Here is a 241529-nt window from a genome sequence, read left to right on the forward strand (position 1 = left end):
AAACTGGATTAAAAGACGTCCTTGTACTGTGATCAAGATGCTCTAACAGCATCACCTGCAATAATAATATAATCATCTTAAAAATTCCTTCTGATACTAAAAAAAAAAACCTGGGTGGGAAACTTTGTTGAACAGCAAGAATGAATATTTTATAAAATTTTATATGACACAGAAAGCTGCAGATGCTACATGCCTTATCTTTTATGACTACTGTGGTACCCATGTTTTTTCTTACTCTTATTCTCAACAAAATTTGCTTAAATTTCACTGGTTTCTCTTGCTAACTGTAAGTGAAGCACAGAGTTCACAGAAGTGGAAGGACAAAGTTCAGAGGAACGATTGAGGAGTTCTCCCCTCCTTGTTGCAGGTACCCCAAGCCACTGAGAAAGCTGCAACTACCCCCAGCAGGAAAGGGATTAAAGTAAAATATTAGGGCCATCTGCATTTGCACGCCAGTGTCAGGAAGCTGGGAAATGGCTGTTGTTGCCTCTCCATATAATTAGGTCACAGCAAAGTTTGACTGGCTGCCCAAATAAGACTCTTCAACAGATGGACATGATACATGACTTAGTAAATGGAAATTAATCCATTTACAGTGAAGTAATGTCTCTAAAATAACTGTCCCTGCTCTATCGTCTTACAGTAACAGGCTCACAAAATCACAACAGGTTAATAATACAACCTCAATTTCACTATTCTCTTTTAGTGATGAAGACTGAGAAGAGAGAAAGGGAGGGACACCAGGAAGGAACTCCTGCGTCACTGAGATCCTTCTCCCACAGCATTTCACCTCATTCAAAAATGCATCCAGCTCCATCTTAAAACTCATTTGATCAGAAGGCTGTTTCAAAACCTCAGTGATACAATGCTTAAGAACCTTATTCTAATATCCTGCATAATCTTACAAACTGCTTAAAACTACTTGGCTTTTGGCTGCTGTTGCTCTTCAGTTTAAGTAATTCTCTTCCTCTCAGTCCCCCAGACGCTTATTGCCTGGAGGTATTTACAGACAGAAATCAAAGCCCTTCTTTGCTAGAATTAACAAGCTAAACTCCTATGGTTTCCTCTTGCATCTTTCCATTACTTAATTTATTATCGCAGCCTCTATTTTCACCTGTGTTAGTTTCAGTAACTTGTGCACGGGTAGCCAAAAATGCTCACAGTATTCCATATCAGACCATGGGGTCTGGTTAATATTTTTAGACTGCTTTCTCTACTTTCACTGAATGCAGGACTCTGAATTTCTGAAGTGTGCTGGTTTAAATGTCACCAGAAAAATCTCAACAACATGTCACAATAACCGTGAAGTTTTATCTGGCCACATAATTAACTTCGCTGAGTAACCTGAGCCCTCAGAAGAACACTAGGGCGTTACCATTAACGCAGAGTCATCAGCCCAAGCCAGAGCCCTGGAACAGAACATTATGAATGTAACATCAGCCCTAAAATGGTGCCAAACTTCTGCAACCTTTGCAAATTCCACAGCCATCTCACCCAAGCCCCATAGGATTCCCAAAGACAAAAACATATAAACCTATCTGCTGTCAGTGACGGCCATTCCCATTTCCTTCATGACTGTATATTCCAGTTAGTCCCCACTGTCTACAATTTGGTAGCTGATCACCGACGCCAAATTCAACTTCTCCTCACACATCCTGTGTCTGCAGCCCAACCCATTACCATCAACACCCCGTTGCCTAAACAAACCAATACATCATCTCCACCAATACTGAGGGATTCGTTTATGCTTTCAGTGCCTCTCAGTCTTTAGTTACGTCCTCCAAGATCTCCTTGAACTTTACTGCTCCAGGTTCAAGCTTGCCTGTAACACTGGTGCTAAGCTTCTTGTTAACATATGATATTTAAAGTTTACCTTAATTGGCCTAATTTGTCACTGGATCTAATAATGCAGCTTCTGTCAAAACAGAAGGCAACTACCAATGCTGTATAGCCTCTAGTCACCATGTATTTCAGTAAATTTGAGGTGAAACAAAAAGGGCTCATCCTGTATCTACACACCTACAAAACAGGATAGTCAGATAATACTGCCAGTCTGTCCTTCATGTTTTCCTCATCAAAAATACTGGAAAGAAGTACCACAATAATCTCAATAAAGCCTTAAGACAATATTCAGGATTTGTACATACTCTGAAACTCTTTTAGAATGGGAAACTACTTACCTTCTTGCATAACTCCTGGGAATTTAAAAGCACTGTAAGGTTTAAAATTTATTACAGAGAGGAAAAAAGGCTTGGATCTTTTGTGGTTTTTCACCAAGAGGTAATAGGCTGGAGTACATCACAATATCATCTATTATTTTAGGCATATATTTTACTGATGTAAATAACTAATTTAGGGAATTTTCCTATTGGATGCCTTCCTAGGATCATTTAGTAATTACTTACAGCAAGGTCCTATATGAAATATTTATCATCACCTTTATAAAGTACTGCAGATAACTGAGTTTTCCTGTTTGTCCTTCACTCTGTAAATTAGGCACAACATTTACACACTCTTTTTCAAGGTACTTTTAGGAAAAAGTGTTCAAGCTTCATCAGAGGTTGAATAACATGCAAATTTGTTCTGTCTACCTTACAGAGAGCAAACTGAATGAAGCTCAGGTTTGTACCATGTTAATATCTACAAGTTTGAATTTATGCTAGTTCTTTACCAAGTTGCATAACTATTTACTTCGCTGCCAGCTATACTGAAAACACCAGCAGTCTCAACTCCTTAATAAAGTGTTTGAGATAGATAGTTTCATGATTAGAAAGCCTTACGTTAAGTAAAAAGGACAGCACACCAGAAACTCTATTGCAGAGCAATGTCTATATTCTGTGTTGCTCGTACCCAAGTAACGCTACATCAGCCCATCTGTCCATTTTCCTACTGGTCTACTGTGGCTGATAGAGACAACTCAAGCCACTGTGTTAGTGTTTTGGAATAGTCTTGCACTTGCAATTTGTGATCTGCACCTCTGATGACATAAGCCTGATAAAATACCCTATTTAATACTCTGATTTTTTTCAGAAATATATCCTTTTAACCTACCCTATTCTCATAACTCTAGTATTTGGATATAAAAAACAGTTTAATGCGTTAAAAGTAAGCATCAAATGGATTTGGAATTTAAATGCCTATCCCTGAAACACTTCACTTATAAAACAATTTTTACTCAAGCTTAATGGAGCTAAAAAAACTCTTTATAGAAACAGGTAGTAGCACATACACCCAATTGAAAAGGTCACAAACTTATGCCTAAGAAGCTAGGAGCAGTACCTTATTTCTATTTATAGTTTAGATCTTGCTGGTTTAAACTAATCTCAAAATTTCACATGAGAACAGGTTTGTTTATTTTTAAATACACTATCTTCACAGGAGCTCTTTCTTTATCTGCAAATACAAGTTGCATATTGCTGGGAATTCTGAAATTAATTTCCTAGAATTTAACAGACTGTCTGTAGTCCACCTGCTTTAGCTTCTCTGTCCTTACACCTTTTCTAATAATTCTTCCTATTAGTAGATGTCAACTTTAAGGATTCCAAAGATAATTTTGAAAGCATGGAGTTCATATCACATGTACATAAAATTACTTTAATCTGAAAGTTAAGCTAAACATTTAGAAGGAATTGCTCTTCTCCTGAAAAGACTGGCGAATTTGGAGCATATCCTTAATTGAAACATGTGCTATATTCTTAGATACTTGATATGCCTATTCTTAGCATACTTTAAGAAGAATCAAGGAAAAAAAGATTAATTAAAAGATTAATTAAAACATCAAGAGATCTGAATTTTCATTGAGCTTGGCATGAAAGGCTAAGCAAGCTGGTTCCCTTTTCAACTCATTTTACTTTCAGTGGATTCAGGGCAACCAAGAACCAATGTTCAGGTCCCCAAGAAATGACCACTGTAGCATTTTTCTTTGGGCTATTCTTCCTCATGTATCCCCACATTCACCTCAAAGTTAGTTTTCACTGTTATTTCACATCATTATATAGTCAGTAAGCTCACATAGCAGTTATTTTTGGCATGCTGTTAGATTGAGCTTTCCTGAAAAATATGTCTGTCCATCCTGTTCATTTCTCATGTTCTGGACTTCATAGCAGCAATAATTGGTTTGAATCATTTACTGAAGTATAGGCAGAGCAGTGACTGTAATGTCAACAGTCAATATTTCAGCACATGCACCTACAGATCATGCTCAAGGTTTTCACTTCTCAGTAGAAAAGGAAAGAATTAACAATGCTATTTTATTAATGACATGATTTCTGGAGGGCCATGCTTTTAAGCAGCATAGTTACTGTATATTATTTTGGTCATGCAAATTCTTTGCAATCTGATTAAGTCTTTATAGATTTGTTTCTCAGGCACAGCATCCATTAACAAAGGATAAATGATGTTTTCTTATAAGAGTATTCTTATGTCAACACATATTCTTTATCCCTAGAATTTTGTTATTTTCTAAAAACTAACTTTGAGCAAAGGATGTTGACAATTCACTGAGCCTAAGACAGTTCTATTCCAGAAAGATTAAGAGTGGTGCATTATTTATAATTTTAATATTTAAACCAACTGCTTTGCTTACAAAAACATATGGACTCATTCTGAAAAGTATAAAAGAAAGCTGCCTGTAAGAAGTCCAATCCTCCAGACACATCTCCGATGATATACCAAAATTAGACTGTTAGATGCACAGGATGAGGACTTTTTCTTGTTTGTTCTGAAAAGCACCTAACAGATTCTGAATATTATGAAAATATTACTATGAAACAATAGTAGTTAAAAAAACCTGATGTACTCGGGAACACTCTCTGACATAGCCACATACAAAAAGACGACACTGGTTGCCAACTTAAGTGTGCCCAGCAGAGGACAGTCTGCGAGGCAATATGCTAGCAGAGGTATAAAAGCCAAGGACGAGATTTTCTTTGGAAGAACAGAAGCTTATAAGGATGACCTGCTACTTCCCTTAAACACCTTCTTGTGGCATCCCAGTTACAAATGCACCTCCTTCCTCACTTCAGAATCTAACATCCAAAACCTGTTCTAATTTTTTTTGGGGGAAAAAAGGAGATTCCTTCCCACAGTCTACACCAGAAAGGGAATCCTCACAGTCCAGCCAAGGCAACTAAGTAATTTTTCAAACTAAGCTTTATTGCAGGCAGGTATTATCTATAAACCTGCCACCCCATTCAGAGACTGATGCAAACTCCTGAATTCTCTGCCCCCTGGAGAGATTTTCTTCTACTCACCATCCTTATTACAACTCCAGAGTCCCTCAAAAAGTTGAGTTAAAGAGCCATCAGCAAAGAGAATACTGTTAATAGAAACAGAGAAGTCTATGTTTGGTGACACTAAGCTACTGATTCATTCTCAGATGTTAGTTACCAAAACCGTAGCAATCTGTTGCCAGAATTCAGTATCCTGTCCCTTCCTTTCAGTGATGCCAATGGAGGTGCAAAAACCTGTCAGATGCACCAACACTTCAATGCTGTGCCTTAGGGAAGAAAGGTGTCTTTTCCTCTTGCTAACGGGAGATTAACAATGTCCCAGAGCACAGAAATTTATAGTCCTTATTCTTCTACTGCCTAGATACACACCATGTTCGTGTATTGTACAAGGGTGTGAGTTTGTTGGGATGGAAGGATGCTTCTGTTTTCTCTTTTGGGAATCATCACAGGGATTTGCTCTCTGGCTGTTTCTAAGGCGACACTTTGAGATGGTGTCGTGGCTTCAGCCCAGCCAGTAACAAAGCACCACGCAGCCGCTCTCTCACTCCCTGCCCCCCCACCCCAGCCACGGTGGGATGAGGAGAAAATATAAAGGCAGGCTCGTGGGTCGAGATAAGGACTGGAAGGGATCACTCACCACTTATGGTCACTGGCAAAAGACAGGCGCAACTTGGGGAAGAAACAAAACCAATTTAATTTACTACAAGTCAAAACAAAACAAGGATATTAGGAAGTAAAACCAAACCTTGGAACACCTTCCTCCACCCCTCCCTCCTTCCTGGCTCAACCCCACTCCTGGTTCTCTCTCCCTCCTCGCAGGGGAACAGGGGATGGGGGTTGGGGTCAGTTCATCACAGTTGTCTCTGCCGCTCCTTCCTCCTCAGGGGGAGGACTGCTCACTCGTCCCCTGCTCCAGCGTGGGGTCCCTCCCACAGGAGACAGTCCTTCACGAACTTCTCCAGCGTGAGTCCTTTTCCGCTGGCTGCAGTTCCTCACAAACTTCCCTGGCGTGCATCCTTTCTGCGGGCTTCTGCTCTTCCTGAACTTCTCTGGCGTGGGTCCTTTCTGCGGGCCGATCTTCAGTCACACGCTGCTCCAGCGCGGGCTCTCCCATGGAGTCACAGCCATCTTGGGGGGCCTCCGCTCCCCTCCACGGGCCGGGGGGGGACGACAGCCTGCCATCTCACCACGGGCTGTGGGGGCATCCACCTCCTCAGGCGCACCTCCTTCCTCACGGACCTCGGTATCTGCAGAGGGGTTCCTCTCGCATTCCAATCCCCCTCCTCACTGCAGGTTCCCCTTCTCAAATCTGTTCTCCCAGAGGCGCTACCACTGTCACTGGTGGGCTCGGGACCCACAGAGGCGGGTCCGCCTGGGAGCCGGGGAAGCTTCCAGCAGCTTCTCACAGGAGCCACCCCTCCGTCCCCTCCCCGCTACCAAAAAAACTGCACCACACAAACCCGTAACAGATGGGTTTAGTCTAAGCACTGGGTAGGATCAGTAATACCAATAATAGCAATCAATAAAATGGGTTTCTGACACTGTAGTTTCCTAAACATTAAACCAGAATATAATGTACCCATCTATGCAGTAAAAAATACTATTACATGTTTACAGGCAATGAATGACATCAGCGCAAATTTCATCTCTGTAAAGTACACCAAAAAAGCAGGGTCCTGGGAATTCAGACTCCAAACACAAAGGCGACCCCCAACCACAACTAAGGGACAGACATCTCAACAGTCAAAAATCTGCAAACTTCATCCCCAGAATCTATACCACAGAGGGAATACCTGCTCCAAAGTTCATAATCTTAAACTCAGGGTTAGAAGCTATTAATTAATTACCAGATTCATCTATTCAGTTAAAGACTACTGGAGTCTTTAAGACCCCTACCAATAGCAACTCTTCTAAGCCTGTTCAACTCATCAATGAATAAGGCTCCTGGGGTGTTGGTTTCCCAAACTCTAGTGTAACCCTATGCCTAAATTAACCAAAAAGCCTTCACAAAGTATTATTTGCATACTAAGCCAGCATATAAAGCACTAGTCCTTCTGATGCTAAATCATCTTCTTTATGTCTTCAGATTATATGAGGGCCACAGATTTCTGGCCTTTGGGTTTCCAACTCTTAACCCTAAGTATTGGATTCATATATGCAAAACATATATGCCCAAAACATGAGACATTATCTCCTAGTAACATTAAACCACTGCTTAAGCATACAGGATCTGTGGAATACAGTATGGTGCTAAAATCACCAAAAAAAGGAAACAATTCCTAATCCAAATATAGTTTTACCCCTCTATGTTTTTAACAGATAAAACAGGCCTTGAAATTTTTCATACTCCTACCCTAGCCCACCATAACTCAGTTATGGGACTCAACTTTATGGGACTCATTCAAACTTTGAAAGAAAACATAAGAAGCTAAGCACTTGCTGGTACCAGACAACTTCTGGAGAACCTTGCAATAGTACATGCTCTTCAAGATTTGGGTTACGAAAGTTTTCTGAAACCTTTTTCTCAGCTCCCACCACCCACAGATTCCAGAAGGACACCAGATTTTTACTTCTCAGATTTCTCCTAACTCTAACCCTATCTCTTAAGTCCCCAGATAACATATATATTGATGTGTTGAATTGTTAAATCCTTGAAACCTAAACCCAATCTTCTTTATAGCCAGAGATTAATCCCTTTATAAAAGTAAAATACATGGCTGTGGTTCATATCTGCCCACACTTATTGGTTCTTAAAGCTGTAGATGCCTAAATACTAACTCCAGCCCACATCCTTATGCTGACCTCAATTATAAGAATGAGGCCAATCATTACAGTAAGTGGCATGGAAAGCAAATAAAACACAGAAATATCTGAAAATGTAGGTTGAAACTGAAACATATAAATTGAACATTAATGAAATACACTGAAATGCTATTACTAAACATATACTGATGTCATGGTTTAACCCCAGCCAGCAACTAAGCACCACGCAGCTGCTCACTCACTTCCCCCCCACCCAGTGGCATGGGGGAGACAATCAGGAAAAAAGAAAAAAGTAAAACTCATGGGTTGAGATAAGAACAGTTTAATAGGACAGAAAGAAAGAAAATCATAATGATAATAATAAAATGACAATAACAATAATAAAAGAATTGGAATATACAAAACAAGTGATGCACAATGCAATTGCTCACTACCTGCTCACCGATGCCCAGTTAGTTCCTGAGCAGCAATCTGCGCCATCCAGCCAACTCCCCCCAGTTTATATACCACGCATGACATCGCATGGTATGGAATATCCCTTTGGCCAGTTTGGGTCAGCTGTCCTGGCTGTGTCCCCTCCCAACTTCTTGTGCCCCTCCAGCCTTCTTGCTGGCTGGGCATGAGAAACTGGAAAATCCTTGACTTTAGTCTAAACACTATTTAGCAACAACTGACAACATCCGTGTGTTATCAACATTCTTCTTATCCTAAATCCAAAACATAGCACTATACCAGCTACTTACTAGAAAGAAAATTAACTCTATCCTGGCTGAAACCAGGACAACTGAATGTAGCCATAAATGAGACTCTCAATAGCATGAACCCCCAAAACTGAATTTTACTTTTGAGATCAGTTCCTACAATAACACAGAAGATAAGATCTTAATCAAACCTCAGCCCTCCTTTTAACCTCTTAGTACCTGAGCTTCAAAGCCCTAACCTTGAGCCCAAATATACGCTTAGTAATATCAATATATTGATCAATCCCTACAGTACATGAGACCAACCGAGCCCTGCCAGACACCTTCCTAGAACTGAAAGCCACAAATTTGTGTAACTAGAGTCTTATAATCTAACTTTAATTCAAACCATAAACTTAATTTAAGGTCTAGAAGGGGGATGAATCAAATAAACAGAAAACTCCCAATCCCTACTACTGCCTGCCCTCTTTTAATTCATGGCTTTTAAAATCCACAGAGTTCTGTAAGACTCATTTTTCCCAAGCTTGACCTTGGCACCAACCTCAAGCATAGTCACACCTGAGGAAGTATATGGGGACTAATTCAGATCCCCAGCCCTAACAGTAGCTTTTAATTATGGTTGTCCACGCTGTGAAAGAGGATTGTTTAGGGAAGGTAAAGAACTTAACTCCCTACCAGAAGGGAGCTACCATTCATGCTCCCAGCTACCTGTGCCCTTGAGAAACAGGTAATTAAGTGGACTTCCAGTTTTAGATTTCTAAAATCTAATACATATTTCAGTTCTAACCTCGGACTTAATTTTAGGCAAACAGAGACCAATGCCTAGAAATTTCCTGATATAGCAGAAAGATATTTGGATGATAAACAACTAAAGCTGGTTATTTTCTTCATTTTGCCTTGTTATTCCTTCAGCAGATCAGGTCAAGAAACCTGCCTTTGCTGCAGATTATTCCTTTTTCAGAATTAGATTAGCACTGCACAACCTGTGATGTACCATAGCCTTGCTGAATAATTTACATTTTTGCAATCGTTTTATTTGTTGGAAGACTCTTCCTGTTATATTTAAACTGCAAACAGGCTGCTGTGTTCTCAGTGCCCTGTTTTGAGCTGCTGCAATCATACTCTGTGTGTGCAGCTCTTGCAGGAGGACTGAGAAGAAAACTGATTTCTCAGAGGCAGAGTTCATTCTGAAAGCAGTTAAAAGAGAACACAACTATTTCAAAGGTCATTGAAACTGAAGGGAAAACAAGTATTTTTCCTTTTTTTGTATATCTTTACCTTTGACAAAGAAAAAGGGATTTATCATGCTGAGACAATCCACCCTGCTAAATACCCAGTCAACTCTTGTTCACTGTAGGTGTCTTTTGCACAACAGAATCCTAATGACGTGCTGAAACGGACTCCACAATCAGTGAGATTGTAAAGTAGGTATGTTTATTCAGCGCTGGGCAGCACGGGGGTAGTCCCACCAAAGTCGTGTGCGCCCGACTCGGCAGTTAGTTTCAAGTTTATACAGTCAAGTGTTACATATTCACAATACGCCTATACATATGCATGACCTGTCCCCGCTTCATATTAAAATTAGCTCCGAGAGGTCATTTCCATAGTCTCCTCTCAACTGCGCTTGCGCAGTGCCTCTTTATGGTGGTCGTCTGGTGGTCGCAGAGATGAAGACAGATGACTCCTCTTCGTCACCGCTAGTAACCTTTCTTCTTGCGCAGGCTCAGTGATTTCTTGGTATTCACCCAAGCCGCAAGACCAGTCTTAGCTGGCTCTTGGGGCCTGCTCCTGCTTCTTATCAGGAACTGTCTTTACCTTATTGGCTGGTTCTTAGGACCAGCTCTTCTTATCAAGGACTGTCTCTATGTCAGCTAATTTCAACAATGTAAGCACTAAACATCATCTTTCATCCCCCTTTATTATGTCTACTGAGATTCTTTTGACTCCCCTTGTCTCACTAATAGGCAGAAGCAAAGTACTGAACATTTCAGATGAATATTTCAGATTCTTGTAAAACTATGAATGATCAAAACCAGGTGTTTACAATCAGAAGAAAAAAGGCATCTTCCACAAGCCTCTAGCAGCTTTAACTAAAGCTTTTGCTACCAGCGTTAATATACAGCATTCAATACAGCCAAGAGAGGTTTTTGTACATGAACTTACTATTTGACCTTCAAGACCTTCTTGTTGAATACACATCAGAAGTGTTACTGTTCATTTCTCACTCTGAAGGCAAGCAACAGCAGAAAAGTTAAAAAAAAAGAAAAAAGAATCTTCTCAGAGAAGTATAAATTAACAACTATTTGTCGCTCCTATGTACAATTATGCTGAACCAGCAAGTCTTTCCCTCTTGAATATACACATTTAAACAGAATATTTTTGTCTGAATACATAAGAGGTGAAAGCTTGAGAACGTGTTAAAAGGATTATTTATAGTAGCCTGAGTGTGATGTCTAAGAAAGATGATTCTCCTTGTTACAAGAAAATTACTTCATACCAAGTCTGAAAAAACCTGTCTCACTGCTATTTTACCAAAGCAAGGGTGTTATTCTTCAGCCACATAAAAAGTGATGACTGTTTCTGGGAGTCTTTATTAACAGTCCTGTAGGTGGTAATGAAATAACCATGGTCTGAAAGAATTTTCTGTATCTTTCATTCACAAATTAACCAGGAGCCAGTGCTAGTTCAGCTACTACTGTTTAATTGAGAATTCCTTGTTTAACTGATAAACATAGTTTCTTATGTTATAAAAAAAATGTATAACTTCTTGCTCTCCTAGATTTACCTCTTTCTCCTACCTGAAGCACTCTTTCTCATGTTAATTTTCCTTATTCTTATCATGTGCCATCCTTCATATTAATCAAATCTTGCATGAGATTTTTTTTTTCCTGTAATTGAATCTCTTGTTTTCTTCCAGCTATTATTCATTTGAATTAGAGCATACACTATACAAATGTGAAAGAGCAATATGGAATATAATTCATTTTGTGAGACATTTTTATGAGGCAGTAGTCACTTTTTAATCAGGCTATCTGTATCCAAATCAATAACCATTTCACTAGACCCAAGTTAGGAGGGGAATAATTCCTATACTGGGAAAGAAAGAAAAGTTGAATATTTCTGATTTAGTAAGGTCCTGTCCTGCCAGACATTTGCTGAAAGATTTTTCCCTGTAACTGTCACTAAAAGTCTACCCTGTTGTATGAGTCAGAGCACGCATTCCACACAAAATGAGATTCCAGCCTAGTTCAAATAAATCCGTAGTCTAGCTTTAGGATAAAAACTTTAAAAATTATTTTAGAGGAAATTGTTAGGACACGCTAAGATGGTCTTAGGGCCAAGGATCCAGAGGAAGTCAAGTTATGTACATCTATAGATGTAAACTGCCAGCAGATCTGCTCCTCCTCCTGCTCTTCAAGATATTCAGTAGTGTCTGCAGCTGTACTGAGTTCAAAGGCTCTTCTGGAATAAAAAGATTTCTCCTACTGATTTCGGTAGTACCATAAAAATAACAAACATGCAGATTCTGTCCTTCATCTTCCACCTATCAATCTGTTACCTCTGTGAGGACAAATATAATTTCTAAGTCATATTTTCCTCTTTTCTACTTTTAAACAATTCTCTCAAATGTTTAGGAATTGGAAATGCAGTAAGTCTATATTTACACCAACTGTATGATGCATGGGACCATCTCACCCTTATTACAGCAGCTTGCTACAGCAGAATCCATTGCAATACTACTGCTACTCATACTATTCATAAATCACAGAAAAGCAATTAATTAAAAGACAATTCCTTTGTCTTAAAAGTCAGTGTATTTAAGTGCTCTTCAAAATTAACATTTTTTTTCTATAATCAAATAAAATATGCCAATAAAATGTAGCCAGTTCTGTCATGGAAGAAAGTGACTGATTGTAGAAGTCAATACAGGGAAGCGTCCTTTGATCAGTTATCAGATGTCCCAGAAGAATTAATTGTAATCCCACACCCTTCCCACATTACGGCTTCTACCTCTTCTACATCATTCTCCTTCCTTGCCCCTCCAAGACTGTAAGCCTGAAAGTGTGTCTGTCCTTCCTGCAAGAGCAAGTTTTTTGTGATTCTTCATAATTTTTCTTAGTAACTCATTTAATGAGACATCCAGCACTCTCATTTAACTTTCAATTAAATTCCTTCTATGATTCCTTCTAGGTTAAAGATGAAAAAGAGGAACACTAATCAGTGAATATTTAACAGACAAACACTACTCTAAATACATGCTCTTTTGTTTTCTTTTCACTTTATTCACTCTTGCTCAGCTCAGTTTCTCTAACTTCTGCAGGGACTTGCCAGCTGCTCTTATAGTCAACTGAGTTCTCACAGGGATTCGGATCACTCCAAATGTAACTTAGTTTTTATATCAAAATTACATGATATTTTGAGGATACTGATGGGTTAACAATGGAGATCAATGATGGGACTGAAAAAGCAATAAGGCATCTGTCAGACCAGACCCAGATTAACACAACAACCATTTTTGGGGATTTCACTGGCTCACATTTTCCATGTGATCCCCAGTGGATATGAACACATCCCAAAACCACTATCATAAATGTGACTGACTGATGAGCTTCTGAAAAAGCCAAGGCCTGAAAAGGCATAAGAATACAGCTGAGTCATGGGCATCAACATAAGTAATCCATTAATCCAAAATAAAAGATTAACAATAATAATATTGTAACTGTGATGATCTCACTATATAAGCAAAGCAGGGTTTGTAGGGTAAGGCTTTTTTTTTTTTTTTTTTTTTTTTTTCAGAAAATGCAATCAACTAATGAAGTTGGGAAATACAGATAAGGTTTTGGATACACATGACAAGATTTACTGAAGGGTTTACATTGCCTGAAACCCTTGCCAAATTAAATGACTGGTCAGTTGATACCTAACTGAAGCAATGAAATATCAGATAAAAAAATAGTGTTATCTCTTTCCAATTGGAGTGGCTAACCACAATATTAGGTCCCATATGTTGCTCCAAGACAAAGAAAAATGGTGGTGAAGCCATGTATCTTTACTCATCAGGAATGTAAAGAGTCCCGTTTCCCTAAATGCAACAGAAATAAAAATAAGAAAATGGAACATTTTGTGCTTCCGTTTTTTTTTTATAGCTCCAAGTCCATTTTGGATGGAGCGCAACCCAAAAATGGTTGACATGTATCCCCACCTCACCCTCCCCTACCCATGCAGCTCCCTGCTTACTGTTTCGCTGTTACTCTTATGGCCCTTTTCACTGGCACACAAACCTTTGCATAACAGTAGCAAGTAAACTCTGTCCATCATGAGTGTCCTGACTATGTCCGTATTTGAGCATATTTCTCACCGCCTTCCAGAAACCATAACAATAATTTAAAGCAGGATTTCAAACTGCATCCCTAAAAATCAAGGGAAGACCAGCAGAAGCTGGTCAGGATACAAACCCCACCTCGCTGTTGTCTGATCACATGCTGTGAAGTGCCTGCATAGATACCATTTCAATGCAACTGTGACACTACAATTTAAAGGTGTCTTAAGTGTTTTTCACGTACTGTTAATCCACTTACAGAATTATCTTCTCATCACTCAAACTTTGCAACCCCATGTCACCTCTGATGATCCAAAAACTTAATTCATAAGAGAAATGAAACAATACAACCCTACCAAAATGAACATATCCATAACACAACAAATGTAGCAGCCAATCATGAATACCTGTATTTTCAAGTTATGTATGTGCCTGATTGTTTTCATATGACTTAATTGAGTACTGGCATGTTAACAGAAGCATAATAATAATTTTGATCTTCTGTTACTTTTTATTTACTACTTTATGTGTATTTTTTCACCTCAGGTAGCTAGCCAGTATTAACAGGGACTCACAGCTGTAGTGGCTGTGAAATGATGGAAGTCAACAAATTCCTCCATATCATGGATATCAAAGTAAGGATATACTCAATAATGTAGTCTTGCATCAAATTATTTAAGTTATGAGGATTTTAGTACTTTTCTACAAACCTATCTCATCATGTTGATCCTATTTAGCTACCCTAACAACTACTTCTTCCCTAGGCTTTAAATGTCCATAGACAGGTACCTTTCTTCTCCAACCACAGTTTCTTTATCAAGCTTATAGTCAGCTCCACTAAAGACAGCACTGAAGTTCTTGTTATAAGACACGTAATATGTATTTCCTTCTGTGTATTACCTTGAATAAACTCTATAAAATCTCAGAGCCTCAGGTTCCCTTTTCCACAAAGTAGAGTAATATTTACTTCGTAAGCAGGTTGGCAGTGGGCAGAGAACCTTGAATAGCAAATCAACACTATGTAAGTGCTCCCAATTAACACTTGTCTAAATAACTCTAGAAACTTTTACAAAGATTATATGTGTTCCTAGAGCAATGAAAAAGCACTCTTTTATTGACTGGAATCAGTTAATTGAAGCGTGGCTGCGATATGCATGCAATTAGAAGCATACACAGTGCAGAAAGATTGAATGAAACTGCCTCTATTGTGATAATACAGAAATTTGAAAGAAATTCTGGCATAAAAATACTAAAGCTGCACAATCATTGGACCAAGTGAAGAAAACGTTCAAGCACATGTCTAAACCCACTCCTTTTCAGAGGTATCTACGTTATTTTCCTTAAGAGACTCAAGCTCATTTTAAGTGCTTTCCTCAATTGGGATCAATGCGTATTACACCATATTTATTATTTTGGGATACCAGAATTACTTTGAGATTTAAGTAATAATGTAAGACAGAAGTATTAAAGTTCCCTGGCCTTTAGGATAGTTTCTGAATAAAAAATCCCTCCCAAACCCTGAGAGTCAGGACCATTAAAAGTTTCAATGGAAACTTCCTTTAGCTCTGGGAGAGAGTTAAAAATAACCATTTCCAGTATCCTGAATCTGGAACCAATGAACACAAAGACCATTGAAACAATTTAGGCATGTCTCATTCATTTTTGATGCTTTACATATATTATATTTAATAAATTTGAGATTTAAGTAAAGTCTTTGATCTCTAGCCAATACCTTGGCAAAATTTCCATTCAGTTCAGGGAAAAGTACTATACATCAGTGCAGAACAGGCAAACTGCTTATGACTGTATGAATTAGATCTCAAAACTTTTTGGAGAAGATACACAATCAGTAGCAGATAATACTGCATAATTTTAGGCTACTGTCACCTAAGCTACATTTGACAGGAAAGAAAATATACTCAACATTTGTCTATAATGATTTTTTTATTGCTATGCAATAATATCTAATGCCTTCCAGATGCATTCAGGACAATTTGTTCATTTCACTCAGTAATCAAAATGTGTTTTGACTAGTAAGTCCCTATTTATTTTTTTCTGTAATAATTTTTCTTAATGGGAGTATTTTCCAGATGTTGCGTTAGTCTAGTCATCTGGGAGCTCTTCCAGCTCATGTGGAAAGTTTGCTGTCATAAGCTGTCATTGGCAGTTTTGTTTAACAAGCTGTCTAATTAGTTAACCCCAATGTAGCTACAAAGCAATATATAAGGCATCTGAAACATTGCTGAGAGCAGACATATTCTTTGTTAGGTAAGTGTCACACCTATCTCTACTCAGAGCATTTTGATCAAAGTGCTGCTCTTCAAAAGGAAAATGATGAACTGGAACAGAGAAACCAGACAAGTTTTCCTTTTGAAAGAAGATTTACTTTTATCCTACATTTCCATTTGACATACTTAAACACTAATATTTCAATGATAGATTATGGTTTATAAAATTATGTTGCTTAATAACTAATGTTTTGACAGTATTTTTTCTTACTTTACATTTATATTTTTCAGTATTGTAACCTTAGAAACTGCTGTACTGAAGTGCATCCATGTTAAAAGGAGAAGACTGTGAATGTAGTTTTCATGTAATAGAATTCTGAAAAAAATTACTTCTGTTATTTGTTAATCATGAATTTTCCTAGTCTTACTACAAAATTTAACAGCTAATTGACTAATAACTAAGAGAGAATTTACGGAGTAATTCTAAATTAGCAATTTGTCCTTGAATAATTTTAATACTAATTTTATGTTGTTATTAAACTAGTATTATGTATAAAGATATGCACTGCAAATTTTTAAAAAATATGAACTGATTAATTGAATTGCATGTAGTGATGTGAGATTATTTCTTTTTAGGGATGATGTCGTACCTGAAAGTAATGATCATATGGAACATACTTTGCGTATCCATGGTGATCCTTTCACTGTCCTTGATTCAAGAAGTGTCTTCTGAAGGTACTGTAACATATAATGTTGAAGGGAGGGTGTCTAGGATATCTGACAAATACTAAGGATGCTTCAAATGCATCTTCATAAAAATACTAAGTTCTAGAACTTTATATTTATTCAGACAGGCATTATGATTCAGTTTTATCATCACTGAATATTTTCATAAATATATTTTGGTACAGCATGGTCCTCTTTTTTGGAGGAACAACACATAAATATGAATATAATACAAAATGTGTATGAACCTACTTTTTTTTCTGTAGACATATTCTACAGATCTTGTTGCCCTCAGACTGACATATTTAGCCCAAGTGATTTGTAGTATGATTCAAGGAAGAATCTAAAATTACAATATCCACATAATTTGGTTAAAAATATTTAAATACAACAGGCTCAGGGAAAGGAATGTCTATACTGTGCTAAGTGCTTTACCATTAAATGCACTGTTATTAGCACCACCAAGGCCAATTTTGGCAATTATTTGTCTAAAACTACAGCTTTTTATTTACTCTCAAAGCTCTGTAATTGATTTCTAACTAAAGTAGCACTGTTATGAAGAAACAGAAGAACTTGCAGCCTGGGAAGTCCTGTGCTGTCACAGTTGCCAGGTAGCTATCAACTTGTTCTAGTGATAAAATTGTGTATTACTTGCTGGTAGAAAATAATATATTACTACTTGATAGGAGAAGACATAACATTTGTATATCTGAGCAGCTCATCAGGGCACAGCAGATGTCAGATTCGACCTACAGGGCAGAGCAGTCTGACTCTGCACCCTCTATAGTTGATGAGAGCCTTCCCACTATTTTTCAGCAACTATTTGCCAACAGCAACTAGAACCATTTAGGCATTTTCCTTAGAAGTAACTTCAAAACTTACAAGTCATAAACTTAAATAAATGAACCAAAAGGTGTTACTTTTTGGACTTAATTTCCTCCCATAAGGGAAGAAAGGTGCAATATATTGGGCACATACCCATAAAGGAAGCTGTCTAGCTTCTCTTTTCAGCTACTGTATTAAGAGCCCATTAACTCAAGTCCATTCACTTCTCCATTTATCCCCTAGTCCCACTTCATTATTTGTTAAGCAGTGGTAAGAAACATTATATCTTACTGCTGAAAATCACAATAGATATAATTATTTGTTATCCCATGGTCTTCCTTCGTACACGCACACATGGAGTGTGCGCTGTTAGAAATTGTCTTTGGTGTTGTGTTGTGTTACATGTTATTTCTTGTTATTTTCTTGTTGTTCCTCAATGTTTCAGCTGATTATCTAAACTCTGTTTTAGCTTGCTGATTGTTCAGCTTCTTTGTTTGTATTTAGGGGCACTTCACTTGTGGTCCTGCATGTTTCATTTCCAGAAGAAGCTGTTAGCGTGTTACGTTAGTAGTGATTTCACATAGGAAGGGGAGTTATTGCAGGGCGAATATCTGATCTGGCAGTAGAAGGTAAAAAACCACTGCCGAGCTTGAATGCTTGCAGTTTGAAAGCAGACCTCCTGATATCTTGCTTAACAGCTGTAACCTGCACCATTTATTATTATTTAGCATTTTCCAACACTACAGCACTCTAGCAGTAAAGCCCCTGTGGGATAAGCTTTTATGCTAGTCTGCTAATAAGTAATCTCCTAATCAACAGAAAGTACTTTATAGAAGATTGCAGGACTAGATCCCAACTGTTCCTAACCTCAGAGTTGATACCAAATTCCTCTCTGACCTCAGGGAAAAAAAAAAAATGTAGAGGGCAGGCAGATTTTGAAAACTGCCAATAAAAATGGCTCCAGGGACCTGTATTTATTATGACAGTGCTCACCAGTTTGCAAGCTAAACTGATTTTATTTGATTACTACAAAGAACATTACCAAAAGTAAAAATCAGTCAAACCTAACAGGTCTGTCAGGTACAGTTGTGCAGACGCATATCTATAACCATACGTAGGGTGAGTTAAGGTGGAGAATAAGTCTGCAAAACAATATAGTACCTGGCTGATACACTGCCTAAGTTAAATCTGCATGGGCTAGTTCAGATGCCAGAACTGCTGTGGTCATACTACTGAACCACTCCTCAGGGATTCATTAATCTTCAGGAGAAACAGGCTAAGTTAGCCTCAGCAGAACACCCCCTCTAACCTGAGTGTGTGCTGCTGCTGGTCCTCAGGCTGGCTCAGAGCAGACCTCTGATCCGCATGCCTTCAGGAGGGGTTGCACTGGGCCCACAGTCTCTGCAATACTGAGTGAAGAAATGGCATTCTGTAGAAAAAAAGATAAATCTTATTACTTCGCCATTCAGCATTTCCTTATGTACCATTTTGGTTTGGCAACGTTTACACCAGTGTTGTGTGATTTTAGATTTATCAAGCTGTACAGGGAGATGTGGGGAAGGGTATTCTAGAGAGCATGACTGCCACTGTGATTTTAACTGTCAACACTACATGGAGTGCTGCCCTGACTTCAGGAAATTCTGCACAGTGGGTAAGTTCCCAAAGACAGCCAGTTCCTATCTGCAAGACTTCCCCTCCCCTTTGCTCCAACTCCCTACCACACCAGTGTCTCTCCTCTGAATGCTTAAATGTCTCTTTTAGTTCACTGTGTCCTTGCTCTCCTCTCATACGTGTATTGTTCTCCCCCTCAAAAACTCAAGTGATAACTTCTCGCAACCCATTCAAAGAAAATTGTGCATCCACAGGTTATTACCGAGAAGAGGATTTTGCTTTTCAGAAGAGCAGAGCTAGGCAAGAGGGGGGGAAATGGTTTACCTGCTGCTTATTTTCTTCACCTTAGTGCGTTTGTACTATATGTTTCTCTCTTATACAAAAAATTGGTAAAAGCAAATTCAGGGTTTACCAGGAAGAAATTTTGGGACATTCCAACTCAAATTTAAGAAGTGTGGAGGCTGTAGGGTCTAATCCAAAGTCAGAGGGTGTCCTTCCATGCATAGAAATTGACTCTGGATCAGAACCACATCGAGTTTGATGGAGAAGATGGTTGGATAAGTATTATTTTATATGCTTTATTTATGTGCAAAATTGTATAGTATAAATAAACACAGGTATTTCAAACTATTTTACTGAGAGTTGAAAAATATTTTCTCATGAATCACCAATGTCAAAAATATGAGTGATTTAGATAACTGCAGTTTGTTACACTACACTGTAGTTCTAGTAAGATTACAGGTGTTAAGATAAGACTTCTTAGATCCAGCAACACCAGCCGAGTGTTATTCAAAATGCAGACACAGCACTCCCTAAAATGCCAATTCTGCTGCTTTGACATGCACACTGGAAACAACTGCACTTCAGTCTTCCCCATCCTGATTTTGATTTGTGAGGGGACATCATAGCTGAAAGTACATACTGAGGTATTTTAATTATGTAGGCTATTTATTTATTGTGGACCAAATTCTAAAGTTATTCTGGCATCTACATAACATTTAATAGAATGTTTAAGGCTAGAGGAAGTCTTCCCTGTTCTACCCTAAATCACTGAATTCAGGCAAGAACAGTAGGTGCCATACTTAAAGCATGCAGGCAGTCTGACTAAGGACTGTTGCCCAGTTAGTGTGTGATCAATGCTGCCTAAATTAGAGAAATGCCAGACATTGTTTATGAATAAAAACTGCCCTAACATCATAAAACAAAAACAATTCTCACCTGTGTATGTGGGATGAATCCACTGGCATCAACAGACTCACTCCACATCCACACTGGTCAAAAGATGTTCAGAATCTGCCTATACAGTTATCTTAATTTTGTTAGACAGTGATTTAACTGTAAAATATGATTTTATGCCCTGTGTGCAACAAAGACAATGACTTCAATAGAGACTTATGTACAGAAAAGATACGGGACAAGAATAACAGGTCATACGGCAAATTCTGGAAATACCAAGTGATAGCTAATTGTTGGCTCAATTCTGAGAGATACTAAGCATCCTCAAAAAATATCCACTTCAGGTGTAACATAATCACTTCAATTTAACAGTTAACTAAGTACCTCTTAAAGGTACTACTGAATGTTAATAAATATTACATTGTAATGTGATGTAAATGTTTGGGTTCAAATTTTGTCCTTGAAAAATACAGCATGCATATTTTGCTGAAGTCTGTAACAGCTGTGCACACACTTTCCAAACAATTCGGTAATTTTTTTATATGAAACAGAAGTACTGTAGTGACTGAAGTTGTCAGAAATTAACCAGTAATGCAACATTAAAAGCATGTGGTTATTAATCATATCAAAACATGGTAGATACTCTTTTAGTACTAAAAATTTAAGAACTGTATTAAATAGACTGGGATAACATTTCAAAAATAGTCACTCTGTGTAACTTCGTTAACTCATTCACACAATTAAGTTGCGGTATTTGCCCAGAGACACCAGGTACACTTGGTCATGACATATTTAGGGAAATTACTTTTCAGAAATGCTCTGGTAGACACATCACTCTTGATACAAAGTAGTACCCTAATGAATACCTTTTTGAAAAACCCAACCCAGAATTTAAATACTATTCTTGAGATAACTGCTATTTGATTAGGGAAATGGAAACCTTCTATGATGGGACCTAGCTAAAGTGAATGCTGAGGTCACATTTTATTCCACTATAAATTCTAAATGGTCTCAATATACTGCAATGGCAAAGTGCAGTTCTGGTTGTATGGCCTGATCTAAACCCCACAATTACACAAACAAGTTCTGGATCAGACCAGAATAACCACCCGATTTTATGAAGCCGTTCTTTACATCAGCTTAAGCAAATGACTTCACTGTAGAAAGGTCCCAATGTTAAATGTAAGCTAGCCAAAAATACTCTCTTTTTCTGCCTTATGCAGCACTCTCCTGCAAAGGACGTTGCTTTGAAGCCTTTGAAAGAGGAAGAGAGTGTGACTGTGACGCAGACTGTGAAAGATATGGCAAATGTTGCCCAGACTACACAGAACACTGTAAAGAGGGTAAGAAATTTCTTTATCACTATTTTTTTCGTAGATATATTTAAACAGAGATGCTTTGCATTATTGTAAAACATTAACTGTGCAGGCTTCTTAGGACACAAGAAGTTAGCTACTGAACAAAAAAAACCAAAACAAAACCAACAAAATCTGATTTCAAATATAAATTGGCCATTTTCTCAAGCATGAACGCTTTATGGACACATACTAGTAGATAAACTGGAAGCCATCACAAAGATACAAATTCTGAGGGTAAAGTTTTATTTTGCATTAGCCTCTTTTGGCACTAGCTGTACTCTAATTTACTATCAGAATTGTCACCCAGAATAATACATGTAAGGCCACATTTTGCACATGCATTTCCACTCATACTACTTAAGTTACATCAATAATAGAATTTAAGGACAGAAGCTGGGGGGAATGAATGACATTTTGCAGTAAAAAGCCTAGTTCATCTTACAAAAAAAAGTAGTAATGAAGGAAGGTCCAACTCCCTTAAATTCCCCACCCATCCAAAAGTGGAGAATACCTACTCCATGCACTGAGATAGCACTACTTGCTTTGGGTTACTGCAGTTACTGGCAGCATAGATTGAGAGATGTCCTAGGTCCTCCCCACCTCGAATCCAAAATGGGAAGACCAGCCCAACACAGAAACCCATCCTCTGGGGCAAGAGGGAGGAATTGCAGGATCTGCCTGGTTAGAAGTGGTTACACATTCACACTGCGGCAAAAGGAATTTTAAGAAGATGCACATCTAACCTTTAGGCTGCAAATTTAGTTCAGGGAAGAATTACAGTGACCTACAGTCACTTTTGTTTATTCTGTCTTTCACTACAGAACCTGATGGGGTTTTGCTAGTTGAGCACAAAGGCACAGACCTGGAGGTGCAGTTTCACCTTCATGTAGCTTTAATGACACTAGCAGTGGAATTCTAGTCTACAAAACACTAACAGAATATCTTTAATTTCATCATGTCCTTAAACTTTCTGGTACTTATGGACCCAAATTCATTTCTGTGAATGTGGCAAATATGGCTTGGCACTGGGTTGCTGCATTCACAGACCAGACAACTTCCAAGGCAGCCAACTTCCAAAGCGTGCACTTTAAAAAACAAGATGAGTTGCAGATTATCATTTAGTTCACTTTACCAAACCACTCCCAGTGCCCAAATGCTGGTATAGCCGCTTGGATTTGTCACTCAGTTGCACAGTATTTTATATTGAACTAGACTCTGTATTCAGCATTTTTGACTGGATGTCTAGAGGAGGATAAACATCTTGGAAGTGTCTTGAGGTGAATTTGCTGCCTTTGAGGTTGCTTAACGCCTCCCCCTTTCTGCAGAGTTTGACATGCATGAATGCTCACAAAAGACAGTTAGCCGTTTCACTTGTTCTTCAGTTCAAATATAATGAAAATTTAACCAACTGCTCCTCATCTTAAGAGTTTCTTCCAGTATTTTAATTACTTAGCTTTGCTATTAATTTTTGTAAAAAAAAAAACCTACCAAAAAATCCCCCAAACCCAGACTACCACTGTACTCAGTATTTTGGTATTTTTGCTATGTGTGAGAACTGACAAACCTGTTAAACCTCTTGGAATAATTTTGCTGTTTCTGCATCTTCTGAACACTTTGCTCTGTATAGTGAAGCTAAGTTTACAATGTGTATCTAGAGAGTATTTTTATCTTTCCTATCCTCCAGAAGCCCTATATCCCCTGAATACACACACACACACACACACACACACACACACACACACACACACAGAGTTAAGGACTGATCAAACATTTTTGCCTCCACAACTGACTCTGAAAGCCGATTCAGCTCCCAAAGTGATTTTATTCAACAATTACAATTTCTCTCTCTTTCTCAATAAAAGCTTGAGGGTATAGTCCAATACCCAACGTTACTTGCTTTGAGTACTAGCTTGCTATGAAGGTAAATCCTTTGATACCATGGTCATTACCTTATGAGAAAAAAATACCGCTCCTTTTGTAAAAAGCTTATTACACATACCTATGGCAGTTACCAGCTCATTTAGTTGAATAAAAAAAAAAATTCTGCATGTTCACTGAGCTCCATCATGCTTTTTTCACCACTAACAAGATCCTTCTACAAGGCTAAGCTAGTGGGAAGAGATGGTCTCACTTCCAATTGTACCATTTGACCCAACAATTAATTTAAAAATATTTTCTGGCTCTTACTGGATGCAAGTGAAATCCCATGCAATCTTCAGAGTTGGAAATTCTGCACACAAACCTCCAGTTTCTCCTAAAACCTAAAACTCAGCCTACTAGACGTTAGCTTAATACTTAGACCTTGCGTTGTTTCTTTGGTCCACGCCTGCTTTGTAGGTCCTGTCTCTTTCAAGGAAACTATTGCTTTTAAGATGTCTCTCCAAAATGATCACTTGTGTAGAATTATCATGCCTGAAGAACTACAATATAACTAAATCTTCACGACACTGTCAAAGTAAATGCTTGGCTAATATGATAGCACCCAGAGATCCACTATAGTGAGTCAGTCCCAAGTCATGTGTAGTCAAAAAAAAAAAGCTAACAAAAAAAATTAAGACAGATTTTCAGAATGCAGAACTCCACTCAGAATTCATCTTTTCCCCACCTCAAAATTGCCTTTAGCAAAGAATGCCTCACCTCAAACTTCTTGGAAATACATTTCTCCCATCTGTGATGAAACACTTAGGGATCCAAAGGGTATTTTTGCCCTTTTCCCCTGAATAAGGCTATAAAGAATCCTATAGGTAGGAAGAAACTTAGATTTATATGGAAGATGGTCACTGAAATTTTGTAATCACTTTTTTCTTATACAGTTGACACCAAGCACCTATAAAGAAAAATGCTCCCATTAACAGATTATTTTCTTTCTTTCAGCACACACAGAAAAGGCATCACCAAAAACTCCTCCAGCAAACAAATCAGCATCTAAAAGGTCATCCAAAAATGAGGAAGAGAAGTCAGAGGAAGTAACGCAGCCCCATGAAGTTATGGAAGGTAGGAAAGTATATGAATGAAACAGGATGGGTGTTACCTGAAGGAACATTAAAGATCATTTTCCTGCTCTGGAAATAGAAAGCCAATGTGAGACATTACCAGACAGTTACCAAGCTTGGAACCACTCAGTTTATAAACTAATTACCTCACCTAGACCTCAGGATACTAGAGTTCACTTAGCACAGATGTTAAAGTGTGGTGATGTCTCCTGCATCCCTATTGGATTTTCACACACATCTTCCAAAAATACGTTACACACCATTGTCAGTTTTGGACAAACTCCACTGCTGAAACAGGAAGGGTGTTGTATTTTGGGACAGTGATGAATTGGCAGGACCAAGACAGGAAAATCTCCTAGCAGGTTTCTCTAGCTTTAATCAAGCCCGGCCTCATGCAGCTTCAGAAAACACATAATTTATTTTTTCTGAATGGAAAATATGTTGCTTTCCTGTGTTCTTTGATATTCTGTTCCAGCATTTTAAGTGATAAGTCAGGAGATCAGTTTGAACTTGAAACCTGAAGTAACAAGAATGAAATAAGACTAGAAATCAATTTTGGCCAACATTTTAACACCTACTTTTTTTTTTTTTTTTAAATTTTAGATTTGGAGTACTTGCCTTTCTGCTGTGGCAATTTCCTATTAGAAAAAAATCGATATAGTGGGTTAAATGAAATAAAATTAAGGAAATACAAATAACTAGTAACAGGATCCCACTTGGCTTATGGTATTTCAGACACATTGGGTGGGAGGAAAACCTGTTCTGTAACACTCAGCTCATACCGCACTGTTTCTACAATATATTTACACAGGGATTATTTCTCACACTGCAGTATTGTAAGTTCTTCCATTCTGCTGGGAGACACACAGCATCAGTGCTGCTAACAGTCATCAGGCCATGACCATCAGCAGTAGCTCAGATCTTTTTATATTTTTAGATTTGTTCAAAAGCTGAACATGGCCCCAAACCACATAATGCTGCACTTGTTTTTTTCAGGTTTTCAAGAAACAAATGCTTATTCAGTTGTAACAGTAGACAGCAACACAGCAGGAATCCTAGAAAACAAAACAAAACCTATGTGAAAACAGAAGTAAAGGCAAAACTTCAGAGAGCTAACACTTAGTGAGAGATTAAACTGCAGAAGCATTTACTGTTACTTTTTACTGAATATAGCTATATTAACAATTTGACTCAAGTCAATGTAACTATACATACAAGTAAAGAGCGTCTTAAAACTGTAAATAACAAAGAGGAAAACCATCCGAGATATAAAGATACAGTAGGAGATGCAGTCAGGTCTGTATTCAGAAAGTTTCTTTTCTTCCCATTTCCCTACCTCTCTCCTTAAAGCCCAGGTCACCACTGCAGGCCATTTTACAGTTAATGTCAGAGTAATAAATCAAAAGAACAGACTGAGAAGGGAAGTGTCTTATTAGAAGGACTATATTTTATAGCGTGGTTCCCCTTCCATGAAAAAGGATGGAAACACCAGGTGGCCTCACCTACAAACTAAAACCCACAATGCTGCACTCAGAGTTGCGACAGCTGAGCCAAAAGGATTACTTAAAACTTAGCTAAGCTGCTGCAAAGTCCTATGCAGACAAAAGGAATTCACATTTAACCCAATCCAAGTTAGTTTTGCTCTTCTAAATTATTAGAACAGTTACCTAAGTCCATAAACAGGCATTTTACTTAGGTTTCCACATACCCTTTTTTTTCACCAGTATAAATAAATGTTTCAACCACTTTAAAGCTAATTAAGTGCAATTTTACACAGAAAGCTTTTAGAGCAAAGACCATAAAAACAACTATTGCTATTCAAAAGATAAGCAGCTCTTTCTAATTGGTATGATAAATTAATACGCAATTGGTGCATGCACTGCAGTTCCAATGTCTTAATTTATATATATTTGTTTTCTCATAGATAATGGCAGTGGACTGGAAAATAAAGCGACCAGTCCTGCACCAACTACAAAACACCCCGATACAACCACAACAATCAAAGCAACTACGTCAGGTCCAAAACCCACTTTACCACCTACTACAAGTACTACCATAAAAGCAACAACTACCAAAGAGACCACAATGGGTCAGAAAGATACCCCTGCGACAACAGCAGCACCAACGACCAACGCAGACTCTCCCACCACCCAGAAGCCTGAAGACACAACCCCTGAAGCCACAGAGGCACCACTGACAGAAGCAGACTATCCCACCACTGCTAAGGTTGAAGATATGACTGCTGAGGCCACAGAGAAACCAATGACCGAAGCAGAATCTCCCACCACCACCCCCAAAGCAGAAGGCACAACCCCTGAAGCCACAGAGGCACCAACGACCAAGGCAGACTCTCCCACCACCCCCAAACCTGAAGACACAACCCCAGAGGCACCAACGACCAAGGCAGACTCTCCCACCACCCCCAAACCTGAAGAAACAACCCCTGAAGCCACAGAGGCACCAACGACCAAGGCAGACTCTCCCACCACCCCCAAACCTGAAGACACAACCCCAGAGGCACTAACAAACGAGGCAGACTCCCCCACTGCCCCTAAACCTGAAAACACAACCCCAGAGGCACCAATGACCAAGGCAGACTCTCCCACCACCCCAAAACCTGAAGAAACAACCCCTGAAGCCACAGAGGCACCAACGACCAAGGCAGACTCTCCCACCACCCCCAAACCTGAAGAAACAACCCCTGAAGGAACAGAGGCACCAATGACCAAGGCAGACACCACCACCCCCAAACCTGAAGAAACAACCCCAGAGGCCACAGAGGCACCAACGACCAAGGCAGACTCTCCCACCACCCCAAAACCTGAAGACACAACCCCTGAAGCCACAGAGACACCAATGACCAAGGCAGACACCACCACCCCCAAACCTGAAGAAACAACCCCAGAGGCCACAGAGGCACCAACAACCAAGGCAGACTCTCCCACCACCCCCAAACCTGAAGAAACAACCCCTGAAGCCACAGAGGCACCAACGACCAAGGCAGACTCTCCTACCACCCCCAAACCTGAAGACGCAACCCCTGAAGCCACAGAGGCACCAACGACCAAGGCAGACTCTCCCACCACCCCCAAACCTGAAGAAACAACCCCTGAAGCCACAGAGGCACCAACGACCAAGGCAGACTCTCCCACCACCCCCAAACCTGAAGAAACAACCCCTGAAGCCACAGAGGCACCAACGACCAAGGCAGACTCTCCCACCACCCCCAAACCTGAAGAAACAACCCCTGAAGCCACAGAGGCACCAACGACCAAGGCAGACTCTCCCACCACCCCAAAACCTGAAGAAACAACCCCTGAAGCCACAGAGGCACCAACGACCAAGGCAGACTCTCCCACCACCCCCAAACCTGAAGAAACAACCCCTGAAGCCACAGAGGCACCAACGACCAAGGCAGACTCCCCCACCACTCCAAAAGCTGAAGACACAACCCCAGAGGCACCAACGACCAAGGCAAACTCCCCCTCCACCCCCAAACCTGAAGACACAACCCCAGAGGCACCAACGACCAAGGCAGACTCTCCCACCACCCCCAAACTTGAAGACGCAACCCCAGAGGCACCAACAACCAAGGCAGACTCTTCCACCACCCCAAAACCTGAAGACACAACCCCTGAAGCCACAGAGGCACCAACGACCAAGGCAGACTCTCCCACCACCCCCAAACCTGAAGACACAACCCCTGAAGCCACAGAGGCACCAACGACCAAGCCTGTGACACCCACCACCCCAAAAGCTGAGGAGACAACCCTGGACGCCAGAGAGGCACCAACGACCAAGGCAGACTCTCCCACCACCCCCAAACCTGAAGACGCAACCCCAGAGGCACCAACGACCACGGCAGACTCTCCCACCATCCCCAAACCTGAAGACACAACCCCAGTGGCACCAACAACCAAGGCTGACTCCCCCACAACCCCAAAAGCAGAAGACACAACCCCAGAGGCCACAGAGGCACCAACAACCAACGCTGACTCTCCTACCACCCCTAAACCTGAAGACACAACCCCGGAGGCTCCAACCACCAAGGTAGACTCTCCTACTACCCCTAAACTGGAGGAGGCAAAGGCAGACTCTCCCAACACCCCTGAGGTTAAGGGGACTACCCCTGCAGCTACTGAGGCTGACACCACTGCCATACAGAAAACAACACCTCTTGAAATGACAACTACTGTCCCTGGATTAGTAACAACTGCTAAAAAAGACATAACCACTCAAAGCCGTGAGGTGGTCACAACTAGGAAGGAAACACCCATACCTGAAGCAGACACGACAGTTTCAGAAACAACCTCAGAGAAGAAAATTACAACTCCTGCACCCAAAGTAGCAACCAGCACAACTGTAAAAGACACGACTACAGCAGTAGAAAGGATAGTGGTGACTGCAGCTAGGAATACTGAGATTGTAAGAATACCGGACAAAAAAGATAAAACAACAGCTAAAACTGTTTCTACTCCTATAACCAAAGAGACAACAACTAAAATAGAAACAACCACTGTGAACAAAGACATAACTACACCTAAGAAAGACAAAACTACTGTGCTTAAAGACATTTTAACAACAAAAAGTAGGAAATACACAACTACTGTAACTACGGTTATAACAGCTAAACCAGATGACTCTCCTAAAGTTAAGGATGATATTCCCAATAGAACTCCTACAGCCAAGGAAGCTGTCACTACAGCAGCTGAATCAGAAGCAACTACTGCAGACAAAAAGACTACAACAACGGCTGCAGAAAAAGAAGCAAGCCCAGCTAAACAAGACAAGACTCCCATACCAAAAGAGACTTTAACAGCTAAAAAAGAAGAAAACCCTGTGGCAACAGCAACTGTAACAACAGCAGCCACAGCAGCTACAACTCCATTGCCCAAGCCCACTGTGTTGGCAACAACTGCCAAAACAGATTCAACTCCTAAACCCAGGGAGATTGTAACAACAAATAAAAGAGACACAACTATGGAAACTAAGCAGACAGTAACAGCAGCAGCTAAAGAGAGCACAAGTAGTATTTGTGTTGTAGAGACAACAACAGCTAGTAAAGACGTAACAACCATCAAAAAAACTAGCATCACACCTGAAAAAGAAATGGGAGATGACACTGAAAAGGCCCCTACTATTGACAAAGGAAAGGAAACTACAGTAACCAAACAGACCACTACAAGAGATAAAAAAGACACCATAGAAGAAATGTTTATTGTTTCTAAAGGGACATCCAAGCCAACTATACATTTCCAGGAGGTTACTGACACAAGAGACGAGCCTCATCCAGCCAACCCTGAAACTCTGCCAATAAAAGAGGAGCCCGACACAAACAACAAGCCTTTAATACAAACTGCGGACTTGCCAATTTTAACTGGAGAAACACAAGGTAATTGCATTCCAGTAGGTACTAAAGCACCAATAACTCCACCAGAGAGCACAACAAAACATGTGAGTAAAGCACATGCAAGACCTTTCTACCTGATGCCACAAGAACACGGCACTCCTGTCCCGATGGTCAACCATAACCACGGTGCTACAGCTGCCAGTATCCTGAATACTGGTACCTCGGTTTTCAATTGCGTTGTTAATGAAATTCTCCATGTACTTTAGAGCATGATCTTGTTTCAGTAATTGCTTTCAGTAATTAGTCCTGCTGAAAAATGTTTGCTTTAGAGGTACTACCTACTTAGGTACTGTAGAAGATGCAAACAGAAAAAAGTCAAGGAAAAAGAAGATAAATTTCTAAGTCCCATGAAAACATTGCTAGGGACGAAAACATTGCTGAATATCCACCGTTACTCATGGTACCTAACCTAGCATTTTGTAGTCACATACAAAATATGTCACATAAGATAGACAAGAAGTCTTTTCCTTGTATTCTCTTTCCTCTGTGCTTTTTGCCACAATGTTTTTCATGTCCTCACTATTTATTTTAATCAGATATAGCCCGCAGGTTCTTGGGCATTTTTTTTTTTTCAATCATATACTGACAGATATTTTGGAGAGAAAAAAGAAAAATGTTTTTTAGATGGGAAATACTTGGAGTTTTGTCCAAAACAGGTTCATCCTTCCTTTATATTTAACTGAAAATAAATGTAAATCCTTTTTTTAAGAAATGAGGAGAGGGAAGCAAACCCACTAGCGTAGCTTGGAGAAACATCAAGTAAACATCCCAGAGTATGAAGAAATTAAATGAGGGATGTAGCATACAATGCATTTATAGGTCTTTTTCTGAATTACAAGTACTTAGGTAAGTGATAAGAAAGATATACCTAGTCATGTAAATGGCTGGTCTTGCACTCCTGGGATCAAAACACGAGAGTCAAACTCTCCAAGAATGTATCTCAAATGAGTAATTAAACCCTTTGCACGAGAAGTGCCAGGCAGAGGCCCGAATGGCAGAGAGCCCCCGCCATCACCTGGCACAAGCGATCACATTTAACAGCCATAGTGCTACTGGCGGTGAGCTGGGGAGATAACGCCATTTTTTGTGGAATGTTAAACAAACCCGAGCCACTGTGTTTTGCAGAGAAAGACCTGTGCAGCGGGAAGCCGGCAGATGGCATGGTGGCCCTGCCGAACGGCACCCTGGCAGTATTCCGAGGTAGGTAGGCCGGCCCCGGCCCTCCTCTTCCCCTGCCGCCCTCACCTGCTCCGGCCCGGCCCCGGCCCTCCTCCTCCCCTGCCGCCCTCACCTGCTCCGGCCCGGCCCCGGCCCCTCTCCTCCCCTGCCGCCCTCACCTGCTCCGGCCCGGCCCTAACCCCCCAGAGACCCTTCAGCGCTCCAAGGCCCTCACGAAGCGACGCCTGAGCCCGTGGCCTTCCCCCCGCCCTGCGCCGCGCACCCGAGGTCAGGAGGGAGGGAGGTCGGGAGCGAGGGAGATCAGGAGCGAGGGAGGGCACGGAGGGACGATCCTCGCTTCCAGCGCCTTCCTGCCTGCGTCCTTCTGTCTGTCCATCCGTCGGTCCACACGCGTTTCATCGTGTCTCCTCCCGCCGCGCAGGTCACTACTACTGGCTGCTGAACGGCAGGAGCCGGCCGACCACCAGCCCCCGCCGAATCAGCGACGGCTGGGGCATCCCGTCCCCCATCGACGCCGTGTTCTCCAGGTGCAACTGCGATGGCAAGACCTTCTTCATCAAGGTGGGGAGCGAGCGCGGCGGGAGGCAGCCGAGAGGGTGCGAGGGGCAGCTCAGCTGGAGGGAGGGCGCAGGTTTTGAAAGGCAGCCCCGCTGAAGAGGAGCCTTGCGGTGCTCTGGGGCTGCGTTGCGCATTTTATAGAGAAAATGGCGTTTTCCAACAGCGCGGTGGGTTTGAAACTCTGTGGGTGAAGTTCAGTGTCTCTTCTCCAGCTTCCCCCTCTCGTCTGCCCTGAGATGGTGCTTATCAGGGAAAACCTCAGTTCAGTGGGTTTTTCCCCTGTAATTGGCTAGGAGACAAAGCTTTGGCAGACTAACTGATACTACGTATGAGCCACACTTAAAAAAAAAATACAGCTCTTTAAAATACGGGTATTTCATGGTGTCTTTCCCTTGCCCAAACATGGCCTAAGTTTGTTCCTAATACATTTCCCTTCCTGAAAGAAGATTATTAAATGCACACACCTCATTACAGATGTTATATGGTTATTTCCCAATTAATCATTCAGTCCTGGAATTCAAGCTTTTTCTATCTGTGAGAACTTACCGCTTTGTTCAGTAACCGCTCTTAACAGTTCATTTCTAAGATATTCTATCCCTACTCAAAGGCAGTGTTAAAATACTGCAGAAGGTGTTTTATGAAGTTGTAATATTTTTTTCCTGTTTTAATGGATATAGGAGTGGTTCCAGTCAGTTTTACAATGTAGTTATCAAAATGCTAGTGTTATGATTATTTTTCATGTCTGTGTTGAAGCTCAATTACCAAGAATTAATTTTCTCTAAATGTCCTTTTTTCCTTAAATCATTAGGGTCCCCAATACTGGCGTTTCACTAATGGTGTTATGGATAAAGGCTATCCCAAACCTCTTGCAAACGGATTTGCAGGCCTACGTGGGAAAATAGTAGCAACCCTCCCCGTGGCAAGATACAACAACAGACCAGAATCTGTTTATTTTATCAAAAAAGGTGCATCTCATATTTCAGAAGTTCACAGATGATCAAAATGTTCTTGAATTGCCTTAGGAATAAAACACTGTTTCTCTTGAGTGAAAGATGTATTTCTTTCAAAAACAGAAATGTAAGTGATGTCAGAGTGTGCTAGGTGGTCAAAAAATAGTCAGAAGCCTTAAAAATTTGTGTTCGTACTTGCAGATCTTTTCAGTGCATTTTAAAACGGACAGGACTGTAAGGGACAGAATCCAGCATTGTAGCAGACAAACATTAAAATAAGTTTTATGTGGTGGTAAAACTGTTTTGGTCTCAAGTTAATTAGAGAAGGGAAGGCTTTAATCTTACTAGTTCATAACTATGTATGGCAATCTCCCTCCCTATTTCATATTCTAAATTAATGTAATTTCCTTATATGAACGATGTACTGCCAACATAAGAATTGCTATCTGAATTTAAAAAGCAGAGGTTAACAAAACACAAATCCTTTTCTGGACTCTAGCCCTCCTCTCATGCAGCCTAAAATGATGGTCTTACCATCTCCTTGATAAATCGGAATGATGGCAACAAAAACAGTTCCCCTGGAATTGTACTTGGAACAGTAACCGTAAGGAGCCTGCAGGAGGTATCATTACATCTAGAAACACATGTTGGGTTTAGAGAGCAAGGCTTTATCTCAAAATGTAGGAACAGATACAAAAAACTGAAGGCTGCCACAGTTGTAGATGTATTAAAATGATGCTATTGTTCTCCTGCATGTAAGATGGATATCAATGACATTTTCATATCTGATCTAGCTGGTGGTTTGGTGGTTGGTTTTTTTAACAAAATGAAACAAATGTCTATTTTAGATGGCAATATGCAACAGTATGTGTACAAACAAGAACCAGCCAAGAAGTGTCACAGAAGAACCCAGGTTACCATAAGATACCCAGCTTATGTCCCAAGACTTGTAATAAGGAGACGCTTTCAACGTGCAGTAAGAATGCCAACCGTTATTCAGACTGTCAGAGTCAACCCGTATCCATCTGGTAACTTATGTTTATTAAGTTTCTTTTATACAACCATTTTACTCTTAGTAGTTTCTGAAACACAACATTCTGTTCCATTTTTTTAAAATATAGTACTTTTAAAGTTTTTTAATCCAACAGATCTCGCTTGCTGTAGATTATACAAGCAAATGATAGCTTACAGCAGACACACTCTGACACCTCCTAAGTGAAGTTTTCTTTTGCTTGCAGGAGTTTTGCATAAGGAAATCAAAATGACTGCCTACTGGAGAGGGCTCCCGAAAGTTATTCATTCAACTATATCACTACCCAACTACAATAAGCCAGATGGCTACGATTATTATGCCTTCTCTTACAGTAAGTTAAAGCTAATACAAGTTACTATGTATCTCAAAAGACTAGGGGATGGGGAAGAAAGAAGCCCATGTATCTCTCAGCTTTCCAAAGCATGGAGGTTACCACTTGTGGTTCTGCAAGACTGATTTTAAGAACTACTAAAAAGTCCTGAGAATTAAATCGTTGCCTGTCATCAAGAGATCTTTCTATTAAAAAAAAAAAATAATAAAAAATCAATAGTTACAGGACAACTAGCAGCAACCAGGTACAATGATTCAAACTAGCCAGTTGCAGAAAGCATTGCCGTAAGAGTTCAGGCTTATAAAGTGACAAAAAACCTGACACTTAAATGCAGAATTGTATTAATGATAGATTGAAATCCTTTGACCATTATACATCGATAGTTTTTTCACCGGCTTCCATGGAACTATGTTTCTGACAAAACAAAAACGGGAGGGACATGAACCATTTTGTTTTACAGGAAAAAATTATTTATGATTCCAGATTAGGTAGATCCTTTCACTCTAGCCAGGATCATGTAAAAGCATTCCTCAGAATTTTCTGGATGATTCAGAAAAAAAAAGCTCTAAGAACTAGCCGTATACACATACGGGATATTAAAGTAAGCCTCTACCAGTATCATCTAATTCCTAACCTTAACATAGGCCAATTCACACTCATGGACCACAGAGCGCCCACTGTAGACAGCACAGGATTGTTTTGTTTCTAGTTCATTTGATTTCCAAATTATTAAGATTATTTCTTGTGTTCTAGCAGTATAAGGTTATTCTTCCCTACTGCCTGTTCTTGGGACAGATTTAATTACTAGCAGTGCTGTAAAACTTAGCTAAACCAAAGAAGGACTTGTAAAAAAGTTGAGGGCAGAAATTCATTGTTAGTGCCTCTCAACTCCATATATGTATGTGGAATGAAAAATCTGTTACTCTTGCCTAAATGAAATTAAAGGAAGGTTTTAACTTCAGGATTCTTTCCATGTACTAAATGTAGTTCCTGGAATTTATTTCTGACATACCTTCTTTTCAGATCGGTACTACAGTTTGGATGTTGGCAGAAGAATAGCAAGACCTGTTACCGCTCTCACAGGAAAGACTGTATCCAAAGACTGGTACAACTGTCCTAGCAAGTGATGCATAGTAGAGGATTTTAAAAAAAGATGCCATTTGAATGTTGACATTTTGTCTAATTTTATTAATAAAGACATTGAAATGTGTGCACACAAATCTAAGTATAAAATGCTGCTTTAAGCTCTGGCTTCATTACACTAAAGCAACCACAGGCAAACTGGCACTTTTGTATACACAGCTGTAATTACTTTACAGATCATTTAACTAATATTTCCTCTGTTCAGGCCTCCTCTGCCTCCCATTGCATGAGTTACACCTGCATTGGGAAAGAAAACAAATGCATTAATGTAAATCCTCTTCACCCTTTTAATCAACCATTGGTACATGTGATGCTTCATTCTTCTGTAAGGAATTGCTACTGCAGTGGAGCACTTCCTTTCTAGTAAAATTCAGGGCTCCCCCTCCCTCCCCTACATTACACTTCTGTCATTTAAAAGGGTACTGTTGACTTGTGATCCTATCTCAGGCCCTGTGCTGAAAGAACAAGTATAGCATTCTTACACCATATTTGAAATCAGTTGGTCCGTCCCTTTTGTTATTAAAGAAATTGTGATCAGCTAGGAAGAAAAATCTATCCCAGGTCCACCTCCTCACTTTTTTTTTTTTTTTTTCTTTAAAATACCAGATACCTCTATTTCAATGCTAGTATCAAGTCTTCTACAATGTTAATATAATGCCAAACTGAATACAATTCATGTAAGGATTTTTCTTAATACAGAAGTTGCAAACGATAATTTATTGTCATGGTTCAACTCTATATTGCATTACAGAAGTCTGTAATACTTCCATAAACTTTTTTTGTTGGTTTTTTTTTTAAATCAGTGTAAGACTTAGTGATATAACTGGAACTCTTAATGTACCAAACGGGAAACTGATATGTAATGTTAAAGATTTCTAAACTTATATCCTAACATTTAAAAAAAAATCTTTTAAAACCTTGCGAAGTTTAAGATCTACTGCCATTTACTTTCTCTCCACTGATAAGAACCAAGTGCCACATAAGAAGAAAGTTTGCCTATTTAAAAAACGCTCAGACTAACATACTAAAACAAAACTACAGAGCTCTTAGGGTAACATATTGAAAGCTAGGGCAGGGATGCTGTATTAGTCAGTGTCTTACAAGCAAACACAAGTGTATAAAGTAGTACTTCATATATGGTCCCCACAGGAAGAAAGTACTAAAAACTTGTTTGAAAAAGTCTGAATTTGAGCAACCATGAACACTTACCCCTCTGTCTGTTGAACTGACGACCACGAACACCAGTTCTTAATGTTGGTGGCTGAAGTCTGACACGTCGAAACGGCTTAGGCTGATTACTGCTTGTGTCTGTGAAGAAGTGGAAATGCAGGAAAGAATGTCTGTGTATAGCACAGTTTCTCACTGTTAATGTTTACATGATTTGATATGCATTATGCTCTTGAATTTAAAATTATGGAGGTGCATCCTTACTTCATCGACATCTTCTTGGATATAAATAAAAGCCTCAAAACAAGTAAGTTTGGGACTTCTTTCATTACCTATGCTAGGTGATAAACTGGTAACTCAAGAGTAATTTACTTACTCTTCTTTAACGATTTAATTGAATGAAAATGTATTTTTAAATCTGACATCAAACATAACAGTGGACAGAATCACCAAAGTATCAATAACTTCTGCTCCTTGAAGCATTATTCTTACTACAGCCTACTCCAGTTACTGTGGTTCAAGTAAAAATTGTTTGCCATTAAGACTATAGGCATCAAAATGTGATCTTGCTCTAAGAGTTCTATCTTATTTTGTGTATCTTGGCTATCAGCACTGCATGACGCTGGTCCAAAAAGTTCCCACACTTAATGAAATGGTATGAAATAACTTTCCAGCAATTAACCTCACCTGCAGATGAACTAGAAGGAGGATCTTGACTAGTCGAAGGAAGATCTGACTCATCAGATGCTTGAACAGATTCTTCTTCTTGCTGGCTATCAATTTCTAGGCCTGCTTCTGAAGTAATTCTAGAAGAGGAGGAGGGGAAGGAAAAACATTTAAGTGTCTTCAGATAGTTTCAAAAAGGTCAGGAAAAAAATCATCTTGGAGCAGAAAGATTCCTATGCAAATGCCTTTCCCCAGAAATTCTCACCTGTTTTATTGTTTTGTCATGTCCCCCCTGCCCCAATAATGAAAGATTTATATGGCTTTTAGAAAAACAACAATGTAATTTCCTTGATATGCAGCCCAACTCCAGATGCATATTCAACATACTAATTGTCTTTCAGAGAAGGTCATAGAAGCTATTTAGTAACAATAACTAAAAAACTTAACATGATGGTTGGTGGTGTTTATGTTTAGACAGGGGAAGAATGAAGCGGAGGGACCGCACTGACCAGTTATGCCTAAAGATTGCTCATTGGTGCAATACCTAAGTTATTTGGGCTCGGTCTTCAAGAGACAAAAACCAAAAAGCATTATAGGGGTGGAAAAAAAAATTAAACATTCAATTTAGTTTAAATGCAGCTCACTTTTGGTATACATTTTATTTACCTTGACTAGTATGTAAAAACTGTTAGAAGATGATAACTGAAACTCAAAAACTGTCAAAATACCTGTTCTCTACTTATCAACACACTGACTTGCTCTCCTATCAAGCTAAAAGCCTGTTCCGAACTACAGATTGTTCTGTGAACCACTTACTTCCTCTATGGATATACTTCTCTTTCACTAAAGATTAGATGGTTTTGTAAGAAACAAATATGAGACCTTAACATTAGAATACCCATCCTATGTTCTATCTACTCATAGGCAGACTATTGCAGTCCAAGTTGGTGCTGCATCAAGAAAATTGTGTGGCATATTTAACTTGCAGCATTAACATTTCATTTTCTTATGGCCAAACCTCCTACCTCCTGCAATCAGTAGATAAAAGTTTAGGTAAATTGTGAACTACACATCTTTTATTATGCAACCAATAAAAACCAAGAGTAAAATATAGCATTAAATGATAACCTATTCTCTTTTAGATTTGTAAGGTATTTGGATCATAATACAAAATGTAGCAATTATTATAAATACTAAAAATTGCACCTGCAAAGTGGAAGACAAAATAATTTGTCTATCAAATTCTTAAGAACTGCTTATTTTTTGTACTTGCACTGCCTTAACTGAATGACGTCATTATCCATGCTTGCTTTGTAATGAGGAGTGGTTTTCTTTATTAACAAACAGGAATGCTTTAGCCTTTATTCTACAAAGCCCAGTCCTTCAAACTGAGGTCTTTACCATCAGTATTTGACTACTACAGAGTCCTCTGCATTCTGAAAAAATACAGAAATCTTTTTTTTATTTTGTGACTTTTATATTAGCTATGTTAAATCAGAAGAAGAAAACCTTTGGGTTTAGATGAAAAGGTCAGACTGTACTACTTCACAAAATTACTAAATCCTGTTTGAGATGTCCTTTCTAGTAGAACAGGTTAAACTGAAAATGAGTCACAGGCACACTTAGATGAAAACAAATCATTAAAACTAATATGACATCAAGTCTTAGTGAACCAAACAAGTCATAGTTTACCCTTCAGATTCTGCCTCTGCAAAAACTTCATCCCCATCATCACCCGCTCCAGCCTCTGTAGTGGTGGACAGATTGCCAGTAGATGTTGTAACCATTGGAACAGACTGAGAAGCATGCTCTGAAGCGTCCGCTGATGCGCTTTCAGTAAAAACTGTTACTGTACAGGAAAGGTAGTTTCATAAACATCAAGTTAGTTTGAATCTCCTACAGAAAATCTATGGAAATCTTAGGCATGTCAGGGAAAGGTCTCCTGAATACTCCTGATGTAGCAATAAGCACTATAACGGCAAAAATCTAACTTCTTCTGGAACGTCAAGGTTTCCAACCTTTACTTCAGCCTGAAAATTTCTTGCCACTTACCTGGTGCTGCTACTTGTAATGGTGTTGTGGGAACGCTACGACCACCTGATTCTTCCTCATGAGCAAGGAATAGTGGGGTTTCATACATTCCTAAACCTGCAACACAAAGTTTTATTGACAATTAGAATAGCCAGCTAAAAAACAGATTAACTGTCTTCTCTGTACACTTGATGAAATCCAGTCATTTGTACTTAAACATGGAGATTTTTGTTATTTTAAGCTGATCTGACTTACTGCCAAAGCTAATTATAATTTATTGAAAGGTAAAACCTTGATAAAAATATTTCTATTTGTTCTACTTTCATCCTTTTCTTATGCCATTGTTTTGCTGTGAGCTTTCTTCAAAGAACAGCATACTGTTCCATGCTGATGCAGGGATGCAGGGGAAAGGGACTGATCCAGGACAACAGCAAAAACAATATAGACAAACTGCCTGGCGAGCTCTTAGCAGGTAAGGATATATCCCTAGGATTTCTTTGCATTTGCTATTTTCCCCTATTACATTACTTACGTAAAACTACAATCAACAGTAAAATTAAAGTTAAAAGCCATTCCTTCAATATTTCATTTTTCCTTAAATGAAATTTCTTGTGCCCAGCAGGCAATTTGTCCTACATAAAACTTCATCGTCTCTGGTTCACAAGCCTGTTGCTCCTACCTACAGAAGCATTGTACTTTTTAAACCATATTGCAAATAGAAGTGAAGCAGCTTGAAGGAAACACCTTTTTACTTTGTTAGTCTCTCTCTGCTGACAATTAAGAGTCACAGGTTTCCACACTGCAACAAGTACCTGAAGTAGAATTGCGTTTTACTGACTGCATTAATTTGTTTTCCACTCTAGCAACCACGGAAAAGAAAGTACAGAAATGGTTTACCTCCTTGTGATGCAAGCTGACCAAGATCAGAGTGACTTGAGCTAGTTTGTGGCATATCTTCAGGGGGTCCAAATCTGAATCTAGGAACTCCAGCTACCTGGGGGGAACTATCAAAATAAAGACTTCAGGAATTCTGCAATTATTCCAATGATTGGGGAGGGAACAAAAAGAAAGACAAGGGGGGGAAAAAAAAAAAAAAAAAAAAAAAAAAAAAAAAAAGCAAAGCAAAAAAAACCCCAGACAGCTTTCTGACCAAAACAAGAGAACAAATTATGCATGAGACAAAATGAATTAATATTGACCATAAAAATCAGCTAAACTACTGCTAATTAAATAGCAATTAGTTTCTCAAAAATATTTGGACTGCATCTGAAATTAGTATAAACAGTCCTGAAGAGAATATTCTTTACTTATTCATCCTACGAATTCTCACAATTTTAAGTGGATTTCTGAACATGTCCAGAACTGTCCCAAATCCAGAAATGGAGATAACTTTTCCTACTTTATTGGTAATATTAGGGGGCAGGGGGGGTGATGACACGGGACAGAGCAGGGAAGGAAATGAAAAAGAACAACTTTTTTTTTTTTTTTTTTTTTTTTTTTTTTACTTAATCTCTTAAGTCAGTCACAACACTGTCCTGGCTTCAGCTGGTATAGAGCTGTCTTCCTAGTAGCTGGTACAGTGCTGTTTTTGAGTTAGGTATGAGAAGAATGTTGATAACACTGATGTTTTCAGTTGTTGCTAAGTAATGTTTAGTCTAAATTCAAGGATTTTTCAGCTTCTGATGCCCAGCCAGCAAGAAGGCTGGAGGGACACAAGTAGTTGGGAGGGGACAGAGCCAGGGCAGCTGACCCAAAGTGGCCAAAGGGATATTCCATACCATGTGATGTCATGCCCAGTATATAAACTGGGGGGACTGGGGGTGGGGGGATAGCCGCTCAGGGACTAACTGGGTATCGATTGGCGGGTGGTGAGCAATTGCACTGTGCATCATTTGTATATTCCAATCCTTTTATTATTACTGTTGCCATTTTATTAGTGTTATCATTATTGTTATTAGTTTCTTCTTTTCTGTTCTATTAAACCGTTCTTTTCTCAACCCACGGGTTTTGCTTCTTTTTCCCGATTTTCTCCCCCATCCCACTGGGTGGGGGGGAAGCGAGTGAGCGGCTGCGTGGTGCTTAGTTGCTGGCTGGGGTTAAACCACGACAAATACATTGGAGATGATCTGTCTCCTACTTTCCTAATTTGCTGATAAGTTTCATGATACACAGTTCAAATAATGATTACTTATCTGTAGATGCAGTCATCTATCACACTACTTAACATATTTTAGCATGTTACTCCAATTACAAGTTCATTTCATTTGAATTTATTTTCATTCCACTGAAAAACAGAAAGAAATAAATGCCTTTTTTTTTTCCCTTTACATCTACTTACTGAATGGCTTCTGCAAACCCATCTGTACGATGTGGAACTACAAGAGTTGGTGTGCTTGGAACTGTTCTGTCCTCATCATCAAAGAAGTGTTGCTGCTGGAAAAATAGAGACCAATATGAGACCCTATAATGTATTACCAGTTTCTACCAAGCCAAGTTAAAGGTTGGTTTGCTTTACCACATTGTCCAGCAAAACAAAGATAGATTTAGCTCTAACAAAATTCTTGTCTAATTTCAGACATCTAAATCTGAGCTAGTTATATAGATCACCCTTGCAGGCAATAAAGAAACCCAAACCAAACGAAAAACCATACACTTGCAGGGCACCCATCTTTCAAAGGATTTTTAAACATCTACTCCATGGGATCATCGTACCATCAAAGTGCCACATCTCCCCATTGACTACAAAGGAATCTTAGGGTGACTTAGGTAGGAATCATCTGTCTCAATCTGGATTGCTGTAATGTACCTACCATAAGGGATTTTTCACATATCAAATCATCTGTTCCCCACAGATGTGTGTCCTTTGTTCCTGTATTGCCTATAAAACCAGAAACCTCAGCAACCTCTCCTCTCATCCTTCACAAGGCATTCTCTTCATCTCCCTGCCTTCCTCCTGTATCTTTCAAACCTTTCTCTCCAAAATACTCCTAAGCTCCCTCCCGTGTGCTCAGCTACTGTCCAAGCAAAAATCAGTAGGTACTGAGGCCAGTTCCAAGTAGAAATCAAATGACAGGTACATGCAAGCCAAGCAGAATCAAAAACTGAGCTGATGCCTTTGATCTCAGAGAAGATACTTTTTTAGTCAGTGAGTCTTTCTCCCCTCCCTTACTGAACTCACATTCGTTCTGTCAAATACAGTTAAAGTTGGATAAAGAGTTCAAAATTAGCTGAAGGAGACAGACAGAAAGCATAAATGAATTAGCCTTGTTCCCTTAGGATGAGGCTGAAAACATTTATGTTTTTTTCCATTAATATATCCACTTTAAGGACTGATTCTAAAAGCAAGTAATTAAAACTGACTTGGACAAAACCAACTCAATCTCTTTTGAAGCGCTTTAGCTTCCTGGGAGTTTTCTAGTATTTGCCTTCCATTAATACAGAAATTAACAGGACTAAGGCATTATCTGCAAGGCTAGAGAAACCATCCCATGTCTGAAGTCAGTAGCTAGACTTCTTTAAAAAACAAAATAAAACTCAAGATTTATGAATGTTCCTTCAATGCAGGTTTTTAGTAGTAGACTTTCATATACTTACCATCCCACCTATACCAGGAGTTAGCTGAAGTCCACGCCCCACCGACTGTCTTCGAGTCATCTGGATTCTCTTTATAGTAAAGAAAAAATGAAGTAGTGTGAATGCTTTCCTGGAATTCTAATAACATACAATTGTTCAATCAGAGCCAAGGATAGTGGCTAAATGACTAAGTGTAACAATTACATGTCAGTGTAAAACAGTGCTCAGTACAGGCATCATACCTTCTTAAAGAACAGACCATGGCAGCAGCTACTCCACATCTCATATCTGCTGCCTGGTCCAACCACGAAAAAGAATCACGTAGCTTTAAATTCTGGTTAAGTGACATAACTATTTTACTCAACTTTCTACTGAGGACAGAAAACTTGAACACAGAAATATCGTGGCCACAAGCCTTAGAACAAGTTAATGGTAAAGGATAATTTCAGTCAGGATATTTTCACAAAATTCAGGTTGTGATGTTTTCATTTAAAAACTCTATAGGTCTACGTCAAAGCATAACCATGGGCCAGGCACTAACTGTGAAAGGTTTAACTTAGAAAATGAATGGCAACAATCCTTTCCCAATCTGCATTGGGGCAGAGACTAATAAAACCCCCTACCGATCTGTCTGAGTTATAACCTGTTCAAGAACAGCTTTTGTAGTGGAAATATTAGCAGTCACTGACTGAAACAACACTGGTATAGTAACTTCAAGATACAAATCCATCATGACTGCCTTACTGCTTTTAATGTTCCCTGTCCAGCCATAATCTGCAGGATGAGACATGGTAGCTGAGCAGACTGACTTAACATTTTTAGGATGCTAAATACATGTAATCTATTTTTACAATAGGCAGAGTACTTAGGTTTTATTTAGAAGAAATCATACAGTAATTTTTTAAAAGTCTTCTGAACCACTAGTTTATACCTGTACTGGGGGACCCAGTTCTTGAGGAGGAGCGTGAATAGTTAGTCGTGGGGGCAGTGGATGTGGTGGTCTGCGTGGTGACTGTGGGGGCCGAGGGGCCTGTCTCTCTGAGGCAGATGATGGCTGCTGTTCTCTTGAACTTTCATGAGGAAAAGTGGTCTCTGCAGCACTTGTACTCCCTTCTCCTAAAACATACAGAAGTATAGGAGTAAACCCATGCTCTCCAAACTGAGTTGAAAACATGAAGGCAAGTCTTCAAATTCTGTTATCACATTAACACAGCCATTTTTACTCTTGCAAGAGTGGGGACAGCTCAGTACTGTTACTTAAAATCGCTTAAAAGAGGACTTGTGCCAGCTACATCACCACCAGCACGAAAACAAACTATTGATTATTCAAGTGCTGATTTAGAGAGAGATTAATCTACTGAGCCATCAACAGCAGTTTCCATAGCAACCAGAGCTTGCAGGGTTTTCAAAGGAATGTAGAATATATTCAGAAGAGAAAATTTCAAAAGAATCTACATTTCAGGTTAAAATGGTCTTTAGCATTTCACCTTATATTCTTACTTTTAAGTGCATATTTTAACACATGCAGAACAGCTTCTACATTTTCCCCCCTTACAGACACAGACTTTGAAGAAACATGGAATAACCATACCACTGTTTTGAGAATCTGCTGCCCTCTGGTTGCTTTCACCTCCTCCCATGCTTTCCTCAGTTTCTGTTCCAGGATCTGTACCGTCAGCACCCTAAAAAAAACCCGCATAAACATAGTATGACTTAGCACTAAACAACTTACAGGCTGTAAGGAAAATATAAAAGCAGTAAAAAAGTATTCAGAAAGTAAACAGTCAAATCTATGAAAATCTTAAAATATTTCTGTAAATATCTACAAAATCATGTAAATGTGTACAACTGTATGAAATTTCAGAAGTTTTGCTTATCTGTACATACAGAAACATGAATAATGTAGCCATCATCACTTAATAATAATAGACAATGAAATACCAAGCTTTTGAAGAAACTGCCTTACTAGCTTTGCAACTACAGTATTTGTCACTGGCTCCTGTACTTTGCATTTTCATTCAGCCCTCTTAAACATTCAAAGTTGATTTTTCTTGTGAAAACACAGAAATTACTATCACGTACTAGCAACCTCAATTTTCTGAATTCATACTAAGAGTTTCTCTTTCAAGTACTCAAATCTGTGCAGATACATACAACACTAATTTATTCCAAGAAATTTAACAGGCTATTAAAAAAATGTACATATCTTACCTCAGCATCATCTGCTTCATATCCATCATTACCATCAGCACTACCAGTTCCTTCATTACTGTCATCACCTTCATCTCCCATCCCTGTGTCTTCATCGTCATCTTCGTCTTCCTCTTCCTCATCCTCATAGTCCTATGATAAGACCATAACAAAACCTTAGGGAAGTGCGGAAAGGGCAGTGGAACAATTTCACATGTTGAAGTGGTAGACTTCGCTTTGTGGTACATAGACCACGTCTGTCTGTGGATCTCTTTCTGAAAATGTTCAGCATTTATTACCCACAGAGGAACTGTATGTACTTTTCACCTGCTGTGGTAGGTTGACCTTGGCTGGCTGCCAGACACCCACCCAGCCACTCCCTCACTCTCTCCAACAGGACAAGGGTAGAAAATAAGATGGAAAAGCTTGAGAACCAAGATAAAAGCAGCCACATCACTTACCAATTACCATTATGGGCAAAACAGACTCAACTCAGGGAAAATTAATTTAATTTGTTGACAGTTAAAAATAGAGTTGGATGGTAAGAAACAGACAAAAACTAGAACACCTTCTCCCCACCCCCTTCTTCTTCCCAGGCTCAACTTCATTCCCTCATTCCCAACTCCTCTTCCCTCTCCCCCAACCCAAGCAGAGCAGAGGGGACAAGGAATGGGAGGCTGTGGTCAGTCCATAACAGTTTCTTTCTGCTACTCCTTCCTGCTCACACTTCCCCCCTGGCTCCAGCATGGGTCCTCTCCACAGACCGCAGTCCTTCAAGAACTACTCCAGCAGTGGGTCATTCCCACTGAAAGGCTGCCATCCTTCAGGATAAACCTGCTCCTGCATTGGCTCCTCTCCATGGGCCACAGTTCCTGGGAGTAAAGCCTACTCCTCCATGGGCTGCAGTTTCCTTCAGGGAATATCCACTGGCAGCACCATCATCCTCTCCACAGGCTGCAGTGGAATACCTGTTCCATTTTGGTCTCTTCCATGGGCTATAAGGAATATCTGCTCTGATGCCTGGAGCACCTCCTCCCCCTTATTCTTCTCCAACCTGGGTGTTAGCAGGATTGTTTCTTACATTTCCCCCACTCCCCCTCCTCACACTAACACTGCCATGCAGCATTTTGCCCTTTCTTATATATGTTTTCACCAGCTGATGGGCTCAGCTGTGTCATGCAGTGGGGCCACTGCAGAGCCAGCTGGAACAGGCTGTGTCTGGCATAGGGCAGCCCCCAGTCTCTCCTCACAGATACCACCTTCTTATGTTGAAAAACCTGTGTGTTAATATTCAGAGACAGTCTAGAGGCACTGTGGAAAAAAAACCCCAAAAACCCCCCACGCAAGCTCAGTTAGCAAGTATCTTTAAAACACTAGAAAGTCCAGACTGCAAAAACACAGACCATTTATACAGTAAAAAAAAATAAAAATTAAATTAGTTCTGCACAGTGAGCTTTACATCTGATCAAAGATAAAATCATAAATTAAGTAGTTAATAAATAGAGTAATTCCAAGATATACGTACTTCCTGCTCGCCTTCATTTTCTTCATCATCATCATCTTCATCATCACTATCAATTACAATGACATCATCTCTCTTGGATTGACCATCCTGAGATGAAGTAGTATTTTGTTGATCTGACTGAAGAGGTCCAAGATCTATTGGGACAGACTGAGAAGTTTCTTCACTATCCTCCATGGGAGTGTACTCTCCCTGTGTAACACCCTGTAAATATAAAGGCAAATTACCAGAGGAAAAAAAATTAAATGTGGCATACACAATTTTTGAGTGTACATCAGGAAGGTGTCCATTGTACTTCTAAGAGCTCCTAGCTCTCAATCTCAATCAAATGGAGGCCTGCACTACAACACAAGTGTTTTATCCTTCACTACCAAATCTGATTTGGGATGGGTGCCATCACTAGGGATACTGTATTCATATATGATGTATTTGAATGCACGTCCGTGAAAATCTGCTGTCTGAATGTTTAGCCATCTACTTTGGATAACCAAACAGCTGTTGCCAACACCTGCACAATAAGTAAATACAGATATATGGAGCATTGTTGACAGCTGAGGCAGCGCTCTGCCCTTCACGTCCAGCCAGAACAATTGCCTGGTTACTGAGAGGGGCACTCTCTGAGCACTCCACCAACACTGCAGTTACAGCCAGTGCACAAGACTAGTGATGGGACAAGAAGAGAAACAAACTCCGATGCTTACAAGAGAAACACTAGTTATCACTGTTTCTTAATAACTAACCAAGACAGGAAAGGACAAAAGACAATGCTACAGTTGATTGTCACCCATCAACTACAGACAACTAAAAGTCTCCCCGGGATCAATCAAGGAACAACCATCTCTCTTCTAAGCACGAACTCTGAGCTGCTGTTTTAGAGTTCTTTTGGTCTGGAGGAACAGTAATGCAATTCACCTGATAGCCAGACACAGAGGTAGCAAATAGCTCTCTTTCCATTCAGCATGTATGTATATTCAAAACATTTGAACCAAACCTGACAAGTATGACTAGAAGCGTTCAGAAAAAAAACCACATCAGAGTCCCCCACAACTTCTTTAAAAAAAAAAAAAAAAAGAAATCAGGACTCTACCACATACATTTTGTAGCATTCAAGACTTTCGGTTTAGGTACGATAACTAGGTTCTGTTATTTTCTGAAAAACATGTCAGTTTAATGTTGCAAATGGTTGTCTGGCAGCGGGATTCAAATAATCACATTGAGTACTAGAACTGTTAATTAAAGAAGGTTTAAAGATACCTGTGGAATAGAAAGCACACAGCTGGGTTTTAATGGCAAGATGTTCGTCATACCTTTTAAACATGTGAAGGATATGAGGGGAAAAATGACTGACTAAAGACTCAGTACCCACCACTGCTTAAACAAAATAGATTCCACACCTCAACATGAGGTTTTGCCAAGTTAAAGAATTACCAAAACACTTTTGCTCATTTCTGAGGTGAAAGGAGATTCATGGTTTTCACTTACATTTGGCTTTCCTAACACAGCTACAACAGGCACTTTACAGAACTAGAAAAAAACAACTTTTTTTTGCTGTTTATCACATCATGATCCATCTAACACTAAGCTTGCTCAAGAATTTGTCAAATCTTTCTGCAAAAGAAAAAGCCAGAAACCAAAGACAGTACTCCAAAGGAGTAAGTGAAGAACTGAAAACTCAAATTCTGTTTTAAGGCTATGACTCATTTAACCTTTACATTTCAGTTTCACTATATAAAACTGGGGTTAAGGATACTAGATTTCTAGATCAACCCATCAAATTAAAATTCCAAATTGCAAAGCTTCATTAACATTCTGGATTTTACTTATATAGATATGTGTAGAGTGCAACAAGAATTGAGTGTCTATTGTTGAACACAGCAAGTCTAAACTTTAAATGGTTATAAGCGGTTTCCACTGAAAATCTGCAAGATCTGATTTGAGATTTCATTTCTAAAAATCTTGAGTTTGAAATAAAAAAAAGATAGCTATTTCTGCTGAAATGAAGATATTTTTCTTTTCAAATACGCTTACTTCTCCAATTGAGTCTTGTGAGTCTTGATTGTATGTTTGAGCTTCTACTTCACCATCAGTGCTCTCTTCTGCCGTCACTTCCTCCTGAAAGAACATGTATTTTTCTCATTTAAAACACATCATTAGCCCTAAAGTTTGGTTCTTTAAGGTGTTTGAGATTTTTTTTAAACTTTTTTTAAAAAAATTATCTTTTCCCCACAAAGTTCATGGGCAACATTTTGTTCCCCTTTTACTATTATTCCTTAGCTCTGCTTTTATCTAGCACCCCAGATTTCTCTGCCCTGGAGAAATACAATTTCCCCATTCCAGTCCACTGGACCTCAGCATCTCTAAATCTTTTCAGGACCAAAAAAGAACCCTCAAGGTTTCCCATTCCACCTCCAGCCTTTCAGCTCATCAAGTGACAATGTTCTTACACAATCTTGCCCTCTTCTGTTGTGCAACATTTCTCTCGTACAGAGTGAATAAAACATCTTGACTTCCTTAACATTTTTTGTGGGTTGCCTGCTGTGAGGTTCTGTTTCAAGTTCATTCCTTTTTTGCAGGACATCCCAATTCCCTCACACCAGTATTTCACATGCACCTCCTGTAAGCTTTTTCCATGGAACTAATTTTTGCTTCCTTGGCATCTCCTCAAGTACACTATATTTTATTCCAGAATAACTGTAGATAATGACCTTCCAGACAACATTGAAAAATGTTTTAATTTCTTCCTCCTCAATGCTAGGATATGGCCCTCTCTCTTCCATCCTACAGTTTACTAAGATTTGCATCATTCACTGCAACTGGTATAACCTCTGCCTTTTACGATACCCAAACATAATTGCTGCCTCCGCAATAGATGAAAAAGTGATGTTAAGAATTAACTGACTTGCTCTGAAGTAATATGCTCCCTTTCCATTAAAGTCTTCCAAAGGGACAGATTAAGTAGTAGCCTTTTGTGTTCTGACAAACCTCAGGTCCAACTCTCTGTACGCTTCTCAGTTTCTTTGGAAGAGGTACATCCACTGTTTCCTCTGAAATTTGGTCGGAGTTTTCCACAGCATTATCCTCCTCCTCTTCTCGTGGACGTTTAGACAGTGAAGAACTTGGGGTAGCTGAAACTTAAAAGAGCCTCTCTGTTATTTTCAGAACAAAAAAAGTACAAAACAGAAAATCAAAAGGTTTGGTATTTTACTGTGGAAGATTGGCCTCTGTTTCTGCATTGAACGATAACAAGTAGAATCATATAGAATCACTTTGTGCTGTTTCCTAGAACATGAAAACATCAGCCCCTTTGGTTACAAGTCTTATGTTCTTGGACCTATATTCATGACCTGATTGAACCCAAATGTAAGCTTCAGGGTACAATTAAAATATTTTTTCTCACATCTTTCATTCTGACAAGTTCATCTACAAGTCTAACAGAAGGAAAGATGAGCTAGGAAACAAAAAAAAGCAGTTTACAAAAGTGTATTTTGGGGGAATAAACATTTTACACCAAAATGTGTACTATGCAGGGCAAACAGATGTGCAGTGTATCACATTGAGTAGCTTTAGTGTTCATCTCTATATTTTATATTACAACTTAAGTAGCTTACTCATGACTCCTAAAATTAACTTTGCTCCAACAGTACCATGGAAATAGAGGCAGTAAGGTTTAACGTATTAAACCCCAATGCTGCTCTGAATAGATAAACACACGAGTTTTTATCTTCTACTTTAAGAAATGCAGTGACAACAGCATTTCAGGGGTACCATTTCTGTAGGTTCAAGAAAGAAGCCTAACCTCAGAAGTTTGTGAAATGTGCAATAAACTAAGGGGGGAAGGGGTTAGGGAAAAGAGCAAATTCTTTTGCCTGGTTTGATAAGGGTTCAAATGGAGCTACTTAAAAGGAACTATTCAAAAAGGTAGGCCTATAAAATGAAACCAACCTGTGCCAAACACTGCTGTAGAAGTGGAAGGCCTCTCTATTTGAGAGCTCTGAACAACTTCTACAATGGTAGGGGATGGCTCCTGATTAGCAGGCTCAATCTGAGGATGACTTTGCTGAGTGGGCTGCACAAAAGCAGTCGCTTGAGTCTGCTGCTGAACAGTCAAGATGGGCTGAGAGAGAGATGTCTGAACATTAGGACTGGTGGACCGCACAGACCCACTAGTGCTTCCAAAGACTGGAACATGCTCAACAGGTCCTTCAGATTGCATAGCTGAAAGGCAAACAGTAGCACATTCAACTGTCTTCATATTATCTAGTACAGTTCACATTCATCATTTCAGAATGCCCTATATAAGCAATTCAATGTTTTGCAGATTGAGTTAACATTGCTTATACCCATCTTCAGTTGATGAATCGTGAACTTCGTTGCAACAGAAGTGGTCATGAAAGTGCAATATTGAAAGAGATGCAGGGACAATAAAACTATTTGAGGTACTGCCAAACTAATAATTACTGAGATTTCAAGGCAAAGGTAGCATTTATTACGTAGATCCTTATACTATACTAAAATGCTCACCTTCCTGAGTCTCCACCTGTGTTGTAGGCATAACTGTTGCTGTTGGAGTAGTGGTAGGATTAGTGACTGTAGCAGGAGTAACCATTGGACGGATACTGGCTCTTGGAGTAGACTTATTCCCAGCTATTGCAGCAGCAGTCACTTTACTTGGAGTTGACACAACAGGAGTTGGTTTAATATTTGCTGTTGGTGGATCTGAAGTGCTAGCACTGAAAAACACGATATTGGTTTCATCATGGTAGTGCAGAAAGCAGATTTTAGAAATACCAAATGTAAATATATTATCATAGCCAGAAATACTGATTTTTAAAGGTTAAAATTTAAAAGCCTGACAAGGGCGTAATGAATTGTCTTCCAAAATTTGTTTATAGTTCACAAAGAAAAAAAGACAGACCCACTATGCCATCAGTAGCATTTTATCCAGCTCAGAGGTCTGACAGGTTTCTTCAAAGGTAAACAACTAGAAATTTGTAAGCAGATCAAAAGGAGCAGTACATAGCTCATGCCATTAGCTGTGCTGGATCTTTATTATAGTGAGTAATAAATCTTACATTAAAACTAACTGATTCACTCAATCCAGAGCAACATCATCTCTTGGTTGAGACAATGATCAGCCAAATTTTAAGAGGCATTTTTGAAAGCCTTGCTTTCAAAAGGATGCTGTCATAAAAACTGAAAGGGAGTTTGTTACCTAAACTTAGTAATACAGTAATATTTCCCATTTTAGAGCTTAGTCATTTGACTATTTTGTCTTTTGTTAGAATTACCATCTATTTAGTCTGTCTCTCATGTTTGAGATTCTTGCACAAGGAAGATCCCCCACAAAACCAAAAAGGTTAAAGGTAATAATCAAAACTGTACAACTTCGATAATCTTGAGGTCTGAAAACATTTTAAAAATCTTTTATGTTTTCCAGACACCATGTTCCTGGTGGTTAATATGACAATTTAACAGCTTAAAAGCTTTATTGACTAAATGTAGCTGAGAAAACAGGAGGAACATATTATGTCAACCAATATCTTCAAAGTTGCTTAAGAAAAACTGTGAAAAGCCAGTGGTTTACTAAAAAGAAGAGCAACTAGATGAAGACAAACCCAAAACCCACCAACCATAGAAACTCTGCAAAAACCCCAAACCCTTCAACTCACATTCCTCTTTCACCTGAAGCTGGAGTAGACTTGAGTGAGATTTGCCTCTGCTGTTCTGGGACCTATTAAGAAAGAAACAAGTATCATGCCATGTAAACATGAAACAGAGCGAGTAATTTGGTAAAATACTTCAGCAGACAGATCTGTTCTCTACTAACAATCATTTCTCTAACAGATTTGCTAGCATACCTGGTCAAGCTCCATGATTATTGCAAATTCTTTAAAACAAATCATACCAGTCATACCAAGTATGTAAAACAACGCAGTAATTTCTCAGGTATTTTCTGAAGCTATTGAGACAATAGCAGCTAGAACCCATTATACTGAATGCATGGATAAAAATACAAAAATAGAGAGCAGAGTGCAAACAGCTCATGGGCTAATTCACAGTGAATGATATAACTGTACGCTTGTTAGCACTGGGAATTCTGACTATGGCATGAAATAAGGTTTAAATTAAGTTCTGAATCCTTACTAAAGCCAACTTGTATATTTCCAAAACCAGGGGACTTTGAATAGCGCACAGTTTGTTGGGCTGATTTTTTTTTTTTTTTTTTTAAGTGTAGGAGTCCTATGACAAGAATTTCCATCTGCTGTTTAGGATGTTTAGAGAAAGCACCTTCACATACAGCAGTCCTGAGCATTAACTACTGATTACACAAAAACAAACCACGTTGGACAGTGGCGCTCATACTGACAGCTGTAGTTCTCGTTCAGTCATGAGACATGCAAGCTGTTTATTTCCTCTCACACAAATAGCTAAAAGAATTTTGTACCTTGTTTGTAGACTCTGGTGGCTCATCTCGCTGTTCATGGTGTCGCTCTTGTTGCTCTCTAAGCTCTCTTTCCAGACGGCAGATTCGACCTTCATACTGTGATTTGAGTGCACTCATCCGCACCTCCAATTCAGTCTTCTGCTCTTCTAATGAGCTGCTCTTTTGCTTCCACTCTTCATTTTCTTTTGTTAGCTGTTCTTTTGTACCTAATTGAATAGGAAAGAATTCAGTGTTGCCACTGTAAAGCTGCTTACTAAGGCTCTGCATGCTGAATACCTGGCTGTTTTAATAGGTTACTGAAGTATTTTGAAATCTTAAAACCATTAAGCTATCAAAGGAGCTCTTAGAAGTAATTTTAACTTTCACATGCTGTTTTTTCTATTTAATTGCAATTAAATAAAAATAAATGTAAAATTATATAATAACTATATATAAGTAATGAAATGAAGTAGTCACAAAAGAACAAGATGTTTTCAGCAAGTTCTTACACCATCATTCCTTATAACATCAATTAAAAATAGAGGATGCAGCATGTTTTACACCTGTACACTTAGGGAAGGCAAGAGGGAAGGGGAGAATTACCCTAGTTGTTAGTATGGTCAATCTGCTTTATCAACAGAAGGATAAAAAATGGGGGTTATCATGTTGGCTGGCCAAAACTAAGCAAAACTTTTTTTAGCTCCAGTCTACAGCTAGTTATATATTATCAACTCCTGAAGTAATCAAAATTTAAGTTTTAGAACAATTCCTGTAACATCTAATCTAGAAAAAACTTTTAAGTAAAATATAAAGACCTATTTTCCAAACCATCCTTTCTAAATGCTCTTCCATAGGAATAATCAGAAACCCAAACAGAAGAAAACACCTTAAGGACAGTAAAAAAATACTATAATACCAGATAACTGTGCAATTTTCTGCTTGGCCGCAAGCAAGGTCTTCCTAGTTTTCTCTTCCTTCTCGGTGATCTGTTGCCTGAGCTGTTCTTCCTGTGTAGTCTTCTCTTGCAGATCTTGATGAAAACGACCAAGGTCTGATTGTAGCTGTGTTATCTGCTCCTGAAGACTTCTAACTTCAGTTTCCTTTTCTGCTATAGTCTAGAGAGAAAGAGAGAGTGCAACTATTGGCCACAACCCCCAGCTACTTTGGCAAATATATAGTCCAACAAGATCCAGGGACCTAGTATTAGCTGACCACTGTATTAAGGTTAAAAGGCTTCTAACCAACAAGAGGGGAGTGCGAGCCCTCTCTGAATGCAAAAGTTGAAAGAACAGCATTCTTTCCCACTTATCGATTCCAAGAAACAACATGAGACATGCTAGACACAGGATTTAATCCAGGTTTGAAGTCCCTCTTTCCCAACAAGGTAGAGGCACAAATAGGTCACTTCAGATATTTCTGTGCATACATGCACGTGCACACACACACACACACACAGAGCAAAACACCCCCACATTCGTCACAGTTATGCATTTAAGATTGCAGCAGAGTACAGTACTCTGAAATTGTTCACTGTTCTTAACTTGTTCACTCTGTTCTTACCTTTTGTAAACTTTCAACCTGAGCCTCCAAAGCCTTTGTCTTCACTTCAGCTTGATTGAGAGTGTCTTTCAGCTCTTGTACTTCCTGGACAGAAACTTGATCTTCTTGTTGTTCTACAAAAGACTGAGTTGATGCTTCCGCAACCATCTGAAACACGTTAAGTGGTATCAGGCTAAAGGGTACTATCTGATTAGAACGTCATTATTTCCACAAGTTGCTTTTGCATGCAAACTGATCGTTTAAAAAGTTCTGGGCGAAACCTAGGAATTCTAATGAATGCTAAAGTTCTGTTAAGAATACTGCAAAATTTTAAGAGATATGCAGCTCATGTTTTGTGGTAGTTTGAGGTAACTGCAGAATAAAGTACGTGATTTTCTGCTTTTCTCTTCACAGGTAAGTACTCATACAGTACTATACTAAGGGAACGTGAAGACTGTTAGCTAGATTATACGTGGCTCTAGATGCAAACATACTTTTTTAAATACACTTTTTCTTCATTTGCCAAGAAATTCTGTCTACCTTATCATGCTGTGCTTTCAGCTCCTCGTACTGAGTCTTGTACCTGCGCCCAATTTTCTTGACCTGTGTTATAGTTTTCACTTTTTCTTGTATGTCAGCCACTTTAGCATTTAGCTCTTTCTGCAAAGTATCCTTTTCTGTTCTTATTTTAGTTACTTCATCCTTCAGGCTCTGAACGAGATTCTGGCTTGTAGTCAAGGATGCATTAGTTCTAAATAACAAGAGATTAGAGGAAGATGCAAATGAGATGTTTGAAATAATCAATACATTTCAATATTGCTCATTTATGCAATATCACAAGCTTTATCTTTAGTGAATTGTTTTCTAGGATTTTGCAATACAAGTGAGTATTTATAGAATACAAATTATTCTTCAATACATTAGTTCAGAATAAGTTCAGCTAAAAGACAGCTTCCAAAACAGTTCTCGCTTCATTTTACCTGCATATTATCAAGCTACAGTAGGAATACCAAAGGTTTCATAGTTACATGGAGACAGTTAAGAAATTACACTTCCAGATACAGCTTTATTTAAAATACTTTGCTTTGCAAAACACTTTTTACTAATTAACTTATACCACACCTGGCTATTTCTGCTTTAAGCCTGCCTGTTTCTTCACTCATCTGTTGTATACGCTTGGTGTTTGCCTCCTTCTCTGAAAGCAGCTTCCTATACTCTTCGAGATCCGTGTCCTTCTGTTGACTCAATAAATGCTGAAAGGTTGAGAATTGCATTTTCATAAGATGATTATACATTAATATCCAGAAAATCTCTTTGAATTAGAGCTACTGCTTTTGCATTTTGATTTGGAATGCCTATGAATTAGAATAGCCTATTCTGAAGCTGCATAAACAATGCTTTATAATTCAAATACATTTCTTAGTTTGTTGGTGTTTTAAAGAAAATTTAGTTTTTTAGTTTGGTTGTTTGGGGTTTTTTTTCCCCCAAATCTTCTTTGAAAACATGCATTCCCCACCTGAGTCCGGGCTTTCCAGCGCTTAACATCTTCTTCCAACAGCTTTTTCTCCGCCTGCAACATTCCACTTTTCTCACTCAGTTCAGCATTAGACTCTTGGAGAGGTAGAATGTCCGCCTCAAGCTTGCGTACCTGAAAAAACACAAATGGGGATTAAACTCTCTGGATCTTATGACACTGAAGGAAATGGAATATGGTAGGCCTTGAACAATGACAGTAAGAGTGACAGAGAGAGCAAAATCAACACCCTCAGGAAGTCATGACATAGCTTCTCTCCTGACTCTCTGCTTTTCAGTGGCCACCTAGGGGCAGGGAGAAGGATGAGGAGCAAGAGCAGGGGATGATCCTACAGAGAGAAAAAATACCCCTATGACTTCACAATCTTAGATTTTCACTCTTTGTACTTTGGTACAGGAAACAGATTATTCATTACGTGTTAGAAGCCAAGCAACACTGCACCAGATTCCATTAAAATAACTGGTGTGTAGGAATGGGAAGAGGGAGTATCTCCCTTTTAAACTCTTAATAAACCTGTGGTCTGCTTTGCATGTATTCCTGTGCCATTTTTCATTTATCTGCTGATAATATTGTTGTTACTGGTATATCTCTAGCCAAGGATAAATGCTGATTTTCAGTTTCATTTAAACAAAACTGAACTTTAAACCTTCCAATGTTCTAGGTAGACCAATGTCTTCTAAAATTCTAAATGGAAAGTTTCCTCATTTGTGTATGACGTAAAGAAATAATCACCATCTAAATCACATATTTATTGTAATTAGCAATGGTATGTCCAGACACTAACTCATCAGCTTGAATATCGAAAAATTTACATGAACCTCAGGACTAACCTTTGCTTGAATTTGTTGTAGCTCTTGTTCTAGCCTCTCCTTCTCTTCTCTCAGCATCTTGTTGGTTTCTATCAGTACATTCATGGTCTCAGTTTTTTTCATTAATTCTTCATGCTGTGCAATGGTTTTTGCTGTTACCTTTTGAAAAGATTTAACTCAGTCATTTGTTTTGCTTGCACATGCACATATACTTACTTGGATCTGGCATAACACCATCTTGGAAAGCTACCATGGCATTGATTATCTCATATGTACATTTAAAACAAGTAAATATCACTTAAGAAATGGGAGATTGGGAAAAAATTGAAAGAAATTATCTTTATTTTCCCTATTTATGTGATTTTGGAATTGCCACACTGCTTCATAGGACTCAAAACAAGATCCTCCATTTGGCTATACAGCAACCCCAGTTTAAAAGCTCCTGATTCTTCCAAAACTTCATTTTTGGGCACAGGCAGCAAAGACAAAGAGTAGAACGTAGAGTAAAGCCCTCTCTACTTACTGAAATCATAAACAATAATATCCAACCATACCTGCACCTTCTCTCTCTCAGCATTGAGACTGTCCTGAAGTTCCTGGAGTTCCCTTTCCAGGTACTCCACTCTCTGACGGTAACGCAAACTCTCCACCTGGGCCACCTCAAATCTAGTCTCTGCAATCTCCTTTTCTCGACGTATAAATCTGCAGTAAGAAAATGAACACCACATCATGTCAATGAAAGTGCAAGACAAAGCGTTTTAAGTTGAAGCATCTTATATCTGAAGGTCTACTGAGTATAGAAATTGGTTCAGAAAGATCAAAAAGAAAATCCTAGAGAAAAATTCTTGAAAATCTACATCAAACCCCTAAAAACCACAATGAGAAAAAAATCACCTCTATGAATCTTTCTTGCCAATTACATTTGCTAAAATCTGATTTAGCTTCCTGTCATAATTGACTCTCAGTTTTTTCCTAGGAGTAGAACCTCCTCTATTAGTTACCGATGTAGTACACCACCTCCTACCTTGCAAAAAAGCACTTAAATTTTATACATTATCCTTCAAATACAAAGTAATACAGAACTATTTAATTTGGCAACTAATTTATAGCCACTGAGAGAAGGAGTCCAGAGCTAAATTTACCTAAGGATTTCTAAGATTTGTTCCTGAGATTTGCCTTCCTCATTGAGAGAAACATTCACAGCAGTTGGCATGGCTTCCTTCATAGAAGTCACCATCTTATCACTCAGACTTTCCAGCTGTTCATGTAATAATTGATTTTGTTTTTCCAAATCTTCACAGCGGGAGGCAAGTTTTGAAGCTTCATCCTACAAGAAAATTGTTTAATGGCTGTGAATTCTGTGGCTGAATTTCTGTTAACTGAAAAAACCCACTGAAACCATAAAAACAATAATACCTGGATCATTCTCTCTCTCTCTTCCCAGGACGCTTTGCACTCTAACAATTCAGACTCAGCTTTCCGAGCGGCTTCCTCTAGCTGCTGCCTTACTGCTGCATTCTTGGTAACTTGGTCTTTAATAGCCTGTAATGCTTCAACATCGGCAGCATGAAGCATTAATTCCCGTTCATATTTATTTTGAGCTTCAGAAGCCATCTTTGCCTGCAGAAGAATATAAAAAATAGATTCTGTTACCTTTAATGTTACATTTGACATGTACAAAGAGATTCTCAAATTCTAGACAAAATCAGTGACTGCTAATCAAAAAGAAAACCATTGGCCAAAACCTCTTCATTCTCAAATACAATAAAGATTGATAAGCTTAGAATGGTTCCCTTAAAGAAATTATTGGTTTTAGGAAAAATTAGAATTTGAAATAATTTTCTTTGAGTGGCTAGCAGGAGGACACACTCTATAGTTACTCAACAATCAAACCTCTTGCTGTAGATTCTGCACTGATAACAGGCAGGTATTAGTCCAAGAACATCCAGTGGTTACTTCTACATGTGAATGAGCAAAGATACTTACTGCATGAGGTTAAAAAGCTAAGGACAGACTATGGTCACAGTATTAGCTGAAAAAAATGGAAATGCCTGTCTACTAAGTTTTGGGCTGGATTAAACAACAGCCAAAAATTTTTATGCATCCTTTACACTGATCAGTGTTGCTGGAATTCTCACCTGCAGAAAAGTAGATTTCCTTCAAAAAACAGTTGGTAACAATACAGTCTTATCAGGTGCTACTAATCATCATACTGCCCCATAGTCTTAAAAGATGACAATTATGTTTTGGTTAGAAGGATATTTTCTCCATTGTCTTGTTGTGAGACTTCTTGTCGTGAGGAGTTTTTTGCTCCTCCCTCAGGAGATTGAGGTAGCAATTCATTAAAAACAGTTAATTGCATTCCCCAATAAAATTTTTTACATAATGAAACAGACCTCAGAAACAGTAACCCATTGTATCTTCTGTTGTTTTCTTAAATGTGAAACAAGCACAAACTGTGCTTGCAGCACAACGTTATATTCAAAGTCAGTTTAGTTGATATTACCACAATGTTTGATCAGGTAGAAAAGTGAAGCATTAAATAAGCAGCTGTTTACAAAATGGAGAAAGTGCTCTTACAGCACTTTTCTTGCCTCCACAAGTCTCTGATGAGCAGCACTACCTTTAAAAAATGTTTTGAGTTCAACTGAAAAACAATGAAAAACTAACATTAAGTTTACTACCTCTGGCTAAAATAGGCAAATACTACAAACATACTTGTTCCTGGCAGTCGCGTCTGGCTTGTTGTTCATTATTTAGAGCTGCGCTGGCTCTCTGAAGAGCTTCCTGAACTTCTGACTGCACGGTTGACAGAGTCTTCTTTAGTTCCGATAGCTACAGTGATGGGGTAGGGGGAACAACAAAAAAACAAAACAAGAACAAAACAAAGACTAAATGGCAAAGTATTTTACAGAGTATTGAATGCAGCAAGGCTTTGAATGTAGTCAGTTGTGAATAATGTAGAACTGAAGGGTGGTTATTTTATTTTAATTTTTTTAAATACTAATTTTAATCTAAAGAGAAATACTTTCAAGATTTTGACTTATTAATATACAGAGCTCTTTCCTGGTAAAAATCTATTACTGTTCTTTCAGAGTTGGACCTGCAGTAATTCTAGTTGCAGTCACCTTGTTTCTTTCAACCCCAGTAAGAGCCCAAATATAAACTAGACAAACAAGGTCATAGACCACTCTGGTTTTAAGAGACATGCATGCTACAAATTTGGTTTTGGCTCATGTTCCAAAAAGGGTTTTCTGAAACCTTTCTCAAAGGCTTTTAGTCATGTTTTTCTGCAAACTCTGCTCGAAGTTCAGGAAGATAGTGACAGCTTTAAATACACAATCACCCTACAAAAGTTATAAGGTTAATGTACTACTCATGTTTGGAAACCTCTCACAAATTTAGTTAGCCTTTTGTACATTCTAGAAGATTTAGTTTTGCACACTACTATACTGTGAAAACAAACTGAAGTTTAGAGAATTATGTAAAAGTACATTCTTCTGGACTCTCTACAAGGGAGTTTAAGGGAGGGGGCATTCAGCACACACCTGTTGTTCCATATTCTCCACAGCTTTACGCTTCTCCTCTTGCAGTTCTTGCTTTTCTTTCTCTGACTCCATCAGCTTCTTTTCTAGTTGTGCTTGATACTCTGAAGACTCCTTCAGACGCGCTTCAACTGTTGCACGAACTTCCTCTGTCACCTACATTAAAATCCACCATAAGAGATCGGTTTTTTTCCCTTTAAATAGGGTATTCTGATATGAAACCAGTATTTTATTACCAATTCAAAGCCAGAATAGGTATTCCTAGCACCTCATGTAGAATAACAACACTGAAAATGTGGAGAATCACAAACAGCTTTGAATTTTATTTTTTTTCCTTCAAAGCTGCAACACCTCATGAAGTACACACAAGAAACGTTTTATGGGACTGCACTCAAATGTGCAGTAGCCAGCATATCTTTTTATCACACACTAGAATCTGCAATATTGCTAAAGCATATCAAGCCACGATGAAGTTTTTACAGTAACACAACACAGACAGGCAGAGAACTTGGATACTAGACAAACAGCACTCCATCATGCACTGATGCTGTAACTTCCGTAGAAGATGAGAATTCTGTTTCCCCAATTTATCTTATTTTGATATGCTGAACAGCTTGGAAGAACAGGCTTCATTCGCTATTAACATGGTGGAGTGTATGACAGATCAGAAGGTCATTCTTAAGCTTTTCCCATGAATACCACATATAGAGCGTTCTTTTGCATCACTGAAGACCTTGCTGATGCAGAAGGTGTAAATTTAACTGCTTTTGATTGACAGCTAATTAATATTTTTAATCATTGCTCACAGGGTTATAAGAAAGAGTTTTTAAAAGTCAATTCCCCTCTTTCGAAGGAAGACATTAGCAGAATACAGCTTTGAATCAAATTTACAATTCAACATTTTAAAACTATTCTGCAAAAAGGTTTAATATTTCCATGATTAAAAGTCTTTTTAATAAAATTGTCTAAAATATGGTCGTACTACATTATCTTCTAATGCCTCCTAAACTAACTTTAGTTTTTTTGTAATTCTTCCCATAATCCTACAGACTGTACTGTAGTACAAGAAAAAAAAGTCTTTCATTTTGTTTTTGGTTTTGCTCTAATAAACAATGGCAACTACTTACTTGTTTTTCCTTATTAAGGGATTCCTCTAGACTAAGAACCATGGCCCTGTACTGTTCCACATTACTAGAACTAGTCTTGAGTCTTTCTCTCAGGTCATTAACTTGTTCATCAGCTTGTCTTAGTCGACTTACAAGATCATCCACATCTTCACTTGTAGTAGGCTGACCTATAATATTAGAACACATTCATTAACTGATGAAATTTAATTCAGTTTTTCAAACCACTGTTCTGTTGAAAACTGAAGTCTTTATAGGATAATAACATGGAAAAAACAATCACTCTCACAAAGCTTCCCTAAACAAAATTGTTAGCCCTAACCAAAATAGTGGCTTACAATAAACATTGTCGATTCAGACAAAAAAGACCCTGGCTATTTAAAAACAAGTTACCTAACAGGCTTAAGTTCTTTCAAATAAAAATAAAAGGGATCCTTTAATAAGTTTTCCTTTATTTTTCCCCTTTGTCAAAGACTGCTTGGACATTAATTTTACTTTAACAAATCACCCTGGTTATAATTGGTTGAATATGTGATTGTAATAATGAAGAGGTTTATTATTTAGTGTACTGTCCTCCTAAATCTAAGCTACTATGAATTATGAATTTTACCATTCTGCAGACAGCAATGTTTAACAAAGAGAAATTCAACATAGAAAACCATCTTACCTTTCCCTGGAGCCCTCTGTGATGACTGAGATGCTAGCTGAGCCTCTGTACTGTTAAGCTGCTGTTTCAACATAGCAGTTTCTTTCTGGGCATTCTTTAAAAGTTCCTTTGTGTTAATGTGACGGTTTGTCTCAGTCTCGAGTTGCCTCTTAAGATCCAGGATATGAACCTGAAAACACAAGGTTCTTAAACTTGTAATTATTCACAAATGGCACAAAGACCAAATATGTTTATAAATTTCACATATGAAAAACAATGCACTGTAAGCTGTCAGAAGCCACATAACTATTGCTTTATTTTCACTAAAAGAAGTTTAGCATATATATAATTATACTTACCTCTTGATTTTTGGTAAGGGAATGTCTTTGTTCCACCTCACTTTCTAGTTTCTTCTTCAGCTGAGATATCTCACGCTCTAGCTTTTCTATCTGATTATTGAGTCTTTGTTTTGTTTCCGTCTCAGACCTCTCCAGTATTCCCTGATAAAAGAGCACAATGCACTATGCTTACAATACACTTTAATAAATTTCTTCTGAATTACTGCAGCACTTCATACAAAGTTGTCACACTTCTCCCATCACAAGATAATTACTGCAGGGAGCAAGCGATAATAGGTAGATATAGAAAATTAGGAAAAGAAGCACTTACATTGTATGACTTAGTTTTGAAGGATTTTTTAATAATATTGATACAATAAGTATTATTAGAAGAAAATCTATTACTCATGCAGTCTAATTCCAGGGATTAATAAAACCCAAAAGATCTACTACAGAAACAGAATTCAGTCACATAATAAAGTGTGCAACCTTAAATATATATATAAAAATAAATATATACTCTAAGAGTCAATATACCTTATAATAGAAGACAGAAAAGTATAAAACTAAATATACCTTAAAACAATAGAAAAATAAACTACCAAGGCAGGCACTGGTATATTTTGCCATCATAAAAATTCACATACAGATTTTTTCCTTTTACTTTGTTCCATGTGTTATGTTCCCATTTTATTGTGAAAACCCTTCTCATCAACTCAAAATTATCAGGACTTTGCCCAGGTAAATACTAGAGTATCATAATTTAGGATACGAATAACAAACGTGCTTAAACAAGTTGCTCAAGTATTTTAAGTTCAGTGTCAATCTGTAGCAACAACAAAAAAGAAAATCCATTTTTAAGACCCTATGCCATGACTGGTTTATTCCATTTCATGGGTATTTACTGAAAACTCTGAAAGACAGACCAAACTTGGACATAAGAATAATACCACATACCTGAATAGTTCGCAAATTAGTAAGCAGCAAGTTCTGTCCTCTTTGTTCAACTAATAAAGACTCACGTTGCTGAGTCAAACGCACATCTGACATCTTCAAGATATCTTTCTCTTTTTTTAAGTTTTCTGCTCTCACCTTTAAGACAGCAAATAATAACAAGAACTTTGTTATGAATCCCAAATCTGTCCATTAATTTTAATATTACTTTTTATGATTAGTTAATACTGTTTTTAAAAAAGAGCTTTTAAGATTATAGATTGTAAATTAAAATTCATGCAAATTAAGCCAAGAACACTAAGAACACAACTGTTTGACTAATCAAATTCTGTTTTCTCTGTAAACTGAAACACCTTCAGAATGCTGTTGCATCTTCACTCTGTACTCGAGATATTTTGTGGAATGTTACAAATGGACGCACCAGATATACATGCACACAAGCTTTTACAGATTTAATAGCTGATGCACTCAAAAAGTCACACATTCAAGTTCTGACAGCTTTCAAGATAATCGTAAGAAAAACTCTCATGCTAACGTGGAATATCTAGCAGTATAATACACTGTATTACTAACCTCTGCCACTGCCAGTTTTTCATTAGCTCCCCTCAGGTCTTGAGTCATAGTGTTAATTATCTGCTCTTGCTTCTGAGTTGTTGCTGTGAGTTTCTGGGTTCTTTCATGCAGAGATGTTATTTCTCTACGATAACTTTCAACGTTATCCTGCAGCATTTCATAACTTCCCATGGAACAACAAAGCAAAGTTTACATTTGCCACATTAAATTGTTTAATTGCAAGAGGTATATGAACACAGCTGTATGTTTCATGTTCTTGTGCATCACTGTCCTAGTTTCAGCTGGGATAGAGTTAACTGTCTTCCTAGTAGCTGGTATGGTGCTATGTTTTGAGTTCAGTATGTGAAGAATGTTGATAACACTGATGTTTTCAGTTGTTGCTAAGTAGTGTTTAGACTAATGTCAAGGATTTTTCAGCTTCTCATGCCCAGCCAGAGAGAAAGCTGGAGGGGCACAAGAAGTTGGCACAGGACACAGCCAGGGCACCTGACCCAAACTGGCCAACGGGGTATTCCATACCATGTGACATCACATCTAGTATAGGAACTGGGAAGTGGGGGCGGGGAATTGCCGCTCAGGGGACTAGCTGGGTGTCGGTCGGTGGGTGGTAAGCAATTGCACTGCGCATCATTTGTACATTCCAATCCTTTCATTATTGCTGTTGTCATTTTATTAGTGTTATCATTATCATTATTCATTTCTTCTTTTCTGTTCTATTAAACCGTTCTTTTCTCAACCCGCGGGTTTTGCTTCTTTTTCCCCGATTTTCTCCCACATCCCATTGTGGGGGAGGGGGGGGGAGTGAGTGAGCGGCTGCGTGGTGCTTAGTTGCTGGCTGGGGTTAAACCACGACAATCACTTTTCACGTATGTGGCTCACTCAAATAGAAGGTATATTGTTGATCCCTCCTTCACTGTTTCCTTTGTGCTCTTTAACAGAATAGACAATATTAATGTTTAACTGGCAACTCTTCCTGAGCAAATGATATCAAGCAATCAACATGATTCTGTTGACAGAGAACACATAAGGCAATGAAATTAAATAACTGATTTACCGTTTGGAGGCAAACTCCAGCTGTGTGGATATCTTTGCATTTTGTGATCTCAAGTCTGTGACCTGCTCCTGAAGCTTTTCATTTTGTTCATTCAGCAACTTGTCATTCTCTGCCTTCTCTCTTTTATAGTTCTCAAAAACTTCCTGCAACTACATCAAAGAATAGACATTAAAGTGCTTACAAGAGTAAAAACAGTGATAGCTTTCTACAGTGTTTATTGAAAAATATACCTGCTTAAGAGCAGCCTTAGCCTCCACAGTCTCCACTGACTCAGTCACTGACAATGGAGCAGGAGTTGATATGGCTTGAGGTAAATTTGGGCGCTTTGGAGTAGATGTAAGAGAAATCTCCTCTGGTAATATACCTGAAGCTAAAAAAAAGATAAAGGGAATTTTAAAGGCAACAATTGAATGAATGCTTGCCAAAGCAGAAGATCATACAGTCACACTGAAATATGGCTAGAAAAATACTGTATTGCTAGGAAGTCTTGGGCTCTCCTGAGCAACTCATTCTTTATACCTACAGTATGCTACCAGAACACATGTAGTCACCACTACATGTCAGTCATTATGTAGCTATTTATTATACTGTAAAAATAATATCATGTGTCTAAATCCAAATTCACGGGTTTTCCAGTGAGTAAGGGTAAAAGTTGAATACTAGATTAACAGAAGTTACTAGTACCATTACAGCACCATTACTGAAAATTCATAACAAATGACAATTTTATTTTTTTTTCCAATGGTGCAGAAACGTGAAGCTTACCTTGCAAGGGAATGATAGCTCCTGTGGTCTGTGCCAACAATATGCGGAACATATCACGCTGACGAACTATGGACTCAACAAGCTGCAACTGATGATGACGTGATTCACGCAGTTTTTCCAGCTCATTAAGAGCTTCCTCAAGCTGACTCTGAAGCTCAGAAATTCTGAAACCAACAACAGTTGTTTTCAGTGACACACACAGCGAGGCATACCAAGATGACACAACCCTTACATTTTGTCACAGTCCTTCAGCGTGCATTTATTGCATCTTTGAAAGTTAAGCACCACTGAGGTTTTTGAGCAAAATTATAGGAAGACTGGTCTTTGGGCTTGCCATTTTGTAGATGACAAAGGAAGAAGGCCTCTTCCATGAAAAGCAGAATAGAGACAATTCTATTCACATGAATAACTTCAAACAACAGTCAGTAGCATAAGCAGAGAATCAGGCTGCTGATTATTTATTTTAATACAGAAATACGTTATTTGTGGGCTTTACAGCTAGTAAATTAGACATGCACATATGCAATTTTTTGTTCAGCTAATGGGAATGAAAACTTTTCTTTTTCAAAAAACAGCTCTGTTGTGTGAAATCACATTCACGAAAAGACCGACAATTATTTTTACTTTGGATTTTGATGAGAGGACCTATTACAAGATATATAGCTATGAAGCCATTTTAATCTAAACCTGAAGACAGTGTTGCTTAATAACAATTTGCCTTTATGAATTACATAGCTGCTCACGAGCATATGTGCACTTACATATGCAGATGCACACAATTAATAACAATCAGAAGCAAAAAACTGAAAAGTGTTTTAATAAATCCCTGTTACTATTTAGTACAAACAGTTTTCTAGAAGGAACAGATAGCTTACTTTGATGATGTTGTTTCTTGCTCCTCTTTTTCTCTAGCTTCTCCCAGCTCCCGAAGAGCCACCAAGAGACGCTGATTCTGCTGCTGAAGTTCTTCAATGTTTCTGTAAGAGACTAGATGTTGAGATATCACTTCAGAAGAGCTACTGATGTCAGCAGAGCTCACTTCTTCATCACGAATCACATGATTGCCTCTAGCTTCTTCAAGTTCCATTAAAAGCACACGAATCTGAAAGAGAACATTCTAGTATAAGACTTGCACACAAACTCAAAAGTTCACACTGAAAAACAATACATTAGAAATAAAGTACTTGGAAATTAAGTATTTTTTTCCTACAATATACAAACTGTTACAATCAATAAATCCTTGTAAGATAATTACGTTATAGAAAAAACAGTCTGACAAAAGGAAACCACATCAAGGTCAGAAGTAGATAGTCTGTGTTCAGTTCTGCGAACAGTTCACAGGACATTCCAATCAAAGAAGTTATATAGCTATCTATCTATATCTGAATTTTCCATGTCAGATGTTTAACAATATTATCGCAAAGCAGCAGCACTTCTATGCAGCTAAACTTACTCTAACTTTGTAAACAGAAATGTAAATACCACGTTTCCTTAAGGATAAGCTTTTAACATCACTAAGGCTTTTATGACAACCAAAGTCTACATGACTGTGGCTGAACACAACTTCAAAGTAAACTTCAGAAATACAGCACCATATTAATAAATAAATTGCAAATAGTACATTTAACCATAGCAACATTTGTTCTACCTGCTGTGAAAGATCTTTTACTTGTATTTCCAGTCTCTGGTTTTCTCTTTCAAGCAGAGAGGCATGCTTATTGGCTTTATCGGCATCCTCCTGCAATCGTTGGATTTCCTGTGAGGATACAACCATTAAGAAACATGTAGCAATTCAACTCCGACACATTCCTTTCCAAAGAGATAATGTCATGTAGAGACATGCCTTGCGAATCAAACTGCACTTTACTACTTTGAAGTAACATTCCAAAGGATAAACTCCAAATGTTTAGGAATCAAAAGCCACACTCTTTCATGCTGTATTAGTGTATGTATTAAAGTTAATGGGAAGTGAGCACCGAAGTCTGATTTTATTTCTTTGGACAAATACTAATCTTTGTTTATAAAGAATTCTACTCTCTCAGAAAATCAGAGATTATAAGTCACCACATTTAAGCCTTCACTGTAAAAAACTCTGAAAAATGTTGGTTCTGTAAAATTCTTTGCACAGCCCACTAAATTGCAAGCTAGAAAGTTCAACAGATATTTTCCCACAATAAAAGTTGACTAAAAGATCCATTTTATACGTTTACTGACAGCCATTAGGATTAAGGAATTAAAAAGACATTTTTTCCAGAAATTTACATGCACTTTTATTTTATACTGACCTTCATAGCTTGTTCAAGCTTTGCAGACAGACTAGCAACAGCTTTTTGGGAACGCTCAAATTCTTCACGCTGACGTTTTAAGATGGGTGCTTTGGCTTCTACTTCCTGCACTATTTCATCCAAATATTTATTGATTCTCTTATTCTCCAGCTTTTCCAAAAGCAACTGATCCTGAGTTTCTACGTATGCATTGTACAGCTGCAACAAAAGATTTTTTGGTTTTGTTTTTCTGTTTGTTTTTGATACACCTGGACAGACCTCTTAAAAAAGAGCCACTGGTAAGTATACAATTCGTACCTTAAAGCAGTATAATTTCATACAACTCTAAACTTGTTAATTCAGAGAAACAAGTTGGACTTTCAAAACAATGTGTTTTTAGGACTCATACCATGGCAAAGCAGTTACCCCTATTAATTTAAAAATGGCAAACTTTTATAGTTCAACTGTGTGCAATAGAAGAATTCTATGTAAAAGGGACAAATCTTACGCAAGTTTAAGACAATAGAAATATCAAAACTAGTATCACAAAAGAAAGCAGCAAGCACAGAAGAAAGTAATTTAATGGCTGGACAAAATGACCAATAACAAACAAAATCAAAATACAAATTGCATAAACAGAAGTGTGAAAAAAACCATGGAATATGTACGACCTAACATCATAAGGCGATTCTCCCCCTCTACTCCGCTCTCATGAGACCCCACCTGGAGTACTGTGTTCAGCTCTGGGGCCCCCAGCATAAGACAGATATGGACCTGCTTGAGTGGGTCCAGAGGAGGGCCATGAAGATGATCAGGGGGCTGGAGCACCTCCCCTATGAGGACAGGCTGGGACAGTTGAGGTTGTTTAGCCTGGAGAAGAGAAGGCTCCAGGGAGACCTTATAGCAGCCTTCCAGTAGTTAAAGGGGGCCTACAGGAAAGCTGGGGAGGGACTCTTTAACAGGGAGTGTAGTGATAGGACAGGGGGTAATGGATTTAAACTGAAAGAGGGTAGATTTAGGTTAGGCATTGGGAAAAAAATTTTTACTGTGAAGGTGGCAAGAACTGGAACAGGTTGCCCAGAGTGGTTGTGGATGTCCCATCCCTGGAAGTGGTCAAGGCCAGGTTGGATGGGGCTTTGAGCAACCTGGTCTAGTGGAAGGTGTCCCTGCCCACAGCAGGTGGGTTGATCTTTAAGGTCCTTTCCAATCCAAACCATTCTATGATTATGTTAAATTTTTCTGCAAGTATAAGCCAAATGTGCAGCTGTACAGATTAAAAAATTATGTAAATAAGGAAAAAAAAAGCTCTTGCCAAAAATGCATACAGAAAATAAGTTTATGTGCACAAAAACCCCCGTATTTCAGAAAAAGAACTTAAAGACCCTACAAATGTTTTGATCTACTAAAGAAAAACTGTAAGGTACGTTGAAAAAAATCCTAATAATTTAGCCAGTAAAGTCTGCCTCAAACGCATGAAAAGATTTCATCAACTTCAGTCAGGCATTACACCAAATTCAAAAGAGTCAATTAAGCCTGCACCCTTATACGATTAGCGTCTCTCTGTTGGCATTTCAAGGGCCTCGAAACTAGAGTTTCTTCTCGCTTACCTCAGTTAATTTCATTCCAGGCTTGACTACTTTAGCTACTGCTGCAGCAGTGGGAGACATAGCTGCCAGTTCCTCCTCAGACAATATGGCTCCTGAAGATATAATCCCACCAATTACCATTAAAAAGCTGCAATAATTCCCATCATAAATATTCCTTATTAATACAAAGAATGTCTTCATTCACCTTTGTGCTTTATAACTACTGTATTTTAAATTACTATTTTAAGCCCTTAAAGTTACTGGTTTAAGAGCTTTCTGTCATCTATAATATACAGACACATGTGCAAGTGACTGGTATTACATACAATATTTCATGTCATACATTATCAGTGTCTCTTACTAGTTTAATCTGAAATGCTGAAAAGCTTTTGCTATTAGACTTTTAAAATTTAGATCATTTCTGAATGTAAGCAACTGAAATAGCGGGAGCAAAGCTTAACATCAGATTTCTCAGCAAACTGCCGGGGGTTTAGAGTGGCAGAGCACTGGTTTACTTTCATGAATTAATATAGGGATACAGCAAACACACTTCACGCCTCTCCATTCCTTTGTGCTCTGCTCTCTCTTTCCTTTAGAAATTACTTATATATAGCAAACAAACTATTCTTTTTCAACATAAAAAGATAGAACTATAATAGTGAATACTGAGCAAGATTTAACGTTAGATAGAAATTTAAGGACAGAGCTTTTCTGTTGTTTTTTTCTTTTGTTGTTGTCTTTTTTTTTTAAGAGGAAAATAAGAATAGTTTATCATCCCTACTCCCCTCTCTAGATAATAATTAAAAGCATGACAATTCAGCCTTAAGGAAATGTTTCCTCTCCCTTTTCTTTAAAAAGATAAGTCAGATTAACAAACGAACTTAAAAAAACATTTTGATAGAAATGCATTTTCTGGTGGGGAAAAAAAATTATATATTTTCATATACATATATATATATACACACACATACACACACATATACATGAAAAAGCTTCTAAAATTCATGATTAGAAATGACCAAAGATGAGTTAAGATGAATGCACTTACTTCCTACAGAAATTCAGCATAGTATTTTCGTGCAAGATGATAGAAAGCCTGAGGCTTTCTGTATTTTAGTTCCCAGTGTTATCCCTACCTTTGCGCTTTGTCGCGGACAGCAAGTCATTAGCATTCTCCAGCTCCTTTTCCAGTTTACTGATCTTCTCTCTCAGTTCTTTTTCCATTACAGCTTTTGACTCTTCCACCTCGGCCAAATGCTCCTGGGTTGCTTTATTAGCTAAAATTAAATCAGACAAGCAGCTTGCTGTGTTGTGGTGGTTTGTTTGGGTTTTTTTTCCTTCTAAAAAGATCAGAATTTGCATATGTACCTTAAATTTAACTTTGTATGATCTGCAGAAGTTCATGCTGATAAGAAAACTCAGTAGCATGACAGAAGCATGAACTGCTGCCTATCACCTTTGCTTAGGAGAGGGCTAAACTGTCCTTTTATCAGTGAAAAGGAATCTAAAACAAGAAACTAAAATTAAGACATACCTTGCAAAATTAAATCCTCTCATCAAAATCCAAAGTTAAATTCCAGGTATATTTGAAAATAGTTCCTCCCCCAAGTAAATTCAAATAGTCACATAAAATTTTTGTTACAAAGTAACTGATATTTCCACCATCCCAAAAGCCTGATGAAGTTCCTTTCATAAACGCTCAATACCTATTTTTCAATGGATCAAGACAGTTACAAAGGAGCACAACTGTTCTGTTCCATTTGCCGTTTCTTACTCACAGCTTACCTTCACCTGCTTCCTTCAGGAGCTTGTGCAGCTCTTCTACAGCTCCTGTCAGTTCATTGCTCTTTGCCTCTGAGTCATCAGCAGCACTCTAAATAAAAGCATTTTATTTACCTTTTAGTACATAGCAACTATATTTTTATAAGAAAGCTCAAACTGACCAAAAATTATGAACACGTAGTTTTTTGAGTAAAGTTCTAAAAGATTCACCTAGACTGGACAATTCTCTTTCCACTTGGATTAAGTCTCACTTTGATGCAAACTGCCCATCTGAGAGTAAGAAGTGTCAGACATTGATTTGATATGACGAATCCAAATAAAATGTACGCCCTTTAGCCGCTTTATAGCTGGTGCTGGCTTTGTTCCTTCTCTTCACTAAAGAAAATTCTGAGAAATTTTGAGTACTCAATTTTAATAATTCTGAAAAATTTGGTATTTTTAGGGAATCTTATATAAACTTGCTTTGCTTCCCGTTAGTGATCTCACAAGTGCAAGACCGTACAATACTTTAGCAATTCTGCAAGTCCATTAGAGATAACTGCAATAAAGTTGATTCAACTTCTGCTAATCAGTGAAGTCTCAGAAATGCTCCCATGGGAAGGTACTCAATCTCGATGCTGTTAATATCAGGTCAGACAAATACATCAGAAGTTACAAGTACAGAGCAAACCCTATGTTAAACGCAAGACAAACCTTTAAGCTCCTCCAAATCAGCGATTCTATAATAAAAGCATGAATGAGTAGGAGTAAAAAAACCAACCAACCAAACCAAAACCAAATTAAAAGGTAAATGATAATGCATTATGCTCCAGAAAAGTTAGCTATTGACTTGCTGTTCAATGAAGGGACATCAGTTTACATCTAATCAGACAAGTATTAATGTAGACTTCAGAATTAAACAGGGTAGAATGTTTATGTGAGTATCTATGCAAGAAAACTCAGGAAACAGAGCTCATTAACCTATGACTCTAATATGTGTAAACTAAAGAGCAATCAGTTGTCCTCTTTAGCTGACTTTGTCTTAGTCAATACGCTACAGGATATTTTTCAGTCTTTGAGCCGACAAAACAAACAAATATTACTTCTTTGGATGGTGCTTATTTGACACAATACATGACATTCAGCTGTGTCTTAATCAGATCGCTAACACTTGCAGTGTTATTTGAAATGAACTTCTACTAACCAAACTCAGAAAAATCTCTTGCATAGTCATATTTTACATACAAACCTTTACCTCCCAACACATCACTTTCACCCAACATGAAGCCTCAAAACAGTTAGCATAAAATTACTATTTTAACCCCAGTTTTGCTTAATTTACAAAATGATCCAAGCAACGTAAGATTTCAAATGCTGCCTAAAACAGCAGCAAAGAAAACAATGTTTTGGATGTTTCAGTGTGTTTTGCAATGGAAAGTAGAGTCTTCCCACATCCACATTTTGTGGGAAAAAAACCCCTGAAACTGGCCTGCATTACATTTAATGCTAAGATTCATCCCCAAGTAATACTAGTATACGCTTATTACAGAATCAATAAACTCACCTTATATAAATTGGATAATTTTATGTGGGCATTCAGTTCATTGTGGAATCTTTCCTCCATACTACCTTGCTGTTCTTTTGCCTAGTAAATTAAAGAGGAGACAGGGTGAGGGAGCATTCCACTATTTCTGTTTCACACATTTTGTTTTTTAATTTGTAGAAGCAACTGTAATGCTGTTTCATGTATACTTCAAGTCATCTTACCTCCTTCAGTTTATTCAAAAGGTCTTCCACATGCTTCTGAAGATTTTCATTTGACTGTTTTAAGCTGTTTACCTGTTCCTCCATTCTGGAAACCTGTTCAAAGAATAAATGAGAACACTATGTATAGATTTGTCTTTCTAGTCCAGTTTATTTTGGAAAACACCCATCTCATTGTTTTTTACTTTAAAAAAAACCCCAAAAGTTCCAGAAAGAGCATAAATGGTTACATTTTCTAACAGTCTTTGCTCCCACGCATTCAGCTAAATGAAAAAGTGAGAGTCTCCAAATTGCTCCAATTATGCATAACGAAACAAACCCACAAGCCTCAGTGGAGCTAAGTGCCACAGAAAACCTGACCAATTGTCAGTTTTTAAAGAAACTGCTCAGGTACTCAAAAAGAGAAGCTCCTTGAAGCTCTGTATTTTCAAAATACAGCCACTGATTCTGCCATGTATTTTGTTGCAGGAAAATAAAAATATTATCACTCCAATCCACAAAGAATGTTAAGTCAGATCCTTCTGCCCCTTCTCCTTATTAAGATCTGTATTCCCATACATTTTAATAGCATTATACTGTTATATAGCTTTGTTATCAGCTACTCCAAAACATCTAGCTTATAATTAAAATCTTCGACTTTTCTAATCCAGATAATGGTAACTGTACGTATTCCTTAAAAATCACAAGTTAAAAGAAAAAACACCTCCTTATTAATTGCAAAACATTTATTTTTTTTTTATTTGAATACAGTTATTAAAGTACTCAGTTTTGTTAACCTCAGTTAATCAGGAGGCTATAATTTACAAGAAATGGCAAAAGCACTCAGCAATTACACTACCTCCTCCTTCTTGTTCTCCAGATTACATTTAAGCTCCAAGATTTCATTGCCTTTCTCCCTGGCAGTATGTAGAAGTTCATCTGTTTTGGCTTTCAACTCAGCATTCAGCCACGTGTTTTGATTCTGTAGTAGCTCTTTTTCTTGCTCCAACCTTTTCTCACGGTACTAAAAAGAAAATTGCATAGTGTAATTTTACCGGTTCCACAGAAAATAAAGAAGCTAATCAAAGTAGTACGATCAGAGTAGGAGTAGCAAAAATGTACTGTAATTTGATGAATAGCACCAAATGACAGGCAGTGTTCCTTATTACATTGGTAATACTGACTTACCAGTCTCACACTACAAGAACTTCTTGAAACTTGAGTTAGTTTCCTCAAAGTTTATGTTAGCTGGGAACATTAACTAGATTAATATCTAGTTAAAGGAAATAAACTAAAATATCAGAGTTTTCCTTCTCTTTTCTCCTTTCCTCCTCTCTTTCAGCTTTTTATGGAGTTTATTCTGCCTACAGAGAAATGGTGCTGGTTCACAAACAGCTATTCTTCTCCCTTCTACCTGCCTTCACAGACCTGGAGTCATTCTTCCTAGTGTGCACGAGCAGCCACCATTGCCACCAGCGAGGCTTGGACATGCTTGCCCAACTTCACGCCCCCTTGCCTTCTATAAATATATATCTTATTTCCAGTCACAGCCACCAATTTTACAATAAAATAACTTGTTATAAATAACAGGAGTACACTTGACCTACTTTCAAAGACAATAATGACAAAATGATGATTACATCACATATTAACAACTACTTACTAGAACATTAACATGTACTATGCATATAAAGTACTACATACCTTCATGGAAACATCTGATGTTTGAAGTTCATCCAACTTTAACTGAAGTTTCACCTTTTCTGTGCTTGCTTCTGTAAGCTTTTCATTTAAGCGTTTAACATCCTCTGGAGGAGGGAAATCAGTGTTAAAAAAAGCTAACTGGATAACACCTTTAATTACTCAGCTTAACTAAATTGTAAAGAATGCGAATAAGCAAGATATAATGTATGTGATTGTATACTGTACAGTACGATATTGTATAACATGTTTTTATATTTACAAAACCAAGCATCAAATTGCTCTGTTTTTCTGCAATTAGCATGTAATTTCCTGCCTTGTTTCCTTTTCTCTAAATACTGTTTCCTGCTAATCCATTACTTGGTGCTGCCTATACAAACTGGATACTCCATACCAGTTCAATTGTTCAAGCATGTCTTTAGCAAAATCACATGAAATATTTTGTTAATATCTTCTTGGCTATACCGTTTAAATGTTCAATTTCCTGAGATTGTCTTTCACTTGTTCGAACCAAATCTCTCTTTTCAGCTTCCAGTTCTTCTTTTTCTCTACTTAAATGACTCTGAAAAAAAAAAAAAACCAGCAAAAGAGCAATAAAGAAATGTGATCAACTTTCTGTAACAGTTTATAGTCACTATACCACCTTGGTACACTTACCACCACAGAGAAGCATGCTAAACCACAGTAAGTTACACTAGCCAACTGAAAACTGGGATAAGAGGCTTTTATAGTGGGCAGCTGAATCAGTCTAAACTACATAGTATGAAAGCATGGCTGCTTCCATTTTTTCTATCATGTTGGGGTATGGAATTCAAACAAAGGCAGGTTAATGTACCTCTTTGTTCTAGTGCCTAATAGCCAACATATTTCAATCAATGTTTTGTTTTTCCCCATAAATCACTCTGATACTAATGTCCAGCTGGCCCTTTGTGCTTAAATGTGAAATGCCACTATCACATAAGATTAGACAGCAAAGATGAGAGAAGTATCACACAGCTTTCAAGACCAGCATACTGAATAGGTAGTTTTCATGCCTTTGCTTTTCAATTGGCATAGACAGGTCCAGACTGCCACAAGACTCCCTCTGGTTCTAGCTGTATTTGAATGAAGATTAGAATGAAAATCATTGAACTTTGAGTAGATGAAATGAACTGAAGGCCTAACAGAAATCCAAAAGAAGCAACAGGATCTGTTCAAAACTGCATCTAATTTTAATATTCTTTGAAAGACAGCTTTGATAGTTAAGACTTCACTGAAACAGTTTTATTTGGTTAAATATAAGAGCTAAAAGAACAACCAAAGTATGAACACACGCAAAAAATCAATAAAAAAATCAAATAAAAATCAATATTCTTGGATCATTTATAGGCTATAGTACTGCTTCTGCCTTCTAAGGTGTCAGTACAAACCACTTCAGTTAGGCCCAGGTAAGCCCCTCTGGGGAAACAATCAGATCTGTCTTCTCATTGTAGAGAAATCACTCTAATAATAATGTTTTTGCTTCCTGCTCCAAAATTAGTGGTCTGCTGGATCAGTCAGTGGAAGTGACTCATTCTGCAACCCCATGACTTTTGAGCATAATGCTAGGTAAACTGTGCCAGAGTGTGGGAAAGGATGGGGGAAAAAACACAACTCTTTATACCTTTGTCCAATTTCTGAGGTTCGGCTTAAAGTCACCTCACAACAGGTTTCAGCTAGAATGAAACAATCTATCCAGACTGAAATAAAAGCACCTGCTCTGACATACATTCACCTGTAATTCAGTTTACTAAACCACCAGCATTTACTTAAAAAATCCACACAATTTTCCTGTACGCACAGCAATATGGACATGTAAATACGTACACCAGTACATATTTGTACTGATATTGATACAGCCCAGTTTGGAAATTGATTGCATTCTTTTCTGCAAAGAGACAGGTGAACCAAAGCCTTTCAACTTATCGTCAGGTTCTTCCAGTACCTGAATGGCTGCATTGCGATCCAGAGCAGCTTCAAGTTCTTTATTTTTCTCATTCAGTGACCTCAACTGTTCATCTGTTGGATAAAAATAAATAATAGTGAGGGACCTCCACTGTAACGTAATGACAGAATTCACTCTCCAAATGCAGTTAAGCCAGAATTTCCCTTAACAACATAAGAAAAAAAAGAACTCAAGACTTTGCTGTGGATGGACTAGGTAGTATCGTGGCAAACTAATGCAATGCTTAGAGTAGAGGCATTTATTGTGAAGATCAGTACATAACCCACTGTACTACTATTACTACAAAAATCAGAAAGCAAGGTTGTTTCTTTTTTCCATTAGAACAAAAATTCCATTAAAAAAAAGCCGACTTGAACACAAAAGCAAAACATCTCTCTACTTGCAGAAACAACAAATGTAGTTGATGGATGGATTTTGAACTCCTATTTAAAACTTAAAGCGTTTCAGCATACCATTAGACTAAGGAATGAATATCCTGTCCAATCTTCAGAATGTGGAGTTATACTTACTAAGTTTTTTAAGCTCCTCACGGAGAGTTTGACATTCTTGCGTCTCATTTACAAGTCTCTCCTGACTTTGAGCCAGACGCTTTTCTACTTCAAAGTACTGTTGTTCTGCAAAATAACAATGTTATCTCAATTTCACTTAATAAACATCTCTTTTTCTTTCCCACCTTTATCAAGGATCCTTATTAATGGACATCTTTAATGAAAAACAGTATTTATAAAGAAAATATCTAAAAATAAATAAGACTACAGTAGAATTTGGAGAAAAAAGTATTTTTGAAGCCAAAAAGATGCACTTCCACATTAAGTTAACATTGTTTAAAATACTTTTGTTAGCATGGAAAGTGGTATGTTTCCAGCAATGATCCAGAAATTAACAGCCTAACTAATTCTAATAGTTCTATAACATTATTAATGTAGCTAGAGAACATTGTATCAGCAAATTATGCAGTGTGGTCTAATCAACTTAAAACTTCTTTTACCTGTAGCGTATTTCTATACACATACAATAAAATCCACATAACCCTAGGTATCACGGATTTGATTTAGAAAATTTTTAATGAACACTTCTTAAAATGAACTCTTGTGCTCTATGCTGCATATCCCATAGCACTGAAAAAAATAATTAGATCTGAATTTTGGTTATCTGAAGCAGTAACTGTGTCATAAAGCTTAACTGTAAAACACTTAGTAAAAGCAGAACTATTCTCACTCTCAGGCACAGTGGGCTTCTAAGGAAGCACTGAGAAATTTTTATTTATCTTATGCTTCCTATCATATCTTACAATTTCAAATAATGCTGCCCCCCCCCAGCCACATATGAGAAGAATGGACCTGAAAGAGACTAACCTGCTAAAATCTGTGGGCTACCTTAATTTACACTACACTTTATTAATTCACTTTAGCAAGATTTTTATCATAAAAGAGACAGAAAGGTTGAAGGAAAGGTGGAAGTAAAGTTTACATCAGAAGTATGTCACCTACCCGATAAATTAACTCATATTCACAAGCCTGCCCAGCGCTTACACTCATCTACACTCCTCTCTCATCTCTACTCCAGTTCTCTACTGGTATTATTTTTCTGTGATGTAGTAATCTCCAAATCAATATAAAAACGTTGATTCTATCAGGAACATTTCATATGGACAAGTTATGGTCTTCAACATGGAATTTAACAGAAAAAGTATAAATCTAAGGCTATCTGAGAGTTGGGTAAACAAATCATTATTTCTCTTCCACAACTAGGATCAAAGCAGTCTGAAGCATACCAATGCTTGTTAAAAATGTGATTAAAGGCTGTTCTTTAAGCCCATTTCGAATGTAGTTTTAACCCTGAACAGTCCTTTGCAAAAGAAAAAAAAAAAAAAATCAGACTCCTCTTGCCAAGCGAAAGTGAGAGAAAAAACCCTATCAGGTCTCAACTGAAGGGACCCCTCCCAGCCAGCGGGCATGCCCCCCACTTTAGGGCCCCTTCCCAGCCAGAGGACGCACACCCCTACCTCACAGGCCCCAGATCACCCCCCGAAAGCGTTTCGAAGACAACAACGACCCGTCAGGCCCAAGCCTACCTCCCTCCCTCCTCTCATCAGAAGGGACCGAGACATCCCGCGGCGGAGGAGGGGGCACCCGGCCCGACCCCAGCCCACCCGTTCGCACCCGAGCCGCCAGCCCGCTGCCTCTGCCCGAGCACCGCGACGAGCGGATACTGCGCAGCCCTTGGGCAGCGCGGCACCCTCCGCACGCAGCAGCCCAGGGCCTGCCCCGTTCCCTCTGCCCCCTCACCTCCGTTCCCGTCCTCCCAGCTTCCCCCTCCCCAGACTCACCGCTGTCCACCTTGAAGCGCTCATGCCTGGCTCGGAGCCCGTCGATCTCGCTCTGCTGATCGGCCAGGAAGCGCTCTAGCTTCCCCTGCACCGGCTTGGGCAGCTTGGAGAGCTCGGCGCGCTCCAGGACCTGCTGCAGCACAGCCGCCATCTTGGAAGCAACCACTGCGCTTTCCGGCCTAACCGCCAGCGGCCGCGACGGGCGCAAGGGTGCAGGCGCCGCATTGCCGCATGCGCGTGCAGGTAGGCCGCCCCCCCCACCCCGGAATCATGGGAAGTGTAGTTTTCCAGGCAAGGAGCGGCGCACCACTAAGCACTTCCGTTTCCGGTAAGGCCATTCTTTCCGCCATGTTGAGTGAGGCTAGAGTTGCGGGTTGATACATGAAGGCCGCTAAAATCAAGACAGGAGTCCCGAAGGCTTCGTCTCGAAGCTCGCCACGAGGCCGCTCGCCCTTCTAAGGCGTCCTGCGCACCCGGGAGATGCAGGAGGAAGCGTTACAGCTTCCGCCACTCAAAGTATGGCGGCGTTGGCGCTGAGCTCTCCCTCTGCGCGCCCTTTTCCCGCGCTCGGGTCTGGGTTGTTGTGCGTCATCACCCTATGCCGGGGTGCGAGCGGCGCCTGCCGGTGACGCGAGTCACCTCCGTGCTCGGCTGAGACGGCGACAGTGGTGGTGGCGGCCGAGCTTCGGGACCCGGCGGCGGCCGCGGCCGTCAGGCGAGTGCGGGGAGTGCTTGGGGGTGGCCCGAGGCGGTGGGGGAGCTGCGCGGGAGCGACCGCCGAGCTGTAGGCCGGGCTCCAGTGTGGGTTCAGAGGTGCTTTTGGCCCGGCTGGGTGGGCTGAGGTGAGGTGGGTGACAGCCTTTCTCCAAGCCCTGGTCCGGAGCTTCAGCTCTGCCGTCCCTGTGGAGCTTTCTCCAGCAGACACCTTTGCGGAGACTCAGAATGCCCTTTGCTTTCTCATATTTAGTTTTTGTGAAAGTCCTCGGTGTGTAAAGCAGTTTTCAGAATAGGTCTGCGTGGAAGGGAGGGGTGTCGGTGGCAGTCCCCATGCCCTGGCTTCACATGGCTACTGATGGGAGCTGCAAGGATGGCCTTTTGGATAGTCCCCAGATGCTGTACTTTTAATGCCTTAGGAATCAGAATGAAAATTGTGCGTGGCATGTTTAAGTACAAGTGTGGAATTTAGCAAGTCCCTCAAAGAGAAATGTGAATGCAAAAATGCGCACTTTATGTTCTGGCCTCTGATGAAACATGATGCAGCAAGAAATTGTTGCTTGAAGACATGTTTTTCCTAGCATTCGCTTGCATTACTTGCCATGTCATTTCAGTGGCAGGTATTTAAAATAGCTTTCTTTCAAATAAGGGTCACATACTTACTCTAGTATAGAGAACTATGTTTTTCATTTAAAAAATCAAACCTGCAGATCGTAAAGCTACTTAACTAACCTTTGTTGACAGATAAAGTATTAATCCATTCAGCATCTTTGTGCGAGACTCTTATTTTCATGTAACCAGTGTAGTATATATACTTCCTCTGACTTTATATGTTATTTGTTTTGTAGGTTGAAACTACAATACTTAGTCTAAAACCTGCAGTAATGGGTAGAACTTACTTTGTTGAGGAAGCTATTGGGCAGTATCTTTCAGACCTCAGCACAAAATTAAAGCCTTATGTCACTGGCCTGTTAATAGGGCAGGTAAGTGTGTAATATCTGAAGTCTGTTCTATTTGTTCATGTTAACAGGGGAAAACCCCCTTGGCCTTAATCATCTAGGATAAGCCTGTTAACATCACATTGAGCTTGTATGATGCAGGAGGGTGGTAATATGACCAGAAGCGACTTCTCCAGAGGGTTTGCAGTGTCAACCAACTACTCAAGTCTTTTAAAATCCTTTTGTGAAAGATACAACATGTAGAAAAGAGATTAAAATCATAAAAATAAAACTTATCGCTAAACAAGGCATTAAGGCAAAGGCAAAAAAACCCATGAAGGAATTATTTTTGCAACAGATTACTACAGAGTTTAACAATACCTAGTATAAAGCAGCCCTTGCAGTTACTATATTATGCAGTATAGTCTTAGACTTGATATCAGTCTCATGGTATATTTGCTTATATTGATGTTTTTGACAGTGTTCCCCACAAAGAGACTACATAATTCAGGCTGTTCGAACGCCTCCAAAGGAAGAGCAGAAGGAAGACAGCATCAGTCCTTCAAAACTGGCATCCATCGATGAAGAATGGATAACTACGCATGCCAGTCAGGTAGCACGGTGTGAATTAATGAAGGGCTTGGGAGGAATAGAAAGGAAATAAGATTGACAAAAACTATCTCATCACTTGTCAAGACTTTTTCTCAAAGTAAAAGAACCTTCCTAACCATGCTAGGCACAGATATTTTAAACCAAAATATCTGTATTTTTTTCAACGTTCATGATGAAACAGAGACTTGATAGGACTGAAGCAAGAAAGTTTTCAAGATGTGTTTAGACATTTCAGAGGAACATATAAGTGAAAAACACTCTTGCTTAATTCATTTCTTCTCTTGATGCGTACTTGCGTCATTAGAAAATTTTGATATATCAAGTTACATGCTTGCTAGATCTCTGATTCCTATTAATGTTCTTTTTTTTTTTTTTTTTTTTTTTAAGGTTTCTAGAATGCTCCCTGGAGGCTTATTAGTTCTAGGTGTATTTATTATTGCAACTCCAGAACTGTCAAAAGATTGTCAAAATGCTTTGCGCAAGGTAAGTAGACTTCCTGGTGGAAAGACAGGAATATCTTTAGGTGTGTAGCTGAGTAATTTTCTATCATTGACTTGAATATTTATGGTTGTTTTGTTGTTTTATTTCTAAAAGCACAAATGTTCTGGTTTGAGGTATGGTTTTGAGACTGAAACATCAGAAATTGCTGTCCTATGGGACTATAGCACACCTTGTATTTGCTAACTTTCTGTTTCTTGTGATGTTTGTTACTGTAATAGCAAATCTTACTGTATTTACTGGAAGTGGACATTCAGGCTTAAGGAAAACATATTCAAGGTTAATATTAAACTAAATCCTTGTGGTACAATTGCTAGTAATGGTAGCATGTTAGCTTTTTTTGTCTGAATGAATTAGAGATGTTTACAGTAGTGAAAAATCTATAGTTCTGATTCCTTTAAAATGGGTATCTTGTATAGAACTAGTAGTATTTGACTTAGGTGTGGGGGGTTATATTTAAAAACTACTTAGAATGTGCTACTGTCTGACAGATGTAAAATGCATTTTTTTTTTTTTCAGTATTGGGGCATCTAGTGCCACATTGAGTTTCTGTTCTGTAGATGTAGGTTCATTTTATCATTTTCATAAAGTAAGCATGATGAATGATTTAAACATGAGTAGGTTCTAAAGCCTAAGGTCCAAGATTCAGTTTTGGCAGTGCAACACAATCACATCTCAGTTGTGATTACTGAAACTAGTAGCCAACAAAAAAAGGTGAGCTGTGTCCAGGTGATCAGTGATTGCTGAATTAAAATTTGTTTGGGTTTTTTTTTTTTAATTAGTAGCTATTTTGCACAGCTGTCTTTCCTGATCCTCAACTGATAGATATAAAGCTGTAATATTTTTGTGAGGAAAAAAGCATACAAGTTGAATATGTGAATGTGTGTTGCTTGATTTGGTTTACAAGGAAGCTGAATTAAGATTTCACAAGCAACTTTCGCTTTGGAGTGGTTGCCTATGAGTCTTTGTTGAATATTCTTTTAACATGACATTTTGTGACATGGAAGCTGTATTTCCTGTTTATACATAATTATGATATCTCTTGGACTTAGAACTTCAGTACAAGACTATTTTCCAGAAATTATAATGCGTTATTTTTGTGAAAAAATCCATCATACTTTTTTCATCTTATTAGCTAATCTTCTCAGTGGAGAAGTCCTTGACTAAAAGAAGACTCTGGAAACCTGCTGAGGAGGAGGTCTCGGAAAGAGCAACTCTTCAGATTTGTTCTGCTACAAGAAAGTATCCTTTATAAACAAGCTTTATTGATTGAGACTGCTACCTCCAACCTCTTTTCCATAGTTATTTCTGAATAAATGATAAATTGCGAGGAGGAAGTAGTTTCAGTTCAGATAGGCATAGATCAGTAAGTTGAAATGATGAAGTTTTCTGATTACCCATGAGTAAGACTATTGACCCTCTTATCCTTGCAAAATTTTCATCATTTCTTACCGTTAGGTTTGTTTGTGTGGTGGCATCAAATTATGCCTTCCCCAGTCAGTTTTGATTTGCGTAAATTTAAAATAACATCTAAAAAACGGTATAGCTTCTTGAGCTTGCTATTACCAATGATATTCTACATGGAAGTGGGGAAGTAGTGGGCATGTGGGATCTGTGCTAGTGCTGCAGAAGAATGCTGGGTCTGTTGATAATGAGATAATACAAGGAGAGAAAGCAAGGTTTTTCCTTGGAGAGGTGAGAGAGACAAGGACAAATTACAAATTGGTGCATTGGTGGTTCTCCCTGTGAATACCTATTGGTCTTAATATACTTGTAAGAGATGGGACAGCATCACTATGGTAGTTGGAGTTTACAGTCAAATGTTTTTCCACTTTTTGTACGCTAATGAAAGGTGAGAACTTTCTTCAGAGCATAAATTAGCTCAACAAAGAAGTTAAGTAAAGGACAAAGTTAATTGTGAATTGTTCTTACTTGTTTTTTTTGCTTTTCACTGGATCTTTTTCTTTAAGTAGCAAAGAGTAGTTTGCCGAACCTATGATGTACAAGATCCAAAGGTAAGCTTGTAATCCTGTGTGTACAGCTTTTAATGCATGACAAGCAAAGTTTCAAGAAAAAAAATCTCTATTTGAGTTATACAGTGTTTTGTATAGAGGCTTTGTTGCTTTCTTCTGTTCTCAGAGCTCACCTAAACCAGCAGATTGGAAATACCAGAGTGCTCTGTCTGCATCCTGGTTGGCTTTGAACTGTACAGTAAATGTTAATATTCACATTCCACTTCTTGCTACTTCACTGAACCATGACTTGGAGAAAAATACCAAGGTAACTAACTGGCTGCACCAGTTTTGTTGTTGGTCTCTACACTACTTTTTCTATTGAAAATTAAATGAGACAAGGATTTGAATAGTGTGAGTAGAGGAGTAGGACTAATCAGCGGAGAATGTTTGGCAGTTATTCCTCTTTTAAATGTAATTTGAAGTTACTATGAAGCATTCATAGTATAAAAAATGTGGATAACTTTTCTTCTGCTGTGCTTAGTGTTGGCAGTTTCCTTTGCTCAGAATTATTTGGTGGCTGTCATGAGTGTTCCAACTAAAGTCTCCTGCTTCACCTAGTGAAAGGTTACATCCAATTAGAACAGAGGTATGGGGTGCTTTTAATATGAATTGACTATCAGTAGTTGCATCCCTCCACAAAAATCAGATCCCTGGGGTAGCACTTCAATATTTTGAAATGCTTGTTTCTTAATGGATATATTTTGAACTTGTTGGTTTTAAGATTTAGCTTTGGAAAAACATAGACAGATTTTTCAGAGACTTTAAAACTCTCTCTGAGTAACTGTTGAAACATGTATGTCTATAATTTTCAGCATGATACTGTCCAACTGTTGTAGTGAAATTCTCTTACCTATTATGAGATTTTTGTGTTTTCACTTTTTTTAAAGAATGGGTTAAATCGATGGTCAAAACAGATAGAAGACAGCGTTTTTCTGATCAATGGACAAATTAAAGATGATGATACAGAACTACTGGAAGGGCAGGTGAGTACCAAGTAACAAGGAATTGAACTCTATTAGATGTGTAGTTAGAACCTCCAGTGTGATAAAGCATTGACTGAGACGTCTTCTGTACAACATTTGTTGATCTAATTGGCCTATTTTTGGTAACTAATACACTGGACTGCTTGTGTTCCCATCTTCATTGCTGCAGATTGCCTCTTCTTCTTCTGGCAATGTGAACGCAATAATTATATGTGAAGTCTGACTAAAAATTTTTCTATATGTTGTCTCCTCATTAAGCAACATGAGTAAGGTGTGAATGTAGGTGATAAGATTTGTAAGACCTACATATGTGTAAACGTTTTAACAAAGAGTGGAAGCACCTTGTTTGGCTGATACATTCATGTCCTTTTAGTTTTGTATTTATATTCTCATGGCTGTTTTCTATATGCCATTGTTCTTTCTTAAAAGCTGTAAACTAGGACACATTTTATACCATAGTGAGGAGACTTTGATTTAGTGAGATTTTTTTTCTTGTTTCATGACACAAAGAATTTTTTTCCCTCAGAAAAAGTTAAGAGGAAGTACTCAGTCCAGCACTCAGTTTTCTGATGTCAAGGTTCTGACACAGCTGGTAAGTATTTAGTGGTTTGTAAAGTATAACCTTGCTGTTATCTTATAAAATAGAATAAAAAATGAAATAGCATTCTGAATTATTGTCTAGAAATCCAGATTACTTAATCCTAAGACTTTTTTTTTTTTCCCCATGGATATTGACTATGAAACTGATTGTGGACAGATCTGCATATTTTGTGTCTTCAGAAATTCTTGTGGTGTGGTAACCACGTTGTCTAAGAATTGCACAGTACAGCTGCAAGGAAAATTTGAAAAACTGGTGATAGAAGTAAAGTCCTTTAAACTAATTCATTTGATAGTAGGATACCTGTGCATACCTGCGTGCATTGATTTCAAGGTGACTTTGCATCATTCTGAAGTTCAGAATCACCCCAACCCTTCAGCTTGCCATGGCTAGCTATGGACATTTACTTGAATGCTTTCATCAGAAGCTCAGTCACTAGTTCTGGATTAAGGTACAGCCCCTGAGAGCTGAATCGTAAGCTGGAGCTGTTGGGTCTGTGTCAGGAGTTTCCTCTCTACCAAAGGTTATGCTGACTTGAACCCTGAATTAGGTGCACCAGTCTGGGTCCTAAAGGTCCAAGTGTGTCCAGGCGTTGTTTTGTTCTTGCACAGCACAGGCCATACCGTTTTGTCAGGTAGTTCCTGGATTCTCTAAAGTCATGTTTAGCAAAACTTCCAGAAATGTATAAAATGCCATTTTAAAGACTTGGTGAGTATCTCGGCTTCTTTTGTTGTTACATTGTTCCAATGGTTAATTGCCTCAGAAAGGAAAGCTTTTTGTTTTGGCAGAGATAGTTTATGCAGTTCATGTGGAAGTCATGCATCCCTGTGTTTCCAGGTGTTGTCTTAGAGTGCTTCATGCAGCACAGTAATTGTTTTTTTAATTAGGGTGAATATTTCTAGGCAACAGTTTGATACAGTTCTAAATATGACCACATTTATAATTTAGTACTGACTGATGAGATGACACTCAGGATACCACAGGTTATGCTTACTATATAGTAAACATACAAACTTCATCTTTTAAAAAAAAAAAAATCTTAAAAAGATTTATAGATTGCAATACTAATTAGCCACAATCTACTTGCTTGAAAAGTTTTAGAAGTCTCATAGACACAAATATTTAAATTGCAAGAAATGGAATGTCTGGAAAAGTAAATATATTCTCCATAATGGAAAAGGAGAGAGATTTTCAGTCTTAACTAACAAAACTAAAAAAAAAAAAAAAAAAAAAATTAATTATGAGGGAAAACAGGCTATATGTAAACATCTTAAGGTATGCTGTTAATTTCCTAGTTCTGTTTTTTGTTACTCATGCTGCAAGTGCCTAGGTAACAAGATAAAACTGAAACATGTTTATTTTTCAGTCCCAGGGTTCAAGTTGTAGATCAACAGCTACAGTCCAGGTCTGCAGTGGTTCCATAAATCTCAAAGGTGCTGTGAAATGCAGAGCCTATGTACATAACAACAAGCCAAAAGTTAAAGAAGCTATTCAGGTAGTGAAAAGGTTTTTTTAATTCATCGGAAACATTTTTATGAAATACAAGAAATTCGTCATACTGCTTTTTCTTTGCCAAAATGACATGGTCTAAACTGGTGTTAAGATGTTCATTCCCTTGAACATATGGATTTTTTTAGAAGCTATCTGTGTGTGTGTGATTGATTCAGTTCCTTTTTCACTTTTAGCAGGCATGTGTCCTGTTGCTAAGGCTGTTCCATGATGAAACTTTACACAAATTGTCAAAGTGATTAGGCTGTGACAAATTTTCTTAAAATTAAGAAAAGGTTACAGACTATATTTTTGTATGTATAGAGGGAAAATACAGATTTATTTGTTCAGTGATTTTTTTTTTTTCCCCATTATTGAGTCAATGCCTTGTGATTATTTTTGTTTGTTTTTAATAGTAATGTCTAGAAGTTGTCAGTTCTTATTCTAACAATACTAACATTTTCCTCAGCTTTTAATTTTTGTTTTGTTATTTTCTTTTTTGATTTTAATTCTTTTGATGTTAGCTTCTCTTTACTGGACCCCTAAAAATTCTCTTTAGAGTTCTTATTTTCTGGAAAAACTGTTCTTTCAACATGGGTTAAACCCTATAAGGGACTTCTTTTGTTGTTTCTTACTAGTCAAAAACTTTGCAAATGGCTTTTATATTACTGATGTTTTCGCTTTGTCCTTGCAGGCTTTGAAAAGAGACATAATAAACACATTGAGTGATCGCTGTGAAATACTATTTGAAGATCTCATTATAAATGAAGGACCTCACAAAAAAAGTAGGAATTCGGAGAAAAACCAGCTTACATTTGCAGTGAATTTTGGTTCTTGTAGAAAATTCTGCTAGGGTACTAAAGTTCCAGTTTGGTTAGAGCAGAATAAAAAGCAAATAGCATAATTTCTGTTTGGCAGCCTTGACTTTTTCTTAAATCATGAGAATTTTTGTCAAGTGCAGATAGATTCTTTGGCATCCCGGTTTTCATACAAAGTTTGTGTTCAGTTCTCATGACCAGCAAATGCAATTTCAGCTTCTTTCTCACTGATCAGAAATTTTGTAATTTTTAAAAATACTGTAGTTGAAACTCCCGTCACTGAAGTTCTAACTGTAACTTGCACACTTTACATTTTTAGGTTTTTGGTTTTTTTTTTAAATCACTGTACAGTATTCCTATTACTATTGAAGTATGCTAAAACTTGGTAGGATTAAAAGAACCAGCTGGGCATGGCCTTCCATGTTCTTATATCACCTATGTTACAAATGCTAGTGGACATGAGCTTTGAAGTTTAATAGTTCATCTCCATTAAATTAATTATGGCATTGTTTGTGGTGATTATTATGTGCAGAAGTATCCTGATTATTTTTTTCTAACTAACTGTACAAATATATAATTTGTGTTGTCTCTGCCCCTGGACTTCTTTCTCTTCATCAAATACTATTTTACAGTCTTTGTGTCTTTTAAAGAAATAGATCTTATTTCAGCACCGTGATAATTGCTGAATTGCATTAGCTTGAATTTAAGAGCACCATGCAGCGGCCAGAACACAATGCAAATTGATCTGAAGAAAATAAAACTTCCTATCATGATTATATTAAAAACTAAGGGGTTATATGCTGAGACCAGATCTCCTAGCTCGTGCTGCATGATTCTTTAAACTTCTTTGAGTCACTGCAATGGTATCAAGTTATCTTCTTGTTCTTTTGTCTTTTTTTTAAACCAACTATTATTGGTTAATTGAAATATCGATTTGAAGATCTTATATAAAAGAAAAGTCTTTTAAAAGATACTATCTTCAGTAGTGATTTTAGAAAAAATAGAAGAGAAATGGAAACCGGCTGATGGTGTAAGGAAAGATTATTCATGTTCAGAATTACCATTTACTTTAGGATAACGTGGTTTCTTTTGGTGTTAGCCAGCTTTATCCAACCTGCATGATTTAAACTTGTTTTCAATTGCATGCAGTTTTCCTTTTCCTCTTTAGGTGGCACCCGTACTTTGTGGCTGTATGGCATAAAGCAGCCAAATGTTTTCAATGCTTTGTGGTGTTGAAATCGTGCTGTTCTGTGTACACTCTTATGTGCAGTCTTTCCTAGAGTTCTTTTCTACTCATTCTAAACATGAAAAAAGTTCTGTTTAACGTTTTATGGTCTGTTTTGGAGGTCTCTTAGGTATTTCTGGAGAGACTAACGTAAGAATATAAATCAGTATAATAGCAGCCAAAACTTTCATAAAACATAAACAATGAAACAAGCCATGCCTGAAAACAGGATTTTTACATGGAAACCTCGAGCAGTTCTTTTACAATAGCTTTATCTTATGGTCAGAGATTAATAAGGAATCTTACCATAGCTGGCAAGGCTTTTATTTGGATGGTATTTTTTCCCCCTTTTCTTTCAGGTTTTGAGAGGGAGTGTCATGTCCTACCTCAAAGACTGTTTGTCCCTGTTGCTGGATCAAGTGTGATGCTCAGTGATTATAAGTTTGGTGATGAGGCCACTGGAGAAATTCAGGAACGTTTTGTTGAGATGTTGGATCAATCTGTGCAAGCTGAAGATATCCATATAGCAGAGGAAATTAACACAGGTAAATACAGTATCTGAGAACCAAGATAGACTGCATCATGGATTACAAAAATGTTGACTAATGGCATAGGCCAGTTTTATCCAGATATGGATATGCTTAAAGTTGGCTTACTTCATATCAAGCTCTAAGGGTTTATATCAATCTAATTACAGCTTAAATATATTTGTGAAAAGTGGTAAGGGTTCTTGCAGTTTTTGTATTTGACTTGTAACAGACCTTTCTCTCTCAGGTATTTTGCTCTTTCATTGCATTATCTATGCAATCGTGGTTGCAGCTCATGAACTACAGTAGATACATAAATATATGGCTTAACAAGGTTAGCATACATTACACTGCACATGAATTAAAGGTGATCTTATATTAGCAAATAAACTGTAAAAAAAAAAACACCTGTAAAGCTTTATATTCTAGTTACTTTTTTAGTAGTTCAACTTTGCTGGTTTAAGAGCTGAGTAGTTCTGATACTACATAGAATAAGCTAGAATAAGAAGTTGAGAGCTCTAGTCAAATCTACTGTTTTATCACTAAATATTAAAAAAATACGTATATAGTCTAATGTGTCTTTCAGGAAGATGTCATGCTAAGACCTGACTCTTTCAAAAATACAAAGTACCTTTCTTTGTTCTGAGTGTTTTAATTTATGTATCAAATGCAGTGTCCATAACTGAAGTTTTATGATTCATCCAAAATGGGAAGAAAATAGAGAGAGCTTTTCCTTTTCTACTGCATGTCTTATAAGTTTATGATCTGATTATGAGACTGTTATATTTGTTTTAATACAAATATTTTGTTATAACCTAGTTACTTTTTTCTGAATATTTCTGGTTTATATAATTTCCTGTTGGTGTGTTTTTTTCTTCCCATACAACTTTGATTTCAATGTAGGGGTCAAACCTGTAGTTGAAATGCTTCCTAATAATACTTCCTGTGATCTTACAGAAGAGATTTCTTTTCTTCCCTTTTTTTCCCCATAAATGTTGTGATAAATGAATTTAGTCTCAAACAGGATTCCAATCAAAGTTTACAATTTATTAAATGAATAAAGGCAAGCAAACAGCACTGGATGCATCCGGAGTCTGCTCTACCAAGATGCATGCTGTGAAAAACAACCCACCTTCTTTTCTAGTCTAACATTAGTTACATTGTGTCCTTTCAAGACTCTCCTCATTGGCTGAGGGGTCTTCCATACAATGTATCTCTTCACTGCTCCTCGCTGCTCAGGCATGACAGCAGACATCCTGTGCAACAGGCGACACCCTGCACAACACCAGCTGTGGCCATCGAAACCCAAGCAAGTTTGCAACAGACACCTCCCCCCAACAAATGCATATAACATATTGCTTACACACTGCCACTTCAATACACCCTCTATTCATACATACTAAAGATCACCCCATTTGTAACCTCGCTTAATACTATGATAAATGCTTCAGTTCTTCCCTAGGATCTTTTGTTTAACACTGTGCAGTTAACAACAAAACCAGTTTTGGGCTGGCAAAAAAGAACTATATACATATCATCTGTTTCCTCCTGGCCTGTGGTTATACGAGGACTGACAAAATGGTTAAAGTGAGGGTCACATTTTATTATGCGGCCCTAGCATTGTTTATATTGACATGAATCAGATGAACACATTTCACAATGTGAATGAGCTGCAGGTTACAGGTTTATAATAAAAAATTAAAAAAAAACCCACGCTAATTCTCAGATAAGAACTTTGGACACTTTTTGATGTTGGTATTTAGGGACAAAAAATGGAAAATGTAGGCATGAGCTTGCTGTGTAGGGTGAACTGTGATTACTGATATTCTACTTGACCTAGTTGTTTACCTGGAGGGTTTTTTGAGTTTCTTAATTTGAGAGCTAACCATAAATTCTTATGTCTTTCTAAATTGATCAATTTTCCCAGGCTTTAACTAAAGCTGTTAGCAGTGAATCTGACTCATTATCTCGAGAAGTAAAAGATGTACACAGCTCAAGAACCTGAACAAAACCAGGAAAGCCAATAAAAATCTCTCTTGCATTATAAGATTAACTTTTATAATCTTAAAGCTAATTATTACTGAGCTTTAAGGAATTAGTATAACTTAGGGAGGCAAATTAATATTTCTGTAGCAGTGGAGAAAGGTGTGGGAGGGAAAGAGAAGATGATTCAGTTTAGCTTCATTGCTTGTGTAAGGATGTATGATCTGGAGGTAGGAAGAAAGCATGATTTAGACTAACAGCGATACATCACAAAGATTTGATGCCATTAATAGGCATAAAATGATGTCCAGGTAGCTCACAAAATGAGTTTGTATGTTCTTGTAGCTTGCTGGTTATAGAGTCAGGAGTGTGGAATTTATTTTTCCTTTTTTTAAAAAAAAAGTAAATTTAAGTAAGTGCATAGCAGAGGAAAGGAAAGAAAACATACAAAGAGGATTTTGGTAAAAACTGAGACTGGCCTTGTCCCAGTGAACACCATGAAATTTGTCCGTAGAATGGGTTCTGTTAATAGCAATGATGATGATAATGCTCTCAGCACAACAGTGTTAGATTCTGGTAATCATTGTTACTCTGTTAGTAACTTGTGATTTATGTATAGGCTTTTATTGATGCCAGGAAGGCTGTTTTAGAAATTAGACTTGTTAACTGTGTAAGAAAAGTGTTCTGCATTGTAAAGAAAAGCATTAATTTTGCAATTTGATTTTTATTGGTACTTTAGTATGAAGTGTCTAAGTATTGCTGTAAACGTGTTTTTGGACACAATGAGAGTTTGGGGTTTCCCTTGTGTAAAGGCTTTTTCAATGCATCGTTCCAATCTGGGTAGCATTTGTTGTTTCTCAAAGCTTAGCATTATCTTTATTAATAATAGTCAATATTGGTGTAAAAATTGGTTTGTAGTGAATTTTGACATTAGCCTTTCTGTTTGTATCACGATTCCTGTGGTCTTAGGCACCAACTTTGAATTAAGTGGAAATGCTATCCATAGTGAAGTTCTGGGGAAAGTTTTGCTGATAAAAAGAATTGTTTAAAATTCAAGAACTTGAGCAGGCTTTTGAAATAATTTCTTTTTTTGTTGCTTTTTAAAACATGCACTTGAGAAGAAGATCTAATCAGTACAGCCAAAAGATTTAGTTTTTTTAAGCAGCTTTTAGTCAAAACATATGAAATAAAGATATTTTGAGAAGGTCAGTTTTGTGTGCTTAGTATGGCCTCTGCTGCTGTCTCCTACGCTTTTGTTCTCTTGATTCCTTGTACAACTCTCCAGTGAGGTCACTACTGGGTCATGCTTTAAAATTGTTACATGGAGAATAGGAAGTAAAAACTGACCTATTTATAATTGAAAAATATAAATAGCTCTAACATTGTAGTTTCAAGGTATTTAGTGCTTTAATACAAGCCATTGATAGCTCTGCCTTTATGATTGGCGTTACTAAATCCATGCCCCTTCTTGGTACAGGGGGTGGTGGTGGTGGTGTGTTAAATACCCTGAGTGGATAAACATAAATAAGACTTCAGTAGTGGTAATCGCTCCCCTATTTTTGTTAACAAATTGAAGAATTAATGAAGAATTAAGGGTTCATGTAATTGGTACGAGAAACCATCTGCTTTTAAAAATTCTTTGTGTGATTTATACTACAGCTGCATCACATGCAAGTCTTCCATAACTTAATGACAAAAATGCCTTTGGTAACTAAAGAGCTCAAGGGTGTTTCTTTCTTTTTTCTTTTTTCTTCTTTCTTTCTTTTTTTCTCCTGAGCAAGCGAGCATTGCTGCCTTGATGTGCAGCTTCAAAAGTTACCTTCAGAAATGTGCAACAGTTCTTACGAAGGTGCAAAGAAACATAAAGTTAGAGGGCACAAACTATCCTATTTGCTCATCAAAACTAAAGCAGAAAGAAACCTGCTGGATCTAGACTTCAGAGGTGACCCAAGAAATGTGGTCAGCTTCTCTAAAAGTTATATGTTGTTTTAGGGAATTGAAAACTGTTGTAGTTTGGAGACAATGTGGTGCTCTTACTGTGCTAGTTAAGGTACTTACTTAAAAAGCTATCTTGCAACAATTAATAATTCATTTACTGTAGTTGAAGATATCTGCTCATATTTTAGGCAGATGAGGGTGTGTTTTCCTTTGCACAGAAAAAATAATGATGAAACTATGGCCTCATTGTGGACCAGTGGGCTTCAGAGATATTTGATAATTTATTTTCAAAAAAGCACCCCTTGCATTGAAATGTTGTGTCCTTATTTTTATTTTAGATGTATGTGCAGCTTGCAGGGAGATCTCAAAGCCATGTTTATGCTTAATGTGTGCATATATATTTGTGTGTATATCTATGTATCTTTCTAGCCTGTTAAGTTTTGTATCAGACAGTTATTAATTGCTCTTCTGTAGTACATCCTATACAAAGTCAGTGGATTCAGGGTAAAAATGGCTAAAGACAGATCCTAAATGTCTAGCTTGAGTGCTTTTTTGTAACAACAGATCTTGTGCAAGTTTGACTTAAAAAGAATTTGAAGACAATCATGCACATGACTCACCTTAGATGACAGAAGCAACCTTTCTGATCGCATAGCTAGATTATACATTTCCCCCATAGCTAATGATATGATAGAGAAAGTACTTTTCCATGAATCATTTTTGTATGAGTCATACAAGGGATGTGCCTTATTACTCAACTATGTAATTTATAGGTGATTGACAACCCCACTCTGGGAATGGGAGATCTGTTTTCATTTAGATCAGTTTAGATGGGTTGCTAAAACTTGAAATCTGGTACTGCTGTGGGTTTTTCTTCTTCATCTTCTGGACAAGAACAATCTGTTAGGCTTTTTTTCTTATCTCAGCATGCCCATTCTGTTCTTTCCAAAGACATCCAGATCTCACTGCTATAGCACGAACACTTTCTCTTACTGTTTACTTGTCCAGAAGATGTCTGCAGTAGTAGCTACTGAATTGCAGTCAGAACTTTTGACAAGTGATGCCTTAGCAAACTATCCTGGGAACAGGAATGCAAATTGAAGACCTTTGGCCTACCACCATCAAGTAGCCTTATCACTGAACTAGGTAGGCCAAAGCATGCTTGCTCTATGAGGGATACACGAACAAGTTCAGCTAGAGGACTTAAGATTAATCCCCTTCTTTCTCTCCTCCCCCTCTCTAACAAGCTGAATATAGCCAAGTGATTAGGGAAATCTTTGGAAAGGAAATAGATACAGATTTGAATCCCATCAGTCTGGAAATAGAATCAAGCTCTCTCACATCCTGGCTGAGCAGTCTAAGGATTTAGTAATTGTTCCAAAGGGGAATGTGTCCTTTATGCCTGCTCTGAAAGTGTATTTTTAGCGGATCTTCAGAAAGGAATTTCTGTGCTTTGAAAAAAAGCATCTATGGCTGTTGGGTAGGGAGGTGATGCTGGGCTCGCTCCATGTAGCCTGAACTCTGGACAGATGGCTTTGAAGGAAAAACTTTGATCTTGGAAGGTGGTTAATGGTTCATTTTGATGGTTCCTGCTCAGAGTAGTGAAATTCTCCTCAGGTTATGTAAAGGGGGTTGGATATGTTACTCTGGATGCAGGGTGTGGAAAATGAGTTTTGGAAGAGGAGCTCCTTCCCAAATGTATTTTTTCTCTTTATTTTTTCTCTTTATTTTTTCTCTTTATTTTTTCTCTTTATTTTTTCTCTTTATTTTTTCTCTTCCAGCCATATGGAATAGTTCAGTGCTATGCTGTTGCTACTGTACCATTTCTACTGCAATAAACTGTTTTTTCTACCATAAATGTACTTTATAAAGTTCATAGGAAGTTCTTGGCCTTTTGCATTAATTCAACTATAAAACACAACTGTTAGCTTTTCACCTGGTATTTACTTCTTCACTTGATTTCCATGCAGTTGATATTTGTCCAGTTACTGACAACATGGATGACACACAACAGCAACAACTGACAAAAGCAACACTGCTGTTGAAACTTCAACAAAATATGGGTACGTTACTTCCCTCATTTTTGCTATGGCAATCCAGAAATTATAATGGCCCCTTTCAGTACTGTTAGCTTCCACAGCATTATTAATAAACTGGTGAGATTAATACAGTACTTTTCTAAAATGAGTCCCCATTTCAGTATTGTAGGTGCAGCGTGTTTCTGGGGAAGAAAGAACCACAGCCTGCTGTTGGAACAAAACCAGTGTTTGCATTTGTTCAGCCTACAAGTCAATACAAAAGGCTCATGTAGCTTTATTTCTTTTTTGGAGAGCCACCACTTCTATAATTCCGTACTTTAAAAAAAAACAACACAGTTGAATGGCTTGTCAAGTAGGCATCCATAAATCGGCTAGTGACTCACAAATCTTCCGAAGCTGACAAATACATATGGGCTTGGGTGCTAATTGTCAGCCTCAATAATTCAGGGAACACCAGCCACAGAACTCTTCTTTCAAATACAACTTCTCCATGATACTCCATAGTCCAGCTCTCAGATATCTGTCTGCACTTAGTACAGTTCTCTTCGCTGTGAATTTTGACTGTCTTTTCATATTAAAATACACTTCAGTCGTCAAAACAGTAACTTTTGTTTTCTATTAATGCTTAGAAGTAGAACATGGTAACTGGAAGATTAAAGAGTAGTAGCAGTAAATATGTGTTTGCTTTGGATGTAAAAATGTTTTCCCTTGAATCATCACTCAGGTGTTCTGGTTTTTTGTGTCACCTTCTCAGCTGCATCAGTAAGAAACATGTTAATCAACAGGAAAATGACTGTTGTGCTACAAAGACTTACAGAGTAGATGTAGTGCAACACAGACAAGAAAAAACTTAATAGCTTTTGTTTCTTAAAGCTTAAAATTTTTGTTATTTTTCCTAGCCTGATTCCTAGAATTAAGCAGTAGTGCAGAGTCAGTGCGTTATTTTATGGGCCAGGACATGGCCAAGGTACTACAGAAGTATTCGGTCATGTGGATTTCTGGAGAAATCCTGCTCTGATTAGAAATATCATGTGGAGCTTTTATAATTTAATTATCTGACATTGTAGCTGTAGATTTAGGCTTTGCAGTGGTAGATGTTTTTTGGGGTGGCTCTTATTTCTCCTCCTGCTTGCCATTCACCTGGACCCTGCCCTCCACACCCTAGCTGCTGATGACTGTGCTGCCCTTGCCACTCACTGAATGCATTTCCTTTGTTATTTTAGGTGTGGTAATAGCAGCTGCTGTTGCAGTCTTTGCATCGATCTTCTCTTTCAATTACTTCAGTGATTAAACTCAAGCAACTGGAGCTTCATGGAAGTATTGGCCAGTTACAAGATGGAAACATCTGGGTTTAATATATTAGTAATTAAGAATTGTTGCCTAAATATCGCCAGTTAGATGTGCAATATAAATTGTAATGATAGGTTCAGTTACCTTGTTCCAGCATGCACTTACTATATATCAAGTAGAATCATGCAGTTACAGTATCAAGTAGAAGGTGAATCAAGTTTACAAGAAACTAACCCTGTTGCTTTGTATAAATGAATGATAGTATTATTTTCTAGAAGGATCCCTTAAGTAAATGTAGAACTTCTTCCTACTTGGCTGTTTTAATGCGAAATGCTATCACTGGTGTTTTTCAGGCTGTTGTTAAGACTAGCATAGTTACCTGGTGTGACGATTCTTCCTTTAACGGTTCCGTTGCTAAGAGAACTCTTATCTCATTAAAGTTAATTGGGGAAAAATTAGATTTAATGAAGCCAGCATTTCACCATATGCATTGGTTTAGATAATATTGGTTAACTAGCATAATAGGTATACAAACAGTTTCTCGTAGTTTCAAGACTAGAACAATTCAGCCTGTAAATACCTTAGTTCAAGACCTGGAGAACTCAGAAGTCAGTAAAATGCATAGAACTTTTGAGATGTGTATACACCACCTTTTACTCAGTGACTCTTAAGGATTTCTCTGTCCAGCTCCAATTCAATCATCGTTCTCTTGGAATATTAACTATTTCAGCAACAGCTACATCTAGGCAGCCCTTGTGGATTAACTTGTAGATAGATGCAAGTTGTCAAAACTGTTTGCTAATCAGGATTTTTAGCCTATAAACAGATAGCTCTTGATTATGAGATATTCTCCTGGGTATGTTAGGTGATAACATGATTGTTTACTTGCCATGAGGAGAGTGGAAGGAGGGAAAAATTCTGGTAAGGTTAGTAAAGAATAATTTGTGCATGAAATGTGATGTTTACTTGGATCTGAACTACAATAGAAAAGAATTCCAGATTTTAGGACATTTTAATACCACTGCAAATTTCTTTTTTGTATAAAGGCACTGGAACACTAAGAAAAAACATAAACATTGGTTATAAAGCATAATCAAGGATGTGCTGGGATACTTTTAATAAAAGGCAACTATGAGAAAGGTGTCTTAAATACTATTGCCTCATCTGGGTATTCCATTTTTACATGTTTGGAGAAAGAGCTGATTTTAGTGTAGTAACTATTTTGGAACACGGTGTTGATCTTTTGTGCTTAGTATTGCTCAAGTAGGGCCTCTGAGAGGAAAGTGAATGTTGTAATGGAGGCACTGTTTTCAGCTGCTGCATGTTTTATAGATGCATGTTATTCTGTGCAAACAGGTGGAATCAATAGGCAAGATGGCATTATGCAGAAGCAGTTGATTCCAGGAGAGGTTGAGTGCTGTCCAGAAAAAGACGGATTTTGCAATGTGCTTCAAAATATGGTTGGTTTAAAAATTGCTCTGCTAAAGTCTATTAGAAGGAGGAACGGGAGTAATGAGAAGAAAGTAGTTTGTCTTTTGTCTCTTTTTGTCTCTCCTTTTTTTTTTTTTTCTTCTTTCTTTTTTTGGGGGGGGGAGGGGGAGTATGCTTTCAGAGGTAAAATACAAAACGGTTATTCTGTAGTTGCCTGTTACTTGAAACTCAGCCATAGATGTGAAGAACATTTGAGATGCTAAATATCTTACACCAGAGAAAAAAATTGTCATGAAACAGTCTTCCAATAGTTCTTGTTTAGCACCTGTGGTCTAAAAATTAGAGTTTGTTTGGAGGTGTTATTCCCTAGCAAGGAACTCTGTTTTTCTTTCTCCCCTGCAAACTTATTCAGTGTTTAGTAAATGAACCTTTTCTTTATGGCGTTTCTACAGGCGGTCAAATTAATCCTTCAGCTTATAACTAACTAGGTATCAAGGATCTGTGGAAGTCTAATTTTCCAATTTGAGGTTGGAAGAAGGCAAAGAAAGAAGTTGCTTTGGATGAGATTTCTGCTTTAATACAGGAGACTGCATTTAACTACCATGTGCAATAAGAAAATAACCCTGTCAAAGAAAAAAATGAGTAATTTGACTTGTATCTACAGATTGAGCCTTCCAGTCATCCTGCCATGAGGAAATAGTGGATGTAGAAGAAAGCAGGTTCTCGCTTGCCTAAGAATTACAGAACTAACCAAGAGGGGATTTCACTGTTGTTTTGCTTCCCATCCTTTTTGTACTGTTAACCATTGATAACGTAAGAAAATGAGTTCTTTAAGAAAAACAAAACGGTGTGTTTAAGAAAAAAGGAAAGCAACCTTTTAGAAGTCTTATTTCTTGACTACTGCTTAACTTTTGCACAGATTTCATATAGGTTTATCCTTTTCCTGCTACCTATGCAATCTTCTGAAGCTTTCAGTTTGTGAAAACTCCATCATGACTGAAACCGAGCTTTGTTAACTTGTATCCATGACTGCAGATATATTTTTATTTTAATATGTCAGAGTCTAGAGGAACAGTTGGGACTTCCACATCTGGAAATCTGGCTCTTCCAGCTGTAGTTCTAAAATTAATGTTATGGAATAACTTTACAGAAACCTTATTCTCTGTGCTATGTAGTTTTAAAATGTAGTTTTAAAAAGCCTCAGTGGTGTTGTGAGAAATTATAAACCTTGTACCTCTGCGGGGTAGCATTCAGCTTGCCAATAACAGACATACATCTACTAGAACTTCTGTTCTTAGTTTAGTCAGCAGTGACACTGCTGATAATTAGTTCCCCCCTTTCCTCTATTTTTGTCTGCATCAGAATATTTGAGGATGCTCAGGGTCTCTGTGACTGAGACAAAAGGAAGAGTATCTGTAGCCGACAGTAGCAGGAAGACTGCTCCCATGTGCCTATTGAAGCATTTACTTTTTGTTATTCAGGAATCTTCATACAGTATTATGATGTTTGAGTCAAGTCTTGCTTTTTCTTTTGAAGGGTTTTTTTTCCTGCAGAAATATGGATGACTGCTGTGATCAGAGCTTTATTTGCAACTTCATTAGTCATGAGCTTCTGTTGAGGCTTGGTATCACCTGTGTTTTCTTTTTCTTTGTTTTTTTTTAAATTACAGGTTGAAGGAAATCCTGCTTAAGCATGCTTAATCTGTCTATTAAATTGGAGTGTCATCTTATTTCTTACAACTAGTTATAAACATAGTTTCTGTGGTGGTTATTGTTTGTTAGGGTTTTTTTGCTTTTAGCCTGGTTTCTCAAAGGAATGAAGCATATGTGATCAGGCTGCTGATGTGCAGCCTAATAAATTTTGAAACAAGTTTGATAAAGAAGGAAATTTCTTAAGAATGTTAAGTTCCCACCAGTTACGTGGAGATTTTCTGGTGTGTAGAGGACAGAAATTTTTCATGCCTCTTCTTTAAAACATCTCATCAAAAAATACAAGATAAATATTGTCCTGCTACTGAAGTAACTGATTATTTTTGTGGTAGACGGAAGATAATTCATTATCTTCTACATAACCTGTTACAAGATCATCAGATTTTCATAATGTTAGGTAAATCTGCAAATGGTAGATTTCCAAAGAGTCAACCTACTGATGCAAATGAAATGTTAAGATGAAGGTGATTTTAGCTGAGGGGTAAACATCATGCTTGAGTATGGGGAAAAAGGACTGCTCTAAGGGAAAAGCTTTATTCCACCTGGAGTTCCATCAGAAAAACTTACGACAGTTTTGCATTCAGAAATTTACAACACAAAAATCATAACATTTTGGGAAGATGCTATTTGAATTCTTGGTTGAATAAAATCATGAATTGTTTTACAGGTTAAAGAGGATTGTACATTGTTAAGAGATGATAAGGAACTTCATTCTTATTACTTAGGTGAAGTGAGGTTTCTAGTGGTCTGTTAAAATGTGAATCCATGGCAAAACGATATTAAAAGGAGAAATTCAGTAGTGTTTTGATAGTCCCTAAAATTGGACAAAGAAGACACATGTTCTTTTTTTTTTTTTTTTTTTTTTTTTTGGCCATTATTTAAAGCAAGGCATAAGTTGTGTTGAAATTATTTTGTCTGAAAGGGTATCTCATGAATCCTTCATTAATGTTTTGCAGGGTTATATTTCCCAAATAATTCTGAGTAGAATTACTTTGTTGTGCAGATTTGTTGGGAAGTAGTGCAACCTTCAGCTACTCCTGTGAATTTTCCATATGAATGAAAAGTGGAGAAAAAAATGTGTTTAAAAGAGTGGTAAGAACCTGCTTTTAATGTGTGGGTTATATCACTGCAGCAATGGTTCCCTGGTCCTGGCTGCTCAATTTTGAATTCTTACTGATTCATGTGCAGAATTTCGCAGGGTGACATTTCCATGGTGGGATCCTGACCCGAAGCAAAACTGAAAGCTCCCACTCCAAAGTGAGCAAAACGTGAAATTATCAAAGCAAATAAAAACTGGTGAGTCATATGAGTACTAAAAAAATCTTTAACATTTTGATAATCTCAAATGTTATCAGCAAAATTGTGTGCAGTTAAGATAGAGATATTTCTGTCCTCAGAGTAAAATTCAGCCTTCAGCTTTGCCAGTGTGCAAAAGAAGTCATTGGAACATTTCTAATGTTTTGTTGTCTTATATCAGAACTGGAGGAGGTGGATTTTTCAGACCTACAGAGAGAGAGACAGGAAGGTTTATAGTGAGTTTACCCTGTGTCTTCCTCTCAAACAGATTGCTAAATTGTAGTTCTCAGCAGCATCCCTTTAGCAAAACTTAAAACTTTCAGTTTAGTAAATGTCTAATGAGTGCTTACTAGTATTTCACATGTTCTTAAGGTTATGTGCTACCAATATATTTCACAGTTCCAATTGGTAGGTTTGTTAAGCTTTATTCAGAGTTATTACATAAGCACAATATACTTTTTCAGCAACTCGCAGACATTTTAAATATTACCGTTCAAAATATGGAGCAACAATGAACTGAAATTAGCTGATAATGTGCCTGTGTTAGCTGTTTGGATGACAAACTTAGAAGCGCTGAGCTAACTTCTGTATTTTCATGAATATTGAAATTTAAATGCAGAAGCCTAAAATAATGTCCTAGATACCTAAGCCATTTAGGAATGCAAGGACTTTGGGCTATTTGTTTGTCCTTAAAACTGTTGGATGAGATCTTGTTCCTACTGCAGTCGGTAGAAGTGAATCTGAGGAGCCAGGACTTGCTGTAATTCCAGAGCACGGAGATGGCTTTTTGTGTATGCAGAGGGATGGATCAGTCCTGTTCCTGTTGAAATGAAGTTCTTCCTGTGCTTTGTGGAGACAGGCATGAACCCTCAATTTTTAATTTTTTTTTTTTTTCCTTAATTTCTTAGAGATCACCTGTATTGTCTCTTGTTCTTCCTATTACTTGTGGCTGGCATAGAGATAATTATGTACAGGACTGCCAGTTGTATGTGTTTTTAAGTAAAATTCACATACTAACAGTCAAGCCATTTTTATATATGTGTATCTTACAAATAAGTCAGCAAAGACAGACTTCTCTAAATGAGATGGGTGTTACTGAGATTGATTTACAACATACTGAAGAGGAACGGGAGATAGTGAGGACTATGGCTCTCTAATTATTCAACATCTTGCTCATCCATGTTGCCATTACCATTTCCCAGTGCTGGAAGCTCCCTTTCAGGTAGCAGCCCATACTCATTTAGGAAAGATTCCACATCCGCAGCAAAAAACTCCTCATTGAATTGTTCAGAAATGCTAATGAAATTGCTCAGGAGCTCACCACCCTTATAGACAAGTAGAGTGGGAAGCACTTCGTTTGAGAAGCGGTCTCCAGCCCCCGTGTTGGAGGCCTTGATCTTGCAGAACTTCACAGTGGTGTACTCGGCCGCCAGGCAGGTCAAGCTGTTGTTGAGAGCATCACAGCCCTTGATGCCATCTTCGTAAATGTGGACGATGATGGTGGTAGTTTTACGTTCTTTCTCAATGGCTTCCAGGAACTGTTCTCCATTCTGCAGCTCACACATGTAGCCGTACTTCGGCCCAAAGCTCAGCCTCTGGTGCATATCCTGCATGCAGCGCTTGCGGTATTTTTGTAGGCAACTTTCATCTTCTTGCTCATCGTGAATTAATTCATACTCCTGCATGCTCATCTGTGAATATTAAGAGAATATTATATTGATAAGTGGTAATCTGTTGGCACTGAAACAGGAAGAGACTCAGTTGTTGTCTAAAGAACATTGCATTGAAAGCTTAGCCAGAAGAGCAGTCACTTCCTGCAGTGACTCTGGAAGGTCTCGTCAAGAGATGGGAGAAGGTCCTGTCTCAACACTTGCATGTCAACTTAATGGTATTGAAGACAGTTGCCATATTTGGCAAAAACTTCTGGATCTTCCAGAGTTGGTGGGAGTTTTGCCAGTGACTGTAGTGGGGTCAAAGTTTAATTCATGTGGGTTTTTGGGTTTTGGGTCCCGTCCCCCCCTTTCAGAACTGGTAAATGGTAATTAGTGACATTCAGGCTCAGAGCTCTTCCTTGACTAGTAGGTTTTTAAACATGTTAACAATTTTCCATTGCCTTAACTAAGGATAGAGCATTGAGGCAGGGAGGGGAGGAAGAAAGGTCGAATTGTGCTGTGTGATATGTTGTTGTGAAATATACTGCTTATTTTATTGAAGTTAGACTTTGCTTGAGAGAGGACTAGATAGATGATTGCATGTGCGTTTGTTCTGTCTATATTGTGTGAGCTCTGTGAAGTTGCAAAGGGGTTGAGTCTGGCAAATTCAGGATTTTCTAGCTTATAACTGGTATGTTTTATATAGAATCAAAATTAATTTATTTTGCTTTTCTTCTCTTACCTTACGGCAGAATCTCTGTCTGGTGTCTTTATCATCTTTACTGAAAGATCTGTGTGGTGAAGACATTTGTCTAAGAATTTCTTTCTTGCTCAAGGATAAGGAGTCTCTATCTTGGCTTTCTAATTTAAACTTCCTCCAGTCATTGATCACGCCTTTGGGCCCTAAGAGAGATGAAGTTAGATGAGAAACTAGCTGCCACAAGAAGTTGTCTTAAGAAGTTTCTGCTCTTTGCTGGTTTGTCCTTCTATGCCACAGTTTATCTGTCTGCCTCTCTTCCTTCCAGAGCGCTCTCCAGGAGTCCTGAAAACCAGAGCTTTGGGACAAATGTGTTACATTACCCTCCAATAGAAAGAAAGAGGTTTTTTTCTAACCTGGATCACTTTGGTGGTCTGGTTCCCGTCAGGATCCTGTAAAAGGATTTTGGTGAGGTACATGAGTAGTTAACAAGGATGAGGATGTCGAAACCTGTTAAAACTGACATGTTGGCCAAAGCTAGCGTTTCATAGAAGTATATTTGCATTTCTCTCTAGACAGTGTATTTGAATACATAATGTGTAAGGACTTATAGTAAAACTAATAATACAGGACACTTGAGGGGTTGTTTTTGTTTTGGTTTTTTTTTTTTTTTTTTAAACCCATAGCTGTTCCAGTGGAAGAGTAACATGTAAGGCAAATGCTGTGATAATTCTGATTGTAATGCAGATCTCGGTCTTTGAAGCTGGTTGATTAAAGCAGTTAAATTTTGAAATGGGGAAAAAAAATTATTTCAGTGGTGTTTTTCAAAATGAAACATTTTAATCTGTATCTTAGATTATAAAGCAAAACCAAGGAATATTTCAGTGTTTTCAGAGGTGAAGTTTATTTCTATGGAAAATTTAGAAACAGCTAGGTAAGCAGCTCTCCCTCTCATGAGAGAAATGTGGTGTTGCCAGTTGCCAAGACTCTGCTTTGGATTAAGTTTCAACATCTTGAAGTAGTGGCTAAAGGCACTACACCCCTCAGTGGAAAGGGAAGGTGACCTAATCTTTTGCAAACAAGATTCCAAAGCAGGAATTAGCCTGAACCTCTTGGCATAGTGATAACAGTACAGTAGCCTGATTTCCAAAACTATTTTGAAGCCTAGGTGTGGATGTAGTGCCCTACATTTGGATCTCTAAAAAAAACCCCATATATGTAATAATCTTAGCTGTCAGCAGCAAGGCTGGTTGGGAAAGAACCCCAGAAAGAGTTATTACAAGAGCTACACTTATTATAGCACAAAGGAAAAGAAGCCCTGGGAGCACAGGGAGGGAATGATTGCGATATAGTTACCTGTTGGTGAGGTGGGATGAAGTGATACCTGTCTGTAGAGCTGAATACAATGTCAGTACTCATAAAAATCATTGGTGATTGAGTGCTGAATTAAAAAGAATTGTGATTCTGAGCAAGGATGCTTTTAAAGTTTTTAAATGCTATGCTGTGTTTGCCAAAAGGATTTATAGGTTCACTTTTAGCACTGAACGTTCCTTCTATAAGAAGGAAGAAATAATTCAGCCTTTATAGTGAAACCTTATAACCTAATTCTAGCATGTGAGTGTGTTTGGTTTTTGTTGCAGTTTTCTTCTCTCTTCCCAGAAGAAGAAATGCCATTGTTCATGACTGAAGCAATAAACCAACAAGGGATGTATTGGGCCAATGCTGTTGGTGGCTTCTTCACGGGTCCTCTGCATTTGCCATTTGCTTCGGGTATGAGGAGGATTGGCACAAAGATCAGTTTGGTGTTACCTGCCCTTACATGAGGGCTGTCACTCCAAAATATATTCTCATTGGCTTTGGAGCCTATGTTTCTGTGCAAGGGGTTTGGCAAACCAATTGGATCTACTTGAATTCTGGGCTTCCCTTGTGAACAGGGACAGTTTAGATTATTTTTAGAAAAAAGATGCAGTTAGTTTCCTTGCCTGTGTGTGTCGCCTGTCCTTCAAAATCTTCTTCGAAGCTGTTGGCATTTTCTTCCATTTTCGTGGCTGGAGTAGGAGATGCTGCAGGTCCAAAAAGGAGAACAGTTAATAGCAGGATAGAAAAGGGATAAGCTTACAGTAGGTACAGTGCAGTGTAATTTCCTGCAGCTGTTAGGTATCACTGAAGATCAAAATACACGATAATTGTGGAGCTTCTCATTGTCTCATAGAAAGAAATTAGGTTATATGTCAGTCTCTTTAAAAAGATGTCTGACCAGATTCTTACTGAAAGTGCCTAGGCAAGGGTTTCTTCATTATACTGTTCTTTCTCAGTCATCAGAGAATACTGGGAACATGGTATGAAACAGTGGTTGTAAAACTTTCTGCAATGGGAATGTGTAGTCAGTGTTTTGGTTTTTTGGTTTTTGTTTTTTATTTTTTATTTTTAATCCCCCTTGAAATTGGGAACCTATTAATTTTCCATGTGCTGTAAGTATTTATTTTTAAGGGTTGCCTGAACTGCTCATTTCTCATATACAAGTATTTGAACCTGTTGGGTGAGACCTCTGAACATCCTGGAGTGAGACTGCTTGTACTGGTTGGGCCATGTTTGTTACAAAACAAAAAATCATGGGGGTTATAAATCAAAATCACTTTTTTTTCCACCCGTTCTATAAATAAGGCAATCCAAGGAGCCAGACAGCAATCACAGGACACTGTGATACAGCAGCACTCAAGCAACACCTTTTTAATCTTTTATGGTGAAGGTTTTGAGGGGTGAAGTAGAACCACTCTTCTTTGAGGGAAGAGGAGAGGTTTTACTTCGTGTATTCCCACCAACAAGATGAGCCCAACTGGGAGGTCCCAGAGCATTACAGAGCAGCAGGGTTTGGCCGGACCACGAAGCTTTCAGGGTCAGGCTGATGTTCTGCTGGTTGCCAAAAGTTACAGTAAATGTTCTTGGGGTCCTGCAGCTTTCTTGAGAAGGTCAATTATCTGTTTCAGGAGGATATACTGGGGGAGAAAAGTACCGATTCTTCACATGCATTTTTACTACACTGCTGACAGACACCTACAGAGCCCTCTGCATGAGCTCTGCCACCACACAGTACTGAGTCTTTTCTCATGTTGCAGATCAGTCACAAATTTAATTTTTAGTCGAAAACTGTAATTCTAACGTGATAAAGTGTTACTGTCCACAGGCAGATGATTTGAGTGCTCCCATGTACTCTAGACTAGTTTTAGCTGTTCAGATGTTAAGGTAAGCTTTATTTGACTTCACAGTAAATCCCATCTTGAAGCAATCGCTAAGATGTTATCATGTCATGAATGCTGTATTTAAAAGGTGCTGCTGTGTTAGATTAGAGTGACGTTAGTGTTGTAGCATGTATGCACAGGTGGAAGTGCACCTTCATTTTTACATACTAGCATCGAAGAATAAAGTGGAATAACAGCTGAGCAAGACACAAGGGATCCAATTCTTGTGAGTATTGGGACTAAACCTGATTAGTAAATGTGCAAATAAATTGTTCCATACACGTACTCATGGCAGTTAATCAAAACTTGTGGGAAGCACTGCAAACAAGTTTGGAAGAAAAGCGGGTAATGAATTATACTTTATTTGTATAAATGCTTTCTCTAAATAGATCTGTAGGTAGGTTTTTGTCAGCGTATAGATCCAGATTACTGAATCAATTGCTATTCAATCAATTCTGAAGTAGAAACATGAAGCTAATCCCTTCTCACATAGGCAAAACTAAAAATCTTTGCCATGTCAGGGATGGACAGCTATGTGGATACACTGGGTCAAAGCCTTGTAAGTAATTCCTGTGATTTACATGGACATCTACAAAAAGCTCTTCTGTCTGCTGATGCTGAGGATTTTCTTTGTTCCATGAGGAAAGAGAGGGATTGATTCTCTGTATGCTTTACTGTTTCGTAGCTTTTAGCCCTGAAAGGCACTAAAAATACAGCATATGAAACTTAAGTAGTCTGTTGCAGGCTGGAACCAGAAAACTGACCACACTTTTAGTGAAACGTTAGAGATGGGAACTGATTGCTTAATAAATGAAAGCTCTCTTTAAAGTTTAAGTTACTGATCTGTTGTACCTAATAAATCTGAAAAGAATAGGTGAATCATAACAGCACAGAAAGCTGCGTTTCACTATTCTTCTGCAGTGTGGCATGAGGCAACAATCCTGCCGATGCACAGACTGGTAAACTGACCATGGATCTGGGATTGAAGGAACTCCTAAAACTTAATCCTGGCCCTGCGACTGAGTCAGGTTGTGAGCCTGGAGCAAGTCACGCAAACCGTTCTCCTTTCCGCTCAGTGGATTTATAAATATTTATTGTTCTTATCTTGGCGCTGTGAGAATTAGGCCATCCAAGACAGGTGTTTCCCAATTAGGCACTGGAGGACAAGAGCATATGAACATGTAAGTGCAAGGTGATCCATGAGAAGCTCAGTTATAGGATGAGCTGGCTCTGCTGTAGTACATGCTCTTCCTTTCAAGAAAGCACAGTGGAAAAAGGTGTAAGCTTTTATGTTTAGTGTGTGGGCAAAAATGGGCAACCACCTGGGTCGGAAATTCTCCCACATCTTGTGAAGGGTTTAGATGGAGGGTTTTTTGGGGGGTGGTGAGGTGGTGTTCTTTTATATGCTGGGCAAGCAGCATCTTCCAAAGAAAAAATTAGGTTCCTAGTATTTGGAGAAATGTGGGTGCTGCCAGCTCCGGAGCATGTTGTACAAGTGCCTCCATGAGGAAATGTCAGTGCATACTGCTGAGACAGTAAAGCAGATAGCGTCACGGAGCAGTTTGTAGTGACCCATCACAAGGTGACTTGGATCTAAAGTTGCCACTTCCCTGGCTTTACAGGTTCACTGAAATCTGGTGTGCCTGGCAGTGGGAACAGCTAAGCTGTCCTCTGTGCCAGACACTTTGCAACCCAGCAGACGGACCGCAGGGGTCGTGTTCATCTGCCCAGCTGCAAGTGGGTCCTAGTTAGTTGTCTGACAGTGCTGTCTTTTAGAAATTCATTAAGGTCATCTGTTAATACAACCCCCTTAAACCTGAGTCAGCCTGAGAGCATCGTGGAACGCAGAGGTCAGAGGCAGCACTTAGCTGTGTGGGGATCGTTGCATTCGATAGGGATGGTGTTGCATGCTGGAGAACGTACATCCCTGGCCTTTGCAACCATCTCTTACAGAATTCTTACTGCTTTACATCTGATTTTTTTTTTCTTTCATGTAAATTTGCAGTCTCACAATCCTGCTAAATACTTGCTCAGGGTAAGAGCATGCAGTGTGAGCAGAATATCCTGAGAGGGTAGTCAAGTCAAACAGCAATGCAGGATGATGCGCAGTGATGGTAAAGTGATAATAAATGTCATTACTAAAGCTATTAGTTCTAAGGAAGTACTGACAGACTTTCAGGACACCAGCTGCATTGCTACTGATCTCAAGTTTTCCCTTTGCACGATTTTAACAGCATGTGACGTGCCAGATGAACAGCAATCTTTGTGGGGAAAAAAATTGCTGATTTAGAACATATATTGCAATTTCATTAGCTTTTGTCATTGGTTTTGGCAACTGAAAGTGGCTCCTGACATTTTTATTTGAAAAGTGCTAATGGGGAGAAAAAATTTTCCTTTTCAGGTCTGCAGATCATCAAGGTATTAGACTGTATTTTGTAATGCATATGGTGACTTCACAAACATATTTTAAGAGATAGATTATTCTATGACTTCTTTACTTTCTTGTCTTTATTTCTGAGTGAAGGAAGTAAAAATTACAGTTTCTTCATGGAGATTTGAGACCTTCCTATGTCCCAGAAGTCACTTCTTCAGCAAGAAAAAAGCCCAAACCCTAAGTATACGCCTGAAGCTACAATTTAATTTCTATGAGCTTTGGATCTGTTGTAGCTCAAGAAAAGCAGTTCCTATTACTGATGCTCATCCTTCTTTTGTCATTAGACCAGATGGGCCAGCCTTACTACAGGGTAGAAATGACCATTTATTAAAGTGTTTCTTTTTATCCAATATGAAAGAATGCTTTCTACTTAGTAACAAACATTTTGTGCCTTTGGCCTTTGCAGAGAGTTTTCTGTTTACCCGGAATTACTGGGTTGGTTTTTTTTTTCTTTCTTTTTTTTTTTTTTTTTACTATTTTCTCTTATGCATATTGGATTTCTGAGAGCGCTCAGGAAGAAAGCACTGTACCTGTGTATTTGTAACAAAGGCTTATTTAATCCTTGTAATATATTGCAGCTGTAAATACAAAAATAGTGCCTTCAATTGGTAAATTATAGTTACAGAAGAGAGGGAAATTAAAAAAAATCTCTAAACAAACTGTAAAACTCAAGATGCATTCTGTAAAGGACAAAGCCAATAAGTAAAACTTGCTCTCTAAAGTAAGAAGTTTTGCTACTAGTCCAATAAATAAACATGAGAAATGTCTTTCTCAAACTACAAACATGCTCTAGGCACAAATTTGCTGCTGTCCATATGTGCAAATCCCAGCAAAAATGCTGTTTTCTGTCTGGGCTTACATAAGGCTATAAATCAGCAGCATGCTGCTCATCCCCAGCAATCGGTAGGACATTGCCTATGAACTGAGAAGTATGAAATTTTGGGGACGTATGGAAGTGGAAGAATGAAAAGTAAAGAATCCTTGTCAGCAGGATGTGATTGCACATTTAAGTTTCAAACTATGTGTGGGTGGTTGGTGAGCTGATATGTGTGCCCGGAGTGTCCCCTTGGCTCTTGCCTCTTGGGAAAAGTGTCTGAATTTCAACAGCATTTCCCTCTACCCAAGTGCTACTTTGAATCTAGCTTCTCTGCCCATTTTTCCTGGTTTCCATTTGCAGAATTCCTTCCCTGTTTATTCTTGTCCCCTCTGTCAAATGATAACGGCCACCAAACTTAACTGGTGGATGGGCAGTTTCTTAAGCAAGCAAGCCAAGACAAGGAGCAGCTCTGGATTTAAATGTTCAGGTTGCTGGAATTTGGGGGAATCAAGTAAAAGAACATGGAACTGGAACAATGCATCGTTCACCCCTACCTAGGCAGTGGAAATGTCCCAGTGTAGCAGAACTGAGTGAGTCCTCTGTGTGTGAGGCTCTGCACCTACTCTTGGGACGGTAGGCATCCTCCTCTGCTAGCAACAGTGACGGATTTCCAAGGACCCTAATCCAGAGCTCACCAATGTCATTGAAGCTTTCTCAGGAACTTCAGTGCACTGCAGGGTGTGATCTGCAGCACTGAGCAGAAACAGTTGAATGGGTATTTGCATGATTTACATGGTTAGGATGTGGGTGCTTCAGCCACGGCCGTGATCTGTTCCGTAGCTACTATATGAAGTGCTACATTCCCAAGAGACTGTTCATTTTTCATGCCGCGTTCTGTATGTTGTGTAGTTCTTGCTGTTAGTCAAAATGTGTATTTTCTGAATAAGAGACTGAACAGGGCATTGGAGTGCATTGGTATCGTAAGGACCAAGTGCTTTTCAGCTGGTCCCTTTTAAAAAAAGAAGGGGGGCTGGGGGAGCGAGAGGACTATCCATCCTTGGTCATGTGTGCATTTGGATTTGCAGGAGGCATTAGCATCATTACATAAGCAAAATCAATGTCAAGGTCAGAGGTCAGAATTTCAGGCTTGTTGCCAGAGCATTGCGGAGGAAGCTGAAAGCTGTAAGCACCTTTAGTGATCTGCTCCCGATGATGACTGCTAGGCACCAAGCCAGATAGCAGCTCGTTGAAAACACGGAGTACCTGCAGCTCCCTTTGCACTCAGAGACAATCAGGTCCCTTACATTAAAGTGGGTGACTACAGATTTAAGAGTCAGCCTTCAGAGCTGCAGTCGCCTGCGTTGACTGCTTGCACCAGTGTTGCGTTACCCGGCTATGCGAAGACAGGCTTATTATATGGATAAATGGAAATTTCTTGGGCTTACCTAAAGGAAAAACATGCTGTATCATGTAGTGATTACATCACTGTGTTTGGGGAAGAAAACATCATTTGAAAACACCAGAACAGGACTTTATTTGCTTAAAGAAGAGGTCATACGATAGGAAGAAAATCTAAACCAGGATGGGTTGACGTAGAAAGCTGTCAGCTTTGCTGCAGGTCACTATGATGAGAGGGTTATGGGATTGGATTATTCACTCTATCCGCTTTAGGAGAGTTATGTTGTTCTGTATTTGTGAGATGGAAACATTTTAAATAGATGCAGTACAATGTTTAATTTATCCTTAAGGGTTTGCCAATTAGGAAATTCCCTCTGTGACTGCCCCTGGCTTCAGCATTGTGTTAGGTTAAAAATCATAGGGTTAAAAAAAAAAAATCCCTTTCTCTTCCTCTTTTTTTTTTTTTTTTTTTTTTTTTTGGTCTTTCAAAATTTGGCCTACAGTTATGCACCCAAAATTGTTCATCTTTTATGGATTGCACATTTTTTTCTGGATTTCACTCTGAAAATTAGCTCAACACCTTTCACATCAATAAGCTTTACTTCTACCACAGTACCACTATGTTTTGTATGGAAGGGCAGAATGCAGATATTTTAAAACAGGACTTGTTTTATTATTTCAGAAAAAATACCAGTTGACATTAATAATGTCAAATTTCAGTTATCCTTAACCAAAAATATTTATTTGGAAAAGCTTAATTTTGTATATTAAGTGGTAAATGTCTTTTGAAACTCAGGAGTCGAATTTTTGGAACATGTTATGTATTTGTTGGAGTGGTTACATAGTTGTTACTATTGTGATGAATTAATCTTTTTTTTTTTAATTTATTCTGTCAGGAAACCTATTGTTCATTTATTTGCTTTTTAAAAAAACTTGCATATCTCAAGTAGGGTGGAAGAGGAGGATGGTTGGATGCTAAGAAAATGTCTATTTGAAGCGAAAGCAGAACAGTCAACGTTTTCAAATGCAGATATCTAAGGGCACAAACCTCAATCCATGTTTACGTCAATGCCTGGCCCAATTTGTCAGATGGATTGAGCATTTCACCACGGTACTCTGAAAGTCAGGACAGAGTTTCAGTTGATGTTTAGGCACATGCTTAATTTTTGAACTCTAAGTAAACATCTGTATGCCTGCTAGAATTGACATGTCCTTCAGAGTTTTGGTTGGAGTTTATTGCTGTAATTAGCAAAGGCATGATGAATGGCAGAAGTCCAGGGGAGGGATGTTATATATCTTTTTTTCCAGCTCAACAGATGTTTGGCAGTGCATATAATCCCTGTAATTTGTCAAAAATCACTTATGTCAGAGCTGTAACTCTAGCAATGACTGGAGACAGGCGTTTAGAGAGGTTGATGGCCAGCATTTTATGGAAAAGGGAAGAAATTCAAATTTGTTGTGAGGTTAATTGAAGATCTAGAAGAAGTAGTACCCTGTAGGGACTTTGAACAGACTCTTACTGCTCCTTTCCATCAAAAAAAAAAAAAAAAAAAGGGTGCCTGCGGGGGAGGGCTGGGAGGAATCAAAACTTGTCAAATTGGGAGAACATCCACCATCTGTTTTGGGGTAGGTCTTGTCCAAGAATGCCTCCTAAGGCTCTGGATATGCAAAAAATTGCCCGCAGAAAACAGTTAGCAAAATAGATTTGCCTCAGAAATGGTAGTATTTAATTCTGGTGTGGGTTGTTTGGGTTTTTTCTTAGCTTAGTTGAAGTTTTTTTTCAAATATTTATTTGTAACTGTAAATCGGCAGGAATTCTTGCTTTTGCTTTCTTCCTATCTACACTTTGTTGTCATTATCTGCAAAAGGCAGGCTTGACGAAGCCAACAGGCTCCCTGTAAATGCAGGGTCTACCTAAGCAGTCTTTCTCTCACATTAGAGAGAATGAAGCAATTTAAAAAAAAAACTTGTTCATGACAGCTTTCAAATTCATGTATTCTTCATTCCTGGCTTTCTCTGAGCATTAACATGCATGCTCTGACATGCGTGAAGATTTTGTTTGCTGCTCTCCCATCAAAGAAAAATTATATTATGAAAAAAAATTATATATTATGAAAAGTTATATTATCTTCCAATTCTGACACTCTAACACCAAATTAGTACCTTTCTCTGCAGCTCTACTACTGGACCTACTCACCCAGGTTGGATGGAGTGCGGCATCTAATGCTTTGGGCGAGTTAGGGCAGTAGCTCTTGACAGGGAGTATTTATTAACTTCTTGGCAGTTTAATTAGATTTACACGTGTCAGAGTCAGTTGTTCACATGACCTTGTTACGAAGGCATTTAACTTAAGGCACCGACAATGGGATGCTGGTTTTTCCCAACTTTATCTGGTCGATGCAGGGGGTAAGCCCTCCAGGTGGCTTTGCAGAAAATGAGTCTGTGTTGCCTTTTTCAGCTGGAGAGCCTAGCTGTGTAACATAGGTGATTGGGTTAGGCTGGGGTGAATCTCCCATCCTCCTGGCTGTTATGTTATGAAGCAGATATTCATTCTGTATTAATAGCTTTCAGCCACTCTATTAATATGGGAAGAGCCACTGCCTAAAGGTGAGATGATTCTAGTGTTCTGTGATCTCTCCTCCCAACCATCCACTAATATTTTTTACACGTGCAGAAATAGGAATAAACAAATGTTTTTCTTCTGTCCTGACACTTACACAATAGTTATATGTGCAGCTATTGGATGCAAAATTGTTTTCATATTACAGAGCAGAAAGTGAAACTTGCTAGTTGGGGGTATTAATTTCCGTATTTATCTTAAATGGGAAGACCCATATGTAAAAGTGATATATCTGTATTTGTCAAAAGGTAGCAAAGACATTGTTGAGGAGGGCACAGGCAATCTTGAGTTGGGTCAGTATATCCAAATTAGATGAATTAGAAGAAAAAAAATTTCCTCTGTTGAACTGTAAAGCTGTTGCCAGCTGGAAGTGTTAAAAAAGATTTATTTATTTTTTTTTTTTTAACTTGGCCATTTACCAAAAAGTGCAGTAATTGTCCATAAAGCAATTGATTAAATGATGGATGTCCAAGTCCCATTCCCACCAGCTGCAACTTCACAGGGTGTGCTACAGGGTTCCCTGGCCCTCTTGCTTGTGATATCAGAAATAACGTCATCTCCACTGTATGATCCTGATGTCCCTGTGGCAACTACAATTGCATGAAGTAAAAGCAATAGTAGGAGTGTATTCCTCATGTTACCTTTATTAATCAGAAGATGAAAGCCAAAGCGGACAATATCGTGTGGCCGCAGAGAGCCCTGGAGGGCTGTAACTCCTACAGCGGTTATGTCAGGTCCATGGCTTCCTGGTTTATGCCTTTCCTGCACAGATCTTTTATACCCTTGGTGTCATTCCAGAGGCTTTGTGTTTTTCTTTGGATCCTGTGATTGACTCTTAATTATAAATGGTGAACTTTCACCAGCTAAATTGTAAACAGCTTTACATGTGGCTTGTAAAACTGCATAAAATTAGAATTAATGTTTTCACTTCCTTTGCAGACCAAAACTGAGCAAACTGGGGTTGCAGTTGTGCAGCAACTAAGGCATTTACACAAGTTTCTCTGAATGTGTAAATAAATGTCACAATTTGGAGAAAGGCCAGTGGTTTAAAACACATGCTTTTCCTATCCTGCCTCAAAACATAGCTCAGATAAACAGCATAGTAAATCCTTTCCCTGCGACTTGCTTTTATTTATGTAGAAACCGCAGCACAAATTCTGGGCCAGTTTTTCTGTATAGACTTAGTTGTTTCTAAGACTCCTTCACAGGGACTGCCAAGGGTCTATCATGAAATCAATTCCAAATACTTTAGCCTTCCCCATGGTTGGGCTACAGCTGTATTACCCCATAAGAAGCCAGCCCAGCTCCAGCCATCTAAGAGCGATAATTTCTTGAAAACTTCTAACATTCATCAGAGCAGAAGAAAAGAGCATTGGCATCAGCAGGAAGGGGCTGCTTGTAACAAGCAGCAGGAGGTACCAGGAAGCTTGTTTGCTTAGGGGAGAGTGGGGGGGGCAAAGAAGGGAAAGGGAAAAAAGAAAATGAAGGGAACAAAATGATCTTAAATAAAAAGATCTTACTCTGATTCATTTAGTCTGCTGCTTATGTGCACACCAAGACAGTGCTTAAATGCCAATTTACCTCCTAGGGACAGATTTAGAGCAAAGCCCAGGTGAAGCATTAGTATCACCTGCGTGATGTGAAAATGCTTATGCAAAACCCAAGCAGTAACAGTTGTCACAGATACTGCGGTCCTAGGTATGGGTGAAGATGCCTGAATTCCTTTGGTTCCTCAGTGCTAATCTTAAGGGTAAATGGAAAATATATCCAACAGCGTGAGTTTCTAGTGAATAAAATAGGAAATGAGTGGTAAGTATCTGAACACAATGTTCCTCGTATTGTAGGAAGTTGCTGCAGGATTTAGGTACCTTTTGCAAGGTGTCAGAGCAGCCCCATCTCATTGCTGTTGTGGCTGACATGGTAAGATAAGCCAGGTCCTGACCTCTTCTGTTTGCAGCAGCTGGCCATAGGATCAAGAGAAGTAAAAACAAGAGATACTGAAGGTGTTCTGATGGTGGCTTTTCTCCTCCCTCCGTATTTGTTTATGGAGCAGAGCGTAACATTTGGTTAAACCTGAGCTACTGTAGGAACTTGACTGCAGCTGTGGAATTAGCTGCAGCAGACATGGGAAGGAGATGGAGTAGCAGCCATATGTAGTGTGCTGTATTTAGGAAAGGAGAGGAATTCTGTGAGCATTAGAAGTAATGAAATCTGATTTTTCTAGGATTTTTTTTTTCCCTAATGATTTTGGTGTCTAAAAGCTTTTTTTGTGGCTTTTGCACTTAAAGGGGCTCTCTTTGTGGATTCTCCAGTGTTACAGAATAGAATGTGAATGCATGTAAGAGCACTCACCCTCTCTTTGGGAGAATTAGACTCAGGTGCAAAACCAGAGAGTATCATAAATCAGAGAAAAAACATGCTATTTCAGATTACCATGATGTCAGTTATTTGGATTAACATCATAAATGACTGTAACAGCATTAAGTGCCCCAATAGAACAGTTCAAATGTGAATCTGTTTGTAAAAGCCTCATTTATTGATGTGATCCAACAAGGTCTCTAAAAAAAAAATCAAATTATAATTCATTTAACTATTTAACAGTCGATAAACACTAGGTTGGTATGTATGACAGCAAGTCTATATTAGTCCCTATATTTTAAATATTGTAGGAGAGTCTTGGATGATGCATCAATATTCATACTAAACAGAAGAGTATAATAAAATTCTAAAGTCCTAAAATGATTGCTACTGTATTTTAAATAAATAGCCACTTTCTAAAATGATTTATTAGGTAAGATCTGAATAAATGCATTCTAGTGTGTTGTTTACCATAGGTTGTGGATTACTGACATCTCCAAGACAACTTGGTTCAGTGGCCTGAAACCCTTTTTGGATGAACCATGGGACTTAACTAATCTTGAGAGAATGCAGGTATGGATAATAGGAAGGAACAAAAATTTGCATTCATTGGGAGAGAAGGTCTCTTGAAAAGCAAAGAGTGCCTGGAGGTAGCTGTAGTGTGGGCACTGAGGAGGTCCCCAAGGTCTAAAGGCACTATATTTAGACCTTGGATGGTCAATGGCTGGCATGTTTCCTCATCTGATAGAGCCTGACTTCTCCTAACTCTTTCTGAGGGTTTACTTCATCCTGTTTGGCTTAAGGCTTAGCAAGGTTATTTTTAGCTAGGCTGTATTTTCAAATGTGCCTCTTGCCTGTGACCAAATGTGAGATGTAACAAAATAAACCCAGACAGCATCCAACATGCAAGAGAATGAAGGTGCCAAATGCTGTCTTCTGGGATCTCTTCTCAAGAAAGAAATGAGGTCTCCCCATGACCAGTTTTGCATGTCATTGAGGTTTCGAAGGACACCACCACCAAACTTAATGGTCAACAGCCTTGATATGCTTGGATTTAACTTAAAATTTTCAGTGAAGATATTTCATTATTGTGTGCTTTCAAAGAGGTGAGATCCAAGGCTTTATCTCATCATTTCTTTCAAAACAGTCTCTGTTTTCTTTATTTAAAGATAAAGGCCTTCCCTAAGGGATCTCTGAGAAAAGGAATAGCTAGTATCTTTACTGCTTTAAGCCTGAACAGTATCCCTGCTATAAGGAGAAATGGGAATGTGTGGTTATCTTTGAGTACTGCTGGAGGCAGCTATTTTAATAGGATTCCAGCAATTATGAAGGACAAGACTGAGCACCACAATTATTTTATTTCATAGTTTGTGTCAAAATGACAAGACTTTATTATAACATGCTTCCATCTCAAATTAAGATAAAATATTTAATTCCATGCAAAGCAACTCTCCTTAAGATATTGCATAAGTGGAATCATTTAAGCATATTTTAATTATAATGTCGTATTATGAATGACTGTTATACTACTGAAATGGCAAGGGTATGCAAATAGAAACAAATTTAATTTCAAGATGCCATTTGAATTTTTTACTTTAATGTTTTCAAAATGAAGATATTGCTTTTGTGGAGGTTCTCATCAACACTGAAACAATTACCAAAAAAACAAAAAAATCAGTGAAATAGTTTTTGTTAAGAGCAACTTCGATAACACATTTTCACCTGGCTCTGTGCAAGACCTGTTAGCCAGCAGCTTTTTATGAGGCTGAGAAAGACCGAGAACTGAATCTGCCACCCAGCTTGGCTGCATTTAGGCTGACATCACTGCTGCTGTTACAGTTCACAGAGCCTTATTCGGATGGCTGGCTTAGATAACAAGAGTGGTAATTTGGAAATTTTTTGGAGGGCCTTTGACCATGTGGAGTTTCATAATGCAGCAGGTACTTTGCTTGGAGCAGCTGAGATGGCTCGTTAAAGCCCAGCTTAGCGCTCTCTGCAGGAATCACCGTTCCCGCAATGTTGCCATCCCTTCCTCTGATTGAATGCAGTGAGAAAAACTATGTGGCATTTGCTCACTACAATTTCTTGTATTTTCCTTCTTTCTCTTCTGTTACCTGTGGCTATTAGAGTGGAAGGGGTTCTGAGTCATCAAAAACAGTTTCTTGTTTTGGCAGGCAAATATATGGAGCTATTTTTCAGGCTTATTGTACTTCCTCTACTTGTTGTTGCCCTCATCTTGCATGTCTGTCCGAAATGAAAATGCCCACGAAAAATTGAAATGTTTCATTTCAGCTTAAAAAAAAAGAATTAATACAAGAGATGACATGAATTCACAAAGTCTTGTATTTGAAATAGTTGGAAGAGATTTTTTGTTTTGTTTTGTTTTGATTTTTGTTCTTTTACCCAGAAAGTGCTGTTCCCCTAATTTTGGCCAACTCTGTGTAAAAGGAACTAGGCCTTAAGCCTTATTGTTTCTAAGACTATTCATATTAGACATATAACTAATGATTAGAAATTGTTTTAGATATGATTAATAGAATGCAGGTGCTTATAAAATAATATGCATAAGCTGATTATTTGTCCTATGTGTCTCCCCCTCCATGGCTGGCTTGAAACCCAGTCAAGCTGAATCAACAGAAGAAGGATCATACATCTTAGACTTAAGACATGGGAGTAAGTGATTAACTTTAGAACAAGATAAATTAATAGAATAGCCTGAGTGATTTTCAGAAATTCAAAGGTAATCTTTGATGTGTAAGAAGATAAGTGATTGTGGTGACCAATGACCTTCTGCCTACAACCACTAACTTCAGAAGAACTGGGACACGAGAATTGATGAGATAAGATGATGAATGATAACGACATGGGAACAGAGACTGACTGGAAAATTACAAAGACTTTGAACTGGGACAATGGGTGGTAAAAAGGTATATAAGATTTGGAAATTTTTGGAAGGTTGCCATCCACTGTGGTGGTGGCCCAACTCTGAGTTGTTAATAAAGCAAACCCAGAGAAAGCCATGTTTGAAAATTCTTTAACGCTCTGCTTATACCTGGTATTGGGTAGACCCCCATTTCTCTCTTTCATTCTATGTTCTTCTACTCCTAGTTCTCTGATATCTTCCAGTAAGCAGCAGAATAGGAATTGCTTTGTACTTGGGTACTGATGGTGAAAATTGCTCTACAGCTTTCATTCGAACTCCGTAGGCATGGAACATTAAAGGCAAAAACTGTGGTGTATGCTCATTGTAACATAATGGAGTTCTCTGTGTTGATTTGTAGCATGTTCCAGCTTACATTTAAATCTGTGAGAAACATTTCACTGTATTGGGACTCAGGCTAAATCTTTGTGCTCCTTCAAGGAATTCAGAACTAAGGTTATAATTCAGTCTAACTGTGGTTAGCCATATGCCTTAAAATGAAGCCTATTATGTGGTTTAAGATGGGATAGCACTGAAAGCTAGTTACCAGACTTCCCAGCTGACTTCCCTGCATCCTTTTGCCATGTTAAACATATCAAATCATGGGCGCAACCTGATTTTTTCTTTCCTCTCCTTGCTCACTAGTGGCTGACTAGAGTGCTGTACAGTCTCTGGAGAGTTTTCTGTCCACAGGTGGCTTGTGGAATATGGATTTGTTATTCTGATTTTATACCACTGGCTATCTGAAAGTGGTCTAAGAAGACAATAGGTCTAAAAGATGGGGTGGAAATATAAGGGTGATGTAGTTTTTTCATAAGTTCTTGCATCTTGTGCATTTAAGACTATTCTGAAGTTGCACAGCTTTTGCATATAATGAGAATCACAGCCTCCTGTAACTGCAGTTAGTTGCACAACTGAGCTGACTAATCCCTGTAATCCAGTCTAGTGCAATATTTATTGAGAATTATTTCCCCACTGAGGTGGGGCTACTGATTGTATCGGTCAGGCCCTTTTTTCTGAATTGGTCCTCTCTTTGCTTTTTTTTTTTTTGGAGGGCTGGAAAGGGGCAGAGATGCCCTTTAATAATGTAATTCACCCAGGAAAAAACTTTGCAGCTGAGATGAGGATATCTCAACTATCAGACCATGAGCATTTTGAAGATGTAAGGTACCTGTAGGGTTTTTGCACTTTGTAAATTAGGAATAAGGGAACCCTGTGATGGCTTCAAGATCCATTGCTGCTAGTGATGAATTCCCTTTATCACTGGAAACAAGTAGTTGCATATACTAGCATATAGCAATAATCTTTAGCTATGCAATTTTCTCTCAAGTTGTATTATTTTGAATATTATCTTTCATTCCCTAATGCATTTCCCCATGATTTTAGCTGTGCTGTAATTAGAATTGCTAGGGTTAGACACTAATATTTATAACAGAGATCAGCTTGAAATCCTGTTCTGAAATAGGATGAAGTATTCACATATAATTCTAGCAATCTTGTATATATCAGGTCCAGAAGACTGACTTTATGTTCAAACTGTTCCCCTCTGTCAAAAAAATTTCAGGTACTTGCAGAAAACTTGTAAAGCTGTTGACTGTGAAGATCATATTGTTTGTGTAAGCAGGTTGGAAGCAAGAATCCAAAATGTAATGTTGCCCCAAGGTTTCTTAACCACTTAGACCTGTACAATTCACAACGTGCTCATCTTCTGGGGATCTCGGCTGTAGAAAGCAATCTCTCAGTATCAAAAAAATGGGGGTTTACTGGACTGTTATATATACTAAGTTTTCTTTGTTTGCTTATTTTATGGTTATTTTCTAAGGATTGACATTATATATATTATAAAAATATGGCTGCTGTTCTGCCCACTGCCAAATCCAAATCTGAGTACAAATGACAAAGACGTGCCACGGAGAAGAGCAAAATACTGATAAGTAAGTAAAGCAGTCTCTGCATCTCCACTGAACTGTGTGGATCTGAGGATTTTTTCCATTGCTGTCAATGGCAGATTGCCCTCAGAGTAGGTAGGCTTACCAGCTAGATGGGGACATTTTCTTCATCTTTTCAGGTAACACGTCATTTATACCTTTAGTTACGTACTGGTAACCTGCCTAAAATTAATGCTGTCACACCAGCTACAGAGCAAAATTTCTTGTCTGGTACATTTGGTTTATTATTCTTTCACACCAATATTTATACTTACCAAAACATTCTTTTGCAAGAAAACAGTTCTGAGCCTGAAATTAGATACCCGGGTAAGAAGGATTTATCCTAAAGTTAGGATTTAGAGTTTCTTGGAAGCTCTGAAAATGATGGACCCAGAGCTGAAAATTTTCTGGGGATTATCCCAGACATTTGAGCCCTTCACTCACCCTTCACCAGAGCACAGAATTCCATCCCAGTACAGGCAGAAGAAATGGCGTGTTTATATTCTCTTGCAGATTCTTATATACAGGTTAGTATTCAAAGATAGGTTACAAAAAAGCAGAAATCCCATTTTGAATTAAATCAATGACAAAATCAAATAAAGAGAGAGAGGATTCTATGCAAGCGATATAAAAGCTCTGTTAAATTAGATATAGGTGTCGCTTCTGATAGTCTGGGCACACACCGTCAGCAGCAGCTCAGGGATCAGATTTCTAATATATTTCCTCTTCCCCAAAATGACTCCATCTGGAGTGAAGCATCACTTACTGTCCATGCTAGAGCAAAACCTGTATTTATTTAAAGCGCAAATAATGACAGTTCTCATAGCTTCTTATTCTCAGCTTAATCAAAACAGCCTGCCAAATTCATAACTGGAAATCTGGCATTAGTTTTTATCTCAACAGCTACATATCAGCCTGATGCCAAAGGTGAGGTTCTTCTGAGAGACTGTATCAGTTAAGTTTATCTATTAGAATGTTTAATACACAGCTAATAAATTTTAGCAGCTGTGGCCATCTTTGAAACACCATATTTTATTCCCCTACTAAAATAAAGCTTAAAAGGCAATCCACATATAAATCACTCTACCTGAGAGGCTCAGTTGCTCAGCTCTGCTTTTTCCGAGTATGATAAATGTCCTTGGTGGTTTCTAGGAGAGAAACTGGATTACAACTGACCACAGATAGACCTGGTCTCAGATTTACATCTCTGTGTAATGATGACCCTTGCAGAAATAGCTTTGGACAGGTAATAGGATTATCATAAAGGAATTAGAAAATTCTGTTCATTAGTTTGAGCCAATGAAATTGCAGACTAGATAGAGGTTTAAAGGATTTACTGCATAGATATAATTGGGAAGGGAGAAAAACAACTGAGCCTGAAGAAGAGATGCAGATGGCACCTTGATATTGCAGAGCAGGGTGTAATAAAAATGCTGAAGACACATAGATGGATTATAAGCACGGTATAAGAACCCGTTATTGTACGCACGAAAGCTACCCTTACAACCTTGATGGCCTTTTAAATATTTCTGAATTGTGATAGGACTCCTGTTTATATAAAGGATGAAGCTATTCATGGAAATGATGCTAATATTTAAATAAATCACCCAGTCATACCTTGCTACTCATTAATTTAAAAAATTAAGTACTTACAGAGTGCAAATGAAAAAAGGGGGAGAGAGTGTTTTATTCTATAGAAAACTATAAATGTCTTTTGTGGCATTAAGAAACATTAAATTCAGAGCAGCTTTAAATGGAAGACTTGTATTTAAACATCTGCAGCTGTGGCTCTTACACGTAGTTGGATGCTTTGCAACCAAGAAGGTCCCATCTCTCACCCACACTGTTGCTTAGACAAGCTTACGGGGGGTGGCTCTGTGGAAATACTGACAAGTAATGGACGCCAACAGAGGTGGGGAAGGGAAGGGGACCCTGGCTTTGGTGTCCATGCCCATGCATCTCCTGGTGAGGCAGTGTGGAAATGACCCAAGTGCAGTGAGGTGCCTTGAGAGTCTTCCTCCCCTTGAGCTCGTGTCTGATTTTGGTTGTGCAGTCAAGGAGAACTGCGAAATGCTGCCACCGATGGCCATGGGATGGTGGGAACTGCTGTGCTTGAAGCTGTTTGCTCTCTCTTGTGGCACATTTATTTTGGAATTCTTCCTCTCTATTCGGACCCTGAATTTGCTGGTGGGTATATCCCACTCTAAGTTTCATAATGTCTGCTGGAATAAAGCTAATCCCAAAAGTTAGTGTCAACTGCATTCCTTTTATGGTCCGCACTATTTCAGTCCATCATTTTGTTTCAGCTCATTCAAAGTGCTTATGCAGCAGTAATGGAGTTAGTTTATTGCTGCACCAAAATCAGTAAATTTGATGCAGTTAAAAAAGCCACGTATAGAGGGAGAATGTGCTACATAGGTGCAATGTGAGGGTTACTGCATAGAGTGAGCAAGACTTACAGGGTAGCAAGACCTTTTGGAAACCTGGCTCTGAAGGGGTTGCTGGAGTGGCCATCTGGTAGCTTAGGTTAACCTAGGTTTTGTGTAATTTGTGACTAATATTAGTGACAGTAACAACCAGCTTTCAGTCAACTGCCAGTCCTGCTTTTATCCACCTAGGAGTGACCCTTGATAAAACTGAAAGCTCACCAGAGGTCTCAGTCCTCATTAAACCAGCCTTCTTTAAGCCCCATCCTCTTGAGCCCAGAAAGCCTGGCACAAGGAAGACTCTGTCTCGCAATGGAGGAGGATCAGGTTAGGGAACATCTAAACAAATTACTCAAGTCCATGGGACATAGGGTGCACCCACAAGTGCCGAGGGAGCTGGCCCATATCATTGTGAGGCCACTGCCACTTGTCTCATCACTGGAGAGGCACATCTGGAGTGCTGTGTCCAGTCATGGGTTCCCCAGTACAGGAGAGGCCAAAAGAGCTGGGTGTGCTCAGCTTGGGGAGGAGAAGGCTCAAGGGGGATCTTATCAATGTTTATGATTATCTGATGGGTGGGTGTAAAGAAGAAAGAGACGGACTCTGGGCAGTGGTGCCCTGTGACAGGACAAGAGGCAACAGACACAAACTGAAAGACAAGAAATTCCTATGAACATAAGAAAATGCTTTTTTACCACGAAGGTGGTTGAACACTGGCAAAGGAGAAATTATGGAGCCTCCATCCCTGGAGATACTCAAACCCCACTGGTTAGTCCTGGGCACCCTGCTCTAGTTGACCCTGCTTGAGCAGAGGGGTTGGACTTGGACCATCTCCAGAGGTGCCTCCAACCTCAGCTATTCTGTCATTATTTATTTGTTAACAGTGTAACAGTTGTTTAAGGATCAGTTGCAAATTACTGAAAGATGGGGTCACTGTTTCCTTAAAAATAAGGTTGTAGAGAAGAGCAACAGAAAGAAGTTTTCCCCTGTATCAATAAATTCAGTTTCTTATTAAAGGTTGGTTCATCCTTAGAAATCATATTGTAAATGTGTTGGGGACCTGCCAGAATTCTTCACTGAGATTATTGCCATGGAAGACAAAGCTATGCATTATTGTAGGCTTTTCTATGTCTCAAAATTTAAGTTGCAGACAGCTGACACAGTGGCTGTCTGTCTGGTGTAGATGCCAAGTAGAGAATGCAGGAACGTTCCCAGGAGGAAATGCTGGGGCTCCTAATGTAGGTTTGATGGGATATTATCCTGGTAACAGCAGCACTGAGAGTAAGGAGCACAGATCTCAAGCATGGTGCCCCAATTTTAAAAAAAGTCACAGTTTTGAGAAGCTGACATTACAATATTTCCTTTTACAATCAGGCATTCCAGCTCAGTGACTTTTTTTTCCCCAACTTCTAGCAGTTATGTAAAAGTTTATATACATTTGTTCTTTGTTTGCTTGCCTGTTTTTGTTTCCTGTTTGATTATGTCTCTATTTGCTAATCCTGCCCTGAGGTATTTCCTACCTGACATGCACTAGCTGTCAGAGATTTCAGGTGCTTCATTTCTCTCACTTCCTTATGCAATATTTAAATGTCTTTTATGAGATAGTTGTTAATTTTTAATGGAGGATCCCATTAAATTGGGAAGCTCACGTAGCTCTGTTCCAAAGGGCAAAACAAGAAATTTCATACCATTTGAAAACATATAATATCCCTGTTTTCAGACAACATCATGTAGACAGAATTCAATTTAGCAATGAAGTAGCTGATGGAGCTTTTCCAGGGCGCAATAGGAGGAGGACGTATGTATAGGAAAGAGGGCAAGCAGGGGATTTCTAAATACAAGCTTTTCAACTTCCAGTTCTTTGAAGATAAGGGGTCACATTAGATTTGAGACTGCTTTGTATTTGAGTATGATACTGAATATCATTCTTTCTAAATGTTTAACCTTCTACTTTTATCTGTTTCATCCATTTTTACAACTTCAGACTGTGGGCATTAATTTCCTTCTGTGTGACAGCATTATTTTAGTGCAAGGCCTGGATACGACTTAACTCCATCACTCAGTCTTAACTTCATCACCCTCTAGCTTTTCCCTTCCCTACTGCAAGTCACAGGAACGTAAAAAACATTAAAAAAAAAAATCCCAGTATACTTTGTGGAGGTAGCCTTTTAAATTAGCATGGCCAAAAAGCTTTTGGAGGCCTAAAAATGCCATTTTGAAACAATTTACAGCCTGCTGCAACTGGTAAGTTTTCTTAAATGTTTAGGTTTTCCCTTTTTTTTCTTTCCTCCTTACTTTTGATGAGATATCAGTTCTACAGTTTTAGGTTAAAACATGCTCTTAATGTCTTTTAATTTAATTTAAAATTACGTTTTCTCTGCTAGCGAGGTGTAGTGTACGTGCCACAATTTCAGAAAAATATCTATTTTAGAAATTGATTACTAGTGTTATTTTGTGATAGTTTTATATCTAATGATGAAGAATTTGTACTTGCAAGAATATTTACAAAATTACAGTTGTTTATCATTGGCTTAAAAAGCCCTTTGTTGCAAAAAGGTGGATTAAATCTTGGCATGGAAACTGATCCTAAGCCAATTAGGAAAACTCTGTTTGTTTGCATCCTTGTCATTAACTTAAGGAAGATTAAAATAAAGAGCACGAAGAGAAGCAATGTGTTTCCCATGTCCCGTTCATCACAGAGCTGCTGCAGTGTCTTGCCCTGTTGCAGTTCTGAGGCATAGCAAACCTTAAAATTTTGTTCTGTTTAGTTATTTTTTCACTGAAGAGATCAGAACAGCCTCTTGCAACTTGGTGATAGTACTGAAGGTGCCGGGGGATAGCCCAGATCTGTCTGTCCTCACGCTGTCAGGGTGAGCCTTGTCCCATCTTCCCAATGCCCAGCCGTGCACTGCTCTTTCATATTTTTGCATTTTGTGTCATAGTTTCTGTCTTGTTTTTTCTCGTGGTGTGGCCTGAGTCTCCGTCACACAGAGAGCGACGGTTCTGCACCTGTTGGCAGTGCCCTGTCTTTGAAGAGGGACGAGGAGAAGCCATATTCCCAACTGGCCATCCTCCAGCACCGTGACATCTGCTCCTTCCTCCTGGTTCCCCATCCTTACGTACTTCACGTGACCCCGGGGCCAGGGCTGGACCACTGTCTCAGCCTTGGCAAGGAGGATCTCAAACACTGGCATGCATTCGAGGCACCCATGTTTGCCCGCTGTCCTAGGGGCCCAGGACCACCTGCAGTGTGCGAGGTTGTGATCCGGAGTGGTTCAAGCATTGGGGGGTGCTTTTGTGAGTCATTCCCTTGGTATTAGTAGTCCTTTGTATATTGAATTAAGTCTGTTTACAGGCAAAATCTGTTCCACTGAAGGATGACACAGAACTGACGAAAGCCATTTTGGTGAGGGATGTAACTGCTGCTGAAGTTCATTATTGCAACCAGAGAAAGGATCCTTATCCATATCCTACTTCAGTGTAATGACTTTGTCTTACAGAAAGGTGCACAAAGCTTTTTGAAATTGTTTTGCATGCACGTTTGGCCTTTCTTTAGTACTCTATTTTGCTCCATTACATGTTGCCCATAGAGGTCGGTGTTTGCCTTTGAAAAGGAGAGCCGTATGCCTGAAGCACTGTAATATCTGTCACATAACATGCAGCTGGCTTTCATATCTGCTTCTACCCATTTCCCTCGGTAAATAACGTGACATTGATCTCTTTTGAGGTTCTAAAGATGTGACTGAGAAGGAAAATGTTAGCATGTATTTTGGTACATCATTAAGTTTTGCTATCTTTAACACATTTTAAAAGATCAAACATGGTATTTAAAAAAACCCCGACAACCTGACATTTCATAAAATATTTCCATAGCTGAAAGAGGAATAGAGGATGATTCAGAGTGAGAAATGTATCTGTAGTTATCATCTTACGTATATTTTATGCAGTCATTTTCTGGCTGAAAACATGAAATGTTTTCAGTGATGTGCTTGTAGAACGAAACCCTCCCTCTTTATCCTGAGACCCATCTACCATTCTTTGTCAATGGTTGTAACAGTTGTGGCTGTATGAGAGTAATTACATGAATTAGTTGCCTGAGATTATGGAAGATACTTTGGGAAATAAAGTCTGTAGAGTGGTTTTGAGTGAGCTCTGGGTGAGGAAAGTATAAAAACAGACACTCAAAAAACAATGACTGCAGGTTGTATTTTGCAAGGACTGTCTTCTCAAATGTTCTTTACATGAACTGTAGCTAATGTTACCTAAACATGTTTAAAAAATATTACTTTGAATTAGTTTCTCTATGTTTTCACATGGAAAGTGAGGTAAGAATCACATGGATTGCACCATGCTTCGTTATCATCTCGACTGTAATTGTCAGCTACCCCTAGGTTGTGTGCACTGCAGTTTACTTAACTGTCTAAATGCTTTTTAAGCAGAACTGTTAAATGAATTTACTGGTTGGATAAAAATCTTAGATTATCATATCAAGACATGGAAACTTTGTTTACTAAAATAAGCATTTCTTAGCTTCATCAGGTGTGACGGTTAGGAATGATTTTGAGCAGTATGCCTGGCTGCAAAATAGTCTGAATTCTTGTGTTTCACGCCTGTTGATAAAAGAAAAACTACCATTAATAGTTCTGTGTGTTCTTCTAATTAAGTTGCCCTAATCCCTCTTTGAAGAGTGACCATTCTTCTACAAAAATCAAAACAATTGATTTAATTTGATAGTATTTAGTATTCCATTCATCGTGAAGTTTATATGAATGATAGATTATTAATGAAATGTTTGCAGAAAGCATGGTGCAACTAGTGCTTTTGGAAATGTCTTAGAGGAAATGTTCAGCTGAAAGTGCTTATACATCTGTTCCAATATTCTTTTTCCCTCCTTAAAAAGTGTTTTCCCTCTCTGTTTGTACCCAGGTGTGTGTGTCCCAACTTTTTTTTTTTTTTTTTAAATTAAGCACATAGGACAACGTGATGCATGACTTTCTCAATTTATGTCTAGGCAAACGAAGATTGCTTCTTTTCAGATTTTCTTCTTTCAGACCTATAGCCAGAAGGGAGCACTCTTACCTAAGGCATAGTAGTGTTCCCCTCACCCCTTAGTTTCTGCTGGCTTGGTGTATGTAGGCAGCAAATTCTTTCACCAGAACAATGGGTAAAGGGTGAGTCTAGGAACTGTTCAACAACACACTTGCAGTCTCTATACTAATTTGTTGCCATGTAGTAAGACTTTTCTGTCTCTCTCATTACTGGTGGTAGCCTTTGCTTGCTAAAATTGAATGGCAATTCAGAGTAAGAAGAAACAATTCTCCTATTGTCTTCTCGTAGGGATTTGCCATATATGTTTTTCCAAAGCAGTGATACATGTCCCTCATATTGCCACTCCTCAACATGATCATAGAGTGGTTTCAGTTGGAAGGGACCTTAAAGATCATCTAGTTCCACCTTTCCTGCCATGGGCAGGGACATCTTTCACTAGATCAGGTTGCTCAAACCTTCATCCAACCGGATTTTGAATACTTACAGGGATGGGACAGCCACAACTACTCTGGGTGACCTGTTCCAGTGTCTTACCACACTCACAGTTAAGAATTTCTTCCTAATATCTAATCTAAATCTACCCTCTTTCAGCTTAAAACCATTAGCCCTTGTCCTGTCACCACAGGCCCTGGTAAAAATCTCTCTCCATCTTTCTTCTAAGCCTCCTTTAATTATTGAAAGGCTGCAATAAGGTCTCCCCAGATCCTTCTCTTCTCCAGTCTAAGCAACCCCAACTCTCTCAACCTTTCTTCATAGGACAGGTGTTCCGGCCCTCTGACCATTTTTGTGGTCTTCTCTGGACTTGCTCCAACAGGTCCATGTCCTTCTTGTACTGGGGACCCCAGAGCTGGATGCAGTACTCCAGGTGGGGTCTCACCAGAACAACTCCCTCAACCTTCTGTCCATGCTGCTTTTGATGCAGCCCAGGACACATTTGGCTTTCTGGGCTGCGAGTGCATATTGCCAGCTCATGTGCAATTTGCCACCCACCAGTACCCCCACTTCCTTCTCCGCTCTCAATCCCTTCATGCCCCAGCCCATATTGACATTGGGGATTGCCCAATCCATGTGCAGGACCTTGCACTTGGCATTGTTGAACTTCATGAGGTTTGCAGGGGCCCACTCCTGAAGCCTGTCAAGGTCCCTCTGGATGGCATCCCTTCCCTCAAGCAAATCATCTGCACCACTCAGCTTGGTGTCACCCACAAACTTGCTGAGGGTTCACTCAATCCCACTGTTTGTGTTGTTGATAAAGATATTAAATAGTACCGGTCCCAGTATGGACCCTTGAGGGACATCACTTGTTACTGGTTTCTATTTGGACATTGAGCCATTGACTGCAACTCTTTGGATGTGGCCATCCAGCCAATTCTTTATCCATCAAATAGTCCATTCATCAAACCCCTATCTTTCCAATTTAGAGAGGAGGATGTTGTGTGGGCCCATGTCAAAGGCCTTGCAGAAGTCAAGATAGATCACATCAGCTACTCTTCCCTTATCCAGCAATACAGTCACTCCATTGTAAAAGACCATCAGATTAGTCAGGCACGATTTACCTTTGATGAAGCCATGTTGGCTGTCTCTAATCACCTCCCTGCCTTCCATATGCCTTGACACATCTTCCAGGAGGATTGGTTCCGTGATCTTACCAGGCATAGAAGTAAGGCTTAGTGGTCGGTAGTTCCCAGAGTCCTTTTTACTCTTTTTAAAAATGGGGGTGGTGTTTCTCTTTCTCCAGTCACTGGGGAATTTGCCTGACTGCCATGACTTTTCAAATATGATGGAGAGTGACTTAGTGACTACATCTCCCAGTTCCCTCAGGATCCTGGGATGCATCTCATCGGGTCCCATGGACTTGTGTATGTTCATGTTCCTCAGATGGTCTTGAACCTGATCAATATGGTATCATCTAGGATGTTACCAACTTGGGAGTCCCACTGTGTTTGCCATGGACTAGGTGTAGAGGATGGATTACAGAAATCTGTTGTAAACATGTGTAACATGATTAAAATATTTTGACGGAGAAAGGGGTCAGGTTCAAAACTGAATCGAGTCAACTGACCCATCAGTCACCCCATTATTCAAAAGCTTTCAGCAGTCAAGTGCAGACAGCTTGCATGTGTTTGTTTTCCTTCCCAGGGATTAACCAGATCTTCATGCATGGTTCAGTGAAAGCTTTAAAAGCAAGTAGGAAGTGTTCCTCTAGCAGAATCCAGGCAACGCAGGTAATCTCATGTAGCTGTTGACTTACGATGTAGACAATTGTTAAGATGACAGCTAGCTGCAGGCAGTAAGTAAGTGGGTGTCTGAATACAGGATGTCAGAGTTCCCGGTGCAAAGAGTTTGCAACTGAAACAGCTGTTTCCTAGTGCTAGGCTACCTTGCTCCCCTTACTTTGGACAACAACTTCAAGAATCAGAGTATGCATGGGTCATATGGTGGAGAGCCACGCTGGCTGTACGGTAAGTCACACGCTGAGCAGTGTCACTGGGACCCCAGAAAAGGTCTTTCAGACCTCTCTCCTATTTGCCTGTTTTGAAGAAAACCCAAACAAAACGTTTCTAATAGCGAGAGAAGTGCAGTGCTTGCTGGTGTCCTTAAGCTCCTTCTCAGATTTCTTTCCAATGGCCAGCTGCTCCTCCAAAGTTTATTTAAAGTTGAATGTCATGGGCAGCAGTGAAACTCTAATTGCCTGTGATAATGTTGTGGGTTTTTTGCAGTTTATCAAGGGCATCTTTTTGGCAGATCTTCCAAGAATATACCACAGGAATGTCAGACTGCTTGTGCTAGCTTTCTGTGTACAGGGGCTGGGTGGGAGGTCTGTGTACAAGGGCTACGGTTATAACACAGAAATAGTAAATTATTATAAAACCAGGGGAAAGGAAAAAAAAAAGCAGAAGTGACCAGGGCAGACACACAAAGGAGGTGGGTAGTTATTCATAGGTCCTGATATAATACTGGACGTCATAAAGTGATGCAGATCCAATGAATTTGGAGCAAAATGGCGAAATAAGCTGGCAATGCACACAGGTACTTAATCAGCATATCACAGAAAGATATTTGGAAGGAACCCTTCATTGGTCATCAGGTTTACTCCCCTGCGTCATGGAAGAGTTTAATTATGCTAAGCCACTCCTCCTCAGATGGAGGCCAAGTAGTCATTATGTCCAGCGAAGATGTTTCTTGGCAGCTTTGCTGCACTGTCCATGTCTTAGAAACAAAAGCACTGTAGCATAAAGTTGTTGAACTCTGGAAAATGACAGTAAAAAATGACATAATTTGGGCTCCATGGTTACCACTTCTCAGTAACTTCCCCCTAAGTATTTTAAGTGGATAAGTAAACTTGTAATTTTGTTTCCTGAACAGGAGTTCTGGAAAATGTCCTCCAGGAGTTGAAATTCTGTGCTTTTTCTGTCTTAGCCTTTTACTAAACAAGCTCTGTCTCAGATGCATATATACTTATATATATATAGGGCAACATAAAACATATATATATATATATATATGTCACCTGTATATGTTCATGTTCCACACACATTTAAACATGCCAGATTGTGAGTTCTTGAGTTGTTTCTGCTTCCTTGGAGGAATTGAAAAATTGCAGAAAAAGTTTAATCCATTGAAAATTACTTTTCCAATCAATATTTGTCCTTTTGGTGCAGTGAATTATCTGAACAGACTGTGCCTTATTCATGTGTGTTCCTACATAAGATTTTGGAAAGAATTTTTGTGATTTTACATCCTTTGTGCACACTTTGCTTTGGGTATTTGAGATTCAAATTTCTTTTTTTGCGGATGTGATTAAGTAAACAAATCTGATTCCTCTTTGATTGCATGAGTGTAAGTTCCCCATTAGGAAGACACAGCACAGGGTATGTTCGCTGGCTAATGCCAGCAAACTTCTGGCAACTGGGAGCGTAGTGAGGCATCACCTGGGCCCAACATCGTGATGCTGGTACGACTCTTCTTCTATGCAAAGAAACAGAAAAAAGACACACAAAGCTTTCCAACTGAGTATGCTCCATGAGGGTCTGCTGTGAAGGACACTCAGAATAACCATGTTCAAACCAGTCATTTTTCTTAGTTCAAATAACCTTACCTCTCTTCTGGATTTTTAAATCTGTTATGGCAAATGCCAGGCATTTTTCTGCGTACTTAAGTCCTCTGCTTCTGTGCTATGAAATTAGTGCAGATTGAGTGGATGTTAAAAATAAACTCTGGCCCCGAATCATACTTTCCAAATGATGTTTTTCTATATCTTTTCAAGATAATAGTGATCAGTTGATCTATTACATTCAATGGAAGCAAGTGTTTTAAGCGCTTTTTCCCCACACTATGATCAAAACAGAAGCCTTAGAGCATGAAGACTTTAAAAATTAAAGCTAAGTGCATTGGTTTATCAATTAACTTTTCATTATCTCAACAGAGAAGAACTTAAAACCAAAAAATCTTAAGAAATGTAATTTAAAGAATCTTTCTTTTTTAATACACTATGTTCTCATGAATAGACAGGGATCTCCTCAAAATACTTTTAAACTTGACTGTGTCAACTAAGCTTTCTTAGCAATGACAGTAACATTTCATGATGCTTCTGGGCTAGTGATGGCTGTTGGATTGATGTACAGCATTTCTTGGACATTTTGTGAAATGACATTAGAATAAAATCAACGATTTCATCTGCAAAATCTATTATTGGCTCTTGGCTTCTAGGTCTTATTTTTCTATTTAGAAGGTTTTAAAAAGCAGTAGTAGGATGCTGTCCCTATCAACTGGAGAGTAGAAAATAAAGGTGTGTCTACACAGACAATAATATCTCTGGATTTGCTCAGAATGAGTAAGTTTGAACCTGCTCAGGTTAACTTGGGCACAAGTCCTATATATCGTATGGTCAAAGAAAGGAGTTTGCATCTCTCTGTATCTGTCAGCCATACTGTGAGTGAGGTTAATAGATCACTCCTGCTGTCATTGCAGTCCATGGCGAGGCATCTGAGGGAGTCTATGGAATCAAGCAGAATTCATCTGAGTTTGAACAGACCGAAGTGGGTAGTGTAAGAGAGGGTGTTTTGCACACAAGGCATGAGATTTATGCTAGTGCTTTATTATATATACCTTTTACAAATATTTGTGTGGCTTCAGGCTCATTATCATTTCCTCTGAGCCATACTTGTCTCATGTTGGTGAAGAGGTGAGACTTGGGATGATGGAACCATTAAGATACATAATGAGAAGCATTATGTGCTGTTTATGAGACATATTTGAAAATAAGTGTTTGGTAGTCACTGGGTCTAACTTAGTCTGGGTTACCACTTACACCAGCTCACAGTCTGATCCAATGTTGCCAAGGATGTTTCTGAACCCTTGGTTAGTGACAACCATCCTGCTAAAAAGTGATTTGTGACACCAGCAAATCAGACTTCAGTCTTAGGTCGTGCAAATACTTTCCTACATGAATTGTGAGAAAACAATATAAAATATATTATATAAAATATATTTTTTAAATGTAATGAAAAATGTAGTAAACATGAGGAAAAATATTTTTTTTCTGTGTAAAAGCTGAGGAAGAAGAGAGAATTTTCACAGATATGTTATTGAACCTAAGCAGTGTTATAAAATAAGAATTGCTAGGCCTGGCATTGACTTGCACTTGTCCATTTTATGCTAAACTGAATGTGTATTTTCCATCTTGAAGCTGCAAATGGATTAGTGCTGTGCTGTGGTATTATGGGACGTCTACAGCTCTCACAACTGCAGACAATTGCATGAGAGGCTCAACTACCATGAGGACTGCACAAGTCATTTATTGTAATCTTGGTAATGTGTTAATGATAATCTTCTGCTTACATCAGTAAGCTCTTATCTTGTTTTGCTTAAGTCACCTTTCCCTCCTTGCAAAAAGGAATTTTTTTTTTCAGATTCTTAGTTATCATCTCTGGCTTAAGCCAGATGCTTAAGCCCTTCTGTAGGTGTTGAGGTCACCCATACCAGATTCTCCCACAAGACTGAGGTTTAAAAGTAGTTGCGGCTCAAGACGTGACAGTACAAAGACAGTCTGGAGTAAGATGATGTGCTAAGTTTGCTTTCTAAGGATAAAGAACAGATCATGAGGTTCCATGCTATAAACTTAAGCTTCAAGCATGTTTCCTTCATTTATGTTCCATTTTCCCTTCCTGTAGCACATCGGTGTCCAAATTCCCATTCCTGTACCATCCAAGGGAACTCTTGGCATCTATTAAGTTTTGGTATAATGACAGAGCCAGAGATGGAGAAGAGACTTGGCTGATAGCCTTTGCACTAGCATCCAGGCATCTGTAGCCTTTTTTGAGGACTTGGTTTGATGTTACTATGATGGCAGCTCCTGAGTTCTTGGTCTGGTCTTACTATCTGCCTGGGCTCAGTACCCTGTCAGCCCTCTACTGCTACTGTAGGCAGCAGAACCCAGTCATCTCTGCTTTGTGCTCTCTTTGTTGCAGCAGACAATCATTTTCGTGTCCTAGTTGCTGCATTGAGGCTCCGCTCTTTTCTGAGTTAAAACTTCTTACGGACTTTCTTGGGGTGAATTGTTTCTCATCAGAGTGACTGTCTTCTGGGTAGCTTTTCTCTCCTTCACAAGGGTCTTGGATATTCCTTTTAGTAACCCCTTTTCATGGATATGCAATGTCTCCTTTTTTTCATAATAGCAAAAACTATAGGGAAAATCTGTGTTGGGAGAAGACAATTTTGGGATTTTATTCACAAAATGTTGGAGCACAAGAGGTTATTTCAATTAGAATGAGAAACTGGCACAACAACCACATGTGCTGGATGTTATCTTGTATAAATGTATTGCTTTTAATCTAAGAGAAAAGGAGGCAAGATATAATTAAGTTTTGCTTTGGGAATTCAAAGTGCATGGTTCTTTGTAGAAAGCACAATAATTGATCAAGAGATAACACTACGATTTTGATCAGTCCAAGCAATCTCAGCATAGTCTTTGGCTTTGCTCGGGTACTACTAAAGTAATGGGCTAATTGACTTCATTTGACTCACTGGTATGTCAGATTCACAAACTTAAAAAGATATGAATGGGCTATACACAGTCCCCTGGCCTTTTCTGATTTCTTTGGGTATTTGTATTACCTCATTTGACTTTCGAAAGAGTGCCTTTATTGAACCTGCCAATCATTGCCTGAGGAGGAGGATTCTTGCCTAGTCTGGCATGGTGTTAATGGCACTGAGCCCTAAAAGCACTATAATCTGGCAGATTCTGAATTTTAAGGGAAAGAAATTGCTTTCTGTGTCCTGGGGCTTTCACTTTCTCCGTTATTTGAACGAATGCATTTCTTAAATCATACTTGTGTTGGCTCCCATTCTTGCCTGATTTATGTGATGTTAGCATGTCTGTGCTGAAGGCTCTTTCCTTTTTCCATAAGCCTCTAAGGGTTTGGTTTGGATCTTTTCTATACCAGCACTGCAGCCTAATCAAAATTATGTTTTACAATATTGCCATACTAAAAACTTCTATGTTAAATAATACAAAACCAGCTACTTTATTTTCACTGGCTGTGGAGGACACTTACATTTCTATGTGAGAATTTATGTGAATGTCTCTCACAAAGTTTTATTTCCTGAACAGTGGGAACAGTGGGAGTGGCATACTCCTCTGCTCAGAAATCCTCCCCTGAGCCATTGCAGCAGGCTGTGTTCAGCTGCAGAATATACCAAGACATTTTATTTAGATGAACGGTTACATGCTGGATCTGAGGAAAGAGAATGATCTGAAGTAAATTTCTGAACATAGCCTTGGTTACCTATCTTATTTAAAAAGCTAAGGTCATGCATATCAAGAATGTTTTATAGATTTTTATGAATGTACCTGTCAATATCTGACAGGAGTCCTTCTAACACGACTTTCTGAAGAGGTTGTAGAAATGCAGCTTGGAATCAGTCTTGGCACTATTTCTTCCATTATCAATTGCATTACAGTGCATCCAAGGAAATGCTGAGAAATATTGCTGTGGTCATTATAATTTTATCAATTGTGATTGCTTGGCTAATCACCCTGAGTATTTCAATCTCAGTTTCTCTTCCACAAAAAAAGATGCTCACTATCCAGCACGAGGGAAAGGGTCTGGAGCACTTTTCATATATACTTACATACTTTTTGCTTATATTTCTGTGGATCTGATCTTGCCAGGTTGGATCAGATATGCAGATCTCTTGCTCAGAAAGCTTGAAATAAAAATAGACAAGACAGATGGACATACATGGTAAAGACTCTCTTTTAGCTTGGAGTAGGATCCCCAAGTGTGATGGCGTTGTCTATTTTGGCAACCTTTCATCTGACGCTGGCTTGCTCAGGAAAAGTTGGACCCTTGCCCACCTCAAGATTTAGATATTAAAAGGAGTTGCCTTTTTAAATTTCTGTGCTGTGTATGATCTATGTGGCTGTTGTTTGTTGTTCGTAAGTCAAGAACCTGAAGCCTATGATGTAACCAATAGGAATTTGCTTCTAAAATGGCAGTCTGGTTAGGACATACCAAAGAATATAAGATGTGTGTGTAATATTGGTGCTGACTGCCCAGCAAAATCCACTGATCTTGCCACCTAACTCCCTTAGCCTCCTTTGAGAAATCCCAGTCTATGTAATCGAATGGATGAATTAAAAGTTCATCATCATCAGCAGCTGCTAGATGAGAGAGGAACATGCTTAATGCTTCACATCATTGATCTCTTATAAGAAATAGTGATTCATGCAGTACAGCTGAACTCCAGAGCACCCTAAGTAAACTAAATACATTCAGAGAAATCTCACCAGGATATGCACGTGTATTTTTGTGTGTGAAGAAGTTGAATATGTAAAACATTGTACAGCCATGCTGCGGTGCTCTGAAGGGAGAAGTCCAGGGAGGTGGGGGTTTAATGTCGCACCGTTCCTTTACTGCACTTCTAACGGGAGCAAGAGGAAAGTGTCAAGTCAGATTTCAGCTGCTTTCACAGTTAACGATCAAAGGGCTTCTGAAGAGTGTATCAGCTGAACATGAGGTTTCAGCATCACCTTGGATTGGGTGTGCTGAGAGCCTGCAAAAGTTTTATTGAAGGAGAGAGAAAACTGTAAACTTTTGGTTTATATGAGACAGTGATCATTTTTATCTCAAGACAAATATCAATGAAATTATGCAGCAGAGATGTAGTCCTTACAAGTAATGGGACTTCTAAGTAGCAAGTGAAAGGTAGCTAATGAGGAAATACTGTGCAGATGATGCAAGTACCTCAAAGGAGGATGAAAGGGAAATGAAGGCTTAAGGTGAAATGAATGTATCTTGCTCTTTCCAGATGTAATAAAAAAATCACATGTTCACAAGCAATTGAAAATAGAGTAAATGCTTTAAAAAGACATCAGCTTCCTCCTCCATTCTCTTTGCATCTTGGCAACAGGTAGAGAGAGTGATGCTGCAAGGGAACACCTGCTGCTTGCAATGATCTCCAGCAGCCCCTGGGGTCATTAGTAACGGGTTTAAATTATAGCAGGATGCTGTGAGTTATGTTACACAACTGAACACGCACATCTGGCCTGGGCTCAGGGGACCACGAAGATGGCTTAAAGCTTCTTCTACGTCATTACCCCTCTCCAAGTTAAATACGTCCCACAGCTGTTACTGAAGATAGAGGTCATTATCTTTTCCTGTATTTTTTCTGTCTTTAGAGTTTGTTGTGTAGTGTCATAAAATGAAATAGTTGAAGCAGGGGCTTGTTGGAAGGAGGCTTTCTCTCATTTTTACTGACCTTCCCCTAACCTCTCACTGGTAGGGTTTGAGAATGTTTTCCAAACCGATAGATAAAACTCTATCTAGTAATGGAAAAAACTCATTACCATGTTCCAGTGGTTTAAGTCTGATCTCCTTCCAGCCCTGTATTTTGGCTTCTCTCTACTCCAGCAAGAAAACAAGTAGATGAAGGAAGTAGAACTGGCTGTCTTCTCCAGTTTCAAGGTTTTTTCTGTATACACTTGCATATTTCAACAGGTTGTTCCAATATAAATATTTAAAAAAAAGGACAGAAACCCCAAGCTGGAGTGGATAGCAGTTTCCAGAGCTGCTTCAGAGAATGTCTGTGTCAGGACAGCGCTTGACTGCAAAGGAGGAGGGTACAGAATGTTATCGAAAGATAGAAGATAATTGCTAGGCAAAACATAAACCAGTCTGGAGCTCATGTCTGCCGTCCTGATATCCAGACGGTAGGAAAACAGGCTTGGTGTCAGACTGCAGGGGGCTGATGGAGAAGGGGTGGGAGGAAACCTGTGAAACCGCAGTCCTTCCTCCCTGCTCCTCAAAATGTCAAACGCCAGAATGTTTTTTCCTTGCCTTGCTGTACCACATGCATACAGAAAAATGTGAGTACCTTAGAGCACATCACGGTACAGTCATGCCTGCGTGGCTCGTCTGCCTGGCTGTGATGCATCAGGCTGCAGTTAGTAATGGAGAGTGTGGGGACGAGGAGGGGGACAGCTATGTCTGCAGCATCTTTCCCTGGACGGCCCTCCCAGCTGAGCCTGTCGAAGGGTTTAAAATTGCCTGAACTATTATAAACTCTGTGGGGAAGAGCTACTTTCCAGATAAGAAAATTAGAAACAGTTAGTCCTGTAATCCTTGCATGTGAACGTTGGAGCAGATATTGCCAATGATCAGTAAAGGCTGATAATGTAACTTTATACTTACAGCTGCACAGTACCCCAATAAAGAAACTTTCTCTTTTGCTCACTTGTAAAGCCTCAGCACAGTGGTTTAGGATTCCAGTCTGAGGAAAAATAGATTTCTATTTTTGTTTCTCTTCTTACCGACCTGCTATGACTTCAGTCTCTGAAATAAAAGAAACACTTGTGCTCTGAAAACATCTTTTGTTTTGTTTTGTTTTGTTTTGGTTTGGTTTTCTTTTTGAAGAAAAAGTACTTTAATCTCCTAGGTTACCTGAGCTGATACCGAAAAAGCCGAAGAAACTCTCTAAGACTCAATTTTGGAGTTTTAGAAAGCAAGCATTCTTTATTGCAGCGCTGGGTGCACGGGGGATCGCTCCACCTATCGTGCACACTGTCAGGCCTAATTGTGCAGGTTAAGTACATGTTCTACATAAATATTCACTAGATTTCCGAGAAATGTTATACATATTCATTAGTTTTCCGGGAAACTATTAGCATATGCAAATGTCCTTTACGCAGGCACATTGAAGGTCTCTGGTCGTTTTCAGGAGTCCTCTGGTGGTTTTCCATAGTCTTCCTCACTTGTCTACTACTTGACCCTTCTTGGATGATTCTGCGCAGTGTGATCTTCTGCATGTTTGATACATCTTACCCTAAAGAATGCTTGTTAGTGCTTCTATTATCTATGCTTACATTTTGACGTAATTCACATGGATACTTCTAAACTAAGTTACCTAAAAGGGTTAAAGTCCTTAACTTCTTCAGTGGGGGCTCGTCCAGGATGGTCTAGAAACTGCAAGGTCATCCAAAAACAATTTCTCACACATTTTGCAACATACAGAACCCCCCCATCCACCACTGATCAGCAAACAATTGGGCAAAGGAACAGCAATGCCATTGTACTCAGAAAAACATCCTGCATCAAAGCATATGTAAAATTTAGTATCTTCAGAAAATTCAGTGCAACGATTTTAGCTATGAATCAAGTCTTGCATGCCAGATGGATTCCTGAAGGAACATTATGAACATATAATTTGTTAAAATAAGGAGATTTAATAGTCTTTTCTCTCCCCCTTCTAGAAGGCTAATTGTGAACTTCTGAAATTGAAGCAACACTTTTGTTTTTCCTGCTGGAAAACCCCTAATCCAGTCCATGCTCACTACGTTAGTTGCTCCAATCTATATGCTGTATGGACTTTACAGGTCCTGTTTCCATAGAGTTGGGCAGAAGAGAGATGTGGTTCAGCAAGGTAACTGAAACTTGCAAAAAGAGCTTTTTCTGAGTTAAAAGTTCAATGCTTTTTGTTGAAATAAAAACATTAAAAAGTGATTTTGGCTTAACTCTGCCACATGAAGATGTCTTATTTAATTTTGAAATTACTGTTGCCTTTGGATAAACTTTTAATTTTAACTTTAACCACTTTAAAAAAAATTCTTAAAGATTTTGCTGTGTTTGAAGTGAAACTTTTCAGTTAAAAATGTCCAAATGGCTTTGAACTTTCTAACTACTTTCTCCCACCCAGTGAATATAATCGACAAATAAACCCAAAATTCTGGGCATTTTTAAATCCTCGCCTCACTCTAAAGTTATTTTATATTTTGTTTCTTGAGGGAAACTGAGGAGGGTGGAATTCATGTTGCTGTGCGTACAGTCTATAAATGTTTTTTGGCCCAACGTATTCCGTATTGACTTCCTTTTAATTCGGTCTGACATTTGAGGTCTGACCTTCTCCAAGGAGACCTGCTGGCTGCTGTGCCTAAGGGGCACGGGGAAGCAGGAGGGACACATATAGGTGTGCATTGTGTGCCCAGAAGGCAGACCTTCTGGATGGCTGATGGTTCAACTGTGAACACCGCATCTCCCTGTGCTGCATGAGCCTCACTGCAGGTCCAATTCAGCCCCAAATAGATGGAATTTTGATGAGATCAATGAAATTATGCAGATTTGCAAGGGATGTGACTGTAGTCCATAGACTAAGAGACACTGTCTCATAAGTAAACTAATTCATGACAGTCGTCAGACCTCACTACCACCAGCCATGAACTTGTTCATATACAGTCAGTGATTGATGCAATTACCTTGATGTTTTGGCAGATGGATATTTGCAAGAGCTGGCTGCCAACTGTTCTTGAATTACATCATGTAGTAAAGGGTGATCCGTGTTTTCATGTCATGATACAAAGCAACCAATCTCTGTTGCACAAGTAGGCACTTTAAAATATGTGGGTTCAAAATGGTATAAGCAAAGCACGTTTAGAGTGATTGCTTGTCTCCAACAAAAGCAATTCTCTAAATTCTCCTTACCTACTACGATATCATTGCTATTAATAGGGAAAATGGTAAATCCTTTTGCTTCAGACGTAGGCGCCATTAGTTAGCTATGCCGTCTCTACCAACAGCATGCCTCTTCACTTCCCTCCATCTTGCTGGCCAGTACAAAGTTTCTCCACGTTGATAAGTCAATGTCTACCTGTACTCTGTTCCAGGCTTGAAATGAAAGGATTTACCATTTTAAGTGCCAAATGGGGCTTGCAAAAACTCTAGGCCCTGTTGTTCACTATGTTTAATACTTAACGTCACCCTTAAAACATGTTGCCTAATGTCTAGGAAGAGTTTCCTGTGGTGAAAAGATGGCTTCTTCAGCTGTTCTTTCTTCCTTTGTCCCCTTATTTTCCTCCTGGACTCATCATTACAGTGTCAAAGCACCAGTTCAGCGACGGAGCTCTGAAACCTGGTAGATGTGTCACACTCATTTGCTGATACATATGCTAGTTTTGGTTTCTTCTCCTTGCTAGCTGCAGTGCTCTTCTTCACAGTGTGTCCTTTAGCATGGTATGAATGCATGTAGCTACTTAACAGTGAAAAAATGAATCACAACCTATTGTAGTATTTTTTTACTCATTTTGTTTTTTTTTCCAGGTTACCGATTCATTCAAGCAGAACAAATTTCCATGGTAAAATTTAAGGTGTCAAAATATCCACCCCAAGAACTCAATGCTTGATTATCTTGGCTTCTGTAATTTCCTTTTCAAATGTTTTGACTGGAAACAATGATGGTGGACCAAATACTGATGACTTATTTTCAGAGAATGGGGACTTATTTGAATTCTTGGAATTAGTAGGGTGATATGTAAAGTATCTCTCCAAATTTTCAAAAGGATCTAGTGTGAGCAAGCCAGGTGGTGACCACTAACAGGTTTTAAAGAGGATAGCTTTGAACTCATTAATTTCAGAGGAACAGTAAATCCAGAGACAGAAGAGGACATAACAAGCACGTGGATTTTACTGTAGTAGTGATTAATAAAATAGATTGAGTTAATGCAATCATTAATGTTTATGTATGGACTACTCAGTCCAACTTGTTTGTCTTACTGTGCCACAGCAGATAATTGGTTCCTTGTTCAGCAATAGTTCTAGTAAATGTTTTACTGTTGCTCATTTTGCTTTATAAATTACCTGGCAAGTGATGTTATTAAAAAACCCCAAACTTATAAATAAGTGATAGTAGAAGGGTAACTGATGAAGAGGCAGGGGAAAATCTGTTACGAAATGTTTGATGAAACTAATTTTAATCCATGTGTGCTTTAACATTTTCATGATCAGATTTCTGATTGCCCAGAGAGATGTTTCTCAGTGCCAAGTCCCACAGGGATGCAACTGGGTAATCTCTGATGCTTCCTAGTTGTATCTCCTGTGGCCCAATGACTTTCTGGCTTTTCCAATGTAAGCCTTAATGGCTAATAGAGGACCCTTAGGACTTCCAGGTCTAACTTTAGTCTTAGCTTTAAGCATAGCTAGGTGAGCTACTCCTTAATAAAACTTAAGTTATTAATAAAATTTAACTTATTTATTCCTTTTGATTTCAGACCTCTTTTTCGTTTTGGGGGGTGGGTGTTTGTTCGTAGTCAAGGCAGGCTGAACAAGGTCCGTCAATCATCACAGTTGTCATCAGGAGGATTACAGACATAACGCAGGTGCTTCTGTTCTTTTCTGACACAGTGTTCCTAACCTGAAACCTGACCTCAATCATGGCTTACAGTAACACCTTCAGCAAATGAAATCTTAAACTCAAGGTGCCGGGTTCCCTTTTGTTACTTTCTACCTGTTCTGTATTAATGTATTTTATGCATTATGAGTGTAACCTATTTGAAACAATTCACACTAATTTAATAGAATTCTTCCAAACAAATAATTAACTGCTAAGACTAACCTTTGATTACCCTTTACCAAAGGCTAAGGTAATATGTCTGAAACCAAATGAAACAGATGAAGGTAAATCTCTTTTTCCTAATAATTTCAGTCTGCATCAGATTTCATTTCTTGAAATTCTTCTAATCTCCACTCAGCTTCGCACAAGAGAACTAGTAAAATAGCCTTCTTGCTGGTTTTAAGATTGGCTCTCAGTCTAAACTTAAGCCAGTTTAACAAATTTTTATTGTTCTTAAAATACTGATGCAACTTTGGTAACTGTGATGAATGAGTTTTTTAGGTGTCTGTACAGGTATCTTGAACAACACCCATAAAAAGGAAAATTCCTGTTCTGACTAGCCTTGCAACTAGCAGTTGCAACTGAATAGTAACAAAGAGAAATAATCCAAGATTATAGGAATTTGCACTAATTGCTTGCATAAGTTTATGTGATTTTGAACAATCCTTCTCATTTCAATCCTTGTTTAAAGACAGAACATGCCCTGCCAAACCACATTTTGGTGTTTTGTTTTTTTTTTTTCTTTTCCTCATCCTGTGATCGAATTGTTCCATAATTCCAGCTATTTGACTCTGAAACTCAAATTAGAAGAACTAGAAAGAGAAGAAATGTGGGAGAAGACATGAATAAAGCAGTGTGATGTATTCAGTGTTCATGTCCCTGTGTAAGTTAGGATTTATACTCTAAACCCTTCCCTGAAATGTAGCAAATCCCATTTTAGTATGAGACCAAAGGACTCCAATTATACTTTTCAGAAAGGAAAGATTGCACAGTGCATTTATGCTACTCTGGCTGTAAATCTGTTTCCCCAAATATTTATTATAATGTCTATCTTACTATAGATATTTAACATCATAGTCACAAATCTTTTTTCAGGTTTTAGAGAACTGCTGTCCGCAACTGATGTTACTCTGTCTGCTGCTGTTTGCAGTAGGTATTTTGTTTGTAGGTATTTGGGACACCTGTACCTGCTGGGTTCCCTTTGTAGAGCCAGCAAATCTGCTATGTCCTTAAGATCTGGTGACCTGTAGATAACAGCTTAACTGAGCAGGAACCTCCTCCTGTCATAATCCATATATATTTAATCTTGTCTCAGTTTCCTGGCAATGTAACCTAAAATGAACCTCCCTACCCCGTATTTCATCAGCCGTTGCTCCATGACTCTTTTCCTTCTTTACGGCCTGTGTACATATATATGGTAAAGATCTCACAGGCCTGAAGCAGATGCTTAATGAGGCCAGCTTGAGCATCTTTTCTTTGTCTAGAAACACCACTGAGAAAACAACATTGAGAAGTATTCGTGTTTGTTTTGATAATTTCCTGATAAAATTTCAGAGGGAGATTATTAATGTCCTCCCTACAGACATGCAGAAATTGATTTTGAAGGAAGTCTAGAGAGAAATGAGGAGATGATTTTCTTCTCAAAATTCTGACCCAGGGCCGTCCCCAGGCATCACTGAGAGCAGCAGTTTCACTACAGCTGCCTTTATTCCTCCTTTGGTTTCAGTGTGAATTCTTTAATGCCAAATGTCATTCAGACTTGTAAAGCATAGAGAACTGGGATCAAATTTTGATTCACTTGCTGCTAATCTATTTGTTGTTGTCTTAAATTAAAGAACATTTTTAACAGTAATTTTTTTTTTTACATATGTTTCTGCCATTGCTGTATGATGTCTATATAGGGTATCAATAACATCTTGAACATATAGCAAGTAAAATTTTCCAATTTTCTTCTTTGGTAGAACATTTCTTGTCTGCTTCGTTGAAACTGATGGAAATTTGTTGGAAGTACTTGCTTGAAGTCTGGATAGTTATTAGTAGCTTCACTATTAAGACTGAGATTGGAGTTCTTTAACAGAAGAAATTAAGAATCAACTTCCTTTACCAATAATAATTCTAAAATTGTCTAAAGGACTATTGATATGATTCAATATGGCATTTCTTAATACAATCTGCTGAAACAAGTATTTTGTTTCATTGTTTTACCCAGTAAGAGAAGAGAACAAAATTTTCTTTTTTAACTCTCCTAACTTACAATCTTTTCTCTTGAATCAACCTTCTGGCAAGTTTTCCATGGTAGGGATCCCACTGGGCTGAATATGTGTGAATTCACATAGTGAGTATGCATTCACACACATGAGCATGAATTATAACAACAGTAAGCAGAAATGAACATTGTCTCTTGATTTTTATTTTGTATTTTGCCGTTGATTGCTGAAGTACTTTGGATGGACTCACTCTGACCTTATTCATCAGAGGAGGTTAATCCTGACCAAGTGCTGCTGGAGCACTGTGCTGTGGTTATGCTGATTCTGCTCCATAGTTAAGGCAGTTCTTTGTGGGAAATAGAGATGAGAGAACCTAATTTTCTTTAAGTGAGATAGTGTATTGTGATCAAAATTACAGCATTTCGTCTTTCAGAGTTTATTCAGTTTTCCACATGTTCATAGGAAAGCCCATTTTTCTTTGTTCAAACTTATTAAAAAGAAAGTGCTTTGTGAAATTCAGTTACTGGTATCAAGCCAATTTTTTTGGTGGAGTAATGAAGATACTGTTCAAATTTCCTGTCCAATTTATGGCAATCCTTTGCCTAACTTAAGTTTTAAAACATTATTAAAATTATGATTTTCTAGCCATAATTCTTCATAAACCAAAACCTCTTTTCTGTAATCTGTAAAATTCTCAGAGAATTTTTCTTCCTCATGTCTTGTTCCCAGGAAGGGTGAAGTCTGTACACCAAAACAACCCAAAGCTGCCTTGGAAGGATACTGTAAGAGGGGAAAATGTAGAAAAATACTTCGTATATGTCTATGAGATTTGGGACTGAGGTTTTGTGCCTCAAACACAGGCATGAGTATAATTGTGAGTACATATATTCTTTTTTTATGCCTTACCATATGTGAATTTTGTGTTAAAATGGACTTTAAATTTCTTTCTTTCTTTATAATAAAGAAATTTTATTTATTTATTTATTTTAGCTAGTTAGTTTATATTTCTTTATTTGATTTTGCTTACTTTTGGGGTAACATCTTTCACACAAAGTTATAGCGTTGGAATATCCGCCTTAACTCCATTTCAACTTAATTTTTATCTGTTGTGAAAAGTTTTATATTTTATGACTTTCTCTTTTCATTTGTGCAGTTACACCTCTGTTATGCATTTCTAGCTAGTATTTACAGCTGCAAACAGTTCTGCTTTGTTAACAATCTATTGGTATATTGATTCCAAGTTGGTTGGAAATCTCTTAATAAAAAGGAAAAGAAAAATAAAGTCTTTATTGGAAAAGGCTGGGTTTTTTAGGAGAATTCCAAGAAAAGTAAAATAATAAACTGAATAAGCAATCGTGTAATTGCCACACATAAAAGAAATGGATTAGGAAAAATAAAGAAACTCTTGAGAAATATGAAAAAAAATTAGACTCTTTAAAACAAAATATTTGTGTGGGCACCTTCATTCTCCACTAATAAAACAATTTTCATTAGCTTATAAATTTGGAAATGGCTAGAAGAGCTAAATGCATACAGAAGAATTAAAAGATATGGTGATAAAGCTTGAACAGTGGTGTCCTTGTGCTAACTGAATGTCTAAAAATGATGATATTAATAAATAGCTTGACTGCATAAATTCTAAGGATTTTAATTACAAATCTGTTTCTTATTGGCTCCTTGCCTATAAACAGAAGGGGGTTAGAGCAGAGCAATTTTGTGTGCTGAATAAAAATCTGAAGCTGTTTATGCTTCAGAGGCAATACTTGCCCCAAAGGTTTTTAGTTTTGCTATTTTTAGCTGCTTGAAGTTCATTTCAGGAGACAGACATTGCATTACAAAAGCAGTATTAATAGAAATATTCCTTCATTTCTTAATTAATGTGTGGTTTGAGCTAGCATCAATTATAACAATTTTATGAGTTTTTTCTCATGAAACAGAAGTAATTGTAATAGAGGAAGATTAAATCTTGGGCAGGTCATTTTGCAAAGGAGAAGTTACTTTGAGTAGTTTCCCCTGAAGAACTTCTAATTTCCATTGGGATGAACTTCTGCTTTGAAAATGCAAAACAGAAGTTGTTTGATAGTGATGAAATTAAGTCAATAAGTTAAAGGCAGAGTGCTGCTTCCAGGTGGATATTTGGAGGATAAATATAATGTAAGATCTTTCAGAGGACAACTTTATTTTAATGGCAATAGGAGCTGGTACTCTTGAAGTGTCTCCAAGGAAAAAGAGCTAGAAATACTACAAAATTATGTCAGGATATGTGTGTATGTCAGCTTTGACGTTCTTTCCACAGTGTGGCCTCTGCTGCCCTCCAGGATAATGGATCGCTGTGACAAGAAGACATCAAAGACTCTGGTGCTCTCCCGTACACCTCAGGAGCAAGATACAAGTGTCATGTGTGGAAATGGGTATTCTAGAAAAAGATTAAGAAAATCTATAGAATCATAGAATGGTTTGAGTTGGAGGGGACCTTTAAAGGTCATCTAGTCCAACCCCCCTGCAATGAACAGGGACATCTTCAACTAGATTGGGTTGCTCAGTGCCCTGTTCAACCTGACCTTGAATGTTTCCAGGGATGGGGTGTCTACCACCTCTATATGAAGCCTGGATCTAATTTGCTTTACCAAGTGTTCCTAACCAACTGCAGCCAGGGCTTCCTTTTTTCTTCAAGTAGTTTAGTTTATCTGGTATAAGAGCTAGGCAATCTCTAGACTATCAGTTTATAAGGTACCTGATTTTATTATTAGAACTCCAATTCATACTGAAAATTAACATGGTCAACATCATCTCTGGGTAATGGACACCACAACTGAGGTACAATTGGTGTGCAGCCTGACTTTGATCTTTTTTCTGTACTTGTAAATAATAAATGCAGCTTTAATCCATAAAATACAATCTTAGTGGAACCGTTCTTTTTAAAACAGCCTGTCATAACTAGTCCATGACTATGTCAGTCTGTATGTCTCCCTTGCTCCCCTGAGACCAATTGTCCCGCTGTTTTCTTAGCGAAGTCCAGGGAAATGACCTGCTGGTTTTCTGTGGAGCTTAGTTTTGTTCACATCCGCTGCTCCATCCTTGGGTGAACTGCTTGACATCTTTGAAAAATGTCTTAGGGGTAAAAGATATTTATTTCTCAGAAGTTTTCCGATGCTTAATACAAGTACATTGTGGTCACTGAACAGAATGGACTGCTGAAGTGCTTGGATCATTGAATCAGTATGGTGGCACTGGATTTCTAGAATTTCTACCTAGTTGTCTTAACTCTTCTGTTTTGTCACTTTTGGACTTTGGGAAAATATTAAAATACCTCTTATGCTTCTGTTCCCTGTTTTCCACCTTTATAAAATAGGAGTAAAATATTTTTTTTACTTTTTACAAAGGCATGTAGTGATAGGACATGGGGTAATGGCTTTAAAATGAAAGAGGGTAGATTCAGATTAGATATAAGGAAGAACTTCACTGTGAGGGTGGTGAGACACTGGAAGAGGTTGCCCAGAGAGGTTGTGGATGCCACATCCCTGGAAGTGTTCAAGGTCAGGTTGGATGGGGCTTTGAGCAACCTGGTCTAGTGGAAGGTGTTTCTTTTTCATAGATTCATTAAAATTTCTGTTTCATCTGAAAAAAAAATAAAATATCCAAGCAAGCAAACATACTTGAAGCTAACTCAAGGTTCCATTTAACTTCTTATAAATACCTCAAATAAACATTTTTCCTGATTTCACCAGGTGAAGAACCAGAAAGAAAGTCTACATTTTTCCCCAATTCCCTCCAGGAGCCACTTCTGCTCAGCACAGTAGCTGCCTTTTCCTTTCTGTACATTGATGAATGTTTTTTGTTATACTCATCTACATTTGTGTTCCCTTTACATGTAAAATCTGGGCATGTATAACTTCAGACAAATGTTTGCTTAGGAGCATCATCTTTGGCTGTAAATACCCGACCAAAAGCCATCCTTTCCTCTCTTTTCTCCCTCAAACCAAACCACAATTCTCATGATTTTGTTTGATGGTAAAAGTTTTGATGAATATGAAGAATTACAGAGATAGTCGCTGAGATGATCATGTATTCCTTCACTATGAGTTCTTCCATTCTTGGCATTTATGGCGGCTCTTAAATTTCACTTAAATAACATCTCTTACACCAATAGGTGGGGCTGGAAGTTCATTGTGTTTCACCAAAACCAAACAGGTGTTTGCATGCCTATTAAATACACACCAATTTGTAATCAGTAGCATATGCTCCGTGCCAATGCATGATTAAAGGTAAAAGATATTTCATGGTAAAATAAGGTCCATAAAGAAACTGTCAATTGTATGGGATAATGAATCACACAGGAAAGGCTGCAGAGTGGGAGAGAGTCCCTGGGTGCAAACATGGTGTTCATTAGCAAATTGAGCTATGACCTGAGGTGGAAACGCTAAGTTTTTGTTCTCTCAGGCTTGTCATTTGTGTATGTTGTATTTCAGATGGAGGAGATAACTGAATCTATAGTTGTCTGTGTCTGGTCATAAAGATTCAGTGGAGAGGTATCCATTTTCCCATCTCTTGCAAATTTTTGCATTTGAAAAATTTCATCCTCCATCTAGGGATGCAACAAACATTTTTGGAGCTTTCCTGTGTTATGTAGGCATGGACTTGAATGTCAAATCTCTGTATCCTAAACATGTGCTCTAGCTTTTGGGTCATTTCTACTTCTAATGTGGCTCTGTCTGTGGTGAAGTGGCTGGATTAAAGAAAAGCTGAGTGCACAGCCCCTTGGTTACAGTCCTTACATGGAATACAGAAAGTATAAATTCTTGCTTCACAGAATGCTTAATTATTGAAACGTCTTGGAACAGCTCCTACAGAAAGCTTGGGATAGACTGACAGGAGAATACCTAAGAGCTGGCTGCTGCTAGCTGGTGGGGAAGTTTTTTGACCATAAATGCTAAGTTAGAACTGATTTTTTTTTTCCCCCCAAGATTTGCACATTTTGGTGAAAAGACTGCTTTTGATAAGTTGCTTTTCTATTGGAACTGCAGGGAAATTTTGAACCTGTTCCAATTATTTGTATGTTCATATTCATGAATTTTTGTTGGACCTTCTGTCAAATTCATATGAAGATTACAGTTGAAGATTAAGTTGTGTATGACAGCAAGGGTGTAAGAGACTGTAAGCAGTCTTCTCTTCTTTACACTTTTGCACCAAATCTGGAAAATTTAAAAGTGTTGTGGTGCTATAGCACTGTCCATCCTTCCTGCCACACTTCCTGGCTTGAGGTCAATATATTGAAATAAAAAGTGAACTTGATGTGAACTTGAATTTTCAGACCGAGGAAAGGAACTTCAAAAGGCAGAAGAGAAACCAGAGAAGGGATGTATTTCTAAGAGCTGCTAAAAAATTTCACAGGAAGTTTTCTCATTGTTGCTGGTGACAGCCTGGTTCGTCATGCTGCTCTGTCGTGGGTCCTGCGAAATGAAAGGGGGTTGTGACAAGTTGGGGTGCAAAATTATGGGTTTCTTCAGGTGGACAGTTGTCTACAAAAGGCACCATGTGTGAAGAACTGTTACTCCTGGCATCCATGAATTAGGCATGCCCTCATCCACATTTTCCCTTCCAAAGGTTTGGAAACCCATTCCCAGTTGCTGAGAAAAAGCTCTGGTAATGCCTCCAAAGTGAGAAAAAAAACCCAAAACCAAACACCAAAGAAAGCAGAAAGCAACCCCCCTCCCTCAGCCACTTTTCCCAGCATTATTGCCTAAATACGTGTGATAAATCAGCCAGCTGAGAGGCAGCAAGATAAGGTTGGGTTTCCTGTGTTACAACAGCTAATATCTATTTAATCTCAATTAATATCTTTTAATCTTTTGTGCTCCTTCTTCCTCCAAAAATTCCATTGACACAAGTTGCTTGCTGGAGAGAAACTGGTAAAAATTATTCCTTCAGTTGCATTTTGAATGTCTGGGGACTAAAGTAATTTTTTTTTTCCTAAAAAGCTCTTTTCTTGCCTTTAAAGGAAACAGAAATGTTGGAAAATTCCAAGGCTTTTTATGTTGTGACTTTGGTGCATTGTCAAAAAGTGAGAGAAAGAGGCCGGTGAAGACTCCTGCCTCTGGTGTGAGGAAAAGTTTCCTCATCAAACTCCTAACACTTAATTACAGTGATTTTCTGCTAGGGGAACCAAAGAACCCACAAAGCATTCAAGTATGGTCAGAAATGGGGAGTTGTGGCTGGGAGCCCTTCTCCTCTCCTGACCTCGCTTCTCAAAGTAAAAGGGCCTGATTGATGCCAGGGACTGAAAAAAACCTGTCATTTAGTTGAAAAGGGACTCTCTAAGCAAGATGAAATGGGAAATGACCATTCTTCCTGGGGGCTGGTCGCACAGCCCAGCATGGGGGGCGTAGGTGGGCAAAGGTCTGCAGGAGTTGGGGAATATTTGGGAAACTTCAGTGTAGGCAGCCCATGCCATTTCTGTCCCCCGAAGAGCTGGGGAACATGAGGCTGAGCTCCATCATGATCCCAACAAGACCCAGATGTTGTAGGAAGTGTGGTGGGGTCTTACCACCATTTCTGTTATCTAGTCCAAGGCCAGTTTTCATTCAGTCTATGGACAATAAAACATGGTCTGAGATAGATCTTAACTTTCATGCATTTTAATGGCTTGGACCAAGGGTTTTAATGGCTTGGACCAAGGCTTTTAATGGAGAAGTGCTTTCTGGGCTAGCTGGACGGGGCGACTCCATATCTTAACTTGCTACAGGCGAAAAGTGAAGATGATGATGATGAACATTTTGCACAGTGATGAAAGCCTTGTGGAGAAGTATATCCAAATATTTTATTTTAGTCACATTGAAAGGCAAATTGCATTTTCCAAATTGAAATTCTGAACTGTTTTAGCAAATTACTGTTGCCATTTTCACTGTTTAAATTCAAGGCTTTAAATTTTTTAATATTAAACATCAAATTTTTTCACCTAGCTTGTGAGACCATACACATAGCCTGCAGTCTTTGTGTTTCTTGCTGTAGTTGTATAAGTATTAAAATACCAGGGAAGTCTGTTTTCAAGTGGTTCTAGAAAATTTGCTCTTCATGTTGCTTTTTAAAGTCAGTACATCACAAGTGCTTCATTTGACTTTGTTATGAGTTACAGGCTTCAGTAGGGTGGTTGGGTTGTAGAGGACATCACAGGAGATCTAGAGGACTTCTCCTATGATTGCTTAATATGAGAAGGAGGAAATCCGTAGCTTTAAGGAAGGTTATGTGAGTTGCAGAAATATGGTTCTTCTGCATAGAACTAAGTTCCCATTTTATTGAGTTTTCTGACATCCCATGTGGATACACAGTCCCACGCTGTGTAGTACTGTGTAGTACTCGGTGATCTTTTTTGTGGGAAACTATAAACACTAGCTTTGGCATAATAGATGGGTGGGCTGTATTTCAAGGGTGGCATGCCAGACTGTATTTTTCCCTTCTCAAATTAGATGCTAAGCGTGCTGCTGGAAATTCAGCAGAGACAGGGAGATGCTCCATCCCAAACAGGTAAGATGCTTCCAGGCACTTCACGGGTAGCACCTTGCTTCGGAGCAGGACGGTATCTCCCCAGCCCTGCTTCTCACAGACCCTGTATAAAGACGAAAACCACACGACTCCTGACTTTAACCCAGCTCTGCCATGTGGTACTCAAAATGTGCTTGCAGTCTATTTTTGGCAGTCCGTACTGGGGGTGCTGGCTCTGCTCTGGTAGTTGGTGAGCGGTGCCTGCTGGCACGTGCATGCTTGTGAGAAACCTGGTGCATGGACATGGACTGAATGGCTTTAAAAAGAGACTTTCACTCTTCACACTCGATGCAGTGATGCTATCTTTGTAAGTGGATTTGCTCGAATGGTTTGCTGAGAAGTGTGCAAGCAATGTACTGCACTTAGGAAAAAAAAGTGGACTTATTCAATTTTCCAGAAGGAGAGAAGAAAAGGGCATTAAAATGGTGACACAATTAAATTAATGTTGACATGGCTGTATGCGAACGAGTGCTGTGCATGCATGAAGTGCCTCCATTCGTGATGTGAACCAGCCACAGCTATTCCTTAGAGCTGCTTTGCAAGCCAGAGCAGTCTGTGTCGATGATCAGCTGCACACAGCCCTTGTGTGGCTGGAGAGAGTAAATGTTCAACAGGAAATAAGATCATTCTGCATTTGCCGTTTTAGCTTCAGCTCTTAAGATTTCTTTAAAGAGTTAGGCAAGATGAATTGCATAACAAGGAAGTTTACTTTCTACTCACGCTAGCTTTCCCTCTGGACTTTCTTACTTTATGTAAGAGATTGTTTATTTTGCCTCAACTCCAGCGTGATTCAAGAGTAGCATTCTCGTGTTTAACAGTTAAAATGTTGGAAGGCTTTAAGAAAAAGGCTTCCTGCCTTCCTAGTAAATGGATGCCAGATTCTGCAACCGTAATACTCAAATATATGTGATTTAACGGGTTCTTGCTCATATCAAAGGCAGAAATACTCTATTCTTAGTTGTTCAGGAACAGTGAAATCAGGGAGCTCTTCACCCCCTTCATTGTACAAAGCAACATAAAGCCTAAAGAAATAGGGAAGAGAGGTGGGCAAGAAGCCAAGAGCCTTTTTTGAGCAAGAAGGGAAAGCAGAGAAACAACTTGCCTAACTTACAGTGTCTTCAAATAGACAGCATTCATATATGCTTTCCTGTTTATTTGGGAACAGGAACAGTGGTGTAGGGAGGAGTGAGCTGGAGTCTGAGACACATATACGTTCTACGTATGCCTATGAGACACAGGGGTCTTCTTTCATCCACATTCCTTGCCCAGGTGGACCTCCAGCTTCTACCTGGAGCTGGTCTTGAAAATCTGTTCATACCATGTTCCATAGGCACAGGAGGAGCAAATGCAGAATTAGGTCATGATAGCAACACTCTTTTGCTACAGATTCTCGACTAATCATCTAGAAACAGGGATTTCTGAAACTTCCTAGTCTGCTCCAGGGCTAGTTTTCTTGATTTAATGGATGCATATAAAGGCTACGCTAGGGGAAGGTGTCAAGAGATGAGACAGTTCAAGAGCTGGTGTGTCCCAAGTGAGAGAAAGACAGAGGATGAGGTGGAGATGACGGTTGCTGAAGTATGGGACAGAAGGGAGAAGAGGGGGCAGGTGGAACATCACAGCCAGAATTGCTGGTGTCTGCGGAAAAATACACCTTCCTGAGGAGTGCGGTACTGCCTCTGTAGCACAGTCTATCTAAAATCTTGTGAGGCTTGCATAGTCTGAGGCATTTCTTTCCCTAAAACATTGTCCAGACAACTTCTCTGCTGTGGCCACTATATAAAAAACGGAGATACTCATTCACCTGATTTCTAGGAAACTGGCTTTTTGGCATCCTGAAGTTTCTGTCTTCTCTGGTCAGTTTGTGCTACTTGGTAGAATGTGAATGGTCCTCCAGAGAAGTTAACAAAAAAAATGAAGTAGAAAACTTCTCATCTCATTATCAGCTTTTTCAGGTCTCTAGACTGGTTAGTGCGTGGCAGCTCCTAGTTCGTATGCTTGCCTTGGTTCTCCGGGATGCCTGTGTCCTGCAGGCAACCTGCCCAGCAAAAACAAGACGGGTGGGATGAGATAAGCTGTCATGGGAGTTATTCAGTCTAAGCCTCAATTGCTAGGGGCAGTAGGCTGTTTTGAAAATACAGTCTTCCTGCTAAGAATGTTAAAATGTTATTGATGATTTTTTTTCATCATCCACTTTGAATTCTGTAATGCGGGCTATTCCCAGCCTGGGGCAGAGCTGGAGATGACAAAACATTTTCACAATCGTCCCCTTGGACTCCAGCCTGTGGTTTGAGGGAAATGCCATTGCCCCATGCAGAGAATCCCATGTGTATCCGGCCCAGAGACACCACGGCGCGCCTGGCTGTCACGCCGATGCCCGCCTTTCCAAATAGCGTAGTGTGGCCACAGGGATACAGGGAAAAGTACCTTTATGGTGGGATGATGATGTGCTGACTACATGGTGTGTGTACAAGTGGTTGCAGACCGCATGGTGTGGAGAGGCATAGCATTTGCAGCGGAGTCTTTATTTCTTGTGTTGAGTTGAGTTGTCCTGTTACCTCTACCCTCTGAGGCCACCAGGTACTTAGGCTGGTATTTAGACCATCTCAATCTAGAATATAACTACTGAGATGGATTTTTTTTCTTGTGGATATCTTCTCTCACTCTCCTGCCTCCATTTCACTTACGTTACTAAAAAGCACTTCCTTTACATGTGATTTTTATCTCCCTTACAAATGATTGCACATTATAATTTCCAAATTTCAGTGGAGTAGCACATAAAAGAGGAAGAAATCGGATAGCTTTAAACTGCAAACTTCACCCAAAACATGATCTGAAAACAAATTATCTTTCCTGATGCCCTTATTTGCATTTTCACAGGCTCCTCCTTGTTGCTGGGGCTGTGAAGGGGGATGGCGTGAGAAGCACCGGGGCGAGATGATGTTTGTTCAGCGTAATGTGGGAAATGCTGAGACCTTTCAGGGGATGGGTATTTTTCAACAAGATTTCCTGGTTGATTCAGGTTGACCAGGAAGAACTGCGTAGGCTTGGAGAAGCACTAGAAATGGGTCAAAATACGGCAATGCATAAAATTTCTTTGATATGTGGAAGAAAGTGAAGAAACTGATACATGTGCTGGTTTTCACAAACCTGTTTCACTCCTCTGCCACCTCTCTCCAGTAAAAGAGCCATTTATGAATGAATCGTGATGACAGACACCTTTTTTCTCCGCCTAGTATTTCAGGCGAGCATCAGAAACACCAAAGCCCAGCTCTGATGTTTATTTATATCCCCTGAAGTCTGGCATTTTCCTTGTGTTGTGCATACAAAGAGCTACATCCACCTGGCCGTCTGGTCCAAGACGTGTAAAAATACCAGAGCGCCACAAGGAACTTAAATGTAAATGCAGGAAACATAATTACAAGTGAGTGGCCTCGCACATCTCTGCAAACCGTTTTGAGGCATGTCCCAGGCTAAATTGGGTTGCCCAACCTCCCTTGCTCCGTGCTTGCAAACCATACGCCTTGTTCCCTGACAGACTCACGCTCTCCATTTGCAAAAAAAAAAAAAAAAAAAAAAATTAAAATTAATAAGATAAATAAATAAAATAAATCCCCTGCAGCATTGCACTGACTTCACAGTCTCAGCAGCCCATAATGACAGTAGTTTGCTGAAGGGCCCCATACGTCATTGGGGCTCTCTGCAGTGCAACCTCATCCCGCTCTGAGGTGCCATCGGAAATATCTGTCTCCAGCCGCTCTGCGCTGGAGGACCCGCAGCAGCGTTCTTGTCGGACATGCTTGGAGCGTGGCATCACGGAGCTCTGAAGTTTAATTATAGCCTCTGATGCTAACCCTGCCCTCCCGCAGCTTTGTGGCAGGGCTTGCATCCCAGGCAGGGACGTGGTCACTGGAGGGAGGGAGGCCACCGAGTGGGGCGGGTGCGCGAGAAGGAAGACGTCTGGTATCGGGGTGGTCTGGAGCTTGACTCTTCCCTGCGCCCTGCTAGCACCATCCTGCTGGCGAGGCCAAAGAGCCAGGGCTGGTGTGCGACGCTATGGTGCGGGGCATTACGGGGAAGGGCGCGGGGCAGCCATGGCAAAGCGTCAGGGTGCACCTGCCAGCAGGGCAATGCTCGGGCTGCTAACAATCCCACTTCGAAACCCAGCCGAGAAGTTACTACTGAAATAATTGGTTTGTTAAATGCTGTCTTGATTAATTTTTCCTTTTTTATTTTTTCCATGAAATTGGAAATTTTTTGCATTTTTCCTCTGGGGAAAATATTTGCAAAGGGAAAAAAAAGTTTTAGATAACTCTCATGTAAGACTGAAAAGGTGGAGTTCAATTCAGTCATTCTTAATGTTCATATTTTTTATTTTCTGTGTGATATGTCGGTGGCAGCAATGAAATTTTATTTTTCTCATTATTATGATCATGTGTTTTAATACCCTCCTTTTTCACCTAGTTAGGTTTTACAAAGGAAGGCAGCCAATAGTACAGACTGGAGCATCTTTGCTATCTGAAGAGTTTCTCTTTGTGTCTTCGGCTGATCTGGTACATCACACACTACTCAGCATGCATCATTAAGATAAAAATAATAAAATACTAAAACACAGAACACAACAAACCACATAATGCCTGTATTTAATGGGTCTCTTTGTTATTCTGAATTGGAAAGGGCAAAATAATGTCTTTTCTCTGAAACAGAAATTCTTAGGACCTCTGTTGATTGCAGATGAAGCCTGACAGGAACGGCCCCAGCCCCTTTCCCCTTTGGACTTCAAATACAGCATTGGGTAATGAGTCAGTGAGGGAATTTTTAATTGGCAGTTTCCTGCAAGGGCCTTTCTGCTCTTATGAGCTCTCGTAGCCCAGTTAAATGTGCAGTCATCTCCGCTCGTAACAGGCTTTGTGCTAAGCACCGACCGACCTCTCAGCCTCATCCAGGTCCACTGTAGCCTGCCTGGAGCTTGATTTCAGCCTGTTAAAAAAGCCAGTTTCCATGGACCAGGTGAATACTTTTTGCATTGTTGTAGCTTTTGTCCAGCTTTGCAATGCAGTGTGGTGTCACGTGGCCATTTTTCTTAGCGGGCAGCTAGTAACAGCAAGGGGTTATTTGGTTATTTAGTGACCCAGGCAGAGGAGAGCCGGCGCAGGATGGGAGATGCCATAAGTGTTAGCATTGTTGTAACGGGATGAACAGTAACTCTGCAGTTAGACATGGAGAATTTTTATTAGGCTAATGAAAGATCCCTTTTATATAAGGTGTGTTCCTCTGGGCAGCACAAATGGTGCAAGTTGTAGTGCTGCAGAGTGATGGAGAGTTTGGGCAATTGTAACTTGGAGGTGACGACTGGGAACACAAAAAATTCACCTCACCCCAGTGCTGGTCCCAGTATCTCTGCTAAGGATGAGGGATACAGGAGGGTTGCAGCACTTGTATTCCTTGCGCTATATAAATTAAACACCAGCCTTTGGCCTCCAGACCATTGCTTTAACAATTCTCACATCAAGAGGGTGTCTCAGTGCAAACCCCTGTTTTTGCCATGACATGGTAACGTCACCAGCAAGGTCAGGTAGACCTATGGTTAAAATCAGACTTAAATAAATCTCTTAACTAGCCAGAAGGCTGAAAGTACAACTGAAAGTTATACTTTCAGTTATAACCTTCAGAGTCTTATACCAAGTGGAATGGATTTAATCAGAGCAATATCCGGTGCTGTTCCCTCTGGGAGAAGGGGCCAGCAAAGCAGAATAAAGTTGTTGCAGATCAGCTGCACTTCAGATGGAAGATTTTGAGGAAAAAAACACAAAACCAAATTAAAGTCTTCCAAAACAGCTCTGAGTGTGGAGTCCGTGTTGGGTTCCCCTTCATTTAACCTGTCTGCCCTGCCATTTTGAACAGTCCACAACACAAGGCGAACGACTCCAAATGAGTTTTTGTATGGAAAACTGATTTTTTGAGTTTTATCTCCCCCCTAATATCTTCTGAATGGTGTAATGTCATCATGGCCTACAGAAATTGCAAGAGCTGTTTCCATCCATCCATCCATACAGCTTCGCGTGGTGGCACTGGAGTACCACCGGTACATAGGTCCCCATGGATTCACGAGGAAGTCCAATGTTGCTCCATGTTACAACCTGGAAGCCGAGAAATGAAGGTGAAGTGATTTGGGGGGGGTTACACTGCAGAGCAGCGCTAAGGCCGGGAAAGCAATCCTGGCTTTTGGGGTCTTAGGGAGTTTTTGTAGCACAGAACCTTCAGGTACCCCGGAACTCTACCCTAGCTTCTCCAGAATGCAGTACTGCTCTGGAAATCTTTCTGAGAAAGGTTTTCTTCATAACCACTTCTCAGAACTTAGGTATAGGAAGCTTTTTCATTGTTCAAGAAATTCACCTTTTTCACAATGATCACTGTGCTCAACTCGAGCAAGCTGGAGAAGTTCCCCTTTCTCTCTCTTTCACCTGAATATTTGTCCACATATTGGCAAGTAGCTGTTTGTGGAGCACAGCTAAACAGGCAGCACATTGCTTCTGGAGAAAAAAAAATGTGGGATTCTTTTTCAGTGACACGTAATGACATATTCGTAAACGTGTCCTTTGCAACCCCTTCAGAATTGCCTCAAAACCATGAACCCCATGGTCATGCCATGGGGGGACCATGACTCTGCATGCTCCCTGCGATGCAGGTGAGATCCAGCCCTTCTCCCTAGATGTGCGCGGGGCCTGGATGGGGTTTTCAGGACCATGCAGCATCTTTCTCCGTGAGCAGCCAGGGCGGGAATGGGGAAGCCTTCCTCCGAAAGGAAACGCATGCATGGGCAGGGAGGAGCCAGTGTGGCTCCTGATGGACCCTGTGGGCTGGAGGATGTGGTAAGTTCATGTAGGAATAGGAAAAAAAAAGATATATTTTTCAATAACATGCAGTTGCTGGCAGCTGGAAGCTGCATTTGATTCCCTTGGCACATAGAAGAGACAGAGGTTCATATCCCCACTCCCAATCAAAGGGAAGAGCGACCTCCCAACAACCCAGTGGAGAACCTCAACTGGGAGGTGCCCACGGCAGTGGGTTCATTGCCTTTTCAGGGAGGGGCAGCTACCCTGGCACACATGCAAATAGAGCTGGACACGCATGTGTACACGTGCAGGCATGCTCACGAAGAATGTCAAAACCTTGTATTATTGTCACAAGACAAAATCCCTGTTCTTCGGCCAGCTTTACTTCTAATCTAGCAGCTATTTCACTGGGGGCAATCCAGACTCTGTGCCTGGTCTCTGAGCTTGCTCTCTTTTGCATGCCTTTCAGCATACAGTATTGGTTTAGATTTATGACTGACATCAACTAATTTACATGTAGATTTAATTGTAGGTAATATTTTCCCTTTCTGAAGCCTACCTAGTCCAAATGTTGGATCATGCTTTCATCACAGGACCTTTTTTTTTGTTGGCTGATACCTTGGCCCCCAGGCCTTCTGTACATAGCTAGCTACCTGTATTTTGCTAGCATCCTTTTTATTTTCCTGACTGATTTCCAGGGTCATCATGATATTTGTCTTGAATGTAGGTGAATCTAACACTAAGCTAAAGTAAAATATTTAGTAAATTGCTAAAGAATCATTTGATATTCCAGCTTGCTCCCACTGCTTCTCCTTATGCAACATAATTCTAATTCATTTTTTAAGTAATTCAAGTGTTTATCTAAATAAGTCTTTAAATATTTAAAGATGATTATTCTGCCCAGCCCTGCCTTACGGCTTTAATGATCATTTTTTTTTCTTTAGCTGTTTCATCAAGCTAAACAAAACCTGAGTTTGAAGGGGTTTATTGTGTTTGATTTTAAACATGAGAGGGAAAAATAGCTGCTGAAACAGTGAAAAAATGAATGAAAGATTTATTTCTTTGTTTTATGTGCTCAAAAGAGATTTTATTTTCCTGCTGATGTCTTTTTTTGCTTGAAATGGATCTTTAAAGAAGACAAACATAGCCATTCAGTGGATTCAAGCTCAAACACTGTTGGGCAGGTACTGCACTGAGCAGCCAGTGGACAGCGTACTTTTTAGCAGGGTCTTTGGAAGCATCAGTTTATTTTGTGCCTGTTTGAGCTTTGTTAGTAAAAGCTGAGAAACTGCCCACAAGTTACACTTCCATATGCACGCATGAACTCCAGTTGAATCATCAGTTTCCAGAAAATCCCTCTCACACCTGTGGCACTGTTTAGCTTGTGTGAGACTACCTCAATAAATGCAGTATTAAACAAATGATTCAGAGTCAGACACACACATTCAGCCTCATATACACAGCTCTGAATAAAACATACACATTGGATGGGCAACGTCGAGTTACAAATAGTTGCAAGAGGATTGAGCTGTAGCAAGGGTGCCCCAATACTCATGGGAAGTATTAGCTGATCCACTGCTTGTTTCCAGATACAGGATGCAGCCACCTTTTCTGCTAAAGACAGTTTCATTTCATATTTCAGTAAAACTTCTTTTAAAGCAGGCTTTAAACATTCCTTTACACCACCAGGTGATTTGTAACAAAAATACAGGTTTTAAGACTGTATCTAGACTCTGTACCAATACTATTCTTGTTACTGGTGTCCGGTTGGATGTAGGTAACTGGTCTGGACTCTCCTTTACTGCAAATTCAGTCTACCCAGACCTGTTCACTCTGCAGGGTACATAAAATAAGATACATTAAAAACTTATTGTCAGCAGTGTAAGCCAAAAGCTGAATTCAGATGGGAGACCCTTGAGTAAGTCTGGAGCCTTCCTTGTGTGGTTGTGTCTTACAGCGATGCCACACCTGTGGACCTGCAATTTTCAGCAAGCTTCTTGATGCTTCAGAGAGATTCCCTCAGTGAAGGCCAGAGAGCTCAGGAAAGGCAAAAAAAAGGTGTAAAGGGCAGAGGAGGACATGGCCGGAGTAAGCCATGTGGCAGAGTGTGACTGGAGACACCAAATTTGTAGATGGTGCAGAAGAGTAGGAAAATGCCCTGGCTGTCTGGGAGAGAAAGATGACACACAGAGAAAATAACTTGGAAAATATTCCTTCTTTGTCTTTGTGTGGTAATAGCTGCCAGTGTCTCTTCCAGCACTGCTCAGCACATTCCTCTTGTCCCATTCATTTCACTCCCAGATCTTTGCTGTGGCTGGAACTCTCATCCATCGGGGAGCAGAAGGCATCTCAGATTGAGATGCCAGCCTCTCGCAGGGTGTGCAGAGGGACATGTCAAAGAGAAACTCCTTGCTGTCCTCAGGTCTGTGCAGCATGGTGGCGAAAGGCAATAGGCACACACTGCAACAGGGGAAAGCTGGGCATAAGGGGAAAGCTTTTCATAGTGAAAATAGTTTAGCACTGGAGACCATGCAATTTCCATCTGTGGAGATCTTAAAAGCTGGACTGGGAAGGCTCACAGCAACCTGACCTCGCTTTGAGGCTGTGTTCAGAAATGTCCTTCTGGGGTCCACCAAGATCTCCTCATTAAGGGCGTCCCCCAGACCGCCAGCCTCAGCATTTCCATTGGTGTCACCACACACCTAAATAGTTGTGGAGAATGGCCTTGATCACTGCTTTGGAGTATTTCCTCCAAGGAAAGCCACTGTATGCATGTGATTTATTGTGGCTCTCGCTAGAGCTGCAGACCTCCATTTATCAAAAGGAGTTTTTTAAGTACCTATTCAAACAGGGTGGGTGCTGCCAGCCTGGGACACAAGCAGGTGAAGGATGAAGAAGAAGACATGCTCCTACAGTGCTTCAAAGGCAGTTTGATTTTTATGGAATATGAACCTGCTGGCTTCAAGTTTTATGAGCCCATTAGAAGGGTGAGTTCAGACTAGCTCAGACTTTGAAGACAAGTCAACCAGTAAAACCGCCTGTGAGACTAAAGCACAGTGAATAATAATACAGTAAAGCATATTATTAAGCTTGCTGTTCCCAGTGCTCTTTTTTTAAACATTTCTTAAATGGAAACACTTTGTTTCCTGAAAGCTTCATTTCAGCTTAAGTGCAGCTCTTCATCTGTGACTGTTATTTTATGATTTAAGCATTAACATTGATGAATTTTAATAGACAGGCCAAATAAAATTAAAAGTATGTTTGTGGGTGCAGCAAATGCTTTCAGGAAAAGAAAGATTTTATAGGGTGCTATAATAAGTAACACAGATGGGATATTTAAATTAATAAACCCCAGATACTGAGAAGGATGGAAATACCTGTAAAAGCTGAATTTAACAGCTAATAAATATGTTCACAGGTAATGTGTGTCGGGGCGCTGGGTGGCCTCAGCTGGGTCCTCCCGCACTCCTGCCCATGGCCCCAGGGTTCTGTTTAAGCTCAGCCCTGGAGCTTCAGTTCTGATTTGAGTTTGATCCCAGGTGTGCCAATTAGTTGAGATCTGAAAAATCATGTGTTTCTGGGGTAAAGACTGGAGAAGAAAAAAGGATTATGAAGCCCTATTGTGGAGGGGTACATCCTTTGCTCTGGTGGCACTGTCGGACCCCTTCCCTGGCACTGCTGGCTGGTTTCCTTAGTTGTCTCCCAAAGGGGCTTCTTGGATGACTCCTGGTGCTGTGTTAGGTGTTGACTGGTGGATAGGGCCTTTTGTGTTTGGGGTGCTCAGGGTGTTTTGGCTGAGTGATCCTAAGAAGGTCTGGCTCAGTTAAAGTGGAGAGGATGTTGGCAAGAATGAGCAATGTCTGGAGAACTTTGATCACCAAAGAAAAATGGAAACATGGATTAGTCTACATCCTGCTTTTAAATTTTTTTGAACCAAGAATTTTTTCAATGGATATGGAGGATCATGAGTCCTGTAACTGTAGTCCTGCTTTTCCAAGTTCTATTTTAAGGACTTTGTTCTGTAGACTTAGTTTTAAGTTGTGTTTTATGGAGGACAGGCTTCTGGAATCTGGAGGAAAGAAGGACATCCTCTAATCTGAAAAAGTCTCTTGCAGGGATTAAGGGAATGAGCTGTTTCTTCCTGGCCACAGGCAATAGAGCAAGAAGTTGTGGGTTTAATTTCCAATAGGAAACTCCACTGCCTTTCTCTGATGAAAGCAAAGCATGGGTCTGAGGGTGTGGTATCTCCGCTGCTGATGTGTTTAAGAATAGGTTGGACCAGCATCTGTCAAATTATTTGGGTCAAATTGATCATGGCTTGGGGCAGTGGGAGGGACCATGCCTAGCTTTCTTGGAGCTGAGTGTCACTTAGGAAATAAGCACCATTCCTTTCCCTTATGCATCTGGTTCCTCACTTCCAGTGAGGGTAGCTCTTGCCAACTCCTTGCTCTCCTCCATGCATGAAATTTTGGCAGAGTCCATCTGGTTTGGGTTTTGTGCTGGTTTTTGTATTTCATCTGTGCTTGCCCCTCATCAGAAACTGGTTTATTAGCAACCACAGGACCTATGATATGAAATTTCCCTATGATTATGGTTGCAATAGAATAAAAACCCTGGCTTCTAAATGCTGTTCCCATTTTTTTAGTTCAAAGTGTAAAATGACTTTTTAAAACACTTGAACCAAATCTTGGGAGTTCTTCATGACTGCGGTTGTGTCCAGAAGGAGGGGATACATTTCTTTGCCAGGAGCATTCATAGTTGGTAGGTTTGAAGCCTGTAAGAGGTTGTAGTGTGAAGTTATCGCTAGTTGGTGTACCATAATCAACTGCAGGCATTAATACTGTTACAGCAATTGAGTGATTTGTTGAGTTGGGACTGATGATGCTGGCAATTTTGGTAGCTTGGGGGATACATCCAGAAGTAGAGAAGAGCTTGCTATTCACCAGTTCTTTCTAAATATCTCACAGGAGATGGGATGAGATCCACCAGACTCATCGTATGTCCGAAGAGGTGTTTTTCAGCCTCCACTTGATCAGGCAAATTCTGCTGTGCCTGCTCATTTCGGGCCTCACAACTAAGCATGTATTGATGCATTGTGTGTTTTTTGTTTACAGTGAAATGAGCTGCTGCTTCTGCTGGATGTATTTCTATGTTAACTGCTGAAAAATGGGTGCTTGCTTTTACATTCACTGCAAGAGAACAGGATGAGTGCTCTTACTGTGCGTGGCAGTCACCCACAAGTATGGGAACCTACTCAGTTCACCACTTTTCCAAAGAGCCTGTCCTTGCCACAAAACATGTGATATAAGTAAATTCATGCTAAGGTAATAAATAAATAAAAAACCCTAACAAAAACCCTGTTGTGTTTTGACAAGAAGAAAAACCTCCCTTCCTTGCCCCTTAGGTCCGCTGTAAGGACTTTATGTGAGAACAGAAGAGGCAGTGAACTTCAGAGCCCCCAGCCTGGGCTCAGCTTCTCTGTTGGGGGAACAAGCAAATATTTGGCTGCTCATGTGAGCTTTATAGATCTGAGTACCTTTAGCTTAGCAGAAAACTGTTTCCTTAAGGGGACATTCACCTAAGAGAAAGTTGTCATCCCTTTGCCCTTTTTTCCTCATCTTTTCTCAGTGTGGTCACCTGATTGTAAAGTTTTATTACTTAAACTGCAAGATGCCCAGAGACCCCTGGGAAGCTCTGGCATAGTGTATGAATTTAGGGAAGGGGGCTACGTTTATTTGATCCTAGTGATGGGGGGAATGTGTGCTATGGAAAACCCACTCCTTAGTGCACAGCAACATGTGCTGCAGGGGAAACTTGGCGTTTCCTTAATTCATTGCTCGTATGGGCAACGCGAGAGCCTCCACGCCCAGAGAGGGGGTATGATGTGGTTGTGGGAAGGCAGAGCAGGCAGGCATATCGTACGTGCACTGCTGTCTGTGCAGAAACCTTATGACTCCAACAGCACTGGTCTCACGGGGGAACCAAACTGGGTCTGACCAGTTTTAACCTACAGCTCACCGATGCGTGTGTGTGTTTGTTTGTTTGTTTTAACAACGGAGATGATAAAATAGGAGTGCTCCCCTTGATTCCTCTGGCAGTGGGTGTTTCGGTCATCGAGTTACTCGCGGACCAGCTGATGGGAAAATGAGTAGGAGAAAATTCCTCTTAAGCTGGCAGCATCCAGCCCCTGGCAGAGACTCTGTAAAACTCATCCGAGAAAGTCTGTTTCTCAGCCCGCACACATTCTTTTAAGGGGAAAAAAATTAAACAGGAAAGGAGGTGGTGGAACGCCAGAATAAACAGCATGTTGCTTGGAGCTTGAGGCCATGAAAAGATGGAGGGAAAGGGAGAAGGAAAAAAAATACTTTGAAGAGGTACAGATGAATGCGTCGACACGCGTGTGCTCTGGTTTTGACAGGGTTGTAATTTGAGCAAACAAACAACAGAGCTGGGAAAGTCAGAGTAACCCTCAAGTTCAGCAGTGCAGCACCTTCCTGTTACTGCCTATTCTTATTGTCAAAGCTGACTCAAGATAACTTTTCCTCAGATGACTTCCCTCCAAAACAGTTCCAGAACTGAATTTTTCTGACACTAGATAGTTTCTTTTTTTGGCCATTTGTATCATACTTAATTTTCCCTTTTTTTCCCCAGAGAGGGAAGCAATGAAAAGATGCAAAATACAATATATCTCATAGCTGTATTGATATTCCCAACATGGATTTTAATGATTCAAGCACTAGTAATTAATTTTATACAATTAACCCATTTCCTTAATTGCTCTGAGCAAAATTACAATAAGATTTTGCTGTCTGTTCACTGAAACAATTTCCCAGTTACCAGCCAGATTCTTCTACGTGCTCAGATGAGAAATTGCAGTCATCACCACCAGCCAGATTCTGGCTGAGCACCTGAGTCAGCAGACCTTTCAAAGGCTGATATGCTAAATAGAGGTGATAACTTACTGAAATGGATTTGATCTTTGTGTGATATTGTGCATTTGCCCTGACCGCACCCCAGGGATGGGTGGGAGCAGCCATGCATTTTCTCTTTGGTGCTCAGCATGATCCATCACAGATTCAATACGCAGCTCTGGTTCTCAGCATTCTTGGTGTCATGACCTGGACCCAACTTTTAACTGGGGGGGGTTGGAAAAAGCTGCTTCCTAGTGGCACAGTGTCCACAAATCCAAAAATACTGCTGGATAGCTTGGGGCAGGAAAGGGTAGGTGTAAGCCACGTCAGGAAGAGTTTTAATTCTGGTTTTCTGCATGTGGCACTGCAGTACATAGCCCCACTACTGAGAATCGGCTTTTGATGGGGAAAATCACCCTCCTTTTGTGTCAGTGTGCAGGGAGCCTCTGTTCAACAGCCCCTGCTCTTCTCAGCGGCATTTCTTACCCTAATCGTGCAACTTGGCAGTTGGCAAGAGGCAACTTCAGGCCTCTGAAGGAACAGAAAGAAAGAAATCATCTGTCAGTTATTCTCACTGAAGACTTGCTTTCTTCTCCTGGGAGGCCTTCTATAAAGTATTCAGTGGTTAAAAGAAATAATAAGCTCTGGTGTTTTCTCAGTGCTATATTAAATCAATTACACTAAAGAAACTCAATTTTATAATGAAACAAAGGTGAAACCTCACACCCCCTCAAGCAACTCACTGCAAGAGGAGTACCTGGCTAGGCTGGAGTACCTCAGGCACTCACACGTCAAAGTGCCCATGAGATTGGTTTAAAACTCAGCCATTCTCTTCCATGGAAACCTTGAGCTCTTTGAAAAAGACATTATTATTAATCAGATACAGACTAGAAAACAATGAAAGTTCCTCCTTCCCCCCAAGTTGTTCCTCTTTTTCATTTTGAAGACAGTGATCTGTGTGCTCAGTCATGGGGCTTCAAAGCTGTGAGGCTCCCTGGGCTGGGTTTGCTTTGAGTGCAGTTCACTGAAATGAGCCATTTTCATGAAAGGGTTGGGTTCAATAAAAGGATGTATTGTTTGCTGAGATAGTGAGGAGAATGCTGAACCCTTATCACTGTTGACTGGGCCAGGAACCTAGATGAAAATATTCACCCAGCCTTAGTCCTGAAAATGGCCTGCTCCTCCAGCAGCTTTTTATCAGAGGAAAGTGATGGTGGGTCCTGGGTGATCCAGCTGGTGGTTATTACGTTTTTTAGCATGTGTGATAATTCCAGAATTGAACAAATTATATGCTTGCTAAAGATCTTAATCTAGAGTCATTAAGATAGTCAATATTCCTGGAAACCAAGTTCAGTTCGGTGCATGCTGGTGTAGAAAAGGGGAATTTGGTGTTTGCCTCAGAAATCTTCAGGATGACTAATTCACCGATGGTAAATGGCATGTGGCATGAATGGAATTAAGACTGGATTTTGAGCAGATTATTCAGTGATGATGAAATGCTAACATCTGAATATGAGCAAATCTTCTGCATTCTTAATGTAAGAAGAGCAAGACTTCACAGGTTTGGGGTGAGATAATGGTTGGATAGAATTGATTTAGTCTAAATTTAGCCATCTGAAAGAAAGTCTTGTCTAAACGAGGCTAATACCACACATCTTGAATATCTGTCTCTGAGAGGGATGACTCATCTTCTGAAAACATCTTTCTCTTATCTATTGACCATAGATGGAGCCTGGATGACCAAATTGTTTAACCTTTGCACTGATAAAGTTAGGTGAGCTGAATCTCACCCAACATGTTCACTAACAGTGCATTTCTTCTAAATGTTTGGGTATCTTCTAGTGTGCACTGAGCACTGGAGCCACTTCTGCTTGCCAGAGAGCTACTTTGAGTTCTTTGCAAAGAGACCCTCTTAAAACTGTCATTACAGAGCTGCACTTTCCTTACAATTTAAGGCAGCCTATATTAACTAAACTTGGCTCATTGGAACAAAAACATCTGTTTTGCCCCAGGGCTTGAACTTCACATCTTTCTCCATGCAGAAATCCATCTTGCAGTCTGCGGGGCTCCTTCTGGCAAGAAGCTCAATGCTTTTCATTCCAGACTGGTGGAAAGCCTTGCTTTTTGCCTCTCTGGCCAGAGGACATTTAGGAAAGCAGATGGTTTGAGGTGTTTCTGTTTGAAACTGAGGGAAGGAAGGAGAGAGGGACAGTAGGAAAAGTGCATGCTGAATATCTGTCATTTAGGGAGACACTGGGCATGCATCTGGGAAACAGAGATACAAACTTTTCTCATTTTACATGTGGGCTGAAACACTGGAGTCAGGCATGGTAAAGCTTAACATCTTGCTGTTTGAGCTCTTCCTCTTTTGTGGGTTGAAGGCTGACTTTGTAATGGGTTAAATTAGCTGTCTCCATTCCCTTTAAGCTGTCTCCATACCATTTAAGTTGCTTTTCAATTAACTTTCTCTCTCTCAGAAGAAAATACTGTTCGAGGCACAGAGTAAACCAAAGTTGCTATGTGTATAACAGTTTCTAATGCAGATAAAATATCAGAGATGCTGCTAACCTTTAAAAAGCTTGCTCTCATATCATGCACATTAAACGGGATATACCATGCGCACCTGAATATAATGACACAGTAAATATGGCTTAACTAATTGTTAATAGAACTAAGACAAAGGGTCCTTGATCAGCCACCTTCCTCCTGCTGCCTGGCCCCACACCATTTGCCAAAAGCCACAGCCCTTCCCTTCATACTTTCCCCTAGGGCCAAGAGGCTGACATGGGAGGCATCAACTCAGCAAACTGTCAGACCTTCAACTTTCAGTGAAGCTTGTGTCTAATTAATTCCCACTGCTCTGACGGCATCTTTTCTCCCCCCTGCCAGTGGCTGGTGGAGAGTGGCTCTCCACCAGTTTGGGATGATGCTCCTGTGGGATGCCGTAGGGAGCTTAGGAAGTCCCAGATGCAGCTTATGCTACCAGCTCCGTCCCATCCTATGGCCCTGCCTTCCCTTAACAACTCTGGCACCTCCTCAGATGTGTGCGCCTCCCACTGATTTGTGCTGTGGGTAGAGACTGCAGCCATGGGCTGGGAATAAAAATGGAACGAGTCTTCATGGGGAAAAAAATGAAGCCTCAGCTACATTATTTTTGGTGGGGCTGTGAGAGTGAAGGAAGGTCCTTCTCTGATCCCACCGGCTAACAGTGATGCAGGGATTGTCTCATGTGAATCTGCAAATCATATGTTTCCCTGGTAGTTGAGAAATAAAGTGATCTAATTAGCCCTCTTTGGTAAATCTGAACTTTGTAAGGTTGTTACAGCTTGTATTTATATAGTGATTGTATTTTTTGTCGGGTTTGGACAGGCTTTCCTTTATAGATCCTACAAGCTGATCTGTGTTCTTAGACTCCCAATGCTTCTGGACCCCTCCAAGCAAAACAGCTTGTTTCTACAGCCCTGATCTAGATCACATTGAGGCAGCTTGTTGAAGCTCTGCTATTTGTGCTTTTTTAAAGTAGGGTTGGGTGGGTCGTACTTCTGTGTCCTAGCAGCTACACAAAATAAAATTAAAATCTATTTCTGGATCTACCAAAATCAGTTTGATTTGTAGCAAGTTGTTTTGGTCCATAATTATATTTAAATACTTGCTTTAAAATTAACCTCAACCCACAAATAAAGCAAACTCCATAACTTCTACCTTCAGTTTGGGGGGGCGTGGAATCCGCCAAACCCAGTGACTCTGAAACAGAAGCTTGAAGTATATCAGTTTGAAATACTAAAGTGCAATTTCAGCTCCCAAATTTCCTCTTCTGTGTATGTTATTAAGACTAATACTTAATATGATGAGCATTGAAAAATAGTTTCCTCCTTCTGGATGCTCTATATTTTGATTAATTTTCTTTTTTTTCCCCTGAACTCTTATGCGTAAAGGTTAAGGTTGTCAGGATACCGTAAAATGGCAAATGATAGCTTGACCTCAGATTTTTCTAGGAGAGGAAGATGATTTATTTATTTGAAGTTATTATCAAACTGGCTGGACTTATTTAAGGTGGAATTGTGGCAGGGGATGATTTTTAAAAAATACTTTTCCAAGTATGTAAAATAATTGGAAATTTCAAGCGTTCCTTATGCCTGTTTCAGCATCTGCCTTCCTCATCTTCCCTCCCTCATTTTACCCTTTAGTTTAATTGGCAAAAATCACTTTCAGGAAACAGAAAACGCCAGCGATACAGTAGAAAAAGGTGGTTTCATTAAGAAACCGCAACAACTTCCTTTTTGTAAAAGGCTGATCCTAAAACCATTAAGTGTAATGGAAACTTTCTAGAAGGATTTGACCTTTTGTCCATCTTCCTGATCATAGTCAGTCATGCTATTCCTAGATCACCTGAAAGCAGAACTAGTACAGCATGTAATTCTCCTCCCTCCTGCATTTTTTATTAGCACTCTGAAGTTGAATGAGACACCTGAAATAATTTGTACTTGATTTTATAATTATTTGTTTCCAGAGCACTCTAAAGTCCCAGGAAGAGGAGAATAAGGTCTTCTCCAACCAGATACAGCACTGACCAGGCTGCAGATTTTGGTTTTGATGTTGGCTTTTGGTCATGATGCATGGTTTCGCTCTACTGGGTTGAAGTTATGCTTGTAGGTGTGTTGTGGTTTAACCAGGACAAGGTGTAAAATGTAAAATCATCCATCATTACAAAATATTTTTTGACCTAGGTTCCATTAGATTATTGGTAATTTTTACATTCATACTGCATGTTAAATATATACAGATGAGAAGATTAACCCTGCTCTGAATTGAATAAGGAAAGGTAACAGGTAGTAAATGAGATTATGGTTCACATTGGTTTGTTCCTTTCCCATGACAAATTTGAGGTAATGCTAGTCAAAGAGCATTTTAGCATCTGCAGGGTTATTTCACTGTGGTTGTTACTAAAATAAGTGATGGACACTGAAGCAGACTTCTCTATTTCATTTTTCTGAGGGCAGACATATCTTAATCCTCTGATACAGTTAAGTGCCTCTGAGTCAGACATAGTCAGAGACAGATATGGTGGGGGTGTTGCACACAACTTGCTAATCAAATGTCTTATTAAGAAAAAAGTTAATTCCTTCATTTGTTTCCTTGGGGATTCCCTTAGATTTCTTGGGGCTTTTGGATATTTTCCTTAGTCTAAGAGTTCTGGGTTATGTTTTACAAACTTTGTATCTTCTGAGAGGAGGTGAAGAGAAACCACATCCTGCCCAGGTTTATCTTCTTTCTTATCAGCCAGAAATACAAGCTGGGCTGTTACAACCTTCTTTTTGGACTCTGCAAAGCTATTCAACACAGATTGCCTATTGCAGGTCATGCAGCTTCCTCCTCTCTGATTTTGGTTCTCATTCAGCACAAGGCAGTTGTAGAAACAATCCCTTTTATATGGCATATAAATATGGAATATAGGAGTATCTTCAGAAACAGTATGTCCACTTTCAAGGGAAAAATCTGGGCGGTGAAAGCTAGAAAAATTTTGAAGACTCCCGTCAAAGAAAGAAGACAGGCATCCATGATGCATCTCAAGTGAAGAAATCCATAATGGAGAAGGAAGGCATGATGTTAAGCTCCTGACGCACAAAATAATTCAGGAAAAGATGTAATTTCTGAGGGACTCATGGCCAAAGCAGCCAGGGTTTTGGTATAAACCTGCCTGGTTACCTGCCCTTGGGAGAGGGAGCCACTGGGAATCCCAGTGACCAGAGCCTGTGGTTTTGGGAAAGCTGTAATGGCAATGACTGGGAGGCTGGAACCATTCTGCTTTCCAGTCTGACCAGTTAGGGTGTCCAGTTCTCACAAGAGAGGTAGAACTGGACCAGAGAGGGTGTCCAGTTCTCAGAAGAAAGCTAGTATTGGAGGTTAAAAATGATTAGGTGGTCTTGCTCCTGTCCATGGCTTTCCAAGACCCCCTGATAAGTTTGGTGCAGGAAACTTTGGCTCAATTTGGACAACAAGGGCTTGTGACAACTCAGTATCTGTGTAGGTGTGACTGGTGTTTCATCTCCCACAAGCCTTTTCCATGCTCTACCCACCCAAACTACCTTGCTGTTTTGAGGCTTTGCCAGGTTGAGCCACCCTACCCACAGCCAGATAAGAGCACTCAGGTGTAGGATCATTTGACATCTCCCCATTTGCATTTTCAGTACCTAAGAAGTCATTGTCTATATTTTGAGTCACTGTTTAAATCTAGCACAAGTTGAGCAATTTAGGACCACGGAAGTGCAGTTGGTACAGCCTGACAATCCTGTTTGGATTAACAGGTAGATGATGGATGAATGTCTCAGAAGCACGGAAGTTTTTTCTTCAGCACACACTGCACATGTAGTATATGAATCAAATCACATAATTAGAGAGGTGTTCAGGTTTTCATTACTCTGGCCACTTGTCTATACCAGCTGTTAGGAAATTGGGTCATGCTACCTGATATTTATGTATTCTATTTCAGCATGGCTGGAAGATGTTGATAACTGCAAGAAGGCCAGCTAACTGGAGTATGGAGGTTGCAGGATAAATCACAAGGTTGGTGGGTGAGTGACCACTATGCCTGAGCATTTTACACCAAAGCCAACACTCTGTGAAAGGGAGTTCAGGACTTCAGATGTTCAGTCTTGTTCTGAAAAATTATGACCATAAATCCCACCCTGAGCAGTTTGGGTCTGCAAATAACTTTACTATATATCTTGGGTTTTTCTCCCTATGGCTTTGGAGTCATCGTATAGCTCCATGCCTCCAAGTTTGAGCTTTAGAATGAAGGACTGAATTTAAAAGATTTTTAAAAACCCCCATCATTAAATAGTCAACTAGGCCTGTAGGGATAACAGTCTTAGCTCCACAAATGCTTGCAGTGAGGGATAACTTCATTTGCAGCTGGTGCATGTAGGAGCACCAATGGAAGGAAGCTTTTTCTCTTCTCTGAGAAGGTGAAAATGAGTAGAAATTGGTTTGACCTGTGAGAGCATCTGCCTGAGGAGCTGAGGCCGTTTCAGACATACAATGTTAGACAAAGACAACCCAGATTGCTGGTGGTATTGGAAAGTAAAAGGCACTAGAAGGTGACTTTCTTCCTCACCTGATTTCCTGATTCCAGGTGAGGAGGATAATAGGAATGTAAATGGAATTATTTTGACTGCCAGACTTTTTCTTCTGGTCAAGTCCAGGAGGCGTGAAAATCTGTGCAGCACTTGTCATGGGTGATTGGCAATGCAATGGTCCTATTCAACAGTTGGTATTACATAGTAACAAATTTCTTTTCCCATAGTGTCCCATAAATATGCAAATCCTTTTTTGATTTGATTGGTTCACATTCTTTAACTTTTAAACAGTTTGAATAAGGAGATTGAAGGCAAACTGATGCAGAAGCCCAAAGATCTTTCTTTAGTTTAATAACTTCCTCCCCCAACCATTGTAGGTATCAACAATGGGGAGCTGTTGTTGGTTGAAATCCACATTTGGCTGTAAACTTTTGAGTTAAATGCTTCCCTGATGTGCTTAATGTGTTGTCACTTGTTGATACACATGCATGTGTATTTGTGTGTGGTCTAAGCTCAGATGGGAGGTAAAAAGCCTACACATTAGAAATCACAGCAAGCAAACCTCTACAATAAAAACATGCATTGATTCAAAATATCTTTAGTTTAGTTACCATTGAAAAGTTGTCAATCTAGCTTTTAGTCTGAATTTTACCAGAAAGGCAGCAGCCCAGTTAAATGGGTCATCTTTGTTGAGGGGTTTTATGTTTATTAATCATTACCTTTACACACCTTATTTTCACTTTCACTGCATGTTCACAGCAGGATAACCCACATTTTGCTTGAGAAAAACAACTTTTATCTCAGTGAAGAGAGCTCCTGGAAAGACAGGATGACAGGGGTGGACCCAGATGTAGAGAAACCGTGGGGTGCCCTGCCTCAGTGAATGTTTTAAAAGACCTTTCTTATAAAGGGATCTTCTTCCTATTGGAAAAAATTTGCATGAACTGTGGCAGTTCCCAACAATTATCCTCCACTTGCTAATAGTGGTTTTCCCCTTCGTCTTGGCAACATGTCAGCTAAGGTGTATCCACTTCCCCACCACTGTATTTACAGTAAACTTCCAGGAATTTTGGGTTAAACTTAATGATTACAACATCAATATCTTATACGAAGTTTTGTGGTGACAGTCACGCATGAGAATTTTTCTCCTATGAAAAATGTTTGCAAATTGGGGAAAAAAGAGTGAAACTTCATGTCCCCAGCGCAGACTGTTCCCGTGGTGCCTGTACAAGGCAATGAGCAGATGCCATTTGGAGTCTCCCATTCCCAGTGGGGGAGAAAGGGGCTCGGCACACCTCTTCCTGATGACTTTTCAACTGAGCCAATGCAAAAGGCTTCATGTTGATTGACTCACAAAGAACACCAGCTGCATCAGCCTTCGGGAGACAATTCCTCAAAGCATGGAAAATTTCCACAGAGTGTATCCGGGGTCTCAGCACAACCGCTTCCTCTGACTGCTGCTGGTCTGTATGGTGACTGGCTTGGTGACAAACTCAGTAGTGCTAGAGGTATCCAACTTGCTGACAGGCACCTTCCCCTTCTCCTTCAGACATGCTTTATCTTGGTGATCTTGCAAATACAAGGTAAAAGAGCTTTGGGGGAAAGGATCATGCACCAAATAACCTTTGTAATGTGGCCTGTGTTCACTTTTCAAGGAAATATGTCATGATTTCAACTTTGAGGGTCCTGTAGGAGGCTGATCTGAGGATCTGTGTCAAAAACAGTCTCTCCAGGTGGGTCTCCCAATGCACGATGCTAGTCTGCGGCTTTCACAGCCAGGATCAGTCCACAAGATGCCCTCTTAGAGGCCTTGGTAGCCTAAGTGGCAATGTGTGTGCTGCTCCCAGTGTCCTGCCCTTGCCCACCATCCCACGACGGTGCTTTCTGCCCAGCAAACCCTGACAACCACTGCTTGCTTTCCCCTGTCCCTGCCCTGTATGCCCCCACCCAGCAGGTTAAAGGGTGAATAAAATCAGCTGTTTCCTCTCCTTGTTGGGAGTAAGGAAGGCTTGCAAAACCCGGACAGCCCTGGCAAATGCCCCTGTGAGTGTGCAGGCATGTACCAGTGCTTTGCATAGCAGACTAATGGTGCACTGGCAGCGCGCGCATGATTCAGGCACCTTGCATCAGCCCTTCAGCTGGCTAAAAAAACCCCTCTCTGTCTGTAGCTCAAAGAAATTTAGGGGTTCCCCTTTTTCTAGTCACTGCTTATACACGGTCAGTGTGTCCAGGAACTGTTTATATTTCCCCGAAATAATAAAAATGTTACCTTTAACTCCTGCTTGATGACAGCAGAGATGATGAATAGAGATTCACCTCTCCTTCTAAAATCCTGCTAAAATCTGCATTAGCCAGTTGATTTCAGGAAGCTTTCACCTGCCTGTTGATCACTGTCCCAGATAGTGAAAATGGTCAGGTATTTGCTATTACTTCCCATAACCTGCTGAATGGAGAGAATAAGTTTACTCTCCATAATGGCAAACTATAGTATATAACACATGGAGAGGTCTGGGGGGTCTTTAAATGCTGTTAGTTATTCAGTGATTTCCATTCAGAGTACTGGTTGGTTCTTTTGTATTCAGATTCACAGTGGAGTATATTTAAAAGCTGATCCTAAGTTGCATTAAGAAACAGTGAAGGTTTTCATAATAAAACCAGCCTATTGTGATTCTTTTTATATAATGTATTAGGAAAATTGAAGTGACACAGCCTTGGTCAAACATTAACATACTTGATTGTCAAGCATCAGCAAACACACAGGTACAAAAATTGCTGAAAAGGTCCAAATAACTTGCATTGCTCTATACTGTCTGCTCTGGTTAAGAACAGAGATAGGGGAAATGGTTTATTGTACTTTTACTTATGTGCAGAACTTGCTGTGCAAGTTTGACATTTAGTGATATGAATAAGTTGATTGAAATACAGATATTAGGGAAGGATAGCCTTTAATGTCTCATGCCTTGCCTCTAGGAACAAGCTTATCCACTAACTGAATAATACAAAGGACCTATTGAAAGACTTGGGTTTTATGAAACACTTCTATGTATCTTATCAACAACTCTGAAAAGCAAAATAAGTGCAATTGCAGGGTTCAGAACAGCGTGTTCATCAACAAGAAAATACTTCTAGCATTTTATTAGAAAGGATCTGAGAGGAAGGGCAGAGTGACTGATATGATGCAAACCAGCATAATCAAATAGCTTGTTCTCTTGAGTAGCTTGGGCTTGATAACAACCCCATGTGTGCTTGATACGACTGCTCATGAGCCTCAGTGGGGCTGGAATCAAGTTTCATCAAGTTCTGCTGATCTGCTCTGTCTGTTTTAAGCCTATGATCTCAATCAAGGGAGCTTTTCATAGCAAAGAAAAAGGGTGCAAGGATTTCTGGGCCTCAATGACACTTTTGGGTGTAGTGTGGGCACCCCCTTAGAAAATGTGTTGGCAGCAGGTGATGCAGCTCAGTGAGAGCAAACACCTATTTCAGCTCATGCTCCTCTCAGAAGAGCTGTGCATCATCTTACCAAAGCTTGCTTGTTGGTGCTATTTTCCTCTTTGTTCCCCAAACCACAGCACACTTGACCAGCCCTGCGCTAGCTGCCATCTTCCCATCTGAAATTTTAAGCAGTCCTCTTTGTCCTAGTGCATGAAGTACGCAGGGAAGCTAAATATAGCTCTGTGTGGCACCGTGGCAAACTTTCCCCTCTGTTCTTGTATCCAAGCCATGTCTTAGTGGCCTTGTATTTCCTCTGAGCAAAGATGAGGGCTGACCATCACCACCACATATGGAAGGAAAAATGCAGCTGAGATGAAGCAGAGAGTGTGGCCTCTTTCCCACTGCCTGTCAGAGCCAACCTGATGTCTCAGACGTCCACAAATGTCACTCCTTGGGATAGATCTCTGCAGGTTTTTGCTTGCATTAGCCAAAAATGCCTCTGCTGCTGGCTGCTGAGGTAGATCACATGAATACACACACACTTTCTACATGGACATTAGCTGCAGGAGCCCAGAGACTGCAATTCCTTCCCTCTCTGGCTGTTGCAATGCTGCTGTTGGAGACCTACATGCACATGCCAGCATACAGCATGGTATGCAACAAATCTTGATTTCTCAAGCGTTGAACCAATATATTTTTTTCTATCCACAGATTTAGCTATTGCAAAGCCAATTTCTATTACTAAATCATGAGGGCTAAGGGAGTAGAGCATCCTTGAAATTATAACAGGACTTAGTGAGAACAGGAAACTCCTAAGCTGTAAAATGCAGCAGATCACAAAATCGAAACAATTAAGCATAGCTACCCTCAGCCAAAGCAAATGTGTCTGTTGTAATACTGGCATATCTAATCTTTTTGTGGTGTGTGTGTATAAACTTGAGCAGCACACGTGCCAGCAGCTCTCCCCTGTTTTGGTGACCATTCTGCGTAAGACATGTCATGATTGTCTTGCCTCTGCTCACTTCTAACAGGGAGAATGAGTTTGCTGTTTGCAATGAAATAGTGAGCTCACAGTGAAGAGGAATTTAATAACTTTGCAAAAATACCCACAGACTCTAATGATAATATTCAATATTGAGCATTTCTGCATGGGTTTAGGGCTGAGCGCTAACCCCAAGGTGGGTGAAGGATCTTGCACAGGTTTCATCACAGGGCTGGTCTTGCGTGGTGTTGCCACTGTCAAGATAGATGGACATTTTGCGGTGGTCACTATGGGGCTGCTCTTTCTGCTCTCAGAGATCAGAGGAATTCTTTAGTTTGCAATTTCAGTATTTCTTTTTCTCCATGATCTTTAAAGGCTTCCCCATATCACATTCCTATACAAAGCTAGTTATAACAATGGAAATAAGTGTTACTGTGTGGATCAGAGCTGTCGCCTGCTGGAAAAAAGGATCTGACCTTTACAGAGCTATTTGTTTTTCTCAATTGCAATAAAAATGGATGCACAATTAACACCGTGCTAATAACTGCATGACCAACAGTAATGCACTTAGTATTGCAGCATAGATTAACACATCTAAACAGTGACTACATTTTGTCATGGGAAAAATACAATAAATCCAAGAATAATGGTATTTCATTTATGAAGATGAAAGAATTTATAGTGCGTAATTCTTTGCTAAGTCACTGGTTGTGTAAGTGTGAGGAAACTGTTCATGTGGTCAGCTTGATGATCCTACTAGATCTCATGGATCATATCTCCTGCACTGAAATATCTTTGCATAAGTGCAGGAAGTCTTAAAAATTGTGTCAAACACCAGTGACATACTGTGTTTGCTGACTGATGTATGCATAAAGTACCATTTCTATGGCATAGGGTCACAGGATAACGCACGCTGGAAGTGACCTCAGAAGGTCCCTGTCCAATCTCCTGCTCAAAGCAGGTCAGCTCTGGGCTCAGACCAGTTTGCTCAGGGCTTGATCCAGTTGGGTCTTGAAAACCTCCAAGGACAGAGATGGCACAACCTCCCTGGGCAATATGAGCATGTGTGACATGTTGTACCTTCCTCCTGCCCAGAATGAGTGGTGAGGGTCGGTCACTCCTGTGCAAATCACCATTGTAACATACGTTTCTAAAATCAATTCCTTTGCTGATAATCCTTGCTCAGATTGGGGATATGAGATGTTTTGGCCCCAAATTCATTGTTCTGCTGGTCTCTTTAGCAGATTAAATAGATTCTTAGGAAACCAAAATTTTGTACCAAAATGTTCTGTGATGTGTTTTGTACAGTAATATGAAGAACCGCCTTGCAAGATAATCCCAGAGCCAGCTCCCAGTGAATGCACCGATGGTTGGTAGGAGAAGTGGGAAGCATGTCAGGATCTGCTTTGTGGACATGGGTTTTCCTCTTTGTGCCAGGCAACAGGACCTACAGGCTGAACTCTTCCTTCTTGAGACAATACTCTTTTTTTTTCTCTGAGCTTCTTTTCAAGGTCAAGTTCTCTGTACAGATCTAGTTTATTTTAAGGAGGCTGCAGATTCAGAGGCCATAACTGCATTACATTATTACTATTGTCCTTGCTAAAGTCTTCAAGGAAAATCACTTGAATTAAATCTTCCCCCCCGCTCCGCTCTAGGCAGGATGTAAAAGAAAAAAGATTCCCTAGCACCATGGAGATGATCAAAGTATTTTTATTTACTCTTTTTTATGGTCAGTTTTGTTGTTGACAGTAACTGTTCAAGGAATAAACTGAAATCCACCTGTTCTCAATGTCATTTGTAGAATTGTTATGTATCAAAAATGTTGGTTATGCATAGTATAAACAAAATTGAGGTGATTTACAGTAGCTACTGTAAAAGGAAGTGTTACAGAGTGAAATGCGTTGCGACATACCGCTCAAGGCGACGAAATTAAAGTAAAATTCATTGTTCTGATTGCAACTGTTTTTTAATGCTGACATATTGCTTAAGCAAATTGTGAAAGAGTTGGTGAAGTTTCTGGTCTGTTTGAATCCTTTTTTAACATCAACTGAGTCACTTGAACTATATATTTAAAACTGCACAGCCAAGAATAAGAATGTATTTTCTTTAAATTACTTAGTCTGTTTGAATTGGAGTAACATTTAAGAAAGGACTGCTGGGCAGCTTTGCTAATGTGGGTGTTTCAGAGTCCTCAGGATGTTGCCACTGGGAATGTGTTTATCAGCATAGCTGTAAGATGTATGGATTTTTTAAAAGTTGGAAAAAGTTTCAGATCAATCTGAAAAGCATTTTTTAGGTTTAATGTCAGCATGACTGAGTTTGATTGAAATGCTTTGGACCTGGAATCTTTAGTTTCAATCTTAGGACTTTTTGTTCTTTAAAATAAAAAGGAGTAACTTTCACAATGCCACACTTCACAATAAAATCCAGTGTGTGTTGTGTGCTGAATGTAGGGACAAGTGGTTACTGTTCCTGAAGTATTTTGGCTGAAGCCATTTGACACGAATTCTGGAATAAGACTGCAACAATTTAAACATCAGTAATTTTTAATTCACCTCTGAATTACAATCTGAGCCTACATTGGAGTCATGAGCAGCTAGGTTATTCATGGATGGATCCTTGACCTGTGCAAATCAGTCAACCTGTTCTGCAGCAGAAGAGAGCTGGGGTTCAAAGATTCATTGTTCTGGTCTCTCTTTCTGCCTCCTGCTGTCACCTGAGGACAGGTATTCCCAGGATCAACCTGGGCAGGTTCAGTTTTCAGGGCCTTGAATGAAATGTTTCCCCCATTCAAGGGTCAGGCTGCCCATGCTGGGGCCAGCTCTGTTACGGTGCAGCATTATGGACCAGACCACAGTGACAGCAGCTGTGAGAGAACGCTGAGAGAAGTGGGAGGTTCCTCCACCTCTGCTAGGGATCTTGACTTCAGCTCCCCACCCTTGGTCCTACAAGGATGGCCCTGACCACCACCATGGGCTTGTCCCAGCCTTCCCCATCTCTACAGGTTCATCTGGTGGGTCTCCAGGCTGTGCATGACCCTGGCCACTGAACCTGCTCTGCTCAACCTGCTCAGGTGTGGTGGGATAGCACCCTGGTCAGTGGGGATGCTCTGCTGCCCTTACTGCCACCCTTGAATGGATTTTTTTGCTTGTCCAGACTCCCTGTGTCTGCCCCTAAATCTAGCTAGACTTTATATTTCAGATTATTTTAGATATATGAGGTAGTCAGGCCTACTCTTGGGCTGTAAACTTTTTAAAATAAATGCAAGTAAGGAAGATGTCTTAGCTGGTACCATTTATTCTCCACCCAAAATAAATAATTTCATTCCCAGCTGTAACTCAGCTAAAATAGCACACTTTTACAAAAGTGCCATAATGTACAAATAACTCTCAAGCTGGCATGTTATTAGCCATGTTGTCAATGACACTTCAGTGCCACTTAATGCTTCTTCAGTGGCCCTCCAGCAAATTGCTCTTCTGCAAAGATTTCTGTTAGAACGATGGAAATACTGGAAATTACTTAGATCTGGGTATTCTGCTGCTCAAAGGGCTGGAGAGGCAGAGCCATGGAAGTGAAATATTCTTTGCAGTGTACTAAACTGTTCACACTGTTTCTTCAGCTTTGTACTGTCAGAGCTTTGGCCCGGGCTATTTGTTCAATGGTTGCTGTGCACTGCAAAATGCTTTGCATTTTTTTCTTTTTCTGCTTTTATTCCTCTTCATTTTTTTGTGTCAGCTAGTATTGGCAGAACGGCCAACCTTTCTGCACTATTTTGAAATCAAGATTTCCCTGCTAAAACTGATTAAATTACTGATTACAGCCCAACAAAATACTTCCTTTTTTACTAACTTCCAAAGCTTAGGGATGCTTCTCTTCTATCTGAATGCATTCTTACTTTAATTAAAAAAAAAAAAAAAAAATCCTTGTAAGAGTGAGTTTTGCTTCTGCAGTTGGAACTTTATGAAAAACCAACAATGTCCTTACAAAGTATATTTAACTAATACTGGCTGAAACCTGAAGTAAAATTGACTTTCAAAGAGTTGGGTAGTCTCTTCATGAAAATGAAGTCTAGGATTTCTTCTTTGGTATTCACAGTAGTTTTTCTACCACAGTAGAAACCTTCATAGTTCAAGCACTGGAAAATCTTGCAGGTAAAATCCATCACTCTTGCTTGTTTTGGTCATAAATAATGTTGAATACTCAGTAATTCATAGAACCACTGCAGGTGTTGGGGACTCGGGAGGTCTCTCTTGCTCACAGCAAGGGTCAACACTAAATTCAAAGCAGGTTACACAGGGTGTTATCCACTTGGGTCTTGAAAACATTCAAGGATGGAAGCAACACAGCCACTATGGAAGCCACATTGCTTCCATACTTGACTGTTTGCATGGTCAAAAAATTTCTCCTTAAATCCAGCCTGCACATCTCTTGTCCTGATTTATGCTGGTTGTCCTTCTTCCTCCTACCATGTGCCACTGTGAAGAGCTTGGCTCCATCTTCTCATACACAGACTCTGTGAGCTGAGTGCTCTGTTGAATCTCTCACGTCACTGAAACAGATATTAAAGAGGACAGGTCCTAGGACAGACCCCTGTGGTACCCCACTGCAGCAGCCTTTAAGACAGAAGAACATTCACGGCCCTCCCTGCATTCACAGATGTATGCATTTCACCATAGGAGGCAACCAGGTTGGTCAGGCATAACTCACCGTTGGTCAGGCCGTGCTGTTCCCAGTCACCTTGTTCTCCCCCACACATTCAGAAATGTACTCCAGCAGGCTCCCTCCATGGTTTTCCAGGGACTGAAGAGAGGTTGACTAGCGTTTACATTCCCCATCCTCCTTTCCCTTTTTGCAGATGGGTATAACATACACTGGGAGCAACATTTGCCTTCTCAGTCATCTGGGTCCTTCCCTGATCTCCATGATCTTTCAGTGATGATAGACCGGTCTTGCAAGGACAGCAGCCAGCATTCTCAGCACCAGTGGATGCCACCCATCAGGTCCCATGGCCTTGTATGGGCTAAGATTTCTCAAGAGACCCCAACTTGATTCTCTTCCACCACTGGTAGATCCTCTCCTCCTTGAACCCTGTCTCTAACATCAGGAGCCTGGGAGACCTTCCTGGTGAACGGCAGGACAAAGGAGGCATTGACTACCTCATCCCCATCTGCATCAACTGTCACTAAATCATCTACCCCACTCAGCATCAGGCCCACATTTTCCTTGTTCAGCCTTTTACTGCCCCTGTAGGTGTAGAAACTCTTCTCACTGCCCTTGACATCCCTTGCAAGTCTCAGCTTGAGGTGAGCTGTGGCCTTCCTGATGCCATCCCTGCCTGCCTGGACCATGTTTCCAAGTCCCTCCCTTGCAGCCTGTCCCTGCTCCCAGCTCTATACGCTGCCTTCTCAGTCTGGAGCTCAGTCTAGACAAGGCTGCCATCCATTACTGCATCCCCAAACCACACTTGCTATTTTTGTGAGAATTTGCTTTCAGTTTTGAAGAAAGAAAAAGTATAAAGGCAGAGATTTCCTTCTGTGTTTAGATCTAAGGGCACGTTGTGACTCTTGAATTTCTGGTTTCTCGTTGTACTGGGAAAGTACAGTGTCTTCAGCTTCTTACCTGTCTATTATCCCTGTCAAATATTCAAGATGGTATTTGGATGAGTGTTCACTTGTAAGTAGTGCTACTGAATCATGAGTTGCCAGGAGAGAGTATTTATAGCTGACGTTAATGTTTATAGAAGTGAAGAAACATGGGAAACTTTGCTTACACATGAAAAAAAAAAAAAGGTTTAAAAAGTGTTTATTCCAGAAGGTAAAGTTTAACTCTGATATGATTACATGATGCTGTTGATATTCTGCAGGCCTGGGTAGATCCCTGGACATTTTTTCTAGGGCCATGGTGACCTTTACATGCTGTGTTTAATGGCAAATTAGAGAAAAAGAGACATTATTTGCATACACTGGTATAATGGATTAATCCATGTTTACATACATCATCTGTGAGTCACTAGATAAGTGCCAAAAATCTGAGAAGAACAGATAATAATTCATGGCTTTGCAAAGTTCCTTTTCAAGGTAAACTGTCCTGTGCTGCTACTTGTTGTGTGATATTTTTATTTCCATTGTGTTGAAAGAAGGTATATTCAAGAAGGATATGCTCAAGCATTGAACAGATTAAAGGATTAAAGGATTTTCTGTGCTCTGTTGCCTTCCATCTTTTGGGGGAGTGAGTTCCTATAAACATTTTATTTCAGTTCCTAGAGTTTTTGAGTATGTGGTGCTTGGACAGATAATTCATGTATTTTCATATACTCCTACGCACTTATTTCTGTTAGCTACTCAGATACAGAGAATTGAATTAATTTCCATATGCACAGTTAACCATGTAAATACTAGAAATTGGACATTTAGCCATCGATATCTATTAGGGCAGGGGGCTATTAGAAGATGACTCAGTATCTTTGAAAACTTGAAATATATTCTAATCAGGAGACCTGTGAGATACTGTGAAATCTATTGTGTAATGTTAAGTTGTATGTAAAAATATAGTTTCTTGATCAGTGTTAGAACAGCTTCCTAAATCTTGCTTTGTCCTTCTGAGTTGTAGGTGGACACAGGAATGTGAATAGGAATTTAAATTAAGTAATTTTTTTGTAGCAAGTCTTACTATGAGAGAGCGTAGAGTTGCATCATTACTGTGTAACCATAGCAACAAGATGATGAAATACCTCTTTCAACAGCTACTGATCCCAGCCACTATTATTTCTTGTATTATTCCTGATGTTGTTATTTCTGAAAGCACTTTTTACAGAATTTCTACTCTATGGGAAATCTTGAAAGCCTATTTTACTTTGAATTGCAACAAAACCAAGTTGAACGCAAGTTGAAAATGTTGAAATTCTCTGCAAATTGGAAATGCTGTGTTTTGACGTGCCATATGTGACGGTCTTTTCTCTCAGCCATACAACGAGACTGAGTCAATAGTGTGGTTCTGTGACAACGACAGAAAAACAATAGTAAGTGATGGGAAAGATCTTATTTGGCTATTGGTGTGCGTGTGTGGCGGGGTGTTGGTCGTTCTTTCCATCCCAGAAACCAGTAACTCATTTCAAAGGCTTTCTCCATTTCATGGCCTCGATGGAGGTGACTCAGACGAGAATATTTCTGAAATTTCCCTTGGCAGGTTATTGCACAGTTTTATAGCCCGTCACCATAAACAATACTTCTGTGAACATGTTAAGCCCTTAAAAATATGTATTTGTTAAATTTTGTGTGTGCTAATGTGTGAGCTAATGTGAGTTCTGTAATAACTTGGTGGCATAAAATGGACTTTCCCTAGGGTATGGCACTAGGGGGTGTTCTTATCCAGGGAGGGGCTGTTTGCAAACAAGTAGACAAGCGTCCTTGCACAATGAAACCCCTGCACACCGCAGGTGTGGTGATGGTGTTAGCTCTTGCTTCTCTGCCTTGAAAACAGCTTTTAGGAGATCAGAATAGCTGATGTTGCAGATGCTTAAGTTTTTGGGTTCTTTATGCTACAATTCTTATTAGCAGGATTTTTCCTTTGTTCACATCCCATGGTTGATGTTTTGCTGTCACTTGCATGGCTGGTTTTGCTGGCACATTGAGGGATACACTAGCAGAGCGCCATAGTATAAGTGTGACCATATTGACTTGTATCTATTTATGGTTACTAATCAATGAATGACCCTTCTTCCATTAATCTGACTAATTATTAAATCTTTTTATACTTTAGGCTTTGCCAGTATACCATGGCAAAATGTTGTGTAGTTTTATAAGTTGTGTGGAAAAAGTAATCCTTTTGTTTTAAAATTGCATCAGGTAATTTGAACAGCTCTCAAGCTGGGTAGTGAGAAAGAGTGAATACTCCAGTGCTACTCACCTTTCAAATGCCATCCGGTCATATCTGTGTCATGGATCAAGCCCTGGGCAACCTGGTCTGACCCCAGAGCTGACCTGCTTTGAGTAGGAGGTTGGACCAGAGGCCTCCTGAAGTCCCTTCCAGCTTGAATTTTCCTATGACCCTGTTTCTCCCATGAGTCTGCTCTCTTTCAAACTTATGTTATGTTATATTATGTTATGTTATGTCATATTATATCTCTCCTTCTGTAGCAGCTGTTCTGTATTTTTTGTCATCCTTGTCTTTCTGCCTTTCCTTTTATTTTTTTCAATCCTTTTTATGATGGGAGGGGAACTGGTAAAAAATCCAAGGGTCTCAGTTACTTGTATTACTTTTTCCATGGCACGTGTCTTCCACACAGATCTTTTGTCTACTCCTGCAGACTGGCTAGCAGCCAACATTGAGTTTGGGTCTCTTCAGGCAATGTCCTGAGTTTTGTTGTCATATTTGTGTCAGGAGTGCAAGGCAAAACTGTGCTTATGAAAAGAAATTCAGTTGCCAAAACTTTGCTCTGAATGATTGTCCTGTCCTAATAGCACTTGTTCACGTAGACAGTGCTCATGTAGACAGCTAACCTGGAGAATTGCACAGAGACAGACCGTATGATGGTGCCTGGAAGTAAATTACTTCAGGTCTCTAATGGCTTCTCCTGCATTTAAACTGATGATCTACCAGAGGAATTTTTTTTTACTCTATCATCATTTTCAAAAGTTATCCAGTCCTTGGTATTTCATTTAGGGATTTAAGCTTATGAAGAAGCAGTTATAGATTATTCCATTTCAGCATATGGGATGACTGCACAGATGCTGCATAAATACCAGTGAAATATGGTTTCCCATCAGGAATGAGAGTAGGAATATTTGAATGGGTTTCAGACTTTAGATTCAGACTTGCCTCGTTCTGCTAAATTTGCTTACGCACACACCTAAGCTGTCTGTTGGACAGACCTGATGTCCTTTTCTGGTAAAAGAAAGAGCCTCAGGATTAATGATTCACAGAAGACAGATGAATCAGTTGTGAAAGTTAAAGTTTCTTTTAATTTAGACTGTTAATGTATGTAATGCATAGAAATGAAATGGGTCAGGAACAGTGGATTACATTTACATATGTAATTACATTACATTACATATGCAATCCACTATGCTACAGTCTTCAAAAACATTTCAGCTGTCATTGTTAGAAGTCCTTTGGTGCTTGTTTGAATTTTAGTTTCGTTTATAATGTGTACATAATCTTTATGATATATACTGTAATACAGTATTTCTCATTTAGGAAAGACGGTATTTCCAATAGGGATGGTAATGGGAAAAAGTATGGTAGACAAATTACATGAAGCCAGACAGCTACAATTAGTTCAGGTTACTAAAGGCTTTCTTTTTCATGGACTTGAAGGAAAAATACTGGTTTGTCCTATGGTAGGCCTTGCAGTCTCAGCCAAGTCTGGGTGCTGCCTCTCAATGAGCAGAGAAGCAAATGGAAAAACAATTAGTCTCTATAGCTGCATTTTTCTGGAAGTCATACTTTTTTACCAACAATTGCCAGACGATGTCAGAGTCCAGGAATTAAAAAAAGAATTCATTGCTGCTGTTCCAAAATGCTGGCACAAGTGTGGTGTTACACCACTACTAAGGAGCTAGACAAAGAAAGACATGGTTATGAAAAGCTTTTCAAGCATCATAATACAACTCCTAGCTGTCTAAGCCTGCATACCTTTCACAGAGTCTTCCTAGCCTCCGCTTTGCAGGTTCTGGCTGCAAACCAGAGTGATTTCACTTTATTAGAGGTCTCACAGTTCTTCTGGCTTGCGATGATGTGATTACACTCTTCTTAATACAAAATGCTTTAGTATGGGTAGTTTCTTCCTGCATGAGTGACAGGATTAATGCCTGAGAGGACAGAAACTTTTATCCTTTTTGGTTATTCTACACATTCAAATCCCTCTGAAAGCTGGGAAAGTTGCTATTCCACATTATGTGTGGAGGAATCATGAAATTTTCATCTTATTCTGTCACTACCAAGTGACCTAGTCCGTATTTCTCCTTCCTATGCTTTAGTGTAAGTCAGTCATAGATAATTTAGGCAGCCATAGGAAGCTTTACGATTTCAGACAATTTAGGAAGATTTTCCAAAAATCAAAGGCCTTTAGACATCCGAGATGCTCTGAATCATCCTTAGTAGGTGCACAGCTCCGTCCACTCACTACATTTGGGAGAAAAGGTTCTTTTTTGGCTTTTCTGAGTCACAGCTCAGTTGGATTCCCAAAGCAGCAGCAGGAGGAGGATCAGATGGGAGGTGGACTGTGGGTTTGCCTCCTTCCTTAGGGAGGAAGAATTCCTGGGGTTTGTCAAAAGGAACCCCACTGGCCCTGACTTCTTGTGGGAACTCAGCAGCCAGCAGCACAAAGCAGCCCCAAACAGGGCACAAAACCTTTCTCTTACTGGAGGTGGTCTCTAACAATCAGTAGAGACTCTCACAACCCATTGGTATAACTCAAGGATGGATACACTGTTTCCGGTTGAGGGTCCTTCCACCCCCTACCCATCTCCTGCAGTGGTGCCTGGGGAAGAACAGCACAAGCCTTTTCCCCCCAGCCTGATGTGGTTTCCCACCAGTAACCTGTAATTAATTCTTCCACGTACTTAGACAGCTCCCCATGTAACACTTCCAGCTTTATTCTAGAGCTCAGAAGGTAACAAACATCTCCTACCAACCTTTCCACAAACCTCTTTCTAATCCTCAGTGTCCCCTTATGCCCTATCTTGGATGTGTCTCCAAAACTGTGGGTTTTCTTACAGCACTCTTCTAGCATGTCTCACTCAGCTGGCTTGCCAGTGAGCTGCAAAGAGCTCCTGCTGATGGAGATGGGGAGCTCCTGGACCTCAGTGGGATGAAGGGTTCTTCCAGATGTTCTCTGCAGCTGGAAAATCTGTTGTGCTCATAGAAGAGTGACTGCAACACTCGGGGTCCCTCACGTGGTTTTTATCTGAAAGAGGTTTGGTTAATCTGTGACAGAAACACATCTGTTAAAAAGATAAGTTGGCCTTTGCCTTTGAATCCTTTGGCAATCGTCTTGGTTGTGAGCTTGGAGCAGAGTGAGTCCCATACGCTCAGCACTCAAGCATGAAACTGCTTTGTGGGGCATTGCAGACACCTTCAGGATTCAAACACCACTTAAAACACATAATCTGGGGTGTTTTTTCCCCACTGTTGGGAGAGGCATTTCTGAATTGTTTCCTTATGGCCTTCATGGTCCAACTTTCCTGGCCAGAGCTGAGCTGTCATCTTCTGGGGAGAAACCTCTTTGGTAGAGCAATCACAACAAAGGGCTCTTCAGTAAAAGGGAAAGAAAAACAAAATAAAAAGCAGGGGAAAGAGCTGGAAAGCAGAGGTGGTGGAGGGAGGGCGGGAAGCGTGGCCCCACCGCGGCCTCGCAGACGTGCTGGGCGAGCACGCCTGCCCCCAGGGGCTGTCCTCAGATGCAGCCAGAGGTCCACGTCATATCTACCGCTCCTTCCTGCCCCCGGATGAGCATAATGTCAGGCTCCTTGCACAGCTGGGAGTCTGGACAGCAAGTGCTGTCCACTGATGGCTGCTCATGCTAGGTGCCTGTTTGCCCAATCTCATGCTACGCCTCCTCTGTTTCTTCCTGGACCCTTCCATTGCCATCATTCCTTTGCTCTCACCATCTCCTTTTTTCTCCTCTTCCTATGTCATCTCTTCATCACTCCCTTTCTCCAGTTCCTTCCATTACCCCATCACCTCCCTTTGCTCCATCTTCGACTCTGCCTCCTGTGATATTTTTTTTCTCCTACACAAGGAAAGTAATGCACCACAGTGCTGATGCTTTGCTTCTCTGCTGTGTTGTGTCTTCCTGAAAAGGAAGCCCTTGACATGAGGGTCTGTGTTGTTTCTTTTGTTTCTGGACCACAAAAGCTGCTCCCTGTGGAGGGCTCTGGGCACCATGACAATATAAATAGTGATAATTAATGGAGCACTGCATGTACGGAAGAAGTGGGAGAACTGACGACATGGGGCTGACATCTGGGAACGTATGCGGCCATTAACGAAAGGCTGCTGAGATGTTTCTCCAGCAATTGCGGAAGCACTTACCACTTCAGACTGGTGTAAACTCCCAGGAGTTACCCATTAACACAGAAGCAAGGCACAGAGCTACGGGTATTTAAATATAGACGAAATCTGTGCATAAGCAAGTTTAATGAATGATAGCCACAGATGGAAGTAAACACGTTAGGCCAGGTCCTTGCAAGGTCTGCCCAATTGCCGTTGGCCAAAGTAAACACCAGCCAAGGCCTTAAGGACTCTAAATTGCTTTTCTGTATAGCAATGTCTATCAACATATGTCTGTTGGCAGTATGTGACGAACAAGTTCACAATGCAATACCCTTTCCCATATCTTTCTTTCAAAATATCCCCACCTGAAAGGAGGTATTTCTGGGCTTTTTCCAGCATACTGCGGTGACATGCATTGACGCACCACCAAGTATGCTTGTGGCACTCTTCAAATGACACTGAGCCAAGCAGTGAAAGCTGGCCATTAAGATGTGTGTCTGCTCTGCACAGCCTTTACAGGAAACTTCTTGAGGTCACTGTGCCTGCAGAGAGCTCTGCTAGAGGAGAGGGGAGTGAGGAGATGCAGGGGAATAGCAGGAGGGAGCAGGGAACTCTTCCACCCACATCCAGGATCTGCCTCCCTTCTCCAGGCTCCTGGAGTAGCAGTCAAAACCCAATGCATTTAATTTAAATGTACACAGCACAGTTAGGCTGTCAGTGCACTGTCCTGCTGCAATGACACCCGAGATCAGCCCTGCTGCTATTAGGCAGCAGCAAGTCTTTTATTTCTAGTTCTCCCCATCTTCCCTGGTGCCCATGTGTCCATTGCCTAACCCCTGGGTGATATGCTTAACTTGGTGTCCTGTATGGATGTCCTTTGCAAGGTGCATAGAAGGTGTCAGGGATTTCCTTAGACTTTGGACATGCTGGGGTGACCCTCTCACGTGTGTTGTAACACCGTGCTGTTCCTACCACTGACACCACAGCATTGCTGTTGCTCTGTGGTGGTAGCCCCAAGGACCATGGCATCACATAAAGGGTTTTTTTGGGTTTATATTCCCAAGTTTCTTGTAACTCTGAGATAATTTCCAACTGTGTAGGCAGCCTGAGTCTCCATTTTCTGTTGAACAAAAGGCTATCTGGTTTCCTGCATGGGGGCAGCTCTGCGTCTGAGCTTTGCTCTGTGACTGCACAGTTTGGGTCCATGATCAGCCTGATTCCCTGGCACTTCAGCGCTCTGTTTTCCACCAGCCTCTGGGAACGAGGGGGAGGAGGGAAACATGATGGCATGCCGAAGATTGCACTCCTCGCGACCTGCTTCTGTGCACTCTGAAGTGCGTCAGATACACCACATACGGCTAAAATGGGTTTGGTATGAACAGTTGTCTGGTTGGTTACTATATCTTCAAAAGCCTACGTAAGAAAGGCTAGCATAATAGCCTAGAACAAACAAATAGGGTTTTTTTGCCTAGCCAATTTAAATATATTTGTTTTGCTTCCCAGATGTACTGTTGCTGTGCTGCCAGCATGACTGGCTTGACTGCTTGACAATGACTCTGCATATAGGGTGAATTTTAAAAACTTTCTCCTTGTCTCAGTTCACTTGAAGGCAGTATCTCTAGCCTTTCCTTAGGCTTCCATCCCCCCAAAAACTTATACTTAACTTTTTAAGCATCTTTTTTTTCTGTGATAATTTAAGAAACATCATTCAAGTGGTGCAATCATATTTTGGCCAGGGTGCTTCTTTTTAGAGTGTAATGAGCCTGGGAGTATGCTGTCCTGTCCAGACGATGCTATCTCAGCCAACTGGCCCCAATTACAGGCTCTCCTTGTACAACACTCATAGCCTCTTTTTGTTGACAAAAAATTTCCCTGACCTCTGGCAAACTGGTGGGAGCACTGCTTTGCTCCGGACTCCGCTCTTTGGTCCTTCTGTTCAAAAAGGCAGGTTTCCCCACGGGAGGTGGGTGAGGCAGGTTTGGCAACCTGCCGAATTCCCCTGCTCCCTCCCACCCTCCAGCAGATCATGAAGGGCAGAAAAGGGAGGGGAAAGCCAGGATATAGCAGGTGGGTCTTGAAGACCTACAAGATGGGGTAGTTCCTTCTAGGAAGGAAAGGCTCCAGGTGTAAATACTGGCATGAGAAAGGCAAGTCTGGTCACCAGAAGAATAAAGGCAATGTTTGGCCACTTGCCTCCTGTCTTCTGGACCTGACTGGCAACTAACCATATTATAATTTGGGGGATGGAGAGATTGCGAGAGGTTCACCGACAACCAGTGACTCTCCGGAGCATTTCAGCAAGGGACAATCAGTCGATCCTTGCATCTTTTCTATAATTGTAATGTCTCATTAGCTTTCTGATCCAAAATTGGTGTTCGTGCTGAAGTCTATATTTTGCTTTTCCAGGAAAGCCGCTTTTGCAGACAAATTCCTTTCTGTGAAGTACAAGGCCAATTATGAAGTGAGAAAACATTTGCATGGACTAGCAGTAGGCAGGAAAAGATTTGTCATCCTACAGAAATTCTCCCATTTTATGGTGGAAGAGAAAAGGAAACTTAAAGTTGTATTTTTTTAAAATGAAAAGCCAAGTATGGAATAGGTGGGGAAAGAGGGATCCTGCAACAGTGAACTTATTGGTAGTTAACGTACTTACCTGGAGGATTAAGGCATTGCAAAAGCTTATCCTGAGCACTTGTCTGAGAGTCTCTGCGAGAGGGTAAACCTCTGCACTATCTTATCAGTGGAGGAGGGGGAAGGTCTCAGCTGTGTTTTGACCAAGAAATTCCTTGCTAGACCTGAGAAATGTTTCCCAAGGACGGTTTAGTTGAACTTGGCCTGTTTCCATAAAAATATTACTTTCCAACAAAAGACAGATTTGTTCAAGAATTTCCACCAGGCTCAAACGGAGACGTTTCCTTGCTTCCCAGAATACGAAAGAAGTGAAAACAACCTCATCTTTTCGGGGGGGAGTGTCTTCCAGTTCTGAATGAATGTGGCTCCACATGTCCACTCCTTACTCATCATGAGTCCACTCAATACACTTAAAATTATTAAGCAAAATAAACTCCCTGTTAAAGATGTTTTTGTTTGAGATCAGGAAAAGTCCAGGACCCAGCCTGAAAATGTTACGAGCGACTTTCTGCAGTGCTGGTGGTGGCCCATGATGTCAGAAAAGAACTACTTTATTATTGTGTCTGCAAACAGTGCTTTTTTGTTTAAGGACTATGTTGATGGGAGGGTTAAAAATCGGCTAGCGATGTAGGGACTTTATAAGTAGATTTGGAATACGTTTTAAAAAAAAAAAAAGAAATTGAGAGTAAAATACCACGTTGCTTATAGAGATGTTAAACTCAACCAAAGCAACGTTAGCACTGCCCTATCATGGATTTTTCCTATTGTGGCCCCCTGTTATTATTAATATATTTATTTAAAAACTGGTTTCATTTCACCTGTTTTGACTTCTGATATCACTGTGCAGTAGGGCTGAAGCTGTTTATTGCCTAATATGCATTTCTTTATTTTAATAGGTTTATATTTCTTTTAAACATTAACTTTACTTTTATTCATTGCAATGTTCCTATGTTATACTCTATTCTAAATTAAAATTGATCTTTTCCTTATATTCTTGTGTAAGTACTAAACAAGAAGCTTAAAAGAAATCTTATTATATGCTGCTCTGAAGTATTTTAAATTATGAAGATTAAAAATTGGAAGATGTTTATTACAACTTTTACAACTAGATTCAGAGATGCACTCCAGTTTTTACCTAAAAAGCAATAAACACAGTTAAACTGGTTTTGCAACTGATTTTTGTTTTGCCAGGGCAGTAAATAGCCCTAAATATAGCATATAAATTAAACTGATTTCTTCTGCTGCTTGGCCTTGGTGCGTTGCTGCATTCCCTGAATGTGAATGCACGCTCCTGCCTGTGGGATAGCATGTCTTTAGGATGCAGGCATGTACACACACGCATGCATATGTGTACACACATTATCTTTGATATCTGCTGAGGAGCTCTGGATGAATGGGCAGCTTTTACAGAGGTAATTTTTGTAGTTCTGGTTTAAACCTGGAAGTTTCTCATCTGTGGTTGATTTGTCTTTACCCTATCCATTAGGAATGGTCATCATATTCCTTCTTGGAAATAGGTCTGAAGACAGGAACTACCTTTAGGGCAGGGTAGTAGTTTTATAGTAGAAATGAAGGTACCCATAATACTGAGACACACCTTAGTCAAACCCGTCATGGACTGAAGATCTGGTGTCTGACCCCAGAGCTGCCCCTGTTTTGCACCAGAGAATGGACCAGAGAGCTCCAGAGTTCCCTTCCAGCCCAAGTTATCCTGTGATTCTACCATTGCTAGTTGTGTTCATTGCTTATTGTATCACAAATCACACATAAAGCTTTTGCACAAATCACAGTTAGCTGCAATACCTACATACCACAAAAATAATCTGATAACATTTGCTGGTATATGAAATGTAAGCAGTTATTCTGGTCAGTGAACATTAGTATGAGATTTTTCTTTCAGTCAGGCACATGCAAAATGCATACCTTCTAAATAACAAGAATATGCCATGTACAAAGGAGGTGCTGCATGGCTATTAGCACTTCAAATAGAAGTCGAGTTGCTAGACAGCTTTCCATGATTCAGGAAGGATGTCTTCCCACTTTGCAGTAAAGAGAAGAAAAATCTTCATTTTTCTACTTCACTACTATTGTAGGAAACCCATCCTGGTCCCTTTGCCCGACTGATACCAAGGTCTTCTGCATTGTGCTGTGAGCTTTGCAGATTGAGGTAGCAAGCCCAAAGTCTGAATACCTGCAGAAGACTCCAGCTGAACACCTTCACATACTGATAATAAATGTGACTCGGCTATTGTTAGAACAATCTAGATCATACCAGCTTTGTCTGGAAAAAAAGTGGGCTGCAAATCCAAATTGTCACATTGCTTACATCAAGCAGTAAGCTTGTATCAGTGGGACAGTGCTGAATAAAAAACTATGTTCAACCTTGGCGTCAGTCCCCGCCTGGTTGTCAAATTTCTATAGATTGTCTCCTCCCCGTAGAGGAGAACAAAAACTGGAACAGTTACGGACTGCAGCTAAAAGCAGAAAATGCAAGCTTTTAGCTAGATTTAGATTGGTAAAAACCAGCTAAATAAAATAAGCTAAAAAGCAAAATATTCAGAAAAATTGACTTTTATGCAACTCATTTTTCAAGTAAATGCCCTTTACTTCTCATCATCTTAGAGTCTGTGCCCTAAGGATTATGAGAATCAGGGAGTGCAGTAGGGAAACAAGGAGGGGATTTTGTTAAGGAACTGAAAGCGTGCAATCATTAAATTCTTTTTGATTAAATGTCAATAGTGGAGTAAGGAGAACTTGACCCGATTTGAGGAGGATTGAGCATGGCTGTGAACTGGAAGGTGGGGCTGGCTTTGTGCAAGTCACACCAATCTAGACTAGCCTAAAATCTGATGACGGATTGCTCTGTCAAAGCTTTATTCAAGTGGGTGCATTTATGGCCATTTAATAATAAGGAATCTTATTCATAATCTCCCATGTTACCTACCCATTCATGTGCTGAATCATAAGTAATGTAACTTATTTTTTAAAGGAAGGACCTTCCTGTGAAAATGGAGCTAGAGGCAAATAAATAAACATTTTATTAGTCACTCAAGAAAATTTACATCTTTTTCTGACTTCCAGTTCCTCCAGTAAATTTTATAGTTATTGAGAATGAGTGAGCAGATTTAATGTGATATGGAGTAGTACATCCTTCTCTCAAACTAATTTTTTTCTCAGACCAACCATTATGAAAGTGCTGAAGCAAATAGTTCCTCAGTCTATCTTCTGGTTCCTGGTATGTAAGTGAAGAAGAAAAAAAATTTCTGTATTAGAGCTGGTCTTGTAGTATCTCACTATGACTGAAAGCAGAAGTGACAGAAATCTCATGGGAACCTTTTCTAGTGAACTTCCCTGTCCATTTTTGCAAAGTCAGGAGGTGCAGATAAGCTCTTCAGTTTTTCAGAGCTCAGTTTTAAATCTGATACGCAGTTACAGAAGAGTTTTTCCAAATTGCTTCATAGTACTAAGCGTCCCAAGGTGCTGTTTTATGTTGAATGACGCCTGCAGATTTTTCAGTTCCCTAACAAATTACATAGGAAAATGGCTTTGTACCTGTCTTTCCCTTGCATTCCACTGAAGATGGAGACTGGAAAGTACCACTAAAGTAGCTGCCCCTTGTTCCTGGGAAAGTACATAAACTTTGCAAATGATGTTTGCAGCAGAACAACGTTACTCAAATCCTGTATGCAGCTTCACCAATGCCAAATTTGATGTGATAGCTGAAGTCATTGTAGACCTGACTATCAAATAAGCAAATATTTAAGAAGACAGTGGTAAATGTTCACTTGTTTGCATAGAAGGTTTAAAGGGAGTTGTAAGAAATATTTGCAACCAAGGGTGGCTGAGGAAGTGACTTTAAAGAGGAAATCAACTTCCTAAAAAATGAGGAACCTTGGGGATTTTAAGTCTCTATTCACAAAGCCTTCATATGAGAAATGGTTTATTTTTGCTGTTGCTTTTAAAAATTAGTCTATGAAACACTATTGATCTTGGCTTACTGGTAAACCATTGCCTGCTCTTGTTTTTTCTGTATCTTATTTAAAGTGATATTTTAACTGAAAAGCCTTACAGATTTGGCACCTACTTACTAAAAGTGATGCAGAGCACTTGCTGGCACTCTGGGGGAGCCCTGGACTTCAATATCAAACAGAAGATCTTTCTGAGATGCTTTCAGAAGTGCCAGAGTTGCAGAAACCAAAACCCTGGGCTCTGCTAAAGCTGAGTTGCTTTTAAAAGTCTCATCTTTCGTTAAATGTTCTGATGTTTGTTTTGTAGTTATGGGAGACACTAACTTGGTCTTCACGCAGGGTATTCATATGCTCCTTAAATTTTCCTCAAAATGAGGCAAGTATCCTTTTTCTTTCTTCAGACTGAGGAAGAACATGTGGAAACTTCAGTACAGTGTTTTATCCATCTCTGTCTCCTGAGTAGGAGAGCTTTTATAATTGAATGAAAAATGTATCTGATATAAAGTGAAGATTATTGAGAGCATCCAAGCTTACTTACTACACAGTAATGTCAGCTTGCTTTTGGGATGATTTTATATATTTTGCTTGATCCGTAAAAGGACTTCCATTTCATGGTCAAGTTGGGAAATCTTTTGTTTACCATTAAGACTGGGTCAGTTATGATGACAAACATGGAAACATTTCACCTAGCAAACAGTGAAAAGAAGCTGGTTTTATTGTTCCAGGGCCAGAAATAAGTCCTGACTTTGTCTGAAATTCCACCAATTTATTGGACAATGAGAAAATTCAGTCTATTTCTAATTTTCTGCTTTCACTGAAATTCTCTGTGCTATAAAAATCTCAGCCCTGATTTACTTGGAATAGTCTCTACTTCCCTACCTCATTCAACATAATACCTTTTTAACAGCTTCTCTAAGATGTGATTGGATCATCTCATGTTACATCACAGCCTTATGTAAGAACTAGTATTTCACAGCTGAGCAAGCTCAATGAAGTTTTGTTTTAATTATTACCTATGACTGCTACTTAGCAACTCTGCCATTATTTGTTAGGCAGGATTAATTAATATTGCCTAGGCAACAGGCTCGAAAGCCACAACTGAAAGGCTATCAAGTTGTGTCAGTTCTCAGGGTAAGGTTTTGAAGGTGCTGGAGAACATATCTGGAGTCAGCGTCACAGCCTTTAGCTGTGTTTTGTTGCTCTGTCATGGTTCACGGAAGCTTTTCGGGGCTTAAAATCATACTGAACAACTGATGCTTTTGCAGTCTCGCACAGCTGGGTTTTTACGCCAAAGATGTGTTGCTTCTCGGGGTCTTGGTCTCACCTCCCATCTCTGAAGACCTGCCAGCACAAATTCAGAAATATCCTTATTAGCATCCATACGTTATGGCGTTACACTAAAGCCAGTATGACTTGCACAATGTTTCCTTGATGAATGCTTATGAAAATATTTTCTTTAGGTAGATCTTCATGGTATGGGGGAAAGCAAGATGAGATGACATGCTGTTTGGGGAACATGCCTTCTCTAACTGCCACCCAGCTGCTCCATGGTGCTCAGTGTGATGGGCATTGCTTTCACTTTTTTGCCCATTTCGGGGTGTGTGTGTTTAAAAAGTTTCATGTGCTCTCATAGAAAAGTCTACCACAAATGCAGTCCTTTTGTGGAAAATGAATGGGTGTTAAAATTACCTGTCAGCAGGGCAGGTTTGAACAAGGATGCTTGCACACACCTATATCCACTACTGTGTAAGCCTGAAGTAATGAGCTACACCTGGTTACCGTGAAAAAATAAAGTGCAGGGCAAGAATGCATTTCCCGCAGGATCCTCCTTTACTTTTTGTGAATATTTTTGGTTTTATCCTGAGACAGAAGCATGAACTACTACTTTGCTACTGTATTAAGTAAAAATCTGAGACACTTGCAAGCAGGATGCTCCTAGTTACGTGAGACTGTATTTTCCCAGGGCCCTTCTGGTAACAGCTCCTAATTAACAGAAAAAAAAGAATATTAGGATTACAATTGATTAGAAGATGCAATGTATTTTCAACTTTCTGTAGACGTGCCCTGCAATGGCCTAGATCCTCAGCTGGTATGCAGTCGGCTGGTTTGAAAGTAGATGCTTTGAACATTGTTTGCCTTCTTCCCCCAGATTTGGGAGTTCTGTGCTTTGCTTTCTATCTGATGGCTAATACCCGCTGGATAAAATGGCTTGGCTTGCCCAGAACTGAGGACAAGTAACCAGCATGAGTCAAACCTTGAGTGCTTTATACCCTGCCCTCTCCTGATGGTAAACTAGTGAGATCTCACAAGCTTTAATATCCTCTCTCTTGGAGCTTGGGTTCTCAGCTCCCAACTTGACCAGACCACCTCTGACAGTCTGGTTTCTCAAGCTTTAGCGTGGCTGTAAGTGAATGCTGAGATTTTCAGTCCAGTCTCAGGATTTTCAGCCAAGAAAATCCCAGAAAAAAAAATTTGTGAATTTCCTGTGCTACCTTTTTTCCTTCTTACTTTCTTGACATCTACTTTCTTGTTTGTCTCGCTCCTGAATGGCAGAGGAGGAACGTAGTGGTTGGGGTTGGTTTTTTTTTGGTTTTGGTCAGTCTCTTGCCAATATTAATGAAAATGTCTGAATTTACAGAGTAAGTAAGCACAGGAGTCACAGACTTTATACTAATTTTAAAAAATAAGTATCAGAGGAAAAAAAGTACATTTGAAACCAATCATGTTGCCTCTCAGTATAATGTTACTTCCAAACTGAAACTCCATATTAAAGGAAGAGGAGCACTCAGCACTTGCCAAGGAGAGTTTTTTCTGTATGTTGTTTCTTTGTGATGCTGCTGCATTTCTGCTTTGCGTGGCTCTTTTCATGCCTTTTAGCAAAAAGGTTAGGATCTCTCCCTTCACCTCCTTTTCCATATTTAGAGTATATAGCTACAGCCTGCTCCTTTCTATCCTATATATATATTCTTACAACTTGCAGGTTTTTTCCTTTCTGGTCTTCTAAAGGAAACAGCAGGTCTTTGCAATAAGGTTTTCCAGAGCTGTTCACCTATTTCAGTGGCTGTGAACAGGCAAGGAACAAGTGATGTGTCCATTCCCCTCTACCCAGGTTCCCTCTCTCCTTCCTACCCTTCCTGCAGCTTGGTCAAACTACCTGTTGACTTTTCTGGGTTGATGCCGATAGCCAAAGGAGTATTTTCTTGCAAAGCAGAAGCCACTTTTGTGATAGAAATGTCTCCTGAAATCTGGGTAAAGCAGCTGCCTTGGGAGCATTAGTGCTGCAGCGTAAAGGTCAGCGCACCTCCAGCGAGTGTAACAGAAGTAATAAACCTGGTCAGATGCCCGCGGGGCTCCGACTCAGCGCCCGTAAAGACCTCTTATGCAGTGAGCAAGTGAGCAAATGACGTACAGCAAAAGCCCTCGGTAAAGGTGATGGTGTACGGTGACCTGCTCCCAAAGCACAGACCGCTTGTGCTCCTTGATGGACTTCCCTCCAAGGGTATGACTTAAACGCTGAGCCCCGCTCCTTTACCACATTGCCTTGGGTGAAACAGTTACCTCAACCCAGGCTGGAGAGCAAGTATTTCGCAGGGCACGTTTCCTCTGAAGAACATTCTTGCCTTTTGTGTCATCAGGACATGCCCCTGCTCAGAGGGAAGGAGGAGCTCTGCCATGATCAAGCTATCTATCTCATCCATCCTGCGCCAAATCCATCCAGACTGGCCCTTCCCTAATTAAGGCAGCAGTCACTCGAAACACCTTCACCACGGATGACCTCACTGCTGCCTTCTCACTGCTGGGCCTCCCTGCACAGTGCCTCACCATCCTGGCAGCAGTGGCCAAGCCTGTCCTCCTCCCACTGAAGCGACCAGCCTTGTCTTCACTTGCTCCCTCGCTTAACTTTCCCTCAAAACAGAAATGTCAGAAATGAATTAACTTGTAGAGTGAATGAGCTGACTGATTATTAAAGAAAAAAAACCCTCACATTGCTCATAGATGGTCTGCACGTGCCTCCATTCACCCACAGCCTCTGCATGTGCCCAGGAGAGGAACTGGAGTGATGGTCTTGGAAGAGTCCTCAGGACGTGGCATTTTGGGGGCTGAAGATGGCCACTGAAGTGACGAGGACTGAGTTTTAAGTTGAGGGGAGCTGCGGGAGATGTTTAGGTGCCTGGGTACAATAGGAATGTAAGGGAACTGCACACTGGTGGAGATGGAGAGGAGCTACACAGCAGAGGCAGGAGGACTGTCATATTCTCAGGGCTGGGGGGCCATTGGGAATATAGAGCTGTGGGTCACCAGGATGAGCCTTGGACCAAAGAGGATTTTGGGTGGTTGGAAGGAAGGTGACTCTGGGTAAAGGACTGTATTGGAGACAGAAGAGTGCTTGAGGTGACATTTGGTCAGTGGCCGGGTGGAGGTGGTAGGAGTCAACTGAGGCAGTACGGGGTGCATAATCTCCTTGGTTGTCTCCTTCACAGCTTCCCCTTGTTTCTTATCAGAGATGAGAACATAGGGAAGAGGCTAGGTGGCCTCAGAGGTACTCCTTGTAGGAGAGGAACACATTCCTGCCTGTTTTTACTAGGCTCTTGTCCTAGCCCCACTGCCCATCTTTCCAGCTTGCATCACTCTTTGCAAAGTTAGTCAATAACTGTGATGAAGATAAGAAATCAGGACCCTTGTGCAAAGGGAAGGCAGTTAATGAAGAAGGGGCTGTCACAGCTTCAGAGTTTGCTGTCTGACAACAGGGACAAGCTACCACTGCTGAAAACATGCTCAAGTGCAAAGGCCTCAGCCAGTGGTTGCCTGTATCCCAAAGCAGTTTCCCCTTCTGGAGTACGCTAAGCTTGAAGAGAAACACCTATGGACTGTTCTTGCTTGGCAAAGTCTGAGCACTCAAGAGTCATGAAGGGAGGTTGGTTACACCAATGTGGTGGTGTACAACTCCAGTATTGTACTTCCCCTCTAAAGCACCTGGGTACTCAGGGGATAGCATTGCTGACATCTTTACTATGATGAATAGCAGCTGGCTTCTCTAGGGGTGTCATAGCAAGATCCCTTTTCACCAGTGACCAAAGGGGAAAAAAACCCCCATATTTGGATGATTGAAGTTACAGGCATCTTGGGTCTGCTATGTAAGAGAATTTAACACTGTTAGTAATTACCTGGAATTCTCTAATCTTAAGCAGCCAATCAGATGAAAGAATTGTTTCATACTAGACATTGTTAAAGGAAATCACAAACAAATGAGCCCACACAGGTAATGTTTTCAATTTATTTATATAAACAACTGCATTTTAAAAACATTCTTGTCCTACAAAAATAAAGTGAAAAACAATTCACAGAATTTTAAATAAATAATCTCAAACATACACATTTATCATGAGCAACTTGAACCCAGCCAAACCCAGCAGGTTGGGTCACAGGTAAGTGACTGTTGAAATGTGGCTGCAGAGTGAACAGGATTCCTTTCTGAAGTGGCTTATAACTCAACTCAAGTGACATGGTCTGAGGAATTCCTCTTTACCTACCCCAAAATAACTAGATCTGTCCAGACTTGTCTCCCTTTGACTCTAAGCCAAACACTTTTCCTTGTTAATGGCAGAAGGGTGCTCTGAAGAAGTGCGTTCCAAAGATGGATCTGAATGACAATTACATGTTTAACAAGCATCCAAGCAGTTTTCACTTATTATCATATACAGTACAAGGTTATTGAAGTTTCTCCGTTCTTCGTGCTTCACATAGAAAAAGGAAAACAAATGCCCTTCTTTATCCCAAAGCATTCATACCAAAGACCACCTCAAATCAATCACTGGCATTGATCACTACAGGAGATCTTGATTCAGCTATTCATGCTAACAATTACAAACTTACACAGCATAAGGTAATTGACATATCTAAACAAATCAAAAGAAAAAGAAGTCACAGTCAAGCTATACTATTGCCATAGCTGTTACAATGCACGAGCCTCTACAAACGTTTGAGAGATTCAGATGAAATAGAAAACTCAAGTCCTTTTCCACAAGTAGTCAAGGAATTTGGGGCAGGGACACAGAATATCAGGTTGCTGCTCTATTCCAGTCTGAAGTGACTTTTTCTTTTTACCTATAGTTCCCCAGCTGTTTTTATGGGAAGATCATCTTCTACATTTCCTCTCTAGAAATTAAAAAAAGATACCCTTGTATGCAAAGTTTGAAGTACTGGTACAAGATCCTGTGTAACTTCTTATGTGCGCAGATGAGACTAGATATTTTAGTGCTGGATCAGGACAAATACGTCTAGGAGATTTTGTGGTAGCTAGCCAGTTTTAATTAAGCTTAAGCCACTTACTCAAAATGCCTCTGTTTATAACTTATATAAACAAAACATTATCCCTCCTCCCCGCAATAAATAGAACTAAGTCACAAGTATGGCTTGCATAGATAGACATAAGCTACCTTCAAGTCTTGGTACCTTGAAGTTTTGCTAGATCCATCCTGTATTTCTTTCTCTGCTGTATATGTTTACACAGCTTCTCAGTTTTCACTATCCCCCAATAACATCTGTTTTGGGTACACAAAGCTATACTATAGTCACATCCTTAACTAAAGCAATACCGCCCATTTGTCCTTAAAATGACAGAGATTAAAGTTATATAATCCATTAGACCAGAGAACTACAGCTATGAAAAGAATACCAATACTTTGGACTAAGTTAAAGACCTCCCCAAACTTGCACAATAAAACATCTGTATCAAAATACAAGCAGCCTTGTATTGCAGCCTGAGAGTCAGTTATTTCTAAGCTCAGTACCTTATCATCCTCTTACACAAATAATACTTCTGCGACATATGCTTCAAAAACAAGTAGGATCCAAGAGACATTCTATTTTCTTTAAAATAATTAAATTTAAAAAAAAGTGTAATGCCACATGAAAGTAGATTTACACATAAAAACAAACATATAAGTTACTATACAAAGTGCCTTATTTGCAATAAGGGAGAGGTAGTATCAACAATAAATGCAATGCATTTTCTGACTTAACATAAATAAGTGAGTCTCAAGTATATGTATTTTCTGTTAATCTTGGAGTGCTCATACTGAATTCATAATCTTTTCTGGCAGTTTTCATTAAGTCAAATTTTTCTTGTACTTTTAGTTCAATGGTCTGCTTTCAAGTTTAAGAAGTTGCTGAGGCAGTAACTGATTTTGTAGTGTTATGTGACCTATCAAGTGAAAAGACAAAAACCCACCAACACCCTTTGTCAAGTATTAAAACAACATTAAAAAAAGTTGGAACCTTTGTCCACTTTGGAATACATAGTTCTGTTACAGAAGATTTTAAACAAGGGATTCACCACTGTAGAGCTCCAACACAGAAAATCCCTTTTGTAAATGGAAGCCTTACCTGAGTAAGGCATCTAGGGCAACCCCCACAAAGAAGATGCTCAAGTTTTTTTGTTTTTAAACACTTTAAGCAATAAATAGAATAAATTATATAGTTAAATAAATAGATGGATTTTTACAACTCAGCAGATCGCTCTTTCAGTAGTAGTGTGGGGTTGATATCTTCCATTGCTGTTTTTGAGGTACTAACATTAATAGTTGCCTCTGTGGGTTCAGGATTTAAGATGTGGAAAGCAGTGAAAGGACAGCCTTTCACATTGTTGCAGATAAGCTTCTGTAAGGAGGCAGTATTGATTATTTCAAAGCCCACTTTTCCACCAAAGGTGCTAGGCTTCCAGTACTCAGGGGAGCAGATAGCATTTCCCATCAGTCCTTTCAGAGAGAACGGTGCTCCAATCTCCACCATTGTTTCACCAAAGATGGCACCTGGTCGTGGCTTTTCTACGAGAAGGCCTGGGTACAGCTCCATAGCATCAATGTCGCCATAAAGCTCTTCCAGTTCAGCTGCCATTTCTTTTTCTCCTGTAATTATTGATGAGAAAAACCATAAGTAGAAAAATCCTATTTTCATTGCAAGACTATCTTGTTCAAGTTCAGTAATAGCACTGCAGGACTTTGTCAGCCATTTTAAAAAAAAAGGCCCTTGTTTGTCAGAAAGGATGAAAACTGTTACCTGTAAGTTCTTCAAATGATTTGAATGGTTTCAACATGAAGCGTTTCCTGTATTCATTCAAGGACTGGTATCTCATTTGTCTGCTTTGGTCAATTGAAGCCTTTGCTACTTTCTGTACTGCAGCAGGAACGTTTTTCCCACCAGCAACCTATTTAATAGAGATGAAAAGTAGTAAGATCTCCCAATAAGAGTCATGAGGAAGTTGTAACTTTATAGTATATGATTAGTTTTGGATAGCTTTATTCTACCCACAGTTTACGTCTCTGTTGGTTCACTAGCAACTTGAGAAAGTACCTACCCTGCCAGCGCTTTGCTTGGAGAAAGACTTCACCATATGGGAAAGGCCATGTTCCAGCATTATAGAGTTGTTGTAGAGGAACTGCTGGAAAGTGTACTCCTGGTCATGTATCTGGAAAGTGTCAGGCAGAAGTGGGTGCCAGTGGTAAAGAGTATTGAATTCAGCTGCAATTCTGTTCTGGTATTGAAATCGCTGGCTGAACAGCAGCTCAGGATCGAACTTGAGTTTGAAGTGGTAGCCACTCAAGTGCTGCACATAGTCCTCAATAACTATCTTGATTGTCTCTCCTATTGGTCAAAGAAACAGAAGACAATATCGGTACTGGTTCCCTGAGAAGTTTTAGGTGGTTACCCCGCTGAGAGAAAACACCATTTCTGAACTGTTCTAAAAAAATACTGTAGTGATCAGGATAACAAACACTTCAACATTCTGTAATCTTTTCTAGAAAATAATTGATGTCACTAAGGGGGGGAACACTACTTAAGATCCCAAGAGTTTTTGGCTGTGGTGAAGTAGCCTGCTTCCCCCCCGCCCCAAGATATGCTTCCTTGTATGTACCACAGAACAGCACACGTGAGTATCTACATTGTGTGCAGCTATACCATACTCTTTAGGATAAAAGGAGGGGATAATGAAGAAAGTTGGTATCTGAAAACAACTCTCAGCTTCTGAGCTGCTTAATACAATTGTCTTGGTTTACTGTTTCAGTCAGTTTGGGCAAGGTCTTTTCAAGCTTAGCGTACATCACCATTTACATATGACAAAATGAACAGACAATTAGACAGAAGTATTTAGAATTACATTTTATATAACTTCCTGAACTTCAGACTTAATCACAGCCTTTCTTTTAAAGCATACCTGAACTGACCTAACCCCAGGAGAAAAAACCCACAAAAAAAACCCACAAGATCCGAGAGTCTGAAGTCATCTTGCCTCACATGCTTTCTCTCTGAGAAATGAGCCTTGGCTTCCTGCCTTTTCATTGCTTTCAGTTCTGTTTCCCTTAGATAAGGGAATTAAGTATCACTTCGCTCAGTTTTCTTCAGTTCTGCCTTTAACATAGCTGGGAGGAAGCTGTATCTCAATACAATCCCAGTGACAGGTCATGAAGGCTCAGATAAGTGCCCTCACACACCAACTTAAGTAACAGCTTTTCCCTCTTACTACACCTACTGCAGCTGCAGTAGATAATGGGTAAAAGTGTCAAGCTCGCGAGAAGGTTAGAGTTGCACGTAGTAGGAGTGACACTCACCTATCAATATGAGCCTACTAGTTTGGAACAGCTGCTCATCATCCCACTCTGGATGCTCCTGTTTCAGGATGTCACAGACCCGGTTGTGTTCCCTCAGCCATATTGTAGCATACATCATCAAGCCTGGGACCAAACCGAACACCTCCTGCCCAACAGAAAATTGCAGGTGTTCAGGTACATGAGGAGGGTAGATCATATCAGCCTGAGTGTCCTTCACTGTTGGTGGATACATTTCTCCGTCAATCATCTGCAAGGCGGAGGGAGAAAGAACAGAGTTGTAAGCTATGATGCTTATGAGTTAAGCTATATTGCCTGTGTCTGACTTTAGGCTTACACTTTAGATCAACTACACCATGCACAGAGCACTAGTTTTAGGAAGTATGTGTCATCCAATAAGAAGGCAGGAGTTTTGAGGTAAGACATACCTGGTATTTTAGCTTTCCATCCTTTAGAAGTCTCAGTTTAAGTTGTCTCTCCAAAGTCTCTCCGTAAATATGGTTCAAGTCAACCTATAAAATAAAAGCATTTGGAACATGAAGCCAACCCGCATTTTTTGCTATTTTAGGATATGTCCCACTTCTATGGATGGCAACAGGAGTTCATCCCTTAGATGTTTACTTTTTAATTATATTATTATTACCTTGTAAGTATCACACACTGATATTTAAGATGAAGCCAAATTATTTCCTGGCAACTGGAGCCATCTCTGCATGAGAGCAAGTTGTTAAATTCACTGGCAATTTAAAAGGACTCTGTTTAAAGTGTCAGCAGCTTTCTATTACACAGACAGCTCTTTGTATATACATGCATATTTTATAGCTTTGTTTTACACATACACATTACACTTATATTGAAGAACTTTGTCCAAAGGCTGCCTGTTTTGTAGATAAAGATCCTAAATCCAAGTCTGCTTTTGAAGTTCTTTTTAAACTAAGTCTCTTCAATTAGCAGCACACAAGATACTTTACAGTGCTGGATACAGCTCTTTGCAACTGACAGAAGGAGTCCAGAGAAGTTCTGGATACTCACTAGATCTAACATGGTTTAAGTGAAAGCAGATTCTTGATAATAATAATAAAAAAAAAAGTCAGAGATCACTGTGCAGGTATTTTAAATAGAACCACGCGCCTTGCACAAGCAGTTCTGACCCAGGCAGAGATGCTATCAGGTGCTAGAATTTTGCCTAAGGAGAAGATACAGAAGGGGTAAGCCCATCAGTTTGTGGCAAACAGTCTTGTACAGTATGTGCACCACTATTTGCATACCCTGACAACCTGTAAGATACCATTCTAGCTGCTCAGTAGCTCCTAAGAACTAAGTGCTGTGTTCAAGTTAGACCTATGATCATACCCCATGGCCGAGAGCTTTGGTGAAGCCAGGTCCTTTCTTGTGGTCTGTCTTAAAGAACTGATGAGTGAAGTGTTGAGCAAAGAATGTGAACATCACATTTGTGCCTTGTGGGTCAGGAATAAATTTTTTCCTTAGCAAAAACTTCTCCACAATCAGCTTGGAATCTGGGAGCTCCTTCTTACCTGTGAGAGAAAGAAACAGTGAGATATTCAAGACAACTATGTTTATGCAATACTTAATTTTGTTCCTAACACCACAAAGGCTTAAGACTTTCAATGTATTACTGAAGGACAGCAGCATACAAATAAAGGGAATTATCTGCTTTTCTAGGCTCACTTTCTTGATTTTATTCGAAACTTCCAAATTCCCTTTTTAGCATGTAACTCAATAACGAGAACCAGAATACTTGTCTTCTTGGTCTTTACACAGTGTATCCAAAACATGACTATTCTTCAAGTTAACTACACCGAAAACAGGTTATAGACAAGCAGGTCTCATGGTATTTTCTACGACGACAAGTAAAAATTCCTAGAAGTGAGCATTATGCATCTGGTTTATTCCTTACCTTTAACACCCATCGGTGTTGGACAGTCAAGTCCTACTGGTGGAAGGCTTCTTGTGTAATAGGAAAGATTGGAATAAGCTTCCCAGCTTTTGTAACTATAATCACTATTGTAAGTTGGTGGGCTGTCAATCAAGTGTGATCTTGCTGAAAAAGAAAGTATTTGATTTTTTTTTTAACTGTACATTTTAGTCTCAAAAAAATAAATCACAAGGCCAGATCTTTTCCCTATATTTTGGCAGCAGTTGCATTGACAAATTCCACATATATCAGCTACTGATGTTATTCAGTAACTGTAATCCCATTTAACAGGATTGGGTCCTGGATTATCAGCTGGATCCAACTATTAACATGAGCAATTTGGTGCAAAGGTTATGCTAGCAAAATCATGGATTCTACTAGAGATCAAAGCAAAATGCATTTCCATTTCAAAGTGTGTTTCATACAAGTCCGCATCATGCGGAAATCTTAAATTTTGGCTAGAGTGTTTTTACCTTAGTGCATTTTAGATTGCTAACTTTATATACGGACCAATCAAGTGCAATATTCTAGAGTCCTACAAGCACCTTCTGCCAGTCAACAGGACTAGATGAGAGAAGTCCTACTTACACGTTAATACATATCTCATAATAGCATCTCGTAAGAAGGGAACGTTGTTGATGATACTCCAGGCTGCTTCAAAGTGGGTGAGGATGTAGTGGACAGTATTCGGCGAAGGTTTCAATGTTAGCCTCAGCCATGTGAAGAACTCCGCTGTGAACATCAATGGAAAGATTATTGTAATTTAGCTATTGAGAATAATCTACAATCCTGGAATTGAATTCTCAAATTTCATTTCCATGAAAAGAGATTTAAGATACTTACGTGTTGTACAGTTTTCTCCATAATATCCTGTCCACGTACAGTCGCATTCATACTGATCAAATCCTGTTGTCATGCATACTCCTCTGTTCTGACAGGGGTTTGAACAGCAAGGGTTGGCTAAAATGAAACCAAATGCTCTGATTAACATCTTATACGGCTACACTCGTATTCTCATCTTGCTAAGCTAACTTTTCAAACTTCAGTAAGCAATGCCCTGAAGTCTAATGCTTATCAGGAAGATGACAGAGAGTGAGCATCTATTCACGCTAGCCTTTGGGCTACAACTGGTAATAGTTATTAACAAAAGCATAGGACTTTGCGTTTCCTGACAGCAACAGACCTCCTCAGGAGGGCTGGATTATCTCACACAGGCCAACGGAGGCCTGACATCCTTTCTACCATACATCAAGTATTCCAGAAATCACAGGAGAACACACAGAACGTTTAAAAAAAATAATAAAATTAATCCATTCCGCAACTCAAAAGAACAGAAAAGAAATCCCCATCCATGGTCTGAAGCACCATCCACCCGCGGCCGGACCCGCTCCTGCCCCCGGGAGGGGAGGGGACGGGACTCACCTGCGTGGCCAGCAGCCAGGAGAGCGGCCACCAGAGCGCAGGGCAGGAGCATGTCCCGGCGGGGCTGGGGCTGCGGCGGGGCTCTCGCTGCGGCTCAGGCTCTGCGGGTGCTCGGCGCCGAGAACCCAGTGCCGCTCCCAGGTAGGCGCCCGCCTATTTATCCCTGGCGCCGCGAATGAGTCACCCCCTCTCCGCCCGCCCGCCCGCCGGAAACTATCACGAAATGGGGGATTTCGCGCCGCTGCGCGCCGTCCCGTCCCGCCCCGCCGCCGCTGCCCGCTCCCACCTGCCGCGGGCCGGGGCCCTCCGCCCGCCCGCCCCCGGGTGCCATCACGCTGCGGCGGGGGGCGCTGAGGTGGCGGCGGACATGAGGCGGCGGACATGCCGCCGTCGTACCTCAGCCGAGCCTTCGCCGCGGCGGGCCGCGGTTCTTCCAGCCGGGAGCGCTGGGGGGCGGGCGCTCAGGGGAGCACCCGCCTGGGGGTGGCTGGGCTGCTGAGGCCCCCCGTCGCCCCCCGTCCCTTTGAGTCCCCGGCTGCTTCGGCGAAGGGGAGCAGGAGGAGGCGCTTTCGCGGAGGCGGCTCCTCAGCGCCCGGGCTCGCCCTATCCCCTTCGGGGCCGCCGGCGTCTCCTCGGGGCAGGGCGGCGGGGAGCCTGCTCCGGGTTCCACGGCGCTTCCCGGCGGCTCGCCTTGTGCCGAACGACTCGGGTGCTTGGCGTCCAAAGAGGTGCCGAAATCTCCCTGCACCCCCAATCGTCCCTTTTCCAAGTCATGTTTTAAAAATGCAGCTCGTTATCGCACCTGCCCGCGGTGGGGTTCTGCCGCCGGCGTCGCCCCGCGCCCGCGGGAGGAAACGCACGTTTCTGACTGAAAAGTGCGGTGGAAACTCACCCGGCAGAAGAAATTACACGGACACCAGGCACCATACCATCAGTGTCCTACGGACGTTTGGGTTCCCCCCTGTGTCTGACACAGCATTAGGCGCTCTTGGGAAGGGGGGCTGTAGATGGTTAATGAGGTAATTTTGATATTAAACAAGCGGTTGGAGGACTTCTTCATACGCGCGAAATGGGGCTCGCTGCAGAGCACCTACGTTGCAAATGAATGTGCACGGAGGGGAGAAATGAATACTGAGAGTATTTAATTTTATTTCTATATGTTTGTGTTTCTGGTGAGACCAAATCCTGTTATTGGGCGTCTTATTTTGAAATGACCAGTGACTTTTCCCCAGCATTTTTGCTTTAAAATACCCCCCACCGCTCTGTATAGTCGCTTTGTAAACACATCTTTGCTCATTTCCTTCACATGCTGCACAGATTTTGCCATTTGAGGATGCTTTACCTTTTTGTCATAGATTTTTTTTTTTTAATCAGTACACTCTACTACTATTTTTAGTCTTCATTGCGCATGGAAAATGTATTATGAAATAAGTTGGATGTAATGCAGCTGTGTAATTCTCTACAGCGTGGTGCTGGGGGCTTGCTGCGGTCTTCCCATTGCTTGCACTTTCGCCCTTGATGTCAGCATTAAACACCAAAAAAATCCATTGCTGTTTCAATAAAGATATCTTCTGAGGTTCAATGCTGATTGTGTTTAAATTGCAAATCGGTGACTTCACAGAAAGTGGATTTGGCCTACTTTAAACAAAATCTTATTTTTGGCCCAGAAGAATTGTATTGTGGTCAGTGAATAATTTGTATACATCAGCAGTAGGTCATCCTAGATGTTTTTAGGGAACGTTGCATGAAAGTCTATAATCACATGATTCTTCTGGCATAGGAAAAGGCATATATTTTATATTTATACATTTACACACATATGTGTAAAAAAACTACTGGCCTTGGTCATCCACTTGAAGCAGAGGATGGCTGTCGGGAGCCTGTTCCCGTAGGTCACTGCAGGTTGTGGCTATGTGCAAGCCTTGTAACTGTTGCTCAGTCTTATCAAGTGTGAAAAGGGGATGTTTTGTTCTGCATTACAAGGTGTCCTGAGCCAAATTGACTAATAATGAAGCACTAGTAATGTCCAGCGGAACAGGGTATAAAAAGGGATGCATGGTATGCACAATGCAGTAGATGAAGGGTCTGGCTTCGTAGATTTTATGTGTCCATTTTACACTGATTTTTTTCTGTCTTACAAAGCTTTTATTGATGCTGTTAGATAATAAGACTTTACCGAAAATACTAGGCAAGTGAGATGTTACATTTTAACACGGTGCATCAGAAAATGTAAATCCAGAAAATGTGTGTAGGGTGTAGAACCAGCGACATTAAGGGGAAAATTGAACTAATTGTGGGGAGCTAGGGAATTACCCCCAAAATGACGATACAAAGCTAACTATGCTGATTTGGAGGACCCTGGGGATAGAGGTAGACAATATTGCTTAAAGTTTTCAATTATTATAAATAGCCAATGTGCAAAGCAAGCAACAGGGCAGAACTTCAGCCTTGGCAGAAGGCACTTCTCCCTGGGAAGCAGCACTTTTTGCAGCTGAAAAAAAGTCAGCACACTTCACCTTCCACCCTACCCTACATACGGTGAAATGTGAGCTCTCTGTAAGTGTGTTTTTCGTTGGGGAAGGTCACTTGTGCGCCTGATAGCTGCAGTATAACTGAAAGGATTCTTCAGCTTTCCAAGATGGAAAATCAGGGAGATATGATAGTGCTGTTTTTCTGAAGGCTGCCCTTACCCACTTGTTGTTTTGGGATTGTCTATCATAAAGAACTGGTTCTATGTTGGAACGGGAATGTTTCTTAAAAATAAAAGTTTGCTGTGGCAGGACTCACCACCAGGTGGAGATTTTATCCATCAACTAATAAGTGCTCTTTGTTTTTGTTTTGTTTTGTTTTATTATTTTAGCATATAAACGATCTTTGCAAAAAGTCAATATTATTTTTACTTTTGCGATAGTTATTTTAAGTACCCTTTGGTCCAGTTGAAAGCAGCCTGTGGAACAGAGTAGCTTCCTCAACCTCAACATTTTTACATTGGCTGAAATTTCTGGAGGAGGTGATTCCCTGAAAGCTGTTTGTTCCTCTTTCTACTTTAGGTTTAACTGCATACAAAAGGTTGCATATAGAATATATATCGAATTCATACCTCTTTGCTGAGGTCAGGTTATTGTTTCCCTAAGGCAAGGTTTCAGGACAGTATTGGCAGAAGATAGAGCAATCCATAAGGACTGACATGCTTCAGTAATGCCACTGAAGGAAGGGGGGGCGGAGTGGCAGAAGGGAAAATGTTGTCCCCCGGCACTGGTGCTAGTCCATTTTTGAACTGACTCCCAAAAATCCATGGCAAATGCTATTGTTCTAATAATAATGATTTTTCTGAGATGGTATTTGTGTGGAAGGGAGATTGAGGCTTTGCAAATCCCATCACGTGCCTTCCTTGCAAGGCATGCACAACCTTTAAGCACAGTTTTCAAAGCAACAAAATCTTTCCAGCAAATGCATTACCCACCTCCCACCCCAATTATTTTCATTCATTTTATCTGTAGCTATGGTTCAGTTGGAAAAATTAGTAAATTCCTCAATTCTCATAGGGAATATTTGCACCCCTAAAGTGAAATTCGTCTCTGCCATTCTGGGACGTTTCTTAACAACTGCACATGGCAATTAAGTCATAATTCTATACATAGTGGAATATAAGCTCATCCAATTTTTTTTTGCCCCAATAGTAGGTAGAACCCCATAAGACCTGTTTTTGACAACTTTTAAGGAAGCCAAAAGTGTCCAAATGCAGAAGGATTCACTGAGTATTACTGCCCTCTTTTGCTGGATGTTTGTTTCTTATTGTATGACATGATAAATGATGATGTGGAGCTTATTTTTGCTCTTATTGTTGAGATGATACTCTATGTGAGAATAAACTCTATTAATATAATAATTTACAATCCAAGCTACATAAAGCTCTGTTTTTTAACTGAACTTTGCAAGGTTAAGCTGTCATTAGAAATCGTTAAATAAAAGACAGGAAAAAAAATTGGTAATTGTAAGTAACTTGAATATAAAAAGATAAATGGATCATTTGGAATACTTTTTGTTCTTCCAAAATTTCTAATTGTAGCTATCAAAAAATGGAATTGAACAAATACTTGAACCACCAGATTATATTGCGCTGTTAAAAAATAATTTAAAAAATTACTTTGTCATCAGATGCATGGAAATAACTCCCAGGGGCTTTCATTGCAAGCCAGCTGCTGTGTATGTCAGAGAAATGTGCTAAACTGAAAGCCAAGATGATTTAGAATTTATAATTTTCTGGGGGGAAAAAAATAAAAGTAAACACAAGGTGCTTATAATATTGCCACTTTATAATCATAAATTACCTCCCCCAATTGGTTTAAAAATCAAATATTAAGAGTTTTTAATGGATTTTTTGCTTGTCTGTTGTTTTCTAGCTGTCCTGCCTTTCTATATGGTCTAAGAACTTAAGGTTCTTAGAGAGCATGTGGGTTTATTCTTATTTTGCATCATATTTGGTGAAAATAACAAAATAACGTACCTTTAAGTTGTGGACCCTTTAAAATTGTGTCCTTAGTGAGAGGAAGGATTTTGTTGCATATCTTAGAGTTAAAGTACCTCTGGGAAGATTGCTTTTCCAGGAAAAAAAGGCCTGTCCTCTCACTAGTTCTGCTCACTGCTTTCTTGATTGCAGACTATGCTTTGGAGTTGAGACAAAGCAGAGCACAAGTAGCTGTCTGGATGCCAGGATGATTTTGACTTCTGCCAAGTTTCACCTGCATAGTGGGGTGTCTGGCCACTTCCAAGATAAGGTTGACTAATAGAAAGGCTCTGCCAGAGCTGTGCTGGTGTGAGTATTCTGGCAAGAGAGCATGAAACTGCAAAGGCTTCTTGTGGTCCCCAGTGAGGTGCTGATAAAGTGAGCTGATCATCTCCAGTAAGCACCCAGTATTTTTCTAAAACAGTGAGCAGATGATGCACAGTATTAAATAAAGGCATATTTCTATTCATAGTTACAAAGATCCACGTGAGAGCCTTGTCAGTTTTATGTTCACCACAGGCTCAGAGGTGTAACATGCAGTCTATGTATCCATCACAGCTGCTCCAAAGGAAAGGTGGTGTTTGTGACACATGGACAGAAATGTGAGTGAATATTTATAGGTACTTTATAAAACAGAATGAAAGAAAACAGATTTTTTCCCTATCCATTGTTTGCATTTGCAGGTTTCTATGGAAACTGAAAAATTGTCCAGCCAATAGATTGTATAGGATCCATGCGTTACGTGAAAAGAACATTGGTAAAGCAAAGACTCCTCATATCAGCTAATTCAAAGGAGTAAATGTTATTGAAATCATTGGGGTTGCTTACACTTAAACTAGCAGTGAATTTATCCTCCAGCCTTTTTAATATGTTTCCAATGCTTTCCCTTCCTTTGTGACTGCGGGAATCTCATCGTCATGTTTAATAGTGCAGTAATTTCCTGGCAAGCAAGCCAGTTTTATTTCTTCAGTCTGTACTTTTCTGCTCTTTTGCAAAATGTGCTTAATCTGAAGTTTGCTATCACAGAAAGTTTTAATACATTGCATCTGAAGCGAAAACACAGTCCAAGGCTGATGGGTACAAAGATACGGTAACAATTCTGCATGTTCTGAAAATGTTCTTGAAAATCTAAGGACCTTAGGAGGATGTCAATGTCTTTAAGCTTCTTTTGCTGCCTTCTGCTAATCAGAAATGTGTTAATAAAAGTGTTCGGTTATGTAGTTGATTTAAACTTTTATGTAATCACCCCGTGGTTTGTCTGGTCAGGCAACCAGGCTGCCAGTTCTCTGTCTCTTTACTCTGTGTCCTCATGGAGCACTCCAGTCATTTGGGTCCTGGTTTCATTGGCACCCCTAGGTTCTGCTGGGAAACAGAAATAGTCCATTACCTGGACTTAAAATGAGGGAGATTTATTTATTTTTCCAGGAAAATCACATTAAAAAGGTGTCTCATTTGTGGAGTTTCTAAGACTACCGCAATTTTGGTATTGTTGTGTGGAAGACAAAAGAAATTTGTTCCAGTCAGAAATACGTATGAATGTAGAGTATGTGAGATATGGGAACTGGACTGCCTTGCACTCAATAAAAATACCATGGACAGTGATTGGCAAGAAATACTTGTGCATGGGCTCTGGCTCCCTACACAGACCTGTTTCAGGGAGACAAGGAGCCTGAGGCTGAGGTGGGAGGTCAGTTAAATGGGTAACTATGGGCATTGATCATTGCTTAGGAAAATGGGAGTATACCTTATTATCCAAATCAGTTTGGGTTGTTTTTTTTTTTTCCTCCTGGAATTATCCAAAAAAAGGTGTACAAAAAATAGGCAGATAGCATAAAAAGCTATGGTTGATTTAGGCAAGACCTGAGCAAGTTTGGGTCCTCCTTTTTTTTTTTTCCCTTTTCAAAGAAGCTTACCTTTGCACTCCAGCTACTGAAGAAGGCACAGAAATCCACTGCTTGTGTTTTATTTGGAAGCCAACCAGAGTTTTGGGGGATGCTTTCCGATATGGAAGATTGTCATTTCTATCATTAAAATGTGCTTGGAGTAAATTCTGTTCAGGTAACTCTTTCCATGCTTCTCTTTTTATTAATGTCTCTGAGTTTAATCAGTTTAATCCTCTGACATTCTTGACAGATTCAGTTAAAAGTCAAAGGCTGGAGTGAAACTAAGGTGGAAAGAGTGACTTTATATCAAATTTAACCAGTGAGACAAGATGTGAAATGAGACACCTGTACACTTCATCGTTCTGCATCATGGCCAGGTTTCTCCCAGGTAGGCCTGTTTGCTTTGCAAATTCTTTGCCAGTTACCTGTATTATAATGTGGCTGTAGGGCATCTGCACACTTCTTGGTACATGGTAAACATCAATTTGTCACAAAACTGGAGAGAAAAAGAACACAAGAATTGCTCATTAATAACAGCTGAAATTTGAATCTCTGCCTTATCCAAAGCAAGGTTGAGGTCTTTGCTTTGAGAGGTGACTAGACATTGAATTCACATTATTTTAAATGAAAGTTAATGAATGAAGCCTCAGCAGAATGGCTTCCAGAACCATGTGTTTTGTTTTTCAGATTAAATGTATTAGACAATATTATTCTTTTCCTCATTTGCAAACTTGGTAGTCACAAATTCAGTCCTGCCTGACTAGTTCCTGAAAAAACAAGCCCTAAATGACTTAAACTCAGCTCAAAGCACTCTAGGACGAACTTTTTCCAAGGAGTGTAGATGAATGGAGTATGAAGCACAAGATTTTTGTCCCATATGATAGTTTGAGTTTGAGGCAGAGGCTGACTCTGAAAATTTCATCCTAGCTACGATCTGTCCCATTTTTTTTAGGTGGCAAGATCTTTAATTTCTTTTTATGGTGAATTTAAAGGAAAAGGCCATATACATAAGCTATTAGTTTTTGGCAGCCATGGTCTGGATCAGATCTATGGAATTTTTTTTAATTTCAAATAATTTTTCAGAGACCTTGTTTGGATACACTCGTCTATGGGTTTTTCTTCCTATTTGAACTGTACCTATTAGAATGAAAAATATTTTTCATTGTTACTTGAATGTAGAAAAACAAGTTTTCTTTATTGGCAATTGGCTACTGAACTTAAACTGTGAGCTTCTCTGCCATTGTGATTCGGTTCTCTGGGCTTTTTTTAGCAGAGCCCCTGTTTTTTTCTCCATGCAGCCTCAATATGTTTTGTATTTCCTATGTAGACATTTGATCACAGTTAGCGCTGAAAAATACGTCATGAGATTTTGTAACTCCCTTACGTAAAGAAGCATCAGCTGACATTTTATCTGCTTTTTGTCATCTCACAAAACGGCTGTAACTCATACTAGGGTAATTGCTTCTGTTATACCATTTATAGTAAGCATTGTGTATCAAAACAATCAAAAGGCCATCTTTCTGTGGAAAACCTCCACAGAAAATCCATCCATAGAGAGAAGATTTGCAAATATTATGTTCCTTACTGCAGATGCTGGAATTTTCTTTTAACTACTTCCTGCTTAACTTTTAGTTAATTCTTTGGTCCAGTCTCATGCTCTTTTGTTGTGCAGCTGAAAGCTTATGTGTTGTTATGCAGCAAATACCATACTTTGTAATTTTCCATTGCTTTCCAGCACACTGACATTAACCTGGATAAAGGACACTGTAGTAGGCTTTACTGATTAGAAAATTGTTTCAGCATAATGCTTTTTTACATAACACACCTGTTTGGGTACTGAAGTTTATTTAGTTTTATTCATCAGTCCCTTTTCTTATTCAAAGTAAATATTATTTCTGCAAAGAAGAGATTATTTTTTTCTACAAAAGCACTTACCAGATCAATTTACAACAGTGCAAAACCTGTTGTTCCATCTAGTAACTTCTACTCTGCAGGAGTTTGTAAAGTTTTCCAAGAATTCATAGTTTTGTTAGGTGAGCTGCCTTTAGTCACTAAGAGAAGTCCACAGATCCTGTAGATACAACATTCATAGGTGTTTTCATCAAATGCTTAAATATAAGAGCTGAACCCAGGAGGTGATACAAACACTTCTTTGCCACGTAGCTGAAACCCAGTCTTTTGTTATGGAGATCTATATCGTATCTCAGATACAATCACTTGCCAAAGGAGAAAAGAGGAAAAAAGCAGCAGCACTTTAGCATAAACTGCATAAACCAAACCATGATAGGGTTTACTTAACAGAAGATTGAATCTAACTCCACTTAAAACATTTATCCACATATACAACTACATACACTATATATATAGTCCACATATATAACTATATATGTAATTATATATAAATCATCTGTATTCACAGAATATTATGATCACGCACTTAAATAAAAAAAATCGCACTGCCTAAGTGTAGCTTATGTACTTCTTCTAATGTAGACTTTTGTCTGATGGGATGCTGAATTTTTTCCTGGAAGGCTTGGATGTGCAAGGCTATGCAGAATGATACAGTTCTGTGGGCACTTACAGTCTATAAAGGTATGTGATTGCCAGTGACAGTGCAGAGATGGATTTATTAACTCAGGCAGTTCATTGTAAACTTCTGTCCTTAAAGCAATGCTTAATAGAAGTATTGGGATATTGTTACAATCTTAAGTACACGAGTATAACATCTCATCATGATTTTCCACTCTCTTAGCTATGGATGAGTTTTCATCAAGGTCTAATATATCACAATAAATTTTCTATATGTGACGTTCACATGTGAATAATAATTGTGAAAGCTTATGCATACAGTGCAGTAAGACTTTCTGTTAGGGCTTTTACATCTTCAGTATATGATGGGACTTTGGTGATCAACAGCAGAATCTCATGATACACCCACAGTACGTATAGTAACATTCAGTGGAGATTTATTTCGGTGCAAGTCTGTGGAAGCATGAACTGTCCTCAGCTTGTCCTCCGGTTTTGAAACGCTGCTTTGTAAGTATTGCAAAGGTTGCTGTGATGCTGCTGCATTTACTGTGATCAGCAAATAATTTTTAAAGTAACTCCATTGGGGGTTGTAGTATGATCAAGCGGAGCTTGTTAAGTAACGACGTTCAGTGCTTTGAGAAGGGGGCAGCTTCACTCTGCAACTTCTTGTTGTGAGCCTTCACTCAGTGCCCACAGAAGAAGATGCCATCAAGGTATATTCTTCATTGAGGACTCGATGTGGATTAAAATATTGGTATTAAGATGTTGAGTTCATTAAAACTGACTCTAGCTCTTCGTAGCTGGGAGGCTGGAGGAGTCATCTGGTGGTAGACGAACAAAAATGTTCCATGACACAGATCCCATGGCAGCCCTTTGGGATGGACAGTGGACTGTGCCTGCACAAATTATAGTAATAGCTTGCACCAGGGTGGGGAGGTTCCTGGAGCAGGTTGTGCCCAATGCAGGCTACCCAAACTCCCAAGTCTCCTTTCTAGTCATCTCCATTTCCAGCATTAAATCAGGAGTGTTTTCCAATATTCTTGTAATGGCTTGTCATTTTGCCTCACTTCCAAAATACTCTTACAATTAAAAAAAAAAGGAAAAAATTAAGAAATAAAAGGGATGAAATGATATTAAATGAGCTGGTTACTGGTGAGGGAAAAGGACTAAGAGACGAGATAAAAACTCTTCCCCATGATCCTTTTCCTTAAAAGGCAAGCAAGTGAGTAACTTGCTCCAATTATTCATGGTTACCAGTGGGGACTGAAGGCACTTTAAGAAGTATTGCGAGTTAAACTACTCAGGTCGCAACAAGAGTTTTAATCCAGAAAGATTCTGCCAAGAAAATGTACGGCTCAAGAGAGAAAATATGGAGAAACTCCTGCTTTTTTCAAAGGAAAATTAGATGAATGTGAAGCAGACATCACATCATGTTATGTCTTGCCAAGACATATGACTCTAAGCAAAGGCAAATAATTTAGAAATTGTTCAAATGCTTTTATGCTTTTTGAGACGGCCAATTATGTAATGGCGTAAAAAACTGGCTGGCTCCCTGGTCTTAAAAGCAAGCCTCCGAGGGAAATAATGCCATTGCGATACTCATCAGGAAATAAAGTCTCGCTGTTTTTAATTTCTTTTCCCTAGAATTTTCAATTAGGGAAAATGTATACTGATCAAAACCATAAAAATAGAAAATAATTAAGGAGATACAAACATTGCAATGTCTGTAAGAGATCAGAACCACAGCCCAGCTAGTTTGTTATCTGCCAGGGAAAACATCTGACATTTCCTTTTGGTGCTTGAGCTGTGTTACAGGTTACAGCCCATGTGCTGTGAGCGGAACGTCCTGCACTTATTGTTTCTATTTGTTTATGTTAGGGAACCAGAACCCAGCAAACTGCTCCACTGCAGAGCACCTTTTACCTGTAGGAATGCCCCTTTACAAAAAGCAAAATGAGGGAATACCTCCTGCAAGGATGTTTTCTCAGAAAAGGATATGTGTTTATTTGTGCCAGATACTGAATTGTCAGCATACAGGTTAAACAACTAACTCATGTCTAGCTGGGCATCTCATTACTGTTTGTAAGACTAATGCATATGATCTTGTGAACAGTTTATATTATTGTACTCCACAGGATTTCATCCCGTATCATGAATTTTCATGGTGTTTCTTTGTGGAGCAATTGTAAATTTGGTTTAATATTGATATGACTCTCTTCCACTATTTTTCTGTTTATCCAGAGGTGGTCTCTAAAATATTTTTTGATTTATTTCTCCTCCTAACCTTCAGCGAAGAAAAGATAAATCATACAAACCCAACTGAAAACATTTCAGCTTGTCTTGTTCAGTTGTTTCCACCAGCTGTGGAAATTCTGTGCTGGTGCCACTCTGTGCCTTGCTGTGTGCTCCTTACAGGTAGTTAATGAAGCAAATGAGGGCTTTGCAACATGTTCTGGCAATGCATGTTATTTTGCGTTTTCATTTCACATGGCAGTTTTCCTGGCATTGTTTTGGAGAGAGTTGCCAGAGACCTCGGGCCAGTCAGCCCTCAGCTTTGGCTTGAGGCCAGGTTTGGAGGGAAATAGCAGGGTGTATTTCACCATTATGGAGTTCTGTCTGGGGAGCTAATTTTGTGCTGGTGCCCCCAAGGAGTTGTTGCTTCTTTGAGCCACCACCAGTTCCTTTGAAGTGACTTGTTCCAGACCATTGCAAAGGCTATCACAATCCTGTGATAGGCCTTCAGTGGTTTCTAGGTCAGCAGATGGTGGCAGGGCCGATGGGGATTATTCTTCCCTGCTGGCTGCCGGTGAGCTTTTCTTCTTTGCCTGCAGCTCCTTAAGAGTTACACCTCTTGCTGGAAAAAAAATGCCTGACACCTGCAGTGTGTGTCCTTCCTCTTTACTTGATTTTTGTAGGGAAGGGCCACAGCTCCTATGCAAATAGCTCCCCCATGGCTCGCTCCAACCACAAACACAACTCCCGTAAGGCTCCTCCACCCTATCTCCTGGACTTAGTGAACTCAGGTGATTCTGGGTCAGGCCCGTGGGCATATCAGGGTGGCTGTTAATGGAAGTGTGGATGTGGCAAGTGAGACCTTGTGAACTTCCTCTCGGTGAACTCATTTGAAATAGTTGGCGTCCCTGCCCATATCAATTAAATATGGAGCGTTTCACGCAAAGTAGTTCTTAGGTGTGGTAACTTAGCTCTTGGGGATTTTGAAATGTTTATAGACTTTCCAGAGGGTAGGAAAGAGGAGAAATATTTATGTGTAGAACATTTTGTCGTTTCACTTGGCTGGTAAGAATGATTAGCCCCCTTGCCCAAGGCTCCTTATCCCCTGCTCTTTAACACTAATGAATGTAAATGACATAAAGGCAGTACTGTAAGAAGTCATATACTATTGTCACACTATGACCAATACTGAATGGGGAAGAAAAAGCCCAACAAATTGAAAGCACTTTGCACAGCAGGAATTACTAGGTAATCTGGGTAACATCCTTTTTCTATTTGCTGCACTTCACTGTGCATATAGTATTATGGTATCAGTTGATTTGTTACCTGCTCCCAAACAAGTCTCTGCAGCTCCCAGGAGATTTACATTGCAATGTTTTGGATAGTCTACGAGTCTTATCCTGGGGATGGAATATTTTACTGATTGCCAGTTACCTGGAAGTCCTCCTCAGCACAAGGCAGTGTAAGATTAATGTGAAATAAAGAACTTATGCACAACATCAAAATTTGGACAGTTAAAATGCTTGTGGTGAACAGGAGTGAAGCTAGCCTGTATGCAGAATGCTATCTTCAAATCCACTTCTTTCTGTAAGAATCCAAATTCTTACACTGCTACCAGCCCATCAGCTGGATAACGCCTAACTGTAGCTTGGAACCAGTTCCTATGCAAACACTATGACTTCAGGCTTGCAGTCATCAAAAAATAGTGTTGATTGGAATAATGTGTTTCATTTTATACCCTAAGCCTGTTTGGATTTCATGTTGGTGAAAATTTCAAAACCTCCCCTTCCCAGGGTGTTCTGATTCCAACTTAATTAGGAGGGCAATTTTATTGTTCCTCTTGCTAAACTGTTCCTTTTTGTTCAGATGCTTAACCAAAACATTAATAAATTGTTAACCTCCTGTGGATTAAAAACAGGCTTTTCCACCTGGCATAGCTATGTCCTTGTCTTAAGGTGAATATTTTTCTCTTGCTTTGAATTCCACATTTCATACAGCCATTTTTAACCATCTTTTAAAATTACCAGTATCTGGGGCCAATAGCAGTATCAGTCCTGATTTTGGGATGGAGTGCTTAGCCCTGAGCTCTAATCCCTGTTGTGGCCAACATCAGGCATTCATAAAAGAACACTGCTAGGAAAGCTACAGGACATGTCTTTAAATATAGTGATCCTGCCATATCCATATTCATATCCAGGTCTGAAAGGGTATATTTGAAGCTTGCAGCAAACAATGTATTCCACATTTGCATAGCTTTTGTTTAAGATACAGCGCAATGCTTTTTCCCTAGTATACACAAAGTGCTTTGTTTTGATGAGCTGAAAGTATTTTAGTCCAGCCTGGTGTACAGACTCACCCCTCTGCCCATTCCATGCATCTGTCAGAGATTAGAAGCATGGCTCCCTAGAGAGGTTTTTTATGAGTATGGCTTATGTTTTTGCAGTTGTTTGAATCGATGCTGGAAGACAACAGGCAGTTAGGAAAACATGAAAAACAAACGCTGGACAGACAGATTTGGAAGAAAACTTGCTGTTATTTTATGGCCAAGAGCACATCTACAGCAGGAGAACTAGCATGGTATAGTAGTGCTGCATGGTTTTTCAGATACAAGATGAACTGTGGCTGAAGAGCTTCCAAACTGACTTTCATGGATTTGTGTAAGGACCCACATAAAGCATTTCATTATGTCTTGCACTGCACAGAGGTATATGAAGGATTCCTCTCCTCCTGTGCTCACAAAAGTTATGGAACAAGAACCTGTTAATTTGTGCCTTATTTCTCTGGTGGATTTCATTGGTCAAGATCTGATTTATTTGCTGAATTAAATATCACTACAAAAGTAACTCTCTGTTCCTGCTAATTTGAGAATGAGTCATCATTTTGTTGACTTCTGTAAAAAAAGGAGTAGATAACTGAAACCTCCTTTTCTCCCAACCTTCTAGCTTGCACCCTCATCTTTTTCCAGTGAGAAAAAAAAATGAAAATGCCTATTTTGAGAGTTAGTATACCTGCTGGGTATTGCAGCTAAGAGGGAAGATACATATAAAAACCTCTGGAAAAAAAAGGAAACAAACTTTATTTTGCTAACTTCAAAAATAAAAGATAATAATTAACATTAAGGTAAACAACACTTACAGAAATAAATATTTTATTTAGTTACTAAATAAAGTACTGTTAGGCAAATTAGATTACAAATTTGAATTGACGTGCAAGTTGTACAGGAAATTCATCCTAAAATAATCCATACAAATTTTGCGGTAGCCACCTTTCTTGTTCTTTGAATTCATACCACCTCCTTTTGTCCATGTGACGTGACATGGTATGGAAGTTGTGTGAGAGAGCATTGTTTGCCTTCTCTAGTTACAAGAACTGTTCAGCTCACAGAGGTTGTCAAAACCCCTACCTTTTGCAAAGCTAGGAGATTAGGGTGAGCTGCAAGCTCTGCAACACCAGGTTATTCTTGTGTAGCTGGGATAGTGTCTTCATTTCAGAAACTGGACTTAATAAATAATGGCTTGGGTAGTTGATAATTCTTGGCTTGCTGTTGTTCTTTTGTCTGTTTGACAGCCCAGAGAATAAGGGTGAAAACTTAGCAAGACTGACAATGATCATCTGTTTGTAGGTTCTCCTCCTGTTGTCTTCCCACTTCCTTTTCAAAAAGGAAAAACGTTGGTTTTCAAAGTATTTGCCAACTGAAATAGCACAGCAAGTTACTCTCAGCTGGGTGCGTACATGTATATGATTCAGGTCTCTTTTTGCTGAAGTTCGTGAGAGTGTACATGGCATGAATAGCAATGTGCCTATGTGCCCTCTTGTATCTCCTCTCTCTGGATCTGACCTCAACATTCTCCTTGCCAGGTTTCCAGTTTTTTATGTTTCATGAACTCTACTAGATAAATATGCTTAAGGCATGATAAAGTATATCTAAACTTAGGAAATTAAAAGTAATTGTAAAAAAAAAGGTAAAAAAAAAGAAATAATATCACACAGATTAGCATTTCTGGGAGAGGACACAAAGTTTATCCACGCATCTGATAGCTCCCAAAGAGATGATGGATCTGCTTTCCAGGGAATATGATTAGAGAGGGCTAACCTGAGTAGGGTCAAACTACGTGCAGGTCATCGCAGTCTACTCAAGTATCCCTGTATGAACTAGTGCAGTGTAATTTAAACTGAGATAGACTTTTACATTTTTCATACTCATTTTAGATGTAAGTAAAAATATGAAGGTTTTCCTTTGGCATACTTACTCTTTTAGATGATGATATTTGATGAAGGATCAAGTGTGGGTAGTTGGGCATGATTTGTACACACACTCTATTGGGTATAGCTAGGTGTATTTCTGCATACTGTTCTATAAATATGTGCTTGAGTTTAAAAATGTGAACACCTAGATGAACAAGTCATAAAGAGCCCAACACATCTATCTACAGCTCTTCAGGGCAACCAGATTGAGAGGAGAATGTCTGAGCAAATCATAGAGACTCACAGATATTTGACAAGATAGAGACTAATTACCATCAGCTCCCAAAGGTACAGAAGACACAGCCAAAAATGAGCATACCCTTGTCAATGTCAGATGAACAGAGGAGCTACGATTAAGACCTGATAGCCATTGTCTCTTGTCCTTTGTGTCATTAAAGGAAACCTGACGACACAACCTTGAAACACATTCTTGGTGCATGAATGCTGATCAGACTACTTGGACACACACATCGTACTGCTTCTGACCCTGTGCGTATGAGAGTGTGAATACGAGTAAACAAAATCAGCTTTGCTTTAGAACAAAGTCACCTTCCCCTTCTATAAGATCTTACACTGAGCTTTCATCCATTGTTACTGTAATGTTATTTCCTCCACACTTTGTTTTTCAAAGGTAGCAGCAGTTTTTCATACCTATCATTTGGGTAACTTGGGCTTTATTAGGCTTTAACTTTGTCAGAAAATAATGTTTTATGTACTAATTTTTCAGTGACAAATTTATTAACCAAGCCTTTAAATGCCTTTCAGAAAGCTTCTGTGAAGTAGTGGTTCTCTTTGTGCTGTCTCATTGCAACTTAAAAATGGAAAAGGTGGAGGCAAAATAAGATTGGTCTTGTGAAGGACTTTGATTTAAACACATCCTGTGAATATTTACATTGCAAGTGGCACTACCTTGTCCCCAGGCTTTAATACACAGAATTATGATGAGGAAAAGTGGTCAGTCATGAATTTGCCATTGTGATGGTGTGTACAGTATGTAAAGTCCAGTCCATTAATTTAACACTGCCTTGCTGAATCTGATTAATTAATGCTGACTTGGACTGACATACTCTAAAGGGCCCTGTATATCTATAAGGGTAACAAAAATAGGAGTTAATAAAAATGGGATTCTACTGGAAAAGCTTTAGAAATAGCTAAACCTGCAGAAAACTGAATGGGAGGTTGTTGGTTTTTTAAGCTACTAACACAAAACCCGGAACAAAGTTAATGTAGGTGTATGTATTATGTTACAGATTTTTGTGTGATGCTTCTGCTGCTGTTCCAACTTGTGACCCATTCAGTTTAGAGGAGAGTGAAGATCCATCTATGTATTTCCATACACCAGTTGTAGATATGTATGTTCTGTGTCTAGGATTAGAGCTAGTTACTTAAGGAGATGTGTATTCTTAAGAGCAAAACCATTGCACTCTTCTATATTGATAACATAGGAACATATGGATCATATGAATGTTCTCAATTCTTGACCTAATCACAGTCTCAAAGCTTCTGTCATTTGTGACCAAGTGACTCACTTATTCCAGCAGAACATGGGGGGGAAAAAAAGGGGGTTTTCTTTAAAAGAAAGCATAATATTAGGAAGTGAATAATTATTTTGTGTGTTTCTGGTTTGTCACAAATTTCCATGCTTGCCTTTTTATGTGAGGCACTATGTTACTGTGTTAAGCTTCATCAAAGATATCCCTGAAGAAATGTAACAACCAGGATAAATGAACCAGTTCTTCCAGAACTGGAACAAGAAGGGTGATTTTGAGATTAAAATTAGGTTTTTGCCATTAGCTTCATGTGTAACTTGGTAAGAATTGTTCAGGCTCCTGTGCCAAATTCTTAAGTGTAACAGCAGAAGAACAGGACTTGTTTGTCACCTTTGCCTTGTCTTCTGGGCAGGGGCACTCTTCTGAGTTCCTACAGAATTTAACATACCTGGATTGCAGTGTCAGTGGGAATCTCTGGTGTTATAAATTGCAAATCATCTCCCTAACAAGATGGATTGAAGGTTTATGATTGTAAACTCTGGACATTAGGTGTGATTTATGCTCATTGGATTGGCCCTCTTTATACATTTTCAATTAAGATGAATTTTCAGGTCCCTCTTAATGCGTGCAGAGGAGGGATCTGCAAACATAATTGTATTTGGAGAAAATTTTTTGGGAAGTGCTCAAATAGTCTAAAATGTAGATGAATACCGTGCCAGATATATGGCTGTTGTATCTCTACCTTTGACAGGTGTAGGTGTGATTTAATGACTCAGCTTTCTGCCTAATACGGGGTATTTGTTTTCTAATAGCAGCACTAGGTGGCACACAAGGTCAGGTCAGAGCACCTCACTTCAGGAGCCGGGGTTTACCTGCTCCTTTGGATCACCACTTGAAATGACTGCACTGAGCCTGTGGCTCACACTCCAAGGCCTCTTGCCATCTATTTCAGCTTACTTCAAAATCCAAGAGATGCTGAAGCTGTTCCTGACGACAGCTACATTTATGTGCAATAGCCATTAGCGACATCTGGATGTATTGTGCCACCTTCCTGCAAGCACAGTTAATTCTACTCACACTTTAGAATGAAAAATCACCAGAGAGTAAAGTGCACATAGCTGACAAAAAGCAGCCTCAGTGTGGAAGTTCATCCATTCTTACTTCTCATAACTTACAAGGAAGATGGAGGCTTGGTGGTCTGTGGGGTTGATTGGATGCTGGATGGTTCTTGCTAAGAAGAGAGAGATCTGCAGAGAGTCTGTGCAGTGAATTCCTGCTGTAGCCAGGTCTGTGCAATCAAGGTGAGATCCTGGTGGGGAGGAGCATCAGTGGGGGACCACAGGTTAACACCACCACTCTGATGGAAGCTGTTTTCTGGTTCTGTTACATGTCATTTGCTTTGTCTTCTTGTACCTTAACTTGCTAGTATCAATTTTGTAGCATACTTGAAAATAAATGGACTTTTGCATTTCTGTAAAGTAGCTCGTTTACCTTTAAAGACTTCTTTTTGGCTTCACTAGCTTTATGCAGATGTGTATATCTTTGTTTTAGACTGGTTGGTGCTGAGAAACTCGCAAAGAAACTCCCTAAAAAACCCACCCTCACCCTACCTCAGAGCAAAAGAGTGATCAGCGTGTCTCCAACTGCCAAATTTACTGAGGGCTCCATGCTTCAATACTCATGAACAACAGGATGGACCTAAAGAGATGATGAGCTGAAGTTTGCAGTTGTCTTCGTTAGTCAGGTCAGTTGAATCTAAAGCTGAATGTAAAGTTGCGAACAGATTTCTGATTACTGAAAGCCTTGGCCAAACCTGGTGTATGGAATTCAAAGTAGTGTTTCTAAAGGGAAACTGTCTTAGCTGTACTTATTCAGTGGTGGATAATAAAGCAGATCCCTCTGAGGAAGACACTGCGGAGCTCCCATACACTGAATAATTGAAGCCACAGGAAGAATCTGAGAATGTTTTGCAAACTAATGTAAATTCTCCATATATGAAAGTATTATACTAACATTTGTTTAGGTACATCTGTGCTCAGGCCCAGCTTGATGCTTTTGCAGATGTGAATCCACATGACATCCCTCATTCCAGGATAACTCTGCTTACCCATGTGCTCTCTGCTGCTCGACATGCTGTTGACTGAGTAGGACCTCTCTTTCTTCAGTTCTGGCTCAGAGCCAGCATATTTCCACCTGAAGTTTTATGATCCTGATATTAACACCTAACTATCTACTTATGTATGTCTCACTTCTAGCAGAGGTTTTAGCTGTATCTTGTATCTCTTTCAGTGAAAAACACAGCACAGTGGCATTTATGCCTCACATACATGCCTGTCACTATCCAAAAAATTTCCCCGTCCTTCAGGCAAACAAAGACAAAGGAGTGGCTGAGCAGGAACACAGCTAGGAAGCTATGTGGCATCAAGACAAGTCAGCAGATAAATCATCTGAGAGAATAGCAAAGAATTAAAGCTGATAGCCTAGTCAAGCCATCTTTCCACAGGGTGAAGACCTAGACGGGACTGTGTCCTGGGGAAATACCCAAGAATTGCAGTCTTCGGTGAACATTAGCAAGGTAAAAATTAAATCCAGAATCAACAAGGACTCAGAGAATCATGAGTCAGCTGATGCGAGGATATTTTTGTTATGCAGAAGAGCAGCTGGCTGCCAGAGAGTGACAAGCATCCTGATGGAAAGCTTCATTCTTAATCTTCCAGCTTCATTAACAATAATTTGTTAAGCCCAAGCAGGTCCAGTTGTATAGAGAAAACCTCAGCTGGTAAGTATTTCTCCTTTGGTTTCTTTTATCTTCTTGGTTGTGAGTAATTGTTATACACTGTGATGCAGATTGTGTTTGCCTTGCTTTTTGTGCATGTTATTGGCTCATATCATACTGGACAGATGTACTTATGTAGATACAGAGAGTGTGTGTGTGCACATATGTGGTACATCCAGCCACATTAACATGTATTTGCGGGATTTTCTGAGAGTCTAGTGTGAAAAAAATAATTTGGAGTGTTTGAAACTCTAGACTTAATTCCAACCTGGATAAGAAATCTATAGTATTGTCCTGGGTTCAGTTGGGATAGAGTTAATTTTCACAGGAACATGGGAGAGGGCACAGCCAGGACAGCTGACCTGAAGTAGCCAAGGAGCTATTCCATACCATGTGACATCATACTCAGTATATAAATGGGGAGCGGGCTGCAGGGAGGCTCTCTGCTCTCTCTCTGCTCTCGGTGGGGGAAGTGGCGGAGTGTCGGGTTCCGGCTGGTGAGCAGTTGCACTGTGCATCACTCGTTTTGTATATTCTTTTGTTAGTACCATTGTTGTAACTTCTCTTTTTGTGTTATCCCAGTAAACTGTCCTTACCTCAAGCCATGAAGTTCCATTTTTTTTTTCTTTTCTCCTTTCTGATTCCCCTCCCCATCCCACAGGAGCAGGGTGGGGAGGAGTGAGCGAGCAGCTGCATGATGCTTTGTCACCGGCTGGGCTTAAACCATGACAGTCCTTTTTGGCGCCCAACATGGGGCACAAAGGGTTGAGATAACAACAGACCTGGTCAGAATGTGTTAAAACAAATTTGTTATATGCATTTCTTATATTAGTTAAATAGTCACTAGTCACAATGTTCGTTCATTTGTTCACATGGTGGTGTTGTGTAAGTTCTTATATGCTCTATGTATTCCCTGCAGTTATGTTTATCACCTCTGGGAGAGGGATCCGGATTATCATTTTGCTCTACTGGGTAATGTCAACTTATGAAATGATTACATTACTGGTCACGAGGTTAAGCTGGTATCTGTATGCGGCATTGATATCATTCCCATACCTCAGGCGTCTTCTATCAGAATTTATTGGTAATTGCACCCAATCTATGGGGAAGTCAGGGGGGGATACTTCCTCCTGTTCGTTTACCTCCTCTTTCTCCTTCCAGCTAATTACAACAGCTTTTGAGAATTCTGAATATCCTTGGGATGCGCAAGCCAGCATGCTGTTAGTGCTATGTCTCCTGAATGTGTTTCAGGTCTTGTTTAGGGCTACAAAAAAGTTTCTTAAGAATACCACCAAGAGATCTGCCCCAAGGCTGGATAGTCATGAGTGGCATGGCATGTGGGAGAAGATGGGCAGGTATCTAGAGAACTTCTCACCTCCAATGGTTTGGAGCTTCACTCCTGAACAACTACAGGACCCTGATAGAGTGATAGAATATTTGAAAGGAAAATGCTGTGGCTATTCCAGAGAGGCACAACTTACCGCACTGTGCTGGGCCCTGGCCAGTATCTACCAAACACTGCTCGATATTATGCAGCACCCTCAGGGGGAAGGGAGGGAAAACAGACCAACAGGCACTGCGGCTACCCCAACCCTGGTGACAGGCACTGCAGCTGAACCAGAGAACCAACCTGTGCCAGTATCAGTCGCCCCTATACAGAAGAAGAAATACACAAAGAAATCCGTTTGCTTAGTGAGGGACGAAAGTGAACCAGGGTCATCATGAGAATGGGAGGAAGAGGCAGAACCTGAAATAATCACCTGATCTCTATCCCTGAGTGAGTTGTGCGACATGCAAAAAGATTTTGGCTGCCACCCAGGTGAGCACTTTGTTACCTGGCTGCTCCGATGCTGGGATAATGGGGCCAGTAGTTTGGAATTAAAGGGTAGGGAAGCCAAGCAGCTGGGATCCCTGTCTAGGGAAGGGGGCATTGACAAGGTGATTGGGAGAAAAACACAAGTCCTCAGCCTCTGGAGGCGACTTCTGTCAGGTGTGAAGGAAATATACCCCTTCAAGGATGATGTTACATGTCACTTAGGCAAGTGGATCACCATGGAGAGAGGTATCCAGTACCTGAGGGAATTAGCCATGCTGGAGGTGATTTATAATGATCCAGAAGATGAGTAGTCACCTACAGATCCAGATGAAGTCCAATGCACACAAGCCATGTGGTGGAAGTTTCTACAAAGTGCACCACTGACCTATGCCAAGTCATTGGCAGTAATGTCCTGGAAAGAAGGCTATGGACAAACGGTGGACGAGCTGGCTGTCCAACTCCAGCAATATGAAGGAAGTCTTCCTCCCCACAGGCCTGTGTCTCGGCTGTAGAGGAATTGTCCCGGGAGTTCCAGCAATTCAAAGTGGATATGTCCTTCTCCCCACCTGTACAGGCCTGCATCGCAGCTATTAGGAGTACGCGTTCCTCTGCTCAAGAGAGAGGAGATAGAAGGTACACACGATGGGGTACCCTGTGGTTTTACCTGGGTGACCATGGAAAGGACATGAGGAAGTAGGATGGAGAACCTACCTCAACCCTAGATGCATGGGTATGTGAGTTGTGAGAAAAAGCAGTCAGAAAAGAGGATTTTTCCTGGAAAAATACTGCTCCAATTTCCCGCAAACAGTCCCCCAGACAGAGTAGAAGGGCTGATCTCATTTCTGATCCTCTTGAAGGGACTTCTGATTCACGTTTGTGAAAAGTGAGTAATGGATACTCTGACCAGGATTAGAGGGGCCCTGCCTCCAGCCAGGTGGAGGAAAGGGACAACTGGGTCTACTGGATGGTGTGGATTTGATGGCTTGGCACATCAGACCCACAGGAATATAAGGCTCTAGTGGACACTGATGCACAATGTACCCTAATGCCATCAAGCTATAAAGGGGCAGAACCCATCTGTATTTCTGGTGTGACAGGGGGATCCCAAGAGCTAACTGTATTGGAAGCTGAAGTGAGTCTAACTGGGAATGAGTGGCATAAACACCCCATTGTGACTAGCCCAGAGTCACACAAGTATGTAATTTCTGAAAGGTCTAGCTGTAAATAAAATTTTAGATAAAATGTAGATAAAATCTTTAAATTAACCATTTTTGGAACTTGTGGTCATCTCAATTTAGACATAGATTATTTCAAGCTAATAAACCAAGTGATTCATATGGATGCAGAGGCTTTGTGTAGTGCTGATGGTTTCAGAGTGTCACCATGCTCTGTGGATCCCATTTGCACCAGGGGCCTGTTGCACTCAAAGAAGGTAAAATTAATGATGGCAGATCGATTTCCTGGCCCTCCTTCTCATCCTTTCCTCCTGCATTTCTATCCAATCACTTCAGTCTGTGGATGAGAAAATGTTACAGATATTTCTCTAATTTGGGAAGGAAGTTCAAGACTATATGTGTGGGTGCTGGGCAGCATAATCTGAGGCATTGCATAACTGCAATAAAAACATACAGAGCTGTTCTGGCATTGTCAAAGTTGGCATCGAAGAGAAACAGCATGCTTTGCTAGAACAAACAGTTCCCTATTAAGACACAGTGCAAACACAGGGATGTCCTCCTGGAGATTCTTCCAATTCTGTGGAGCTTTTACCACTGTGCTAAATTTAAATTGGAAATATAATTTCCATTTAATTATTAGGAAAGGAGCAGTTAGGTTTTTCTACCTAATCTTTCCTTGCTAATGACTCTGTGTCTGCTGGACTGCAGAGTCTGCTGGACTATATTTTCTCTCTGAGTCATGACACCTGTCTGGCAGATGAATAAAATGTACTGTGTGTGTATAAAACTTAAAAAGCTACTGATAACGGGTATTCCTAGTGTGAAATAAGGGTGCTGTGTGGGGAGTAGGAGTTAGTCATTTCTACTCAAGATTTTCCTAAGTTTCAGTAAGCATGTCAGGAAGAATGGGTTCACTTTGGCAATCAGTGTTTTTTGACAAGAAAAGCAAGCACTATTAACCTGGATTTATAAACTGAGCTCAGTTTGAACTATAACAATTGAGACTTTCAAAAAGGTTGGAATTATTGCTCAGTTCTTAGAAACAGTTAAACATCTGGATGTTTTACACTGAAGAATAAAAATTTCAAAAGAAAAATGTTTAGGGTAAAAGGGTCTGGGTCCAAGATATATTTTTAAGACTTAAAAAGTGAATCAAGCTTTCAAAACTTCAGATGTTGTTTGGTTGGGTTAAAAATGCCACTTTATACCCAGGAATAGTAATCCACCCCTCCAAAATTCTAACATACCTTCTTCAGGGATTTTTACAAAACTAGTGGCTGAAGAGATGACAGCATATTATAAAACAAAGTTTGAGTGAAACATTGTCAAAAGGATGAAATCCTGCCATCTCAAGTGCAAAACTCTTTGAAATTTCCAGTAGACTGATAATGGGTTGATGAACAGTAAATGATAATCAATAATAATGGCTTCCTTACAGAAGTAACTACTGAGTCAGTTGTTATTAGTAAGTTAGTTGATTATCTCTAAGTGAATACTAATTAAATTTTGGACATTTGGAAAAAAAATTGTAATGATTGAACTGCTTTGATGAGGATTGTGATTATTTTTAAACTGATAAACTGATTATTTGTGGTGGCTTCCTAAGAGGATATTGTACTCCTTTGAATTTGTGGTAATACAAAAAAAGGGCATAAAGTTTAAAGTTACAGTAAAGTTTAAAGATACAGTAATATTTCATTATGTTTTTCTTCTACTGCTGGTTTTGAGCTTTAAATTGATGAACTGTTACAGAGGTCTGTATATGGAGAAGCCTGAAATGACACTATATGGCAGGAGTTTGTGAGGACAGAAAGGCATAGAATTAAATATGCAGTAATGCATAGTTGAAGAAATCGGGACAAAAATACACAAAATGAAATTCAGGATGGGAAATGCAAAAATTTGCAGCCAAAAGAAAATTATCTGAAAAGTGTAGAGCGAAATAGGGAAGGAATTATGCCATTGAAATTCTGGTATAACAATTCACAGCAAGTTTGTCACAAATCCCCCAAACAACCCAATATGATTTTGAGGTTGGTCCCATCACCCACCAGAGTGGGACGTGGTAATTTTTAGTGCAATTACACCTAGATCATGGCATTCCCTTCTGAGCAGAACACAGCTGGAAGAAGTTCAGAGCAGACCCAGAAATAAAACAGGTAAGTGGCTGGAAGGTTTGCGTTATGAGAGGGTATTAAAGTAGGTAAATATACTGCAAAACTTGACTAAATGACAACTCACTGGACAGCTAACTATCTATGGACACGGGAAGGGTATTTACAGTAGGATGAAAGAAGAGTTTCAGGTGTCTTTAAAAATAGCAGGCAAAGTAATGGAGGAAACATGCATCAGGATAAATCCTTTTAACAATGATGTCTCACAAGGCATCACATTTTCTCTCTGGAAGTGGTGGAAACATAGGAGGGTGCTGAACAGCGCACAAGGAATGGGGGAGGAGGTGGCCGGGTAGCAAGAAGCAAAGCAGGCACAAGCAAGAAGCAGGAGAGGGGAAAAAAAAGAATTGTCCTGTTCTCTCTTTTTCCCAATCATGCTTGACCGGTCCTCCCATTACTGCGGTGGAACTGACTTCTGGAGGACAACCATTCTGCTGACCAGTGGTGGTTTCATCTACTAGAGCTTTTCCAGGTCCAGCTTATTTGAATATCTTATCTCAGCGACTGAGAATTCATTCAGTCCTGCTTAGAACATACATTCCATAGGAATGACAGCAGATTTTTAGTTAGCAGCCCACACATTAATTGCCTTTTTTCAAGCGATTGGTAGCAGGGAGCTCTGATGTTAAAAGAGCCTGAATTCAAGACTGGCCTGGGACCAGAGGGGATGCATGCCCATCCAGAGTAGTCAGAGGAAGAAATGCCCATTGCCTACAGTGACACCAACTAATGGGGTAGTCATTTCAGAAATGATAATATTCCGGGTCTACTCTTTAGTGATGTGTTATATTTCTAATGCAACAACAGAAAAGAAATCAGAAGGCTTGAGAACATAACTGGAAAGATGGAGTATGAGTGGAAAAGGCTCATGGCAGAAGGATTTGTTTGATGACCTTTACCCATTGGTATTGTTATAATAAATTCTAAGGAAATACACCTAGGAAATTGGTTGTTTGAAACAAATAATGGCCTGAAAGAGCAGTTTGCAGCCTTAGGCAAAGCTTAAAACCAAATACGTAGCAAATTAATCATTAACCACAGTAATGACTTTTTTTCCAACAGTTTATTACAAGAAAAGCAGTTTTTTAATGTCATGTCTGAGAATTATTACTCAAGCTTTGGAAATTTCTCCTGGTTAGGCTTAGGATGGTTTACACATACAGAATGGAGAAAGGATTTTGTCTCAAAAAAATGAATGTGTGAACACAAGAATTAATTCCCCTGAGGGAAATACAAGATCCCATAGGATTTTGAACAAATGTAGAAGGTGGCCATCTATGACCCATTTCAGACCAGCCTTTAAGCATACAATTAAAATAAAGCATATGCTTAAATTTCTTTGACATCAATGGGACATCAACAGGGCTTAAATGATGTCCTGATTAGAGAAGCTTCCACCACCTCGTAATTCTGCTGATTTAAAACTGGACCAAAACAGAAGTTCTTAAACCCCATGTGCCCTTCTATGTGGTATTAAAGTTCTACTGGAAAATATGTGCACAATAGAATAAAAATGGACTGACAAGTCATATTCGGAACCAGAGCTAGCTGGATTATTTATTGAAAATTTTTGTAAAGCTTTTGCACAATTTCCTACACGGGAAGCTTCATGTGAGGATGTACAGAAAGATGTTTCATTAGGGGAGAGGCAGCAGGGAAAATTTGTACATCCATTGAATTAGATGCCATCCTGCCACATAAGAAGGGAGGGAAGAGGTAGCCAGCAAGGAAACAAGAGTTTTATTCTGATAAGCATAATGCTGGAATGTTCTTGGCATCAAATTAGAGGGACTACTGATGTAAACTGTGCTGAATTTGTTTCAAGTCTGGTTTGCTGTTCAGCAACAAGAGTTCTGCTTGCTGAGATTTGAGTATTGATGCTTGCTGAAGGCTGGTAATGATTTATGTTACTTCTGTAGTTTAAAAAGAAACAAACAAGCAGAACAAAAGAAGAAAGGTCGGGATCTGTAAACCCAGAATTGAAGAATGCAACTGCAGTTGAGGTACCTGGTTTATATTCAGTGCTGTTTTCACAAGTGCTGCTATGCAGAACTCCACCAAATAAAACGAAGAACAAAGAAAACATAAATTCTGGAAACATCTCAAGCATAAGACCTGCTTTGTTCTTTTTTATTTTCTGCTTCTTTACTATTTCTAATAACTTGTTACCATAATAATTCTTCACTGGGGTCTTTATGAAAGTATGAATATAGCCTGTCTACTGTTTTTCTCATGTGTTTCATTCAACTGACTGCTCCGTCAAGTATCCTGACATAAGACTATGTCCTTCTACCAGTAATGGACTGGTTATCTTCCCAAAACATTCCACTGTCACATATTAACAAAAAATATAGTTTATACTTCTATCTGTAATTATTTTTTCTTCAGCTGTTTTACTTGGCAACTTTGCAGGCGTAAGCCCTGTTGTACTGATGGTAAATATGGAGTTATGTCCCTTAAGAGAATTTAATTTGGGCATATCTGGGAATGTAAAGAAGCATAATCATTGAAGACTAAGCTGTTGCTCCCATTTAGTCATTAATAAAAGGGATTATGCTCTATCAAATAATAACATCCTCTACTAATTCATGTATAAGGTTTGTTTTATCTGGCAAATTGCTGTATATTCTTTTCCAGTAGGCAGTGATACTTGTAAGGGGCAAGTAGATTAAGCATGTAGCTAAAGGGTGTTTCAAAAATTGCAGCACTATCTTCTGATATATTTAGGCTGCATTTACTGAAATGGGGGTTGCAGCCTGTTCTTTTCTAGGCAAAAAAGCTTCTTTTTCTGGTCTTCTGCAATCTGATTTTCAGTTCTCGTCTGAGGCAGTGGTAAGTGAGGCTTGCAGTTTAAAGGGAGGATTATGGAGGGAGGCCCTACCAGAAGAGTGAGAGACACTGCCTGGTGGGGAGGAAGCCACCATATTCAATGAGATGGTTGTGCCTTTGCTCACTGCTGCCTCATTGGTGTTGGTCAGTAGTATACACTGGAGAAAAGAAAATAAGAAAAGTTCAAATATCCTGTCCAGCATTCAGCAAGCAATGGTTTAAGAACTTACTGAGGCTGAGGTAATGCCTGTAACATTGCATTTAATGACTGCACATGGATATATCCTTCATGTATTTCTCTAATCTCTGAGTTCAAGTTACTTTACTGTATCTTCTGTAAGAATCTCCACAATTTTCTTACGTGACAAAAACCTACCTGATTCTAGAAGGGTACAGTTCATTACTGTGAGACTTGATGAGTGAAAAGCCTAAGGCACAACCAGTGTTAATTTAGGAATCATCCATCACAAAGATTTTAATTCTTTATTAATGTAGCTACAACAGATCTCCCCAGATCACTGTGTCCCAGTGCAGGGCATGTACCTTTATTGCTGCAGGACAGGGTTCATAGAGCCGAAAGTCTTTTCTTGCCTCGTACAGACTTGAGCAGCAGCACTAGGGATGCAAGACTGGGGCGAGGCAACCCGCTTTGTGCTCTTACTGATGTACTCTTACAGTCTTAGACTAGTCAGTTTGGAACTCCACACTGCTCAAGCACTCCTCCCACTTCTCATCTCTTTAGACTAAATTATTTGGGGAAACATATCTGCTAGCTGTGCTTTTGGAGGTCCGTCACATTGGGGCCTTAGGCTTGATGGAAGCCTAACAACTCAAATAACAAAAATGACAACTCTTTGGAGGGAAAAAAATAAAATAATCTGACCCCAGAAACTTTCAGTCTGCTCTAGTGTTGAACTGATGGAACAAAGCACATTGTGTGTCAGTCTGCCTGCAAGTTGAAATAGCCTCTGCTGCTAATGTTCCTGCTTTAGAGATTATCATTATAATTAAAAAAAATAACTGAAAGTTTAAGAGAATGAGGGAAGATACAGGAAAATCACCTGGAGTATATTTGTAACTCAAAGTTGTGCAATAAGGCAAATCAAAGGATATTCCCAAGACCCAGGTTCTGAGACATGAAATGCAGACTTTTTTTTGTGCTATACTGGGTTGCCCAGGTTTGTCTGTAAAATTGTAAAAAATATTTCTGAATGTATCATGAGTTATCAGCATTTCTGTGTTGATCTCTGTGTTGGTTGCTTCAGGTATTTCTAGGTTTTACTTCTATTTCTTAAATTCTACTTGCAAAGTTGACTGTCACTTGGTTATTTTGAGGAGAGTGACAGATTGCTGTGGGGTGGGGTGATGTTGGTGATGTTTGTTTGGTCTTAATATTTTCCAGCCATTTCTGGGAGCAGATGTCTTTAATGATTAGAATACTTCAGAAATAAATAACGGAAGTATTCGTAACAGTACATATAATTAACTGCCAGGATCAACTTGATGAGTAACAGCAACTCAAAAATTCAGCTTTCAAATAGTGAGAAGTCTTCAGGTTTACTCTTATTCTGGAGTGCCTTAGACCATTTATAAGATAAAGAAAGGATTTCATAGTTTCTCAGTGAGAGATGTGTAGGTCTGTATAATCTCTGAGAAACAGCTGGCTCCTAATTTTCTTGGTTTTATTTGTATATTAAGACAAACATTTGAGACATGTTTAACTTCAAGATGATCTATTCCTTATAGTGCAAAACAAAGACAAAGCCAGGAAAAGATAAAGTTTTCTCATTCTCCAAGTCTAAAAATTGTTCACTTCTGCATGTATTCTGCAAATTTGGACCCAAATCTTCCCAGGCTTTAAAAATTGCAGGTTGAGATATTGTTCCATACAAGACTTATTTTTTATTATTAGATGCTTGGTACCAGATAGCATTTGTACATTGAGGTTCAGCTGTTCTAGAAGTATTTTGAAAATTCAAATTCAGCCTCTGTACACCAACATGTGTTCGTTTCCTTGTAACAGAAAACGACTGTGGGACCGTAACTCTTCCTGGTAGAACAATGTCCTATTTGAGTTTAACTTGTTTTACAGAGTGCTTCTTTGTGGTTAGGGAATATTTTTATGAGCTTTGCTTTTGTCATAATAATATAGTAGATTTAGGGCATTAGGGAATAAGGTTTCCTGATAGTCGAAGACCCTTTAATAGTATGTAGGAACTTTACTAAATATATACTGAACATATTAAAAAATATAGCCACCTCTCTGCCTCATGTAGTTTCTCATATTGGTCTTTGATGTAGGTTTTTTATGTCGAACAGTTTATGGACATGATACAAGTGAAGTAACATTCAGGAGAATGAAGACAAAATAACCCAAAGAGATTAAAGTAGAATTTATCAGCAGAAGATCCAATACCTAGCAAACACATTTCTCAAGAGCTTCTTCATGATGGTCTGTCACAGCTGGATTCTAGAGCAGCAAGCACTCCCTGGAGAATTATCCGCTCTTTAGCAGCAGGCAGCACTCTTTGGAAATAGCACCTGAGCTTTTCACTACTCCTAGGTTTCCATTTTAATTTCTCATATGGGTGTGGAGTCTCTTCTTGTGGTCACAGCAAAGCTCAGATTGATTTTAGTCAAAGGAGAAGCAGAAGAGTAATGGGCACTGTGAAAAAAACACCAAATCCCTTTAGCATACAGGGACAATTGGAAATCTGGGCTTAAATAACAAAGACAGTGGAGAAGACTGGAGTTGAAATGTTCATTGAAGGGGATACAGCTGAAAAAACGCTTAACCTTCTTATTCTTACACATTTTCACTTTCTTAACTGCCTGAGCAAATAGTTCCACTACAAACAGAATTATATTAATCTGAATAAGAAAGACATTTCTGGAGTATTTTAAATGTTTAATTGAAACAGACTTCTTTTTACTGCAAAAGAAGAAACACTTAAAAAAAAAATACTTCAGAAGAAAAATTAATGCCAAAATGAGACATTGGAGATTTGCTTACAGTTTTATGTTACAGTAGTGGAAATTTTGTTGTAAATAATACAATGAGAATCTTTGCCATCACAAAAAGAAAGAAAGAAAAAAAAAAGGACATTGTAAGAGAAAAGCATTCAGTTAGGAGAGGAAATGTGGAAGTTACCCTTTAACTGGAGTGTGGCCTTTGAAGAACCAGAACTGTTCAGAAAACCAGTGACCCATGATGTTAATAATAGTGTGTCAAGAGAATGTTTATTATGCAGTAATTCTCAAAAGGGAAAACCAGGTTGTCCAAACACTACCTTCAGCTTCTTAAGAAATATTTTATCTCCTGAAAAGTGTCTCTCAAATATAAACTATGGGTTCCTTTCAGTTTTCTTGTGATACTTGTGTGAGTTCTTTGCAGAAAACATCACTTGCTTGATTGAAGCCTTAGCCCTCTCTGGGACTATACACTCAAGCACAGCAAGTGTTCAAACTGCTCCATACTGTCAATGTCAGAAACTTATTTCTAAAAATTCCATATTTTTTTTGAATCATGCAGTTTTTCCATAAGTCTCTTTGCACACGAAACACTTCCAAAAATAGAATAAGCAGTGAGTCCTGCAAATACTTATTCCCAAAAGTAGTAGCATTTTCTTTATTTGAACACCTTCCATGAATAAATATTTGTAAGAAGGAACATGA

General features: G+C 39.6%; 5 protein-coding genes across 11 annotated transcripts; 2 read left to right on the forward strand and 3 right to left on the reverse strand.

Annotated features, from left to right (window-relative positions):
* Positions 1-16881: 16881 nt before the first annotated feature.
* PRG4 (proteoglycan 4) lies at positions 16882-35520 on the forward strand. The gene is made up of 10 exons (XM_041127838.1): positions 16882-16978; positions 21805-21924; positions 24814-24933; positions 26857-30338; positions 31470-31542; positions 31943-32082; positions 32888-33044; positions 33878-34057; positions 34268-34462; positions 35417-35520. The coding sequence occupies exons 1-10, from the start codon at positions 16882-16884 to the stop codon at positions 35518-35520; spliced, it is 4668 nt and encodes a 1555-aa protein (XP_040983772.1).
* Positions 35521-35560: 40 nt separating this feature from the next.
* Positions 35561-79573, reverse strand: TPR (translocated promoter region, nuclear basket protein). 3 transcript variants are annotated; one of them, XM_030031796.2, is made up of 51 exons: positions 79359-79573; positions 77539-77643; positions 77009-77082; positions 75511-75607; positions 75049-75152; positions 74204-74368; positions 73369-73461; positions 73166-73246; positions 71626-71713; positions 70977-71117; positions 69862-69953; positions 68276-68473; positions 67639-67746; positions 66866-67092; positions 65991-66154; positions 65456-65595; positions 65226-65374; positions 64172-64334; positions 63602-63736; positions 62666-62806; positions 62328-62496; positions 61664-61830; positions 60540-60692; positions 59710-59826; positions 58408-58611; positions 58134-58318; positions 57546-57693; positions 57013-57150; positions 56165-56296; positions 55771-55901; positions 55189-55399; positions 54670-54816; positions 54026-54224; positions 53131-53336; positions 52355-52416; positions 51207-51415; positions 50628-50900; positions 49668-49816; positions 48714-48797; positions 46689-46889; positions 45185-45316; positions 44565-44655; positions 43905-44089; positions 42995-43063; positions 41739-41830; positions 40298-40404; positions 39422-39517; positions 39062-39218; positions 37391-37509; positions 36746-36844; positions 35561-35773 (listed from the first exon to the last, which is right to left on the reverse strand). In XM_030031796.2, exons 1-51 carry the CDS (start codon positions 79507-79509, stop codon positions 35718-35720), a joined length of 7104 nt encoding a protein of 2367 aa, XP_029887656.1. In that variant the 5' UTR covers positions 79510-79573; the 3' UTR covers positions 35561-35717. The 3 variants fall into 3 exon arrangements, with proteins under 3 accessions (XP_029887656.1, XP_029887655.1, XP_029887657.1); XM_030031795.2 differs by having other exon boundaries at positions 41739-41833; positions 79359-79572; XM_030031797.2 differs by lacking the exons at positions 77539-77643; positions 79359-79573 and adding an exon at positions 76060-76139 and having other exon boundaries at positions 41739-41833; positions 77009-77057.
* Positions 79574-79710: 137 nt separating this feature from the next.
* Positions 79711-100454, forward strand: ODR4 (odr-4 GPCR localization factor homolog). Of its 3 annotated transcripts, none has more exons than XM_030031806.2 (14): positions 79711-80073; positions 80921-81055; positions 81492-81623; positions 82010-82105; positions 83256-83362; positions 84099-84135; positions 84260-84400; positions 85023-85118; positions 85645-85710; positions 87083-87211; positions 87899-87989; positions 89607-89792; positions 95666-95758; positions 96958-100454. In XM_030031806.2, exons 2-14 carry the CDS (start codon positions 80957-80959, stop codon positions 97023-97025), a joined length of 1341 nt encoding a protein of 446 aa, XP_029887666.1. In that variant the 5' UTR covers positions 79711-80073; positions 80921-80956; the 3' UTR covers positions 97026-100454. The 3 variants fall into 3 exon arrangements, with proteins under 3 accessions (XP_029887666.1, XP_029887668.1, XP_029887667.1); XM_030031808.2 differs by lacking the exon at positions 79711-80073 and adding an exon at positions 80106-80205; XM_030031807.2 differs by lacking the exon at positions 79711-80073 and adding an exon at positions 80212-80343.
* Positions 100455-102519: 2065 nt separating this feature from the next.
* On the reverse strand, positions 102520-122724 carry PDC (phosducin). The gene is made up of 4 exons (XM_030031810.1): positions 122611-122724; positions 105792-105872; positions 103855-104015; positions 102520-103151 (listed from the first exon to the last, which is right to left on the reverse strand). The coding sequence occupies exons 2-4, from the start codon at positions 105847-105849 to the stop codon at positions 102618-102620; spliced, it is 753 nt and encodes a 250-aa protein (XP_029887670.1). The 5' UTR covers positions 105850-105872; positions 122611-122724; the 3' UTR covers positions 102520-102617.
* A 79808-nt stretch (positions 122725-202532) lies between these two features.
* Positions 202533-211126, reverse strand: PTGS2 (prostaglandin-endoperoxide synthase 2). Of its 3 annotated transcripts, none has more exons than XM_030031805.2 (10): positions 211091-211126; positions 209620-209736; positions 209365-209508; positions 208759-208902; positions 208194-208375; positions 207269-207352; positions 206844-207090; positions 205592-205878; positions 205294-205441; positions 202533-205142 (listed from the first exon to the last, which is right to left on the reverse strand). In XM_030031805.2, the coding sequence occupies exons 2-10, from the start codon at positions 209690-209692 to the stop codon at positions 204736-204738; spliced, it is 1716 nt and encodes a 571-aa protein (XP_029887665.1). In that variant the 5' UTR covers positions 209693-209736; positions 211091-211126; the 3' UTR covers positions 202533-204735. The 3 variants fall into 3 exon arrangements, with proteins under 3 accessions (XP_029887665.1, XP_029887663.1, XP_029887664.1); XM_030031803.2 differs by lacking the exon at positions 211091-211126 and adding an exon at positions 210485-210659; XM_030031804.1 differs by lacking the exon at positions 211091-211126 and adding an exon at positions 210199-210448.
* Between the last annotated feature and the right edge of the window lie 30403 nt (positions 211127-241529).

This window comes from Aquila chrysaetos, chromosome 12 (assembly GCF_900496995.4).
Source record: "Aquila chrysaetos chrysaetos chromosome 12, bAquChr1.4, whole genome shotgun sequence".
Lineage (NCBI taxonomy): Eukaryota > Metazoa > Chordata > Aves > Accipitriformes > Accipitridae > Aquila > Aquila chrysaetos.

Excerpts from the sequence above, each read along its gene's own strand:
- PRG4 (XM_041127838.1), top strand. The coding sequence starts at position 16,882 with ATGATGTCGTACCTGAAAGTAATGATCATATGGAACATACTTTGCGTA. Across the intron at positions 34,058-34,267 it reads AGTCAACCCGTATCCATCTG|GAGTTTTGCATAAGGAAATC; the intron begins GTAACTTATGTT and ends TTTTGCTTGCAG. Across the intron at positions 34,463-35,416 it reads TGGGGAAGAAAGAAGCCCAT|ATCGGTACTACAGTTTGGAT; the intron begins GTATCTCTCAGC and ends CCTTCTTTTCAG.
- TPR (XM_030031795.2), bottom strand. The coding sequence starts at position 79,509 with ATGGCGGCTGTGCTGCAGCAGGTCCTGGAGCGCGCCGAGCTCTCCAAG. Across the intron at positions 59,827-60,539 it reads TGGAGAATATGGAACAACAG|CTATCGGAACTAAAGAAGAC; the intron begins GTGTGTGCTGAA and ends CCATCACTGTAG. Across the intron at positions 58,319-58,407 it reads AGAGAGAGAGAATGATCCAG|GATGAAGCTTCAAAACTTGC; the intron begins GTATTATTGTTT and ends ATTTTCTTGTAG.
- ODR4 (XM_030031806.2), top strand. The coding sequence starts at position 80,957 with ATGGGTAGAACTTACTTTGTTGAGGAAGCTATTGGGCAGTATCTTTCA. Across the intron at positions 84,136-84,259 it reads ATGATGTACAAGATCCAAAG|AGCTCACCTAAACCAGCAGA; the intron begins GTAAGCTTGTAA and ends TTCTGTTCTCAG. Across the intron at positions 84,401-85,022 it reads ACTTGGAGAAAAATACCAAG|AATGGGTTAAATCGATGGTC; the intron begins GTAACTAACTGG and ends CTTTTTTTAAAG.
- PDC (XM_030031810.1), bottom strand. The coding sequence starts at position 105,849 with ATGGAAGAAAATGCCAACAGCTTCGAAGAAGATTTTGAAGGACAGGCG. Across the intron at positions 104,016-105,791 it reads AGGACAGGCGACACACACAG|GGCCCAAAGGCGTGATCAAT; the intron begins GCAAGGAAACTA and ends CATCTCTCTTAG. Across the intron at positions 103,152-103,854 it reads GACAGAGATTCTGCCGTAAG|ATGAGCATGCAGGAGTATGA; the intron begins GTAAGAGAAGAA and ends TAATATTCACAG.
- PTGS2 (XM_030031803.2), bottom strand. The coding sequence starts at position 210,581 with ATGTCCGCCGCCTCATGTCCGCCGCCACCTCAGCGCCCCCCGCCGCAG. Across the intron at positions 208,376-208,758 it reads AACACCGATGGGTGTTAAAG|GTAAGAAGGAGCTCCCAGAT; the intron begins GTAAGGAATAAA and ends TTTCTCTCACAG. Across the intron at positions 205,879-206,843 it reads TAGTAGGCTCATATTGATAG|GAGAGACAATCAAGATAGTT; the intron begins GTGAGTGTCACT and ends TTTGACCAATAG.